Source organism: Dipodomys merriami, unplaced genomic scaffold, assembly GCF_024711535.1.
Source record: "Dipodomys merriami isolate MVZ:Mamm:240054 unplaced genomic scaffold, mDipMer1.0.p SCAF_37, whole genome shotgun sequence".
NCBI lineage: Eukaryota > Metazoa > Chordata > Mammalia > Rodentia > Heteromyidae > Dipodomys > Dipodomys merriami.
The window spans coordinates 3680170-3968527 of record NW_027205270.1 but is presented as its reverse complement, the minus strand read 5'-3'; the positions used below and the strand labels follow the sequence as shown (position 1 = coordinate 3968527).

The 288358-nt window shown below is 42.2% G+C and overlaps 2 protein-coding genes and 1 pseudogene across 3 annotated transcripts; all 3 read right to left on the bottom strand.

The window, feature by feature from the left end:
* Positions 1-30468: 30468 nt before the first annotated feature.
* Positions 30469-30850, bottom strand: LOC138804569 (thymosin beta-15A pseudogene; annotated as a pseudogene).
* Positions 30851-37928: 7078 nt separating this feature from the next.
* Pole4 (DNA polymerase epsilon 4, accessory subunit) lies at positions 37929-43674 on the bottom strand. The gene is made up of 4 exons (XM_069988894.1): positions 43391-43674; positions 42861-42945; positions 42085-42126; positions 37929-38246 (listed from the first exon to the last, which is right to left on the bottom strand). The coding sequence occupies exons 1-4, from the start codon at positions 43610-43612 to the stop codon at positions 38233-38235; spliced, it is 363 nt and encodes a 120-aa protein (XP_069844995.1). The 5' UTR covers positions 43613-43674; the 3' UTR covers positions 37929-38232.
* Positions 43675-81064: 37390 nt separating this feature from the next.
* On the bottom strand, positions 81065-279645 carry Hk2 (hexokinase 2). 2 transcript variants are annotated; one of them, XM_069989070.1, is made up of 19 exons: positions 279575-279645; positions 180103-180196; positions 124789-124951; positions 108608-108756; positions 103682-103801; positions 103046-103141; positions 102238-102337; positions 101899-102082; positions 97992-98147; positions 96635-96868; positions 94896-95200; positions 93371-93519; positions 93045-93164; positions 89955-90050; positions 89368-89467; positions 89089-89272; positions 87445-87600; positions 85487-85720; positions 81065-83580 (listed from the first exon to the last, which is right to left on the bottom strand). In XM_069989070.1, the coding sequence occupies exons 3-19, from the start codon at positions 124928-124930 to the stop codon at positions 83436-83438; spliced, it is 2670 nt and encodes an 889-aa protein (XP_069845171.1). In that variant the 5' UTR covers positions 124931-124951; positions 180103-180196; positions 279575-279645; the 3' UTR covers positions 81065-83435. The 2 variants fall into 2 exon arrangements, with proteins under 2 accessions (XP_069845171.1, XP_069845170.1); XM_069989069.1 differs by lacking the exons at positions 180103-180196; positions 279575-279645 and adding an exon at positions 144903-145425.
* Between the last annotated feature and the right edge of the window lie 8713 nt (positions 279646-288358).

The window sequence follows — 288358 nt, the reverse complement described above, 5'->3', positions numbered from 1 at the left end:
AAAATGAAAAGACAAATGAAAGGCATGTTTGATAACATACATAAAATAATATCTAGCCCAGCCCTTCAATAAATGCTAGTTCTTGCCCATGGTTTTTAGCCATCTTAGACTATTTGATTTTTATGTATTTATTTTATAGGTTATAAAGACTGTCTAATAACATTACATTGGGTAGATATAAGAAAATCACCAATAATTCTGCCACTTTAACATTTTATGTGTTCCTTTACATCCTTTGGTTGTAAGCATATATATTTTAGGGCATTGCAATCAAGATGATGTATAAAATTTTACATCATTATGTTCCTATGTTTCTATCTTCTTCATAATTAAATTTTTCATGGCTGCATAATATTTCATCAAGGCAATGCAGTAGGAGTTAATTAATTATCCTCTTATCGCCAAATATTCAATTTGGCTCCAATGTTTCTCTATTATAGAATGGTATCGCAATAAGCCTTCTTGTGTTCATTACATTTTTCTTATTTCCTTCTGATTTATTCCCAGATGTGGTATCTCAATGTCAAAAATGTAAGTAGTTTTAGAGTTTACTGATGCATTCTGCCAATATGTTTCCCAAAGCATTTCCAGAAGTCTCTGCTCCCATCCCAGTCATCAGTGCCTGGGTAGAAAAGTGGCGTTTTGTGAAAAATACTTGTTCTTCTCCCATTCTAAATGCTTAGTTATCTAAAGCATCTGGATCACAAGCGGCCAGCTCCCTCAGGGTACTTGAGTGGAAGGGAAAGCTCTCCTTTCAGGTGGTATTGCCTCTAAAACCCTTATTCTTCAGAGACACACTGGCTACTTGCCTCTATTGCTAGAGGCTTCTTTTCCTTGCTAAGCATAAATTCTCACCACATCTGGGCACAGGCTCTATTGTTAATCAACTAAACATGATAGCTTCAGTTTTATGGATGCTCTGGTTCCTCATAATTCAGGATCATTTTGGCCGAGCTAAATTCCAGGGGAAGAAAGACATCAGAAAAACAGGTAGCAAGGCCTCATCACTGCATAGCACCTTGGTGGAGGTCTTCAGAAGCCAGGAACAGGTTCTTTTTATATATTTTTTAATTGTGAAGATACTGTACAGAGGGGGTTACAGTTACATGAATAGGGTAATGAGTACATTTCCTTTGGTTTTCCCCCACCGTCACTTCCCTCCCCATGTTCCCAACTCCTTCCCCCCCACCAACATTGTAAAGTTCATTTTCAACAGTGTCTTATACATCTTGTTGTTGTTGCAATGGGTCAACCTGCATCCCCATTTAAGCATTCTGCTATACCCCTTCCCCTCCCCAAATTACAAAAATGTATATACAAAATGCAGAACACCAGAATCAAATCAGTGAAAATAGGGGTTATACCGTGGGGGAAGAACTTACAAAAGAAACAAAAGAATCACATAGTGCATTATAAGTACATTAAAAACAGTAGCAAGAAAAAAAAACCCTTGTGTCCCTGTCTGGGAGTACATTTCAGTTAACATCATCTCATACGGTCGTATGTACATAGCCTTTGACTTTCTCTGCTTGTCAAAGACATATACTAATTGCAAATAAGGGAAACCATGGGACCTATGTTCTTTGAGCCTGGCTTACTTCACTTAATATAATTTTTTCCAAGTCTTTCCATTCAGGAACAGGTTCTTATTTTCAGGTCCCCTATGTCCATTTTGACTGATTTCCTGCCTTGGTGGGGAGGCACATGAAAAACTAGATTTGCCTAAATTAAATCTAAATAACATGGTGACTTTTCTTCTAATGATTAGAACATGAGCATAATATACAAATCTGAGAAATCATGTCCCAAAGACATCTCTGCAGGGCAGAACAGTCATTAATCTGAAGAAATGGAGAGAAAGTAGAAGTTAGAGCTAATGATGAGGAGTAAAGATCTGAGTAGGTGGTGAGGGAAGGATAATCAAGGGGAGTTTTCTCGGTGGGTGAGAGCGTGCTGTGTGGTGCTGACTGATGCTGAGGGATGTGGTAGAGTGGAGATGTCACTACAAAAAAGAAAAAAGACATTCAGACAAGTCACATGGGGTGCTTGTAATAGCAGTGGCCTCATGCTAGTGTCTGACAGTATGCTAAGTAACTAAAAAGCTTCTGCTGTGGCTGGTATGGTGTAGGGCAAATGTAGTACGTCAGATTTTTCTCACATTAGCTTCTGGAGGGCTTTGGGCCTGTACTTCCCAAGGCCTGGGCTTGCATGTGCTACCTTAAATAACCCTGAGACTTGCAGTGGTTGTGGCGTGTGTGTGTGTGTCTGTGTATATGTGTCGGTGTGTGTGCATGTGCGTAGCCAGCCTTGGTCAATTGTCCCTTGTCTAGAGAGGTTACAGGCACCGCAGAAGGACAGGAAAAAAATCAATGGAGTTACACCAATGTTGTACAGTGAGCTACCACTAGAGAAGAGGACACAAGGGGATGCTGCTGCAGCTGGCAAACAGAATACAGAGGTTATAATAATGGACAGAATGTGAATCTAGGGTCCTAATGAAGGTGCTATTGCTGGGCAGAGCCTCCAAGTCTCTGCCGGATGGGCCAAGGGACAGTGTGCTGTTCTGCTATAGGCTCCTCTTTCTGTTCCTGGCATCTTTCTGTAGATCAAAGGAGAACCTGAGAGGAACCTATGCAACATATGGATGGGTAGGGTGGGTTAAGAATTGGCTCAGTGGTAGAGTTCTTGCCTTGTATGCATGAGGCCCTAGGTTCGATTCCTCAGCACCACATAAGCAGAAAAAGCCAGAAGTGGCGCTGTGGCTCAAGTGGTAGAGCACTAGCCTTGAGCTGAAGAGTTGAGGGACAGCGCCCAGGCCCTGAGTTCAGGCCCCACAACCGACCAAAGGAAAAAAAAAAAGAATGTGAAACCTCTTCCAGAGCCATCACCCGAACAAGGTCTATACTCCTGTGTGAAGAAAAAGAAGACAATCATGTTTTGATAAGCTGTCATTCCATGGAGTTCTAGAACATTCATGAATTCAATCCTCACCTAAATTTGGGAGCAGAGGTCAAAGAAGGTAATGTTCTAAGGGTGTCAAGGGACAGGCTCACACTCAGTGGCCTGAGGAACCTCATGTTTGTTGTGATCTAGGTAAGGCCTATAGCACATGGAGCTATACCATCCCTGCTTCCTAAGAGTCCTAGACCTCCCTGGTGACTCCTGTGATGCTTAACTGCCCCACAATGTCATCAATTCTACAGTTGTAGAGATTGAGGGTTGAGAAATTTCCCAGAGTCAAGTTGTCCCACAGTATCTTTTTGAAGCAAAACCATCTGCCTATTGGTTCAGCAGATGAAACTCAGCCAATGGTACCCAGTGTCTAGCTAGCGAGCACTCCAATGGGAATTGGGAAGAGAAAGCTAATCAATTTGGAAAAAGTAATGAATGAATGTTTCAATAGCACTCACCCATAATGTAACCATCCCCTCCTTTTGGTGAAAGTCAGAAGAGAGACTTTTCCCCTTCCCAGTGATCAAGTGCATCTCTTTGGAATTCAGAGGCTCAAAACAGCTAATCTTTTTATTGGTGGTACTAGGGTTTTAACTCAGGGCCTTGCACATGTCAGGTTGATGCCTTACTGCTGATCCCTACCTCTAGCCCTGGTTTCCTTCCAGGAAGAAGGGAGAAGAAAGATGTGGTAAACACAAATGGACCTCCATCTGTATCATGGAAGCAAAACTTCCTTGTGTTATATGACCACTGCATGCAAGAAAAATTGTTTGCTGAGCATATTGGCCAAAGAAACAGAGACTGGAAATTGGCAGTGCAAGCCCACAGAATGTGTGCATGGGGGTATTCATGAGCTATGATGGATTAACAAGGCACCATGACAATAATGTCTATGTTAAAGGTACATTCAAAGAAATCTTGTAAAGCTTGTTAATGCCCTGTTGACCAATTGTAACAATGAGACATACAAGACACTATGTTGAAAATGAACTTTACAACTTACAGGGAGGTAGGGAAGGAGTTGGGGAGGTAGGTAAGGAAGGGATAGTAGGGAAAAAACAAAGGAGGGGTAACAATGCTCGATAGAAAATGGACTCATTACTTTTACTCATGTAACTCTAACCCCTCTGTACAGTATCATTACAATAAAAAATATTTTAAAATAAAGATTAAATACAGGAAAAAACTTTCTCAAGTGATTCTCCTCTCAAATTCTTGAAACTAGACTTTACCCTCCCACAGATTGGACATTTCAGAGTTGGGAACCTAAAATGTCTGTTTGTTGTGTGCAGCTGTGTGTAATTGGTGCAGAGCAGACTGTCAGCAGACATGGTTTTAAAGACTCCACAAGATCTTCTAATGCACAGCCAGGGTTCATTCCTAAATGCACTACTACTCTTATGTGTGAGAACACATTCTAAGAAATGAATCATTAGCTAATTTCATCATTGGGTGAACATTCTAGAATGCTCATAGAATGTTCATAGAATGAAGCATGGATGGTATAGCCACTCTACATCCAGGCTGTATGGCATATACTGTCATGGTTATAGTCCAACTCAACCACAAATTTTTTCGTGCCAGGAGAGGGGTTTGAACTCAGGGCCTAGGTGCTGTCCCTTAGCTTTTCCACTGAAGGTTGGTGCTCTACTATTTAAATCACAGCTCTAGTTTCCAGCTTCTTTGAGATAAGAGTTTCAGACTTTCCTGCCCAGGCTGACTTTGAAATGAGCTACTAGCACCTGACACAAGCACAATTTTTAATATATATTTTTATTGTAAAGATACTGTGCAGAGGGGTTGCAGTTACATGAGCAAGATAATGAGTCCATTTCCTGTGGAGCATTGTTACCTCCTCCTTTGTTTTTCCCCTACCATCCCTTTCCTCCCCACCTCCCCAACTGCTCCCTCCTCCACCCCAAAGTTGTAAAGTTCATTTTCAACATAGTGTCTTGTACATCTCATTGTTACAGTGGATCATCCTTATTTCAGCATTTTGTTATTTCCCTTCCCCTCCCAAAATTAGAAAAATGTATATACAAGATGTAGGACACTGGAATCAAATACAGTGACAACAGGGGTTATACTATGGGGGAAGAACACACAAAGAAACAAAAAAAAACCCCACATAGTACATTAAAAAGAATAGCAAGAAAGATAAAAATCTCTTGTGTCCCTATATTGAGGTTCATTTTGACAAGCACAATTTTTAAAACAGTAGAATGAAACACAAAAATCACTCAGTAGTTTAACTACTTTTGAAGTAAAGAATAGAGGATAAAAGAAGAGTCTAGATAGCTTTCCTTGTTTAAACCCTGAAGCCACCAAGATGTAAAAGCTGCTGTGGTTGTTTTTTTTTTCCCACTCAAAGGAGATGGTTTATGTGTACAAAACAGGGCTGCCAAGTAGAACAGAGTGAGTAGTGGAGCTTTAAATGCTACAGTTCACCCAGAGTCAGTCAAGGAGAGATCTCTCCCTGAGGAAGAAGGTTTGGAGCAATGCAGCGAAGGATGAAGAACTACACAAGGGAATAGGTATACCTTCTAGGTCGGAGAAGCGCATGAATAGATGCTCATCAGTCATAGTCACAGTGCATGCATTTAATTTAATAGCTTATTATTTTAAAATCAGACACTCTGGCAGAACTGTAAGGGAAGAAAAGAATATTTATTTCTATCCAGTCCTCAGTCCTCAACAACCCTGTTTCTCTCATCTAAAGTCAGGATGCCAAGCTTTTGTCTGTACCACCATATCATCATCCAGCCAAGGCCTCTCCAGGTTGTCATGGTAACAGAATACCCTCATCCCTCTTGTTTTTGCTCACAGACTATCCAAAAGAATGAAATGCCATGACTCTAGGATCTATCCCATTTTTCAACTAAATTTCTTTAAAAGCTGCATGTCCTTACGAGCAGACTGGATGTCCTTAGAGCTTGAACCCACTTTGGTGGATAACCATTGGCAGAAAGCCATCCCTTTGTGTTCTGAAGCAATGTTTGGCTTTTTTTAAATTTCAGCTCTAAGAGAATCTTCTATACCTGGGGTCCTCTGTTTTCTGTAACTTTTGGATGTGTCTGTTTCTTCAATGAGAAAAAAGTCTGTGTCATGCTCATACCAAATTTATTGCAGTCCTGTCATAAAAATCTTCAGACAAGAAAAAGGCACACTTTTACCATCTATACAGATTATGTAAGGATTAGATTTTTTATAATTAATTATCATGCTTTCTACATCATTAAGAAAATCCTTATAGGTGGGATGCGAGGGGAAATTGAATGGAATGACATTGTCTAAAATAAAGGTACTCTTTACCTCACTTATGTAACTGTAATCCCTCTGTATATCACCTTTATAATAACAATAAAAATAATTTTTAATCCTCATTTAGGATTTAAATTAGTAACCTAAATGACATTTAGGTTGCTCATGTAAGTGGTTCTCTCACTTGATCCTGCTCCAGAAACCTTGGAGTGCTTGTTAAACAGAGGATGGAGTCCTTCCTCCAGCATTTCTGGAAAGGGGCCAGTGAGTGTGTGTGTGTGTATGTGTGTGTGTGTGTGTGTGTGTGTGTGTGTGTGTGTGTGTGTGTGGTATGTGTGTGCGTGTGCATGCTTGCAGTGCTGGAAATCAAACACCATCTTGTATGTATGGTAAGCATCCCACCATTGAACTATACTAACAGTCATTTTAGTGTGTGGGTTTACTTGTTTGTGTGCACAGCATGCACTAGGACCTAAACTCAGAACCTTGTGATCTTACGGCTTTCTTGATCACAGCTTGCAGTCTACCTCCTTGAGTCACAGATCCAGATGGAGTCTCATAGACTTGTCTGCCAGAGATGCCTTCAAATCAAGATCTTCCAGGTCTCAGCCTCCTAAACAGCTTGTGTCACCAGCACCTCCTCAGTCCTTGATTTTATGAGATAAGGTACTAATATATAGCTTGGATTGGCCTTTAAATCATTTTACAGCCTGTTGAAACTGTAGATACTCAGGTCTAAGCCTCCATGGGATTGCAAGTGTATACTACCATGCCCAATTCAAATTTCTAACAAGATACCACCATGATGTTGATGCTGCTGGACTGGGGAACCTCACTCTGAGAACCACCGATGATCACTGAGGCTTATATGCAAATTCCTAAAATGCTCTTCTAGTTAGCTTGTTTAAAACCAGGGTTCTCAGGCACAGTGGCTCAGGCCTGTAATCCTAACTTCTTGAGAGGTGAAGATCAGAGAATCACAGTATGAGGCCAGCCTGGGTATAAAAGTTTATGAAATGCTATAACATACAATGGTTAGCATAGTAGCACACACCTGCTATCCCAGCTATAAGGAAAGCACAATGGCTAGATACAATGCATATCCCCAGACACATTGGGAAGCATAAGTAGGAAGATCACAACCTAGGCTGGCCCAGGCATAAATTGAGACTTTACCTGGAAAATAACCAAGCAAAGGGGAGCTGGAGACATGGTTCAAGTGGTAGAGTACCTACCTTGCAAGTACAAAGTCTTGAGTTCAATGCCATGTACAGTCAAAAACAAAATAATTAGGGCTGGAAAGGGTCCCTCACAGGATCTGGAAATAGAAGATACTGGTTCCATACCTACACACACCACTGTACCTACTACATCTACATCCTGCCCCCTTTCCTCCACCATCCTAGTAACAGAGTCACCTTAGACAAGCCATCTAAATTCTCTAAACTAGGGGATGAGGGGGTAACAAGAGTAATTGAGAGGCAAATATAATCAAAGTACATTGTATGCATGTGTGGGAATATTACAATAAACCCTTTACATAATTAATACATATTCATCAAAAGGTACTTGATATTTCTCTCAATTTTAAGATATCTTTTTCTGTGAAGTATGATGCTGCCTGTTAGTTGGAGGTGGTCTTTCATGTTAATGTATTCTTTTGCTTTTAGTTTTTAATAATAATAAATCAGGGATTATTGCTTAATATTTCCAAATGCTTTCTTGACATCAACAATACTGAGACAATGCTTGATTTTTGACCTGTTGACCAGCTGATAATAATGCATGCCAATTTATATCTCTAAAGGCTGTCAAAAAATAATAGAACACTATCTTTGAGCAAAAAAGCCCAGGGACAGTGCCCAGGCCCTCAGTTCAAGCCCTATGACTGTCAAAAAATTCTAGAATTAGTGGATCAAATAAGCATTTACTGTTGGTCTACTCAGGAAAAAAACAGGGACTTGAAAGCTGTAGTATTTTACATCACATTTTTAACACTTCAAAGTAACTTTACATAGACCATCTCTATTTTTCAAGCAGGCATGGTTTTTTTCCATTCATAGTATTCACATTTATATATATATATATATATATATATATATATATATATATATATATATATATATATATATATATAAACATTTTCCCCTAAGTAGTATGTTTATCTGGAATTCTTGGCATGGAAAGGGTCAATTATGATAGGAAATTTAGGCAGTACTGGCTAGAGAAATTTGACATAGATGAAATAGAAGAGGCAGATCCTTTGGTAGGCTCAGACAAAACTATGGATGGACCATAGGTAGAGGGCAAACAAAGGACCACACAATATGGAAGAGACTGCACCCATTGCATCCTTGTCACCACCCTATATAGCAGCCATCCTCCAGGTCTCCCTTCTTGCAGGGCTATCCAATATCTATTTGTGTAAGTCTCTTGTAAGTTTGGCTTTTATGATACCATCTCTGAATTTCTAGTACACAAAACAAAATCTAATCTGTGAGCATGATGTGCTAGAAAGTACCATAACCTAAGCACCCAAATTCTTTCTTCCTTCTGACCCCACTTCTCTTCAGTTCTGTGTTAGTCAGCTTTCCATTGCTATAACAAATTGCTGAGGTAATCAGCTTTAAAAGAAAAAAGGTTTACTTTGGTTCATAGTTTTGTAGGTCTTGGTCCACAGTTGCTTGGTCTTGGTCCACAGTTGCTTGGTCCTGCTGCTTTTGAGCCTATAGCAAGATGGTATTTCACAGTGGGGCAAGCTGTTCACCTCATGATGGCTGAGAAGCAAAGAGGAAGAAGAGGGTCCAGGGTTCCAATATCTCCTTTAAGGACACACCCCCAATGACCAGAAGACTTCCCGCTTAAAGTTTCTACCATTTCCCAATGTCACCAAGCTAGGGACTAAGCCTTTAACACAGAGGTCTTTGGAAGGACACTGAAGATCCAAAATATGAAAAATAACAACATAGAAAATAAATAAATAAACGTATTTTCAAAATGAGTTTGCATTTTCTTATTATTTTAAGCCATCGAGATCTTATCATCTGAAGCTTCATGTCAATTTATTATTCCTGTATAAACATTTCCAGAAATATACCTCTGAGTTTAAAATACCGTAGGGAATAAAATGGCTAGGAGAGCTTTCATTTGTAACTGTCATCCTACCCTTCTAAGTCCACCAAGATGAATGAGTTAAGGAAAATTATCTTTGCTTATGCACTATACCTTCAAGATCTACTCATCTACCTCTTGCTTTGTGATATATAACAAAAAACTTTCTGGTTATCTCTTAAAGGGCATGTCTGATGATATTCAGACATGATATTTTCCTGTAAGATTTTTCCTCCCAAAATCTTTTGACTGGAGCCTTAAGTGATAGCTAAAATCACCCTTATATACCATAGGTCCTTTATCAGTTTGATAGATAAATTTACTGAAACTATTCTTGCCATCAAATCCATAACTCTCCCTCCGTGGTCACTTAAGAAAATAGCCAACAGGATGCAATAAGCTTTGTGAGTTTTCATAGTCTTGATTTTTTTTTCTTATTTTACCAGGTTATTTTAAGGTGGTTGCTACAAAACAGCTAGAAAGACAACTGTTTTGGTTTGGTTTGGTTTGGTTTTTTGTTTGTTTGTTTGTTTGTTTTGTTGGTCATGGGTCTTGACTTCTGGGCATGGGTGCTGTCCCTCAGCGCTTCAGCTTGAGGTGAGAGCTCTACCACTTAAGCCACAGCACCACTTTCAGTTTTTTTTCTGGTGGTTTATTGGAGATAAGAGTCTCACGAAGTTTCCTGCCCCAACTGGCTTTGAACTGCAGTCCTCAGATCTCAGCCTCCTGAGTAGGTAGGATCACAGGCATGAGCCACCAGTGCCAGGCTGACAACTGTTTCTTAATGACTCAGACAAAAGAACTCAGAGAAGCGTTCAATACAAGCATTTTTTCATCAGCTACATTTTACTTGGCCCAGAAGAAAAAATAAGGAGAAAGTAAAAGCAAAAAAGAATTGATAGAAAGAATTAACATTGACTGTTAATCTTCCCAGGAGAAAAGCCAAGATTTGATAGCTTTGAAATTTTGCATAGTGCTTGTAACTTTTCAAGGTTATTTTTCATATATTGTCTCTTTGTATTTTGCTAGCAGGAGTACTTGTTTCTATTCATATTATTGTCATTATCCCAACTAATATTTCTGCTTTATGAAATGCCAAGGTCAAGGCCAGGAAAGCCTGGGCAATCACAGGTATACTTCAGGGCAAGTAACTTTGTCTTGAGACACTCTTCTGTTTGGCGTTTTTATTTTACATGTTGTATTTGTCCAATAATCAAATACCTGAGACTTGCAATGAATAAAGAAAAGAGGTGTGTTTAGCCTACAGTTGTGGAAGTTCAAGGTTACAGAGTCATATCTCTTTGGCTCTGGAGAAGGCCTTATGGAAGATGGCAACACAATGGTGGAGCGCATGCAAGATCAACTGTAAGAAGGTCAACTGTATGGTGAGACAGAAAGTCAGAAAGAAGGAAGAGACAAGTCTTGTCCTTTTCATTACAACTCACACTCATGAAAATTGAGATCCTATTAAACCTACTTAACTCCTAAGCTGGACACTAGTGACTCATACCTGAAATCCTAGCTACTCAGGAAGCTAAAATCTAAGGACTGTAGTTCAAAGCCAGCTTGGGCAGGAAAGTCCATGAGACTCATTTCCAGTTAATTCCCAAAAAGCCAGAAGTGGAGCTGTGGCTAGTAGTATGCTAGCCTTGAGCAAAAAGAACACCTAGGCTCTATTTTCAAGCCCCAGGACCAACACACACACACGCGCACACACACACACACACACACACACACACACACACACACACACACACACACACACACACACACACACACACACACACACACACACACCCTACTTAGTTCCTCCAAAGGCAGTGCCCTTAATGACCCACCACTACATTTCTCCTCTTGAAAGTTCCCACCACTTTAACACCACACTGAGGGATGAATCCAACACATATGCCCTTAGGGAAATCAAATCCAACCCATAGCATTCATTATAAAGCCCAATCTTAGGAACTGTGGAACGTCAGAGCCCTCACTACTGTCACTCCTGAGATTCCACACTGAGTGCAAGTAAGGATCACAATGGCAGCACTGGCTGCCATTGGCTCCAGCAGGCCCAAGGCCACCCCTGCTGGCCTAGAGCTCCTCCTACACAGTCCTCTGCTCTGTGAGTTACCACAGCACACCCAGGTGTTCTTACCATTAGTGTTCCTGACTGGGGGGAGGGAGGAGGCACCGACAGCTCCTGCACCACTTTATGTCACCTCTTTTGGCCTACATCGTAGGGCTGTAGCACCAGTTATAGGTGCCTTGTAGGTCACTGTTGTTCCTAAGAAGACCTATGGGCTAGGCACAAAACACATTAGTCAAGATGCCAAAATACCAAACTGAGATGCACACACAACTTGGGAGAATTTAAGGGCAGTTTATTTTAAAAGCTACTGACAAGTGTGAACAAGGAACAGTGCAGCATCCCAGTCAGAAATGGTCTCCTTATCCCCTTAGGCAAGAAAGACTGAAGGAGTGTATAGTGAAAAGGACCCAAAGAAGGGAAAGCTAAATTCAAGATGGGTCTCCCATGAGCCAAGATTTTAAGACAAAAGGCAGAACAGCCTATAGCTATCCCGCTTCCTCAGGGAGAAAACACTGGCTTCACTCCTTCTGTCCCTCCCATCTCCTGGGGGAGGAGGGATGTCTCCAGTGGCTTCACCCAGGCAGCATCTGGAGCAGACCCTGATTTAAGGCACAGAAGGCAGATTTTCAGGCACAGAACACAGGGAAGGGGTGGAATGTGAGCAATAATCACATGGTGCCATTCCCAGCCCCATCCAGCTGAGGATCATTTACCCACTTGGTACTGGCCAAGATTTGTCACCGTGTTGGTCATACACCCTGTCTAGAGGAGCAGAGAAACCCAAAGTAATGTGTGTCTTGCAGAGTTTCAGATCCAAACATCATGACACAAATCCCAAGAAAGAAAGGAAGGGAAGCAGATTAAAAATAGAGCAAAGAAGATTTCCTGGTCATAGTCTCATACCCCAGAACTGAGTAAGGCTCCTTTCTCTCTCTCCTGCTTTATAGGTTAACGGACTGACTCCCTACTCAAAACAAAATAAAACAAAATGAGCTTACTAAACAATACATAAAGGCATAAAAGGAATTTAATAATTAAAAAAGAAATGAAAATGACTTTAAAACCTATGAAAAAAATGTTGTCTCATTTGCCAAGGTATTCTTCTTTTTAACTTTCCATACTGATAAAAGTTAAAACATTTGACAAGCTGGGTACTAGAGGCTCATGCCTCTAATCCTAGATAATCAGGAAGCTGAGATCCAGATGCTTGTAGCTCAAAGTCAGCCTGGGCAGAAAAGTCAGTGAGAGTACATCTCCAAAATAACCAGTAAAAAGCAAAGCTGGAGACATGGCTCAAGTGGTAGAGTCCCAGCTCAGCAAGCAAGCTAAGCAAGCCCAAACCCTGAGTTTAAACCCTTTAAACTTTGACAATATATAGGGTTTGCATGGTTGTGGAGAAAATGTTGGAGTGATTTCTTTAGCGGCTGAGCTAATTTATAAACTTAAATTTTTACACATTTGATAATTTAGCAATCTTGCCTCCAGACATTCATTTCATTTGTTGTGTTTCTGGGTCTTTCTTAAGAAATTTTCGGCCTGTGCCAAAGAGCCCTAGAGTTTCTCCTATTCTTTTCTACAGTGTTTTCAGGGTATCTGCTTTTACTTCGAGGTCTTTGATCCATTTGGAGTTGATTCTGGTGCAGGGTGATATATAAGGATCTAACTTTAGTTTTCTATAGGTGGTTAGCCAATTTTGCCAGCACCATTTACTGAAGAGGCTGTCTTTCTTCCATCCTATTTTTTGGCTTCCTTATTGAAGATTAGGTGGCCATAGTCCTGTGGGTTCATTTCTAGGTCTCCAGTTCTATTTGTTTATGGGGTTCTTTAAATACAAGATCACTTCATCTGTAAAGAGGCAGAATTTTATTTCATCTTTTCCTATTTGGACCCCTTTATGTTTGCATCTTGCCTTACTGCTCTAGGTAGGTATTCTAATACTGTATTGAAAAGGAATGGAAAGAGTAGACATCCTTGTCTTGTTTTTGAATTTAGAGAAAAATGGCTTTAGCTTTTCACCTTAAATGTAATGCTAGCTGTAGGCCTGTCATACACAGCCTTTATTATATTGGGAATGTTCCATGGATTCTTAGTTTCTCCAGAGCTTTCATCATAAAGAGGTGTTATATCTTGTCAAATGCTTTTTCCTACGTTATTGAGATGATCATGTGGTTCTTATCCTTGCTTCTGTTGATGTGATGAATTATATTAATTTACTTGCATATATTGAACCAGCTTTGCATCCCCGGAATGAAACCTGTTTGATCATAGTGATTTTTTTTGATCAATTGTTGAAGTCAATTGGCCAGAATTTTGTTGGGAAGTTTTGCAATGATGTTCATCAAAGAAATAAATCTAGAGTTCCTGATGAGGGTCATGCTTGTTTCATAGAAAGAGTTTGGTAGTGAGCTTTCACTTTCAATTTCATTGAAGAGTTTGAGGAGTATTGATGTGAGATTTGCTTGCCCTTGTAGAATTCAGCGGTGAATCCATCAGGTCCTGGGCTTTTCTTGAATGGGAGGTCTCTTATTGCTGTTTCTATTTCAATGCTCGATATGTGTCTATTTAGTTGGTTTAAGTCTTCTTGGTTTAGTTTGGGCATATCAATATTTGCTAGAAATTCTTCCAGTTCTTCCAGATTCTCAAATTTGTTAGCATAAAGGTTTGAGAAGTATTCCTTTATAATGTTCTGAATCTTGGTTGTTTCTGTGGTGATGTTTCTATTCTCATCTTTGATTTCGTTTGTTTGGGTGTGTTCTCTTTTTGGTAAGATTTGCTAAAGGGCTGTCAATTTTGTTAATTTTTTTGAAGAACCAATTCTTTGTTTTATTGATTCTTTCAATGGTTTTTTACTCTAATTCATTTAACTCTGATTTGAATTTAATTATTTGTTTCCATCTATTGGATTGGAATTTGGCTTATTGCTCAAGGAACTTCAAGTGTATCATTAAATAGTTGGTTTGGAATCTCTCCAATTTGTTGAAAATTTATTTTTCATCACACAACTTCTAAAATTATTTCTATGTCATGTCTAAATGAAACTTTAGCTCTTTTCTAGCTCACTCTTTCCCAGCTCTTTTCTAGCTCTCTCTCTTTCCCAGCTCTCTCTTTCCCAGCTCTCTCTTTCCAAGCTCTTTCCCAGGTCTTTCCCAGGCCTTTCCCAACCACGTGGAGGGCCAAGATAGCCTGGTGCCAGCTAGAACAATGAATAAACCTACCCCTTACCTGAATACCACATGCATGGTGCTGTTCTTACTTGGCTACCTCTTTTTTAAAAACCTAACATAAATGGTGCCATGACTCAGATAAAGGGCTTAAAGTCAGGATAAGTAGGATTCCTCTCCAGTTTTTTTTTCTCTTTTTTCTTTTTTTGTTTGTTTTTCCCTTTTTGCTCTTAGGAATACACACAGTTCTGACGGCCTTTTGCAAACCCATCTGTCTACTGCAGACACAACGCATCGATACCATTGCTGGCCTTCACATCCACGTCCACACCACTTCTCTACTCTGGTGAGTGAAACTACTCTCTACGGTTCTCTATTGCTCAGTCTCTGTCCAGACTTGGCACCACGCCAGAGAGTTCCTACGGCCTTTAGCTGAAAGGCCGGTCACCTCTGAAGCCGAGGACACTTGGCTTTGGGGGCTTGGCCATTTCTCTCTAGAGGGCTCTGGGGGAAGTCGGGACGCCACTTCTGCCTGGTCAGCTCTCCTTCACTCACCAGACTGACTCTCCTACTCATTTAATGGGGTGCTGCGAATCACGGCTGATCTGTGAAACCCCTTTGAGATGCCTCCTGCACTTCCTGGAAAGCCAGAGTGCCTCATTTTTATGCCATTCTCAGATGTAGACAGTTTTTGCCACTGCAATGGTAAATGGTCAGAAGTCTGTTTACTTTCAGGCTCTCTTTGCTCTCTCTCTCTCTGCCATTCATGTCCAACTTTCCCTATCTCTCCCTTTTTCTTTTCTACAACTTTTTGGCTTGTGCCCTGAAGAGTGTGACACAGGCTGGGTCCTGGGGACCCCCCTCTAGGTTTCCTCTCAAAGGCTAGCCAATGTAGGCTTGATCTATTTGTTCAGGGTTTCTTTGCATTTTTTTTTTCAGAAATTTGCCATCTCGAGTTCGCCATCTTGGCCACATGGTGGGTTAAGGGTTTGGCCCCATCTGACCCTTAACCTTCCACCAAGCTTACCACTCCATCCATCTATTCTAAGGTGCCTTGCTTACAAGTTGCTCTTTTCACAGGCCCTGGTAAGTGAGGCCCAACCATCTGATGTGCTTTGTTAGCAAAGATGTCTACACATTGTTGTCAAAAATTTTAGGTTTTGAGTTTTGCCTTTTTTGTTTTGTGTTGTGTATTCTACTACTGATTACATGACTCTAAAATACTGGACCTATCTGTGCTAAAATTCTTATCACACCTAACAAGTTTTGTCATTGCAGAATATTTGTTAGTCAATTCTTGAAAAGGAGCAGGTAAGCTCTACTTATTCTACTTGATCTCCTTGTTGCTTTAATTGGAAATAATAAAGGGTTTTTTGTGGCAAAGATTGCCCGGGCTGAAAAATCCCTAAGACTCCATCCCCCAACTAACCTGCAAAGAATCAGGCTGGAAGCATGGCTCAAGACTCTTATCTCAAACCAGCAAATACTGCAAGTGGTACTATAACTCAAAGTGGTTCAGTGCTGGCCTTGAGCAGAAGTGCTCAGGGACAGTGCCCAGGTCTTGAATTCAAACTTCTTGAATATCAACTGGGACAAGCCATCCCAGCAACGAGCACCTAGACTCAGTGAGTCTGGGGAACAAGGGAACATGGAGAGGAGTAAGAGGAGATGATGTCACATCAGCTACTTTGTCCCTGCCCTTTCAAAATTAACCAGAGCCGGGAGATCAGGAGAAGTAAGAAGCCTGTCCATCCAATGTCTATACCTGTCTACCTATTAACTGAACAGGAATTTATATTCTTGCCTTTGTCACCTCTACCTAGTCACCAAATATCAGAAGTAGCTAGGGACATGTCTACCAACATTTTTCAGCCCTAAGTCCTTCCTATTGCCATTTATTTGCTCTCTAGTATTTTTTTTCCAGCTCCTCAATGCCTCATGAGACTTCTCCAGACTTCATCTAAGGACTCACACCACCAAGGGACAGCTGCTGCTCACTGCCTTCACTGGGAGGGGACCAAATTCCAGCCTTTTACCCCTAATGTCAACACCCCTTGTCAGCAGGAAGTAGCCAGAGAATCTGCACCCTATTTCATGATTATTAAAAGGCTGGAATGTAAGGTCCGCTCCTGGATGGCCAGCAGATTCCACCCTCCACGCAGCAAAGTCTCCACCCAGTACCTACGTTACCTAGGCAACTGGCACACCTGGAAGAGGTCATATCTGCATCTGCTGAGGTCACATCTGAATTTGATGTGGCCACACCTTTCTCCACCCATACCCTAGATAAGGCCTAGCCCAGGCCCAGATGCCCTCTTTTCTAGCTCTCTTTCCCAGCTCTCTCTTTCCCAGCTCTCTTCCAACTCTTGCTCTTTCCCAGCTCTCTCTTTCCCACCTCTCTTTCCCAGCTCTTTCCCGGGCCTTTCCCAACCACATGGAGGGCCAAGATAGCCTGGTGCCAGCCAGGATGATGAATAAACCTACCCCTTACCTGAAAAAAATAAAAAATAAAAAAAAAATGAAACTTCAGTTAAAACATTTTAAGATCTGAGATGGATTTGTAAACATAAAGATTAAAAGACTTCAGGAATACAATGGTAAGTGAAATGCCAAAAAGTTACAAGGTATATTAGAAAAAATAATCTTATTTCCAGTAACAGCCAAAGTAAAACCAAGACATGGGCAAAATCTACAAGATGTAAACTTTAAAATTCTACTGAGGAACATAAAAGAATATTTGAATCAATGAAAAAGCATATCTTGTTCTTGAAAGACCTGATAACTTAAGTTGTCACTTCTCCCCATATTAAACTATAAATTTAATATGATCACAGTAATAATGCCAACAGATAGGAGGTTAGGTAAGGTGATTATAATAAATTCCATGTGAAAAACTAAAAATGAAACGTGGAAAACTCTTTTAGTTCCACCACAGAGCAGAATATTTCATAGTGTACTGATAATTAAAATACTTCTGCTGGAACAATGTAAAGTAGTAAAAGTATAAACCAAGCTTGGTGCCAAGGGCTCACACTTATCATTCTAGCTACTCAGGAGGCTGAGATATAAGGATCACAGTTTGAAGCCAGCCCTTGGCAGGAATGTCTTACCTCCAATTTACTACAAAATGTTGGAAATGGATCTATGGCTCAAGTAGAGAGTGCCAAGTTTGTACTAAAATGCTCAGAGACAGTGCCCAGGCTCTGAGTTCAAGCTCCAGTACCAGCACCAAGGGAAAAAAAAAATAAACCAAAATTCCAAATAGAAGGAATAGAAGAAGCATAAACACATACCTCAGGAAGTAGAAGTGGCTTTGTGTAGTGGTGAGGAGTGATTTTTGTCATAGACCCAGAGAAACCTCTAGATACAGAGAAACAATCTGGGGAAGGTAGATTTTCCTACACATCCAACTAGCATGATCATCACAAGAAGTCTAAGCATCTACATGTCCTCTAGTAAGTCAGATTTTAAAGAGATTTGTAAACACATAAAAACTGTGTTTTCCACAAAAGATGTTGCTTAGGTTAATATTTGATAATATTTATTGTTGTAATTTTGAAGTGAATCAATTAATATGGATAGATGTAATGATATCAATAAAAGTTCTGTGGAATCCTCAGTAATTTATAAGGGTATCATTATCCTGACACAATGTATTTGAGAACCACTATAGAAGATGCTCCAGTAAGACATTAAAGGGTCTAGAAAACAGGGACTCCAACATATAACGGAGAATGAAACCTGTAACCACAGCAATGCTAGCTTTCTCTTGAGGCAATGGATTGCCAGAAATGTAATGACTTAAAACAACTGAAGTTTGTCAGCCCAGATACTTCAGGTCTCAAGTAGAGCCATTACCTGCCTGGTCCTGCTTAGAATCATACAAGGATAAATAGAGATATTGGCTATATGCTTCTTTTCTGGATGCTGTGGAGATGATCTGCTTCCAAAGCTCATTCAGGTTATTGGCAAAATTCATTAATGTGCCTGGCAGTACTTGAATTCTTCTAGCAGTAAAGCAAGAGAAATAAATAAAAGGATAAAAGGAAGAAATAAAGCCAAACCATCCCTATTTGCAGATGAAATGATCTTATATTTAAATAATCCCAAATACTCCACCAAAAAAACTCCTAGATCTGAGAAACGCATTAGGCATAGGCCCACGCATAGTCCAATTTCTGAACAGGACTGCAACTGCTCAGGAAATAAGAACATAATTGACAAGTGTGATTGTATCAAATTTAAAAGGTTCTACATGAAACATTTCCTATAATAGTCAATCTATAAGGATATCTTTGTCAGCTATTCATGAAACAAGAGGCTAACTCCCAGAATAAGCAAATGGATCAAGATTTGAACAATTAACAGGTGAATGAGTTGAAGTTATCAAAATGAAAAGAATAAATGTCAAATAAATTTGTGAAGAAACATTCATCACCATTTGCTACAAAAGAAATACAAATCAAAATTATCTCATTCTGGTCAGAATGGTTATCATCAAGAAAACAAGAAATGCTGATAAGGATGTGTAGGAAACAGGAACTCATTCACTATTAGTAGGTATGCAAACTGGTTCAGCCACGGCGGAAATCAATATGGAGAGTCCTACCATATGACTGTACTATACCACTTTTAGGCATACACATATCTTAAGAAGTCTAAGTCATCCTAGCATCTATGTGTATATATATATGTACACATATATAAACATGTATATGCATATATATACATATGTATGTATACATATATACCCATGTTTATTAAGCTACTAATCACAAGAGCCAAACTACAGAATCACCCTAAGTATCCATCAATCAATGAACTGATAAAGAAAATATGGCATATATACACAATGGAGTTTTACTCAGCCATAAAGAATTAAATTATGATGTTTATAGCAGGAACAGTAGATCATCATAGTAAGTAATAAGCCAGCAATAAATAAGAAAAAGTAATAAGTAAGAAATAAGCCAGACTATAAAAGACAAACATCACATCATCACATGTTCTCTGTTCATATATGGAATGTAGACCTTAAAAACAAATGACATCAGTGTAAAAGAGGGAATGTTTGTGCGGGGGGGGGGGGAGGAAGTGGGGGGAAGAATCAACAGAAGGTGGGAAGAAAGGGTTATTGTTGCCTGAATATAATTGTAGTACTTTATATGAATGTATGAAAGAAATAGAAGTTCATGTAAAAATATTAAAGGGTTGAGGAGGGATAAGAAAATAAAGAGGGGGTAAGTTTAATCAAAGTACATTATATACCTGTGTGGAAATACCCCCAAGGAAACCTCTTTGTACAACTAATATATGCTAAAAAAAGATATATTGAGTCTTTTGAGAATTCACTGTTTTTACTTTATTTAAATTAAATAAGTAACTTAATTAAAAGCTTGTAGATTTAATTAAGCTGAATGTTCATCTCTGCTTCATGTTACTTGGATGTGACATCCCAGAGATGAGGACAACTGTGGCTGCGCTTCAGCTTCCTCTTCAGTCTCTATTTATCTACCCTAACAAGGTAGAGATGTGTTCATTATCAGCTCGTCTGGAAAACAGCATGAGCCAACCAGCATAGATGTCTTTGTAAAAGCATGCCGCTCTTTATTAGTGATATTGGACTCTATTAGGAAATGGGGAGCACATGGGACATGATTTCTGTCTTTGGTAAAGACCTCTCCAGCTGTTTCCAAAGCTCTTCATGGTAGCCTGAATAATCTTAGCAAATACGTTTCAGGCTAAGAAACCTGGAATTGTTAGCATAACAAAATGAACCTTTTTCTCAGAAACTAATGCTCATTAGCCAAGCTCAATGTCTGATGTGCAGACATATTTTCACTTAAAGTATTCCCTTATGGGTGTTTGAAATAGCCTTCATTTTCTTATTTGCAGTTTTTAATACCATAAATGATCCACATTCAGAACAAGAATCCGTAGTGCTCAGTAAGCATTGTTGAAGGCCACAGAAGAGAAAAGAAAAAGAAAAAGAGAGCTGGGAATGTGGCTTAGTGGTAGAGTGCTTGCCTAGCATGCATGAAGCCCTGGGTTCAATTCCTTAGTACCACATAAACAGAAAAAGCCAGAAGTGGTACTGTGGCTCAAGTGGTAGAGTGCTAGCCTTGAGCAAAGAGAGGCTAAAGGACAGTTCCCAGTCCCTGAATTCAAGCCCCAGGACTGGCAAAAAAAGAAGAGAGGAAGGGAGGGAGGGAGGGAGGGAGGGAGGGAGGGAGGGAGGGAGAGAAAAGGAAAGGAAGGAAGGAAGGAAGGAAGGAAGGAAGGAAAGAAATAGTAACCGTGTGATTAACTTTCTGTTACTATAACAAATATTTGAGCAGCCACTTTCAATTGTTCTGCTATTCCTTATTCACCACTTCATGAAGTTGATGACATTACAATCTGCCCTATTACTTATTTCATTACTGAAGTAATATACTTTGCTAATTGACATAACTTAGTAGGAAGGAACTGGTCATATTTTAAGTCAGGCATTAGAGAGAAGAGACTCTTATTAAAAGTCCTTCTGAACGGGCTGGGAAGGTGGCTCAGTGGTAGAGCACATGCCTTGCATGCCAGAGGCCCTGGGTTCGATTCCCCAGCACCACATAAGCAAAAAGAAAAAGCCGGAAGTGGCGCTGTGGCTCAAGTGGTAGAGCGCTAGCCTTGAGCTGAAGAGCTGAGGGACAGCGCCCAGGCCCAGAGTTCAGGCCCCATGACCAGACCCAAAAAATAAAAAAAAAAAAAAGTCCTTCTGAACAATAGTATGCATTCTCACTGTCTACCAGGCATTGAGTTTTGTTTTGTTCTCTTTGATTAGCATATATTAGTTATATAAGGGACTTCATTATGGTATTTCCATATGTGCATAAAATGTATCCTGTTCAACTTCACCACCTTTACCACTCTCCCTTATCTCTACTTCTCCCCTCTTTATAACAATTTCAACAGGTCTCACTGGTCTCTGTTCATATATGTATATAAAGTACTTCAATCATAGTCAGCTCCTTCACCCTCTCCTCTTGTCCATCACCAAAGAAAACCTGTAATACATTTCTGTCATTCATTTTTTTAGTCTGTTAGTTGTGTGAAGGGGTTTCACTATGGATATATATATATATACACACACACACACACACACACACACACACACACACACACACACACACACACACACACACACACTATACATACTGTACTCTATTGCACTTTTCTCCAATCCTCCCCTTCCAGCTATTATTCAGAAGTTTCAGACCTGGAGGCAGGTCAGCTGTCTAGGAATGGCTGACCACAAAGGAAATCCTGCTTTTCCACAGACTTAAAAGGAAATGTAAAAAAGTAAGGAATCCTCTGGAAGTTCCCTCATTTGAGTCAGCCCACTAACAGAGCTAAATGCAGCTAAAAATTATTCCCAGGATTTAAATGTGTGTGTGTGTGTGTGTGTGTGTGTGTGTGTTGTAGGACTAGAAGAAAGTATATGCATAGAATCCTGGTAATCACACCAAGATACCATTAGCCATACACTGGCTCATTTGTTTAATTTTCAAAGTTAATACTAAGTGCTGATAAAGAAGAAATAACTGGCATTCTCAAATAGTGAAATATAGTACTGCTATTTTGAAAAACAATAGGGTGAGTTCCGGGAAGATGGCGGAGGAGAAGCTGGAATCTGAACAAGCTCTCGCATAGAAAGCAGCTTTAGAGTTCCAGTGAACAGTCCTAAGCCAGAGAATCACACCAAGTGTGCCATCACAGGACAGAGAGTTAGACAAGAGAGGGGAAGCCAAGGCAAAAAGAAGCACCCGAGTGGTCGCCAGCAGCCGCCACGGCGGCGGCGGCAGCGGCAGGGTCGCAAGCGGCAGAGTCCACAGCCGGGGGCCATACCTGAGCGCTCACACAGAGAGTCCGGGACGAAGGAGCCAGACGCAGCGGGCGAGCGGATTCTACTCAACACCAGCAAGAACCAACAAAGAGCGGACATCTTCACCCTGCAGCTTGCAGACCAGAGACGACCCAGGATCCAAGACTCGGCACCAGAGACGACCCAGGATCCAAGACTCGGCGTGAGTACAAGCCCGACATCCTCACTCCTCAGGGAGCAGAGGAAGGAAGGCCACCCCTCGCCCCCCAGCACCGGTGATCTCCATCTTGGATACCGACAAAGCTCGGAGTTGCTGCTAGCTCCAGCTCAGGCCTTGGAATAAAATGAGTCATTTAGCAGGTCACAAGAACTTAACGCCGAAGTGACCTGCCAGACTCAGCTCCATCCAGGGAAAAGTCACTCAGCTCAGGCGCCAGCCTAGCCTCACTGGGTAACCAGAGCCAGAGGCTGCCCCTCCCTCTAGCAGCCACCACAATCAATTGAAAAACAGAAACCCTGAGAATGGCTCCAGGCTGGGCGCTGTGAGCTTTATCACAAAATAGCCCCAGGGAAAAGCTACTGTTTGTTGAAAGGCCTCAACTCTACTCAGAACCTAGCCTCATCACCACATCCCCCTCTTTTGTGACTCTCAAAGCAGACCACCCTCCCAGAAAACTAACCTGGGAGGGGGATCTCAAAATCTTGGGTAAAGCAGAGCATTTTTCTGCCTCTTCCAACCAACCGACTTAAGAAACCAATCAAGCCACAGGACCTCAAGCTGACCAGAGACTCCAACAAGAGACTGGTTGCAGACAAAAGGGAGATACAGGATTCTTCCCACTCCTCCCCCCCCCAAAAAAAAAAAAATCAAAAGACTTTTTTTTTTTTTTCTTCTTCTTCTTCTTTTCTTTTTTTTTGCTTGTTTTTTGTTTTTTGTTACCTTATATATATATATATATATATATATATATGTATATAAATTTTTTTCCCTTCTAAAACTTTTATTAATCTTTAATTTTTGCCTCTTCTGAAAAAATAATTGTTTTCCAGTAACTTTTTTTTTCTCATCTTATAATTTTTATTTCAGAATTACGTGAATGAGTTTTCCTTTCTTTTCTTGTCTTCTTTCTCTTTTTCTTTCTTTCTTAATTATCTTTTAGTTTTTTATCTAGCTCTACTGAACTTCTGATCTTTTCTTCTCCCTTAAAGCTTTTCACATCTCCTCTATGTCCCTCCCCTTCTCTGAACATATTCACATTCCTCTCTAAATAGACGGTCTTTTAACCTCTATAATAACATTAATTTTTACGTTTCTATTCTTTTTCTGGTCTCTCTTTATTCCCCTTTCCGTCTCTTCTTTTTCTCTCTCTCTCTACTTGCATCCTACCCAACCCATTTCCTGCACTGTGATTAGGACATAGTTAACTCTCCCTGTGCCTCCCCACACCAATCTATTCCTATTTTTTACCTACATCTCTCACTAATCCTAATAATTTCTGGTTTTCCAAATTCTTTTCTGCGGTTCGAAGTCCTTTAACATATAGTCGTTTGATGTTGAATAGATGTATCTGTTGAACTAGATTGTATCTGTAGACTATTGACTGTACAAATGCAAACTTTGGTTGATGGTTGCCTTAAGACAGTGTTCTAGCACAAAACTGGTGCAATCTGTATCTCAAATGGGCCGAGTAAGCCGGAAAAACACAAGAAAAATGGCAAATTCGGGTATCTCAATTCCCAACCTTGATAATCAGGGATTAGAACAGATAAAGAATAATCCAGAGGAGAGTTCCCAAATAGCTCTACAAACACTAATAGCAAACATGATAAATGAGAAGTTTGACAATGTACAAAGGACTCTGTATGAGCGTGATAGGGAGAGAGAGGAGGCATCCCAGAAGTTTATACAGGAATATCATAAGCGTGAGGAAGCTTCTCAAAAACTGATACAGGATTCGCGTGAACAACTTGAGAATACTCAAAGAGAAAGGGAGGAATGGCGTGAGCAGGCAGAGAACACTCAAAGAGAACTGCAGGAATCCCACAGAAGGGAGGAAACTAATCAAAGAGTAATTCACGAATTAAGAGACCAGGTAGAGAATACACAAAGATCACTAAAGGCATTCATGGAATCCATTAACAAAGAGCTGAAGGAAGTCAGGGAGACCACAAAGGGAATGCTGAATGGAACCCAACAGAAGGAATGGGAGTCCAAAGAAACCATAACCAATCAACTAAGTGATTTGAGAACAAACACTGAACACCAAATTAAGGAAGTAAAGAAATTCATACAAGACCTAAAACAGAGCTTCAACAAAGAACTTGAAGCCATCAAAGCTGACCAATTAGAAGGAAAAGAGATAAAAAACAAAGTAGAGAGTCTTGACAGCAGGTTAGACCATGCAGAAGATCGAATCTCAGGGATTGAAGACAGCCTAGATATTATAGAGAAAGAACATACAACCATCCAAGACAAGTCCAAGAAATATGATAGGTCTATCCAACACCTGGAGGACACCATCAGAAGGCCCAATCTAAGGATAATGGGTGTAGAGGAGCACCTAGAAACAGAAGTTAATGGTCTAGGAAATTTGTTTAACAGGATCCTAGCAGAGAACTTCCCAAACATACAAAAAGATAGGCCTATTCAGATACAAGAAGCTTTTAGAACCCCAAATAGACCAGACCAGAATAGGACATCCCACCGTCACATTATAATCCACACAGGATCAACCCAGACCAAGGAAAAGATCCTTAAAGCTGTCAAGGAGAAAAGGTTAATCACCTATAAAGGGAAACCAATTAGAATTACCTCAGATTTCTCAGCAGAGACAATCAAAGCAAGAAGAGCCTGGAATGACGTATGCCATGCCCTAAAAACAAACAACTATCAACCAAGAATACTGTACCCAGCTAAACTCTCCTTCATAACTGAAGGCCAAATAAAAACCTTCCATAGCAAAGAAAAATTGAAACAATACATCTCCACCAAACCAGCCCTGCAAAAGATTCTTAAAGATGTCCTACACATAGAAAACCAACAAGAACGCAACAAAGGCCAAGAAACTGCACACAAACTGAGAATCCAAGAACCTTAGGAAGAACCCAGTTTTCACAGCCCCCAAGAAGGTGGATAACATGGCAGGAACTCCCAAATACCTCTCAGTCCTATCTCTTAACGTTAACGGACTGAACTCTCCAATTAAGCGACATAGACTGTCTAGTTGGATTAAAAAACAAGACCCTTCTATCTGCTGCCTGCAGGAGTCACATCTTGCCCGTAAAAACAAACATATTTTCAAGGTTAAAGGCTGGAACAAAATCTACCAAGCAAACGGCCCTCATAGACAGGCGGGAGTTGCAATCCTAATATCAGATAAAATAGACTTCAAATTAAAATTCGTGAGAAGAGATAAAGAAGGTCGCTACATATTAATTAAAGGATCTCTCCTCCAGGAGGATATTACAATTCTAAATATCTATTCGCCAAACAATGGAGCACCCAAATTTATCAAAGAAACACTACTTTCCCTCAAATCCCAGATAGATCCAAAGACATTAATCGTTGGGGATTTTAACACACCACTCTCCCCACTAGATAGATCAACTCGGCAAAAACTCAACAGAGAAACCGCAGATCTAAACAGCTGCATAGATCAACTAGACTTAACAGACATTTACCGAACATTTCACCCAGCAGCATCAGAATACACGTTCTTCTCAGCAGCACATGGAACGTTTTCTAAAATAGACCACATTTTAGGCCACAAAGCAAACTTGTCTAAATTCAGAAACATTGAAGTTATACCTTGCATTCTCTCTGACCACAAGGGAATAAAATTAGAACTCAACACCAAAAGCCACCAAAGAAAGTCCGGTATCACATGGAGGCTGAACAACACACTGCTGAATCATGAGTGGGTCATGGAAGAGATTAGAAAGGAAATTCAAATGTTCATGCTATTCAACAAAAATGAACACACAAATTACCAGCTCCTCTGGGACACAGCAAAGGCAGTACTCAGAGGCAAGTTTATAGCTCTGAGCTCCTACATCAACAAATTGGAGAGATCGGAAACTAACAATTTAATGACACATCTAAACCTCCTTGAAAAAGAGCAGCAAGATAAACCCCAATCCAGTAGACGGAAAGAAATAATCAAAATTAAATCAGAATTAAATGAATTAGAATCCAAAAAAACTATAGAAAGAATCAACAAAACAAAGAGTTGGTTCTTCGAAAAACTTAACAAAATTGACAGACCCTTAGCAAACCTTATCAGAAAAAGGAGAGAGCACACCCAAATTAATAAACTCAGAGATGAGAATGGAAACATCACCACGGAAACAACCAAGATTCAGAACATTATAAGGGAATACTTCTCAAAACTTTATGCTAATAAGTTTGAGAACTTGACAGAAATGGACCTTTTCCTAGCAAATATTGACATGCCAAAACTAAACCAAGATGAGTTAAACCAGCTTAACAGGCCCATATCAACCATTGAAATAGAAACAGCAATAAGAGACCTCCCAGCTAAGAAAAGTCCAGGACCAGATGGTTTTACAGCGGAATTTTACAAGGCCTTCAAAGCAGAGCTCACACCAATACTCCTCCAACTCTTCAATGAAATTGAAAGAGAAAGCTCACTACCGAACACATTCTATGAAGCCATCATAACCCTCATCCCAAAACCAGGCAGGGACTCATCGAAGAAAGAAAACTATAGACCCATTTCTTTGATGAACATTGATGCAAAACTTCTCAACAAAATTTTGGCCAATCGACTTCAACAATTCATCCAAAAAATCATACACCATGATCAAACAGGACTCATTTCAGGGATGCAAAGCTGGTTCAATATACGTAAATCAATTAATATTATTCATCACATCAACAGGAGCAAGAATAAGAACCACATGGTTATCTCAATAGATGCAGAAAAAGCATTTGACAAGATCCAACACCCCTTTATGATGAAGGTTCTGGAAAAATTAGGAATCCATGGAACATTCCTCAATACAATAAAGGCTGTATATGACAAACCTACAGCCAGCATTATACTCAATGGTGAAAAACTAAAGCCATTTCCTCTTAACTCAGGAACAAGACAAGGATGCCCACTCTCTCCACTTCTCTTCAATCTAGTATTAGAATGCCTAGCTACAGCAATAAGGCAAGATGCAGACATAAAGGGGATCCAAATAGGGAAAGAAGAAATAAAACTTTCCCTCTTTGCAGATGACATGATCTTGTATTTAAAGAATCCCATAGACTCCACTCCCAAATTACTCAAGCTGATTCAAAACTTTGGCAAAGTAGCAGGATATAAAATTAACCCCCAAAAATCAATGGCTTTTCTATATGCCAACAATGAGAAAAGTGTGGCTGAAATTAGGAAAGCAACTCCATTTGTAATAGCCCCACAAAAAATAAAATACCTAGGAATTAACTTAACCAAAGAAGTGAAGGACCTCTATGATGAAAACTTTAAAATCTTGAAAAAGGAAATCAACACAGAACTTAAAAAATGGCAAAACCTCCCATGCTCCTGGATTGGCAAGATTAACATCGTGAAAATGGCAATACTTCCCAAGGCTATCTACAAATTCAACGCGATACCTATCAAAATTCCACCCTCATTCTTCAAGGAAATAGAGGAGGCAATCCAAAAATTCATATGGAACAATAAAAGACCCCGAATAGCAAAAACGCTCCTCAACGGAAAGAACACTGCTGGAGGAATATCAATACCAAATTTCAAACTCTACTATAAAGCCATAGTAATCAAAACAGCTTGGTATTGGCATAAGAACAGACCTCAGGACCAATGGAATAGAATTGAAAACCCAGAAATGAACCTACAGACCTATAGCCATCTAATCTTCGATAAGGAAGCTAAAACAATAGAATGGAAGAAAGACAGCCTCTTCAGTAAATGGTGCTGGCAAAATTGGTTAACTACATGTAGAAAACTAAAGCTAGATCCTTATATATCACCCTGCACCAGAATCAACTCCAAATGGATCAAAGACCTTGAACTCAAAGCAGACACTCTGAAAACATTACAGGATGGAATAGGAGAAACCCTAGGTCTCCTTGGCTCAGGTCGAAATTTTCTGAATAGAGACCCGGAAGCACAACAAATCAAAGAAAGGTTGGACAAATGGGATTGCATAAGATTGCAGAGCTTCTGCAGGGCAAATGACATAGCTGGCAAGATCAATAGAAAGCCCACCGATTGGGAGAAGATCTTTACTAGCCATACAACGGACAAGGGTCTCATATCTAAAATATACTTGGAACTCAAAAAATTAAACCACCCAACAACAAATCCTCAAAGAAACAACTGCCCAATAAATAAGTGGGCAAAAGACTTAAAGAGAAGCTTCTCTGAAGAAGAAAGAAGGATGGCCAATAGACACATGAAGAAATGTTCAACATCCCTAGCCATAAAAGAAATGCAAATCAAAACAACATTGAGATATCACCTCACTCCAGTTAGAACAGCAAAAATCAAGAACTCTAATAACAACAGATGCTGGAGGGGATGTGGACAGAAAGGAACCTTACTTCATTGTTGGTGGGAATGTAAACTTGTTCAACCACTTTGGAAAGCAGTATGGAGGTTCCTCAAAAGACTTCACATAGATCTCCCCTATGATCCAGCAATCCCACTTTTGGGCATTTACCCAAATGTTTACAAACAAGACCACACTAAAGCTACCAGCACAACTATGTTTATTGCAGCACTATTTACCATAGCTAAGATATGGAACCAACCCAGATGCCCCTCAGTAGATGAATGGATCAAGAAAATGTGGTATATATACACAATGGAATTCTATGCCTCCATCAGAAAGAATGACATTTCCCCATTTGTTAGGAAATGGAAAGGTTTGGAAAAAATTATATTAAGTGAAGTAAGCCAGGCCCAAAGAAGCATAGGTCCCATGGTTTCCCTTATTTGCAATATCTAGTATAGGTATGAGTCAAGCGGAAAAGGCCAGATAATGTGATGTTAGGAAAATGAACCCTTAAATATGTATTTTAATGTTTTTGTTTCTTTCATGCATGTGTTTCTAATGCATTTATAAGATTATTTCTTTGTTGCTTTGTATGTCCCTCCCCCACAGTGTAACCCCCGCTTTCACTATATTTGATGTCAGTATAACACGTGGAGGAGATGGGGACAAACAAGTCGTTTAAGGATTCAGGGGGACCTGTTGCAACAATGAGAAGTACAAAATGTCATGTCAAAACCAGCTTTACAATTTCGGTGTGGGGGGGGAGGGGGGTATAATTGGGTGGGGGGAGGGGGGTAAAATTGGGTGGGGGGAGGGGGGAGGCGGGGAAGGGAAGTGAAGGGTAAACAAAGGAGGAGGCTGCAATGCTTGGTAAGAAATGTATGCATTATCCTGCCCATGTAATTGTAGCCCCTCTGTACAGTATGTTCTCAAATAAAATAAAATACAATTAAAAAAAAAAAAAAAAACAATAGGGTACGTCCTTTATAAATTACGTATATATATTATATATATATATATATGTGTGTGTGTGTATATATATGTGTGTGTGTGTGTGTATATATATATATATTATATTATATTATATAGATATATATATAGATATATAGATATATTTAACTTTTTTTGTCAGTCGTGGGGCCTGAACTCTGGGTCTGGGCACTGTCCCTCAGCTCTTCAGCTCAAGGCTAGTACTCTACCACTTGAGCCACAGCAACACTTCTGGCTTTTTCTGCTTATGTGGTGCTGAGGAATTGAACCCAGGGCCTCATGCGTGCAAGGCAAGCACTCTACCACTGAGCCACCTTACCAGCCTTAAGTATATTTTTAACAGTAAGATTCAACTAACACCTATGTTTACCTAAGAGAAACAATGTTCACACCAAAATTGTAATGTTTTTATTTATAGATTTTTATATGTATTATTTTAATGTTATAATTGAAATGAAAATCAAGAAGCTGCAAAAGCATTCAACTTTTTAATGAGTATGAAGCAATGAAGGCATCTACTAGATTAAAGCTGTCTTGCTCTGTTACACACAAGGGTCATCAATGGTGAGATTACTGTGATGTGTATCTGCTGTCTGGAATTTTTTCAGTTTAAAAACAAATTTAAGGGAACTTGGCTATTGCTGACTCTTAGTCAGGAAACAGTGGGGGAACCATCTGCAGGTGCCTTAAATCGCTACCCACAGGTTTATAGAAACAAGCCTCCCAGGTGGTGTTGCCGCTTGCTCTTGTGAGGACATCCCCATTTTAGGGTGTTTGGATACACTCCTTCTCTTGCTGGATAGTGTCCTTTGAGGGAAGGGTGTTTTTTTCCTCAGTATTAGTTTTCTTCAATTTTGATCAGTCAAACTTCTCCACTTCAGACATGTCTAGTTTATCACTCATCTTGAGTAGGAGGCTGGAGGCCTTGGTGGCTCCTGCGAGGACGCTGGCAGGGGTATAACGCTGGCTGGCTCGGAGCCAGTTGGGTCAAATTTTTATATATTTTATATATTCATATATATATAGTTAACATTTATAGTCACCAAAATCCAGAAATAAATATCCATTGATTAGGGAATGGATGGATTATTGTACATACATCCCATATAATAAAATAATGAAATTCAAATGTATTATTCTAAATTAAAGAAGTCACATTCAAAATTTTACATGACATACTGGAAGAAAGTACAGGGACAAATAGATGAGTGGTTTCTGGGCTAGGGCTGTGGCAAGGGTTGACTACAAAAACATGCATAAGGGAATTTTTGTAGCTATCAATGATTGCAAAGATGATTACATGCATTTAATAAAACTCAGAGCTAGCCAAATGCTGGTGACTCATACCTGTAATACTAGCTATTCGGGAGGCTGAGATCTGAGATAGTGATTCAAAGCTACTCCAGGCAGGAAAACCCATGAAAACCAATTAATCTTCAATTAACCACCAAAAAGCTACAAGCAGAGCTGTGGATCAAATGGTTGAGTACTAGCCTAGCACAAAAGCTCAGGGTTAGTGCCCAAACTCTGAGTTCAAGCCCCAGGACCAGCACAAAAACAAAGCCTCAAGAGCTACACACTGAAAGGAGTGAATTTTCCAGAAAAAAAAATCTCATTGAAAGAAAATGCTATATGGAAGAAACTTTAACTCACTCAACTCTAAAAGAAAGCTTAGGACAAATGATGCATGTGTCCTCAGAGGTAATTGGAGTAACAGGATAAGAGTTGATGCCTCCTCACCCCTATCTAGGATTTTACAATGTTTTTTTTTCCCTTAACACTCAGTAAAAAATATACCATCTAAGTTTTCTATTGTGGCCATATTAAATTACTACAACATTTGCATTTGAACATTCGTTTACTGTCTCACAGTTCTGTGAATCAAAAGATTTTTCTCTTTAGAGACACATGAGACCAAAGTGAAGAGATTAGCTGACCTGGGCTCTTTCTCATCTGAAAGCTCTACAGGAAAATCATTTCCAAGACCAACTGACTAGCAGACTCAAGTTTGGGGCAATTGTGAGGCTAAGGATATTTCTTTTCTTTTCTTTTTTTGTCAGTTGTGGGGCCTGAACTCTGGGCCTGGGCACTGTCCCTCAGCTCTTCAGCTCAAGGCTAACACTCTACCACTTGAGCCACAGCACCATTTCCAGCTTTTTCTGCTTATGTGGTGCTGAGTAATCAAACCCAGGGCCTCATGCATGCAAGGCAAGCACTCTACCACTGAGCCACCTTCCCAGCCCGAGGCTAAGGAAATTTCTAAAGTGGCTTCTAAAGTCTGTTTTTAGTTCCTGGCCTCCTACATCATCAAAGCCAGTAACAGAAAAAAAAATACTTTTTTTGTTGTTGTTGGTTATGGGGCTTGAACTCTGGACTTGGGTACTGTTCCTGAGCTCTTCAGCTCAAGGCTAGCACTCTACCACTTGAACCACAACACCACTTCCAGTTTTCTGGTGGTTTACTGGAGATAAGAGTCTCACAGACATTCCTGCTTGGGCTGGCTTCAAACCACAGTCCTGAGATCTCAGCCTCCTGAGTAGGATTACAGGCATGAGCGATGGGCGTCGGGCTACAAAATACTTTTTATATCCAGAAATGAATTTTAAAAATCTGACCAAGTAGGCTTCATCCCACAGATGCAAGGTTGGTTTAACATACACAAATCAATAAATGTAATTCACCACCTCAACTGAGCCAAAGACAAAGAACCATGATCATCTCAACAGATGCAGAAAAGCCTTCAACAAAATACAACATCCATTCATGTTAAAAGCTTTGGAGAGGCTAAGAATAGAAGGAACATTACTTAAAATAATAAAGGTTATATATGACAGACTAACAACCAATATCATACTGAAGGGAAAAACAAATCATTTTAAAATCAGGAGCAAGGATGCCCACTTTCTCTACTCCTCTTCAATATAGTTCTGGAATTCCTAGCTAGAGCAATCAGGTAAAAATAGGACATAAAAGGGATTAACATAGAAAAAGAAGAAATCAAACTATCCCTATTTACAGAGGACATGATCTTAAACCTAAAGACCCAAAAGACTCCATCCCCAAATCCTAGAGGTGATCAATTGCTTTGACAAAGTAGCAGAACATAAAATTAACCCACAAAAAAGATTAGCCTTTCTGAATGTCAACAATGTACAAGCAGAAAGGGAAATCAGGAAAACAACTCTATTTGCAGGAGCTTCAAAAAAAAAAAAAAAGAATAAAATACTATGAATAAACCTAACCAAATATGTAAAAGATCTTTATAGTGAAAACTATAAAATCTAAAGAAATCAAAGAGGCCAGATAATGGGAAGACCTTCTATGTTCATGGGTAGGTGGAATCAATATTATAAAAATGGGGCTGGGAAGGTGGCTCAAGTGGTAGAGCACTAGCCTTGAGCTGAAGAGCTGAGGGACAGCGCCTAGGCCCAGAGTTCAGGTCCCACGACCGGACCCAAAAAAATAATAATAATAAATAAATAAATAAAATAAAAATAGCTATACTGCCAAAACTAATATGCAAATTCATTGCAATCCGCATCAAAATCTCAATAATTTTTACCGAGATAAAGCAATCCAAAATTTCATATGGAACAACAAAAGAAATAGAATAGCCAAAGCAATTCTAGGCAAAAAAAAGTAATGTGAGTTGTATCACACTACCAAACCTCCAGCTCTACTACAGAGCTATAATAACAAAAACATCTTTGTATTGGCACAAAAAATGGACCCAAAGCTCAATAGAATAGATTAGAAGACCCAGTTATCTAATATTTGTAAGGGAGCCAAAGACATACAGTGGGGGGAGGAGGAGAAATCGTCTCTTCAATAATTGGTGTTGGGAAAACTAGGCATCCAAATGCAGAGAAAGTGAATCTGTTTATCACCATGCACTAATATCACTTCAAAGTGGATCAAAGACCCAAAACTTTGAAACTACTGCAAGAAAGAGGGGGAGAAACATTAGAACTTACAGATATAGGTAGAAACCTCTTGAAAAAAGTCCCAGGGGCACAACAGATAGGAGAGAGACTTGACAAGTGGGACTACCTCAAAATAAAAAATTTCTGCACAGCTAAGGACATAGTTACTAAACTAGAAAGACAGACAATAAAGTAGGAAAAGATCTTTACCAGAAGTATATCAGACAAAGGCCTAATATCCAATATTTACAAGGAGCTCAAGAAACTAACCCCTTCCAACCCTAATAAACCAATCACTAAATGGGCAAAGGAGCTAAGGAGAGACTTCTCAGAAAAGATAAGAATGGCAAAGAAACACATGAGGAAATGCTCATCATCCCTGGCCAGAAAGGAAATGCAAATCAAAACAACTGAGATTCCATCTCACCCTTGTTAGATTGGTCAACATTGTAAATTAGAACAACAAATGTTAGTGGAGGTGTGGGAAAAAGGAACCCTATTGCACTGTTGGTAGAAACATAAACTAGTACAATTATGGACAGCAGTCATTAGGTGCCTCAAAAAACTAAATATAGATCTTCCCTATAATTCAGCCATACCACTCCTGGGCAAGCATCATGAGCCCAGATATAATAAACACATCCCCACATCCATGTACATTGCCACACTAGTCACAATAGCCAAGAAATGGAAACAGCCCAGATGCCCCACAATAGATGAATCCAAAAAAGGTGGTATCTATACACAATGGAATTTTACACAGCCATTAGAAAGAATAAAATAATGTCATTTTAGGGAAAATGGATAGAACTGGAATAAATCCTGTTAAGTGAGGTAAGCCAAATTAAGAGAGACAAATTGCTCATGTTTTCTCTGATACGCAGAAAGGAAATCTAAAATATACTGCTATGATAAATTATACAGGATTCTAGATACACACAGTGAGTCCAAGAGGATACTCTTAGGAAAGAAATACAAAAGTGCAATGCCTCATTGTATTTACCTAAAATCATATATACTGAAACAAACTCCAAGATATGAAAACAAGGTATCTTTTAGTTTTTAATTTTTTTAGTTTTTGATAGTTCTGCTTTTTCTTTATGTATGGTGTATTCAAGTACGTATCTTCAGGAGGGCAAAGGGGAAGGTACAGAATCTGAAGGAAAAAGGCTGAAGTGCAGCAGTGGAGCTCACAGGGCACTGATAAAAGTGAGTTATGCAGCTTGTGGGTGGAGACAGGACCGGGAGTGAGGGAACAGAAGACACTGTACAAAAGGAAATGTACTCATTACCTGACTCATGTAACTGAAATCCCTCTGTATATGACTTTCTTTTTTTGGCCACTTCCAGCTTTTTTCTTTTTGCTTATGTGGTGCTGAGGAATCGAACCCAGGGCCTCAGGCATGCAAGGCAAGCGCTCTACCACTGAGCCAGCTTCCCAGCCCTGTATATGACTTTTATAACAATAAACTTTAAAAAAAAATAAAACTCTTTCTGTGCTCACATTCTCTTCAGCCTCCAGCTAGGAGAAACTTCCTGTTTAGGGGACCATATCATTACTTGGAGACTGCCTAGCTATTCTAGGATAATTCTGTGTGTGTTTGTGTGTGCTGGTAAGGGGTCTTGAACTCAGGACCTCGGTGCTGCCCTTGAACTCTTTGCTCAAGGCTAGCACTCTACCACTTGAGCCACAGTTCCACTTCTGACATTTTGTGGCTAATTGGAGATAAAGAGTCTCACAGGGAGATAAAGAGTCTCACAGAGTTTTCCTGCCCAGGCTGGCTTTGAACCATAATCCTCAGGTCTCAGTCTCCTCAGTAGCTATTTAAAGTCAACTGATTAGAAACCTTAATTATACTGGCAACACCTTTTTTTGCCCTAGGAATGACATCAGGTAAGAGGCACATTAGACAGACTTAGCACACATACAAATGAAACAAAATCAAAATTTAAAATAACGTTACTGGAAGTGTGTGTGTGTGTGTGTGTGTGTGTGTGTGTGTGTGTGTGTGTGTGTGTGTGTGTGTGTGTGTGTGTGTGTGTGTGTGTGTGTGTGTGTGTGTGTGTGTGTGTGTGTGTGTGTGTGTGTGTGTGTTTCAAGAGCATCTAACATCCTACATTTCATGAATACAACAGACAATAGTCTGTTGGTTATTAACAATAGTCACTTGGTTATCTTTTTAAATGCTAATGGAAACACACTACATCAATTTATGTCCCACTATTGGTCTGCAATCTATAATTTCAGTTTATCTCAAAAAAGGCCAGCCTGCCCTTTCAAATCTCCATTTTCAGTAATGTGAAAGAGTTCTAGGAAAGAATTCTCAGGGTCTGTGTAACACTTATTATATGAAAAGTTAAGGAACTAACTAATCACAAGAAAAACAGACAAACCAGTCTACAGAATAGGTGGCCAGTATTAGTCAAGGCTATCAAGATAATAAATCAAAGAAAAGAAACTGTCAAAATCCAGAAACTGGGGAAACATGAAAAGTAAATGCAGTTAATAATCTTGGACTGGATGTTGGCACATAAAAATTAACAATGGGAAAATCAGTAAAATCAAAGGAAGCTAGAGCTGTTAATAGTAACCTATAAAGGTCAGTTTCTAAGTCTTGACAAATGTACCTGGGAATGTTAAGATGTCAGCAATGTTGCTACTTAAGGAGTATACAGAAGACCTGAGGGCCACGTGTATGACATACATCTATAATCCCAGCTAGACTAGAAGCAGAGGTAGAAATTGAGGTCTGAGGTTAACCCAGACAAAAGCACGAGACCCCATCCAAAAAATAAACTACAAGGCAAAAGAAAATGGAATATGGCTCAAGTGGTAGAGTACTCGCCTACTAGTGTACTGTCCTCAGTTCAAACCCTATTACAGCAAAGAAAACAAAAAGACCTCTTTATAAATTTCCATTAATATGGTACTACACTGAAATGTTACAAGACACAGTATCACTGCATTATTCTAGACAGTAGATCCTGTGGAGTCTCAACAGTGATTCACAATCCAAAAATAATGAAGAACTACTCTCTAAGGCTTCCTGCTGCAAAACTTCCCAGTGCTTCCTTAACCATCACTTCCTGTTATCCACACTTCCAGATAAACAAAAAAAAATAGACTAGACTAGGAGGAAGAGAAATTACTGTTTAGGGTATATCAAACTCCAGTATGAGAAGGTTAAAAACATTCTGGAGTCAGATCGTATTCTTGTAAATATACTTACTGCCAGTTATACACTCAAAATTAGCTAAAATAGTGGGAGATAACCCATTTAGAAAGCACAAAGCCCTGAGTTTAAACCTTAGTGCTGAAGAAGTTAAAACAGAAAATTTTATATTTATGCATTTAAATGAAAATTTTAATTTAAAAAGTTAAATTGTAAAAAGGGTACTGGTATATGCTATAGAATGGATAAACAAAGGTTATTAAAAGCCAGACACAAAAGGCAGCATATTATATATGTCATTCTTATTCCATTGTAAAATGTTATTCATTATGACAATAGTTATACCTGTGATACACACAACACACATATACACAAACTAAATTGCACACTTCATTTGTTCTGACTTTTGTTTCCAAGATAGGATTACACTAGGTAGCCTAGCCTAATCTAGAACTTCGTATGCAGCCAAAGCTGGACTTAAACTTACTATCCTCCTGCCTCGGCTACCTGAGTGGTAAGATTACAGGCTTGCACCACCATGCAAACTGTACACCTGAAATTAGTGGGTTATGTGACTTTTGAGTTATACCTCAATAAAACTGCTAGAATAAAATTGTAACTGGTTTTCAACCTAAAAGTACAATTATTTGAATTCCTAAGAATAATAACCCATAAATTGTAGAGCACATTCTAGTGACATGCTAGAAAAGAGAACAAAATTAATGTAATAACTGATAAGAATGGCTGACAAGCCTGGTCTAGAGGCATGGCTCAAGTAACAGAGTAATCACTGAATTTACCATAATTAGTAAAAGTCTATGCCTGGGAATAATGGCTCTCTGATCACAGTGCAAGAACAAAAGCAAAATATCAAACACAGCAGAATGAATTTGATCAAAGACCTTTATTCTGGTCTTCATCATTCATTAGGACACTTAATAAAACAGTTTCTTCATCTCTACCCCATGCAGCAGAAGCTGCATCCAGGCCTGAAGTGGAAGACAGACACAAGTACTGGAAGACCTTGTGGAGAAAGCTATCCGCTGAGATCTCTGCTTATCCCAGATTAGATAAACATAGAACAGAACACTGTATAGCTATGCAGACTCTGTTCTTCAGAGCTGAGGCCTGCAGAAAGGGATGAGCTGAAGAATGAAGTGAAGGCTCAAAAAACTGCCCAGCTCAGCAATCAATCCAAAGTACCTACAAATACAAAGTGCAATGTGTAAATCAGGTGCTCTGAGAGCTACATTACTGTAACAAACTGGGCAAAGTTAACAAAGCAGAAGTGTTGGTACTGGCAGCACTTTAGTCTTGAGAATATCTATCCAAAAGATCCCAGAGAAAAACATGTTATTACAAAAAATGGGGTAAAATTAGGTAAAACAACCAAGGGTATAAGAATCAGAGGCAGGAGAGAAGTAAGTTGTTAACTAATTAACATTCATGGTGAACAAACAAGAGTTGAGTGAAACAAAATAAATAAGAAATGTGCTCAAAGAAAAGGGCTTTTAATCAATCTTTTTAGCAAGTCCCAGTTTAAGATGGGACTGAGCACAGAAATTTGCATGTCCTCAAACTCAAGATTTCAATCCTCATTGTTCAAGAAGCTGAGACCTGGAATATCAAGCTTTGAAGCCAACCAGAGCAGAAGAGTCCATGAGATTCTACCTCGAAAATAATTGGCAAAAAGCTAGACTGGTGGCATAACTCAAGCTGTAGAGCACCAACCAAGCAAGCAAGGCAAGCAAATGTAAGGTTCTGAGTTCAAACCCTGGTACTGACAAGAAAGAAAGGTGGGTATGGTCATACATGCCAGAAATTCCAGCTATCCAAGGTCAACTGGGCAAAATTTTGACCCTCTGTATTTTTTTCAATTGAAGCAAAAAAAGCTAGGGGCATAGTTCAAATGGTAGAGAATTTGCCAAGCAAGCATATAGCTGACTTCCTAACCCAGCACTGCCAAAAGAATCAAATAAAATTCACAGTTCATAGAATTTCACTGGAAAATATTAAAACTAAAAATTAACAAAAAAGGTGTAAAGAAATTAAAGAAATTGGGGCTGGGAATATGATTTAATGCTAGAGTGCTTGCCGAGCATGCATGAAGCCCTGGGTTCAATTCCTCAGTACCACATAAATACAAAAAGCTGGGAGTGGCACTATGGCTCAAGTGGTAGAGTGCTAGCCTTGAGCAAAAAGAAGGTAAGGGACAGCCCAAGCCCTGAATTCAAGCACCAGGACAAGAAAGAAAGAAAGAAAGAAAGAAAGAAAGAAAGAAAGAAAGAAAGAAAGAAAGAAAGAAAGAAAGAAAGAAAGAAAGAAAGAAAGAAAGAAAGAAAGAAAGAAAGAAAGAAAGAAAGAAAGAAAGAAAGAAAGAAGGAAGGAAGGAAGGAAGGGAAAGAAAGGAAGGAAGGAAGGGAAAGAAAGGAAGAAAGAAATGGAGAATAAACTGAGGTCAGAAAAAATTATATAGACTATATCATAGAGAGGCAAAATTAAGGTTGACATTTTAGATACTTCAACAGGAGAGAAAGGAGAACAAAATACAGCAATATCTGAATATATCTTCAGATATTCTGATGAAGCTCAAGTGCTGACTACATAAAAAGAAATCCACACTTTTATATATTAGAATGAGACCTATAGAAAATTGAACACAAAGAGAAAAAAACTGGTTTTGAGGGAGAGGGGTGCAGTTTTTTTGGATTCTGTTTGTTTTTGGTAAGAGTTTTACTATGTAATCCAACTGGATTTAAACTCAACCCAGGCTGACCTCATACTTTGGGTCTTCTGCTTCAGCCTCTATTTACACTATAGGTATGTACCATTTAGCTAAAGACAAAATCTTAAAAGGGAACAAATAAGGTTCAAAATACAGAAAAAAGTTCTATCATTAAGCTTTGATAAATTACAGTAGCATGTAATAACCAATAGGTTAGCCACTAAAGGGACAGAAATAGAATATAACTAGTAGAAGGGGGTAAAGGAATGTTAATTCAAAAGAAGGCAGAAAGTAAGATGAAAAAAAATCACAGGTAGAATGATTAGCAAGGATAAAATAAGGAGGGTGATGCAAACGCATAGATGCCCCAAAGACATTTAACATTAATAAATTAAATGCTCCAGTTAAAAGCAATGAGTATCTGAATTGAAAAAAAGTTATATTCCATTTAAAAAAGATATGAAAACATAAAAACAAAACAATGAAAACAGGTACCACAAAAACACTAAAGTTAGAAAAACAAAGGAGGGGGTAACAATGCTTGACAAGAAATGTACTCAAGACCTTATTCATGTAACTGTAACCCCTCTGTACAGCATCTTTACAATAAAATGAAGTTTAAAAAAAAAGAAATACTAAAGCTGATAAACTCTGGCAACATTAGAGAAAATAAACGTTAAGGCATTTTGCCTTGGAGACACTTAACACTACTTGAAATAGTTAACTTATAAATATAGAGACTGAATCACAAACAATACATAAGAGTATCAAATTTATATATACCTAATCACCTGGTCTTACAATATATAATGAAAAAAATGACCTAAAATTATAAGTAAAATAATTTTCAGTTATAGTAGGAGACAAATCCTACTAACTGATAGACAAAAGAATTTCATAAAATCTGAACTATGCAATAACAAAACTTGATACTGTATCTAGCAACTACAAGATAGCCTTTGTCTTAAAGTATACACAAAACACTGCTAAGACTTATACTGGACTAATAAAACCAAGTAGACAATTAACTCAGATTATGAATAGGTGTAAAGAGAAGCTAAACACATAGCTAAAAATTGAAAGAATACTCAATAATCTGAGTTTGAAAACCATGGGAATGCATCTTCAAAGACGTTTAAAAAGGGCTGGGAAGTGGCTCAGTGGTAGAGTGCTTGCCTCACATGCATGAGGCCCTTGGTTCGATTCCTCAGCACCACAAAAACAGAAAAAGCCAGAAGTGGCGCTGTGGCGCAAGTGGTAGAGCACTAGCCGAACTGAAGAGCTGAGAGACAGCACCCAGAGTTCAAGCCCCACAACCAAAAACAACAAAAAAAATACGTGGGCTGGGAAGGTGGCTCAGTGGTAGAGTGCTTGCCTTGCATGCTTGAGGCCCAGGGTTCGATTCCTCAGCACCACATAAGCAAAAAGAAAAAAGCCAGAAGTGGCGCTGTGGCTCAAGTGGTAGAGCGCTAGCCTTGAGCTGAAGAGCTGAGGGACAGCACCCAGGCCCAGAGTTCAGGCCCCACGACCAGACCCAAAAAAAAAAAGACATTTAAAAACTACAAGTACCACAGGTCTAGGCGGATTTGAAGATGCAGAACAGAGGAATGTATGAATGAAATAAATCAAGAAAGGATTTTGAAAGGCAATGAAACTTAGAGGGGTAATGAGAAATCCTGTAGGTGGAAAAGTGAGAATGAATTGAAGACACATGATTTTCAGAACACATGTCTTCAACAGGAAGATTCAGGAATTAAGCAGCAGAAATTGTTTTGAGAGAAGGTAGTTAAAATGTGGCATTTCAAATATTTGCTATTTATTTCTATGACAAGATTTAGTTAGTGATCAAGTTAATTCAAACTTCTGAAGAACCAACACTTGTTAGTACAGAATTTTCCTGCAGCATAATAATCACTTTACATACACTACTGAAGGAAAAAAAAAAGAGAAAACCTTTAAAGGTTTTTAATTGTTTCTGATTTCTAACATTGTATTAGGGGAGGGAGGAGTTTTTATATTTAGAGATATCAACCAACACAGGTGTAAGTTGAATCTCTGTAACTCCACTAATGTTTTTCATATCCTCTCTCTCCTCTTGATGGTTACCAACTTTCCCGTAGAAGTTCTAATTCTCCAGGTGTGAAAAATGAATTACACTAGATTTAGTAATAAGGTTTTTCTCCTCTCCTAATAGGAAGAAGAGAGAAGGAATTATTCCTCTACAAAGGGAAACAGGCATCTATTTCAAAAAGACAACTCCTTTCCTTAGCATCAAAAAGACAGGTGTAAATGATTATCCACTAATAGAAAACTCACCTTCCAAAAAGGCAAATTCATCCACAGCTTCTATAGCATTATCTGAAACATACAACAAAGGGGCATTTGAACCAGGCTGGTCATTTGCTCTTCAGCCTCTCCACACCCAAAAACACAATCCAGGTAAGAGCTGAGGATTTATGCAAATTAGGTCATTTCTGAAAAGATGTCTCCTTCATATCCACTTTTTATTCCACGACTAACTTACATATGAGCTAGCTACCTCTACAAAAGAAAAGCCCAAATAACTGTTCAATGGGGAGTAGAGGAGTGGGGAAGAGGAAGCCCTCCTACAATCCAGTTTTACACTTAAATTCATTTATTCTCTTCGCTCTGACAGATATCAGAAAAGTTTGGCAACAAAAAGGGAATGTGAACCAGGAACGGGTGGCTCACTCCTGTAATCCTAGCTACTCAGGAGGCTGAGATCTGAGGATCGCGGTTCAAAGCAAGCCAGGGCAAGAAAAGTCCCGGAGACTCTGTCTCCAAGTAATCACCAGAAAACTGGAAGTGGAGCTGTGGCTCAAAGCGTTAAGAGTTCTGCCCTTGAGCAACAGTTCAAGCCACCACTAACAAAATAAAAAGGCGGGAGGTGGGGGGGGGGGGGAAGGAGTGGGGAGAGTGAGATACACAGTATGTAGGCTTACACATGTACAAGGGGTTACCGGTCACCCAAAAGTCAGACATCAAATCCTCAGTGATGCATTCTCAAAGAACAAATGCAGAACCCTTGGTGTCCCTTTTGTCTATTCCCAGTTGCCATAATGCCACTCTACCCAAATCTCTCCTCTGGAGGGTTTTCCTCTTTCCCTGTTGAGCACAGCAATAGGCATCTTTCGCGATGGTCTCCACAAACAGCTCCTGTGAAGCAAACAAGCAGGGGAAAGATCAAGGTGGAGTTCCCGCTCACTGAGTTGGGGTATGATCCCCTCCGAGGGGTGGGGTGGTGAAGGTCGAAGGGAGTCGGGCACAGAGAGAGGTTTTGAAAGCTAAGGTTGCTCAGGATTTCCTGAAGGTCCTCCAGCTGTCCCTTCCCCGGAGGTCAGATCTGACACATCCCTCCCCAATTAGTTGCAAATCACTTATTCACTAGATCCCCAAGTCCTGATCCTCCCAAGATCTTGATCGCTCAAGATCTAGACTTCCCAGGCCATCCGAAATCCTTCTTCCCGCCTTTCCCTCCTGGCCCCGCCCCCTGACGCTCCGGGTCCCGCCCCTGCGCACGCCCCGCCCCCTGCGCACGCCCCGCTCTCCTCCCGCCCCTCCCACCCGCGCGACCCCGTGTGCCCTCGCGTTCCCGCCGCACCGCAGCTCGCGCCAGAATGAAGATGGCTTCCTGGCCCGCTAGCGTCACGTCGGGGTCCGCCTTCACCAAGGCCTTCACTCGCGCCAGGGGCAGCCTGGAAAGACGAGCCCCGGGCGCATTTGCTGGGGGTTGGGGCTGCGAGGCCGCTGACTCCCCTCCGGACCCCTCCTCCTCCCGGGGCGTCCCGCTCCCAGCTGCCGCCGCCGCCGCCGCCGCCGCCATGCCGCCCGGAGCGGACTGTGTGCACACGCCTCCCAACTGAGCTCGCGCAGGCGTCGCCGGCCCCTTTCCCGCGCGGAATGGAAGCCACGCCCTCTTTGCGCGCATGCTCCGCCCTCGCGCGGCAGGGCGTGCCGGAAGTCGGGCGGGGCGCTGGGCCCCTCCCCCTGGCTCAGGTCGTGGTCTCCGGTGACCTTTCCCTTCCGGTCGCGCGTGGCCCATCGGGTGGCCGCCTCTAAAGCAAAACCTGCCCGGGTTGTTCCGGGCTGGTGGTGCTGGCTCCGCCCGGGGCCTCGCCGCGTCGCTGTGGGGAGGAGAGGGAGCACCTGGGGCAGGCAGAAATGGAAGACGCATGGTCCCGGCTGGGGACACGAACAAGACGAGGCTGGACACCGTGCAGTGTGGGGACCACGAGGCCCCGGTGCGCGGCAGATCAGTGGGTCTCTTACACGCCCAAACACCCTGGAGACAGGAGATCTGTTGTTTCCACGGCCTAGAGCAATCTTGTATTGGAACTAAACTCTGAACTCGTAGGTTACACACCAGTGTACATATTTTTTTGGAAAGTCACTTTTTTTTTTTAACGTTGATCACAGGGCTTGGACTCCGTCCCTGAGCTTTTGTGCTCAACGCTAGTGCTCTACCACCTGAGCCACACCTCCACTTCTGGCTTTGTGCCGGTTAATTGGATATAAGACTTTCTGGGATTTACCTGGCTGGGCTGGCTTTGAACCGCAATCCTTAAACCTCAGTTTCCTGAGTAGGATTATAGGAATGAACCACAGGCTCCCTGCCTGAAAAAATTAAAAAAAAAAAAAAAAAAAAGAGAGAGCAATGCAGTTCTTGCTTTTTTCTGCTATTGAACATGAGTTTAAATTAGTGCCTTTCCCAAAAATTCTGCTCTCAGACACAGTATGCCCCCCTGTGACAGACAATCATTTGAATTGAAGATACTTGTGGTACCTTTGAAACTTAACCAATGTCTTCATCATCTTTCTCTGCTCAAGCTTACTGTAAAATCTATTCCCACAGCATGCATGCCATAACATTATTTGTTCTTTAATTGGCACCAGATGTCTTTTAGCCCTGAGGTAGAACATTTCGATTTTATTTCTTTAAAATTATCTTGAAAACTAAAAGACAAAACTTGAAGATTCTCATGGAACACTCATTCCCCAAGAACATATCTACAGACATACTTAGAAACACAGCTTCAATAGCACAACTAAATCACAACCAATGCATTTAAGTGGTATGTTACTTTACTAAGGTCTTGGGAGAACTACAGGGAAACAACAACCAAAACTGTCAGCAACCTGGTTAATCTGGCTTACAGAAGTCCTGTTCATCCATCTTCAGCTTCAATCAACTTCTAGGCTGTTTTACAGCTTCTCTTCACATCAAACCTCACAAGCATGTGCAGACCCAGCAACAAAAAATTTCCTCTGGCCAGCACCAGTGGCTCACGCCTGTAATCCTAACTACTCAGGATGCTGAGAACTGAGGGTCCCAGTTCAAAGTCAGCGTGGGCAGGACAGTCCTTGAGACTCTTATCTCCAATTAACCACTAGAAAACCAGAAGTGGCATTGTGGCACAAGTAGTAGAGCACTCACCTTGAGCTGAAGAGCTCAGGGACAACGCCCAGGCCCAAAGTTCAAGCCCCTCAACGACCAACAACCAAAACAAACAAACAAAAACTTCCTCTGCTGGCAGTGGACCATTTCCTATCCCTTTATCCACAAGAGGGAACCTGATTTCCACTCAAGTGCCTGGGCACGTCAAAGGACTATGTTGCCCAGGATACAGATAACCAGGATTACCCAAAGGCCCCACCTAGATGGTCTTGATAATTCCACATATAGTGGTGCAGGACTCTTTTTTTTTTTTTTTGGTTCCGGTCATGGGGCCTGAACTCTGGGCCTGGGCGCTGTCCCTCAGCTCTTCAGCTCAAGGCTAGCGCTCTACCACTTGAGCCACAGCGCCACTTCCGGCTTTTTTTTCTTATGTGGTGCTAGGGAATCGAACCCAGGGCCTCATGCATGCAAGGCAAGCGCTCTACCACTGAGCCACCTTCCCAGCCCCTGGTGCAGGACTCTTACTCCATACAATCTCTTATGGTGGCTGACCCCTTTGTTTTTCATTGTTTGATTAAGAATTCTCTTGCCAGTCTTAATGATAAATACATAGCTTTGCTTGTACATCCACTAAATGCCGGATGTGACTGTAGGAGTCCCCCAAACTGGCCTCCCAAAGCCCTGTGAATTCCTTTCTCAGCCTCCTCCCCATTACTTCCCACCACACCCCTCAGCCAGCAGACAAGATGCTGCAGAAAGTTCTAGTAGTTCAGATATGTCATTGGTCATTATAGATGTTATTTTCCTAGGTTCTACTTATTAGCAAAGGTTTCAGTGAAAGGAAATCCAGCTTTGAACAAGTGAATCATTTAGGTTAATTAAAATGCCCTTTCAAGGAAAATATTATCTTTCTGTAGTTGGCCAAAGGCCTAATCACAATCCTCCAATTTGTGGTACCACTGACTCCTAATATCACCATGATCAAAGCCAGATGAAGTATTATGTAGAAATAAAGTTAGCCAAGGGAGCAAACCAAAAACACAAGTACACTATTGTGAAGGTAGTAGGATAAAATAGAATAAATACTAAGAATAAATCATATAAAGTATGAAAGACTAAATCCCATAAGTTTAAAAGACAAAACAAGAAAATACTAACTAGATAAATACACTAGAAAGAATAAAAGGTCCATGTACTTAAAGAATGAAAAGTTAAATGTAGTCAAAAATAGAGTGCAAATTCTAACATCCTCTATTAGGTAAACTGGGACAAAAGGTGGAGCTTCAGGGTCCTTTGGCCTATGTATCCTGTAGCTTTTCCCACTACCGTTGAGAACCACCAGAAGCATTCTGTTCTCTGAGGAGTTCTCCCCAAGTCAGCAAAATGCACAACAAAGGGCATCAGGCAACAAGGATCTCTCTATGCAGCTCCAGCTGCAAGGCATTTTTATGTCACTGTTAGTCCATAATTAAGACACTTAGCCCCTAGACACTAAAGTGCTTTAGTTGGCTTTCCAACCAATGGGTATGCAAAGCCAAAACCAAATTAGTCACTTTCCCCTAAGCAGAGAGCATACCTGCCAGTGCCTGTCTACCGTGTATTTTAGCCTGGAGGCCACCCTCAGGGATTTTCTCATGATCCTTACTTATTGCTTCTACCTCTCACAGGGCACTGGGCTGATTCAGGTTGGACTGGCACTGCTCAGCTAATTCAACATAGCAATTTCCAGGCCTCTGGTCACAAATACAAGTTCTTAATATTTTCCTATGTCTCTAACAATAGAATGGGTAGTTTTGTTTAGCGCTTAAGTGCTAATTCCTGGTGAGTTGGTATTGCCTGCCAGCCCAAGTCTAGTGAGAACCTCTGGGACTGAGGCCTCAGGAAGCAGCCTTCCTCGCTCTATTTTTGTATCTTTAAAGTAATATGCTCTCAGGACTGGAGAAGCTCAGAAAAAAAACATCAATGCAAGAGCTTGAAATCCCTGGAAGCAGGAAAAAAGTAACAGGGTTTGCTTATCATACTCTCACCCTAATAATGAAGAGTCACTCCATCCTGGCAGTCAATTCTGACTCCTAGAACTGTGTGTGTGTGTGTGTGTGTGTGTGTGTGTGAAGAGACAGAGACAGAGACAGAGAGATGGTAAAAAGAAAGATGTACAAAGTTACTAAGTTATTCATGAAGTTTTAACACTTGCTACAATATCAGAGATGGAGAGAGAAGGGTGGAGGTGATAGGAATTATTAAACTTTCCTGTGGAGATCTTAGCAATTGTATCTCTGATTATAATATATGTATATGTATATATTTTTGTAAATTAAAAATTATCATAAAATTAAATTGAAAAAAGAATACACTAGACCTGCAGAGAAAGAAGAAATAGTTCATAAAAAGTGACTGGAATCAAATTCCAGGAAATGGATTATTTATGGTGGTGGTAGTGGTGTATGCTTTTTTTTCTTTTCTGCCTTTTTTGGGTGGAGAGGAATGGTGAACAAGTGACAATCATGGTATTCAATATACACTCTATGGAAAATGAACTATGCAACTTGTGGGTAAGGATGGGAGGAGGGACAGGAGAAAAACCAAGGAAGGGGTAATATTGTCCAAAAGAGAAATGTACACCTTGCCTGAACTATAAAATGGTAACCCCTCTGTACAACATAATGATAACAATAAAATTGTATGTTTTTTTAAAAACTGACTGGTAGCATGAATTTGCATTTACATGTGAGAAGCCATTCCCAGTGAGAAAGTATGCCAGCATAGATCAAAACCATGGAGATACAAATCTCCTTCCCTCCCAGACCAGCCCAGGTCCTACAGGATATTGACACTTCAAATCATCACTCTACAGGTGAACAAAGCCCATCTTTGACAGGCATGAATGAGGAGATAATTACCTTTGCAGGCAGGAGTCTGTGCAAACTCATTTTAACTGGGGACCCTGAGAAAATAATATCTTGGGAAACAAAAATCCTCTACTACTCTTGAAGATGCTACCTTGTACTTCTCTACTAAAGGAAAAGCCCACACTGAATGGATTAGTCACCATGAATGTCTCTGCAGGTAGGTGGAGAGAGCAGAAGACAGAGAGAGAGGAACATATATATATATATGTATAGTAAAAGTATTGTGATGAGCATTAATCATACTCTAAGTACCTTCTTAGGGTATCTTACGAAGATATCTCATAACTCTTAAGAAGATCATAGTTGCCTTTTAGATATCCCTTTAAAGATCTAAACATATATGAAAGACTATATAGGACCATATTCAGATATACACAAATAAATTTACCAACATATGGTATACACAGGGGAGGAATCCTGGTATATACAGGGTAAGAGTCCAATTACATTAACTCCTATGAACAATGAACTTGCAGTTTAACTAAAAGAATACCTGTTAAAAGAATACATGTTATTGATGGGAGAGGACTAGGGCAGGAAGGGTGGGTAAAACCATCATCTTCAATGTACCTATATGTACATGTGTAAAAATGAACTAGGCAACTTGAAGGGGATGAGTGAAGTCAGGGACTATGAAGGAGAATGATGGAATAGATGACACTTGTTAAGATACATTGTACTTCTAAACTGACCTATTCCAGTGAAACCCCTTTGTACAACTACTTAAGGATAATAATAAAGATGTCCCCACAGAAGTGACTTTTATGCCCTATGACTTATTCATGATGAATCAATTTGAATAAAAATTGGCCCCAGTTTTCTTGCATCATAACTACTACTTTTATCAAAATCATCTGCCAACAATGTCGAAGTCCATTCCACAGACCTAGTCCCAAACCCAGTCTTCTGAGAGTGGGTGATTTTCTAAAAATTTTTATTGGAAAGATACTGTGCAGAGAGGTTACAGTTACATGAGTAAGGTAATGAATACATTTCCTCTTGAGCATGTTTGGTGGAGATTTTGAAGGTCCTGGTATATGAGGCAGAAAATGAAGCTGCTGAGCTGTGAATGTCAGAATGTGAATGTCTAACTCTATACATTGTGTAGAGTTAGAGAGATGAGGACCATTCCTGACCAGACTGGATTTTGCCTAAAAGGCCTTGTCATTTAACAGGAAAGATTCCATTTTAGGAACACCTGGCTTTCCTAGGATTTACCCTTGGTGCTTAGTTCAATGTTGGTCTTCAGTGGACCTCGCCAGCTAAATCTCCCTACTATCTTGACCCTGCTATAGCTCCTTATTACACCATCTTAACTACAGCTAACCGTTCAGCCATAGCTCCAGCCTGGCCATCCCGCTGCTCCTGATCTTCTCCTGTGGCACCTGTTCAACCTCTAGTTCTGCTGACTTCTTTCCTAACTTTCATCCTCTACTTTTATACTCTACCTGTCTCACTGTCCTGCTTTTTCAGGATATCTAGGCTTTGAGAAAGGAAGCCAAACAAATACAATTTAAACATATTAGGCCTAAATCAAATACAGGCAGACAAGAATAAATTGTTCTTTGTTCTTCATACCAGCTTCCCACAGTTTCCTCCTAGCTAAGTGATTTTTAATTTTTTTCCTATTTTCAGTAAACCCTAGCAGACTACAGTGTCCTAGACTGGGCCTTGGTTGCTTTAGTATTTCCTCCTGGGTCTTCCTCAAAACATGAAGCCCCTTGAGGCAGGGATGACATTCTACTTTTTTTATTGCACCTAACAGATGATGTCAACATAGATGCTTAATAAGTATTTATTCGTTGGTCAGTTGCTTGATTAACTTACAGTTTAATTATATTTAAGTCATTATGCATGCCCATGAAAGACTTAAGTGCAGTATTTAAATATAAATGAGAAGTTATATAGAAAAAAAGCAGAGTATTAATAGATCATTTACCAAGTTGATGGGGATTTTTTTTGGGGGGGGTCCAGTCGTGGGGCCTGAACTCTGGGCCTGGGCGCTGTCCCTCAGCTCTTCAGCTCAAGGCTAGCGTTCTACCACTAGAGCCACAGCGCCACTTCCGGCTTTTTTCTTTTTGCTTATGTGGTGCTGAGGAATCAAACCCAGGGCCTCAGGCATGCAAAGCAAGCACTCTACCACTGAGCCACCTTCCCAGCCCTGATGGAGATTTTTGTCATCACTGGATTATTTTGTAGAATGACTTACATTTAGGTCATATTATAAATTTTTTAATTGCATTGGGACCTACTACACATAATTTCATGCTTGTACAAAATACGGTTCACAACTACTCTTCTTCTTTGAAAGGTGTAAGATATACATTAAGCAAAGTACATAAATCATACATATGTGTGCTTATTGAATATCAATATGTAATTACAAATCAGCACACCCATGGAATCAACACCCTCTGCTCAGAAGTTTCAAGAACCCCCTGCTTCTTTCACAGAACTTCCATATAGCATAAAAAGAACACATGCAAAAGAGGGGTGTTCACCCCACAATAGCTGACAGGCACAATGAGAGGGGAAGGGAGAGGGAGAGGGAGAGGATATTTTGCTAAGATCTGGTTCACAATCTCTAATTAAAGGAAGCTATATACAAGGAAGCAAAACTTGGGATACAGGTGGCAGGTTATCCTAGGTGTACACATATGATGTAGGAGCTGGAGGGAGGCTTTTATTTATTATTTTTAATTTCTAATTTTTAAATTTAAGATAGGAACTCTAAAACTTCCCCCAGACTGACCTGGAACTTTAATTCCCATTCCACTATGGTGAAAATAGAAGCACTGAAAAGAGAGCTTCTGATATGATGGCTGAAATAGGGTGTCAAAGAAATGTACAGGATGGAGGACCAGACCACAGACAATGGCTTTGATTGGGCTAGGAAAGTGTCCAGAGATTGAGAGGATAATCAACTGGGGAAAGGGCCTTTTCAAACCACCAAGCAACACGCTAACCTTTCATTGATGAAAAACAGCCAAATGATCAGGTGGGACAGGTCTGTGTAGCTCTCTATAAACTAACAGTGGCTTTGTCAGAATTCACCACTGTGCAAAAACAAAACACTGTACTCATGAGCGTCTTTGTTGCCATTTGCATTAGCCTCATGGAATCATGTGCATCTGGGCAAATCGATCAATGAGACAATTAAAAACTCAATAAGCAGTTGTTGAGTTGGAAATTATCTTCAAACAGATAAGGTAAGTTAGTTGGGCATAGTGCAATGATGGAATATAGGATCTTTGGTGTCCTCAAGTGTGAATTTTGTGTGAATTTTTTATTGTTATTACAAAGGTGATGTACAAAGTTATGTAACATGTATAGTTACATAAGTCAGATAAAGAATACATTTCTTTTTGGAAAATCTCATCCCTTTCCTTGTTCTCTTCCCAGTTTTTCCTTCCCGTCCCCACCTATAAATTGTGTAGTTCATTTTCAACATAGTGTCTAGTGAGTACCACTGTTGCATCTGTTCATTTTTTGCCCCTCTATTTCTGTGCCTCCCCTTACCCTCCTTAAGAAAGATAAACAAACAAGACAAAAAGAAAACACCAAAGGAAAAAAACCTCTTGTTTCAATTTCCTCTTAAATGTCTCATTTAAATAAAGATGAGGACTACAAGAAAGAATCATCTACCTATTGGGCAGAATTTAGTGAGTATGAATGAATTTAAACAGATAAGACTATCCTCCAAGAATTAAGTTCAACAACTACACAAAACAGATCAGAGAAGAAATACAGTTGTCATACAGGCTTACATAATTGCTAGTGCTGGTGGCTCACTCCTATAATTCTAGCTATTCAGGAGGCTGCGATCTGAGGATTGTGGTCCAAAGCCAGCCTGGGCAGAAAAGTCCCCAAGAAACTCTTATCTCCAATTAACCACTCAAAAACTGGAAGTGTAACTATAGTTCAAAGTGGTAGAGTGCTAGCCTTGAGCAAAACAGCTCAGGGACAGTGGCCAGGCCCTGAGTTCAAGCCCATGACAAAAAAAAAAAAAAAAAAAGACTTACATTCTTTAGAACATCTTCCTATCCAAATACACAAATATATTTTAACCACACATGCTTTTCCATCTTCTGTCTCATTTATTTGCTCTAATATATTCTTCAGAATGTAAGTCTGGCAGCCTAGCAAGAAAAAATAATAATAATTAAAAGAATGGTCCAGATCCTTATATATCACCCTGCACCAGTATCAACTCCAAATGGATCAAAGACCTCAGAGTCAAAGCAGACACTCTGAAAACATTACAGGATGGAATAGGAGAAAACCTAGGTTTCCTTGGCACAGGCTGAAATTTTCTTAATAGAAACCCAGAAACACAACAAATCAAAGAAAGGTTGGACAAATGAGATTGCATGAAATTGCAGAGCTTCTGCATGGCAAAGGACATAGCTAGCAAGATCAATAGAAAGCCCATAGATTGGGAGAAGAGCTTCACTAGCCATACAACGGACAAGGGTCTCATATCTAAAATATACTTGGAGCTCAAAAAATTAAATCCTCCCAAAACAAATCTTCAAAGAAACAACTGCCCAATAAACAGTGGGCTAAAGACTTAAAGAGAAACTTCTCTGAAGAGGAAAGAAGGATGGCCAATAGACACATAAAGAAATGCTTAACCTCTCTAGCCATAAAAGAAATGCAAATCAAAACAACATGGAGATACCACCTCACCCCAGTTAGAATGGCTATAATCAAGAACTCTAATAACAACAGATGCTGGAGGGTATGTGGACCGAAGGGAACCCTACTACATTGTTGGTGGGAGTGTAAACTGTTCAACCACTTTGGAAAGTAGTATGAAGTTTCCTCAAAAGACTCCACATAGAGCTCCCCTATGACCCAGCAATCCCACTTTTGGGCATTTACCCAAATGATCACCAACAAGCCATACTAAAGCTACCAGCACAACTATGTTTATTGCAGCATTATTTACCATAGTTAAGATATGGAACTAACCCAGATGCCCCTCAGTAGATGAATGGATCAAGAAAATGTGGTATATATACACAATGGAATTCTATACCTCCATCAGAAAGAATGACATTGCCCCATTTGTTAGGAAATGGAAAAACTTGGAAAAAATTTTATTAAGTGAAGTAAGCCAGGCCCAAAGAAACATAGGTCCCATGGTTTCCCTTATTTGCAATATCTAGTATATGTCTGAGTCAAGCGGAAAAGGTCAGATAAGTTGATGTTAGGGGAATGAACCCCAAGATACGTATTCAAATGTTTTTTTTCTTTCATGCAATTGTTTCTAACATATTTATATTTATAAGATGATTTCTATGTTGCTTTGTATGTCCCTCCCCCCCCCATGGTATAACCCCTGCTTTCACTGTATTTGATGTTGGTATAATTTGTGGAGGGGAAGGGCAAAAACCAATCATTTAACTAGGGATACAGGTAGACCCATTGCAACAATGAGATGTACAAGTCATTATGTCGAAAAATGAACTTTACAACTTTGGTGGTGGGGGGGATTGCATGGGGGAAGTGTGGGGAGTATGGGAAGGGATGGGAAGGGGAAACAAAGAGGAGGTAACAATGCTTGATAAGAAATGGACTCGTTATGTTGCCCATGTAATTGTAACTCCTCTGTACAGTATTCTCACAATAAAAATAAATAAATAAATAAATAAGAATGGTCAAAGCAGGATTCGTCAGAATGAGAGAACAGGGAAAGGAAAACGGTGGCAGGAACATAAGTGCAGCGCTTATGGAGATGGTGCTTTCACTAATGGCTGCAGGGAATACTCTCATGACATTTAAAAAGACTGTTCTTACAGTAAGAATGCCAATATCAGGGTCTCCCAGTTCAATACCATTAAACATTTAAATAATCTAATGCCCTTCATTTGGCTCCATGCTCACTAAGCAACTTTCTGCTATTTGCCTTCTTTGGAGTGAAAGAATGTGTAAGCAGAGACAAGTATTCCAGTTACAGAAGCCGTTCCAGACCCCTTGTGAATCAATAAATTGACAGTGTGGTTTCATGTATCCACTTTCTGAGAGATTTCCTTAATTAATTAGGGTTAAAGCTGAGAGATGGAGCTGCGTCCCATGTGCTGACAGAACCAGTTTCTAAATCTTCAGGGCAGAGAACAGACCCAAGGCCGAGGATCCTCCCCGGGTGAGGCCTCTCAAAGCCATCCAAATGCTCAGTCTCTGATCCCTCCCATTGCCTATGGCATTGAAATTCTTCAAAGCTCTGTCTCCTGACTCTGAGTGTATTGAATTACAAGGAAAGGAAATCAGACATTGGTAGATAACAGAAAGAAGACACTAGTTTCAAGACTCAAGCCCTGCTGGAGAGGACATCGATGTGAAGTTCCTGAGGTGCCTGCTGGCAGGACTTAAGGTGCATGGGGAAGACATACTGCTGGTTGCTATGCATTACAAAATCCTGCCTAGCAAAAGAAAAATCACATAGAACTAGGAAATTCTTCTCCCTCCAGTGTCCTTCTAACAAGGTCTAACATGCCAGCTAACCAAAAAGAAATGTTCCATTGTCACAAGCAAAAAAAATGAGGTAGGCTTGAAACTAAGAGGTAATATATTGATAACCAACTTATCCACCCTGGTTAAACTGAATTCTGTCATTAGAGATGCTGCATTTGAGGAGGAAAAAAAATGACACCAACATCAACAACAACAACAACAAAAACTGGCTTGTCTGACTGGTCTTGGCATTCTTCTTAACTGGGCATTAGGATGGTCAGCAAGCCTACCACATCCTGTGGTCTTCTCACTCACCTTCTTGCTATGATGACTATTTAACACCTTCCTTTCATTCATCAATCATAGAACAGCATCTCCCCACTCCATTTGCTATTTCTGCTGATGACTTGAATTCCCATTCTACCATGGAAAAAATAGAAGCATCAAAAGGAAAGCTCCTGTAAACTCTGACCATCACACCTACACCCCTACCAGCTGCAGCATCCACATACTCTCCTTCTCTTTCCTCTACAGCATCAGTTTCTCTGACCTCCCTGATGGACCATTCCTATCAGAACACACAAATACATATTAACCACACATACTTCCTCAACTTCTGTCTCATTTCTGTGCTGTAATATAGAAAAACTCACCTGCATTTGTAATTTCTCATTTCTCTCTCCTTACACCTTTTGCTGCTTCTCCAATGAGGTGTTGATGCCACCTGACCCACTGAGATAGTATTTCAAGACTACCAATGGCCAAGACCACCCTGCTGTTATAAGGCACTGAAAAAAGTATTTTTGCGAGAACCTTGTCTATATACACAATTGAATAGTTCAAAATGCAAGGGCCCATACAATGTATTGACAATCAAGAAAAAAAGTGGCACTTACATATCTCTGTATTATTCTATCACAGCATGCCAGATTCTTTGTAAAGTCCAGATGTCAACTCTCTGTGCAATGCAGAAACATCTGCTCATGCTATTGTAGCTGAAATTTTCTCTGTCACCCCAGGAAGAGGATGGCAGTAATCACCTTTCACAATGTCATAGTTCCTTGGAAATTGTTTGTGTTAAACTGATGTCGTTTGAGGTTTGGTCTTGGTCTTGGATTTTTGCTTCTGCCATTCTCTAGTGTCATTCATTTAATGGTACTTGCATTCTCCACCATGGTACATGTGAATATTAGCTTCCAATCATTTCTCACAGATGGTTTCTAAGCTTCACTGACCACAACCAAAAATTTTATAAAGACCCCCCCCAAGAAATGCACTAATTCCACTTGGAATTAGTGTTAATAAAGAGCAACAAATCTTTCAACTTTGCTTGCTCTTACATCCCTGCATTCCTCGAATACAATCTCTTTTAATATGCTTCCTCACATCGCCCCTACCAAGGGAAAAAGGCAAAGAGATGTGGGCTTGGTAAGATGAAATAGTCCCATTCACACAATGTACATTGAGCATGGCATATTAGAAAAGGACCTTGGTTAGGAGAGAGCATGGCATTATAATAATGGAATGGAATGTTGATGATAATGTAACACCGGGGTCTCCTCTAACCAGTGCCCTCAGGGGAGATAGGTACAGCCCTCCATGGACTACTCGTTGATATGTGCTGCATAGACTGAGGAATAGATGGGTGATAACTCTAAGAACCAGTGACACGGAGACAAATCAGCCAGGAGGTTAGATCTGAGGGTCACAATTTAAAAACAGCCCAGGACATCCGAGAGGATGGTGCTGGTGGCGTGGGTGCGCAGACAGGGCTTAGGTCCCGCTTAGTCGTGAGCACCCACGTGGTGGAGACCCGCAGACGGGCACTCCCTTTGCTCAAGGGGCTGTGGCCTAGGGACGCCTTGGGGACGCGGAGTCGGGGAGGGGTATGGAATGTGAGGTTGGAGCCTTTGCTGGTAGAGGGGAAACAGACGATCGCGGTGCTTGACACCCCTTCCACCTTCCCAGCACCCAGACCCCCTCTTCGAGCTCCTCTCTCGCTGGGCAAGAAGGGCTTCTGGAAATCCTCACTGTATTTTAGACTCCGGAACACAGAATCCAGCAGCCTCCGATCGAATCCTAGCTGCAGAGTGGGACTTTGGGAGATGTATCTACCTTCTCCAACTCTGGTTTTTGGAGAATGGAGGGGATAAGACCGATAGACCTTTTTGTATATGGGACAGGTTCCTCATCAACTCGAAGCCTGACCCCAGAAAGACCTCTTACTCTTCAGACAGTTCAGATAGAGAGAAGCCCACGATGAGACCGAGCACAGACCTGTCGCCCACCGATGACCCAGGCAAGTGAAAAGTTACAGAAGGAAATGGCATCTGCTTCACCTGGCCGACTCTACACTGAAAATATTGATGGGACTCTTGTTACACGAATGGATGTGGCCTCGTTTGAGATCAACCAATCCAAATCAAAAGAAGAGAGTTCTCAGGACACTTGTAAGAACAGTTCTGAGTCCAAGGACGAAGATAGCAGTGGCCCCTCTGAAGTCACCACAGATACCATAAAGCTTCCGAATTCAGGAGATGGAAAGGCAAGGTTGACATTTTGGACAGTCTGGTAAGAGAAGAAAAGGAATTATGTGGAAATCAGGCCCTACCTTCCCGTTTGTTCCATGAAAAAGGCAGTGCTTCGCTGGCAATTTTGCATTTTATGCCCTTGTGGGCTTCTGTGTTCAAGAAGCTTTAGACAAATTGAGTTTAACAGAGTCTATCTGAGCAAAAATACTCATGGATCTAGCAAGGCCCTTGCTTTATTTGGACATACTTGATCAGTTGTAGTCAGTTTCTGCTGTAGTTCAGCACTTTGTGTTGGGTTGAAACACAGCTATTTGTTACAAAACCCAGGTATTTGTTTTATATGTGTGTGTATACACACTCTTAGGTTTCAAGTTTGTCTATGTACTGAGGTAGGTTGAAGGGTTTATTACATAGGAACCAAAAGTACTGGAGACAACTTCAGAATAATAGCCTTTTGCTAATTTAACTTAACATGTAAGACTGGATATGTTTTATTTCTCAGAATACCAAAGGTAGTGTGGTATGGGCTTCCCTTCCCCTCCTCTTTCCTTCCCTTTTCTCGTATCCCTCTCTCTCTCTCTCCTTCCTCTCTTCTTTTTTTTCTTTCTTTTTATTTTGTTTTGTTTTGTTGGTGTGAGACAGTTTCACTATATGGCCCAGGCTGGCCTTGAACACATGATCCTCCTGCCCCGGCCTCCACTGTACTAGGATTATAGGAATGTACTATCATGCTCAAACTTTTTAAAAGAAAAATACTTTCTGTAAAGAACAGTTGATCAGGCTTTGCAGACACCGCTGTCGCTTGTGGTTACCAGCTGTGTTCTTGGACATTGCCACGGACCGCAAGCCCTTGGGCTGCATCTGCTTTGAGCTATTTGCAAAGTTCCAAAGGCATCAGAAAACTTTCATGCTCTGAGCACGGGAGAAAAAGGATCTGGTTATAAGGGATCCTGCTCTCACAGGATCATCCCAGGCTTCATGTGCCAGGGTGGTGACTTCACATGCCCTAAGAGCACTGGTGGCAAGTTCATCTATGGAGAGAAATTTGAGGATGAGAATGTCATCCTGAAGCATACAGGTCCTGGCATCTTGTCCATGGCAAATGCTGCACCAAACACAAATGGTTGCCTGTTTTTCATCTGCACTGTCAAGCTTGATTGGTTGGAGGGCAAGCATGTGGTCTTTGGGAAGGTGAAAGAGGGCGTGGAAGTGGTAGAAGCCATGCAGGGCTTTGGGTCTGGGAATGGCAAGACCATTACCAACTGCAGACAACTCTAATACGTTTGACTTGGTTTACTATAACCACCAGACCATTTCTTCTGTAGCTCAGGAGAGCACCCTTCCACCCCATCTGCTTGCAATAGCCTGTCATCTTTGTGTTCTCACTGCAGTTCTTTGGGTTCCATGTTTTCCTAATCTCCCCTCCAAATCTAGCTGGATTGCAGCGTTAAGTTTATGATTATGAATAAAAACTAAACAACAGGGGCTGGGAAGGTGGCTCAGTGGTAGAGCGCTTGCCTTGCATGCATGAGGCCCTGGGTTCGATTCCTCAACACCACATAAGCAAAAAAAAAAAAAAGAAAGAAAAAAGCCGGAAGTGGCGCTGTGGCTCAAGTGGTAGAGCGCTAGCCTTGAGCTGAAGAGCTGAGGGACAGCGCCCAGGCCCAGAGTTCAGGCCCCATGACTGGACCTCCCACCCACCCCCCCAAAAAAACCAAAAACTAAACAACAAAAACAGGAGAGTTGATCACTAGACACTATGTTGGAAATGAACTTTACAACGTAGGAAGGAGGGGAGTGAGGAGGGGGGGGGAAGTGGAAGAAAATGAGGGAGAGGTAACACTGTTCCAAAAGAAATCTACTCATTACCTGACTTATGAAACTGTCATCCCTCTGTATATCACCTTTAAAGTACAATTCAAATTAAAAAATAAAGAGTTGATTACTATATATTATATGCATTATATAAATCATATCATATGTTATACATATACCTTTGTCGTTTGAGCTGAAAAAATGATGCTCTGTGGTGAATTCACTTTGCCATTGGCAGCAGCTATATAACGCATGAGCATGGGCTGGATAGAAAAATGAGTTTTTCCTTATTTACTTTTGGAGGTACTGGAGAGTGAACTCAGAGCCTCACTCACATTCTAAGCAAGTACCCTACCATTTGCTTTTAGATTGCTTTTAAAATTAGGTCTCAAATACTTGCCCAGGCTGGCCTCAAACAGATCCTTCTCTCTGTGCTTTTACCTGCGTTTCACCTCCTTCCCACTCAAGTTCAAACCTTTTTGACTCTGTTACTACTTTTTGACTCAAGTTGCCTACTATATAAATGAAGCCTATCAAATGTTGAAAATAGGACTATTGTTAATAACTGAGTCCATTAGACTGATCTTCCTGATTCAGACTCTTAAATGCTGGGATTATAAGTTTGTATCACCATTCCCAGAATACATTTTACAAAATTATTGTGACATTTAGAATAGCAAACAATGTCCAACAATAGAAAAGAAGTTGAATTGAAGTCATGGAAATATGCAAAGATGTGTTTATTGACAAAGATGCTCATGATATAATGTTATCTTAAAAGGCATATAATAAGCTGAGCCCTGGTGGCTCATGCCTGTAATCCTAGCTACTCAAGAGTCTAAGATATCAGGATCTCAATTTGAAGTCAGCCCAGGCAGAAAAGGCAGACTCTTATCTATAGTTAACATCAGAAAATTAAAAGTAGATCTGTGGCTCAAAGTGGCAAATCACCAGCCTTCAGGGGGAAAAAACCCTCAGGGATATCTCCCAGTCCCTAAATTCAATCCCCAAGGGGACACTCAGGAGGACCAAAGGCGGGAGGCACAGGAATAGAGAGAGGAAGGGTAAGTGAATGCAGCCATTGTATTCAGTGTACATTATGTAAAAACTGAACTACATAACTTGAGGATGAGAATGGGAGGGGGAAAATAGGGAAGAATTATGGAAGAGTGACATTGATCAAGATGCACTTACCAATAACTTGATTTATGGAATTGTAACCCCTTTGTACAGCTATTTAATAATAAAAAATGAGAAAAAATAATGAAACTAGTCCCGGTGACAAAGTAAAGAGACTTTTATCTCCAATCAACCAGCATAAAATGGGAAGTGGAAATATGGCTCAAGTAGTAGAATGCCAACCCTGAGCAAAAAAGCTAACAGACAGTGCCCTGGTCCTGTGTTCAAGCCCAGTACCAGAAAAAAGAAAGAAAAAAAAGCAGAGTCAAAAGGGTATACAGAATAAAGGAAGCCTACCACTATTCTACACTTCCAAGTGCTGTCAATCAGAGATAGCACCATAGTAGAACAAGAGCATCTGAGAGCTTAGGCATGGTCCATAGATTCAGCTGTGGGCAATGGACTGTAGCTACCATATGGCTCCATTGGTTATAATCTTCTAGTTTCTCAGAGCACTAGGTCAAATTCACACAAGCAGTGGAGTTTTTGAGAGTGCCTTAAACTACATCCTGTGTCTGATGTAGGAGTCACCCCCAAATCTGTGTCTCAGCACAATTCAAATCACCGATTCCCAAATTTTCCCACACCAGCCATCAGAAACAACCCCTGACCTTGCTGTGCCCTCCTGTACCAGCGCCCAGCCATATCATCAAGAGATAATCCCATTGGTTCAAATCTTAGAATTCCTTAAAAAAAAAAAAAAAAAAAAGAAGCCAATTCCACACACGGAGTAGAGGTTCTGAGCATGCCTTCTAGGAATGATGAGGCTCTTAGTTCACAGTACTGCCAATAAATAAAATAAATGAATGAATGAATAACCTGAGTGCTCCTCTAGGCTCTCAATCAACAGAAATGGCTTTGCTTCCTACACAAATGCACCTTCCCAAAGCCTGAGAATCGTCATTATCTCCTTTCTTTCCTTCATTGTTACATCCAATCTGTCAGCAAATTCTTTCAGCTACTACTGTTGCTTTCCAAGTCCCCCTACTTCTCTTCACCGTTAGTGCCAATATTCACCTTCAGTACCCGACCCATCGTGATCTTTCCTCTGAGCCACAACGATAGTGTGGTTTATTCTCCTCTCACCCCAGTCCACTCACTCTATGCACCGCAACAGGAGAGATCCTTTCACTCAATCCTTCTTAGGTAACTACGTATCTTCAAAATAAAATAAAAGCCAAACTTCTGTCATTTACTTGGTATGGTTTCTATCTACCTTTAAGCTCATCTCAGACATTCCTCCATTGTCTTCAGTGGTCTAACCTCCTTGGCATACTTGTTTCCAGTGAACAAAAATGTTACAAAGGTGATTCTGCAATTTCTAAGATACAACAGTGTCTTCCTGGTTCTCTCTAGCGCTCCTGGGAGTCTCCCCTTTAGAACCCAGCTGTGACAAAGCCAAAGCCCCATTACAGGTGTGTCAGTCACCAACCCCAGCTAAGGTCTTGACCACCATCCACCATCAGCCACCAGACATGTGAGGAAGCTCTCACAGGGTTCCCATACGAGGTAGAGCAGACACACTGCCCCTGCCCAGACCTACTGAAATTATAGCTGTGTGAACAATGTAATCACTGGCATTTGTTAAGCCACTAGCAAAACTGTTATATGCCAATACAAAACACAACTGAAGCCAGGTGCTGTGGCTCACACCTGTAATCCTAGCTACTCAGGAGGCTGAGATCTAAGGATTGCCATTCAAAGCCTATACAGGAAAGTTTGTGAGATTTTTATCTCTACTAAACTACAAAAGCAAACAAACCAGAAGAAGAGATGTGGCTCAAATGGTTCAAAGAAGTTCAGTGATAGATCAACCCCAGGACTGGCACCAAAAAAAAAAAAAAAAAAAAAAGCAGAACCAAACAACAAACAAAACAAACCCACAGCTGACGTCTCCCCACTCCTGGCCCACCCTAGAACCCATTGGTTCTACCCACTACCAGTGAATTTCTTTATTATTACTGTTGTTGTTGTTGTTATCTTCAGTCTCAGTCTAGTGCCTAGTATGCAAGACATATTCAATACATACTTGTGGGATTTTCTAATACCACATTTTATTATCTTTAATTAATTGTACAGAGAAGTTTCAATTCAACAAATTGGTTTATATGTACATCTTGACCAATGTCACCCCAAATGGAATATTTTAATAAATAGTTGGTGGAGTTGTAATAGGATTGGGGGTTTGAGTAAACATTTGCATGGTGAATACATTACACATCAATTCAGAGCGCAGGAAGGGCCTTATGGAGAATGCTTGCTGGCATTGCTAAACAGATAGGGCAGACAGATGAAATGACTATGGGCCAGAGGCCTAGATGACCAGAAGACATTGAGACCTGCAAAGAGATGGAAGTGCCCCCAGTGGAGTGGGCAGCTTGCTTTATTTGTTGCTAAGTAAACAAGTTCCTCCTCTCATTGTGTGCCATGCCTGCCAGCACATGTCTTTCTTTGAGGTAGGAATATTCTCAACTTGGGAAACAGAAGACAGCCAGGGGTTGGGGCAGGAGACTTTTCAGAGAATTGTTGTAGCCACACTTTCGCAGAGCTGATAATGACAAACACGTCAGGCATCTGAATTCCAGGTTGATTCCTTGGGGCGCTGTTCACTGATGTGTGTGTGGTTTCCTTGGTGACAGGATGGCTACTAGGCAGGCAGCATCTTTGGGGACATTTGACTGGCTCTGATGCTAAGTGGCTCTGACAACTTTGATTGGGATAAAAAGATTTAGGGTCTCTATTGGCTTTCTCAAATTAAACCCTCTCTCTGTGCTTATAAACTTTACTTAGATTTGGGGGAGGAAAGGGCTCTTCCTCTGATAAGTGAGTTTCCTTGCCATAGAGGTTGACTTGAGGCTTCTGGCGGAAACTGAGCACCTAAAATAATCCCACCCAGGTGAAGCTGCAACTTGATATGCTTCTCAGCCTCGTCTCCAAGGGGCATGGGTCAGTTATGCTCAGCTAGGAAAGCAGAAGCCACACCGGTTATTTTAATTAAGAGAATTTAATCTAGGCAGTTTAATCTAGACAGATACTGGAGACAGAAAAGCAAAAGGAGAATATCAAAATAAACAAAGTAACAGTGAAAAGCAGCCACATCTCTAGGGCTAGAGAACAAAGGTTTTTCAATCTGTGAAGAGGGGCCCTTCAGAGCTGGGGCCTAAGCCTCCAAGGGGGTGAGTGCAGAGTAGTTCTGAGACTAAAGCTGAGCAGAAAAAAACAAAAACAAAAAACAAATAAAAAACTGGAAACTGGCCCCGACTGTTGGTGGACTAAACTGCAGGGGAAAGGTACAGAGCTATTATCTAAAGCAGAAGTGTGATACTATTTTATCTTCTTGCATTTACCAGTTATGTGCTTCCTCCGAGCTCTATTCAACCCACCCTGCTCTCTCATACATAGAACTCTTGAGTTTACTGTCCTTTATTTTAGTATCTATTTTATTTGCTTACTATGAAGAAATTCAGGTAAATTCAAAGTAGGTAGACTATTATACTGAGCTCACAAAGACCTATCCTCAGGGCTCAAGCAATCACCAACTCACAAGCAATCTTATTTTGTCAAAACTCCCACCTTTTCCTCAGGACCACATAAGCAAAAAGAAAAAAGCCAGAAGTGGCACTGTGGCTCAAGTGGTAGAGCGCTAGCCTTGAGCTGAAGAACTCAGGGACAGAGCCCAGGCCCAGAGTTCAGGCCCCACGACCGGACCCCCCCCCCAAAAAAAAAACTCCTGCCTTTTTCTCCCCTCTCATTTTATTTGGAGATGAGTCCTAAATATTGCTTAGTATTTCATAGCATAATTCTAAAACAAAAATAAATGTTTTCAGGCATAGTGACTCACTTCTAAAACAAAAATAAATGTTTTCAGACTTAGTCACTCACGTCTATAATCCCACTTAAGAGGTAGAGATTGGGAGGACCATAGTTCAAGGCCATCCCAGGCAAAAACTAATGAGATTCTCCAACTCAATCATGAAATGTGGTGTGGTTTACTTGTCTGTGATCTCATCCAGGTGAAAGGCCATAGGTAGAAAGACCATAGTTCAGATTGGCCTGGGTAAAAATGTGACACCTGAAAAAAATAACTAAAGCAAAACAAAAAACAACAACAACAAAAAGCCCACCAGATTGTACTTAGGCTCAAATGGTAGAATGCTTGCCTAGCAAGCTCACAACCCTGATTTCAAACCCCAGTATCATCAAAAGAAAAAATTGCTTTAAAAATGTGTGACCTTAAAAAAAAATGTGTGACCTTAGTAATGGATTATAGGCATGGCGGTGCATATCTAATAATTTCATCATTCAGAAAGCTTATACTAGAGAATCCAGAGTTCAAGACCAGCCTGGGCTACATATGAAGATGCTGTCTAAAAGACTAAGTATGTATGTGAGCATATGTATACATATATGTATGCATGTGCAGAGATAGCCCTATCTTCTCAATACCTTTACCACACCTAGGTAAAAGTTCCTTAATATCCCTATTGATGTCATCATCTCCAAATGTCTTTCCTAAATAGCACCCTCATCAGTGTTGGGAGGGGCCCTGGGGAAAAGCACAAACCCCATGGGTTAAAAATGAGACTGGACACTGGAGGAGCCCCACAGTAGCTAGGACCCAGGGGGTTCCTGAAAGCATACAGGACACAGGCAAGTGCAAAGCAAAAGGATGAGTCCCTCCCTCTTCTGCCCACAGAGTTGGAAAGGTGCGGTTAGAGTAAGAAGGGACTGTCAGACAACAGCCAAGTGATACTTTTGCTTCTTGAAAAACCAAGTCGTCGAAGGGGCTGGGAAGGTGGCTCAGTGGTAGAGCGCTTGCCTTGCATGCCTGAGGCCCTGGGTTTCGATTCCTCAGCACCACATAAGCAAAAAGATAAAAGCCAAAAGTGGTGCTGTTGCTCAAGTGGTAGAGCGCTAAGCCTTGAGCTGAAGAGCTGAGGGACAGCGCCCAGGCCCAGAGTTCAGGCCCCAGGACCGGACCCCCCCCCAAAAAAAAAAGAAAGAAAAGAAAGGAAAAACCAGGTCATTTCTAGTCATCAGCAAACAGGAGTGTCAACTTGGCAGGTTCTTAGAATGGGATTCAATTTTCTCAGGAGGTAATCAATGTCATTTGGCAGGCCAAGAGGAAGAGAGAAAGGATTGGAATTAGCTAGTCAGACCTATTAGACTGTCAAATCTAGCTGTGCTTCTTTGGCAAAGAAAACAACAAAACGATGAATATCATCCTCACACCATCCAGCTTTAAACTTGCTGCCACAAGTACCAGCTATGTGACCAGCTATGTTCTTGAACACACAGCTTAAAGTCCCTCAGTCCTTCCTTCTTCCCTAATATTATAAAATGATAAGAAAAGTCTCCCAAATATTAGATCCAAGAACACATGTGCTATGCCACCCAAAATTTACATATTGAAACTTAATCACCAATGTGAGAATATTGAAATGAGACCTTTGGGAGGTGATTCAACATGGAGACAGGCAGTCACCAGTGGCTCACGCCCATAATCCTAGCTACTCGGGAGGCTGAGATCTGAGGATCACAATTTGAAGCCAGCCCAGAAGTAAAACCCATGAGGCATTTATCTCCAATTAAATATTTTTTAAAAAACAAAAGTGGGACTGAGGCTCAAGTGGTAGAGTACTAGCTTGAGCAGCAGAAGCTCAGAGACAGTGTGCAAGCCCTGAGTTCAATCCCCAGGACCAACACACACACACACACACACACACACACACACACACACACATACACACACACACACACACACCATGGAGGCAATGCTATCATGAATGAAATTAATTTCTGAGGGCCATTCATCAGTTTTGCCTATTTACTCCTTCTGCCATTGAGGTACAGGATGAGGCGTCATCTTGGAAGCAGAAAGCAGTCTTCACCAGGCACCAAATCTTGGATTTTAACCTTGGACTTGCCAGCCTCCAGAACTGTGTGAAACTAAATTTCTGATCTTTGTAAAGTAGCATATCTCAGGTAGTTGTTATAGCATCAGGAACAGACTGAAACAGCATGCAACATGACTAAGCAGTCAGAACCAGAAAGGAGTCTTCTGGTTCCTTCCTCACCCATTGACATTCAGATTTAGTACCAAGTACAGATGAGGACACCTGACTCACAGAGGCAGAGTCTTATCTTTTCCTGTCATACCATCTACTCTAGATAGCTTCCACAGGGTAGGAACTCTGATCTTTCTCTTCCACTTGAGAAAAGCCCATGAAACTGTAAGAGAGGTTGGAGGGAGTGACAAGGGATGTCTGTGAACATCTGTAGTACGCAGCTATGGCTCAAGTGATAAAGCACTACTAGCCTTAAGGGGGGAGGGGGAGGAAACACCTCAGGAGCAACACTCCGGCCCTGAGTTCAAGCCCCAGGACTGGCAGGCATCAAAATGAAAAGACATTTTCCATGTGCACATGCTGTGGCTGTGGCAGCCACCAACAAAGAGATGACTCCTTCACCAACTAGCACTAGAGGTTTAGGTTTATACATGACGTAGGAAGAATGACAGCTCCCCCCCCCCACCCCCCTTGCTCACCTCAGAGAACACTCAAAGCACAGCACGGAGTCTCAAATACACCAATAGGAAATGTATTCATGGTACAGACTGTGCTTTGGAGAGACAATGCATCTGTCCAACGGGTCCCACTACTTCTTTCTGGGGATCCATCCCCTGGCCAGGGACAGGTGCAGCCAAACGAGCCTCCAGACTCACGGAAGCTGAGTTCGCCTTCCAGCGCCACCTGGGGGCTACCTTGAGATCTGCAGGGATACCAAGTGCACATAGCAAGGTGGAGGAGTCAAGTTGTTTGTTAGGTCCTGGTGAGGTGGGGAGAAATGAAAACAAAATCTAGTCTCCCACAGCATTGTGGTGTGATAGCGAAGGTAGATCATCAACAGAAAAATGCAATGCTAAGGGCAAGGAAAGAGTTGGATACCAAGGAGACACAATGAATGAAGCCATTCATCCAGGCGTCTGTTTGTTGGGGTCTCATGTTATTCCAAACATCAAAAATAAAGACATGAAGTAAACAGAGACTCTGAGCCCAAAGACTTTACAGTGCAAGGGCAGACTGGCAAACTTGACAGTAAGGGGCTCCTTCGAGTCAATCAGGCTGCCAATGAGGGGCTAATAGTTCGCACCTATATTCTTAGCTACTCAAAAGGCTGAGATATGAGGATCAAGATTTAAAGCCAAACTTGCAGAGATGATCATCTCCAATTAACCACAAAAGCCAGAAGTAGAGCTGTGGCTCAAGGAATAGAACACTAGTCTTGAGTGAAAAAGCTAAGGGACAATGCCCTGAGTTTAAACCTCAGTACCTACACAAATAAAATAATATAAAACAGAATAAAATAACATATAAGCCTCTGGGTGCTTGTGGCTCACGCCTGTAATCCTAGCTACTCAGGAGGCTGAGACCTGAGGATCGTGGTTTAAAGCCAGCCCAGGCAAAAAAGTGTCCATGAGACTCTTATCTCCAATTAACCACTCAAAAAACAGAGTGGCTCAAGTTGGTAGAGTGCTAGCCTTGAGCACAAAAAGGCTCAGGGACAGTGCCCAGTCCCTGAGTTCAAGCGAACACTGTTCAATGAACGGTGCATGTTTCTCCCATATGCAGCAGCTAGATCTAAATTACATGGACATGATAAATTATACAGGACTGTAGGCATTCACACACAGTGAGGCCAAAGGAGGATAGTCTTTGGGGAACACAGAGGTGTAATGCCTATATGCCTCTGATCATATAAAATTATATCCAGTGACATGAACTCCAGAAAATGCAAACATGTAGGGTTTTTTTTTTCTTTATCCTTGTTGTTGCTTCTTTTCTTTTTGTCTTGTTTGTTCATTTATTTGGCTTTGGGAGGTAAAGGGGGCACAGAACTGGAGGGACAAAGGGTGAACAAATGCATCAATGGCACTCACTAGACATAATGTTGAAAATGAACTATACAACTCGTAGGTAGGGATGGGAGGGGAAAACTGGGAGAGAGAGAGAGGGATGGGGTGACATTGTCCATAAAGAAATGCATTCTGACTTATGTAACTCTAACCACTTTGTATATCACCTTTATAATAACAATCAAAAATTAAACTTAAAGTAACCTCAATACCAGACACTGGTGCCTCATGTCTGAAATTCGATCTACCCAGGAAACAGAGAGCTGAGGATCATGGTTTGAAATCAGTCCCTGGACAAAAACTCCATGAGACTTCTTATCTCGTTAACCTGCAAAATGCCAGCAGTAGAGGTATGACTTAAGTAGTAGAGTGTCATCCTTAAATAGAAAATGCTAAGCAAGAGTGCCAGGCCCTGAGTTCATGCCACAGTAACTTCATTAGTTATTAGCTTCATACCCCCACTCAGGGGTTTATGTCATTTCTGCTCTTCCTTTTTTTTCTTTTTTCTTTCTTTTTTTTTTTTTTTTTTTTTTTTGGTCTTTCATGGGGCTTGAACTCAAGGCCTGGGCCCTGTCCCTGAGCTCTTCAGCTCAAAGCTAGCGCTCTGCCCTCTTGAGCCACAGCCACTTTCGGATTTCTGATGGTTTACTGGAGATAAGAGTCTCACAGAGTTTCCTGCCCAAGCTGGCTTTGAACCACGATCCTCAGATCTGAGCCTCCTGAGATTACAGGCGTGAGCCACCGCCACCCATCCCATTTCTGCTCTTTTTTACAAAACTTCCTTAACATCTCAATTGTGCCCCAAATCCACGCTACTTGGGCTCCTCCTTTCTACTTCAAACTCTTCTGGTCCAAGACACCAGTGACCTCCACTCTGCCTCTGACAGCCCTCAGCTGTCCATGCCCCATCCCACAAACCTACTGTTCCTCTCAAATCCCAGAATGCCCTCTTCCCTTCTCTCTCTTCCTGGCTATGTTGACACAGTTCTTCCTGCCTTCTCTTTCCATCCTTCCTGCCTTCCTCTTTCCATCCTCTCAATCTTGGGGATCTGTGATGTCTGTTTGATTTACACTGGTTTTATTTGGCGGAGAGGTTGAAGTGCTGAGGATTGAACAGGGGGCCTTGTATGTGCTAGGCAAATGCTCTACCACTTTTCTTTTGCCAGTCCTGGGGCTTGAACTCAGGGCTTGGGAACTGTCCTTGAATCTCTCTGTGCTCAAGGCTAGTGCTCTACCACTTGAGCCACAGGGATACTTTCAGCTTTTTTTTTTTCTGTGTATGTGGTACTGAGGAATCGAACCCAGGGCTTCATGCATGCTAGGCAAGCACTCTACAAACTAAGCCACATTTCCAGCCCTCCAGCACTTTTATACTTGTTTTTTAAGGTAGTTTCATCCAGTCTCAGGATGGTAATGCAGTTGTACATTTGTAATGCCTTAGTTTTTGTTTCTAGCCTTAACATCTTCAGTCTCACAGACCCAACTACTTCTGCACCACTGCTGTCTGAGCAGCTCAAGCTTTTTTCCTTTCTCCCTTCCTTCCTTTCCTTCTCTCTTTCCTTATTTATTCCCTTTATTTCTTTTTCCTTTTTATGTCTCCTTGTTTTTCTTTTTCTTTTACTTGTTTGTTTGTTTTCAGTCCTTGGGCTTGAACTCAGGGCCCGGGCACTGTCCCTGAGCTTCTTTTTTGCTCAAGGCTAGTACTCTACCACTTGAGCCATGGTACCACTTCTGGATTTTTCCATATATATAGTACTGAGGAATTGAACCCAGGGCTTCATGCATGCTTAGGTAAGCACTCTACCACTAAGCCACCTTCCCAGCCCTGTTTTACTTGTTATAAGAAGGACTTTTAAACACTCACAAAAGTAAATGAGCTGGCCAGGTGCTGGTGACTCCCACCTGCAGTCCTAGTTGCCCAGGAGGCTAAGATCTCAGGATCATGGTTAGAAGCCACCTTAGACAGGAAAGTCCATGAGACTCTTATCCTCAATTAAAAATGCCAAAAAGCCACAAATGGAGACGTGGCTTAAGTGATAGAGCACTAGACTGAGCACAAAATCTCAGGGACAGTGCCCAGGCCCTGACTGCAAGTCTCAGGACTTGACATACACACACAAAAGTAGAGGGACTGATTCACTGCCTTCTCACACATCATCATGCAGACTCAATGATTACTAGGCTGGCCTCAAACTTAGGATCCTCCTGCATCAGCCTCCTAAGTGCTGAGTTTATCCATGTGTACCACTACTGTCTGATTTAGGCTCAATTATTACTAACGAAAGGCCAGTCTCATTTCTATTTTGCCCTTGCCTTTGGATCCAAGCCCTAATACCCATATTGGGTCATTCTAGCTATATGGGTATCAATTTGCATCTCTAAAAGAAAACTGCTCTGTTTTAAAATATCATCATGCCTTCATTGTACTCATGAAAAATAGCAACTATTTCCCATTATCTAACAGCCCATCAATGTTCAGATTTCCAGTTGCCTCATAATATTTGTTGACTTTAAGTGAAATTCCAATAAGGTCCACATAGAGTGATAGACCTTTTCATCTACACCTTTGCCTTCCTTTTCTCTTTTCTATTTATTTGTTGAAATAATAAGTTTCCCTTGCTTTGAATTTTTCCAGATATACTCCCATGGTATCTATAGCATGTCCTGCCCTCCTCTAAATTATCTGCAAATTAGTATTTGGATGCTAAAGGTGGGGGTGGAGCCTGCCATCAGAGGGCAAATAATGACTGTTTGTCTCTGTTATAGTCCTAACAGTTTATACATGTTGCCTGGGATCATTATATCAGTAAAATTACCAAATGGTAGTGATAGTCATATTCTATCATCCTTCTTTATTCATTAGCCCAAACACTGCTATAAAAAGAAATGCACCCTGGTCTACTATTTGATTACCCTTACGGATAGTTTGCATGGGAAACACAGAGTGAATGTTTGTTATTTCCCTCTGTTATTAACCAATTTTCTGAATAATGCATTGGCTCTCTATCATTTTCCAACAGAGGCCAATTAAGAGATCAAGTTTAGTATCATCATAAATGCATGGGTTTAAACACAGTTGATGATGTTGCAGTTTATCCTTATATGTGCTCGCATTACCCCATCTTCAGCAAGAGGGGACCCATTCAAGTGGGCTGGCAAGCCTGGAGAGGCTGCCGATCCTCTTTGCTAATACCCTTGCCAGCTGGTATTTCAAGATGCTCCTAGGTGTTCATCCAGTTCATCTCTTGCCCCAGGTCTCAGGCCAGAAAATTTGAATGTGTTGGTCAGTGTTTCACCACTTTGACAAAATACCTGGGGAAAAAAAAAGCAACTTAGAAGAGAGAAAATTAATTCTGGGGCGCCTTCAGGAGGGAGGGAAGAAGGGAGGAAGGGAGGGAGGAAAGAAGGGAGGAAGGAAGGAAGTGGGGAAGAAAGGAAGGGGGAGGGAAGGAGGAAAGGGGGGAAGAAAAGAGGGAAGGAGGAAGGAAGGGAGGAAGGAAGGAAGAGGGAGGGAGGGAGAATGAGAGAGGAATGAGAAAGAGATATTCTTTAAAGGTACATCTTAATAAATTGCTTTTTCCAACTAGCCCCACTCCCTAATAGCCCATTCAGCTGTGAACTCATTAGTGGATCCATTGGTGAGGTTAGCACCCTAATGATCCAATCACCAATCAATAGCACTACCAACAATTGGGTGCCAAATCTCCAACACATAGCCTCTGGGGCTATTATATCCGAACTTTAGTGCCTGGAAGCTTCCAGGCCACACCTTAGTACTGGGAGGACTAGAGCTCCTGCATTGGTTGAAAACCATATCTTTTGTGGGGGGGGGGGGGGTCATGGGGTTTGAACTCTGGGCCTGGGTGCTGTCCCTCAGCTCTTCAGCTCAAGGCAAGCACTCTACCACTTGAGCCACAGAGCCATCTCCAGTTTTCTATTGGAGATAAGAGTCTCATGGACTTTCCTGCCCCGACTGGCTTTGAACCATGATCCTCAGATCTCAGAATCCTGAGTAGCTAGGATTATAGGCGTGAACCACTGGCACCCAGCTTCCAATATCTTTTTTTAAAATGCCATTATAAAGGCAGTGTACAGAGAGATAATGGTCACATAAGTCAGGTGTAAAGAGTACATTTCCTTTTGGACAATGTCACCCCTTCCCTCGCTCTCTCCCAGTTTTTCCCTCCCATCCCTACCTACAAGTTGTATAGTTCATTATAGTGTCTAGTGAGTACCACTGTTACATTTGTTTATTCTTTCTTTGGCCCTCCATTATTGGGCCTCCCCTTATGCTCCCAAAGACAGATAAATGAACAAACAGGACAAAAGTAAAAGAAAGCAAAAAAGAGAAACTCTCCTCTTTCTATTTCCTGGAGATCATTTCAAAAACTATTATTTTGTATGATCAGATGCACATAGGCATTGCGCCTTTGTGTTCCTCCCCTAAGAATATCCTCCTTTGGTCTCACTGTGTGTGAATGCCTGGAGACCTACATACTTTATCATGTTCTTGTGTATTTTAGATCCAGGTGCCCTCACATGAGAGAAACATGTGCCAGAAAACCATTTCTTGGTCTGTCCTGACAACTGGCTCCTCCCTCAGTTTCCCACATGTCCATGGGGGACAGCGCTCTTCTTCTAGATACTCAGGCCAAACACCTGGGAGTCCGCTTTCGTCTCTGTTTTGCTCACTTCCACATCTGTACCATCAGAATCCACTGCCACGATCTTCAGTACATACCAGGCCACGGGGCAAGCATCTCTCTGGACTATCACTACTCACCTGGTTCAGCACAGAAGCCTCATGACATGGTGTTCTCTGTCTGTATTTGCTGCATTTCCATGAATATTCCCTTTGCTAGACCTCCCTCTGAACATGGCCCTCCTTTGTTCAAACTTTCTTGATTGGAGAGGAATCCAAATACTTTCCAACGGTGTGCATTGCCTGGCACAATCTGGCTTCTGACGCTTTCCTGTCCATGATCCTCCAGGCCCCCTCTGCTCACTCCCTCCAGCCACACCAATCCTTGGAACCATCCTAGTAGGAAGTGGGGCTGTCCAGATGCAAACTTCAGTACTGGAGATTGGATTCCAGACCTGGTGTTTGCCAGAGGTGTGGCTACTACTTGAGCCACAGCTCAGTCTTTTCACTTTTAGTTTGTTTTTGAACAATTGTGCCTCATACCCTGAGCCTCCTATGTCTGCCTTCAGAATGACTGGAATTATAGGTATGCCCTACTCCACCTGGTTAATGTGCATGTCTTCACAGACAGCCTAATCACTGCTTCACCACGGTGTCCAAGCAGGGATTTTAAGTGACTAGCTTACAATAAATCTCAACAAGTGTGTCTTTCCCATTAACTGACTGTTGCCAGGGGGAAAGTCTGGCCATCTCTTTAAAACAACCAGCTCTCTCTGGTAGTAGACTGGAGTTTTTGAGGTTAATCTGTATAAGATCAGGATGCTAAGGTCCTGGAAGTGTCAGAGGTGTGATGGACATGTGGACAAGTGTTCTGGACACACCTGCCTGTTTTCCCTGCCTCTCACCTCCTCACCCTGTCTCCCCTTTGCCTTCCTCTGGAGAAGACAGCCTTCTTAACTCATCCCTCCTTCTCCTTTTCCTCTTCTGCTTCTAATCTTTTCAATACCCACCACCCCTTTTTCCTACTCCCTTGAAATCTTGTTTGTATTTTAGGAAACAAAGTAAGCACTTATGGCTTTAAACTAATATGCTTATTTTGGGAAATCTAAATTAAAAAAAAAAATCCCCTGACTTCAGGTCACTCAGATGCCAGATTGGAATTGAAGGCCTAGGACAGATAAAGCAGAGGAAGCATTTCCCATAAGTAGCCATGAGAGGGCGCATCTGACACAGAGCTACTGATGATCAATAGGGATGGGTAATTGCCACATGCAGTTCCCAGTGCCACCTCAAGGGGTGCCATCTCTCCATATCGCTAAACTAGCTTAGGCTGCAGATCAGGGTAGGCTGGGCTGATTCTAGGGGGCTCTCCCATAAATTCTACAAGTAGTGGGACCACAATGGGCTGGAGGCCAGAAGCTCTTTCTCAGGTGTCTGTTGCTTGTGTTGTCACTCAGCAACTTCCCCTCCATGCTGGGGAATACATGTTATTGGGTGTCTCTCACCCCTGATGAGGCAGGGCTCCAAATGAGAGTTAATTTGATTTCTTCACTATGACATCTCCTATATCCAAGTGTTTGTGCAGCAAATTTATACTCACTTCTTACATAATGTGTATAATATACTGACGGATACAAATGTACAGACACCATTTTCCCAGTATTTCCATTACACAGGGCCTAAGGAAATGGCCTTAGGGAAACATCTAGGGAAGCGATGAGCTGATTTGGTCTTACCAGAAATAGGAAACTGCATGGATGAGGACAGGCCTGGCCTCCAGGGGCCATTCTGGGGACCCCAAGGTAGGACATTCCAGATCTATGCAGCAGCTCAGTGCTGCCAGCTCCCTGTCCCAGGATCCACAGACTGCTGCAGATGGCCCTGGCACTTCTTACTGCTTATTAAGATGAAAACATTTAATAAAACAGACCACATGTTTGTCCCTCAGAGGGCCTGAGGTCCAAGAGCTGCCAAGGATACTAATTTCTGTTTATTTCAATGCTCCGGTGGGCGTGTTTCTTGTCTGCTTTCCCTGGAAATGGGCTTGCAGCCTGGAAAGCAGAGAGCAATGATGTGAGACAGAGCTGTGTTTATTGCTAAATGAAAAGCAGGAAGAAGGTCACTTCATCTCTTGATAATGCAGTGAGAAGGGCTGCTCCCCCACCCACTCATGCTGAGTAGGATCACGCATGTCCTCCAGTTTAGATTTCCTGCCTGCCGGCCCCTGATATCTTGGACCACATTTCAGGACCCCACGATCTAGAGCCCACCACACTAGCACCAGATGGAGTTTATAAATAATGGAACATAAACGTTTAAGCTGGGTGAGAGCTTAGACCTCCCCCCTTCCCCCATTTTATAGAGCACTATGGCAGGCCCAGAGCATTCATGCTATGAATTGAATACAATTCTCTCAGCCCAAACGTTCAGGTGCTAGAAGCTTGTCCCCAGTGTAAGAGCATTAAGAGATGGTAGGTCTGTTGGAGGTGTGGTGGAAAGTCATTAGGGCATTGGGGAAGCCACTGTCACAAAGGACTATTGTCCTCTGAAGGGAATGGAATAGTACTTGTGAGAATGTATTGTTGCATCCCCTTCCCTGCTCCATTTGCTTCGTCTTTCTCCATCTCTTGCACATACTGGCCTCTAGGCTGTGATACGTAAGAGGTTCTCACAGAATGTGGTCCCTCAGCCAAGCCTCTGGAACTGTGAGCCAAATAAAACCCTTTTCTTGATCAAGTATCCAGCATCAGGTGTTTTGTTACAGCCATACAAAATGAGAGTGAGTTGCCCAAATGATCTGCAATGGCAAATGTTATTCCTTGTCCAGCCCATTGCTCTCTCCTACCTCGCGAAGCTGGGGGCACGTGAAGCCTCTGAAGTTGGTTACAAGAAACAGATTGAAGACTACTGCTACATAGAAGGAAAATAAAGAAACCCAGAGACCACTTCCATTAGTCCACTTCACCTCTGTGCTGCCTCTTGCCCTGTTTCTTAACTCTAACCCCACACAGAGCAGTTTTCAAGCACACAGAGGATTTAAATGGTCCATACAGCTCACCACAAAAAGACTACTTGGTAAATTCCAGAGAATCAGTATCACACAGATCATTTCTCAGAACATAATGCCAAAACTTCAGAAATGCATAATGAAGCCAGGGGGGTAGCCCATGCCACTGTATGGAGTCCTTCACTGGGAGGGGCAGGGGCAGGAGGACAAAGGGCTCGAAGTCAGACTGAACATACCTAAAGGACAAAATGAAATCTAAAGAGCTATAGGCATATCTCAAGTGTGAGGCCCAGTTTTCAATTCCCAGTATTTTCAAACACACACACACACACACACACACACACACACACACACACACACACACACACACACACACACACACACACACACACACACACACACACACACACACACACACACGGAACTACAAGTCAGGAGGGAAAACTGAAAAGACCCTGGATGAAAAGTCAGCAATAAAAATTCAATCAGCTGTAAGGTCCCGCTTTACCTCTGACAGATTGGGATCAAGGTGAGAGTCAGCTGTCAAGAGGGTACTTTATCAGAACAGGGGTTAAGTGCAGCAAATACACAACCTGTCATCCCACTATCCTTGTCCTGGGTGAATTATCACAGAGATGACTCAGGGAACACGTGGGAAGATGCAGTTACCAGTGTTGCCATGATGTTTGCGTAGCCAGGGTTGAGTCAGTACACGTGTTTACCCTTAAGAAAAATGGACGGTAGCACATAGTGCATACACTCAGTGAGGTCTTTGTAGCAACAGGAAGTAATGAATTTGGTGTAAATATACATCATGTGTGGGCTTTTGTTTGTGCCTGTAAGGGAGCGTGGACTCGGGACCTGGCTGCTGTCCCTGTTTTGTTTGTTTGTTGTTGTTGTTGTTGTTGTGCTCAAGGTCTATACTTCTTGAACCATAGCTCCACTTCTGGCTTTGTGCTGCTTAGCTGGAGATAAGACTTTTCTGTCTGGGTCTGCAGGCTTTTAAAAAACACAGACCTAACTGCTGCCAGTGGCTCCTACTTCTAATCCTAGCTTCTCAGAAGGCTGAGATCCAGAGAATCATCACTCAAAAGCCAGCCCAGGCAGAAAAGCCCATAAGTTCCCATCTCCAAAAATAATCAGTAGCCACGTGCTGGTGGCTCATGCCTGTAATCCTAGCTACTCAAGAGTTTGAGATCTGAAAATCATGGTTCAAAGCCAGTCTGGGCAAGAAAGTGTTTGTGACTCATCTCCAATTAAGCAACCAAAACCTAGAAGTGGCGCGGTGGCTCAAGTAGTAGAGTACTAGCCTTGAGCACAAAAGCTCAGGCCCTGAGTTCAAGCCTGGCCCCAGGAGCCACATAAAAACAAACAAAAATAACCAGCAAAATACTAGGCAGGAGTTGACAGAGCATCACCCAAGCTGAAAAATTGAGGCCCTGAAGAAAACAAAAAACAAAAAACAAACTTTTAATCAATAGTATTTGATAATTGTTTGTAACTGCATATAGGGCTAGGAATGTAGCCCAGTGGCAAAGAACTTCCCTAGCATGTGTAAAGCCCTCAGTTCTGCTTTCAGTACTGAAAAAGGAAAAGGAAAAAAAAACTCACAAATAGTGTGTGCTTCATCAAGACACACCGAAAAATAATATGGACATCAAGCACAATGCCATGGTTGTCAAGTAGGAGTAGAGAACAAGAAAGGAGAATGACAATAAAAGGGAATCACAGAAAAAAAAAGAGGAAAGTTTGCTAGAAAATGCCTTGAATGAAAGACTATGAGTAATTTAGCCTTCTGCACCTGGGGCCCAAACTAAAGGAAAAAACAAGGCAATGAAGGCAAAGGTGGATGGGCTTGTCGGAAGCTGGAAAAATGACTTCCAAGCTGTGAACAGCTTGAGTGCAGAGCATCACCCCCCTTGAAGGCACATTTTCTTCCCCATGGAGAGGGATGCAGCATGGAGTTGGCAAGGAGAGGAGTAACTGCTAGCACCCAGGGCCCGGGGCTTTGAGGGTCTGGCTGTAGCAATCCACCTTAGATTACACAGAGATTCTCAGCAGAGCACTATCAGGCTCTGCAGGGAATTAAGCTCCTATGTTCATCCCTGGGCCCCCACTGGGAAATGACAGAGCAGCTCTTCCCTAAGGCTGCAAGAGGTCTGAAGTGGCCCAGGACAGGTGGTACCAACATAAGACCAAGCACATAAGACCAAACCAGCCAGGGTGCCAGGACTCCTAGCATAGTGGGTGATCTCAGGGAAGCTGCTGGGAACAGAAATGGTAGCCCCTACTACCATTTGAAGCCAACACAGGGTCATTATATAGTCAGCCCTAGGTGTGTGTAGAAGATGGCTTTCCAGACTCCAAGAGAATGTTCAAGTACCTTGGGGGGGGGGGCGGGGGGGAAGCACCATATTTGCATATAACCTACACGCAAATACACCCTGAACATTTTAAACTGACTCTCCATTAGTTCTAATATCTCACACAAAGTATAAATAGTGGCTATCCTGCATTGTTTAGGGAATAATGCTAAGAAACAAAATATGTATCCAATTCATAGGCCTCAGCACATTCTCAATTCTTGACTGGTTGAATTCAAGGATGTGATCCCCCAGAGGCCGACTGGCAGCACATTATCCACACCTTCTATGTTGTTGTTGTTGTTATTATTAGCCTGTCTTGGGGCTTGACCTCAAGGCCTGAATACTGACCCGGAGCCACTCTGTGCTCAAGGCTAGCACTCTAACACTTGAGCCACAGCACCACTTCTGGCTTTTTCTGTGTATGTGGTACTGAGCAATCAAGTCTAGGGTTTCATGCATGCTAAGCAAGCACTCTACCACTAAGCCACATTCCCCGCCCCACCTTCTATATTATTAAACATTCTCCTCTAACACTGTACAGTGGTCTAATAGGCCACATGCCAGTTGCTTTTCTGACTGCTCAGATCCATGCCATCTCTACCCTGTATCACATTCTCCAACTTGCTTCTTGCTGTGTTCAGCCAGTAAGAAACAAAAGTAAGAGGAAGATGGTACACATCAGCACCCACCACACAGCTCTGTGGTTCCTACCTCCACCCCCAGCTCTCACACACTGATCTAACACAGCGGAATAGAAAACGCAGCAAGCAGCTAGTGTGTGTGTGTGTGTGTGTGTGTGTGTATAGAAAACGCAGCAAGCAGCTAGTGTGTGTGTGTGTGTGTGTGTATAGAAAACGCAGCAAGCAGCTAGTGTGTGTGTGTGTGTGTGTGTGTGTGTGTGTGTGTGTGTGTGTGTGTGTGTGTGTGTGTGTGTGTGTGTGTGTGTGTGTGTGTGTGTGTGTGTGTGTGTGTGTGTGTGTGTGTGTGTGTGTGTGTGTGTGTGTGTGTGTGGTGTCCTGGGCACTGTCCCTGAGCTAGCACTTTACCCCCTGAACCATAGTTCCACTTCCAGCTTTTCTGATTAGTTGAAGGTAAGAGTCACAGACTCTCCCAAACAGGCTGCCTTTGAAGCACAGTGCTCAGATCTCAGCTTCCCCAGTAGCTAGGGTCATAGGCATGAACCAGTGGCGTCCAGCAGGGCAGCAGTTGTTCTTGATTATGTAGTTTGGGTCTGCTCATCTGGCCTGTTTCCTTTCTTCAGTTCTCCCATCACCTATATAATCAACTCACTGTAATTGAATGTTTGTAGTAACTAGAGGTAATTATTTTCCTAGCTGGAACCTGAAATAAGATGGATAGACCCATTATATGGGCAGTTTCTCTTTCTAGTTCTCATAAGCTCTATCATAGTAGATATCCTTAGAGCTAAATATAGTTCCTCACCACAAATTTCTACAGTATTTCCCCTTGTAAATGTGCTATACTGGTTGGGATTTCTACTAATGAGAATGCTCCCATTATCTCACCAATTTATCATAAATACAAGACCTAATTTTCATTTATCTCCCATCACTGCTAATCCCCCCCCTCTTTTGGCCAGTCCTGGGGCTTGAACTCAGGGTCTGTGCAATGTCCCTGAGCCTCTCTGTGCTCAAGACTAGCACTCTACCACTGGAGCCTCGGTGCCACTTCCAGCTTTTTCTGTGTATATGGTACTAAGGAAAACCCAGGGCTTCAGGCATGCTAGGCAAGTACTCTACCACTAAGCCACATACCCAGCCCCACTGTTAATTTCTTTTTTTTGGGAAGGGGTCCGGTCATGGGGCCTGAACTCTGGGCCTGGGCACTGTCCCTCAGCTCTTCAGCTCAAGGCTAGAGCTCTACCACTTGAGCCACAGCACCACTTCCGGCTTTTCTCTCTTTGCTTATGTGGTGCTGAGGAATCGAACCCAGGGCCTCGAGCATGCAAGGCAAGCGCTCTACCACTGAGCCACCTTCCCAGCCCTCCCCCCCAACTGTTAATTTCTTAACCTTGCCTGTCTAACTCAGTTATCATCAAGCAACATTGTCAATGTCAATGGGAATCACTAAGGTCCTCTGGGAAATTCACTTCCCGGTTGTACATTTTATTGAGGAGGGAAAAAGGCTGGTGGGGAGAGAACAGAGGAAGGTGCTTTATGGATGGTCACAGGAGGGCTATGTGTCCTGAAACTGAGACCAGCTGGAGGCCCTGGAGGAGGCTAAACTCAAGTCCTGCTACTTGAGCAGGAGATGCTGGCTAGCCATGGTTTCTAGTAGTGACAATCTAGGGCTTGGGATAGCCCAGGAAGTCACCATCCAGTTCCATTTGGACTGGGTTTCTGAGAAGGGAAATATATGGGATCAAACCACGTTTTATCCACAAGACTGTAAAACACATGCAGGTTGGCCTTCATTAACACAGGGTCCATATTCACAGATTCAATCAATCAACTTCAGAAGTATTTGGGAAAATCTACTGCATCTGAGAGAGGGAAGAGACCACAGTCAAGAATCCAAAGTGTATCCTACAAAATTAAGATGAGTGAGGGGTAGGTAGTGAAAGGAATGGGTAATATTGAAAGGGGTGACATTGATCGAGATATATGCTATTCATCAACTGTTTTAATGGCAACTCCTTTGTACAACTACTTAAATAAAAAAAAATACTTAAACATGGAAAACTGCTCCAAGATATCGCATCTGTATTAAACACACACAGATGGTATTCTTGTTCTTATACCCTAAATTATATAGAATAACTACATTGTTTTAGGCATTATAAGTCATTCCAAACAATTTAAATACTGGAGTTATGTTCATAGGCTGTATTTTATGTAAGGGGCTTAAACATTCATGGATATTGGTTCAGGCGGATCCTACAAGCAATTCTACTTGCATCGCATGATGCATCTAATCAGCATCTAATCAGCATCAGGGCACCCCTGATTCATTCATTCATCAGACTAGCCAAGGAAGGCACCCACACTTCATTCTATACTCTTAAATGCACACGTTTTGTTCAGATCACACACTGAAGACTTCGGAAAATGTTAAAATTTATTAATCATAGGTAACACCACATAGTTAATTCAACTAGTTCTCTATTGTACACAGTGACATCATCTTCACAAGACTGAAAGCTCAAGGATTTGAGATGCAGTGTCCGGCACATCCCGGTCAGACTGAGATCCACTGGATGTAGCATCAGCTAGGGGCTATCCGCGTAGTGCTAGGAACACAGTCAACATGCGTGGTCCGGATTGGACCTGATTGGAAGCCAACAGCACAATACGTCTTTGACAGCCACCCACCCAACATCTCTACTTCTCAAAATAAGTGTAATACTTATAGATGGTACCTAATTTTAAAAAAGTAAAATTTATTTAAAAACTTAAGAATAAATTAAGTTAAAATCTATCTGTATTTCATGTGTATCCTTTAGGGAGCCATAAATGTGCACATGACTTGTGGCCTTCATTGTAGCTGGAGGCACCAATGTTTTAGGTCAATAATTACAGATGAGGGCAAAGGAACTACATCAGACAAGCAAAGCAAGCCTGGAATAAAGGAGGATGTGTTAGTTCTCTTTCCTCTATGCTTCCCAGAACTCGAGTAACTTTCACCTTGTTCAAAAACCAGCCAGTAACATTATTTCAACTTAGCCAAAAGTTAAAATACTGTGCAAAAACATCGGTGCAAATTAAGTGAGTTTCTATCTTCTTTCCTTTTTGATCCTTGTATCCTATTTCATAGTGTTACAAGGTTATTACTTCTCAATCAGGCTGCATCCAGGCTTCATGTCTGTGGATAGCTGAGGGCAGATGTGGGTAAATGAAGTCAGAATTAACTGTGCTCTTGGAAAGTAGAGTATGGGCGCTTTTATGCCACTCCCATCTCTGCCAACAGTGTGAAATAAATAACGTGTATAAAAAAAAATAAAAACAGGTCAGCAGATCGATACCAGCGCAGTCCAGGGAAGCAGAGACACAACAGTTGTTGTACAACACTTACAAAACAAACCCTAGGTGGACTTTGCTAGGAGGACACAAATACCTCCCCCCAAAATGTCATCCCTGAGGTTTCATTTGGTTTGGCTGTTTAATTGCTCCATTTTGGTTTGTCGGTGATGAACACATACATTTTTAATATAAATTTTTGGTGGGCTTTTCTTTATCTCATCAGCTTTAAAAATACTACTTACTGATTGCCCTAAGAATAAAGAATAAAAGCTGCTAAGCATTGAGTATTTTTGAAATGATTCCTTTGGTTTCCTTTGGGTAACACGTGACACGTAACATACCCAGGAAAAGCTCTTGACAGAGCAGCCAGTTTGCTGTGGTTTCTCCAATCCATTGCCAGCCTCTGTCTCCATCCCGACCTCCCATGCATTCCCTACACTGTCAAGGAAGGAGCAACCAGAAAGCTGACCTTTGCTAGTCACTCACCCGGAAGAAGTTTCTTTCTCTTCCTGTGGGCAAATGAGGTATTTCTAGTCAGTACCTTTGCCTCACCTCTTTAACTACACTGATCTACTAACGAGGCCAAGGGTGAGGAGATCATGCTTACCTATATACACAACAAATGAACATATAAATACAATACATATGAATTAACCATTACACGACAAAGGAGTACGCCTACTTCATGAGCTAAATAAATTTCAAACATAAATTAAAATGAAAATACAGTATTTCTCCACTTTTGTAGGGGGGAAAAAATTAAACAAACAAAACTCAAAAGCTCCCCCTCTCCCAAGGGTCCAAGGCTCACGGGTAATACAGGAGGTCACGATGTGGTATGACGAAAAACTCTCTTGTGGGATGTGGCAACTCTTGGCTTTGGTTTCACTATCCAGCTGTGGGGTGGCCGATTCCAGAAGCACAATCTGGAACCCGCCGAGCAGTACTTTTACAGGCAAGTTGTGAAGAGCTGAAGCCACTCATCCATGGCTCCCCCTCCCTCCCCCCCATCCCTCCCCACATCTGCCTGCAGAAGATCAGGCTCGAGTCATTAGTGGAGATCTCCCAAATCTCTGATGAGACTAGCAGCATCAGAGCTTTCCACCTAGAAATGTCCCCTTCAGCTCCAAGGTAGAGCAGCCAGGATCTTCCCCAGTCTCCACTCTGTAGGAATTCTGCCAGGGGGAATGGCTAAAACCTTTCCAACCACTTTGAAGGTTTAAGAGAACCAATGGGAATGGTTGTGACCAGTGTGAACAAATCCTTTCTTCCATGTCTCAGGAAGGCCCAAGGTGTGGGTACCGAACTACGGTGAGAATACAGAGACAAAACCCAGTGCAGTGGAGTCCTGTCTGCCAAGGAAAAGCTGGGGGACTGTCTCTGACACAAGAGGATGACACCTTTTAATTTAAAACAGGGAAGAGGGGAAGGAGAGAAGTCCCTTCCGGTGTCTATCGCTGTCCGGCCTCCCGGATGCGGCAGGCCACAGCAGTGATGAGAGCCGCTCCCTTTCCGCTGCCATCCTCAGACTCCAAGAAAGACACGTCACACTTGGGAGCCAGGTCCTTGACTGTCTCGTGCATGACTTTGGCAAAGCTGGAAAAAGGGGAAGACACACACAAGAGAAAGAAAAATGTACCTTAGTCGTGACTGGGTTGTGTCCTCAGAGGTGAGACCCTCAGAAACAGATGCTGGAAAGTCAGGGATAAGTCAGATGATAAGCAAGTCAAATGCTACAATGTAGCAAATCTTCAAAGGTATTGTGTGTCAGGACACTGAGGCTTAGAATAATACCCCCAAGTTCTAACAAGACAGTGAGCAATCCTGGAGAGCTGTACGTTTAAAGGAAATCAGTGAAAGATAGATTCAACCAAGGGTGGCGAGACACGCCTATCAGCCCAGCATTAGGAAGTGGAGGCAGGAGAATCATAAACTCAGCGCTACCCTGCAGTACATAGTAAGGCCCTGTCACAAGGAAAAAAAGGGGGGGAGGTGGAAGATGAGAGAAGCAAAACAGTAATAAGGGGAAAAAGAAAGATGGAGAGAATGTACTCATCTTACTGTATCCCCCTCTGTATCTTCGCAATAAAAAAATATTAAAAAACAAAGAAAAAAAGATGGAGAAAAGACATTTGGGTACTTCTACACTGAGGAGGTGGGCCAGCGTTGCGGGCCAGGGGCTCTGTCATGACCATGCTTCTGTAGAAGCATGAGCACAATCTCTGACAATATATAAACATGTGGAATGGTGGCAGTCCAACGAAACTTTACTTACAAAAGCAGTCAGTATTTGCCCCAAACTCTGCCCCAAACTACAAAAAATAAAATAAAAAATAATAATCCTGCTTGAGTTCAAGCATATATTCTAAAATATGTTTACCACACCACTCACAGCAGTATTGTTTCTAATAGTCAAAATATAAAATGAGCTGGGTGCCAGTGGCTCAGGCCTGTAATCCCAGAAACTCAGGAGATCTGAGGATCACTATTCAAAGCGAGCCAGGCCAGAAAAGTCTCCATGAGACTCTTATCTCCAATTAACCAATCCAAAACCAGAAGTGGAGCTGTAGCTCAAAGTGATAGAATGCGAACCCTGAGCAAAAACAGCTCAAGGACAGAGCCCAGGCTCTGAGTTCCAAACCCCACACAACCAACAATAACAACAAATCTTACAATGAAGGAAGCATCACATGAACAGTAAAAGCAATGGTAATTCACTTATTTGAAAGTCTGAGATTCAGTCACCCAACCACATACTTCAGTGAGTGTGTCTCAAAAACAGTGAATTAGTAAACACCTACATGAGATGCTGAGGCAGGATGCAATGCTTGAGTTCTGGGAGTTTAAAACCAGCCTGAGGAACATAGTGAGATCTTGTCTCAAGATAAACAAAAGTAAAACTAAATAAGCTGGTGCCCGTGGCTCATGCTTGTAATTCCTAGCTACTCAGGAGGCTGAAGATCACAGTTTGAAGCTAGCCTCGGCAGGAAATTCCATGAGACTCTTCCAAAAAGCCAGAAGTACAGCTGTGACTCAAGTGGCAGCGTGTCTGCCTTGAGCAAAAAGGCTCAGGGACAGCACCCAGTCCTTGAGTTCAAGCCTCAAGACTGGCCAAAAATACATAAATAAAATTAATTAATAACAAACACTGTGTGAGAAAAGCCAACCACAGAAGAGATGTCACGTAATTCCATCATGACAAGTTCCACAATAAATAAGCAAAACTATAACAATATAGATGTATACATAGGTACATGGGAAAAACAGATACACCCAACACAGCACTTCTTACTGGAAGTGCAGAGTGAGGGTGCAGCTGGGCGGGGTCAGAAGAAGCTCCAAATGCCCGTGAAACACGGGCCTGCTTCTGATTGATTCGTCTTCAGACTGTAAACATGAAAAGAACCGCAGTAGCTTGTGATCTGCTATGGAGAGAGAAGGGAAAGAACGGAGCTGCAGAATACAAGACAGATGAGACAGGGTGGCCAGGTCCGGTACTCACTGAGGATGGAGCTTGTAGAGGGTCCCGTCCACACCCACTGTGACTTTGAGGGTGTCCAGCCCCCGGTTTTCTCGTATCTTATCCACCACGGCAGCCATGCCTGCACCACAGAGCTGGGCCGCCCGCCGAGCCACCACGGTGCACACCTCCTTGACAATGATGCTGTCATCGCAAGTGCTCTCGAGGCCCAAGTGGCGGAGGATGGCGCGCACCTGCAGCAGGGCCAGGCAGTCGCTGAGGTGGGAGAGAATGTAGGTCAGTCATGCAGATAAGACTCTGTGGCCTCCCTGTCCAGAGTCTACCCAGAGTTCTGGAAAGCTGAGCCCCAATGGCTCACACTTGTAATTCTAGCTCCTCAGGAGGCTGGGATCTGAGGATTGTGGTGCAAAGGCCAGTCCAGGCAGGTGCCTGGGATCAAGTGGTAGAGTATCAAGCCTGAACAAAAAAGGTAAGGAGACAGCAGCCAGGCCCTGCATTACAGCCCAGGACCAGCACCAAAAACAAACAAATGAATAATTGGTGGGAGAGAGCTGGTCCTGAACACAGCAGTGTTCATCCCACTGAAGCACATCGACTCTTCCTCAGGGTAACAGGTGAGTGAAGGGATGGCTCCTCATTCTACTTTACCTACCCAGGGAGAGCACTGCTACTACAAAACGGATTACTGAAAGCAGAAAGCAATTCACTGCGGATTCAACTCATTTAGAAATATCAAAGACAGTGGCAATGGCAGCAAGTGGCCATTTTCTAGTTGCGAAGCTGTTTTCACATCCTTTCTCTTGTTGTTGCTGTCAGTGGGTCCACAGGACAGGCATTAATTAACCAGCGTTGGACTCCTGCTTACTGTCTGCATCTGTTTGGGCATTACTTATGAAACAGATGTAAATAAACATCACAGGAAGAAAATAAAAGCTCTGACATAAAAGGAACTGCTTTAGAAAACTGGAATCACATTCTCGATTATCCACAGACAGGCAAGCTAGAACATTTTCTCTCTAGTCACTGGTGCAGACACCCTAGAGGTGCATTTGTGTCAGCACTCTGTTTCCTGGTATATGGCCTGAGAGTAATGACAGCATTAATCTTTAAAGGGCTCTGAAATGCACATTCTAATTTGGAGCAGAATTTTCTGCCTTGGACTGGGGGGGGGGGGGGCGGGAAGGGGGTTGCTCTAATGAGCTGCCTCACTACACGCTTCTGCATTGTCTGACAATCCCATCTGGACTTGATCCTTATCACCCAATTACTGGAAGCCAGCAGGTAGGAAAGCCCTCCAAGCTGAATACAGATGCTTTACTTGATACCATCCTCTGTGCTTTCTTTTCCAGTTACATCCTAGGAGCAAGTATCTCTCTAGCTTTTATACATGATGGAAACACAACAACAGTTTTCATGACCTCACATCATGTTCAGTCTTTTGTACAAATGTCATGTGAAAATGGGGGAGCCATCTGTGCTTTAGCTGAGTGTAGTGGCTCACGCCTGTAATCCTTACTACTTGGTAGACTGAGAGAGCGGGTTGTGGTCTGAGGCCAACGCAGGCAAATTTGTAAGACTCCATATCTCAATCAATTGTTGGGTGTGGTAATGAACACCTGTTATCCCAACTACTGGGGAAACACAATGGCTGGGTGTAGTGACACACTCCTGTCATCCCCAGCAACATAGGAAAGCACAAATATGAGGATCACAGCCCAGGACAGCCCAGCTTAAAATGCAAGACCCTACCTTGAAAATAACCAATGCACGAAGGAGCTAGAGGCATGTCTCAAGTGATAGAGGCCCTGAGTTCAATTCTCAATACCACCACTACCACTACCAACAACAACAACAAAAGTGAGCTTTGTTTGTGAAAGCCACTTGGGTCTTGAGCTGTGGAAATCCTTTATCTTTTCTCTCTGTGAGGAAAAAAAGGAGGATATACATGGTCCTACCTTACCCAGTCCTTGCATTCTCACCTTTCAATCTGAGACAGGAACTTGGTTTCAAAGATTCCCCGAGTCTTGAGCCGCTCTGAGATGCGGCCACGGAAGAGCAGCCCACGCTTAGTAAAGTCGATGAGGATGTTACGGACAATCTCACCCAAGTACATGCCGCTGATCATTTTCTCAAACCTGCCAGGGGGACAATGTTCAAGCAGTTTAGCAGGGAAGGTGCTGGATGTGCTGAGAAAGAACAGAAAAAGAGGACAGAAGATGCCCCTTGATGGAAAGGAATTGGTTCCCTTGGGCAAAATTCTCAAGAGTCCTCTCATGCTGACCCACCACTTTCAGCAAAATAGATCACAGGGTGTCTGAGGTCCACAGGGCTTCCTGAGATTGGGCCCCACCTGGGCTCATTTCCTTTGCAAGGATTATTCCCTTGAGAAGAAAACAAACCCCACCATGCTTCCAGGAACAGCAGGGGGCAGGGATGGAGCAGGAGAAGTTTGTCCTTGATCTCACTAGGAAGTTAGCATGCTTTCTCCTAGACCTAGTCGTTTTTAAGCAACTACTGTCAACAGCAGCCCACTGCCCTGATCCCTAGAAGTGAGCATGGACATGCTTGAACATCTTTGAACCCTGCATAGTATCTCTTCAAAAAAAAAAAAAAACAACACAAGGGCTGGAAAGGTGGCTCAGTGGTAGAGTACCTGCCTTGAATGCATGAGGCCCTGGGTTCGATTCCTTATCACCACATAAGCAGAAAACTCCAGAAGTGACACTGTGGCTCAAGTGGTAGAGTGCTAGCCTTGAGCTGAAGAGCTGAGGAACAGCACCTGGGCCCAGAGTTCAGGCCCCACAACCAACCCCCCCCCCAAAAAAAAACCCAAGGCTACCAGTTTCAAATACACCCCACCACAACTGATTATTTATTTATTTTATTTATTGATGGTCCTGGGGCTTTACCTTGGGGCTTGGGTTCTGTCCCTGAGCCTCTTTGTGCTCAAGGCTTACGCTCTACTACTTGACCTACAGCACCACTTCTGGCTTTTTCCGAGTAGTTTGTTTGGGATCAAAGTCTCATGGCCTTTACTGATTGAACTGGCTTCAAACCACAGTCCTTAGATCTCAAACCTCCTAAGTAGCTAGGATTATAGGCATGAGCATGGTCCTGGATAAAGCAGTTATGACACTATAGATAATATTCTAATGGGAAATGAGTTCGATCTAGGCCTGCCTCTTAGTTCAGAGCCTCCACTACCTCCTCTGGGCTTGGTGATGCTGGAGGCCACTTTTCCCATTCTACCAGTAGAGGGTACTGTATGCAGAATGGAGACACAGGAGAAAAAGAAAGGCTTGACTCTTCCTGGTGCCTCCCAGCACTACTTATTTATCCTTAATCCAGGGTTAAGCAGATGGTTCTACCATTATCTGTTTCCTTGTAGTTCAGACTTAAGGCTCTTAACACTCCCCCGCCTGTTCTCCCAGGCCTCTGGATAAGAACTGCTTACATTTATTCACTCAAACTTTCCACATGAATTTGACAAGAAAACTTTTCAAAGAAGTCCTTAGCACCTAAAGAGAACAAGCATCCTGGGAAATGCTGCAGTGGCAACTCAGATCACCAGCTGGGGTCCACCTCTGGGATGCCAGGCCCACCACACACAGTTGGGTGCCTACCTCTGTTTGCCTGCGTTGAGAGAGAGCTCATCCACAGCCACATCAAACTCCGTGCGGAAGTCATCCAGGCATCCATTGTCCCCAAAAGCCCCCCATTCCATGTTGACGCACATCCGTCCCTCCTCTCCATCCACCAGCTCCACGTTGCGCATCTCCTCCATGTAGCAGGCATTGCTGCCTGTGCCTGCCAATCACAGAGCACCGGGCTTCAATCAGCATCACCCTCCCATCCACCTAAGGATGTTCATCCCCACATGGGAAGGCCAGGAGTGTCCTTACCAACGATAAGACCAACTTCACAGTGAGGGTCCTCATAGCCACAGGTCATCATAGTTCCGACTGTATCATTCACCACAGCAACCACATCTAAGTCAAACTCCTGAGGTGGAAACAGACACTTAATCCACAAGGGAGCCACAGCATTCTCCTTTCAGACATGTCTAACCAAGATTTCTATGTATGTAAAGCCTATTTCATATGGCATGGCTTATTCTCTCAATTCACTCAGGCATCTGCTCAAATGTGCCCACTTTAGAGACACCTCCCTGGATAGTAGCCTTCAGGTGCATCTGCTCTCTGCTTTCCTCATCCAACTTTACTTTTCTTTATAGCCCCTAACAGCAACCCCACCACCACTACCACATCCTGGGCACAGAATAAAACTTCCTTGGAGTCCTTCCTGACTCTTTATGTCCAGAGCAGGGCTTGACGGACAGCAAATACTTAACTATTTATGAGTGATAAGTTAATGTTCCCCCAACCAAAGCAACCACACTCAAATGTTGCCCCCAACCTCTGAACACGTGGATCATTTCAGATATCAGGGAATGGATGCACAGGGCCTTACCATACCACGGCTCTCTCACCTCTCGCCGGTGAATTGCTTCCTTCAGCAAGGTGACCACATCCTCGCCCTCACAGCCAGACGCCTTGAAACCCTTTGTCCACTTGAGCAGAATGCTCTAAAATTCACACATGCACATGGAGGAGACATCAGAAATGGACACCCAACCATTCCTGAAGCACATTCTCCTCCCAGCTCAGACAGATTCCCGGGAATAGCCAGTCATCTCATCCACAAATAACCCTAAACTTGCTTCTAAGTTACTGACGACTTAGATTTACTGACTACTGCCTGGACTACTGACTATGCTGTGCACCTAGGCTAAGCACATCACCTGTGTTACATCATTTAATCCTCGCAGCCACCCTGTGGAACATTGACCAGGATCACACCCACCATACAGGTAACTAAACCACTGGGATACCTCATCCAAGACCTACAGTTTGAAGAGAGGAACAGGGCTCTCACCAAGGCCTGCTGGGTCCATCTGCACTATGCAGAAGCCCCTATACACTTGTTTTCTTGCTACACTAACTAGTGTACCCTGCTCTCATCCTGTATTCACATCACAAAGGCCAATTGTGGGTCTCTGAATTTCTAGACTGCAGTATGAAACAAACCAATGCCTTGTCCATGGCTAGCAGGAAGCACATCCTACCCCCATCCCCTCCATCTGTCAGTCAGGAGTCCCTCCAGGCTCCTCAGAATCCATTAAAGATGCAGGCTCATCTTTAATGCGCCTTTTGCGGTGTCACAGGGTCATCACACAGGTCATCTGCCCATCAGCTCTGCACATGGAACAGGTGTTTATTCCCCAGAGCCCTCTGTACTGTGCAGCCATCAGCAACGAGCACATCAAGATCCCTTTCTCAAATGTCTAGGACAGTGGGTGGTGTGCCCAGAGTGGGCTCATACCACCAACTTGCATGGTTGTCTCAGGTTTGTTCATGGTTCATGCCCTGCTGCCTGAGCATTTCTTTCATCAGCCTGGATGTGTCACACTGTGGCTAGATCCCAAGAGATCCAGAAGAACAAAGCGTATTCCTGTGGAACCCTGTCTTACACACCCACATCCACACAAGAGTGTGCTTGTCTTTGCCCTTCTTGTATGCAAATCAGTCCTATCTCTGGCAAAAGTTTGCATTTGGCACTTTAAAGTTTATAGAATATCCAAATAACACCAACATCATTAAAAGTGATCCTTATAATAAGACAACACCAGGCTCCAAACAGCTGTGAGGCTTGCCCAAGGTGAGTGATGAGTAAATACAGCCAAAGGGCCCCCAGGTTGGTTTGTGTGCCTCCATCAGCAAGATGAGCTCACTAGAGCCAACAAGAGCCTTCTGCTTTGTTGGCTCTTAACTTTTATAGCTCTGCACTTAACATCTGCTCCTTATAGGAACTCAGAACATATAGCACAGTGATCTTAAATCTTAACAATTCAGACAGTAACCGTTAACGTAACCTCCAGCTTGCCTGATGCGTTGGATAGCATCTGCTTAAAATTTTTAGGGCAAGGTACCAGTGGCTCACATCTATAATCCTAGCCATTTGGGGCACTGAGATCAGGAGGATTGTAGTTCAAGGCCAGCACAGGCAACAAATTCATGAGAACCCCCTTCAACCAATAGCTGGACTTAGCTGTGTGTACCTATTATCCTGTCTACATTGGGAAGCATAAAACAGGCAGATCACTGTCCAGGTGTGGGCGTAGGTGAAAAAGCAAGATCCTACCTCCAAATAACAGGCATAAAAAATAGGGCTGGATGATGGAATGTGGCTTAGTGGTAGAGTGCTTAAATAGCATGCATAAAGCCCTGGGTTCAATTCCTCAGTAGCACATAAACAGAAAAAGCCAGAAGTGGTGCTGTGGCTCAAGTGGTGGTGCACTAACCATGAGCACAGAGAGGCTCAGGGACAGAGCCCAGGCCAGGAGTTCAAGTACAAGGACAGGCAGGAAAAAAATAGGGCTGGAGGCATGGTAGTACAGCATCTCCCTGGCAAGCTCCAAGACCTATGTTTAAAACCAATCACACTCTCACCCCTACACACATAGGAAAAAGCCTGGAAGGATATATGCTGGCAAGTTTCAACCTGCAGCTTGCATATATGCTGGCTGTGACATGAAAGGATCAACTACTCTTGACAATGAAGTCATCAGCTCAGATCCAAGCACTGCCTGTTCAGTTCTCTTCCACTTTTCAACTAACTCATGTCCTGAACATCTAGAGCACCAGACTTTCACCCACCTGTTCATCCATCCAAGGCAAATCAAAGGGAATGAAACCACAGAATAACCAGTGCATCGATACAATAAAAAGATAATAAACCAGTGCATCGATACAATAAACAGATGCACAGAATAAACAGTGCATCGAGATAGAAGGAAAACCTCCTGGGCCCCTATCAAGGGCCTACAGAGTAGGAGGGCAGAATCTGAGCACTGGAGTTTAGATGTGAAGAAACTAGAATTCAAATCATGGCTTGGCCATTGCTAGACTAGGTGGAGCAAACCACTCAGCAACACTGCAAATCATCTTCCTCTCTGTCGAATGGATATACAAATACCTATTATATAGTCACTGTGTGGATTAAATGAGATAATGCACAGAGGAAGACCAGCGTAGTATGTGCCACAGAGTACTCTAAACATGTGGCTTAATATTTTGATGAACCAGTCCCAAAGACTGGTGAATCCAAGCTAACCTACTTAATGAGCCGTGACTAAGGTAGGGGCTCCCTTCCTACCTTCCAATGGCTATTCATGACCTTGTTTCCTTCCTCTCAGTTCATCTTTGTGTGTGCTGATACTGGGGCTTGAACTCAGGGTCAGGGCCTGAACCCTGTCCCTGAGCTTCTTTAGGACACCTAAGCTAGCGTCCTACCACTTGAGCCACAGCTCCACTTGTTAGTTAATTGGAGATAAGAGTCTTCATGGACTTTCTTGACTTCAAACTGTGATCCTCAGATCTCAGCCTCCTTGAGTAGCTAGAATTACAGAGGGAGAGCCACTGGCACCTGGCTTCAGCTCAACTTTTGCTCCTGCTCCAAACTCGGGCTAGCTGATGGTCAGTAAAGCCCCCAAAAGAGTCCTCTAGGAAGGAACTGTTACCTCATCCAGGCTGTTCTGCTGGCAGGGGAAGGAGAAGGTGAAACCCAGAGGCAGGGACACACCCTTCATGCCCATGTACTCCAGGAAGTCGGCGATGCATTGGACGATGTGGTCAAAGAGCTGCAGAGAGAAGATGGGACGGCTGAGGAAGGGGCTGCGGCCAGGGAAGGCTGCCTCCAGCAGCAGGGCCCTTCCACCCAGAAGGAAGACAGGCTATCATGAGCCTGAGACGACACTGGCTCTCCAGGGCCCCGGGTGAGCAGAGAAGGTGCTATCTTTGAGGACAGGGAGGACTCTCAGGCTTTCCCAGGAGCCCCGGGCCTCACCTCCTCCCCTGTGCCGTGCATGACCTCCTGCGGAATGGCGTAGATCTTGTTGTGCATCTCCACTCCTCTCCGCTTCCCGTTCCGCACACGAACCAGAAGGACCCGGAAATTGGTTCCTCCGAGGTCCAAAGCCAAGAAATCCCCTTTCTCTGAAGAGAAGAAAAAAGATGCTGGTTTATGCACCTTCCTGATAGCTGTTCATCCACAGAGGCCCACACTTCAGAAGGTGACGGAGTGGACAGAGCTCCAGCTAACAGCAAAGAAAGTCCTTCTGGCTCCTTGGTGGTTTTCAATGAGTTCCTATATTGGGCCTGAACTGTCAGAATGCACACAGGAAATGGGGATATAGCTTCAAACTAAATGCGCCATTTGTGCCAAATCAAATGTCACCCCGGGTTAGATTCTAGAATAAAACAGAAAAGTGCAATTCTTTAAGGGAACTTGAAAGGAAATTTTAAAAAATGAACAACAGTCTTTTGCTGGGCAATTCCAATGAGCTATAAGCTTCACACTTAGTCTTCCTCCCACCCTTAGGTAACCTCTTATGGAAAGGTAAGCACAGACCGAACTCCAGTTCTACCTGTAGAGCCTATACCATCCATGCTACACTGATCTCACAGATCATTTTCTCTGATCTGGAGAAAAACTGTTAGTAAGTTCTTAAGACTTTCACCAGAGGCAGAAGGAACTGTTCTTCTGTGGGCCATAGAGTCTGGAGCAACCACTCCATTTTGCCAGGGAAGAGGAAAGCCATCATAAACAATTTGTATTATAGATGAATGGGGATAGCTGCATGCTGATAAACTATTTACAAAAGTAAATCTAGGCCAAGTGCCAGTGCCTCACACCTGTAATCCTAGCGAGGTAGGAGGCTGAGATCCGAGGATCACAGTTCAAAGTCAGCCAGGTAAAATACTAGAGACACTTACCTCCCATTAGCCAGCACTAAATGGATGTTGAGCTGTGGCTCAAGTGGTAGAGTATTATAGCCTTGAACAAAGAAAGCTAAGGAAGAGTACCCTGAGTTCAAGCCCCTCACTAAATAAATAAATAAGCAAGCAAGCGAACCAGGGCCAAATCTAAATCATGGAATACAGTTTATGGCCTGACACAGAATAATGTGGTAATCATGAGAGCTTATTCTGGGACCTGAACTGATGAATGTGAATTTCAGCTCTGACACTGTCTAGTTATAAAAAAACTTAGGAGTGTTTCATAACTTCTCTATGACTCTGTTTTCTACCATATACACCAATTTGTTAATAAAACTAACTGCTAATCTTTAATAGTTAACAAATAATAAATGGATTAACAAAAGTGGGAGAGAGAGTAGGTTAAGATTATTACTATTTGCCTTTTTCAGAGGAAGCCCTTGTTGACTTTATGGACCACCAGAATTCTCTTAGAATAATGCAGCTGCAGAGACATGTCCTGATTTAAACAGCTAAGACTAATACTAAGGAAGCCCTCCCTGAACATCAACACCACAGTAAAAAGCCTTCCTGGTGGCATCCCTGGTTTGTACCTGAGCCATCAGGGGTGGCACAAACATAGGTGGGCAGCATCTTCACAGGGGCAATGGCGTGAGTCTCCTTGCTCAGACCTCGCTCCATTTCCACCTTCATCCTCCTCTTCACCTCCAGAAGCTGCTCACGGCTCAGCTTCAGAGGTTCCAGGGTTTTCTGGCGGGCTCGGTGTTGGTCAGCCAGCCGGTAGGCCACCGCTGTCACCATAGCTGCTCCTTTGCCACTGCCGTCCTCAGAGCGGAGGAAGCGAACATCACAGTCAGGCACCAGCCGCCGCACAGTCTTATGAAGACGCTTGGCAAAACTACAGCCACCCAAGTGGGTAAGAGACAGGCATCCACAGTTAAAGTCAGTGGTATAACATGATGGCACTGAAGCCCACTGCCTCCCCCTAGCTGCTCTGAATTTCCTCTCTCCACTCTTTCCCACCTCGTAGGCCACTATCTGATAACTCAAGCTAGTCAACTATGACCACCCTGGCTGGGTTTATCCTCCACTGAAAGCAAAGAGTCCTTCTAACAAGTCACTGTCTCATACATGCAGTCACATGAAGCCACATGGTCCTCACTGATAGGGCCAGTAGGCCAGGCCACAGCTTGTGCACCCAATCAGGTGCAGCAAGCCACCACTAGGGAGCCTGATGACAGAATCTGATGGTGGCTATCCACCTGCTTTTCACATTCTATCCCCTACTGTACTTGATGCTGCCCTGGAAAGATCCCAGGAGAAAAGTTTGAAATGCCTTTTGTCTGATGTTTTGGCCTCTTTTCTCAGTTCCTGCCATGGATCCCAAAAATGTCTGAATAGAGCTGAAGACAATAGATTTGTTCATCAAGAAACTCTCAGGATGGTAGCAGCTTTGAGCCAGGAGCTTGCCACTACTCCATGTATGATCTACAGGGCAGCAACTTCATTGGCCATTGTTCAAGATATGTTATCTCAGCTTAACATCAGTGGTGGTTCATGCCTGTAATCTTTACTCAGGAGGCTGAGATCTGAGGATCCAGGTTTGAATCACCCAGGAAGGAAAGTCTATTAGGTCTGAGCTCCAAGTAACCAGCAAAAAGTTAGAATTAGGACTGTAGCTCAAGTAGCCTTGAGTGTGAAAGTTGAGGGACAGTGCCCTAGGCCCTGAATTCAAGCCCTACTACTGGCGCGTGCGCGCGTGCGCGTGAGCACACACACACACACACACACACACACACACACACACACACACACACACACACACACACACACACACACACACACACACACACACACACAAGTGGGATCTCAGGGCCATCCTCATCCCTTCAGGTTCAGAATCTGCCTGTAGACAAGGTCTCTAGGTGCTCTGCCTGCACATTAAAGATTTAGAAGCACTGGGCTGAACAGCTAAGGAATCTCAGGTCCTAAGACTTCTGCCGTAACCAGTTCAGTTCATGAAGGCACATTGACCTGGGCCTCATTAGGAGAAAAATGATGAGAAATAAGTGAGCACAGAGAAAGACCACTAAAGCCCAATGGGTATATGAATATTTGGGTAGATATGAACCAAAGGATCAAATCATGGACAGGATAGGATTCATTAAATACCACAGTCAGACAGAAAAACTAGAAATGCCTTTCATCTGACTTTTCTTTTGCAAAGGCCTTCCATTCTAAGGAATATGAAATGCAGCTGATTCATGGAGTCAACCAGGTCCCAAGTGCTCTGGAGGCTCCATGACTCTGGGCACTAGGACACTTGACTCACTGGGGGTGTTTCTTGTAGACGGAGCCATCCACGCCAATGGTGGAGCGCAGGCGTTCCTCCCCCTTGTTCTCCTTGATGCGCCACAGCACAGCAGCCAGAGTAGCCGCACAGAGGCTGGCTGAGCGCGTGGACACGATCTGGCAGATCCGGTGAGTAGCCACGCAGTCCTCCTGCAGTGGATCTATGCCCAGACGCACCAGGACCTGGTAGGCCTTCTGGAGACCATCTTTTTCCCTGCAAAATGAAAAGATTACGTGTGCATGTCTGTTTTGCTGTAGCCAGTGAAAGGAGCTGTGGGCTGGCAAGGAAGCCCCCCAGCTATAGAAAATTCCTGCCAGGGCTGGGGTGGGATGTGGGGAGAGGGCAAAAAGGAAGAGTATAAACCAGTCCTCTCCTGGAACATCATACAGACACAAACGTACATCAAGTGCTATTCTGCACTGTCCTTCTAGGTGTCCTTTTCTTCCCGCAAGAGGATAACCAGAAATTCTTTTATGCAAACTATAGGAGGAGAAGCTCTGTTCACGGTGCTTCACACACTGAGTATGAACTTGTGCTATTCACTTGGCTTAGATAGAAGGGAGTCTCAGCCATCAGTGGCTTCTGAACATGAGTCTGGCTGTAGGAGCCACTCCTACCCTCTGTCTATCTGTGCCTGAAGATGGTGGGAAAGGCCCCAAACTGTGACCTAAGTGCCCTTCTGGGGAAATAAAAGCACTCTGTAAGAGTACTCATGTCCCTTCTGGGCTGAGCAAATAGTAGGTACAGTTCTTCTAAGGGGTTTTCACATCTTTCTTTGACATTGAAGTTCCTCTTCATATCTGGATCCTTAAACCACAGGACCTCCTCATTGTCCAAATGGAAATCTCAAAAACAGAACTCTGGGCTCAATTCTTAGGATATTGTTTGTTGAAAAATATCCCAACCATCTTTACTGAGCTGTGGGAATAAGTGCCTGCATCTTTGAGCATCCCAGAGCCTAATTCTTGGTTATGAAACAGGGATCAGAGTAATTTTTTTTTCTTTTTGGAGAAACTGCCAATGTGGAATGGAATGTCAGAGGTTCAGGAGAAGGACAAGGAAACAGATGAACATGAGTTATTAAGTGTTTTAATGCCTCCTGCTCTAAGCCCAAGGAAATGGACAAGTCTCAGTACATGGAAGCCACTTACTGAAATGGACAAGAGTAGAGATGAGTAAGTGAAATCACAGACCTAGCACTGGACACCTGAGACCCTCTTGTGGCCCTTCTTAACAGGTAGGAAATAAAAACAAAAAATAAAATACCCCTTACTTGTTTTCCAACTGCCTGCCCCAATTTTAGAGACTCAGTGAATTGGTGGGACCAGAAACTTACTCTTCAATATCTGAAACATCTTTGGTCTCAAAGGAGCCTGTGGTGAGGAGTTCTGGGCTGAGCTTCCCCTGAAAGAGTAGCTCTTCCTTGGCCATCTTCACCAGGATGAGCCTCACCAGCTCCCCCATGTACATCCCACTGATCATCTTCTCAAATCTGCGGGGAGAAGTAAACCAGAACAATGATGTCCCCACCATTAATGGACATGCAACTTTCATAGGAAGGTGAGACATCCATACACTTTAGAAGTCAGGGTATGTACAATTAAGAATTAACGTAGGTGTCACTACCCAGGGATCAGATGTCCAGAGCTGTGACAGCTCGGGTGGTTGTGAGGACTGTGCTGGGACAGTCCTGCAGGCTAGCTGACCTTAGACTATATAGAAAAGGACAGATAGGCCAAACTTGAGATAAAGTATGCTTCATATGTAGGGGAATTCTGATTAAACAAGGAGGACGGATATAGCCACTCTTCCACTCACAATGCCCTGCCCTTGTGGCCCATTGTTCATTCCTGAGAAAATGGACTAAAAAAAAACCTGGGACAGACAGGAAAACAACCTGGGACAGACACGGAGTAACAGAGCAAGGGTAGAAGGAAGAAAGCCCAGGACAGATCTTGAGAATCTGGGGATGAAGACAACAAAAGCTGGGAAGGTAGGTAAAGGTAAGAGGTATATTTCAGAAAGATGGCCTTCAAACTACAAAACCAGTTGGCTAATTTAATTTCTCAACACTAGGTGACACTGTTTGCTTTAGAATTTTAGTCTTTCTAGCCAGGACCATGGGAAACCAAGCCCTGGCAATTTTCTTTTTTAAGACCACTTGGTGTCTCAGAAAAAAATGTGGATCTGGGGAACAGGAGGCAACAGAAACTATGGTACTAACTAGAATAAGCTACAGAGACAAGGAGGCAGCAGAGCAGAAAGATGACAGGGGCTTAGAATTGCCTTCCAGAGAGAAAACCCAGGCCCTTAGGAGGTAACTTGCCCCAAACCCAAGGTCAGCCAGGTACTAGCGACTCACACTTGGAATCCTAGCTATTTGGGAGGCTGAGACAGGGAGAGTCTTAGTTTGAGGCCTGCCTGAGCACACACCATAGACTCCTTTCTCAATTGGTGGCTGGGCACAATTATAGATGTCTGTCATCTGTGCTACATAGGGGGCTGAGACTGGGAGGATCACTGTTCCAGGACAGCTTAGGCAGAAAAGTTGAAAGAGGGGCTGGGAATGTGGTTTCATGGTTGAGTGCTTGCCTAAGATGCATAAAGACCTGGGTTGGATTCCCCAGTACCACATAAACAGAAAAAGCCAGAAGTGGCATTGTGGCTCAAGTGGTAGAGCGCTAGCCTTGAGCAAAAGAAGCTCAAGGACAGTGTCCAGCCCTGAGTTCAAGCTCCAAGACTAGACAAAACAAAAACAAAAACAAAAACCCACACACAAGAAAAGTTAGAGATCTCAGCATGCACATGTCATCCCAACTATAATAGAAAGCATTCACTAACTAGGCAATCTCATTCCAGGTGTGTGCCCATGCAGGGAGACCATATCTCAAAATAATAATAACAATAATAATAATAGCATAATAAAAGGCTGGAGGCATGGTACAGCAGTAGAGAGCCTGCCTAACAATCCATGGCCCTGAGTTCAAACCCTAGAACTGCCAAAACCAAAAAACAAACAAACAAAAAACAATGCCAGATAAGGTAGGGAAGGATGAGGGCAAAGGGAGAGCCGGAAGCATTGCTCTAAGCATAAGATGCTTTGAAATTACTGAAGCAAAGCCAGGTATGGTGATAAGCACATGTAACCCCTGCACTTGGGAGGTTGAGGCAGGAGGATGGTGAGCTTCAGGCTAACCTGGGCTATACAGTAAGCCCTTGTCTTAAAAAAAAGAGGAGGGGGGTGGGCTGGGAAGGTGGCTCAGTGGTAGAGCACTTGCCTTGCATGCATGAGGCCCTGGGTTCGATTCCTCAACACCACATAAGCAAAAAGAAAAAAGCTGGAAGTGGCGCTGTGGCTCAAGTGGTAGAGTGCTAGCCTTGAGCTGAAGAGCTGAGGGACAGTGCCCAGGCCCCACGACCGGACCCCCCCCCCAAAAAAAAGGGGGTGGGGAAGGCACCAATATAGGTCTCCACCTCAGTGGTAGCCTGGCTTTAACAGTAGGGAATTCAGCTGGGTGCTGGTGGCTCACCCCTATAATCCTAGCTAATCAGGAAGCTGCAATCTGAAGACTGGGCAGTTTGAAGCCAGCCCAAGCAGAAATGTCTGAGACTCTTATCTCTAATTAACCAGCAACGAGAGAAGAAAAAAAAAAGAAAAGAAAGAAAAAAGAAGATGGATGTATGGCTTGAGAGGTCAAATACCAGCCCAAGAGAGATTATAAAACCCTGAGTTCAAGCCTCCCTACAAATACCAAAAAACAAATAACAGTAAGGAATGTACATGTCTGCTGTGTCACATTTTCTCCCACAAAGCTGGCTCTACTGGAGCACAGGCGAGGAGGAGGAGAGAGCATTTCCTGATAGGCAGTAACACTGTCTATCATGACTTCAGGACAACCACACAATTTGCAAGACGTCTTCCCCTCTCCGGTCTTGTCTGAGAATAAGCAGGGGTGTGTTGCCAAGGCCTGGCTGGTCATTTTGTCTTTGGACACGTCAGAGGGCACACAGCTCCTCAGAAATGACATGGGTGTGTGCCTCATTAATGGGGTCAGACATTGAGAGGCGACTTCTCAGCTCATAAACTCTCTCATCACCCAAGGCAGACACAAGTAGTTATGTTCCGAAAAAAGTTCAAGTACATGGGCTCACATTTCAACATGGGAGAGAAGCTTGTGACTTAAAGAAAGTAGGCTTGGGGGTGGGAGGGGAGCAGAAACTCTCTGATAAAGAAAAAGGCTATCCACCACTGTCGCAGTTCACAGAACTGGTTTGTTTCTCCCTAGAGATCGGAGTGGAAAGGTTTCCTAAAACAGTTACAGTGCCAAGGAGACCACAGAGGTGCTGCATTGCTCAAAATTGTTTTTGCAACTGTCGTCAGTGCTTGCAACAATCCTGTCTCAAGATCTTCAACAGAGGCATTGGGTAAATGGGAAATGGAAATAATGTTTTGTAAGAGTCAAAAGTAACAAGAAATCAAGTCTGGCCATGGTAAAGTACATAGCATTCAGGGTTCAAAAAATGCTAGGTTCCTTCCTCCAATCCACCCTAGAACGTGACAAGGCCAAAAATGCTCTTAAACCCAATTTTCCTCCAGCTCTGTCTGCCTGCAGCAGGACAGGATACCCCAAGATTGTGTGGGCGAGCAATGAGAAACCACTCATAGCTTCAAAACCTGGGCAATGATGGCGTGAGACAGACCAAAGGGGCTTTCTGAGACCCTCATTTTGATCAGACAGTGTGGCTTTTTTTTTAATGTGACTCACACTTCTATGGAAAATTTCCATAGAAGATGGAAAGAGAAGCCTGGTGCTGGGGGCTCACACCTGTACTCCTAGCTACTCAGGAGAATGAGATCTGAGGAGCATGGTTCAAAGTCAGCCCAGGCAAGAAAGTCCATGAGACTCATTTCTAACCACCAGGAAACTGGAAATGGAGCTGCGGCCCAAAGTGGTAGAGTGCTAGCCTTGAGTGAAAAGGCTCAGGGATAGTGCCCAGGCCCTGAGTTTAAAAATTAAAATAAGGTAGAAAGAAAGGGAAGAGCTAATATACTTAGAATAAGACTTTCCAAAGTGACTGCTAATTCTGTCAGGCCCTCTCACATTCTCCTCATCAGTGTGTGTCTTGGCAACCTTTCAGGAATGATGGAAGAATGTTTAAACAAAGAAGATGAAAGCAACCCCAGCAGCCCAACCTCAGCCCCCCTGTTCCACCCCATCCACCCACAGAAAAGACCCACTTACAGTTGCTTCCCAGGGTTCAGCGAGCCCATGTCGATCTCCCGGTCAAACTCAGTGCGGATGTCATTGAGTGTGCCATCATCCCCAAAGGCCCCCCACTCCATGTTGATGCACATCCGCCCCTCATCGCCCTCCACCATGTCAATATGGCGCATCTCTTCCATGTAGCAGGCGTTGCTGCCAGTGCCTAGACAAAGCAAGGGACCACTCAGCACCCACCTGTGCTGATGGATGCCCCACCCATCTCTAGCCTGGGCAGAGACAGATCCTTCTTCCCTCACTAGCCCACATTCCTGTGCTGCATGGGACAGCACCCAGCGCTCGCAGCAGGTGTTCACTCACCCACAATGAGACCAATCTCACAGTTCTGGTCATCATAACCACAGGTCATCATGGTCCCAACTGTGTCATTCACCACAGCCACAATGTCAATATCAAAGTCCTGTGGAGATCAAAGAAGGGCTCTGACCTTCACCATCACAGAAGGGAAACAAGTGTGAAGATAGAGGAAGGGTGCCAAGAAGCCGAGCTCAAGTGCAACTCAAGGCTGCCTGCCCCCTTATAAACCCAACTCAACACCCAAGGTTAGAGCTAGAAATCTAGGTCCAGACCCAGCCAAACAGCACCTCACTTTTACCCTGATCCCCCATATCATGGAGGACCATTTTCCTGATGCCACCCTGTGGTCTGGTTTATAGACAGAGCTGCACTAAGAACAGCCTATCTTGTCTTTTCCAGCTTTACCTCTCCTCTTCTTCCTCCTCCTTCTCTTCATCCTCTTCCATCTCCTCACCTTCTTTCTTTCCATCTCACCCTCCTCAAATCTCCTTAGCTTCTCTTCTGCTAGCCCTAACTTTTCCTCTCTCTGACCCATTCCATCTTCTTATCCAAGTCACATAGACTTTCTTACTTGACAGTGATATTCAAGTCTTCAGGAGTTTTCCTGTATCATATTAACTTCAAAACCCCAAAGGCATCTGATCATACACAAAATTATGGGGTAAATATACAGCAGGAAAGAAAAAGGCAAATCTTTCCTTAAGTTCTATAGAAAGTTCTCGTGCTGAGTTGGAGGACAGGGATAGATTTCAGAGTGGACACAAAACAGCCTATAAACTCCAAGTTCTTGCTTACCCCCACTAACACTCACCCCTCTCCGCTGGATAGCCTTTCGGATCAGAGCCACCACATCTCTTCCTTCCACTCCACTGGACTTGAACCCCTTGGTCCATGAGACAAGGAAACTCTAGAAAAGGATCAAAGAATAAACATTGACTTCTCACAAGTAAAATGCAAACCACATTCCTCCAACAGTCATCATCAGCACAGTCATGACTGAATTTGTCGATTATTTCCTGTCTGGCCAGGAAAGAAGAAACTTGGGCCACCAGAAACCAGGAAAGCAGATTAAATGAATGATTCCTTCAGGATTTGTTGCTCCTAGAAAAGGCAGGACATAGAACTATCAAAATAAGACATATGTCCCTAGAAATCACTCATTCTTTCAAGAGTCTCACTCATAATACTTCAAATCAAATGATTTCCTGATGTTACATTCTGTTATCTTCAGTGAAATAGAAACACTGTGGAATGTCCAGGGAGAGAGGTGACAGAGCATGTCCCCCTGGTACTTCTTCACCTTGCTCTCACAACTACACACAGTCACCCAGGACTCTCAACTGAAACTTCATCTGCATCACAGGTCAAGGCCACCACCCACCCAAAGGTAGCAGGTGGCCTGGGAGTTGTTCCTAGTCCTTCCAACCCCAAGGGTGAAGCATCTTACCTCATCTAGTTTAGTCTGGTGGCAGGGGAATGAGAAGGTAAAGCCCAGTGGGAGCTTCTTGTCTTTGATTTGTAGCTTATCCATGAAGTTGGCCAGGCATTCAGCAATATGGTCAAACAACTAAGGACAGATGACACAGGAAAAGATAATCAAGGAGGTAGAAAGCATAGAGAGAAGAACCTGGGCTATTGGCCTAGAAAAAAAAACTAAAGCTCGGCACCAGTGGCTCACACCTGTAATCCTAGCTACTCAGGAGGTTGAGATCCAAGATCGTGGTTCAAAGCCAGCCAGAGCAAGAAAGTCCGTGAGACTCTTATCTCCAATGAACCACCAAAAAAATAGAAGTGGTACTGTGGCTCAAGTGGTAGAGTGCTCGCCTTGAGCAGAAGAGCTCAGGGACAGCACCCAGGCCCAGGGTTCAAGCCCCATGGCTGACAAAAAAAAAAAAAAAAAAAAGCTAGTTAAAGTTATGCCAGATCCTTACAACTCTGAAGTCTTCATTTGCTCATCTATACACATAGACTTCTCCTCAGAGTTACCAATGCATGTAAGGGCTTTGCTCTAGGGCTAATTATATAATATCTTCCATTTAAACTTGTGTGTCAAAATAATTGTACAGAGGGAGAAATTATGGCCAACATTATCAGAAATTTAACGCATGCCCAAAGAACAGAACATACTTTGGTGGCCCCATCCAAGATACCCAACTGATTACCTTACCAGAAAGGAAAAGCTCAAGTCACTGCCAAGAAGTATTTTTAGCATCCCTGTTTCTTGTGACTGGGGGAAGGGTAGGCCACTGGCAATCTATGAATCCACTCAACAAAATAAGCAACTTTTATATTTTCTGTCCATTCTAAAAAAACTAATCCCCTGGAGGCAATTTGAAGAGGTTATCTTTGTGTTCTAATTTCAAAACAGAAGATTCAGTGCTCCATGAAGAGCACTGAAGAATAAAAAGGGTTTTGTGGAAGAAGAACCTAATAACTGTGACCATGCTGAGCAGGACCCATAGCTCCTAAGCCTTAGAGAAAGCTGTATTCACAAAAGCGGGGCTTTTTAATCAGCCCCAGAGCCCATAACTTTATGGCTCCCTTCTTGCTACTAGCATCCTCAAAGTTGACCCTCCAGATGCTGAGAGGCTGTGACCAGACACACAAGAGGCCAGCAAGGCTGAGCAGATTCCAAAGACCAGGTTAACCAAGAGGCAAAATCTAAAGACCAAGGCAGGGACAGAGAAGAGAGACAGAGAGACAGAGAAAGAGAGAGAGAGAGAGAGAGAGAGAGAGAGTGGGGGGGGTGAACGCCCATCATTCCCTTTCCAGATAGAAGCCAAGATGAAGATTTCACAGAAGATTGTCAAACGGTTGTCTTAGACAAGTAGCACTACCATCCTCACCTGGAAACATGTTAAAAATGCCAATTTTAGGCCAATAATGGTACCTCACACCTATAATCTTAGCTATTCAGGAGGCTGAGATCTGAAGGTCATAGATCAAAGGCAGCCCAGGCAGGAAAGTCCATGAAATGCATCTCCAATGAACCATTAAAAAGCTGGAAATGGAGCTACCATTCAGTGATAGAACACTGGCCTTGAGCATAAAAGCTAAGGAAAACTGGAAGATAGCAAAGGAGGGGGTGACATTGTCCAAAAAGAAATGTATTCATTACCTGACTTAAGAGACAGTACCCACTCTATACATCACCTTTTATAATAACAATTTTTAAAGTGAAAAAAAAAGCTAAGGTACAGTGTCCAGGTCCTGAATTCAAGCCCCAGCACAAAGAAAAGAGAAGAATGTGGCTTAGTGGTAGAGTGCTTGCCAACATGCATGAACTCTGGGTTTAGTTCCTCAGTACCATATAAACAAAAAAAGCCAGAAGTGGTGCTGTGGCTCAAGTGGTAGAGTGCTAGCCTTGAAAACAGTGCCCAGGTCTAGGAAGGAAGGAAGGAAGGAAGGAAGGGGGGAGGGGAGGGAGGGAAGGGGGAAGGGAAGGGAGGAGAGAGAGAAATTTTAGCATTCTCTCATCATCTTACAAATACTGTAGCAGAAAGTCTGAGGGCAACACCAGCAACTATTTACAAGCCTTGGAGGTGATCTTCATGTAGTGCAGTTTAAAGGACAGAGAAAGTGTTATTTGCATATACAAAAGGTCTGAGAGATAGAGGGGAGGGAGGCTGACAAGCCTATAGGTTTCTGTAAAACCTGGGGAAGGTCAACAGGAGAAACCTAGAAAGATAAGGCCAGTCTAGTCTGGGAGACAACCAGCTCTAAGGGAACGCCCCATGTAGATTCTGTCCCTATACCTTGATCCCAGGAAAGTTAACCCACCTGATGCTGGGCCTTCAACTTCCAAACCAAAACATTCTCAAAGACAGGCAAGTGCAGAGCCAGGACCAAAGGAATCAGTAGCAGACCTAACTCACTTGAACAGATGCCAAATATATTATTATGTAAGGGTTTCCAGATAGATTTTTTTTAGAAGGTTCTGGTCTGTTCAGAGATTATATAGGTTATATTACATATATTCCCAGTGCCACCTTCTTGATGGGCTAGTCAAAATGATCTCTAGTTCACTAGGCACTGGTGGCTCATGCCTGTAATCCTAGCTACTCAGGAGGTTGGGATCTGAGCATCTCGGTTCAAAGCCAACCTAGGCAGGAAAGTTTGTGAGACCCTTATCTCCAATAAACTACTCAGAAAAAGCTGGAATTTGAGCATTGGTTCAAGTAAGAGTGCATTAGTCTTGAACACAAAAAGGCTCAGGGATAGTACCCAGGACCTGAGTTCAAGCCCCAGGAATGGGAAAAAAAAAAAAAAAAAAAAAAGACCTCTAGTACAAGTAACTGTATCCAAAGAAAGGAAGCTGTGCAAAGAGATAAAGCAATCATCAGAGATGCCAAGGATCGCACCTAGACCTAACCACTGTTCCCTTTCCAACAGCCCTCCCAATGAAAGGCAGAGAAAACAAGCAGCAAAGAGGCTTTAAATACTGCCCTCATCCAGACAGTAGCCACAAGCTATCTCTGGTCATTTCCATTAATTAGAATTTAGGCAGGCACCAGCGGCTCACGCTTGTAATCCTAACTGTTCAGGAGGTAGAGATCTGAAGATCTCAGTTCAAAAAGTAGCCTGGACAGTCAAACCGGAGACTCTTATCTCCAATTAACTGGAAGTGGAAATATGAGAGCACAAGCCTTGAGTGAAAAAGCATGAAGCCCTGAGCTCATGCTCCAGTACTGGCACTATAGGTATGCATGTATACACATATATACATATACAATTAAAATTACACATTTTAGGTGCTCAGTGCCCCAAGTGACTGGTAGTCTTACACAGGACAAAAAAGTTATTTGGGCTAGTTTTGGGCTCAAAAATCTTATACCTTTTTAAAGGGAAAAAGAGAAGGACCATCTGCTTCCTGGTCTGTTAGTTGAGGATTTAAGGATAAGATGCTAGGGGAAAGCACTAACACCGCCCTGCCATAAAAAGGCTCAAAGGGCATCATTCTATGAAGTTTCCTGTTTTGTTTTGTGTTTTTTTTTCCTTATTGGTTGGAGGCTCTGTTCCTTCTTCTGCCTATAAGATATACTTTTAAAAAACCTTAGCAGGGCATTCCTGCAATCCTAGCACACAGGATGCTAAGACAGAAGGATTGAGTTAGGGGTCTACACAAATACCTTGCCTCAAAAAAAAAAGTGTAACATTAGAGTCATGAGTGAATCTAAGGTAATTAGCCCAATGAGATATTGTACTTCATTTGAACAAGTGATCTTTGTTACAACAAAAGATGGCCATGAAAATGGCCATACTAAAGGAAGAACCATTTGCTGATATAATTTCAGATAGAGTCCAGTGTTACAAGGCCTGGAGTCAGGAAGGAGATATTTCCTGAGCCGCCGAGAATGTTGCATTAAGAGACCACTGTTGGAAATGATATACATGTTGCAAAAACTGATTATTTGTACGGTACCTGGGCCCTACCTATTGTAGGAGCTGAGACTCCACCTAACACATTATCATGACATTGCCAGTCTTCTTCACAATACTAGATTAACTTTAGGTGTTCTTTTGGGGTTGTGTCTTGTTTATCAGGTTTCAAATATATGTAATTTGGAGTGGGGAATTCAGGATAAGAGACAGGCAACAGAAGAAGAAAAGGTGGCCACATGACCATATCTCCCATGAAGGGGAACAATGCAATTGCTGACTACAGAGACTGAGAGCACAGTAGGAGAACAGCTAGATGAACATGCAAAACCTCCCATGGAAAGACAGTAGGCATTGTCTCGAAGCTACCCCACAATCTATAGGTCCTATCATCTCTCTCTACAGATAAATTAAGTGGAGGCTCTGCCAGGTGGCATTGCTAACCCAGAATCAGCTAGATTGCTCAAATATAGGTCTCAACCTTTCAGTATTCCAGTATGATGCATGCATGGGAAAGCAGTGGAAGAAGCCTTTCCCTTCTGTGGTTCTTTCCCAACACTGTATTGGAGATAGGTGGGTGATACCCCTACATAATTCCTTCTCTAACCTCAGCCTTTAAACAAGGCAAACAACTTTACCCTTTGAGCCACCACCAAAGACAGATAAAGGACCTAAAAATATCTCACTCACTCGGCTCATAATCAGTAATTCTTTTCCTAGCAGGGGCCTGCTTAGGGGAAGGAACAGGAACTAAAGGAGACCTCAGACTCCGCCCTTTCCAAGATGTGTCATTGCCATCCTACATAGTTATCCCTCATTCATTCCTTTTACTACTGACTACCCTCTGGGCATAAAACGTGGCAGGAATAGCCAGATCTCCTGCTGTGGGGAAACAGTACTGCTGTGCCAGTGTCCAAGGGTATCTTGATTGTCTCTCTGTGGCAAGGGAAGATGAAGAAAGACCATCCCAAGGGAGGTGTTTGTAGAGCCACACCTGTGTGCCAGAGCCTCGCATGATGTCCTCAGGGATAGCATAGATCTGGTTCTCCATCTCCACCTTCTGGAGTCCATTGTCTGTCACTCTTACCCGGAGCACGCGGAAGTTTGTCCCTCCAAGGTCCAGAGCCAAAAACTCACCGTGTTCTATAAACAAAGGTAGAGCCACAGTTAGTTTAGAAAAAGGATCCAACTGCCTGACAGAGATCAACTATAACTTAAAGTCCTAGCCAATGCTCGTGTCTCAAGCCTGTAATCCTAGCTACCCAGGAGGCTAAGATCTGAGGAACTCAGTTCAAAACCAGACTAAGCAGACCAATCTGAGAAACACTTATCTATCTACAATTAATCATGAAAAAGCTAAGGTATATGGCTCAGGCACTGATACCAGCAAGCCCTAATACCAGCACAAAATAAACAACCAAACAAAAACTTTTTTAAATACTGAAAACTCTGAGTCCCTCAGTGAACACTGCTTGTCTATGAGTGATATAATGACCGATGGATCTTACACTTCTTAATTTAAATTTTATTGTAAAGGTGATGTACAGAGGAGTTGTAGTTAATAAGTCAGGTAATGAATACATTTCCTTTTTAACAGTGCCACTCCCTCATTTTCTCCCAATTTTTCCCCTTCTGACCCCACTCCCCCAGGTTGTAAAGTTCATTTTCAACATAGTATCTAGTGATTCTCATTACTGAGTTGGTTCACATTTCTGTGATTCCCTTTCCCCTCCCCAAATCAGATAAACTTATATACAAGACAAAGGGTACAGAAATAAAAAAGTGACAAAGGGTAAAAAAAAAAAACAAAGGGAAAGAAAGAAGGAAAAAAGAACTGGAAACAGTATAATTAAAAAAAAAATCTCGTTTCCATTTCATTTCCATTTCATTTCCATAAGCCCCATTCATAAGAACATGGAAAGACTTAGAAACAATTATATCAAGTGAAATAAGCCAGACCCAAAGAAACCTAGGCTGCATGGCTTCCCTCATTTGTAAAACTAGAATGTCTATAAATCTACAAGTTAATCTGATGGATAGTAAAAGACAAATAATTACATTTGAGCATGATTAATTAAACAGCACTCTAAGCATTCACACAGTGAGAACAAAAGAGGAAGTTCTTAGGAGAGGATCACAATGGATCTTACTACTTAATGCTTAGCACTTTTATAATTCATATCAACAATGTGACAGTTTCACATCCAACAGTGGGGCCCTCACCCTCTCACAAGATTGACTGTTCACTACATGTTTAGCAAGTCCCTATGGAGCTCTAGGGCCCCACAAGGCCTGTGCCAGAATTCTATGTTTTAATTCTATTCTTCATATCCAAAACTTGACCTTTAATATTTATACTGCAATGCCAATGTCCTACACAGGATAAGGCCACATTGTTATAAACTCAATGGCTTAGTAAGTTGCTAAGCAGGTGCCCCTGAAGAAACTCAGGCTTAGTAGAATTTGAGAGGATGCTAAGTCTCAGAGTATGTAAGGCAAGAGTTGGTCCACTTAGCTGGGCGTAGTGGCTCACACTTGTAATCCTAGCTACTCAGTAAACTAAGATCTGAGGATCACAGTTCAAAGCCAGCCCAGGCACACAAATCTGAAAGACTCCAATTAACCACAAAAAAGCTGGGAGTAGAGCTATGACTCAAGTGATAGAGCACCAGCCTTGATCTAAGGAACCACCAGTATCCAGGCTGTGAATTCAAATCCCAGTACCAAGTAACAATAACAACAACAAAATTGTTCCACTCAGCTCCTCCACTCAAGCCATGGGTTTTGAAGGAATAACAAAGAGGATAGAAGGAATCTGGGAAAGTTTGGGGTCAAATCTTCCTGTGTCACCAGAAAGATGGAGTTCCTTCCCACCAGAAAATAAGCAGTGCAGACAGGAAACATCTAGATTCTGGACAATAATACAGCTAACTACAGGGACGTGGTGCTCCATTGTAGATCACAGAATGAAAATGCTGAAGAGGCACCGCTGAGCCCATAGCAGGGCTGGGTGGCTAGTAGGCAAGGGCCAGCGGGGAGGGGAGGCGGCTCACCCACACTGCACTGCGTCCTCCTGATGAGCAAAGGCTTCACAAGTCTCCCACTGCCCCACCCCACATCTTCTCAAAGAGCACAGTAGCTTCCTAAGAAACACACTTATTGGCTTCTTCCTCAATACGGAGTCCCTCTCCTAACGGAAACTGAAGTACAACAGAATGGACAGTAGGTCAGACTAAATGAAACAACAGGTTTATTCCATCCATCCCCAACAAAGGTGTTAAGATCCATCCCCTCAACACCTTTAAGACTTACGCTGGTTCACTGATAGCACCACCACAGCCCCTAGAGTACAAAGGGGAAACAGAATAGGCATATCCCATGGACTTTCCCCAGGACTCTGAATGCACAGCACTAGGTGGTATTAGAGTGAATCCACTGGGCTTCATTCATTCCATTTCTAAAATGGAAATATCATCCAGGCATCAGTGTTTCATGCCTATAATCCTAACTACTAAAGAGGCTGTGATCTAAAGATAAAGGTTCAAAGACAGCCCTTGAGACTCTTATCTCCAAAGAACCAAAAAAAAAACAAAAACAAAAACAAAAAACAAGTGTAGCTGTGGTTCAAGTGGTAGAAAACTAGCCTTGAGTAACAAAAGCTAAGGGACAGTTTCCCAGGCCCGAAGTTCAATTCCCACGATGGGCACAGAAAATTTATAAGTAAATCAATCAATCAAAACAAAATATAATAGGAACAGCATATTTAATAAGACGGTTGTGAGGAGGAAATATGCTTCAAGCACCTAATAACTGTGCCAAGAACGTAAGACACACTCTGTAAGTGCTAAGTACTTTCTTCACGGGCTCTCGGCAAACAGTACCCCACACCTTCCCTGAGAGTCTCCCTGGCCAGAGCCAGTAGGGGACACTATAACAACCTGTCTAAGAAAAGCCACTGGAATCTGTACTAATGTTCCATCTTAGGTCCTGGAGGCAGCCTCATGATTCATGACAGTTGTTGGTTCACTAAAGCAATGCCAACCTTGTCTGGGAGAATTCTGTCTGCTTCATGGTCATGAGCAACTTTTCCAGACATTGATTCTGAGCCTTCCCTGGTCGTGGGATCTCAGCCAGATTATAGGAAATGCAATGTAGTAGTTGTCATGAGGGATGAAAAGGAACATCAAGAATGAACTGCCTTATCAGCACTCTGAGATCCAGGACGCACGCGATCCGCTGAATCAGTTACCATGGGGGACGGAGGTGACCAGGGCTGCCCTAGTTGGTGATCACCCAAGGCCTGCCCTGCTGGATTCAGCCCAGCCCAGCTCCATCAGGAATGTGGCTTTGCTCTATTTTCTGGTGAACTGGAGGGAAACTACAAATAAGAAAGTAATTGCTGAAAATTCTGTTCCCAGGAAGGCATGTCCCCTGTTTTCTTTAGATTCTTCAGGACCAGCTATTCAAGTCCAGAATCTGAGGCAGATCTGGCCTTGAGATTCTAGAAATCCTAAGATGACTCCTTCAGAGCACTGGATACTCTAGTGCCCATACTCACAGCATGCCTGACAGTCCCCACATAGAGCTGTGGTTCAGGGCTGTAGATTAGAGATAGATGGGTAGGCCTCAGGAATCCCAAGTAACTATAGTTGATATTTGAGTCCACTTATTAAGGAACTATCTCACCCTAAATTTTCTTGTCGATGGCTCATTTACTAAATGAGAGATTTAGTAGATAGGTAGCCCACCATGTCGATGTCTTTAACAGAAGACAATCTTGATTTGTTAAGCAACGAGCATTCATTTACTTATAAATGTTAACTTACTGATACTCAGCTCAGATAAACATTATAATTCAAATTCATAAATGAGAAAATTCAAGGCTCAGATCAAGCAATGCCAACCAGGATGCAGATCCAGGCTGGTTCTCTGGCAACCCTGCTCCACCTCACAAGGAGACTACTCACAGGAAAGTTGTAAACTTTCAAATGATCTCTTGTCTGACAATGTCAAGAGCACTGGACCTTGAGATCACGGAGGCCCCTAGATTGGCCTGGGTAATGGAGGAAGTGATGCTGTGTCTCAAAAGTTGAGTCACTTGGTTAAGGTCATGCAGGGGCAAATGACAGCCAGTGTTAGAAGCCAAATCCATCTGACTCCAAAGCCTGTCCCTGGCCGGCAGTGCCACGCCCTCAGCTTTCCCAGCTCTGGTTCGTGGAAGCTATAAAGTAGTGAAAAAGGAATCAAAGATACCTTTCACCTTTATCAGTTTGCCCAATAAGCCCCTTATGGCCTTATTAGATGACTAAATCCTCTCAGATTTAACCTTTCACATTGAGTGGAGGGATGAGTGAGGTGACAGCTACACAGTCACTGACAAAGGTGACATGCTCTAGAGTACAACCTGGGACCTCATAAAGCTGGCTGACGCAGGATCCTCTCCCCCTCCAACCAGAGAAGGGGCGTCATCTGCCTACTAAGACAAGGGAAGAAAAAGAAGGAAAGAAAAAAGCCTTAAATAAATGATACCGGTCCCTGCGGAGAGGAAATGGCAATGGGAGGACCAAGTGCCACCCTGACACATGCCCAACAGTGAAGACCCAAGTAGCTTCCACTGGCCGCTGACTCATTTCCCAACCTAGACTACCAGCCAACCTACTTTCACTTCCGCTCTTATCAGACACCTAAAGTCAGTAAGATAAAGGAGTTGCAAGTTCTCCTGGGAACTCACCTGTCACCAGCAAAGACCAAGAACCAAAATGGCATCTGACTAACCACCTGTACATGAAAGTCGATGTAACCTTAGTTGATATGACTTCAGTCATTTATTTGGATAAGTCTTCACTCCAACACTGTTGAAGCTGAGACATGTGCTGGGGGGAAGAGGGGTGCAATAATGGAAGGGTACAGGAAAGGAGGGAAGAAGGATGAGCAGATACAGTCATTATATTCAATGTACACTATGTAAAACATAAATTTCGTGACTTGAGGGTAGGAATGAGATGGGGAAAGATGGAGGAGATAGATGAAAAATATGATGATCAAGATGCACTGTACTCATAACCTGACTTCTGGAATTGAAACCCCTTAGTGCATATATTAGTAAGTGGGCCTGATACCTTCCTGATGCCAGTGTTTTTCTGAAGGATAAGGGACAGGGGACAGTGAATTTTCAACCAAGTTTATTTCTAATAGACAGATAGATACTTGTCACTAATTAAAATAGATCACCACCTGTTCCCCTCATCAGGCACTCGGGGCAGTGTGCCAGCCAGTGTCTAAGAATGATTTGCAAACACTTTTGGTTTAGTTTTATACTTTCAAGCAGTAGTGCTGCTTCATGCAAAATCAACTGTGAGCTGAACCAGGAACCCAGCCTCAGACTCCAGAAGTCCCCTTTGCACAAGTGGTTTGTATAATGTTCCTAGAATGTGGGTCATCCATGAAGCTGGCAAGGTATGTCCACAGCAAGGGGAAGGCACGGGGGTTCAGTTCAGCTCACCTCTTGTACCCTCACATCCAGTTTTATTTATTTGTCTCTACTTTTGTCTTTTATGAGGTTCTACATCAGAATTTCACAGGGTTAAATTTGGAACTGAAGTCCACTCCCTCCAAAAAAAATGGAAAAAGTCATTCCAAGAAATGCTTGAAAAATGCTATTTTGCAAGTCAAAAACTGAACCCATTCAAAGACTTCCTAACACAATACTTCACATCTGTCACTAGTTGTTTTAACATTGAGTGTGGATGAGTAACCAAAACCTTCTTAGCTACCTGATGCTGCACAGTCACTGACTTGGCAGGAAGAGATTGGAATTAGAAAGAACAATTAGAATAGATTAGAAAGGTTGTTCAGGGAGGCAACATGAGACAATCGGACTGAGGAGTTGTCAAAGAAAAGGGAAGATATGGAGGAAGAGGACATATGTGGACATAGTTGGTATCCAGTAAGAGAGAGGTTTGTTTTAATTATATGGGATGGTACCAGTTGGTAACTGTCAAAAATAAAAATGACATCCACAAACTATAACACCAGGCTTACATGACATGGCTACAGCACATGTCCAAAGACTATGGTTTCTCAAGCAGGACAGATGCATTCTAAAAAAGACTCTAGTAGCACTCTGGGGGATATGTTAGTGCCAGGGAGGCTGGTTGCTGTGACAGTCCAGCAGAGCAGCAATGAACGCCAAAGATCCAGGATCAACCATCTTGGTTTGCCCAGAATGGAGGGATTTCCAGTGACATAGGACATTCAGTAGTGAAAGTATCTTTGACAAAATGGTATTTGGTCACACCTTAGAGCTTGAAGCCCTTCTTGCTCACCCAATGCATGAGGGCATGCAGCTGACAAGGTTTTCTTAGTCATTTTCATTTCAAAGGTGCTTCAATTCAACAAATATCAATCTATGTGTACGTAAATGTATCTGTTATTCCTCTCCCCAGCCATCTATCCCAACCTCATCTGTCTTTTGAGTTAGGGCAAAGGCACACATCGAGAACACAGGGACACACACACACACACACACACACACACACACACACACACACACACACACACACACACACACACACACACACACACACACACACACACACACACACACACACACACACACACACACACACACACACCTCACACCTAGAAGCACAGTTTGTCAAAATTGAATATAACAGCAGAGGGGACATGGCTCTAGTGACAAAATGTCTGCTCAATAAATGTGAGACCCAGAGATCAAATCCCAGTACTTGGGGACAAGGGGACTTTTTTTTTTTTTTTAATATTTTTGTCAGTAATGGGGCTTGGGCACTGTCCCTCAGCTCTTCAGCTCAAGGCAAGCGCTCTACCACAGCACCACTTCTGGTTTTCTGGTGGTTAATTGGAGATAAAGAGTCTCACAGACTTTCCTGTGCAGGCTGGCTTTGAACTGCAATCCTCAGATCTCAGCCTCCTGAGTGGTTAGGATTACAGGCGTAAGCCACCGGCACCCGACTGGGGAATGATTTTTTTAATACATTGAAAGGCAAGGTGATTGGCACAATGCCTATCATATAAAAAAGCCATCTACCATATGCAACCTATTAGTACAATCATCATTTGTATTTCTGGCACCACACAAATACACTTAACTATTTGCTTTGTCTCTATTGCCAGGCTGTTGATACAATACACAGCAACCAAGATAAGGGCTTCGCTCAGGGTTTCACTAGCTCCTATAAAACCTATCACTAGCCCAGTCTCCCCTTATCATATCATATGCTTGAATTATATGGCCGAATATTGCTCTCTAATTGTCTATATAAGCTTTATCTCTCAGAGGACCAATTTTCAGTATTCAAAGGCAGGGCACAGGTAGCTTGGCACACCATGGCCTTATAGAGGAAACGAACCTCAGATAGGACTTTGTTATCAAACTCAACAGCTAGCCTGGAGTTCCCAAAAAAAGAACTGGTGAATTGTGTTGCTCAGGTGGGAGGCTCATAAGCATAAACGTGGCACAACTTTCTTATTTCCATGTTTTATTTTAATAACATCAATCTTAGTTGAAAAACAAGTTTTCATACAGTACATTAAAAACAACAATGGAAAAAACACCTCTTTTAATGTACTGTGTGAGTTATTTCTTTTTCTCTCAGATTTTTCCCCCTTTGCTTTATCACCCGTCATGACTGTTCTTGATTCTGGTACGCAGTGTCTTGTATATACCTTTATCTTATTTGAGGTAAGGGAAGGCAGAATAACAAAATGGTGAAACAAAGAACAAAGGGTGAACCAATCCAAGAGTGATTCTCACAAGACACTATGTTGAAAATGAACTTTACAACTTGGGGCAGGGGGATGAAGAGAATCAGAGGGAGGGAAAGTGGGAGAAAAATGAGAAAGGGAGAACAATGCTCGATAATAAATGTACCCAAACTTATTTATGTACAACTGATGTTCATAAGGGCCCAGGGTTGGTCTGCAGCTGGTTAAGTTGAAATCTCAACGCTGCCACCTATTTGCTGTGACTTGGGCAAGTTGCTTGCTCTCTCTAAATCAGGTTTCTTTTCCTATAAAATTAGGTTACAAGTACCTACCACTGGATCAGTAAGAACTGTTGAGGCCTTAACATAGTACCAGGCATTTACTAAGTCACCACCACCACCAGCACCATGATCACCAGCACCAGTACGCTTCCCTGCAATCTAGGGAGTGAAATCTGTCTCAAGGATGAAGATAGATTCACCTGTGAAAGCAATTCACGATATAGAGTAGTGGACACATGTCAAACAATTAAGGTGACACTACTTTCCCCTCATTCTGCAGCTAAGGAGTTAATTAGCATATCAGAAAAATACTCACTTCTGAATTGCATGCCCCTGGAACACTTGTATATTTTCCCTCAGGTTGTATCTAAACTTTCTGTTTTAATGAAACAGAGCCAACTCATATTTATGATTCATTTGAATGGATCATCTGATTTGCTCTAGAAACCTTAGTTCAGTCACATGAGACAATATTAAGTGTAAATCTTCTAGCCATTGAGCCAGGGCTAACCATACAAAATCCCCACTTTGCTACCAACTGGCTGCGGGTAACCTTGGCAATCATCAATCCTCTCAGCCTCAGTTGCATAATTTTGCGTAATTTTTAAAGTGAGAATATCTTACAAAGTTTCTGTAGAAATAACTATAGGTATATATAAACAGCAGAGTATGTGCATGCATTAAATGGTATCAATTATTTCTACATGTCCTTTTAAGATGGAACTTTCTCTAAAAGCCAGACCCTTATGTCATGAGAATAAGTGGCAGACCCCCTGACGGTACTGTGTCATGGCCATGACATTGATTAGGGCTGCCTACAGAGTCAAGAATGTGTAATAGTTGCCAGTGCCTCATATCTGTAATCCTAGTTACTCAGGAGGCTGAAGTCTAAGGCCAGCCCAGGCAGAAAAATCCATGAGACTCTATTTCCAAAAACATAACAACAAAAAGCTAAGCTGGAGGTGTGGCTCAAGTGATACAGCATCAGTCATGCAAGCAAGCCAAAAAGCATGAGGCTCTGAGTTCAGACAGTATTGACAAAATTAAAGAGTGTCTTGCTTGGCAGATAGAACATATAACTGCTTCCTTTCTCCAATTCTTGCAAAAGCCAAGAGGGTACATACAATAAATATTGGTGGGAATAGAAGAATATGCAGAAACTTCATACATTGTTGGTGACCATATAAAATGGTTTGACAATTTTAGGGTAAGGTCTGGCAGTTTTTCTTTATCTAAGCATGTACCAAACTATGGCCCAGTAATACCATTCACAGATGTTTACCCAAGAAACTGAAAATGCATATTCACAAAAAGGCTTAAGTAAGAATGTTCACAGCAACTTCACCCCTGATAGCCAAAAACTGGAGACTGTTCAGTATCAGTCAATTTCATGGCATGTGATTTCAATCAGATCTTAGAATCAATAATCAAAGGCAACAAACTATTGATAAACCCAAGATAGATAAATCCCATTGAGGATGAGTAAAACACTTGCATTGAAAACAACTACTGAGCAGGGTACCAGTGGCTTATACCTGTAATCCTAGCTACTCAGGAGGCTGAGATCTGAGGATTGCAGTTCAATGCCAGCCCCGGCAGGAAAGTCCCTGAGACTCTTATATGCAATTAACCACCAGAAAGCTGAAAGTGGAATTGTGGCTCAAGTAGTCAGAATGCTAGCCTTAAAACAAAAAAGCTCAGCAACAGTGCCCAATTCCTGAGTTCAAGCCCCAGGATTAACACAAAACAAAACAAAACAAAAAAAACACTACTGAGCTGGGAAGCCAGTGTTTCCTGCTTTTAAGCCTGGCTATCCAGGGAGCTGAGATCTGAAGACCAAAATTCAAAGCCATCCCAGACAGAAAAGTCTGCAAGACTCCATATCCAATTAACCAGCAAAATGCTGGGTTTGAAGGTGGAGTTCAAGAAGTAGAGCCAAGCACCAGTGGCAAATGCCTGTAATCCTAGCTACTCAGGAGGCTAAGATGTAAAGATAGCAGTTCAAAGCCTGCTCAGGCAGAAACATCCATGAGACTCTTACCTCCAATAAACCACCAGAAAACCGGAAGTGGTGCTGTGGCCTCTTGAGCTGAAGAGTGCAGGGACAGTGTCCAGGCCCAGAGTTCAAGACCCACAAGAAGAAGAAAGAAGAAAGAAGAGGGAGAAGAAGAGAAGAGGAGGAAGAGGAGGAGGAGGAAGAAGAACAAGAACAAGAAAAAGAACAGGAACAAGAAGAACCAGAAGAACAAAAAGAACAAGAAGGAGGAGGAGGAGGAGGGCCACAATAAGCAAGCAAGCTGAGCAAGTGCAAGGTACACTTAGTTCAAGCCCCAGCACTGTCACGAAATGCTGCAACTACTGTGTGAAACTATTTTATGTACAGTGCTAGAAGAGATAAAACTACTACTAGAGCATGATATCCAGGGGGTCCACTGACTGGGAAAGACAGAGAGAATTTTCATGGGATATGCTAATGAGAATCATATAAAAAGATGTATATATTTTTGTCAGCTTATCAAATAATGGGCTTAAGGTTTATCATTTCATTATATGTACATTTTATATCAAGAGAAGAATCCTAACATTTAACTCTAGGTAGTAATATACATGCTCAAGCTGCAGGGCTGAAATGAACAAATTTTTGTGATTTATTTCACAATGTATCAAATAATAGGATGAACTGATGTTTGGAAGGATGGAAGGGGTATGATATGGTAAGTCTAGTTAAAAAAATACATGTTCACTCTGGAACATTTAACCTTTTTTAAAGTGAGGGAAAAGTAAAATAAAAAACAGAGAACATCTTTTGACTATTTTAATTGTACAAATTTATCGTGTATCATGCTATAATTCAGCATATATATATATATATATATATATATACTGTGCAATAATCAAATTGTGGTGGGGGGTTGGGGAGGAGATGGGAAGGGATGGGAAGGGGGAAAAAGGAGGAGGCAACAATGCTTGATAAAAAAAATGCACTCATTACCTTGCTCATGTAATTGTAACCCCTCTGTACCATATTTTCACAATAAAAAAAAGAAAAGAAAGTAGAAGCAAAATAATAATAATAATCAAATCGTGGTAGTTAATTAACATTTTCATCCCCTTAAAAACAATTAATGTTTAATTAACACAGTAATTGCACACACCCTGGCAGACAGTTCAGTCATCTGAGAAAAGTATTTCTTGACGATCCTCTGCAGTTCCTGGGACATGAACTTAGGGCCTGGGCACCATCCCTGAGTTTTCATGCTCAAGACTAGTGCTCAACCTCTCGAGCCTCAGCTCCATTTCTGATTTTTTGGTGGTTAATTAGAAATAAGAGCCTCACAAGACTTTCCTGCCCAGGATCAACTTTGAACCACAATCCTTAGATCTCAGCCTCCTGAGCAGCTTGGAATACAGGCATGAAAGTGATCAGCATTATAGGTTATTGTCCTGATGCATGCTCTCATGACTCACAAATGGTCTCACAGATAGGCCTTTCCTATCTGGTCTTCAAATGTCCCAGCTGTTATTGAGCAAAGTCTACCCGAGCATACGTTTTGCAGTGGTGGGTCATAGCTCCATAGGTATATTCCTATCACAGGAAAAGTCCCTAGCTGTTCTCCCCTAACAACTTAAGAATTTTACATCTCATCTTTTCTCAAAAGAGAAAACAGAGGATCACACTGTCAATGAACAGCTTGAATTCAAACCCATTTAAAGCTAGAATTTGAATCTTCATTTCGCCCCACACTGACCTGAAACCACACACTGTATGTGTAACAAGAAGTGGCTAATTATGCAATGCCAGTTTAGAATAAAAACTGGTCTGAAGACCATTTATGGCTTTCACACTGTGAACTGAAAAACACTTAGCTGGGCACTGGTAGTGTACCTGCAATCCTAGCTACTCGGGAAGCTGAGATCTGAGAATCAAGGTTCAAAACCAGCTCACATAGAAAAGTTAGACTCCAAGTACCCAGCAAAAAAGCTGGAAATGGAGAGATGGCTCAAGTGTAGAACACTAACCTTAAGCAAGAGAGAGCTCCCTGCATGAGTTCAAACCCCAGTATACACACACACACACACACACACACACACACACACACAATTACTCCTGAATTGTATGTCACATTTTATATGAGAATGTGTATATGTAAATATTTAAGTGTAGGAATATATCCTTTTGTTGTGAGGGTATACTCCAGAAAAGTTAGAAAGCTACTGATCTGAGGATTAGGTCCTTCCTGGTCAGAGGTATGAATCTGAAGTTTAATTCCTCAGATTTGAAAAGCAATGCTGGAAATGAACAGGCTGATCTGACTTTGATCAAATCCAAGTTGAACAGGCATCACTGGAGCAAAGGTCTGGAGACTTCTGAGGGTGAGAGGTCATCTCCAGCAGCATGAACAGAAGCCCAGACCCCCCCCCCCGTGGCCTTGATGAGGAAACAGGTGCATCAGCAAGGTCCATGGAGGTATGTGACCACATCTAGGGTCTGTCTGTGTGCCTACAGCTGCATTCCCAGTCCGTCCCCTTCAGCGCTTCATAGGAGAGCCAACACTGAAAAAGAATCTTCCTTCCTGGTAGTCTTTGGGAGTCCCCAACCCTTGTTGCCACGTGCCATAACTCATACCTCCCTCCAAGTAACAACATAAACTTGAAAACCCTGATGTCAACCATGTTAATTACATATCCTCCAGCTCTTTTCCTCAGTTGCAGCTCCAGAAATGTTGCTATCAGTTATCTACTGTGCATGTCCCAATTTTTAACATATATAGCTGCTGAGGGATTTTTAACTTTTTAAATTTCACATTCAATGACTAAATTTCACATTCAATTCATGTCCTTCTCCAGTTTACACATGTATTTTTCAGGAGAGGGGCAGTGCTGAGGATAAAACTCAGGACATTATTCTTGCTAGGCAAGTGGTCTACAATGTAAGCCATAACGCCTGCCCCAGTCCTTTTTTGGTTTCTGTACTTGTACTCTTGTACTCGTATTCTTCTACCTTTACCTGAGTAGCTGGAGTGTGCCACCATGCCCAGCCTTCAACTTGTTGTCTTTTGGGATGCATCTATATTTACACATGCTCCTTTATGTGCTATATATTTCAGTATTCCATCATATGACTATACCACAGTGTCCAACATGCAGTCACTGCAAGTAGTTCTGCTAGGAACATTACTGGACCTGACTCCATTAATTCATATGGCAGTTGTTCAAGGCATATACAGTTAGAAATGGAATTGTGGAATAGTGGTCATACATACCATTTGTCCCATAATTTTTCCTTCCCAACATTTTTATTAAGTAAATCCAACCTTACTTTGAAAACTGCTAGTCATAGCATTTACTGTGTGCACCAGTGCTGTGTTTTATAGGTCCACACATGTGCACAGCCTTGTACATGTACATACTCAAGTGGGGTCTTTTTTTGTGTGTGAACATACTGTACAGAGGGGTTACAATTGCATGGGCAAGATAATGCGTACATTTCTTACCAAGCATTGCAGCCTCCTCCTTTGTTTACCCTTCACATCACTTCCCAGCCTCCCCCCTCCCCCCCCCACCAAGTGGGGTCTTGATGCCTTTGGCTTTGGTATCTATAAGTGACTCCTGGCTCATCCCAAGATCATCAGCTGTATGATCTCAGGAAAATTATTTGGCGATCCAAGCTTCCAATTTCTCATCTTTAAAAAAAAAAAAAAAGTAGCCAGGTGCCAGTGGCCTATGCCTGTAATCCTAGCTACTAAGGAGGCTGAGATCTGAGGATCATAGTTCAAAGCCAGTCCAAGCAGGAAAATCCATGAGATTCTCAACTCCAAGAAACCACCAGAAAACCGGAAGTGGTGCTGTGGCTCAAATGGTAGAGTGCTCACCTTGAGCTAAAGAGCTGAGGGTCAGTGCCCAGGCCCAGAGTTCAAGCCCCATGACCAACAACGACAGCAACAAAAAAAAGTGAAGTAGTGCTGTGGCTCAAGTGGTAGAGAGCTCACCTTGAGCTGAAGAGCTGAAGGACCGTGCCCAGGCCCAGAGTTCAAGCCCCACAACCAACAACAACAAAAAAGCTCACACCTATAATCCTAGCTACTCAGGGGGCCAAGATCTGAGGATCAAGATTCAAAACCACCCCTGAAAGGAAGGTCCATAAGACTCCAAGGAACCAGCAAAGTCAGAAGTAGAGCTGATGGAGCCATGGCTCAAGTGATAGAACATCAGCCTTGAGCGGAAAAAAAAAGCTCTTGGACAGCACCCTGACCCTGAGTTCAAGCCCCATGACCTGCACAAACACAAATAAAATACAAAGGATTAAAATACATACCAACTTTATAACATTTTATGAAAAGTAAACGAATGAATACATGTAGGTGCTTAGAATACTTCTTTCACTAGAATGCCTATTTCGACAATGATTAAACTTCGAGAGCTAATGAATTTATCTGAATATCAAAGAAAACATAGAAATCGATATGGTTTCAAATCAGGGAAAGGTAGGTACAGTAAATGTGCCAATCTAGAGGTCATAGGAGGGAGAATTTCCAGAGCCCCCGCCCTCCCCCTACATACCTCAAGAGGCTTTTTATATGGCTGAGGCACACAAGAGAATGATCTTGAATAAGGTCAATCTCAGTGATGGAACCAGGCTGTTCTCCAAGACCTCAGCAAACATGCTTATTTTAGGAACTCTATAAAGTCTTGTTAGACAAACCAGGTTCTTAGAGACTCCAGTGAGCCTCAATAACACAAGTGTGATAGAAATAGGCACAAGTTATATTAAAAGCCCTAACTTCCTTTCTGCAGCCCCAATTCCCAGTTCCTCTGCAGACATTTCACCAACTAAGGCTAGCTTCTTTGAGTCCACTCCTTACTCAGCTTCTTGGACTCTGCGCCTCCTTGTTCTTCCCTTGCCCTGGCAGCTGCTCTGGGGCTCCTTCTCCTGTCCTGTAGATGTAGGAGCTGCCTAATGTCAACCACCCCTCATGGGCCTCCCACGTGCTTTTCCACATGATAACTCTGCACAGTTCAGTTTCATCCCCTTCCCCAGGGATGCTGCCATCCAAGCTTGCAGTGCTCAACCTCCTGGCATCCCTTCAAATCTCCTCACTTCTCTATCCATCACAAGGCACAGGAGCCATGGCTGTCATCTCCCAACCCACAGATACACCCGCTTCCAGTCCATAGTTACAACTGCTCACACCTGTCAGAAACTTCCACTACCCTTCCACCCCCCAATGCCTAATGAAGGAAAATGGCCCAAATGCCAGCCCTTCTAGGATCCAACCTTTCTTTGTCCAGCTTTCCAACACCAATTTTTATCCATAAGATAAAATCACTCCCTGAGTGACACAGCATGAAACAGAGGTTCTGTATCCAAACAGGATTAAACAAACCAGTTGTTACTGCAAGACTTCAGAGCCTTCAATACCTAAGTGTACACTGTGGCTCTTCACATGTTCTCCATATTACATTTATTTTTATTTGATGTCTTTTTTTTTTTAATCTTACTAGGTAGCTCAGTCTGACCTCAAACTCACCATACTCTCGCCTCACTCTTCAAGTGCTAAGATTATGGTCAAGGCCATGCATCTGGCTCTTCTGTATGTTTTTTTAGACTTCTAGGCCTTTCTCAAGGAGGAACAATCAAGGACAATCTGAACTACCCTGTTTTTCCAGCATGTCTACAGAATATATCCCTGAAGATACTGAGGTATGGGTAGACCAGAGAGTGACCACCCTTGTGTGAGCATCAAAGCCTGTTTTGTTGGTCTGTCACCACCACTGTAGTCAATTTCTGTGGAATTACAAAATTTCAAACTGAGCCAAGAAGCTTTTGTCAACACAGGGGTAGAAAGCAAGTTGCTGTTAGCAGTATCCTGGGAGGGCTGACAAAGAGGAGCTTTGACCTTGAGTACTAAGGCTGTCTCTTGGTGTTGACTGCCAAGGATGCCAGCTTTCCTTATCTTTCAAATCACCCAAAATCCCCAGCCTTCAATTCCCTGTGTGGCCTAAATCAGCCTGTGTTGGCTTCCATAGCTTGATGCCAAGGAAATTTTCACTGATATATAGCTCCTTGGGTCGCTGAACAACCAATCGAGTGCCCATCATAGGGCCCTCAGAGCCCTTCCACAATCCCCCCCCTTCCCAAATACAGTACCTGTGCCATCTGGAGTAGACCTCACAAAGGTGGGCAGCATTTTCACAGAAGCAGTAGGGTGGGTGGTGGCTCCAAGCCCTTTCTCCATCTCCTTGCGGAACCGCTTAGAAATCTCCAGAAGAGTCTCGTCAGATAGGCGCATGTGATAGAGATACTGATCAACCTGAAAGAGCAAGAAAACAAGAATAGGCCTATGAGTTAATAAATTAGAATACAGTCTATGACATGAAAATGTCATCTAGCCCTTCAAAAGAATAAAATCTGTCAAGGACAGTGGTAATTATCAGGGCTGATAATTCTGTAGAATGGTGAACCAGGAGAAAGGGCAGTTGGGAAGAGAAGTGTTCTCAGACAGGTTGAGGCATGAAGGATTGGCAGTGAGGCCCATAGGCAGGCCTGGCAGGGCAGATGTCTCTGGACATCACCTTACATACAGGCCTAGATTCTCACTGATGCCCCTACATGCTTCTCCATAGATATTCTTTGTGTATCTGCAATGGCGATGGGCAAATTCATGGATGGAAGAGCAGTCTGTTCTGCCTTGTTAAGCCATCTTATTGCCACTTCCTAAAGGGCAAATTCTAAAGCAGTCATTGTTCATATATCCCTGATGCTTAAACTGCTACAAAGCTTACTGGAAACTGAGTCCAATAGGTCTCATTTTCAGCTCCGAAGAATCAAATTAAAGTGTCACCCTTTACTCAAGTCATGCTGACTTTTACCCAATAGATTATAATCATCTTTCAAGTGTTCAATGATATATGAAAACAATAATATGACAATTATGACTGGTAATGGTAGGTAAACAAGCTTTCCTGTGTGGGTACTGGATAGAGTTTTGGGGGATTTTTGTTTGTTTGTTTTTTTACAATACTGGGTTTTTTGTACTTACTTCCAAGTATTCACTAAGCAAGCACTCTCAGGCCTTTACCCCAGGACTCTTGCTCTTTCTACCTCCACCTCCTACCTAGCTGGCATTACAGGTGTGCATTACCATGCTCAGCTTGTTTTGGAGACAGTATCTCCCAAACTTTTGCCCAGGCTGGCCTTGAACTATGATCCTCTCATCTCCTATCAAACATTTCTTATTTGCTAAGTGCCAGTCTAAGACTCTGATTTGATTTCTACTGTCTTTTTTTCTTATTTTCTGCAGGGCTTGGGGGGGGGGTGGCGCGGCGGGGTGGCGGTCCTAAGGCTTCAACTCAGAGCATAGCTGCTATCCCTGAGCTTTTTTGCTCTATCACTTGAGCCACAGTGCTACTTCCGGCTTACTGGTGGTTAATGGGAGATGAGTTTCTTAGATTTTCCTGCCCAGGCTGGCTTAAAATTGCTATCCACAAATCTCAGTCTCCTGAGTAGCTAGGATTACCAGTGCCTGTTTTTATTATCTTTTTTTTTTTTTTTTTTTGTAGAATGTCTGCATTCTTGTTTTACAGATCCCTTGGGTGATGAAATTCAGAGGTCTATGTGGCCCACAGGATCACTATCCTTGTGGGCCTCTGGGCCTTCGCCACTCCCTATCTGTCCTATGATTTCTGGATGATACCAGCATTTGGGTTTCTCTGAATCATACAAAAAGAAAGACCAAGAGGAAGCATGTGGACAGATGTAAAAAATACAGGTCCCAGCATCTTGAACCAAACCACTCCTTCACCTGGAAGCCCTTTGAATTCTCAAACTCAGGAGTAGCTGGAATCTGGGAAGGAAGATATTATCTACCAGTTTATTAAGGTCACCTAATGCCACAGCCTACTAAACATCCTACTGTAGGCCAAACAGCCTTGGCAGTCACTGAATGAACAGTGACAAAGAGAATTGGAAGTCGGGGACAAAATGCAACTTCATGGGAAGAAAGTTTTCCTGAATCAGGAGGGAATGAAGGAAGTTTCCAGAATCTCACCAACTTCCACCAAAATACAGGCTCAAATAAATGGGAGGAAGTCACAGAGGAGGTGCCACATGTGCACAAAGCAGTAGGATCACAGCCAAAACTCCTGGTAAGGGAAGGCCTGCAAGAAAACCAGTTCACAATCCAGTGAGGATAGCAGCTGAGTCTCATTCACCCCTCAAAGAGTCATCTGGCTTAGGTTTGAATGCTTCCAAGCATGAGACGTTTCCCTACTTCTCTAAGTTCCATTGTGGATCAAAGTTACAAAGCTGTTTCTCAATCAGTGATAAACCTGTTTTCTGATCACTTCTGCCAGATCTCCATTCTGACACCTGTGTTGTAGTTCCCAGACTTGGCAGAACATCAGAATTACATGAGGAATAAAATACATACATACATAAACAAAAGCAGGCGAGGTGTGCATACCTGTAACCAGGCTGAGACAGGATGATGATCGTGAGTTAGAAGGCCAGCCTGAGCTACATACCTGGGTCTGTTTCAAAACAAAAGTGAAAGAAAAATGGCCAAGTGAAGTGACACATACTTGCATTCCCAGCTATATGGGAAGCAGATACAATTACAGTCCAAGGTGAAATCATTTGAGCCCCTATCAGAAAAACGAAAGCAAAAAGGACTGGGAGCTTGGCTTGAGGGATAGAGTATCTGCCTAGCAAACTTGAGACCCTGAATTTAAACTCCAATAACTTCGTCCCCCATGGGCTGGGAAGGTGGCTCAGTGGTAGAGCACTTGCCTTGCATACATGAGGCCCTGGGTTCGATTCCTCAGAACCACATAAGCAAAAAGAAAAAAGCCAGAACTGGTACTGTGGCTCAAGTGGTAGAGCGCTAGCCTTGAGCTGAAGAGCTGAGGGACAGCGCCAGGCCCAGAATTCAGGCCCCACGACCAGACCAAAAAAAAACACCTTCTTCCCCCACCTAAAAAAAGAAAAAAGAAAACATTAAGACCATCCAAAGGGAAGGGATAGTAAAGGGAAAAACAAAGGAGGAGGTAACAATGCTCGATAGGAAATGGACTCAGTACCTTACTCGTGTAACTGTAATCCCTCTGTACAGTATCTCTACAATAAAAAGAAAGAACAAAGAAAGAAAGACACAAAGAAAGAATGAAAGAAACAAAGAAAGAAAAGAAAAGAAAGGAAGGAAGGAAGAAAGAAACAAAGAAAGAAAATCCAACTGAGCACTGATGTTTCATGGCTGTAATGCCAGTTACTCTGGAGGCTGGTATCTGAGGATCATGGTTTGAAGCGGACCTGGGTAGAAAAGTCCATGAGACTTCAAGTTCCTGCCTCAAGTGAAAAAGGAAAAAGCCAAGCAAGTGTGGAATGCCCTGAGTTCAAGATCTAGTACCAGCAAAAGAAAGAAAAAAGAAAAGAAAAAAGAATTTCAAACATCTGTTCCAGACTGATGAAATAGACACCTGTAACAGCTCAAACATCCTTGGATGTTTACATCCTTCCTGGTTCTGGGCAGATTTGACCTCTGTCAATATGATTGTGAGTGGCATGTTCTAGTCAACACTACTTAAGGTCATTTCTACCACTTTTCTATTTGGGGTCTCTGAAAGTCAGTAGTTATGACTTAAGCCAAGAATGTCTCTGTAAAATAATCCTGTGTTGATCCAGGGTCCTGTCAGTTGGAAGGTCAAACCATCAAAGTAGAACAACCATTCAGGCAAGCCTCACTTTGTAGCTGGTAGTAGTGATCTAAGTAGTGATCTTTGGCACTAGAAAAACCAGTGTGCATATCCTAGCTGAGAGGTACTTGAGCAGGTGTGCAACATTGAAAAGTCAGTTTTTCTGAGCCCAGCTTTCTTACTATAAAATAGAGGAAAAGCCAGACATCATGGCTTGCACAGTCCTAGCTACTCAGAAGGCTGAGATCTGAGGGAGGGGCTCAAAGCCAGCCTTGGGAAACAATTCTGAAAGACTCTTATCTTCAATTAACTACAAAAAAGCTGGAAGTGGAGGTATGGCTCACATGGTAGAATGCCAGCCTTGAGTGGACAAAGCTTAGGGATATGAAGAGTTCAAACCCCAATACCAAAGTGTGCATGCACGTATGTGCACACGAGCATGTGTGCACGCACACACACACACACACACACACACACACACACACACACACACAAGGTAGTAAGCAAAATACTCTATACCACCTCCTTCCTCTCCACCCTTTCTCATCTTCCAGACTTCTCTCTGCCAAACCAAGGATATTTTCTCAACTCTACTTGATCACACCCAGGATTAACAAGGCCTCTTCTCTTTCAGTGGTATGTGGCCTATCCCCAGGACTGCTTCACTCTAAGTCCCTGTTTGGACAAGAGGTGGAAAGAAGAGGGGCTTCCTGACCAGGGAGCCACAGGCAAGCCAGAGCAAAGCCTGGCTGGGCCTTTCCCAGACAAAGGTGTGTATTACAAAGGAGGAGATAGCAGATTCTATAGGTAACTACTCAGCAATGCTAAGATTAGAATGTCCTCATTAGGCAATCACTTTCATTTTTACCATAATACCATCTGTTTTCCTCTTCAGAATTTGGGGGTAGGAAGTGTCAGAGAAATGAACCCTATACTGTTTATGAAATAAGATAATGCCCTAAACAAGACCTACATCAGTTCCTTTAAATGCCTAAATTTCTCTCCAGACCAAACCCTAAAGTGTATTTTAGAAATAACGTTGAAGAGTGGAGAAGACATTCTCTTTCTCTTGAGAGGCCCCACATCAGAATATGAAGTGCACAGGCTCAAGTCAGGGCCCTGCCATTGCCAGATGTGGAGACCCAAAAAGGAAGAGCCTAGAAAGGGATTAAAGCCAGAAAGGGATTCTCAAAGAAACTTAGTCATATCAGGTAGCAGCCTTGGGGACGGGTGGGGGAGTACAGACAACTGGTACTAAAATCTGGATCACCCAGACCATCAACAACCCTGCTGGCCCATGGGAGATTCCAACTAAATAGTTGATGGCAATGCCTGGATCCTGAAGCTATTCTACTGGTCTCAGTAAGAATTTGGCCCCAACACAATTGTGTATTGCTAGAAAAGCACCTTAATTCCAACTTCAACAACAAAGACTGGCCTAAATACCATAAGAAATATAAAAACAGAGAAAGAAACCTTAAATTCCCAAATCTGTAAGAGTCATTACCATTCAATCCCTGAATCCCTGACATGGCTACATCTACAGTGTCTCCCCAGTTTATAGAATTTATCAAATACCAATTACATACAAACACACTTACAGTGGCCAGAAATACATTGTTAAAGGAACTCTTTTTCTGGAGATGGGTAGCTATAGTGGTTAGCAACAATATATGTGTACCTACTACTTTCAGTGAATTGTATACTTAAAATGGTAAAAATGGGGTGAAGGCATGGTTCAGTTGGTAGAGCACCAGTCAATGAGGGAAAGCATCAGGTATCCATCTCAAGCCAAAAATAATAATAATAATAATAAACAAACAAAAGGTAAAAGCATTTTATGTTGTACAATAAGATTTTTCTTAAAAAAAAAAAACTCTTCTGTCCAAGGTTTACAAGATAACAAAGAACCTTAACCAAATTATAAACCATAAGCAAATGCTTCTGGGATTCATAGAGGTCTGAGCCTTGGCAGATTGGCTTAAAAAGGCAGGTGCAATGCAAGGTCATACGAGATAGCTTCCAAAATAAGCCATATCAGTGGATGAATTTAACCTGGAGGTCACAGAATGAAAAGGCTCAGAAGGCCTGGGCAAGCCCAAGATCCTAAGATTATGAATTCCAGTGCCAGAAAAGTTATTCAAATCACTACATTACCCAAGCTCCCTACTGAAATTGTACTCCACTTTATTTATTTATTTTTATTTTTTATTTTTTGGTCTGTCGTGGGGCCTGAACTCTGGGCCTGGGCACTGTCCCTCAGCTCTTCAGTTCATGTACTCCACTTTAGTATGATTGAATTCTATCATTTTTGTTGCTCTTTGAAGTCTCCATCAGAAATTTTGAATTAAGCCATACCAGATGGGAAAAAAAAGAAAAAAATGCTAAACTGTTTAGATGCTTTTAGCATGAACTTAACTGTACAGATTTTTCCATCTACGAAGAAACTGTTGAGCCACACTAGCTGGCCACGTGTGATTCTAACCTTTTTAACCAAGGAATCACTGTGCCAGGTAGAGTAGTACACATTTATAATCTCAGCACTCAAGAAGAATCATGTAAGTTAGGCTGACCTGAACACCACCCTCAAAATTTAAAAAAAAAAAAAAAGGACTTGTGGGAAACAAAGACCCTTAAGACCCAACCATGCTAGTTGCTGTGTAGTTCATGAACCCTTCCTTGGCCAGTCAATTCTCTGTCGGGGTTAGCGTCAAGAGCTTGATGGCCCAGATACACTGTACCGCACTACAGGTCAATTAAACTGCTGATATTCAAAGGCTTGTCCTTTTCATTTTATTAGGAAACTCAGAACTCTGTCCTCACCTCCAACCAGCAAGCTAGTCTAAGGTTTTTAATAACTATCCCTGCCCATTTGATGACTCTAGAAATCCTCTTACCGAAAGCTGACCCAAATGGCCAAATCCTCTCAGTAAGCAGGCAGAAAATAAATAATACATGCATGCGCAAATGCTCACCAGTCATCTCTACAGGTCACACCTGTCTGAGAGAAGGGTAAACTCCAGTGATCGAATAAGATAAGAAAATGACAACAAGTTTAGAAGCATCAGAGCAAAGGATGCAGTGATATGGATGTCTAGGTGACTTCCTTTCCCCATTCCCTGGATATTTGTTATATCTAAAACCTATCCAGGTGAACTGAACTGAAGGAGGCACTAGTCAATCCTACATTTTATTTTCTAGACTCCAAGCAGACCAACTAACTGAATGTCAGTTTTTATACCACTCAGGTTTTGTCCTGAAAAAAAATCAATCAAGTCATACATATAGATATATATCTATAGATACATAGATATCTGTGTCTATGTGTATCTGTATATATATAAATCTATAAATATATGTATATGTATATATATATAGAGAGAGAGAGAATCATCATCATCTCAATCAATGCTCCAACTTGGCTTCCTCCAAAGAAATTAAGCAAGAGCTGTGTCCTAGGGAAATGGAGGGCCTTATTCTGCTTTCAGTCAAGCACCAAAGCAAAATAAAGCAGCATGAGAACATACCACCTACCACCACCTTCAAAGACATAGATGAGTCTCATGATATGGTGCTGGGTACAAGAACCAAACTAACACAGCATGGGTCTGTCCATAACAACAAAGACACATCTATGGGCTGGGAATGTAGCTTAGTGGTAGAGTGCTCACCTAGCACTCACAAAACCCTGGGTTTGATTCCTCAGTACCCTATAAACAGAAAAAGCTGGAAGTGGCACTATGGCTCAAGCGGTAGAGTGCTAGGCTTGAGCAAAAAGAAGCTCAGGGACAGTCCCCAGGCCCTGAGTTCGAGCCCCAGGACTGGAGGGGAAAAAAATCTATGCTGTCAATGCCACTGATGGATGACACTTAATGGTGAGGAGAGTGGGGTGTTAAGAACCAGTAGATCTGGTCTGAGTGGTAGTTACTCCATATGCATATTATAGTTAAATATATATAAGTATATATATTTATTTATATTTCATGTATGTATATTATATATATTATATATTGTATATTATATATATATATATATATATATATATATTTGAACCACAGTGCCACTTCTGGGTTTGTTGAGCGGTTAATTGGAGATAAGAGTCTCTTTGGGACTTTTCTGCCCAGTCTGGCTTCGAACTGCGATCCTCAGATCTCAGCCTCCTGAGTAGCTAGGATTACAGATGTGAGCCACTGGCACCCAGCTTATATTTCAATTTTTAAAACATAGAAGACTGGGTTTGATGGAGTATGCCTATAATCCCAGCACTTCTGAAGCAAAATTGAGTTCAAGACTAGCTTGGGCTATATAGTGAGATAGAGTCTCAGGCAATCCAGCCAGGAGCTCTATTTAAATACAGCCACAAAGAGCCTTCCAGTAACTACACGCTGACACATCCTTGCAACTTAGGTCTCAAAAGAATTTTTTTCCCATTATTCCTTTGTCAGTATTTTGACACAAATGTTTAACCAACCAACTGAGGTCTGGAGGAGCATCCCCAAACCACAAGCCTCTGTCACTAGCAGCACCTATAACATCTGGTAGCCAGCCCCAAGCAATCCAACTTTAGCACAGGTGTGCCCATCCCAGGAATGCCAGGCCACTGCTATCAATGACCTCATTAGTAATAATGCCCTCGCAGACTCTTCCCAGGAGGGCCAAGACTGTGCAAAGAGCAGCAAGTTTAGCCTGTCAAGTTGCCAAGTCAAAGCCAGATGTTTCTGACACACAGATAGTAGGAAGGAAGACACATGGCAGCAGAATATGAGAACTGAGAACCACCACCCGGCCCCTGGAACCCAGTTGACCAAGAGTATCAGATCTGCTTCTAGCTTTTCTTCAGATGGAAAAGGCCTCTGCCCAGGCCACCTTGGAGAGAATCCAGGTGGCACAGGGCACACTCAGAGCCTCCGGTGGCGGTGGAGGTGAGAGCAGAGCTTACCAGAGAGCCCATGGGCCACTCCTCCAGGATCCTGTTGCACCATCGTGAGTCACAGGGTTTCCTGTTCTGCCAGTTCTCACTCTCAATTGCATCAAATTACAGCCAGCTAGACAGAGCCCCCAGCAGCACCAGTCAGGGGTCTAGAATATGGGCGTTTGGGACACAGGTCCCTCCTGTCTTCAGACATTCTGTCCTGCCTGAAGGGTTGCAGGACAAAGGAATAATATGTCCCAGATGGACATGAACATGGCCCATTCACCCACAGAAATCATGTGTACCAGGGCTGGGCATTGAGGATACCAGGGTTAAAGGAGACACAGCCTCTTTACAGCAAGTCCATGCCAAGAGGCAAATATGCCAACAAGTAGTTACAAACTGAAGGGAAGGCAGACAGCAGGTGGTTTCTTTCACTGTAATAAAATATGGACTTAAGAGCACTTAAAACACATGTGAGTATAGTTCAGAATGTCTGTCTTGAAAGGTTAGGAATATGTGCATGTCTTAATTTGCATGCCTAAAATGTACTCCCCTCTGACCTGACAAACTTCCACTTGCCCTTCACCACAAATGGTCTTAGCTGACGTGCCAACACACAACCTTTAACACCTTACTTCTCTTACTCTCACTGGTCCCAAGGGACTAAAAGTACCAACTAAATCTACTTCTAAATCTTTGTAATGCCAACAGCTCTCTCAAGTCTTTGTTGACAGGCACCAGTGGCTCATGACTGTTAATTCCAGCTACTCAGGAGGCTGAGATATGAGGATTGTGGTTTGAAGCCAGCCCAGGCAGAAAAGTCTCTGTGAAGCTCTTATTTCCAATTAACCACTCAAAAACTGCAAATGACACTGCAGGTCATGTAGCAATGCTAGCTTTAAGCACAAAGAGGCTCAGGGACAGCACCCAGACCCCCCAAGTTCAAGCCCCATGACTGACAAAAAAAAATCCTTGTTGCCCGGCACCAATGGCTCATACCTGTAATCCTAGCTACTCAGGAAGCTGACATGCCTGCCAGCCTGGACAGGAAAGTTCTTGAGACTCCTATCTCCAGTTAACCACCAAAAAGCCAGAAGTGGAACAGTGATAGAATGCCAGCCTTGAGCCAAACAGCTAAAGGACAGTGTCCAAGCCCTGAACTCAACAGCACCTTCACATTCACATACACACACACACACACACACACGTTTTGTTGTAGATACCTACAAAGGGGTATGGGAATGCCTCAGAGAAGAGATGGAAGAGGAACTTGGTAAAGGAGAAAAGCTGGCTACTCTGGACTTACAGGTGCTCTCCTCCTGACTCTGCTCTTCAGGCCTGATCCCTCACTGTGTGAGACAAGGACACAATTTTCTCCCCATCCATCTGCCTGTCCTTCTAGATGCTCTAGAAATCATATTCCACCTACCCCCGGATGGCCCTATGCTAGAGACCAGAGTCTGCCTCTAAGCCTCTTGCCCCAAAATGACAACTTCTCTTTGCATTTGGGCTGTCTACATACTGGACCAAATCCCTCTGGATCTCTCTCTCTGATCCATGTCATCTGTCACACTGACCCCATGATCACACCTGTCATAGGCGAATGTGCCACATCCCTTTCCCAAGACTGTCTCAGGGAAGCAGAGGGGTGGCTCAACTGGTAGAACTCCAACCTTGAAAGAAAAAGCCAAACAAAGTGTGAAGCCCTGAGTTCAAGACCCAGTACTGCCACACACACAAAAAAAAAGCCTGTCTCAGTTTGCTTCTATGGTACTGGAGTGGCCATAAATAGTACCTCTTTTTACTCAAAAAAATGGCTGTTTGCCAAGCACAGGTGGCTCACACCTGTAATCCTAGCTATTCAGGAGGCTGAGATCTGAGGATTGTGATTTAAAGCCAGCCTGAGCAGGAAAGATTCTTATCTTCCATTCACTTCCAAAAATGAGGAAAGTAGAGCTGTGGCTCAAGTGGTAGAGCACCAACCTTGAGCGAAAAAAGCCAAGGGGGAGAGCAAGCAGTCTTGAGAGTTCAAGCCCCAGTACCAACCTATAAAAGCGCGCGCGCGCACACACGCGCGCGCACACACACACACACACACACACACACACGCACACACACAGGCCCGTGCTATGAAAGCCTGGGCTAGTCACTTAGTACCCATCAGCTGGCATGGTTTGCAACAAAGATCCCAAAGATCCTTTGCAACTGACACTTAACTCTTAAGCCCATGAAACTGAAACAGCTGTCCATATCTAGTAGCCCTAAGTTGCTGTGCTGGGGTTAAGTGTATGGATTCTGAAGTCAGACCCCCGGGGTTTGAATTGTGCCTTATGCACAGCCAAAGTACCCTCCTTTTCTGTGCCTACTGTCTTCATCTGCATGATAGGTAGAGTATCCCGGTGGACCGCTTGCGGGTGGCTTAGGTTTCTGTAAGAGTTAGCTCTTGGGCAAAGCTCTTACATCTGTAAGGGATGGAACGGATGGGACTTGGCTGGAAGGCTTTGTGGAGGGTACAGACAAAGGAACATCTGGGAGGAAGCAGGAAGTTTCAACTGGGAAAATGGCAGCTTCAAATGTCCTCCCTTAACCCTAATTAAAGCTGTCAGGTGTTTTGCCTGGCTTCATTCCTTCTTATCAGATGATATACATGCCAAAAGGAAGAGGTTGGGAATAAGGCCTTTTAAGACTACAGACCATCTCCAGAGAAATGGATGCTGAACATCTAAGGCAAGGATGGTGAGGGAGGGTGGGAAGGCTGGATGGGGAGGGAGGCAGGCAGGCAGTGAAGCAGGGACACAAGCATGCTGGGAGGCAGGGAAACTGGGAGACTGAGTGAGTCCCCACAGCCCCACTCAGCTTGACTCTGCTCCCCTCCCTAGTCCCTCAGAACTGAGAGATAAGATTAGACATCAAATCCCCCCAAGAAAGGAATGTCAAGGAAAGCTTGGAGATTCCCAAACCAAAGCACTAAAACAGCCGATGGCCACCTGGTAAAAGGTGGAGAATGAGATTCTTGGTTCACAGGGCCAGAATTCCAGACAGGGGTAAGACAAAAACTATTCAAAGTCTCCAAGGACAAGAGTATAGATTCAACATACTAAATCCCTTAGACCTTGTTAAGAACCTAGGGTTACCCGCCCCCCCGCCCCGCCCCAGTGTGGGTTAAGCAGGAACACACAGCTCAGGGTCTGAACATGAGGGACCAAAAGAATGTGGGAATGGCTGTGCCCTCCAGGCCCCAGTTCCCTTGGGAATCTCCTGGAGGTTCAAGGGTGGCCAAGCCTTCCTTGGCCTGGTCTCAGGGACTCAAGTACTGATACCTTAACCAGTTTCCCCAGTGGACATGAGAGCTGGAAGCAAATATGAACAGGGAGAAGGTATCTGATTGGCAAACAGGGCAGCAGAAAACCTTCCAGGTGAGTAGCCTCGGCAACTGCCCCATCCCCACCCCCACCCAGAGCCTCAGTCCTGTGCTCTCTAGCAAAGTTACTGGAGGATTCTCCAGGGGAAACATATTGGAAATAACATGATTATTCCATGCAGTTGTGTCTCTCTTGGCATCACAAGGATGGTGCATCACCTCTGGAGTGTACCAATAGGCATGAACCCCCAGACATACCCACCGGAATGGGGGTACCACCTCCCCAAAGAACCAGAAGGAAAGCAAGTTAAGAGGAAGAGGGTAGGTGGCCTATGCCCAGGAAAGGGAAGGCTTTAAAAGTTGAAAATCCAAGCTGGGCACTGGTGGCTCACACCTGTAATCCTAGCTACTCACAAGGCTGAGATCTGAGGATTGCAGTTCAAAGCTACTCAGGAGGCTGAGATCTGAGACCATGGTTCAAAGCCAGCCCAGGAAAGTCTGTGAGACTCTCCAATTAACCAATTAACCACCAGGAAAGGGGAAATGGCCCTGTTGGTCAAGCAATAGAGTGCTAGCCTTGAGCTGAAGAGCTCAGGGACAGTGGCCCAGGCCCAGAGTTCAAGCCCCACAACTGACAAAAAAAAAAAAATTGAAAATCCAATGAAGATGTTTCTCCTTCTCCAGCCTCAGAAAGTTTCCATTCTCTGTTCTCTGTTTTAATTTAACATTGGACAGAGCACAACAGAGCCTGAACCTACATTGTCTAAAAGAAGCCCTTGGGATTATCTAGGTAGCAGCAGGGCATCTTCATTTACCAGTCCATATGGCCAGTATAGCAGGTTATCAGAGTGGTTTCTTTTTCCTCCATATTTAATACATAAAGCATTTGACAACAGGTGAAATACAGTTCTAAGAGTTTGAAATATTATATTCACTCTCTTCTTTTTATGTTAGTAATGTGGCTGCACTCGGCCTAGGCACTATCTCTTAGTTTATTTGCTCAAGACTGGCACTCTGCCACTTGAGCCACAGCTCCATGTACAGCTTAGTGGTGGTTAATTGGAGAGAAGAGTTTCATGGAACTTCAAAATGTAATCCTTAGATCTCAACCTACTGAGTACCTAGCATTTCAGGCATAAGCCCCAGTGCCAGGCAATTCTTGCTCTTTACTCCTTACAACTTTTCCATTAAGGTATTATTCAATAATTTCCCCATCTTATGACAGGCTCCTCACACTGCTCATACTGCTTGTCCTGTGGCAAACCAAGATTCAGCACAAGGGACCTAGCTCTAATTTGCCTACTGTCTTTCCCCAAACTGCTGGACAGCCCTGTCCCTTGGTGAGTGTCACCAATCCTCTCCCTCTGCTCCCCAGATGTGGCAGCTCCTGAGCTCACAACCTGCCAGCTCACAACTCCTACCGTGGTTGGAAGCCTGACAGATGCCCAGCATCCAAGGAAAACTCCAACATAGCTGGGGTAGATTCTCCTAAAGGACAAGAGGAGACTTCTTTCCTACTGGTTTTCTGAAGCACTCACTGGTACTGCTCAGCTTCCTAGTTGACAAACAGCAACTGACTCCTGCCAGGATGCCCACCCTTCAGTAAGGAATCATGGGCATCTGCTGACTGCTGGGAACTGGAGACCTCACTTAAAATTCATCTCTTATGGAAGCCTGTTTTTCTTGTCATGACTATCTCATGACGTGAGAACACTGTCAAAAGCCGAGAACTCCAGCCACAGCTGGGCCTACCAACCAGCTATATATGACCACTAAGTGATGCACTTGAAAACCGAAGGGGTTGGGAGGTTAGTCCTTCTAAAGCAGTTTCCCAACCTCCTGTAGCTATTACAGCAGTTAATTCTAGAGGGCAGGAGGTTCCCTATGTACCACAGGATATTTATCATCCATGCTTGGCCCCTACTTATAAGATACCAGTAAAACTTATCTTGTTTTGGCTACTTGTTGCAACCAAAAATGTCTCCAGACATTGCAAAAGTCCACTGAGGGGCAAAAAAAAAAAAAAAAAAAGGCTTTCCTAAGTGAAAATTAGGGGACTAAAGGAAATAAGAAGATACAGCCTTGTCTCCTATAAATTTGGATATAGTGCAAACTTGCATTTCATGCTAGGATGAAATAGCCCCTAACAAACAACATATTTGAGCCCCAAATGTCAATCACACCAAGGCTGAGAAAATGATTATAGAAAGCAGCAGCAAGAGTCCCTCCCTCCCATGCAAGGCAGAGTGCAGTACAGAGGCAACCAATGAACTCTGGGGATTTGATTTGGTGTACCCTACCCCTACTGCTTTGAAATGACAAAGACTGCCAACACGCCGGGTTAGCAAACAAATCGAATTTGCTGACCTCCAAACTCCACAAGGGATAATGAGAAACTTCCTATCAAGAATAAGTCTTTTAAGTAGGGAATATCTGAATAAAGGATGCTGGGGAGGTTTTTGTTGTTGTTGTTGCTGTTGTTGTTGGGGATGGGGAATGTTACATCAAATTTGACTCCAGGGGCCACATTTTAACGTTGCTTTGTCTTTCTCCATTTCGCCACTAGACAACAGTCCCTCACTATACCCTCCCACCACATACACACACGCCAAGGTGCTAGAAAAGTTCAACTTTGTAAAGCTAATGTCAGGGGAAAAAAAAAGTTGACTTTGGCTGAGCAGCCTCAAGAGGGAAGTTTAATTCAAGAGTAAAGAAAAAAGTACCTCTCGGCTTTACTCTAGGATTTTGACAATATAAAACAAATAGATGGTGGGGAGGGAAGGGATGGTAGGGAAAAAACAAAAGAGGAGGTAACAATGCCCGATAGGAAATGTACTCATGTAACTGTAACCCCTCTATACACTATTTTTACAATAAAAAAGTATTAAAAATAGATAGATAGATAGATAATCCATAGCAATAGGGGAATACTACAAAGTATTCCCCTATTGCTATGGATTATCTATCTTCTGAGTAGAGGAAGGGGTAGTATTGGGACATTAACATGTTACCATTTGAAAAATGACATTCTGTCACTGCCAATGATTATTAATCCATCTAAAATTCAATCTGGTCAAAAATAATCTTTTTTTCCTGCTGGTCCTGGAGCTGGAGCTCAGGACCTTAGCACTGTCCTTGAGCCCTCTCTGTGTTCAAGGCTAGCGCTCTACTACTTGAGCCACAGCACCCACTTCCAGCTTTTTCTGTTTATGTGGTACTGAGGAATCCAACCCAGGGCTTCACGCATACTAGGCACTCCACCACTAAGCCACATTCCAAGTCCCAAAATATCTTAAACCAAGTGCAGGTGGCTCATGCCTATAATCCTAGCTACCTTGAAGGCTGAGATCTAAAGATCTCAGGTTCAAAGCCAGCCAGGGCAGAAAATCTGAGACTTTTATCTCCAATTAACCAGAAAAAGCCAGAAGTAGAAGTATGGGTCACGTGGCAGCACACCAGTCTTGATCACAAAAGCCAAGTTCAAACTCTAGTACCCTAAGTTCAAACTCTAGTACCAGCACCAAAAAATAATAAACAAATAAATCTTAAGGTTTTAATTCCTTTTATTGAGATTAATGGTACAGCAAGTATTCAAAATGTATCAAAGGTGACATCTCTACCAAACCACAGGGACTCAGTATCGTTACCTTGGCAGCCATAAATTCTCTTCTCCTGAAGCCTTTATGTCTCCTTACACAACAGAATGTATCTTCCTTTTTGTTTCTCACTTGGCACACAGAGAAATGAAAATATTCTTGTCTACTTTGTAGAATGTAAGCATTCTTGTCTATTTTGACTCTTGGAGGCCCTTTCTGCCAAGAGAGTCCCTGCAGTTCAGGGCTGAAGGTTACCACTTGTTCATACAGTGAGTGCGTGAACATGTGAGCTCTTATATGACAGGACTGAAGGTAATGTCACCAGTCTATGTGTATTACAAAAATTTGGTTAATGGCTAAAAGGGTAGGGTATATACCTCATTTCATTTCAAGAGTTAATTCTGATCTGAATCTGATCCCTTACAGGCAAAACTATTTTATCTTGCATATTAATTCACATCAATAGAATGAATCCTCTTAGACTTAGGAGCAAGTTTTAATACTCAAGCACCTCTTCATATGTATATAAAATAAGATACATACTGAAACGAAGTCCAAAAATATGGAAACAAAGGACCTTTTTCTTAATGTTTATTCATTTTCTGAAGAGTGTATTCATTTTCTGATGACTGCACATCTCAGGGAAGGTGGGGGGAGGGTACAGAATCAGTAGAACACAGGTGAAAAAGTGCAGCAGCAGAGCTCACTGGACATTGATGAAAAGTGAACCTTCCAACTTGTGGATGGAGATGGGAGGGAGGGAATGGGAGAGAATAAGGAAACAAATGATACTATGCAAAAGGAAGGAAGTGTACTTATTATCTGATGTATGTAAAGGTAACCAACCGAGCTGTATATATCACCTCTAAAACAACAATAAAGTAATAAAATAAAAATAAAATGAATCCTCTATCTCTCCACAGACAGGACAGGAAACTCCCCCCCCCCCTCCTTCGGTCAGTGAAGGAACAGCCCTTCCTTCTAAAGGTCATCTATCTTCCCATTTCTCCCTCAGCTTCTTTCTCCACAGTGGCCCTTCTTTACTTTGCATTCACTGAGCATCTCAACAGTGGCCAAAACACATAGTGACAAAACAGAACAGCTAGAATTCTCCCTGCCCTGAGGTAGGACTTCAACTGAAAACCCCCAAACTCTAATGTGTAGTGGAATAAAACAAATGCTGTGGAAGGATCAAGTGCAACAACATAGGCACTGGTCACCAATTGAAATCAGAAGGTGGAAGGCAGAAAGCAGAGTGAAAGTGCAAGCAGCAATTGGGCTGGACAGGGTTAAGAGGAGAAAGCCAGATTGTGTGTTCAGGCCCAGATAAAATGAGCAAGAGCAGAAGGACCCAGTGGGATCAGGCAAGTGACTGAGGACTGCAGGTGACTCAAGTCTTTGAGCAATGAAAAGATGGAGAGGTGGATGAAGCTAAGATGAAGGCTAAGGGGCATGTAGCTTCCAATACAGAGTTGTAGAAGGCTTCTGAAACAATCTATCCTAGCTCCAGAGACTAAAAGGGGCTGGGAAAGTGGCTCAGTGGTAGAGTGCTAGCCTTGCATCTATGAGGCCCTGGGTTCAAGTCCTCAGCACCACATAAGCAGAAAAAGTTGGAAGTGGTGCTGTGGCTCAAGTGGTAGAGCACTAGCCTTGAGCTGAAGAGCTGAGGGACAGTACCCAGGCCCAGAGTTCAGGCCCCATGACCAGAAAAAAAAAAAAATCGAGACTAAAAAAGGCCTAAAGCAATCCAATATTCAGATGGTCAAGGGGAAATGTAGATAAAAATAAATCAAGAACCCTGGGAAGTAAAGGCCATTGGCTACTGGTACCATTGATCAATCCAAAATGGGGTTTCATTGTATTTCTACAAATCTAGGGTAGCAGTGCTGCCAGCATCAATGAGTAGACACAGCACAGGTCAGGAGCTCACATATCCCAGAATCAGGTGAGTATGTGGTCAAGAACATATTCTTTAAATTAAAAATAAATAAGATCACGGTGCTGTTATACAAAAAAAAAAAAAGCTAGTGACTTTAGGCAAGTGGGGTTGCTCACAAAAGTCATGCCTAAATTGTACTTATGAAATTGTTTAAATGATAAGGAGCTAACTTGCTGCTGGAGTTCCAAAGTTTCAATTAGCAAAAGTGAACAAATAACCACTGCTCTTATCCTAATGCCATAAAACACTAGGCTTATCAGGAGACAAGTATTCCTTCTGAGGCTAGTTCTGGACAGATGACTCTACACCCTTCATATTCTCAGACTAGCTATGAATCTGATGTTATCACAAGGGTATTCAAGGAGAGTCCAAATCGAGGGCTTTCCAAAAGACCAAAATTAAATTCAAGTTTCATCCTTCTCCTCTTAATTGTTCTTGTCAGCAGCAGCTCATAAAGATGCTCCTAAGGTATTCTGTCTGATCCTCTTCTTCCTTTCTAATTGTAGCTACAATGAAGCAGCTTTGCTCACCAAAGCCAGATTTGCTCACCTCAACTGGGAGGCTAAATCCTAGTTCTGACACCTGTTGAGTTAAAGGCCTGATTCAATTCTGCCCCCATTGGTAACCTGGAGGAAATACATCCATCCAAGTGTTCTCAGGGACACTTCTCAGCTGCAAATGTAGAGAAACCTAAAGGATGGACATTTTCACACTGTTGTGGATAATCATCACAACTCTGAAAGAGAGCAAAGCTGCTATCATCTGCTTCTGTAAGAAGGCAAGGTTGCTTTCATCTGCTTTTTAAAGAAAGAAACAGGCCAGGCTCTGATGGCTCACACCTGTAATTCTAGCTACTGATGATGCTGAGATCTGAAAATCAAGAGTCAAAGCCAGCCCAGGCAGGGAAGTCCATGAGGCTCTCATCTCCAATTAACCACCAAAAAGCTAAAGTCAGCACCCAGGCTCTGAGTTCAAGCCCCAGTACTGGCACAGAGAGAAAAAAAAAGTGGATCATACAAAGAGTCCAAGACCCTTATGACTCAAACTATAAGATAAAGATTATGACTCCCATTCCAGGCTCTAAGACTCAATTCTATAGCTTCAATCCTGGCCATTTTCTCTCCACTAGGAAGAGTAAGCTTGCAAAGGAATTTAGATGTCCTGGGGCCATACTCTCCCAACTGAGACCTCCCTGGAATTAATGAGCCTCTACTTTGTGTTTTAGGACTTGCCAAGAAATGAGTCTTCCCCCAAGAGTTAACTCACATCTTGGGCAGATAAGCCTAGGGAAATTGCCAAGATGCCTTTTTAAATGAACAATGAGAAGGAAGGGCCAAATCCAAGGAGTTAGACAGGAATAGCCCTTTACAGAGCAAAACTAAATCAGGCGCCTCTGGCTCCCTCCTACAGTGGTAACCTGTCATTCTTTTCTTGGCGTCAGAACCGCCAGATAGGAAATACAAGCAGGTAGCCCCCACGGAACAACATCATGACACTTAAAAAAATTAAATTTAAAAAAAAAAATCTCCCGACCCTGACATTGTAATTGAGCAATGCTCACTCGTAGCTTCACGGCTCTAAAACAACCCTCCTATTACAACCCCAAACCATCCCCTCCCTCAAATCCAAGCCACTGTCCAAGACCAGGAGCCAAGCCCATAATCCCAAACATTTAGGCAACTCAATTCCCCCCTCTGGAAGGCCCTCAGCGCTCCGCCCCATCCGTCCCGACCTCCAAACCCGGAGAGAGTGAGGCTCCCAGCGGGGCCGAGGCTCTTTCTTATGTAAATAGTTGGATTTGCATCCCCCACCCCCACCCCACATCACCCTTTTAAAAGACAGCGGGTTTGCTAGGATGCCCCCAGCTAGGTGGGCACAGACAGGTCTGGGCCCGGGACAGTAAAAAAGCTCGCTTTCAGAAGGACCACAAAGCAAAAATAAATAAATCTCAGAGAGTGTCTGGGAGGAGGGTTGGGGAATCGGTCCTTATCTGACTTTTAGGGGCACAGCAGAAAGTAACACCCAAAGTCCGCCCCCTACTCGGAGGCGGGCCCCGTGGACGCGAGGCGGGGCCGATCGCGTGCAGGGGGCGGGGGTGGGGGGAGCGCCCCTAGCCGAGCTTCAGTTCCGGGCACCTCAGTTCCGGGGAGGGGGCGCAGCGAACCAGTTCTGTGCCCGGTCCCAGCAACTTTACGGGTCGGCTTGCCCTCCAAGACCTCCTCCCCGGGGGCGGTGAGGAGACGGAGGGGAGTCGCACGCCTACCAAAATCAGTTCTGCAGCGCGCGAGGCCCCCCGGAGCCCCACGCGGCCAAAGGAGCCTCCTCCCCGAGACACGATCTGTCCCCACGTGCTCTCGCCGGAACTCCGGCTGCCCAAGAGGGGCTCCTCCCACGTGGCCACACAGCAGTCCTGGAGTACGTGCCGCGCGACCTGCCCCTCCAGAAACAAGAGAAAGAAAACGAATAAAAGGTGGCAGGAGAAGTTCGGGGCGACCGCGACCACGCGCAGGAACGCGGGGAGGGAGCGAGTGCGGGAGCGCGCGAGTCCCCGCGCCGCGCAGGAGCCCACACGTCCGCCGGAGCCCTAGCGGACGTGGCTTCTCCAGCCCAAGGAATTTCCCAACTACCCCAGACTTTTTCCGCGTCCCAAGCCCCAACGGAGAGGAAGCGGGTTTCCCCACACACACACACACAGCCTCAGGATCCGGAGATTCCCGGAGACCACGCAGCTAGCCAATCTCCCCCGCCGGCGCCGCCTTACCTTCTGCACTTGGTTACGGTTGAGTTCCGTGAACAAGCAGGCGATCATGTGCGAGGCAATCATCTTGCCGCGACTTACACCTGGCCAAGTAGGGGGGAAACTGAGGCGCGAGCGCTGGTGGAGAAAATAGGTTGGCGTGGTACAACCGCTTTGTACCGGGGCTCCGCTGCCTGGCAGGGAGCGAAGAGTCCAGAAGCCACACAAAAGAAAGCTAACGGCAATAGCTCGCCCACTGGGGTTCTTCGGGTCTCCAGAAGGAGATTTGTGGAGCCACCACAGCTAAAAGGCGCTCAAATATCACTCCGGGCGACGTGTCCGGCTTCCTCAGCGTCAGGGCGCTAACTTCAGCCACAGGGTCACTGCGGCTCAACTTAACAAGAATCGCAGCCCAGCTCCACTGGGACGATCGGACTTCTCAGGGTCGTTCGAACGATGCTCCAGCCGGTTTCTCTTCGCTAGGTAACGCGGGGCTGCTAGCGGTGGCCTAGAACTCCAGCGCCGGAGTTTGGCGCAACAATGTGGCTTATTGAGGGGCTGCCGGCTCGAGGGCCGCCCGGTCAGTGACGCGCGCGCGCCCATTGGCTGCGCAGAGAGGGTGTGTGTGCCGACGGACCGCCCGCTGGAGCGGCACAGCCAATCAGCGCGCACGGCCCGCGGGCGCGGCCGCTTCGACACTGGAGCCAGACTTCGGAGAGGCAAGCCCGGGGCCGGGGGTGGGGCCGGGAGCCTGGGATGGGACGTGTGTTCCGTGGCAAAAGCTTCGGACTCAAAGGCGCATGAGCCACCGCTGCGTCAGAATCTGGATGGGTGGGGGGCGCGTGATCGGCGACCCAGGAGATGTGGAGCGACTGGAAAGACAAGTGACTCGACCGCCCTACGCCCTTGTGCGGAGAAAGACACGGTCTGGTGTGTGGGGATCTCGTGAAGGGGTTCCACTACGTGGGCACACTTCTAAAGCATCCGGGTTTGCACCTATTGTGACTTAACGCGTCAGTGCACTTACAAAAGCTAGCCCAACGAACCACAGGGTGGGTTGTGTGTGTTACTAACCCCGTTGCACAGATGAAGAAACTGAGACGCAGTACTGATAAGAGATTTGCAGATGAGGAAAGGATCACTTGTCTTACATTAAGACCCTATTCTCTTCCTCCTACTCTGCCTCTCCGTGAAAGTAAAAGGCAGTAAAGGGGCTTCACCTGTAGCTGTAGGAGGGATAGTAAAAGTCGTTAAACGGATGGGCTGGCTCTTGAATTCGGAAAAGGAGGAGATCCCTAGGTTAATGCCTGGCACCAGCCTTCAAATAAACATAAAAAGAGCTGGCCAAAACTCATCTTAGCAGACATGAGATTGGTGCTGGTCAAGTTGAAGAGATCACAGTGGAGGGAAAATATGCTCTGCTGCATGGTATCTGAAATGTGTATGGAGGATATTCTTGTAGAAATACTTAACACTTGGAAAATAACACAGGTGACTATGAAAACAATTTTTTTAAAAAATCCATGATCCAACCTCTCAGCATACTTGAAAAGCTCTGAACCCTTGCCAAATTACAAGTCCTCACCCCTCCTTTCCTGCATCCACTTAGGATTGGATCCAAACTACTTTAGTCCTAGTCACCATCTGACCTACATGTTGCATATCTCTCTGCCCTCATCTTACTCCACCCCTCAGGGATGCTGGGGACAGTTGGTCATATCCTCTGGACACGCCTTCCTTGCCCAGTCTGCTCCAGTTGCTTCACTCGGTCGGTTTCCTACTAACTTTGCTTCCTGGAGCCCATTTTCTCTACTGAAAAGTACTAGAGTAGTCCAGACCTGCCTTCTACCCTCTTCTCTGATCTGGTTACATCTTCTCCCGGAGATCCCTCCCAGCCTCATGACTGTTATATCATGTGCACGCAGGTGACTCACAAAAGTACACCTACAAGAAAGGACCTCTCCCAGCACTCCAGACTTGCTCCTGACTGTCATATGTCACCTCCACATATGCAACAATGAACTCAACCTTTCTTTTCAAATCTTTTCCTTTCCCAATCATCTCAGCAGCTTTCATCACCAGGCACCTTAAGTCATCCATGCTTCCTTCCTGCCACTCACATTCACATTCAGTCAATCCATACACAAAGCAGTCAATGTAATCTATCACACTCTGACCCTCTCCATGTCCCTAGACACTTCCTATCCAAGCCACCAGAGCCAATGCCATATTATCTTGCTTCCATTCTTGCCTACTTCCCCTTTCAACCTTCACAATGTCTTCACTTGGAAGCTAAGATGACTTGTTTAAATGATCAACCAAACACAGCCAGGCACAGTGGCTCATGCCTATAATCCCAACTGCACAGCAGGCAGACATCCAGAGGATTGTGGTTCTAGGCTAACATGCACAAAACGTTAGGTAAACCCTATCTTAAGCTGTGGTGGTATGTGTTTATAATTTATTCCAAATAAGGTCCTGAGTTGAAACTCTAGTACCACCAAAATAAATAAAATATAAAACAAATTGTGTATCCTTGGCTCAAAACTAATGTTTTTTTTTTAAGTCAGGGCCTTGAACTAGCTGAGTAGAAGGCACTCTACCACCTAAGCCAACCCCAAGCTTCGTTTTCTTTTTAGATTATTTTTTAGACAGAGCCTTGCAGTTTGGAGTTTGTTTGGAGTTTTATTATTGTAATCATCATTGTCATCAGTAGTAGTAGTAGTAGTAGTAGTAGTAGTATTGCTGACAGAGCTGGCCTAGATCTCCATCATCTGCAGCTTTCTGCATAGCTAGGTTCATAGGTACATACCACCACTTCCCATCTGTTGGTTGAAATGGCGCATAAGCTTTTCCCTAGGCTGGCCTCCAACCACTTTCTTCCTAATCTCCACGTCACTTAAAGCTGGGATTACATACCTGGTGGTTTTTAATCTTAAAATTCAAATATCTGATAACTACTACTAAAGCTTTGAGGTCTCTGCCTTCCTCTACTCCAGCTCATAAAGTTGATACTTTGAAGCCATATGCCAGTGGCTTATGCTTAGAACCCTAACTACTCAGAAGGCTGCAATCTGGAGACCATGGTTCAAAGCCAACCTGGGCAAGAAAGTTTGTGAGATGCTTATCTCTTTTTTGTTCAGTTGTGGGGCTTGAACTCTGGGCCTGGGTGCTGTTCCTGAGCTCTGCAGCTCAAGGAGAGCACTCTACCACTTGAGCCACAGCCCCACTTCCAGTTTTCTGATGGTTAATTGGAGATTAGAGTCTCTTGGGCTTTCCTGCTCCAGCTGGCTTTGAACTGCAATCCTCAGATCTCGGCCCCCTGAGTAGCTAGGATTACAGGCATGAGCCACCAGCACCCTACTCTTGTCTCTAATTCATTACCAAAAAGCTGAGAGTGGAGTTATAGCTCAAATGGTATAGAGCTCCAGCCTTGAGCAAAAAAAGCTTAGGGACAGCACCCAGGCTCCAAGTTCAAGCCTCAGTACACACACACACACACACACACACACACACACACACACACACACACACACACACACACACACACACACACACAACAATCCTCATACTTCAAGTTTATTATTTACCGATTCTCAGCTCTCCCTCCTTTTCCCTCTTCCTTCTCTTCCCTAGTATACATTCATAAGCACAGATGTTGAAGTGTGACCAGACAACCACACAATTTTCACTCCACCACCCAAGAGAGAAATCAATCAACAAATAATTATTAAACCTTTACAATGTTCAGAACAGTCCTTTGGTGCTGTGAGAAACACAGAAAGAAGCATATGGTTTTTGCCCCCTAAATGATTAACTGCTTAGTCAAAGATAAAACTCTAACATGTAAAATAAATATTAAGAAAGGTCTACCCTTACAAAGCCAGCATCTGTGTCTTTATTTATGGTAGAGTTTTGGAGAAGGAAGAGCGAGAGCCACAGGCCAGTGGCCATCCACGGTGTTTGGACTGATGGGATTGCCAGCTTTCCTATCTGACAATAGCTGGTACATACTAGCCAATACTCTGATCTAAATCCTGGCCTCTGGCTTCAGGAAACTGTCTTGAGAAAGCAATACTTTGCACAAAGACCTCTATTAGGATTTTTAGAAGTTAAGATTCAATATATTATAAATAGGTTATGTAGAGAATTTTAAGATTGAGGTTGGGCTGGAAAGAGTGGCCCTCACCTTTAATACTAGCTACAAAAAGTAATTCTAGAGGCATGGCTTGAGTGTTAGAGCATTAGCCTAGCAAGCATGAGGCCCTGATTCAAACCCCACTACCACCAAAGTGGGGTGGGGCGGGGGCAGGGAAAGACTCAGGTTGGACCTGGCCTGGATATACATACTCATAACTCCTTGCATCCTTGTTCTCTTTAATATTGTGCCCTAATGATCTAGTGTTTATAGTCCAATTATTTATATATTTGAGGAATTGGGACAGAATGCCTTTTAAAGCAGTTTAAAAAACATAACTAGAAACCATTACACACACACACACACACACACACATACACAAATTCTGTCAAGTGCAAACAACATTTTCAAGCTAGTTCAAGCAGAAAAGGAATTTATCAAAAACAAATTAAGTCCAGGTGACATTGTCCAATAAACAAAATGTATTCATTACCTGACTTGAAATGGGAATCCTTCTGTACAATATCTTAAGAATAAAACTAAAATTATATTTTTAAAAATATTAAAGCCCAGGCTGGGAATGTGAATTAGTGGTAGAGCGCTTGACTAGCATGCATGAAGCCCTGAGTTTGGTTCCTCGGTACTACATAAACAGAAAAAGACAGGAAGTGGTGCTGTGGCTCAAATGGTAGAGTGGTAGCCTTGAGCACAGACAGGCTCAAAAACAGTGCCAAGGCCTGAGTTCAAGCTCCAGGACTGACAAAAAAATAAATAAATAAAGCCCAGTGACACCGGCTCATACCTGTAATCCTAGCTACTCAGGAGGCTGAGTTCTGAGGATCATGGTTTGAAACCAGCCAGGGCTGGCTTCTTGGGAGACTCATCTTCAATTCACCACCAGAAAACCAGAAGTAGAGCTGTAGTTCAAAGTGGTAGAGCTCTAACCTTAAGCAAAAACACTCACAGATAACACTCAGGCCCAGAGTTCAAACCGCATAGCCAACAATAACAACAACAAAAAAATTAGAGTCCCTTACTAGATCTTCAAGAGGGTCAGAGAAGCAGGCTTAGAACCAGCCAAGAGAGATGCCAGAGTTATACCATCCAACTCTCCCAGTGAAGAGGCTATTTCTATGACCCTTGGCCTAGCATCTCTGCCACATTCCTGATGCTAAACATAGGACAGAGCCACCCTTGGGAGCTGAATGTCTGTCTCTTATTTTTCTTCTTCTTCTTCTTTTTTATTTTGCCAGTTCAGAGACTTGAACTTGGGGCCTGGACACTGTCACTGAGCTTCTTTTGCTCAAGGCTAGCACTCTACCACTTAAGCCACAGAGCCACTTCTGGTTTTTTCTGTTTATGTGGTACTGATTTGAACTCAAGGCTTCATGCATGCTAAGCAAACACTCTATCACTAAGCCAGATTTTTAGCCCTTCATAGCATTCATGATAGAAGGAATTCTGTATAGCTCCTCCTCCTTTTTGGTACTTACTTCTAAACTGACATTTTGAGGCTGGTTAGTAGTGCTTGAATTACATGACCATTCCCTAGATGCATGGGAAGCTGGAAAAATGGGCCAGGGATTCAGGAGTCATAATGAAGTGTAGTTTTTTTGGTTTTGATTTTGGTTTGGTTTGGTTTTTGTCAGTCATAGGGCTTGAACTCTGGGCCTGAGCGCTATCCCTCAGTTCTTCAGCTCAAGACTAGTGCTCTACCACTTGAGCCACAGCACCACTTCTGTTTTTCTGGTGGTTTATTGGAGATAAGGGTTTCACAGCCTTTCCTGCCCTGGCCATCTTTGAACTGTGATCCTCAGATCCCAGCCTCCTGAGTAGCTAGGATTACAGGCTTTAAGTCTCCAGGGCCTGGCTGAAGTCAAGTTCTAAAATATAAGAAAGATGTTCAAAGGGACTAGGAACACTGAAAGCTTGACAAATAGACACACATACCCCCCACAGTCACTGAATATGCTACTATTGCAAAGTTTAAAATGACTTTTGTCCAATTGGCTTTCCGAAATACAAAACACATCAAAAGGATTGGGAAATAGTTATCTGTGCTCAATGATAGTTAAATTAGGAGGAAAAAGTCAGTGGACAAATTGACCTTAGAGAAACTATAAATTAGTTGACATGGAGCTGGGTAGTTTGTGCTCTCCATATATAAGCTGTAACCCAGCACTGTCCATAGATGCATGCCATTGTGAAATAATGCCAGAGAGCCCTCTCCAAGGTCATCCCACGTTTGAGGACTACTTGTCTGACCCTCTCATTCTGATGGGCAGAGGGCTATTAAGAAAAGCTTGGCGGAAAAAAAAAAAAAAAAGGAAGTGGCGCTGTAGCTCAAGTGGTAGAGCGCTCGCCTTGAGCTGAAGAGCTGAGGGACAAGTGCCCAGGCCCAGAGTTCAAGCCCCACAACCGCCAAAAAAATAAATAAAAAGAAAAGTTTGGCGGCACAAGAGGTTAACATAGGAACCTAAGTGATCTGGGACTTTTCTAGGCCCCAATTTCCTCATCTGCAAAATGGAGATCATAAGATGGAATGCACAAAGCCTTTAGGTGTTACATACCAGAGTCTGAATATCAGTTCCCTAGATGCCTGATTCATAAGAATTCAGAGACTGGAAAAGAAAAAAAGAAGTCCAGATACAAAGACTAATAAATGTAAGGGCTCAGGGATGTGGAAAAGACAGAGTTGTCCCAAATGGAAGGACAATGATCTTAAAGGGGAATGGCAGGCTGAGCAGGAGGAAGAAGGGTGGGCTATTAGAAGTACTCAACTGCAAGAGAGACAACAGAATCCCATCAGTCACTACAGACAGAACAGCTGAGCCAAAAGCAGTATGGACCACAGACTGGTAAGGGAATGGGACAAGATTTCTGAGAAAAGATGCCAAAGGCTCCTATCAGAGTCATGGCAGAAGGACAGGCAGGCACTGAAAGAAGTGAGACAAATAGAAGCGATGGCCTAACTAGGATTTAATAAGTGGGTGATCGTGAAGGGAAAGGAGAGACAGAACTCTCCAGACAGTGATTCTCAGCCTCAACTGCGCTGTGGGACAGGGTGCACCAAGAAGTAGAAGCCGTTGGCACAGGGAATGGTGATGAGAATTTATAAGCAACAATAAAACTTTAGTCTTTTTTTAATTGTAAAGATGCTGTACAAAGGGGTTACAGTTACATGAGTAAGGTAATGGGTACAATTCTTGTTGAACATTGTTACCCACTCCTTTGTTTTTCTGCCACTATCCCTTCCCACCCCCACCCCACCCCTATCTTTAGTCTTTTTTGTTATTATTATTACTGTTGCTGGACAAGTCTTAACAATATCAATGACATCATACTCCTTTTCATTTACGCCAACAGTTCCCAGGGTTCCTCTCCCTTCCTGTCTATAGACATCCATTATGCTAAGATCATTTGGAAAGCTAATGCCAAATTAACAACACACTCTAGTAGCTGCTTTTCTTCCATTCGAGTAATGAACAAAAAGACAGAATTCCTGGGAACTTGAACTATTCAAGGAAACCAGAAAAGTAGAGTAAGTAGGAAGGTCTCACAGTATTTTATGAGTTTTTACTTCCTCTTAGTTTAATCTGTAAAATTTAAATGCAAAATACCTAAAAGCAATGGACTTTTTAAGAATAAGCAGGTTCCAAAGAAACATAGGTCCCATGGTTTCCCTTATTTACAATAACTAGTATATGTCTGAGACAAGCAGAAAAGGTCAGATAAGTTGATGTTAAGGAAATGAACCCTAAGATATGTATTCAAATGTTTTTTTTCTTTCATGTGATTGTTTCTAACACATTTATAAGATTATTTTTTGTTGTTGCTTTGTATGTTCCTCCCCCATGGTATAACCCCTGCTATCACTGTATTTGATGTCGGTACAATTTGTGGAGGGGAGGGAAAAAACAAATCGTTTAAATAGGGATACAGGTGGACCCATTGCAACAATGAGATGTACAAGTCGTTATGTTGAAAATGAACTTTAAAACTTTGGTGGGGGGGAGGAGGTTTGGGGGGCGGGGGAAGAATGGGAAGGGATGAGAAGGGATGGGAAGGGGAAACAAAGGAGGAGGCTACAATGCTTGATAAGAAATGTACTCATTATCTTGCCCATGTAATTGTAACCCCTCTGTACAGTATTTTCACAATAAAAAAAAAGAAAAAAAAGAATAAGCAGGTTAATTGTAATATTCATGCGGAAAGAGAAAAAGACTACTGAAAACTTTTCTACAGACCATGGAGGAAGCTTGTTCAATTGCTTTTTTATGTGAACAGAGGTGAAGGCATTTCTGAGCAAAACTGAAAATCTGAATGTCATAAAAGATTCATAGAAAGCCCCTCTTATGCAAAATTGAAAGACAACCTAGACAAAAACATGCCAGATACAAAACTAATTCTCCTCCTTTATAAAGAGCTTCTTTAAATGACTAAGAAAAAACATATCCAAACCTTGGGAAGGACACAGAGAATATAGAGGAAATAAACAAATAGCTAGTTGATGTATGAGATGATGATTAACATCACCTACAACAGTGACAATCTTTTTTTGAGACAGGTTATGGATATTAGGTGAGGTTGGTGTTGAACTCTGCAATCCTCCTGCCTCAGCCTCTGGAGTGTTAAGATTACAAATGTGTGCCACAATATACTTTAAAAATGCAAATTTAAACCATACTGACACACAATGAAGATTTTTGCCCATCACTTTGGCAAAAACCAAATACTGTTAATACAGTTCACCATGCCAAGAGGCACAATCCAGAGTGATCAGAGTACCCCACGAGAAAATGAAAATCCTGAACACTTTTTTTTTTTTGTCAGTCGTAGGGCTTGAACTTTGGGTCTGGGAGCTGTCCCTCAGTTCTGCAGCTCAAGGCTAGCACTCTACCACTTGAGCCACAACACCACTTCTGGTTTTCTGGTGGTTAATTGTAGATGCAAGTCTCACAGACTTCCCTATCTGGGCTGGCTTTGAACCACGATCCTCAGATCTCAGCCTCCTGAGTAGCTAGGATTACAGGTATTAGCCACTGGCACCAGGCTCCTGAAACACTTTTAATACTCTCTTCTTATTCTGGTCTCCTGAGTTTCGTGCACAGGTAATGTCCCTAGGCATTTTGTTGTTGTTGTTCACTATTGTTATCACTGTTGGTTGGAGAACAGTTTCCTGAGATCAATTGAAAACTCTCCAGCAATGTATATATACTGCCTATATAAATATGTATATCTATGTATATATAGATATACATATGTATATATGTATACATATACATATATACATATGTATATATGTATACATATACATATATGTATATATGTATATCTATGTATATCTATATACATAGATATACATATATATATATATATATATATATATATATATATGTCTTACAGCTACAATACTCATACTGTATAAGGACCTTTACTGAAGGGTCATTTGCCATAGAACAATTGGAACCAACTAAAATTCTATCATGGGGAAACTGGCTCAATAGATGGGGACATTTCTCCACAATGAAATTACTAAGAAGCTCTTACTTAGAGTAAGATCATGAATGATCTTCATGATGCAGTTTGTGAAAGAAGCAGATATAGAACAGTAGAATGGAAAGCCATTGTTGATAAATAAAAATGAATTGAAGACAAAATTAATATAACTGTGTCTATTCATACACTGTGGTCTAGGTAGAGGAATTAGGTGCCTGGGAGACAGGTGTCTGATGCAGTCATGCAGTCTTCACCAGATGCAAGTATATCTATTCACCCCAAACTGGAATTCAACTGAGAAAAGAAGCTACTGGTATAAAGGAAGAACAATAGACATGGAATTAGGATTAAAGACACTGAATCCACCAAAAAATTGAATTTGAAAATTTTAAAAACCAATGCCTAGATAGCACCCCAGTCCAATTATATCAGGCTATTTGGAACTGGGGCCTCTGGCGGGACCAGTGTGCTGTCAAGGTGAAAAACAGAGACCTAGCATGTTTCTGGGTGTTTGGGCTTCAGCTCAGTGGAATCTGTGTCAGTTCTAGCACCTAACTTGTCTCCTTCAGCTCCTCAGCATCAGTTTGCCCTGTTTGTCTGTCTCTGATTCTTGTATCTCTGGTCCAGAAGCACCTGGTTCTTATCTCTGAAGTTGCCTCATCCCTATCCTCTGGCTAGCAAGAGCTTAGTTTTCCTTTTGTAAACTTTCTAAAAACCCAAGTAAACTTCCTAACCTCCTGTCACTTCAATGATGGGAAATGTGTTGCTTCTAATTAATAAAGCACTGTTCCAGCAGGCATGAGCCAGGCAGCTCAGGCAGACTGACAGAGCCTCTCTGTGTGCTATGCTCTCTTGATGACTTCAGTTAGGATGGTTTCAGATGCAAGTAACAGAATACCATGCTTCCAACAATAAGGATATTTGTTGTTTTAAATAAAAAGCTGCCCAGCAGTGGGCCAGGTGCCACTCTGGTGCGTCAGGACTCTGGCCCTACTTCTCTCTGAGAATCTCTTGGCTCTACCTCACTCCCTGAGATGCCTTTATCTTCAAACTGGTGGCAAGTGTCTGCAGAGCATCTACATTTCATCCACAAACAATGAGATCCAGAGAAAAAGAAAGGAAATATCTCATCCTGGATGTTTTGTTTAGGAGTGGGGAGATATTTCCTGAAGCCTCTCAGCAGCTCTCTTTCATCTTATTAGTCAAATCATCATTTACCATATTTAAATCGGTTACCTAGAAAGATTATATCTCTCCTTCCAAAGAGGAAAAATAAAAATGAATTTAACTAACCAGGCATGGGTGACTCACAACTGTAATTTAAGCTACTGAGGAAGCTGAGATCTGAGATCATGGTTCAAAGCTAACCTGGGCAGACAAATCCAAAAGATGCTTACCTCCAAGTAAGCAGCAAAAAGGAGTAGCTGGGTGCTGGTGGCTAGCTACTAATAATAATACTAGCTACTCAGGAAGCTGAGATTTGAGGATAGCAGTTTGAAGCCAGCCCAGGCAGGAAAGTCCATGAGACTCTTAGCTCTAATTAACCCCCAGAAAACCAGAAGTAGTGCTATGGCTCAAAGTGGTAGAGCACTAATCTTGAGTGATAAAGCTCAGGGACAGCACCCAGGCCCTGAGTTCAAGCCCACAACCAACAAAAGAAAAGCCAGGAGTGGAGGTATGGCTCAAGTGGTAGAGAACCAACCTTTGGCAAAAAAAAGCCAAGAGAGAGCACAAGGTCCTGAGTTCAAGATCCAGTACACACACACACACACACACACACACACACACACACACACACACACACACACACACACACACACACATACACACACAATTAGCTTATACCAAGGAGTCTCAATTAGATGATAGTTTTCCTTGCCAGGAAAAATAGGATAATATCTAGAAATATTTTTGTTTGTTATCATTGGAGTGGAAGATGCTATTGGTAGAGAAGCTGCTAAATATTCTAAAATATAAACAAAAAACTCTACAAGGAATTACCCAGCTCAGAAACTCAGTCATGTGAAAGCTAGAACTGAGGACAAGTTCATCATCCCTTTAGTCAGTGGACAGAGCACAAACAAGATCAGGTTTTCAGGAAGAAGTAATGTGGTAGGGAGCCAACAATGCCTACTGTATGACTGCTGCGGGGGAACGCAGGAAGATAATTTAGAAACGGGTGATCTTGTGATAATAGATTATAGGCAAAGTGCCCTGGAACCTAGTGAGGGTACCATTCTCAATTTAATATGTATATTTCTGTAGAAAGAAAAGACTGGCACTCAAAATGACCGTGGAACACTTACGCATTGGTAAATCTGAGAATCTTATAAAATTGACTTTCTGAATATTGCCGGAGAGGATAGTGTGGCCCCACTACTGGTTGGGTTTGGGCCATCAGGGAAAATATGGGGTTGACTGCTTCCATTGGCAACAGTGACATCTCAAAGAGACATGGAGTTCAGGGAGTGAAGATTAAAGTATCCGCTAAAACATCCAGAACAATACATCTTGTTCTTTTTTTTTCTCCCTTGAGATAACTATTTATCCAGTATCTATTCAGTCTAAAAAAATTAATTACAAGAGGCAGATTTCTAGGGCAAAGACAGAGTATATAGCTGTGTTTATTTCTGACTGCACAGCTTTGAGGAAAGTCTTGGGAATACCCTCGTGTCTACTACATCAGTAGTCCACACTACTGATGTCATCAGGATGCAGCCACCCCTTCCCCCAGTGAACACTGGCTTATGTACGAGTTAATATGACCATACCAAAGTTAGGTTATAAAACTTGAAAGTTGGGCTGGGAATGTGGCCTAATGGTAGAGTGCTTGCCTAGCATGCATGAAGCCCTGGGTTCGATTCCTCAGTACTGCATAAACAGAAAAAGCCAGAAGTGATGCTGTGGCTGAAGTGGTCGAGTGCTAGCCTTGAGCAAATGAATCTCAGGGAAAGTGCCCAGAACTGACCAAAAAAAAAGGGGGGGGGGACTTGAAAGTTGGTTTAATTTCCCCTGGCACTGGTGGCTTAAACTACTACTCAGTAAGTTAAGATCTGAATATCACAGTTTAAAACCAGCTCAGGCAGGAAAACCCATAAAAACACTCTAGTAGTGGTTCAAGTGGTAGAGCACTAGCTTTGAGCAAAAATGTTCAAGGACAGTACTCAGGACCTGAGTTCAAGCCCAGGCCCAGCACACACACAAAAATATTGGTTTAATTCATTCTGAGGCCTACATCCCTATAAGCTATAGTCATTACCTATGGTAATCATTATTGGATTCATCAAATATTTCTACCTCTCCCTCTAAATTCATGGTATGATTGTGTAATTGTGTCCCATTAAAGTTAGATATATACTATGACTTACTTGGTCAATCAAAAATTCAGCAAGTGCACACAAAATAATGAGTTTAAACTTGAGCTAGGCACAAGTGGCTCATGCTTATAAAGTTAACTACTCAGGAGCTGAGAATCAAAGGATCCTAGTTGGAACCCAACCCTAACAGGAAATACTATGAGACTCTTATCTCCAATTACCACCAGAAATGCAGAAGTGGAGGCGTGGCTCAAGTGCTAGAGCACCAGCCTTGAGTGAAAAAAAAAAAGAACAGCAGCCAGGTCTTGAGTTCAAGCCCCAATAGTGAGAAGAGGAAGAGAAGGAGAAGGAAGGAGAAGAAGGGGGGAGGAAGAAGAGGAGGAGGAGGAGGAAGAGGAGGAGGGGGAGGAGAAGGAGAAGGAGGTGGTAGTGGTGGAGAAGAACTTCGACTATTATAGAGGCACAAAGACAGAGCCTCTGTCAGTCTGAATTTATGACAATTTGGAGCAGAGTGTTCAACAACCTGTAAGGGACACAGTACAAATAAGACATCATCTTTTTGTTTTAATACACTGAACTGGGGATCATCTGTTATCACAGCAAAATCTATTTAATCCTGACTGAGACAATATTGGAATACTAAAAACGATGTTTTCCTCTAGTCATCTGTCTTCTCCCACATCTCTTCCCTCTATTGTCTTAGGCTTGCTCTCTCTCATAACTTCCCATTTCTCATTTCACATACAACATTTACTGTCTTACTTTTTGACTTAATTTTTAAAACAGCATTGATATAAGTCACACAATACTTTCTCATCAGTCAACAGAAGACCCTTCTATTTGAACAATTATTCCTTTTTCGTTTTTTCCTATAACATTTTTGGTCCTGATACCTGTACCTGTTTTCCTTCCCAGTACTGTCATAGACCAGCATCTGAATACATCTGATATAGGCCTTATATATATATGAATTCATGATTGTAAAATGAGTTTTGTATACTTGCGTTTTTAAATTACACAAATGATGTGCAATCAAAAGAAAAAGAGAGTAAGAGATCTTCCTGTGAGGTCTTGTTATATAGCTTCTTGTGGTGAAATTGTTGAGATTCTTATCTTCATATATAAAATACAAACAATACCCCTTATTATTTGAACCAGCTTCAGTGATTTACCCAGAGAACACTAAGTCTTACTGAATGTGAGACTTAACTGAATGCAGGATATGGTTTCTAGACACCTCCAGCCCAGTGTTCCTTAAAAGTATCACAACCTGTTTGGAGTAGTTGACACTGGGAAAAATAAAGAATTATTTAGGGCACAGTTAAAGATTCAGTCTTCATATAGTCTTGGTACCTACCTAACACTAGCCTAAGAAATTGTTGTGACCCCTTTTGAAATAATAATAATAATTATTATTATATAGTATATAATTTAAAGCATTTCAAACATGAAGCCAGAGCAGTAGATAGAGTAAAAAAAAAATCAGAAACAGACTCAGAGATAGATATATAGGGGCTGGGCATTTGATGAAGTTTTGTTTATTCAAATTAGAAGAAATAAGATGAATTAATCAATATATAGTTTGGGGACAGCAAAATGATCATTCTGGGAGGGGAACCCTTACTTTTTCTTACCCCATTGCTTATAACAAAATAAATCACAAATGGAATAAAGATGTATGTTAAAAAATTAAATTAGAAAAAGAGCATAAGCAAACTATTGTAATATCCCCCAATTAAAGCTTTCCCAATAATGCCTTAACAAGAAAGGTGAACTTAGCTAAATTAAAATGTTTTTTAATTCCACAAGACAAATTTTCTATAAACAAACTTTCTTAAAATAAAAAACTGTCATACATCACTAAGGAAAGATGATAAAGCATGATGATACAAAACAATAAAAAAGGAAGGAAGGAAGGGAGGGAGGAAGGGAAAAAAAGAAAGAAGGGAAGGGAAATGAGCAAAAGCAAGAAATGTTTATAAAAAGAAACAAATTTGGGGCTTGGAAGGTGGCTCAGTGGTAGAGTGCTCGCCTTGCATGCATGAGGCCCTGGGTTCAATTCCTCAGCACCACATAAGCAAAAAGAAAAAAGCCGGAAGTGGTGCTGTGGCTCAAGTGGTAGAGCGCTAGCCTTGAGCTGAAGAGCTGAGGGACAGCACCCAGGCCCAGAGTTCAGGCCCCACGACTGGACCTAAAAAAAAAAAAAAAAAGAAACAAATTCTTTAAGCAAACAAATATGATATGCTTGAGATCAAATAAAATGCAAACTAAAAATAAAATGACAATGTTTTTCAGTTTATAGACAGACAAAAATCATAAGTTATGTTGATAGAGTATATTATAAGAAAGGACAAGGTGAGAATCTCCATCAACTTTAAAGTAAACATATTCTTTTGCTTCTAAGAAATCATTCACAAATATATGTGAATATGTAAGAGATGACAAATTCCATTTTTCAATGTAAATTACCACTCATCCAAATAATAGAATATTAGATGGCTAATAAAATTTAGGCATGTTTTGAGTTAATGATATAGTACACTTTTTAGAGAAGAGAGCAATATGCAAAACAATGTGAAAGTTGGCGGAGGGGAAGAAGCACTAAGTTCTTCATGTTTATACACTCGAAGATGGTCAAAGACTGCAAAAAACCCACAGAGGGAAGTGTGAGTCTATGAGGAAGACTTGCCAGTTTGTTTTTACTTTTCATACCCATTGAGGTCTATAATATGTGTTTTGTAATAAGTTTTTAAATAATAATTAATGCATATATATATGATATGTTACCAGTAGATTTTCCAAATAAGTCCAAGTGTCCATTGAGTTATGGTTTGGGTTTCTGATGATTACTTATGCAAACCTAAAGAAAAAAGGAAGTTTATAAAGGAAGTAGAAAGAGACTACACAGAAAGAAGGTTGTTGTTATTCTGGAGAAAGTTTTTCTAAGCATTTTGTGATGAAGTAATGCCTGTCTCTTAAAACCACAGAGGCTTAAGAAGTAGTTCCTGCTTGCTCTTGAGAGAGAGAGCTGACGTGGCTCACTGAGTGGGCCTCTGGTCACAAAGGTGCCATGCTGATCAGTGGGAGCCCGTGCCACGCAGCAGATCAGGCAGCCAGTGGGGGCCTTCCAGCTCCTCATCAAAAAGACTTAAGCACAGGGACTAGATGTGCAAGCCGTTGTGTCCTAAGTCAAGGATCAAAATGCCTGAGACCCCCATGGAACACAGAGGCCACAAAAGGGAGGGAGGGGTCAGCCTTCTGCATATGGAAATGGAAGAAGCCAAATCAGGAAACCATTGTGAAGATGGAACACAGAAGCTCAAAGGACAAAGATCACCAGTAGGAGAGGACTTGGAAGGAGAAAGGAAAGAATACCTGTCTCTCCTAGGTCTGGTGATCTTCTTAACAGATAAGCCATCCATCTACTACTTCTCTAATAGAGTCCACATCCAGGGCAGTTGTGGTGTGTTAATGTTTATCCCACTTAAAGAACCATCTGATTGGGCTTAATGACTGTTCTAAGGGCTTTAACAGATGGGACTCTCAGAAAAATGCCAGTGTAGCCAATCCTCTCTTGAGTGCTCTCAGCATTGGTGTCAGGCCACCGCTTAATTCCTCCCTGGTAAAACCCAATTCCCCTTGTCATGTTGAGTACCTATTATGCCAAGCTCTGCATCCAGCTCACAGATGCAGAAAGTAACAAGTCACTATGATCCTTACCTTCATGGTGCTTATAGTCGATGAAGGAGACAGAGTCATGTAAAAACTCAAATAACTAAATACTACAAGTTATGACACATGCACTAAGGGGGATGTGGTGCTCTGAGTATGGAAGGCTGGGAGCATATCTGAGATCATATGATTAGGAAAGAAGGCTGCTTCAAAACCTCAAAAGGACATTGCTTATGGAAACCTCCCTAGATGCCAGCCAGGCAGAGTAAGGAACAAAAAAAAAAAGCCTTCTAGAAGAGGGAACAGGATACTCAAAGACACCAGAGCAGGAAACATCTTGAGGAGGACAAAACACTGCAAGAAGTATGGAATGGGGGCAGCAAAGAGTAAGGGCATGAGATGAGGCTCAGATTCATGGAGAATGAGGAACACACCAAAGGGAAGGAGAAACTTGTATTCTAAGTTCAATATGAAGACTTCAGAGATTCTAAGCAGATGAATTTCCTGGTTTCTGTGTGTGTGTGTGTGTGTGTGTGTGTGTGTGTGTGTGTGTGTGTGTGTGTGTGTGTGTGTGTGTAACAATGTTCTAATCGTGTGTGTGTGTGTGTGTGTGTGTGTGTGTGTGTGTGTAACAATGTTCTAATCATTGGTGGCCATCTGGAACATAAGAGTTTAAGAGAAGGGTAAATAGCTAACCAGTTAGGAGGTCATTAAGCCCAATCAGAAAAAAGATGACAGAGAGTTAGCAAAAATGAAAGAGAGAGAGAAAGAGAGCGAGATTGAGTCAAGAAATGTTTTAAAGATAGAACTGACATCTTCAGGTAGCAGATTAGAGGGGGAAAGTGATGGATGACTTCAGAAACTCTGGTTTAAGCAGATTGAGACAGGGAAATAGGGAGAGACAGGGAAATAGGGGGAAGAATGGATCTAGTGCCTAGGTTCAGAATTGTATTTTGAAGTACCTAAATTGAAATGCCTGTGATAATCTGAGTATAGATGACAAGTAGATAATAAGTTACATGAGTTTGTTCTAATATCTGAAATCTGAATGGAGATAAAATTTGAGAGTTTTCAGTCTAAGATCATGTTTAGAGACCAAAAAAATGAAAGGGCAAATGATGAACTCCCCTATTGAAAGAGCCTGAACAAAAGAGCTATTGTTTATAACAGGTTTGAATGTTTTCAGTCTTTCATACACTGTGACCACAGGCATACTGCTACTTTGCAACAGCTGGGAGCAAGTCTTCACCTCAGTCTGTGTTAGTACACACAGTAAAGCTCTCATCTCTCCTCACCAGCAGATGTTTGACCAACGGGTTATTTGTGGAGTCCTGGGTTACAGCATAATGCCTGTTCTCAGCTCTTCTGCAAAGGAATCTCTCTCTCTCTCTCTCTCTCTCTCTCTCTCTCTCTCTCTCTCTCTCTCTCTCTCTCTCTCTCTCTCTCTCTCTCTCTCTTCCCCTTTCCCTCCCTCTCTCTCTCTCTCTTTACCTCTAATTCTAGGTCTATTTACACATTAATTAAATGGCTTCTTTAGATGGACAGCTGTGGTTCACACCTACAATCCTAGATATCATGTTTCCAAGCCAATGCACAGGAAATCCATAAGATTCTGTCTCAAGAGAAGATGGATATGGTAGCACAGGCCTACCATTCCAGCTACAGTGGGAAGTGAAAAATAGGAGGATCATGGGTCCAGGGCCTGGATAAGAAGAGAAAGCCTATCTAAAAAATAATCAATGCAAGAACAAAAAGGGCTGGAAGCATGTCTTAGAGATACAAAGTACTGAGTTCAAACCCCCAGTACCACAAAAAAGCCTTCATTTTAGTGTGGCATATATACACAATGGAATTCCATGCCTCCATCAGAAAGAATGACATTGCCCCATTTGTTAGGAAATGGAAAGAAATTATATTAAGTGAAGTAAGCCAGCCCAAAGAAACATAGGTCCCATGGTTTCCCTTATTTGCAATTACTAGTATATGTCTAAGACAAACATAAACTGTCAGATAAGTTGATGTTAGGTGAAATGAACCCCAAGATAAGGATTCAATTTTTTTTTCTTTCTTGCGATTGTTTCTAACCATTTATAAGATTATTTCTTTGTTGCTTTGTATGTCCCTCCCCCACAGTATAACCCCTGCTTTCACTGTATTTGATGTTGGTATAATTTGTGGAGGGGAAGGGAAAAAACAAATGTTTAAATAGGGTTACAGGTGGACCCATTACAACAATGAGATGTACAAATCATTATGTCGAAAAACGAAGTTTACAACTTTGGTGGGGTGGGGGGAGGTGGTGGTAAGGGGGTGTGGGGGTGGGGTGGAGAGGGGAAGGGAAGGTATGGGGAAACAAAGGAGGATGCAACAATGCTTGATAAGAAATGTACTCACTATCTTGCCCATGTAATTGTAACCCCTCTGTATGGTATTTTCAAAATAAAAAAAAAGCCTTCATTCTAGTACATAATAATGAATAATATGCTGGACAACTTCCAGGATAGATTAGAAGCCAGGATTAGGAGAACACACAGGATCTGTTTGTTCTTCTTAACTCTTCATTTTCTCTGAGTCCCAGTTGTCCTAGACTTGGAAGACAAGCCAGACTCAAGGTAAACTGAGATGCCAAGAGTTTTGTTTCCTTCCAGATTCTGGTGGCTCACACCTGTAATCCCAGCTACTCAGGAGGTTGAGACTACAGATCATGGTTTGAAGCCATCCCAGGCAAACAAACCTCATAGATTCTTATCTCCAATTAACCACCAAAAAGCTGGAAGTGTAGCTGTAGCTTATCTGGTAGAGCAATAGCTTTATCCACAAAAGCTCAGAGATAGCACCCGGACCCTGAGTTCGAGCCTTGGGACTGACACCAAAAAAAACAAAAAACAAAAAACAAACCCAAGTTTTGTTTCCTAAGGGATGATACCATCTCTCCATGGTGCTGACATTTACCTTCCTTGAAGATTTGATTGTGCTTGTCTATTTCAGACAATGTACACTAAATTAGGTTTTCCTCCATCACCTCAAAATGGAGTGAGCTTCATGATAAGCAATCTATACCCACTTGCCTTTGGTGTGGGCAATGATCCTTGGCTTTAACCAGTCACTGTAAAGGAAATAAAGTTGTTTTCACTCAGCACAACATGAATAAGGGTTCACTGAACCTCTAACTTTGGAAGAGGCCCAGGGTACATCCTTTAGAATTTGGGTTTGAAGGAACTACAGTTCTAGATCCTATCTGTAGTGCTTGTGTGACAACTCCTAAACATCTGAAGATGTTAGAGTATGAATCTTCCATGAAGTGCTATTATGAAGTAACAAGACTTGTCTCCTAGAAAGAGCCCTTAAGATGTAACTTACTGCAGAAATTTACTGTCTTCACCTAGCTCAGAAAATCCTTCATGGAGATGGACTGGGTCTTCGATTTTACAACTTGTTTCTACAGAGTTCGAAATGAATTTTTATTTCTCTCAAGCTTGAGACAATCTTCATTATAGTTTCTGAACATTCCTCAGACATCTCTTAAAACATCCTATGAGTTCAGCATTTAGATCCAAGTACATAGAAATTGCTCTAGTTTTACAAGCTATCTACTAAGGAATCTAATAGGTTTGAAGACCTGGTGAGTGAAGGGTTGTTGAACTAGATGTGTACAGATAAGTAGAACTTTCTTTTAGGATAGAACTTCAGATTCAAAGAGCCAGGTCTTTAGATGTTTCCGAGAATGCCAGAGTAGTAGACAATTTTACCCTTTGGAAAACAACTGGAAAAGTCATCTATTTGTGTCCCACAGAGGAACAGCTATCCTTTCAAGTCATTATCAAAGCCTTGTCAATGTTGGGAGACAATTCTCTACTGGACTCTTGCACTGGTGTGTATCTTGGAGTCAGAACACTCTTTTCAAGGATATCAATATAGCAGACAGCTTTGGGAGATAAAGATGGTGTTCTCACCAGGCGCCAGTGTCTCACACCTGTAATCCTAGTTATTCAGGAGGCTGAGATCTGAAGATTGCAGTTCAAAGCCAGTCCAGGCAGGAAAATCCATAAGACTCTTATCTCCAATTAACCACCAGAAAACTAGAAGTGGCACTGTGGCTCAAGTGGTAGAGTACCCGCTTTGAGCTGAAGAGCATAGGAACAGTGCCCAGGCCCAGATTTCAAGCCCCACAACTGACAACAAAAAAGGGGGTGCTCTCAAGAACAGAAGTAAATTTGTTTATAAATCTGGTATGACAGATAATAGCTAGTATCAGGGCAATTGTTTAATCAGGCTTATTATCCATTATAAAAGTTTTGGAGCTAGACGTGGTAGCCCCCATGCCTGTAATCTGGGCTACTCAGGAAGCCAAGACAGGAGGATTAAATCAAGTTGAATCAAGACTAGGAGGCCAATTGGGACAAAGTTAGTGAGACTTCATCTTAAAAACAAAACAAAGGAGCTGGCAGGTAACTTAAGTGTTACAACAAATATAAAGCTTTATGTTCAGTCCCTAGCATCATAAAAAGAAAAAAAACAATCCATTTCAAGTTTCCTAAACTTGAGGTTTCTCTCTTATAATGTAACCCATTACTCAGGCAAACATTACTCAACTCTTCCATGTCACTGTGGACACTTGATTTGAAGAACCAATTCAAAAGTATTGATGTTCTGGTTACTACGATTACTGTGAGTGATAAACCATCCTCTGTCAACATCCATGCAGAAACCTTGTGAGCTTGTAAGTGGGGTAAAATCTTCAATCCTTTGCAATCCTTGACAGTTGTAATAGCCATGTTAGCAACATCAAGAACAATGTTAGAACTTTCAGACAAAACTTTCCTGGCAGCTCAGATGAAGACTGCTTTTACCTCTTCAGATCATCGGACTACATTGCTCATGCAACTCTCAAATCAAACCTTCTTCCACAAGTTCTTTTGAAAAGAACACTAAAGGGGCTGGGAAGGTGGCTCAGTGGTAGGGCGCTTGCCTTGCATGCCTGAGGCCCTGGGTTCGATTCCTCAGCACCACATAAAGAAAAAAGTGGCACTGTGTGGAAGAGCGTTAGCCTTGAGCTGAAGAGCTGAGGGACAGCGCCCAGGCCCAGAGTTCAAGCCCCATGACCGGACCCCCCCCCAAAAAAAAAGAAACAAAGACCTCATCACAGACTGAACACCTTAACTGTACATTTCTTTCCTTGATTGACTACCTGCTTCCAGTGCCTATTACATGTGCACAGGCCAAGAAAAAAAAATGTACTGCATGTATTCCTACTTTCCATCAAATATTTCTCCTGGTGCTTAAAAAAAAAAAAAAGAAAAGAACACTAAACAAAATTTGGAGATTGTCAGTCACAACCATTTTTGACAGTGGACACACATAACTGGGCCAGATGCTGATGACAGCCACAAACTCACACCCAACTACTACCAATTTCTCTCCTTCTCTCCTGCCTGGGTTTGGGTTCTCAGCTTTCCCTCCCTGCTACTTCTTCCTAAATCCCTATAGTCTATTGTGCTCTGCTCATCTCCATCCACACCTTCATCATCCATCAGATCAAAAGTGGCCATCAATGTTCACAACTTCCTTGAGTCCCCATTACCTTCATCAAAGGCTTTTAAACCCACAACCCTGGTGACTCTTGGACTTCTGCTAAGGTTATTTTGATAAACAAAGAGTACAGGTGCTTCTTTAAAACACTTTTGAAAGCTGAACACCAGTGGCTCACATCTGTAGTCCTAGCTACTCAGGAGGCTGAAATCTGAGGGTCTTGGCTCAAAGTTAGCCCAGACAGATAAATCTGAGACTTTCACCTCCAACTACCCAGCAAAAAGCCAGAAGGGGTAGTGTGGATCAAGTAGTAAAATGCCAGCCTCAATCAAATAAGCTAAATAAGAGCCCAAAGCCCTGAGTTCAAGCTCTAGTTTTTAAAAACATAAATCTGAAAGATAAATTTCATGTCCTTTAAGTTTACTATTTAAAGCCCTTTATAGCCTTTATACTGGTAGCTCATGCCTGTAATAATAGCTACTCAGGAGGCTGAGATCTAAGGATCTGAGATCTGAGGAAGCCTAAGTAAAGAAGTCCATGAGACTCTATTTTCAAGTTAAGCACCAAAAAAGCCAGAAGCAAAACTGTGGCTCAAGTGATAGAGCCCTAGCCTTGAGCACAAAAGCTCAGGGACAGCACCCAGGCCCTGAGTTTGGGCTCTCCGCTTTCCCTCCATGCTACTTCTTCCTAAATCCCAGGACCTGCACACACACAACAGAAGCCTTTTATAATATGGTTCCACCATGGATCTTCCCGTGTCTCCTGCCTCCAATTCTCTGGAGCCCCTCAGGCACTGTTCCTACATTCATATCAGCATTCTACATGCCTAAATTTTTATCACATTCCTGCTTTGATCAAGCATCACTGCCCACAGGATCAAGTCCCAGCTGCTTAAGTTGGAACTTAGCAATCTCCCTGTTCCAGCTTGTCCTAGACTCCTTTCCAACACAAATTCTCCCATCCTACACTTTTCCATGTATAGTGGAAACTAGATTTCTATAAGCCTCCTTTGAACCTTTGTTTACATAGAGCTGTGCCCTTTCTCTGTTGTCCAGCCCTCTACCTACATTTTACCCCCAACATAAACCACGTAAAACAATGGGCAAGCCAAATCACATATGCTGTGTGTGTGTGTGTGTGTGTGTGTGTCCCAATCTACTGACTTTATAAAGGCAGAAACACTGCACTTCATTCATAGGTATCCTCTCACACTTATATATGCTGAGCACCTGGCCAAAGCAGATTCCTGCTAAATACAGGTACCTTCATGTATCTCAAGACTTTTTCTTTCTAATTTCTCTTCCTTTCCACTTGAGAAAAACAAATTCCTGATATACCATACTTTCTCGGATTCTTTTCTCATGCTCTCTATTGTCCCCTCACCCACTCTTCAAATTGCAATGCGTTATTCTCTTTTCCCTTCATTGCCCATCCAATTCCAGTTTACTCAAGATACAATTCAGTTGTTAATTTTTCACCTATCGCATGTTCTATTCCAGTTTGAACAATGAGGTTGATTTAGTTTATGTTTTAGAGTTGGAAGAGAAGCTTCTGGACTGTGATTGAGGCAGAGCCAGGAGGTAATTTGAAGGTCCCAGTACAAAATGAAAGTGTATGTGTTTTTGTTCAGAGTGTCTTTCAAGTTAATACATAAAATTTTTTTCTCTCATTTCCTTTGTCTTGACTTATGGTATTACTCATTTGCTATTTGGTGTCTCCCTAAGTACAGAACAGTTAAATTTTTAAATTATTATTTTAAATGATAATGTTCATCTTTATGTTACACAATATCCATCTTAAGCAAACAAAAATGTATTTAACTGAATTTTGGAATTATCAAAATTACAATTTATAAATCCTCGTTCATACATACTTGTATATTCCATTCATACCAGACCAGTAGAAATGCTTCCTAAAACAAACTCAAGCACTGGTGGCTCATTCCTATAATCCTAGCTACTCCAGAGGCTGAGATCTAAGATTTATAGTTTGAAACCAGCCCAGGCAGAAAGTCCCTGAGACTAACCACCAAAAATCTTGAAGTAAAAAGTGTGGCTTACATGGTAAAAGACCAGCCTTGAAGGACAGCACAGGCCTTGAGTTATAGCCCTAGGAACTGGCACATGTACACATGTGTGTGTACACACATACACACACACACACAGACCCTAGTCTGGGTCTGGTACATGAGTTGGGTGGGCAAGAGCCCCTGTGCAGGAGAAGCTGGCAGTCAAAACTACCCAGAGCCACAATGATGGTATGTTTGACTCAGTTGAGGCCTTTCACCCAGTCCAAATTCCAAGCAAATCCCTACACAGACATGGAAAAAAATGTTGGAGGTTGCCTGCCAGACACAGGGGAGGAATGAATATGTTTAAAGGGGATATTGATTTCCCAGAATCCCTTACCTCTGGCCACTTGTTTTCTCTACACCAAGACCCACAAATTAGGAAGCCATGCCTAATATTTTCTCTCCCTAGGAAGCCTTTCCTTTCTTTCCCCCTGTAACAATAGTTACAATGACTATAATTTACTGGGCTCTTGGCTATATGGTACATATTTCAGACTATAAGAAAGTTAAGATAGCTAATGCCTGTAGTCCTAGCTACTCAGGAAGCTGAGATCTGAGGTTTGCAGTTCAAAGTCAGCCCAGTTAGAAAACTCTGTGAGACTCTTATCTCCAATGAACCACCAAAAAACCAGAAGTGAGCTTTGGCTGAAGTGGTAGAGTACCAGCCCTGATCGAAAAAGCTAAGGGATAATGTCCCAGCTGCATTCAAACCCCAGCACCAACATAAAATAAAATGTACAGGTCTGGCTGTAATTCGAAACTTTAGGTGAAGCAAAGAAGGCATCGAAGTGAGAGATCTGAAAGTCAAAGGGGGGAAGGGGTGCTGTGGCACCCAGGCTTTAATGGGTTTACAGCCACTCAGTGTACCCAAGGTTTCTTTGTTCTTTCTGTGGGAGAGGCTGATGGGCGGCTCTGTCCTTGAATAATGGGAACACTCAGGGAAGATCAGCAGAGCTTGGAGAAACAGTAGCGAACACACTGTAACACCCCTGCACTAGACCAGAGCCTCTGGAACACATGTTTGGGGCTAATTCCAGATCTTTTTAACCCTAAGAGAGAAGCAACTGGATCTGGGTAAATGCTACGAAGCCTGTTCCTCCCTGAGAGTCTTTGTCAGTAAATAATTACCTTACAAAGGCAAGTCCTCACCTGACTGCTATTGTACCTGAGAAAAGGATTTGTCTAGGTATCTGAGAGCCAACCCAGAGAATCCCACACAAGAGGATGGGCTACAAGATGATTGAAGTGGCTAATGCACTGAGCAAAGGGGACATTGTTCCCCAGGGATGAGCTGGGATTGCAAGTGTGAACCACCACACCCAGCCTTGGGGAATACTTTAAGCTAGTGGTGCTCTGTCTTCAGCAGGCAGCAGAATCACTCAGTGGGCTTATTAAAACATAGAGTTGGGTCCTATCTTGAGTTGTGATGTACAATATCTGAGGTGGAACCTAGTAGTTGCATTTGTAGCAAATCCCCAAGCAAACCAATGCTATCTTAAATTCATGTTTGGGGCATGGATCAACTCTCAAAGCAGTAGCTGGAAGGACTTTTCCCTAAGAAGACCTCAGACACCATCTCCTTCAGGAGGATCACCCAATTCTTGCTCCATTTCATACCACTTCCCCACATACCCCATGTTCTAGTCACATGTTCCCTTTCCATGGCTTTGTATACATTTATACACAATGTAAGGTCTGCACAGGGACTCCTCCCTACTTCTTGGCTAAGTTTCTGCCCAGTATCTGTTTTCTAGGTAACTGGCAGACCTGGAAGCAATCATCTTCCCCTTCTGCTAGGTCACATCCTGCCACCTCTGACCTCAGGAGGGTGCCAGACTCTGAGGTCACATCCAGATTCAGTGTGGCCACACCTTTCCCCCACCTGGCCACACCTCTTCCTATCCCTGGCCTAGATAAGTCCTGGCCCAGGGATGGGCTGTCCCCTTCCTTTTCAGCCATGCCTCTCCACCATGCAAGGCGGGTACAGCAGTTCAGTAAATAAACTTCTTTTCCTGACTGAATAGCACATGGTGTTCTCTTCATCGGCTACCTAATGAAACCTACCTATTTAATATACAATACACACACATAGAACCAAGGCTTGGAATATGGCTTCATGTTAAGTTACTTGCCTAACATGGGTGAGGCCTTTGGTCAGCACTACTGCATATAAATAAATACAAATAAAATACAGAATCATGTAAAATGAAAATAAGAATCAGCTTAAACAGGTGCTGATGGCTCACATCTACAATTCTACCTACTCAGGAAGCTGAGGTCTGAGAATTGTGATTTGAAGCCAGCTCAGGTAGAAAAGTCTAAGAGACTCTCACTTATTTCCTATTAGCCAGTAAAAGGCCAGAAGTGGATGTATGGTTCAAATGGTAGAGCATCAGCCTTGAGTGAAAAAGCTAAGCAAGAGTTCAAGCCTCAGTGCCAGCACCAAAAAATAAAATAAAATAAAATTCAATTGTAATCCCACTACCCAGCCATGCACCACTGGACTTCAAGAGTATCTATTAAGTAGGAACTGAGTGAAAGAAGTTACCTGACAAACTGCCAACAAATCACTTTGAAGCAAAGCTTGCAAACAAATCTTAGTACCTCCTCTTAAATGCTTAAGAAGAGCCATGCCTGGGAAAGGCTGTACGAGACATTCTCTCCCCTCTTAATGAAGATTGCAAAAATACCTTGTACTTGAGAGCATTTTATAAGACCCTTTTGTATATGTTGTCTTATCCAAGGTAATGTTTGCTGAGAGAGGGTTCTGACTTACTCAAACACTAATAACCCAGAATCAGGATTGAACTCAGGACTTTTTGCTTCCTGCGGTGCTTGTCCCAAGTGGCAAGATTTCCCACCAAGCGCTCACAGCTTGGGACCACATTGATGAGGCCTCTTGACCATGGTCTCTTGATAATAGCATTCTTGCTATTTAACACTTCTGGTAACTCTTTGTCCTGTAGAGATGCACTTGTTTCTGCTCTGTCCCCACTATCCTCTGCCAAATACTCTGGGGACAGAAACAAGGTGTACAAAGTCCTGACCTCAAAGCCATTCTCCTGAGTACTTATGTGCCCCACCACAATTTTAATATTCACTCTGAGAGGTAGATCACAAAGGAAATATTCAGAAGTTAGATTAGTGGTGGTGAGGGATGGTAGAAAATTACAGAGGCTCTCAAGCCAGGGGCTTCTAACCCAGAGGCCTGGGAGCCTTTGAATGTGCCAATCCTAAGACCACAGGTTAAGTAGCAAGTATCCAGGTATAGAAGCTAGACGATCGGAACTGCAGGGTCCTAAATCCCACTGTGTGGAAACTTTTGTTCACATCATTTCCATGCCTCACTGCAGCATCCATTACCCCCGCCCTGCCTTAGACACCCTGCCCTGCCTTAGACTGACTTGAAGGGTCTTTTGTTTGTTTGGGGGTTTTGTTGTATTGTTGTTGTATTAAGTTGGAAGGAAACATGACTAGCAAAGGGAGATGTTGAAGCTGGGTCCTGGATTCAAAGATGGTTCATTGCTGATTCTTGTTACTATTTGAGTATGATCATAGGCATGAGCTAAATCGTATGGAGACGAGGTCGTGTTAAAGAGCCTAGATTACATTTTGTTCTAATTTCCTCTCTAATAAGTAAAAGGCAAGAAATAGCAGCTTCATAGCTTTAGGCAGCTACTTTATTTCCCATCATTATAATAACGGTGATAAGAGTGACAATGGTAAAGATAATTGTGATGGTTCATTTTTGGTGTCAACTTAACTGAACATAGGGATACTAAGAAAGCGGATAAATCATTTTTCTGGGTATTCTAGTATTTGTAGATGCTGTTCACACACTTGGATTGGGGGGGGGTTGTTTTTTGTTTTTCGTTTTTGTCGGTTGTGGGCGCTGTCCTTCAGCTCTTCAGCTCAAGGCGAGCACTCTACCATTTAAGCCACAACACCACTGCTGGTTTTCTGGTGGTTTATTGGAGGTAAGAGTCTTGCGGACTTTCCTGCCCAGGTTGGTTTTGAAGTTTTGAACTGTGATCCTCAGATCTCAGCCTCCTAAGTAGCTAGGATTACAGGCATGAGCCACTAGTGCCTGGCTGTTCACACATTTGAACCAGTGGTCTGAGTAAGGAAGATATACTCCTGCCCAAGGTAGATAGGCCTATCTTGGCTCAGATTCTTCTGGTACTGGGATATCTAGAGTTCTCCTGTCTTTGGACATCAGTACTCTAGGTTCTCTGACTTTTAGACTCTGACAAAAATGCCCTCTCCTCCTCCTTCACCAAGTTCTTAGACATTCAGCATTAAACTGGGGAATTAAAGCATTATCCTTTCTGGTTCTATGGCCGTTAGACTTGAACCAAGTCATGTTACCAGCTTCTCTGAGTCTCTACTTAGCTGCAGATCTATCATGGGACCTCAGCTTTCATAACTGCATGAGCCAAGTCTCTTAATACTGTTTATATATATATATATATATATATATATATATATATATATATATATATACATAAATACTGTTTATATAAATATATATAAAATACTGCATATATATGTATATATATATATATATATATATATATATATATATATATATATATATATATATATCTCAATCCATCTGTCTATCCTACTAGTTCTGTCTCACCGGAGAATCTTAATACATTAACAAACATATATTGCCTATCAGCCAAATGCATTGGCTATCCTATCACATCAGGGAGCAAGTGCTCAGGAATGAATCTGGTCTCCAGCTTTTAAGGATCATATGTTGGTTTTTTAAGGATGAAGGCAGAAAACAGTAATAGTCAAGGGTTCTGAGAAGTATTCATGTGACTAGAACCTGTAAGCCAGACCTCCCTCCAAGGTCAAGGTTGGTAGGAACAACTGATAGATCAGAGAATAGTTTCAGGCAAGTTAATTATGTATATTTTACCCATCATTTTCTTTAAGCTGATTGGGAAAAAATCTACTCCAAAGTTGAATACTCATAGTTGAATGCCTTCTTTCTATTGAAGCCTCAAAGAAACTTACTATAGGCAGATAATTTAATACGTATTCATTTCTTTCTCCCGGAGAGAGACCAGCTCAATTCCTAATTCTTAGAAAGGATGGCCTAACACAAACCACTCTAGACCATCATCTTTTATATCTTTGGTTTTGCAACATTTAGTTGGTGCATACTCAACAATTTTATTCAATAACTTCTAGCATTCAGCTACTCATTAGTTCTCAATCTGGAGCAATTTTGTACTCCAAAGAGCATTTGGAAAAACTTGGAGTTATTTTTTAATTGTCACAAATAGAGATGCCACTGGCATGTTTGTTGAAGCTAGGGACAGAACTAACATCCTAAAAGGTACCAGACAGACCCCTGAAAATACAGAATTATCCAGCTCAAACTGTAAATAGTGCCAAGTCTGAGAATCTCTGAGTTGCCTGGAAATATATTTCAAGATGACTGTACCTTGGAAGGTTCAACAGGAGGTCATTGCTTTGTATTAAAAGATCTCTAGTTCTTTGTCAATGTCTATTCATAGCCATATTAAGCAACTGGCCATAACTCTTGAAAGCCCTTCCAGATGAAAATAAGTTACAGTCATGCTTTTGAATATTGAAGCTTTTAGCACTAAACGGTTGGAGCTTATTTGAGGGCACATTCAACGTAAGAGGGATAATCAGAGGGTAATTTTCACCCCCCAAATGTCTTAGTAGTTTCAATTTTCAGAGAGAAATTGTGTTCCCACAGTTGACCTTAGTTTACAGAACTATCTTTTTTCCCCAATCTATCTTAAAAAGTATATTTTTTACAGAATTACCCTCAATGAACATCATTATCTACACTCAGGTTCTCTCCTAAAAAAAAAAAAATCACCAGGACAGGAACAGCTAACAACCCAACAGTTTCAAACTCCCTTCTACAAGTGACTGACCAACTCTGACCTCATAAAGGATTTTAATGACCCTATAAAAGAGATCCAAGGGTGAAGCATTGTGGTACATTTCTGTGATCCTGGCACTTAAGAGGCTGAGACAAGAAGGTCTTAAGTTCAAGGCCAGCCTTTTCTACATTAACTTCAAGGCCCACATGGACTATAGAGTAAGACCAAGTCTCCAGGGGGATGGGGCAGAAGGGGGGAGGCCTAGGGGAGCGAGCCTATTTGCCCTTTTTACCATATGAAGATATAGCAAGACAACAATATGTATGAACAGAGAACAAGCCTCACCAGATATCAAATATATCTTGATTTTTTTTCCTTTTTTTCCTTTTCTTTTTTCTTTGACCAGTCCTGGGGCTTGAACTCAAGGTCTGGGCACTGTCCCTGAGCTTCTTTTGCTCAAAGCTAGCACTCTTCCACTAGAGCCACAGTGCCACTTCTACTTTTTCTGTTTATGTGGTACTGAGGAATTGAACCCAGGGCTTTATGCATGCTAGCCAAGCACTCTACCACTAAGCCACTTAAACTGCCTAGCCTACAGAGGTATGGGCAATATGTTTCTATTATTATTAGGTATCCAGTTCATGTCTTTTGTTATAGTAACCCAGTAGACAAAGACACCCTCACCTCATGCTTGCTTAGTTATAAAGGAGAATCACTTTGACTCAGGAGTCAGCAAACAATGGCACAGGGACCATGCCATCCTGTTCTTTTGGTACAGCTTATCATCCATAGCTAAAATGGCTTTTAAACAATTAAATAGAAAAAAATGGACATTGTGATTTTTTTCTTTTCTTTTCTTTTTTTTGTCAGTCATGGAGCTTGAACTCTGGGCCTGAGCACTGTCCCTCAACTATTCAGCTCAAGGCGAGTACTCTACCGCTTAAGCCACAGCACCACTTCCAGTTTTCTAGTGGTTTATTGGAGATAAGAGTCTCACAGACTTTTCTGCCTGGGCTAGCTTTGAACCATGATCCTCAGACCTCAGCCTCCTGAGTAGCTAGGATTACAGGCGTGAGCTACCAGTGCCCGGCAAAAATTTTAAATATTAATTTATCTTAATAAAGTTTTATTGCAACCCAGATATATTTGCTGGTTTATGGATTCTCAATGTCTGCTTTTATACCACAACAATGCTGAAGAGCTATACCAGAGACTTAATGACCCACAAACTCTAAGCAAAATAGTATATTGCCCTTAAAAGGAAAAGTTTGTCAAACTCTAGCTTGGAGGCTCTGCAGATCATCTATTCCTACAGAGATAACATTTGGAAATCATCTCCTATCCTCAGGCAAAGCATGTCTGGAACACAGGCCAGACCTTTTTCATTTAACCCCTCAATGCGTGGGTTTCATTGAATGGCTCCCAGGTACGTTATCAAAGGATCAAAGGATTGTTCTTGAGAACCACCAAGACATATTTCACTTAGGTTTTAGGATTAGAAACAAAATCTATGCCACTCTCTTTATGACAATACTTGTCACAATATTTGCTTTAGATCTGAGTCAAATCTGTAACTTCAGGAGGAATGGAACAGGCTCTTAAATGAATTTCTTGAATATGAATTCTCCTTTGGAATTACTTCATTGCCTTAGACACACTATTTCCTTGTATTAGTTCCTTTTAAAATTCCACCCAAGCCAAAAATGGTGGCACATGCCTGTCACCCCAAGTACTTAGGAATACTTAGGAAGTTGAAGTGAGAGGGTTGCTTGTGCCCACAAGTTCAGATTAGCCTGGGAACTATTAAGATAACCTCATTTCAAACAAATAATGTAAAATAAAATTCTACTCATTGTTGCTATAGTTTGGATCTTAAATGTTCCCCAAAGACCAATATGTTAAAGGAACAGTCCCCAGAATGGTGATATATGGGGGTGTCGCAGGGGAGCAATTTTTAGGAGATAAAGCTTAGAGAGAGGTTTTAATCTTTGGAGATACTGTATGCCCTAAAAGGGGATTATAGAACCTGTGTGTGTGTGTGTGTGTGTGTGTGTGTGTGTGTGTGTGTGTGTGTGTGTGTGTGTGTGTGTGTGTGTGTGTGTGTGTGTGTGTGTGTGTGTGGCCTACCACTAGGCCACATTCCCACTAGGCCACATTCCCACATTCCCGGCCCCTAGAACTTTCTTTTTCTGTCTTCCTGGACTTGAAATGAGCAGTTTTACTCCATCATATTCTCTCACCATGATATACAGCTTCACCACAGACCTAATAGCAACAGGACCAACCAATCAGGGACTGGAACTTTTATACCTGAACCAAATGTTTACTCTCAATAACATTTGGATTTTGATCAGAAACGTAAGCCTTGGAATTGACTAGCAGGGAGATATTAGGAAGGCTACTTAGCCCCACTGTTCCCTCAGTTTCAACACCTTGAAAAGAGAGGGAGATGATGATAGGGAAAATATAACTCTCTCAAAGGACTGTGGTGAGGCTTAGATGAGTTAACACCTGAGATGGGCCTAGAACAGGCCCTGGCTCACATTTAGGTCAATATAGTGGTTTGCTGAGATTACCATCTCTTTGAGGTTCATTTGCGTTTAGAAAAAAAAAACTCTAAGGGCTGGGAAGGTGGCTCAGGGGTAGAGCGCTTGCCTTGCATGCCTGAGGCCCTGGGTTCGATCCCTCAGCACCACATAAGCAAAAAGAAAAAGTTGGAAGTGGCGCTGTGGCTCAAGTGGTAGAGCACTAGCCTTGAGCTGAAGAGCTGAGGGACAGTGCCCAAGCCCAGAGTTCAGGCCCCACGACCGGACCCCCCACACACACACACAAAAAAAAACAAAACTCTAAATGAGGGCTGACAACGTGGCCTAGTGGTAGAGTGCTTGTTTAGCATGCATGAAGCCCTGGGTTCCATTCCTCAGTACTACTTAAACAGAAAAAGCTGGAAGTGGCACTGTGGTTCAAGTGGTAGAGTGCTAGCCTTGAGCAAAAAAAAGCTCAGGGACAGTGCCCAGGCCCTGAGTTCAAGCCCCAGGACTGCCCCCCCCAAAAAAAGTTACAAAAAAGGCAATGTCAACTCAAATCTTAGCTCACTAAGATTTCGAGAAATTGGATTAGCAAGGTGGTGTTTGGCCACAAGTAGCTGTCAAAATTCCTGACTTCTATTTCTTAGAGAGTTCTGAGAAGCTGGAGAATGACCACACCAAGCATTCTATGCAGTGGTGGAGAGGCAGGAGCTCAAAGTGACCACAATCTACCTGCTTCTAACATAGCCTGTATCTTCCTGTTGACCCAAGACTTGAGATGTTTTACAGCATTGAAATTTTGCATAATTAGAAATCCTGCCAGGTGCTGGTCGCTCACATCTGCAATCCTACTCAGTATACTGAGATCTGAGGATTGCAAGTTCAAATTTAGCCTGGGTAGTAAAGTCCATGAGACTCTTGTCTCCAATTAACCACCAAAAAACTGGAAGTGGAGCTGTGGCTCAATGGTAGAGTACCAGCTTTGAATGAAAATGTGAAAAAGTTAAGAAACAGTGCTCAGGTCCTGAGTTCAAGCCCCAATACCAGTACAAAAATAGAGAGAGAAAAGGAAAGAGAAAGAGAAAGAAGGGAGGAAGGAAGGGAGGAAGGGAGGGAGGGAGGGAGGGAGGAAGGAAGGAAGGAAGGAAGGAGGAAGGTTGAAGTCTAGAAATAAGGACATTGTCATTAGTAAGAGGATCAGATGTGGCCAATAACAAACCTAAGGTCTTAGGATAGAAAAATACCATTAATCTTGTTTATAATAAAACGTTATATTATGTTGATCAGTCTGGGTTCAGACAGTGAATCTGAGCCCCTATGAGGATTGGGGAATCAGGATTTGGAGAGGAATTAAGACCTTATGCAATTGTGGAAGAGCCTGGAAGAACACAGAGGGAAGCTGAAGGATTAGAGAGGAATCACTGACTGGCCTTTGGGCTGCAAATGAGATGGAACTTACAGGGAAATCTGAAAGCCAGGCACATCCTACAGCTGGAATTACCCAGCAAAGGGGGCTGATGTCTGCTTGTAGGATTTGAGCTCACTATTGGTCTGGCAATTGGGAAAGAAGTGAGAAGAGGGTTACTCACAGAACAAAGACCAGCCTGTACTATACCTCTACAGTGCCTCACTTTACTGCATGAGGACTTTTACAGCTTGATGTCTACCTCCACACCTGCCCTCCATTTCACTTAACATCACCTGTGTGGTCCAGACTCAGGACCATGCAGACAAGGGGATTGTATAAGTCAGACATTCCAACAGAGCCAAGTTCGATCAGAGCACATTATTAAAATGGAATAATATAAGTGATGACTACTTGGGTTGATTGATTTGTTTATATGACAAAATGACAGCTAGAACATTTCATCTCACACAAAATAAAATCCAAACTTATTTCCCCCAAATGAGACATTAAGAAACAATTTGAAGTTACTATTACTATATACAAACTTACAGCCACAAATAAATAACATTTTAGAATTCTTGTTGTCTTAAGCAAGACCTTAGACTCAAGGAATTTCATTCTGAACACTCCTAAATTTACGTAAGAGATAGAAATTCTTCATTGTTCTTGAAATAGCTGAAAAAACTTGAGGCTGTTAATATCTGAAAACATGTCAAGAGGCAGATGTTTCTAGTGAGCTTATTGAAGGGTCAGCACCCACTTGTCATTTAGAAACCAGAAGAAATTACTGAACTCCTGGAATTAGGAAGATATTTCTCTCCCAATTCTTTGTTTACATATTTATTGATTTGACTTTTTTTATGCCAGTACTGGTGGCTTGAACTCAGGGCCCATTCTCTCATCTGGCCTTTTCTGCTAAAGGCTGGCATTCTATCACTTGAGCCACATCTCCACTTCCAGCTTTTTTGCTGGTTAATTGGAGATGAGTCGCTCAAACTTTTCTGCCTGGACTGGCTATGAACCTTAATCCTCAGATCTCAGCTTCTTGAATAGCTAGGATTACAGGCATGAGCCATTAGTACCCAGCTTAACCCATATTTTGCCCTATATGAAAAAGAATATCTTAAGTGGCGTGGAGAAACATTTGCAATTGTATTCTTCAGTTTCTCGTTACTATAATATATACCTGAATTGATTAGCAACTTGTGATTCCTGACTCCTTCCTCTCCAAGTCATTTGCTCAGGAAGTCTTCCCACCTCTCAGACTGTCAGCTGACCATCTGAAAATGAGAAGAGCACAGTGAACACTGTGAACATTGTGATGAAATAAAAGGCTTCCCATCCCCTGCCTGAATACTATGCAGTCGACCGTCTGTATCCACAGGTTCCACATCTGCAAATTCAACATGTATTGTGGCGCATAATGGTTATTTCTGTATTGAACACATGCAGACTTTTTCTTTTGTTATTATTCCCTAAATAATATAGTATAGGCTAGGAATGTGGCTTAATGGTATAGTGTTTGCCTAGCATGCATGAAGCCCTGGTTTTGATTCCTCAGGACCACATAAACAGAAAAAGCTGGAAGTGACAGTGGCTCAAGTGGTAGAGCACTAGCCTTGAGCACAGAGAGGCTCAGGGACAGTGCCCAGGCCCTGAGTTCAAGCCCAGGACTTACAAAATAATAATAATAATTTTAAAAAATAAAGTATAATAACTATGTGCATAACATTTCCATCATAATAGGTATCATAAATAATCTAGGGATGACTTATAGTCTCTGGAAGGATGTATGCAGATTACAGGCAAGTTCTATGTCATTTTATATGAGGAATTTGTGCATCTGTAGATTTGAGGGCCCACAGAATTCCTGGAACAATCTCCCATGGATGCTCAGTAAATTGTTTACAAAGTATTATTCTCTTTCCTTGGCTCTCAAGGAGGGCACCATTTTTTCTAAAGCTCTCAAGTTTGACTGAATGTTATCATAGCATCCCATTCCTTCTCACTTCATCCCCTTATGAGGAAGACCACTTTAAAACACCTCTGTAGAAGCATAGGTGCTGGCAGAGGAACTTGACAATGACTAATCCCTTTAATTTCCAAATAAATAACACAAAATGCCAATGACAAGCCATTTGCCTGGATTTATGCTGTAGTTTAAGTGGAGCTGGAATTAGACACCCTACCCTCACCCCAGATGCCCACTCAGCTGGGGCCTTTTTACAATTCTCAAAATTTTGCTTGGCATGATTCTCATCTGCCTACCTGGTTTAAGAAAGCATTCTTTATCCATGGGTAGGATTTGGGGAAGGATTGGAGCAATTCTACAGCATCCAGATATGTGATGCCCTGTGGCCATGCTTAGTTTTCCTCACTGTCTTCTTCACAGCTTCAGCTTCAGGAGCTCCCTGACTCCTGGACAGCGCCTGGAGGCCTCACAGGCCTCCAACCAAACAGTTCAGTACATATGTCAAGATCTCCCTCCCCAAACTCCTATATGTCCCATCCTGTCTATGTGTGTAGTGACCTGTGCATTCGTCAGACTGGACCCTTGGAAGCATCTTCATATCTTCTGCATTCTCTTGCCCACAATCAGCTAATCCATGTCTTAGCCTATCAGTTTGGGAGGGGCACTCTAATTAAGTACCCATAGCTTTCCATGTCCAGCTCTAGGTTAACCCTATATAAGACCAGCTGATGGTGACATTGTGTGAGGGGAAAAATGATGCTTGAGGAACAAAGTCTTCCTTCTGTCTACAGCCACTCTGGATCTTGGGAGAAGATTTTGTACTATTAGGTGCTGTTCATTGTCATAGCTAAATATTTGGAAAGCAGGAAAGTTTGGGAAGCTCAAATTAAAACTTAGCAGTGTAGCCAGATGCTGGTGCCTCAGGCCTATAATCCTAGCTACACAGGAGGCTGAGATCTGGGGATCACAGTTCAAAGTAGACTGGGCAGGAAAGTCCATTTGACTCTTATCTCCAATTAACCACCCAAAAGTGTGTGACTCAAGAGGTAGAGTGCCAGCTTGCGCTAAAAAGCTAAGGGACAGCACCCAGGCTCTGAATTCAAGCCTTAACACTGGCACAAAAATAATAATAATAATAATTACTACTACTACTACTATTATTATTATTATTATTATTCAGCAGTGGTAAACACTTACCTTCCAAACAAGGGAAGCTGGTTTGCTTACCTGGTAGGTTCATCTTCTGGGTAGCTCTATCTCCAAAGAGCTAAAATTGCCCCATTAAGGCTACTTAGCAACAACGGCAACTGCCAATCTTTAGGCCTACTAAGAACCAGGACAGAGATTGGCAAAAGTTGGAATCTGAAGACTAGAATTGCACGGTGAGGAGGGATGCTCTAGGAGACTTTTATCTCTAATTAATCACTCAAAATGGCTCAGCAAAAATGCTCAGGGACAGTGCCCAGGTCCTGAGTTCAAATCTGAGGACTAGCACACACACAAAAAACAGCTATTGCTAATTCTCCACAGAAAGGAAGCCTAGTGGTTCCACTTGAATGGCAGGCCTTATATAATAACCTCTTCTCTAGATGCCTGACATTCTGCTTCCTGTGCTCTTGGAATAGTTTCCACTTATCTATCTAATTCTTACTTATCTTTCAGGTTTCAGCTCAAACAATGCCTAACAAATACCCCTCTAACTATCAACTTTCCCCATGGTGACCCATGGCTGTATCCATGTCTAGAGGCCCTTGTCCAGTTTCTTTGGATAAGGCACCAAGTGCCTTCTGTCTCAGGCCCCTCTGAACCTGTAGAACCACTGATGGATTATTCAAAGAATACCTACTGCCATGGTTTAGATGTATGGTTTGGGTGTATCCTCCAAAGGCTCACATGTTTCCATTTAATCTTCCACGTGAGGGTGGAAACAATCCAATTATGTAGTTAGAAGAAGAGAATTTAGGTGATTAGGATTAGATAAAGCCATTGGGGTAGGGGTTGGGGGAAGGAAGCTCCCGTGATTGAACACTTGTGACTATAAAAGAGAGATCAAAGGATATAGGGATATAGACTCTCTCTCTCTCTCTCTCTCTCTCTCTCTCTCTCTCTCTCTCTCTCTCTCTCTCTCTCTCTCTCTCTCTCTCTCTCTCTCTCTCTCTCTCTCTCTCTCTCTCTCTCTCTCTCTCTCTCTCTCTCTCTCTCTCTCTCTCTCTCTCTCTCTCTCTCTCTCTCATGTGACACTTCATTTGTACACACTGGAACTCTGCCAATGAGAAGACGGACATCATTGGATAAAACCTATAGCCTTGGACCTCCAGAACTATGAGCTAAAATAAACCTCTTTTCTCCATAGTTACCCAGCCCCTGATATTTCCTTATAGTAATGTTAAACTGACTAATACACCTATCTAGTTTTCACTTGCCTACCAAGACCTTCATGATGCTCCATTCATCTCCAGTCTGAATCTCTCATCCCACCAACTATGGGATTCTCCCTGCCAAGGCCACTTTTAATCTAGCCAGTCTGCTCATTATGACTATCTTTGTTCTGCTTCATTAAGTTACCAGCGAATGCCATTTTATACCTGCACAAAAATGAATTTGGGGGGAATGCTCAGACTAAACAGCAGAAAAATGGCAAGCAGATATTCAAGGCCAGTCTAAGTTAATGATCCCTCTAATGACTCCTTCCCAAGTACTTCCATAACATACCTGCATAGAGCAGAGGGCATCATATTCTAAGCGGCTATGAACTGTTCCCCATTGTGTCCCCAATGGATATGTGTGTGTGTGTGTGCGTATGAGAGAGTGTGTATATATACACATACATAACATATATGTGCTTGTATGTATGTGTATATGCATAAACAAATGTGTATATGTGTTTGTATACGTATACATATGCATCTTATACATTGAATCAACATTTTGAATAAACAAAGGAAAACTAAAGGTCAGGAAAAGCCCAGAGGGAATGGATTTACTAAAGTTTCAAGGAAAACTTAGGTGTCTGTTTCTAGTCCTGCCTCTTATAGCACTGGTACAGCCCTTGGTAGGTGACAGTCTTTGGGAGAGACTGAAGGAGTAGCCTTAGCATTAAAAGACACTTTAAAGTCATGCCTGCCTAAGGTCTCAATAATGGTCTTTTTTTTTTTTAAGCGATAAAAGACTCTACCTATGAGATAAGTGGCTACTCTGTTGGAAAGGCCAGAGTGATCAGATAACACAATCTTAGTAGATTCTGTTTGATTATCAGCGTGTACTTGACATTTATCTCTAATTCAGTGATTCTAGTAAGTCTGCCATCCAGGTATTTTAATTATCTCAAGTATGTCAGCAGGTTCTCAAAAGGAGATGAATTTACTTAATACAGATTCCTAGGGCCTATAGGGGCATAATCAGTAGAAATTCCTATACTGTATCAAGTAATATGATCCTCATGCAACACTTGGGAATCATTGTTCTTTTATTCCATCCCTCTCACTTCCTACATGAGCCATCTGAAACAGTAGTGTGGAAATAACATTTTTTTTTTTTTTGCAGTCCTGGGACTTGAACTCAGGGCCTAGGCACTGTCCCTCAGCTTCTTTTGCTCAAGGCCAGCACTCTACCACTTGAGCCGGCTTTTTCTGTTTATGTGGTACTAAGGAATTGAACCCAGGGCTTCATGCATGCTAGGCAAACAGTCTACTTGTAAGGTATATTAAATTGGTAGCTGATAAAGAGAACACCACGTAGTATGCAGGCAAAGAAGTTTACTTAGCGAACTGCTGCCTCACCAAGAACCGCCAAAAAAGGGGAGACCCACCCCTGGCCAGGACTTATCTGGGCCAGAGACAGGAAGAGGTGTGGCCAGGTGGGGGAAAGGTGTGACCACACTAGATCCAGATGTGACCTCAGGGCCTGGGACCCTACTACACTCAGATGGGAGGCATGATTAGGGGTGGCCCAGGATGTGACCTAGCAGGAAGGGGAGGTGACTGCTTCCAGGTGTGCCAGTTACCTAGGTAACACAGAAATTGGGCGGAAACTTAGTCCGGAGGTAGGGATGTAGTTCCAAGTGGCCTGTATGGCCTGGGGCAGACCTTATGTAGGAATGAGAAAAGGAGATGCAGCTATGCCTGTGTCTCCTTTCGGAAGCAGATGGTACAAAGAATCCTAGAGGATGTGAGTGGCAAGGCTGCCTGGCTAGTTTCCATGGCAACACCTCCATCCCTGCCCTGATAGCTACGTGCTGCCTGACATGTGCACTCTTCCAGGTCCCTGGAGGGCACTGCTCTCTCTGGCTTGCTCAGGGTTCAGGAGTAAGAAGTTAATCCTAGGATTCAGCCAATAATATGCAAAGGCAGTCATGAGATCTTGAACCAGCTGGGGTTGGAGGCCCCCAGGGAGGGGCCCTGCATTCCTCCCTCACCTCTGGCAAGGTCTAGGTCTCAGTGAGGGCTCCAATACTGACACTGTGTTGCCAGAATGGCTGGATGAATGAGGTTCCTGTAAGCTCTTCTGATGTGAGAAAAAGTGGGGTCCGGAGGGGAGGAAAGGCAAACCACCCCAGTTACAAAGCAAACACACTGATCTTCAGCGAGCTTCTGACAATCCCCCCCTCTTCATTCCTCTCAAACCTACTAGCCGCTGAGCCACAAGCCCTATGTGCTAAGGTATCACCAACAGAGTGTTATATCTCCGGTCCTTCACTATCCCCCTCTGAGCCCTCTTGCATACCCTCCCTCCTCCTCTCTCTGACAGAGGCACCTGCTGGGCATTGGACCACTAAGAATGGAATTTCAAGCAGCCTTGCAGAAAGTGATCTAAAAAGGAAAGAGCCTAGTAGAATCCTGTAAACTACTATAGTCATCCTACCCCGTGGCCAACTTAGAAACTTAGATCCTCAGTACATTTTTCTTTGAGGGCAGTTCTAGATATGGAAAGGGCAAATAAGGCCTGATAATGAGTAGGTAAATAAGCCAAATCATGCCTTCCAGGGGCAGGTGACAGCCTGCCTAAATAAAAAGGTTAAGGCTGGAGGTCTTGTTTGTTTTGGGTTTCATTTGTTTAGTGTTACAGTCAATTGAGTCACATAGTCATTTGAGAACTATTTCTTTGAGTGTTTCCTGTCATCACCCCCTCCCCATCCCACACACACACCCCTGTTACTGGGGATCCTGAGAAGTAGGCCCCAGCCTGGGACTTTTGCCTGGGGAGACAAACTGGTAGCTAGACATAATCGCTTACCCTCCCCCAGAAAGCTGGAGAGCTTGTCCATCTTCTGACACCAGTCTTTTCCCTGGGTCACTTTCTTCCCTTCCAATTGTTGAAAACTGGCTTCTGGAGATAACTCTGTCAAGCAGACCGCCCCAGCTGCAGGCTGGAGGACTAATGCTGCTTTTACTTTCTTACTCTGGGTGGGAGGCTTGAACTCTGGGCCAGGGCACTCTCCTTACCTTTCCTCACTCAAGGCTGTCACTCTACTACTTGAGCCACACCTCCTCTTCCAGCTTTTTGGTGGTTAATTGGAGATAAGAGTCTCTTCAATATGTTTGTCCAGGCTGGCTTCGAACTGAGATCCTTAGCTTTCAGCCACTTGACTAGCTAGGATTATACACTTGAGCCACTGGTGCCCAGCTTAGTTGTTGTTTTTTTTTCTTATTTTCTGAGCTTTTTTGATGCTCACTGGCTTTCAATGCTTTACATCATAGCCACTGTCTTCCTGCCCCTGAGCCACCTCCTCTTCCCTCACTAACTGTGGATAATTTATATAATCTTTTCCAGAGTGTATCCAAAAGATACATACAATGGACATAACAAAAGTTGACAAGTCTGTCAGGCATGGTGACTCACACCTGTAATCCTAGCTACTCAGGAGGCTGAGATCTGAAGATTTAAGTTCAAAGACAGCTTGAGAGACTCTTTGCTCCAATTAACCAGCAAAATGCTAAAACTGGAATTATGGCTCAAGTGGTAGAACACGAGTTTTGAAAAAGCTAAGGGAAAGCATCCTGGCCCTCACTTCAAGCCCCAGTACTGACACAAAAGTAAAAATAAAAATGTATATATGTATACATATATATTATATATGTACATAAGTATATCTGTGTATAAGTATATGCATACATATACATTTATATATACATGTATGTGTATATTTATACATATCTATACATAATGTTTAAATTGTATATGCACATATATGTGTGTACATATATATAGTGCCTACTCCAGGAATTCTGACTCCAAGAGTCTGGAAACAGAAAAAGCCAAACATTGCTAATCTTCGGAATAAATTTCTCAGGTGATTCTAGGACTTAGCCATCATTGAGAGACACTAGTTTTATATATTCTTCATATTTGGGACTGGGGAGTATAACTCAATGGTAGAAGACTTAGCTAGTATGTGAATAACTCCTCAGTACCACAAAAAGAAAAGGAAAAAAAACTTTTATATTTAAGTCTCTAATTTATTTGGTACTTATAGTAGTATACAGTATGACATAAAAATCAAACCTATTTTTTCTAAACAGCTTTTCAATTATTATAGTTTCATCCCTACTTGCAAAGAGAATATCAGAAAAGAAAAGAAATTTCTCGATGATTTGGGGCAAGTTATTTAAACGCTCTCTATTCAGTGTCCAAATAGATAAGAAGAAATAATATCTCATGGGGTTGCTGTGAGAATTATGAAAGCTAATACATTTCCAGTACTTAAGACAGTATCTGGATCTTATTAAATTCCTTATTAATATTTGCTGATATTATTTGCATCATGTTCACTACAAGCAAACGTGTGCAAGCCAGCACAAACACAGCAATTATATAATCAACAGCAATTATGCTTTTAAAGAATATTAACTAATAAGTGAAAAAAGAATGTGAAATTAACTCATCTAGCTAAATATATGTGCATTAAACCAAGACTATAAAGTAGTACACTAAAATGTTAGCAATGGTAACAGTGACATTCAGATGATGAGAAATCATGATCTTTCTCTTTTAAATCTTTTCTTGTATTTATCAAATGCCTACCATGAACATGTATTGCTTATGATAAGGATGAAAAGAGGTGCTTTAAAAAATGCTAAGTAGGGCACATTGATATGGATTCCATCCTTTGGCATGTGTGTTGCCCTGCCTGCACCATTCCATGCGCAGTTGAAGAGCCTCTTCTCAATATTGCATCAAAGTCGTGGAAAGCTTCCGGGGCAGATAGTCCAGCCTTGGGATTCTGCCTCCCAGTCAGGGTCAGTGGCATTATCTGGGCATTTCTAACCCAGCTATTGTCTTCGCATCAGCCTACAATCCTGCTCTGCTTTATCAACCAGGTTATGAAAGTTCTTGTCAAAAGCTTCACAAAAGCATCCATTCCGTCAGTCAACAAGTCCTGATTGAGTCTCTACCATGCTTCAGCCCTGTACCTTATTTCTCAACAGATGAATTTTGGAGCAGTGTCAAGGACAAAAAGAAAATTGTCAAGCCAATATGCTTTGTTTTTAAATTTTCAAGCTGAATGCCAGGAATCGCTGCTCTTCTAAAAGTCTCCCAAATTTTTATCATTATTATTTAAAAAAATAATCTATACTAGAATCTGGTCTGGGACAGAAGGCAAACTCTGTCAGTGGTATTTTTTATCAATTTGTGTTCTTTCCCTTCAGGCATTCAGATGACTTTCATATCCTTCCCTTCTTCCAGGACTCCTGTGTTGATTTATAATTTCCTAAAGAAGACCATGGGTCATTCTTCTCTATCACAAACATTTCAATAACTGTGAATAAATACTTTTTATCCTGAGGCTAGAATTCAATGGAGAGCAGCCAAATCCTGCACACTCCTTTCTATATATCCTGGCATGCATGTAAAAGGTCAAGGGGACTCCAGACACTTAGAAAGTTCAAGAGAAATTCTTTTCTATTCAATTTTTGTTTTAAGTATAAACTTTTGAGTACCATTGAAAACATTTATTTTTAAAATAAAATCTGAAAATAAGGACAAATCAGCTCTTTTCTAATTGTTAGAATTGCTAGATAATAAATACTTGGAAAAATTGGATGGCGAATATTTGAATGAGCAATTGGAGGAGTGAGTGAGTACTCTGTAATTTGGCAGAGCAGGTCTGTTCCATAGGAACTGTTCCAAGGGTGAGAAATTGCCATTTTAGAATTTAGAAGGGAATTAGATGATCCAAAGTTCTAAAGTGGCATACAGAGAAATTTAAAATAATGTCTTTAATGTGATAACCCAGTACAGTGAACACAAAGATATTCCAGGATTTGCTCTTTCTGGGGGCAGCATCTGTTTCATTGCTAACAGTGATGCTCAACACTGAGTGAATCACTCCCCCCCCCTAGCCTTCCCCCCTTCCCTCAGCCTGAATAAAATGAAAATTGTTGGGTTCTTCCCTAGACTTCCCGAGTCCATGGATCTGGGATACCACCAGTGAATCTGAACTTCTATCAAGTTCCCAAGTGGAGGTGCTGGTCCAGAGACCACAGTTTCAGAGTCAATGCACCGTAACAGTAAACCACAATGAAACTCTGATAGGCACAAACAAGTTCCTAAACACAGGCTTTTTTCATTGGTTCCAACTAATGGGTGGTTGTCAGCTTTGTACCTCTTAACAAACACCTGAGATAATCTAGTTAAAAATAAGAAAGGTTTATTTTGGCTCATACTTTGATGTTTTAGTCACAGATGGTTGGCTTGCTGCTTTTGAGCCGGTGGCAAGGCAGTGCTTCCTAATAGGGAGCAAATGGCAGAGGAAGCTACTTGTGCCATGGCATCTGGAAAGCAGAGGGGGGGGAAGGGAGGGAGGGAGAGAGAGAGAGAGAGAGAGAGAGAGAGAGAGAGAGAGAGAGAGAGAGAGAGAGAGAGAGAGAGAGAGGAGAGAGAGAGGAAGAGAGAGAGGGAGGGAGAGAGAGGGAGAGAGAGAGAGGGAGGGAGAGAGAGAGGGAGAAAGAGAGAGGGAGAGAGAGAGAGGGAGAGGGGAAGAGGGGAAGAGGAAGAGAGGAAGAGGGGGAAAGAGAGAATAAAGAGGGGGAGTACCAAGGTACTCCCATTATCCCCTTTGAGGGAACAGTCTCAATGACCAACTTCTTCCCACTAAGCTCCACCTCTTAAACATTTTACTATCTCCCAACAATAGGTTGTGGACAAAGGATAAAAATACATGGGCTTTTGGGAGACAGTCTAGATCCATGATTCAACGTGATTGCTGCACATTTTAGATTTTAGTAGATTGTCCTTTCTTACATAATATACCAAATAACTACATTCTGGAAATAAATACATCAAAATGGTCACCATATCTCTGGTGGTAGCATTGCCTTCATTTTCATTGTATTCTTTTTTTTTTCTTTCTACATTTTATAGACTGTTTATATTGAGCATGTTTATGCTTTAAAATCAGAAAAAAAATAAAGAAGACAAAGGAAGGAAGGAGGGAAGGAAAGAAGGAAGGAAGGAAGGAAGGAAGGAAGGAAGGAAGGAAGGAAGGAAGGAAGGAAGGAAGGAAGGAAGGGCAGGAAGGAAGGACAGGAAGGGAGGGAGGGGTAGAGGGAGGGAGGGAGGAAAGAAGAAAGGGAGGGAGGGAGGGAGGGAAAGAGAAAGGCTTGATCACCAGCTCCAGGGAGAGTAAAGGACAAAGTCTGGTGATGCCAGCTGCTATCTGCTGTGAGCTGTTGCAGCAAGCTCTCTTCTCATATGCATGCATCCATTCATTTCAACTTCCACCAACCTCCACTCCCTGTTGCTTCCTCACCAGGATAACCAGAAGTCTCTTGGAAGAAGGCAAAAAGCCAGACTGCCTAAAGCCCAAGAACTTGTCCCAGGTAAGGAGAGAGTGTGGCAGCCCAGGAAAACTTAGGGGAAAGGAGTAAGTTTAAGCTTCAGACACGTGGGAGAGAGAAGGAGGCAAAATGAAAGTCAAAAAATAAAATAAAATAAAAAGCCTTCATTCTCTTAATGGTCTCAAGGCAGGCCAGTTAATTGTATTGCCTCCGGAGACTCATTAGGAGGGATAGAAAGTTTCTTTCACAGATGTGACTGAAATTCCCCAGGCATGTTAGGATCTGGGCTGAGGTGTGTGAACCATTCCAGTGCTGGCAGACACTAGGTCCTCACCAAACAGGTAGCTAGGTTGTTTTCCAAGCTGGTAGTTACGTTATTTTTAATAAGTTTTCTTTCTTTTCTTCCTCCCTCCCTCCCTTCCTCTCTCCTTCCTTCCCTTCCTTCTTTCCTTCCTTCCTTCCTTCCTTCCTTTCTTCCTTCCTTCCCTCCTTCTTTCCTTCCTTCCTTCCCTTCTTCCTTTCTTACTTCCCTCCCTCCTTCCCTCCCTCCTTCCTTCCTAACTTCCACCTATTTGATTTTGTTCCTGGGCCTAAAAATAGGCCAATGGGGGTGAAGAGGGGAAGAATCATCTAGACTTAAAATGTGTGGGGTGTAAGCAAAGCTCACTTTTTTAATATTCTTTTTTGCCAGGCCTAGGGCTTGAACTCAGGGCCTACACACTGTTCCTGAGCCTCCTTATGCTCAAGGCTAGTACTCTACCATTTGAGCCACAGCACCACTTCCAGATTTTTTATGAGTACTTCATTGGAGATAAGAGTCTCATGGACTTTCCTGCCTGGGCTGGTTTCAAACCATGATCCTCAGATATCAGCCTCATGAGTAGCTAGCATTACAAGCTTGAGCCACGGGCACACAACTCAAAGCTCACTTTTTGGTGAAATCTAAGTAAAGGAAATAATGTGAGGCTTTTTTCATTTATTTTGTAACACTTTTTTTTTTTTTTTGCCAGTGCTGGGGCTTGAACTCAGGGCCTTAGCACTGTCCCTGAGGTTCTTTTGCTCAAGGCCAACACTCTACCACTTGAGCCACAGCACCACTTCCCTCTCTTTCTGTTTATGTGGTACTAAGGTATCGAACCCCGGGCTTCATGAATGGTAGGCAAGCACTCTACCACTAAGCCACATTCCCTGCCCCCCCCTCTTTTTTTTTAAGCACTCTATAGACTAAGTTTGAAGAACACTGCCACTAATATGAAAGTATTATAAAAATCTGCTGTATCATTTTTGTACATTACTCACTTGAGCAGAAAATAGTATTTTGTTAAGTGTATGTTAATAGTATTTTGTTTTGTTAAGTCGTCCATTGGAGGTCTCTATGTGGTGCCCTCCAACAGAGTACTTTTTAATCTAAGTAACAACTTTACGGGTCCCAACACATTTATCTTTCCCTGTATCTTCTAAGCTTAGCAACTAATCTAACATTAACCTCAGGCCATTTCAAAGCTGACTGTCCAAATTTGGTTTCTTGTAGATTTTCAAAGGTTTTGCTTTGCTCTTTGTGGATAAATGAAGGCTACTAAGAATTGTTCTTCAGCAGTCTGGAAGCACCTTAATAAAACTAAACATGAATCTTCCCTAGGCACCAGCCATATCGCTCCTTGGCATCCACCCAGAATATTACAAGCAAAGATACTATAAAGACACTTGCACCTCCATGTTCATTACTGCACTATTCATAATAGCCAAGTTATGGGTTTCCATAACTTGTACTACAATAGATGAGTAGAATAAAAAAATGTGGTGCCTATACACAGTGGAATTTTACACAGCCATTACAAAGAATAATATTATGTTATCTGTAGGAAAATGGATGGACAAATCCTATTAAGTGAGGTAAGGCAAGCTCAGAGAGATAAGAATATATGTCTTCTCTCACATGTGGAAGCTAGATCTAAAATACATGATAAATTATACAGGACTCTCGGCATTCACACAAAGTGAGGCCAGAAGAGGACAGACTTAGGGGAGGAATACGAAGGTGCAATGCCTCTGTGTCTCTGATCACATAAAATAATATTTGTCAAAATAAACTCCAGGAAATGGAAATGAGGGTTTTTTTGTCTTGTTAGTTGTTTTTCTGTCTTTGGGTGGGTAATGGGGGGACTAAAATGGAAAAACATAGAGCGAACAAATGCAACAGTGGTACTTGGTAGAAACTATGTTGAAAATGACTGTACTACTTGAGAGTGGGGATGGGAGTGGAAAACTGGGAGAGAGAGGAAAGGAAGGGGTGATATTTTCCAAAAAGAAATGTACTCATTACCTGACTTATGAAACAGTAACCCCCTCTGTGTATCACCCTTATAATAACAATTAAACATGTTTTTTAAAGTAGAGTAACTGGGGGGGGAGGGGGGTATAATTGGGTGGGGGGAGGGGGAGGCGGGGAAGGGAAGTGAAGGGTAAACAAAGGAGGAGGCTGCAATGCTTGGTAAGAAATGTATGCATTATACTGCCCATGTAATTGTAGCCCCCCTGTACAGTATGTTCTCAAATAAAATAAAATACAATTAAAAAAAATAAAATAAAGTAGAGTAACTTACCATATAAGTCATAGATATAAAACAGTAAGGCTGAAATTTGCACACAAGATAATAATTAACATGTTTAGCATTATATACATTCTTTCATTTCATTTTCCCAGATGGTCTTTTACCATAGTCAGAAGTTATTACCCTAGACCAGGAGGCTAGCAGGTGTTGGGACCTAGGTTCAAAGCCAGGTGTTAGGATTGTTCAGTTGCTAAGACAGCCAAGGTGAAGCATATGTTGACAACCAGGTCAGGCCTGGCTGGTAGAATCAAATGTGGATTACATAATTTCCCAGGTTATGCAGGATCCCACAGAGCTGAGGCACTACTTTTCTTCTTAAAGAAAGGAAGAACACAGATGAAATGTTATTAATGAAGCATATATAATGTGGTAAATATTAGATGCATATGCAACATCTTAGGAGTGCTGCTAGAAATCTTATGTTCTCTGCTACTTATTTCGTATGTTTTCTAATTGGTGGAACAGAACTTCCTAACTGACATAGCTGAAAAATATTACTTTTCTCCCTCAAAATGCCTACATAACAGCTAGGTGCTAGTGGCTCATACCTATAATCCTAGCTACTCCCTAGGCTGACATCTGAGGATCAGAGTTGAAGCCAGTCTGGGTGGGAAAGTCTGTGACACTCTTATCTCCAATTAATCACCAAAAGCTTGAAAGTGGAGCTATGGCTCCAATGGTAGAGCACTAACCTTGAGCAAAAAAGTGCAAGGACAATGCCCTAGACCTGAGTTCAAGTCGTAATGCTGGCATGAGCACATACACACACACACACACACACACACACACACACACACACATACACAATATCCTACATAACAATTGAAGTTGCCATGTTCTTCTTAGTGCATTGTAGTTTGGCAACCATTTCAATTTTGGATAAAAATTATGTATTTGAATAGTAAGAAATGGCCTTTTTAGAACTATGAGTTCAAATTTTTTATCTTTTGCTGATTGTTGAAATCTCAAAATAACAGTATTTCTTGTTTTAAAAGTCTTGAGGTTTGTAGTAAATTTGTCTTGCTAGGTGAATGAAAGTTTTAAATACAAAAATAATGCTGGTTTTAAAGGTGGGGATAGTAGGAAAATGGCTATCTATTATAGATAAATGGAAACACTGAAGAGTTCATACACAAAAAGAGGAAGTCCTTTAAAGCACCTATGCTGGACATCAGAAATTTTCCATGCTTTTCTCTCACTACCCTCCACCTGTCAGCTCTGTGATGGCATGGTATAAAGATAATCTCTTCCTACCCAACCACACTGAACTTGGCCTCAATATGGTGGGAATTTACTTTTTATTACACATTTGCACCTCTGCACTTCACAATCCTTCCTACAAAACAATTACTATGGAGGGAAATAGAGACACTATGATTCTTTTCCATTTTCTAAACCACTATTTCATCAAGCTCAGAAATGGACCATCTATCCTGAGTTTTCAGCTAACCCGTTTGCAAGAACAGTCCATTCTTGGAATATTTTTGTGTAACATTGGCCTCAAATCACCTAGACTTTATCCTTCTCAGCTAACATCCTACCTATAGCTAGTCTATTCTACCATGCCATCCTTCCACGCCACCTCCTGCAGATTCTGCATGAGAGATTGCTCCAGACAAAGCATAAGCTTCAAGGAAGCATGCCTGCAGGAAGGGTTGTTGGTTCAAGGCTTCCATACACTTGTCTGCACCTTTATAGCCTCTACCTTTATTCTTACTATATTCTTCGTGGCTGTACATTCATTGCCTTTATTCTCGTTTTGGCTATTTTTCTATTGATCTGCAAACAGAGCATGTTGTTTCTTTCCAGTCCAATAGAGACGGCTTCTCTGAATAATAAAGACTAGAACCAAAGATTAAATGTGGGCAATGCCCCAATCAATCTATCATCTGATGTGACGCTGCCTCAGAAACTCCTACAACTTCACAAGCAGTTTTGCAGCTCACTCATAGTAAATATAGAAATTTAAATTTTCCAGATATGTTACAGCAGGCAGAATTAATGAATTAAACTAAGCTAGAAGGAGTTATCCCAGAAGCTCAGAGAGTTCTATAAAAAGGGACCCCTGATAATAAAAGGAAAAGAAAGATTCCCCCAACAGTTATGACTAAGTTTAGTCCAGCTTATATTATAGGGAATAGATGGTGTTTTTCCACAAAATATAAAGTTAGTGACATCACATTTCTGAGCCGACGGATGAACCATTGCCTTATACAAGAGTTTATAAAGATGAAAATAGATGGATTTTATGCAAAGATTAGGTAGAATTAGACCATTATGGTATTTATTATCAAAACAACAAGATAGTTTAAAATAATAATTAGAAATTTTTGTGAACAAATATTGGGGTTAAAATTATAGAAAATGGAGTATGCCTGACTCAACCTGGAAGTGGTTTTTAGGATGGTTTCAAAGGGACTTGAAAATATATGGAAAAATAAAAAGAGTACAATATAAGTACAGCCCTGTCTTAGGTTTGTTAATTATTAAACATAAAAAGGCTGAATAGATGACGCATTGTATTAAACAATATGCTAGACTTGTTTTGCTCCACTTAGCTTAAACAGTTGGTGGGATAGTCATCAATTTTCATGTAATCTATCAATGCTTTGCTTTTCTTAAAAATTGATTATGTACTTAAATAAACAAAGAATCTATGTCACAATCACACACTGTATAAAAATGTTAATTCTCCTCAATACAGACACACTCAGATGCAACTCTTTTGAGTCTGTGTCTGTCACTTCGCAGACTCCTTGCCCACCTATCCCCAGATCCCTGTCCCGTCGGTCTCAGTGCTCCGGCCGAGCTGGTCCGTTGCACCATCCTACTAGTAGCTTCTAGTTTTTCTGCTATTCCCTTCTAGTGTAATTAACAAAACCTCTTCCTTGCTTGTTTCAGGGTGTTTAAGACTGGTTAGGTGGACAAAAATACAGAGTGAAAGGCATGGCATCTTGAACCAAAGTGCAGGTTCCACTCCAGTTGGCCAGTAAGGTCCCCAGTAGTATCCTCCACAACAATAGACATATCTAGCTATGGTTAGCAGTGACGATTGTTGTTGATAGATATCATGACCTCCATGCCCATGGAGGCATGCTTGTTCAGAAGAGAAGCCAGAGGCTCAGTCATTTAATGTGTACCTTAATGGGGTCATTTGAGGGAGCCCTCAGAATCTGCTCTTTCCTAAGGGTGAGAGTTGTAGTTAGAGGAGGACCCATTGGGGTGAGAGGATTACTTGAATTCTAATTCAATTCAAGGCATCAGCTCCTGAGACTGAGACCCTAATCTAGAGTTGGTCCAGGCCTTGGAGCCAGGAATGGTCTTTTTAGAAAATCCTCTATCGCTGGGTGTCAGTGGCTCATGCCTGCAATCCTAGCCACTCAGGATGACAGTTCAAAGCCATCCCAGGCAAGAAGATCCATGCGACTCTTATCTCCAATTAACCACCAGAAAACTGGAAGTGGCGCTTTGGCTCAAGGAGTAGAGTGCTAGCCTTGAGCTGAAGAGCTCAGGGACAACACTCCAGCCAGAGTTCAAGCCCTACAACCAACAAAAGAAAAGAAAATCCTCTGTCTGTAATTTACAGGAACCAGGGCCACTCATCTAGAAAGCTTTAGGGTAGGGGTGTGGGACTACAGTCCACTGTTCCTTCTGATAGGAAGCTAAAATGACCCTGACTCAGGTCAAGGAGTCTGGGGTATGGAGTCCAACCTTGTTCCACAGCTCAAATAGGATTTGATATCTTTCCCGGTTGGATTGAGTTTACATGGTCCTCAGGTTGGTGAGGATGAGCTGGAAACTGAAGAAGACCTGGTTTGAGCCAAAAGGCTTCACAACATGAGAGAAAGCAAAGTAGAGAAGAAACATAGCATATAGTCCTTCAGGCAACGTTCCAGAACTCAACTCCTTGTGGACAGTATCTTTCCCTTTGCTAGTGAGGACTATCTTGTTAACAGTTGGCACTTTTGCACTAAACAATTACCTAGTAGTCAGTCTGACTGATGTGTATTCTCCCAGCTCAGAGAAATTTAAATGGCAGCTGTTATCTGCTGCCATTTTGAGTCTTTAGCTCCAGTTTCCTGCATAGGGAACAGGAAATGTTTCCCTTTCTTCATCCTTTAACCTGTTTTGCTAAAATAAATCCTTGCTAAAACTTTCAACTTGTGAAATTCTTGTTTTTCTGAGACACTGTGAAATTCTTTTTAAGTGTAGATCTCAAGGATCTATGATTTTGTATGGAAACTGGGAAGCTAAGGGAAACCCTCATCCATTCTCTGCTGACAGAAATGGGCAAACCAATGACTCTGGGGACCCTATATGGCCCACAGGGTAGATATTCCTTCACCCCTGGTTCAGGTTGGTGTTGGAGCTCTGTTCCACACACATTAGACCTAGCCACAAGTGGCACATCAGGGCTGGAGCTTAATGTACAGGTAGAGCACACTGAAAAAGACAAGTCTAGAGCAGTAGGTCAAGGTCTCTCAGACTAGAGTTTGCTAATTTTCCTACAGGTGTCTCTACTCCTTCAAGGACACATTGGGAGAGTTTCAGGTGACTTCCATAATTAAGTAGACTCTACAGCAGAGACTGGAAACTGGTGGTCTATAGTAGGAGAAACCCTTTAGAATATTCTTTAGGCTGAGAAATTTCACACACACACACACACACACACACACACACACACACACACACACACACAATATTTCTGGCTTCTCTTTATTAAATAATAGTTTGCAGGTAGCACTTGGGTTTGAACTGTGCACCTATACTAGGTCCAAGAGACCAAACGAATACTGAGTTTCATTACAGTAGCTGAACTTGGCTTGGCTCCAGAAGGCCCTGTAGTCAATTAACTAATTAAGCTGTAACCCATTTACCAGTCAGTCTGTATGTAAGCTACTGGCTGCTTGGTTGACTGGGTTGTAGTCAATTATTTTCTATTTCTCACCTCTGTCTTTCTGTAAATGCTATTTGATTACATTGTTGACTCTCAGAATGAGCTCTTGTTTTCTTTCCTTCTATGCACATACAAAGTCTACACGATATAATTGGCTCAAGGAATTTTCTTTTTAGCCATTTGAGCATAACCAGCATGATCTGTAGCAGAGCTCCAGAAATTTACCCCAGGGGCACTAGGTAAGTAGGTATGGACACTCACTGGACCATCCCACTGAGTTCTTGTTGCATCTGGGATTATAAATAAGGTCTCTCAACTTCTAGGCCACACATAAAGTACTTCTTATTTGGTCTAAGCAAACTTTTGGTCTTGAAAAGCTGTGACTGAAACAAAATTGGGTCCTGCAGGGGAAGTTTCTGATTGGGTCAAACAGAAAGTGAACTGGCCACAATGAGGGAGTTTTTATTTGGATAAATTTATTTATTTGTAGGACACATTAGACAAAGAAGTATAAAACTTCTAGAAGAAGTAGAGTTGTGGCTCAAGTAGTAAAGCTCTAGCCTGGAAACAATGTGATTTTTGCTTTTACTTGAACACTTAAAAAGCATTTTTAAAAACTGGGCACCAGTGAGTCACACCTGTAATCCTAGCTAACTCAAGAGGCTCAGATCTGAGGGTTATGGTTCAAAGCCAGCACAGGAAGGAAAGTCCATGAGATTCTTTTTTTTTTTTTAGGTCCGGTTGTGGGGCCTGAACTCTGGGCCTGGGCGCTGTCCCTCAGCTCTTCAGCTCAAGGCTAGCTCTCTACCACTTGAGCCACAGCGCCACTTCTGGCTTTTTTCTTTTTGCTTATGTGGTGCTGAGGAATCGAACCCAGGGCCTCAGGCTTGCAAGGCAAGCGCTCTACCACTGAGCCACCTTTCCAGCCCCTCCATGAGATTCTCATCTCCAATTAACACAAAAAGCTGAAAGTGGATCTGTGGTTCAAGTGGTAGAGTACTGGCCTTGAACCAAAAAGCTTAGGAACACCACCCAGGCCCTGAGTTTTGTACCCAGGACAGGTACAAAAAAAAAATTATCAGATATGTTGAAGACTTAAAATGTGGAAGGGGAAACAAAGAAGAAGGCTACAATGCTTGATAAGAAATGTACTCATTATCTTGCCCATGTAATTGTAACCCCTCTGTACAGTATTTTCACAATAAAACAAGATAATAAACATGTAATTAAAACTAAAAAAAAGACTTAAAATGTGGAAAGATTTCAAAGTTTTAATATGCTAATATTACCTTTAACATTCTCAATATATATAATAAATATTATAAATTATAGATACAACTAATTATATATGTACAATAATTAGCACACAGCAGATTCTTCTAAAGGCCTAAAGGAGAGGAAATGTGTTATTTATAAAAGTTAAGCCCTTGGATCCGTAGAGTCCATTTCTTTAAGCATTTGCATGCCTTAAGCTCAGAAAACAATGTGAGTTATCTTAATACACCTTGGAAGATGCCATCTGTTAGCAACTCAGTAACTTAACCCATGCTGTAACTGGAAGCTACCTATGTTTTCTTTGAGACCTATCTTTAATGAAGGAAAGGTTACTGAACAAACTTTAGCAGAAATAACTTGGAATTACAAGTCGCTCAGTAGAGGAAATCTTTCTTTATAAGAGTGGCTTCAAGCAGGCTTGAGGCATTGGTGGCTCACATCTGTAATTCTAGCTACTCAGGAGACTGAGATCTGAGGATCTCCATTGCAAGCCAGCCTGGGCAGGAAAGTCTGTGAGACTTAATCTCCAACTAACACACACACACACACACACACACACACACACACACACACACACACACACACACACACACACACACAAAGTCAGCAGTGGAGGTGTGGCTCAAGTGGTAGTACGCTAGCCTAGAACAAAAAGAAACTCAGGGACAGCACTTTTGCCCTGCGTTCAAGCCCCAGTACTAGCACACACACACACACACACACACACACACACAAAGTATAAAAGAGTGTAAGAGTGGCTTCTTTACAGCTAGAAGACAGGGAAGATTAAATCCTGGAAGCTCTTACAATAAAGAAGGCCAAGACCTTAGTCTTTAATTAGTCTCACCTTTGGCCATGTTGTGGCTTCCTCCCTATACTTTTCTTCCTCTTAGCAAATCAGGGTATTTCGACATAAAATCTGATTGCAGTGAAGAACAGGTAACTAAAAAACCAGGGAAATATATACATTTTGAGAAAAGTGGACACACTCTTGGGAAAGTGGAAGATTGTTAAACATGAGATGTGCCCTGTGTGGAAACCACTCCAGTGATCAATTGTTAAGCTCCAGTGGGTTGTTAACAGACTAAGTCCCTTCGGAGAATGTCATTAGGTAAGTGGAACTCAGAAAGCCTTGCTAGCTTTTTATTGTTTTTTCCCCCCTGGTATTATGCCTTGAACTCAGGCTTAAACTCCGGTGCTGGGCATTGTCCCTGAGCTTTTTGTGTTCAAGGCTAGTATTCTACCGCTTCAGGCATAGTTCCACTTCCAGTTTTTTGTGGTTAACTGGAGATCAGAATCTCATGGACTTTCCTGCCCAGGCGGTTTTGAACCATGATCCTCAAATCTTATCCTCCTTAGTAGCTAGGATTACAGACGTGAGCTACCAGCACCTGGTTAAGATTTTGTTTTTTGGCTCTACCACTTGAGCCACAGTACCACTTCCAGTTTTTGAATGGTTGATTGGAGATAAGAGTCTCACAGGAACTTTCCTGACTGGGCTGGCTTTGAACTGCAATTCTCAGATCTCAGCATACTGAGGAGCTTGAATTACAGCCATGAGCCATTGGCACTGGGCCTGTGTTATGTTTAATCTCTGAAATCTTATCACTGGACTAGAAATGAAATGCTAATTCATTAGAAATGCTAATTCATTACTTGTTAGAGCAGGAACTGATAGACTATCAGTGAAGTAAGTGCCTTGTGAAATTTTCATGTTAGATCATCAGTGCAGAGACTGAGATTTCAAGTCAGAATGATTCTTCAAGGTAGATTCAAATCAAATACGTATGAGAAGCATTCTGCATCTGAGTGAGAAACAAAGCTGCGGTTTGAAATGCAGTGTTAAACTTGGACCCATGGTGGGTCTAGATGGTCACATGCTCTTCCCTAAGTTTTAAAAGCTTGTATTGTTGAAAGTACTATACTCCACATTGGTCATGGAATAGACAAAAGGATGTAAATTAAGTAAAAACACTAGTGTTGTGATCATTCTAAAGTTGCTAAAATGGTATATGGACGGTGTTTACTCATCAATTCCATGATCCTGCAAAGACAAAACTTTACAGATACATTTCTGGTACCTGATAGACTATTTGAATTTAGCATTTAACTTGAAAGACTATTGGCACTTTTTTTTTTCTGTGTTTTGCTTTGTGTTTGAGTCAGAGTCTCCTTAAATAGCCCAGGCCAGTTTCAAACTTGCAATTCTCTTCTGACTTCTGAGTGCTGAGATTACAGGTACATTGTACCTGGCTAATGAGCCATTGACATTTACAAAGGGGTCTCATTCAATTGCAGCCTTCAATGGGATAGGAATACATTCTTAAAATGGTCTCTGTTCTTCAGTATATAGAAACTGTTTTTGAAAGATTGATGTCACAACAGTAGGTAAATGGTTACAGAAAAATGTATTTTCTGGGGCTGGGAAAGTGGCTCAGTGGTAGAGCACTTGCCTTGCATGCGTGAGGCCCTGGATTTGATTCCTCAGCACCACATAAGCAAAAAAGAAAAAAGCCAGAAGTGGTGCTGTGGTATAACATTAGCTTTGAGCTGAAGAGCTGAGGGACAGCGCCCAGGCCCAGAGTTCAGGACCCATGACTGGACTTCCCCCCCCAAAAAAATGTATTTTCCTTATAGAGAGATCACAACAGATGATCTCATTTTATTGGGAAATTTGTAAAACAGTTAAACCAGATGTTACAAATACAATGGCATTGTTATTGCCTCTATTATCCTCAGCCTTCTGGAGGACTTAAAAAGATAGCATATTGAAATTAAAACTGGCAAGGTCAGTTGGATGGCATTAGCCAAAAGTACTAGCCTTAGTTTAATGAATGGAAAGTTACTAGAAGGTCTATGTCTTTAGTGATAAAACATATATAACTTCTGTTCTGAGTTCTGGTGGGATGAAATACTATAAGGCTTTAATGCAGTATCCCAAGGGACATTTTGAACATAAATGATTTTGTGACCCACAACCAAATATTTCATGATCTAGAATCTGAGGGCCGAATCTAGGGAAAATGAACGCCCCTGAATGACATTGAAAGTGACTATACCAACTTATTGTTATCATCTACATTGCAGCAAATCTTGAGGCCTCAAAACTTGATTCTGAGCCAGGTACCAGTGGCTCACACCTGTAATCCTAGGTATTCAGGAGGCTGAAATCTGAGGATCATGGTCCAAATCCAGCCTTTGCAGGAAAGTCCAGAGTCTCTTTTGTCCAATTAACCACCAAAAGCTGGAAGTGTAGCTGTGACTCAAACTTTAGAGCATTAGCTTTGAGTAAAAAAAACAAAAAACAAAAAACCTACGGGATAGAACCCAAGCCTTAGTTCAAACCCCAGTACACTCTGTCTGTCTCTGTCTCTCTTTCTCTCTCTGTCTCTCTGTCTCTCTCTCACACACACACATACACACACACACACACACACACACACACACACACACACACACACACACACACACACACAAGTTGGTTCTGCACCTTAGAATTTAAGCGGGGCCCTACAAATTTCTAGAGCTACAGAGAATAGAGCTTTCCCAAATATCAGAACAAGACTCCTCATCATAATCTTTTTTTTTGTGCTTGACCATGCTGTAACCAGGAATTTAGACCCATCCAAACACTTCTCACTCTGTTTTAATTTATTCTGGTTATGGGATGCTAGAAAACAAGCTAAATAAGGAATCATTTCTGTAGTTGCTAATGTGTTTTTTAACCTGTTGATAAAAAATGCATTGAATATGATAAAGTCAGTCAAAAGAAAATTATGACAGGCTATTAGTTAAAATAACTAATTTCTCAATACCCAGTACCAAAAAAGAAAATAAAAAGAAAGTAATGTCATCATTTAGCACCTTTTTTTACAAAACACCAGTACTGAAGCTTGAACTTAGAGGCAGGGTGCTGTTCTTTGGCTTTTTCGCTCAAGGCTGGCGCTCTACAATTTGAGCCACAGCTCCACTTTTGTCTATTTGGTGGTTAGTTGGAAATAGCTTTGACCTGCAATCCTTAGACCTCAGCCTCTGAGTGTCTAGGATTAGTCATGAGCCACTGGTGCTCATTTGGCTTATTTAAACATTCAATTTTTGTTGTTCTGATGGTTGGTATTATCTATTGTATATCATGGAAGTAACCCAATGAGCTATATTCTTGCAAAGTCTTAAATCTCCCACAACCATCTACTAATTGCTGAACAGCCTCTCCTCAGCTAAACTGACATTAACTCAAATGCATGTTCATGAGAACTCTATAGCCTGTGAATGATGAATCAAGAAACCCAGGATGAAAGTGGCTTAGAATATCACTGATGCACAGGTTTTAGTCAAACTCACTCAATGAAAACATGACCAAAGACAGAACTAAGTAACATTTTGTAGGAGGCCATGCATTTAAACCAGCACCTTCAACCAACAGTTGAGTCACAGCAACTGGGCTTTGATGGGTTACAAACAAGTTGTAAACAATTAACTAAACCACAACCAAGTTACTAGTTAAGCTGTAACAAAGTGATTGGTTGATTAGACTGTAGTCCATTGTTTTCTATTTCTCACCTCCATTTTCCAATGAGTGATGCCTGGTCATGACCTTGGTTGGATTTCTTAGACTCTATCCAATTTACAAATCATGCTTTACTTTGATTTTGCTTTTTGCTCAAATTCTTCTTGATATAAGAAATTTTCCCTCTTAACATTCTAAAAACTAGAAAATCTGTCAGAGTGGACTCTCATAAGAAAATTGTGAGAGGTTATTTATTAAAATAAGTAGTTTCTTCATTTGGATTTGGGACGGGAGAGGGAGCCTTGAAGTCAGGGCCTGAGCACTCTCTTTTAGCTTTTTCTCTCAGGACTGGCACTCTACCCATTGAGCCACAGCACCACTTCCGCCTTTTTGCTGATTAGTTGAAGAGTTTCATGACTTTCCTGCCCAGCTGGCTTTGAACCATGATCCTTAGATCTCAGCCTTCTGAGTAGCTAGGATTATAGACATGAGTCACCAATGCCTGGTTCCATTTGTCATTCTTGTATGAATGCAAAGCAGGCTGGAGAAGAGCATCTACCCTCTTTAAATGGAGCATGTACTCCACTTAGTCATTGTCTCCTCACTTTCTGTGGCATCAGCAACCATTGTCATGTTTCATTATTATGGTTTCCTAATAATCACTTGAGTTTGTGGCTCTTGATCTTAGGCTTCCCATGGACAAGAGCTTTGCTGGACTCAGACTATTAAACCTTCTTCTCATTTAACATTTGGTCACAGAAGTCTACTTACACTCACACATTCCCTCTTCAAAGCATGTTTGGCTTCAACTTTGTAAATATCAAATGCATATGTTTTCAAATCCTTTCAAAAGAACCTTGTGCTTGGGATCATTTCACTTGCTAAATTGGATTTGGTCCATTTGTTTAAAACAAGTGGAAACAATTATGTACCCTGTAAAATCTAAATTTAGTACCAAGTGACTTCTCTGCAGAATATAACCTTAACTGCCCTAAGGAGCCAGCATCTTGGCCTGAAGGTTGAGCCAGTTAATCCACAGTGACTTCAGAAATGCTTTGTCCTGGGATAGATCGTTGAGTGAGGTGTAATCTTATCTCACAGGAAGTGGCCTGCCATAGTCCTCTTTCATCTTACAGATTCTACCCTTTCTTCAGAGCCTCAGCCCAGTTCCAGACTTCTTAGGCCATACTTGTTGTGTAGACAAGATTTATTACCTTGGACAGCCTCTGGATGGCTTTGATCCTGGCCTTCCAAGTCCCTTAATCACAGCTTCTTTCTCACTGTGTTTAATTTCCAATATCACTCCTTTTGACCTACAGCGTGCCTGGCCTTTGCTGAATTATGGCTGAAGACTTAGTTTCCCTGTAGCCTCTCAAGCTGGATCAGCTCCTCATAGGGTAACTCTGGGACTTGACCTATTCCTCCCCATATAGTTTTTGTTGTTGTTGTTATTTCCAATTCTGGAGCTTGAACTCAGAGCCTTGGTGCTATCTCTGAGCTTTGAGGCTAGCACTCTACTATTTGGGCCACAGTTTCACTTCTGGCTTTTTTGGGGGGTCAGTTGGAGATAAGAGTCTCACAGACTTTCCTACCCCAGTATGATGCTCAGATCTCAGCCTCCTGAGTATTGAGGATTTCAGGCATGAGCCATTGGTGCCAGGCCCCATATCTTTTATAAATGGCCTATTTCCAAGTCTATCAGACACCAAAAACAGCAGGTGAATACATACATACATACATACATACATACATACATACATACACATACATAGCATTAAAAGAATGGGTTCTTGGAACATATGCAGAAATTATCATAGAAACTCCAGCTAGAGTTCATTGTTCAGAACTAAAAATGAGCTACTGGAGATATGTGAACATATGAATGGCCACCAGAAATCCAGACTCATATTTTCTGTTCAAAGTGTGTCTTTAGATTAAAAAAAAAACTTTCTTGAAGGAAGTAGCCAACATAAGTAGGGACACCATCTGAGGAAGCAAGTAGGAAGGTGCCATCATTAAAATGAGAAGAACAAGGAGGATAAAGAGCAGCTGAGACTGTCCAGGTAAGGATCATCAAAAACAATATAGCCAGCAATCCTAGATACTCAGAAAGCTGACATCTGAGGATCACAGTTCAAAGCTAACCGAGGCAGGAAAGTTGGTGAGACTCTTTTTTTTTTTAATTTAATTTAATTTTATTTGTGAACATACTGTACAGAGGAGTTACAATTACGTGGGCAGGATAATGCGTACATTTCTTACCAAGCATTGCAGCCTCCTCCTTTGTTTACCCTTCACATCCCTTCCCAGCCTCCCCCCTCCCCCCCAATCCCAATCCTTCTCCTTCCCCCCCTTCCCCCCCCCCCCACCGACGTTGTAAAGCTAGTTTTGGACATGACAACTTGTACTTCTCATTGTTGCAACAGGTCCACCTGTATCCTTAAACAACTGGTTTTTCCCCATCTCCTCCACAAGTTATACTGACATCAAATATAGTGAAAGCAGGGGTTATACTGTGGGGGAGGGATATACAAAGCAACAAAGAGATAATCTTATAAATGTGTTAGAAACACATGCATGAAAGAAAAAAACATTAAAATACACATCTAAGGGTTCATTTTCCTGACATCACATTATCTGACCTTCTCTGCTTGACTCATACATATACTAGATATTACAAATAAGGGAAACCATGGGACCTATGTTTCTTTGGGCCTGGCTTACTTCACTTAATATAATTTTTTCCAAGTTTTTCCATTTCCTAACAAATGGGGCAATATCATTCTTTCTGATGGAGGCATAGAATTCCATTGTGTATATATACCACATTTTCTTGATCCATTCATCTACTGAGGGGCATCTGGGTTGGTTCCAGATCTTAGCTATGGTAAATAATGCTGCAATAAACATAATTGTGCTGGTAGGTTTAGTGTGGTCTTGTTTGTAAACATTTGGGTAAATGCCCAAAAGTGGGATTGCTGGGTCATAGGGGAGTTCTATGTGAAGTCTTTTGAGGAACCTCCATACTGCTTTCCAAAGTGGTTGAACAAGTTTACATTCCCAGTTGGTGAGACTCTTATCTCCAGTTAACCACCAAAAGAATAGGGATGTAGTTCAAGTGATGTAGAATGGTAGCCTTGAGTGAAAAAGCTAAGGGACAGTGCTCAGTCCCTGAGCACAAATTCTAGTCCAAAAATCAAAAACAAAAGCAAGACAGAATGAGAAGGAGGATGGTTTCTGTTCATTGCTACCTGTTGAGAAGCAATATTATACAATGTGCCCTCGCCTATCATGGAATGCAAACATTTAAAAATAAAATGCTATTGTAATTTAAGACGTACAGATGGGCCTGACTATGTCAGGCTTGGATTAAAATAGTCTGACTTAATTGCTATAAGAAATGATTAAAGTTTGATTTATGTTATCTGCAGTATAATGAAGACCATCACAATGTTGTGATTGGAGATAATGTAGATGAGACATCTACTGAAGTCAAACTATATAACATCCCCCCTGCTGATGAAATGCTGCCCACCTGTCAATCATCTCATATGTACTTCTTGCTATCTATGAGCCAGATTCTAGGGCTGCAGTGATGATGAAGAAAGACATAGCCCCTGACTTTCTGGTAATTATAATCTAGGGTTCATTATTTTCAACTGGAAATAATAACATCCATATCCTCAGGGGACATTACATGACACACGCCCTTAATTGAACAGTGGATGAGGACCACACTGTCATTCAGCTAGCCAGAAACCAGGGATGCTGTACTTTGTAGTGGACAGACTCTGACTAAAAGACCAAAATATTAGTAGTGCAAGGTATGACATGCCATTTTTAGAGTTATCATAACAAGACTGAATCCATAATGTTTTTCTGAAGTACAAAATTTTCAAGTTCTCTTATGATGTTCTTATTTAAATATAATGGAATTCTTCTAAGGGATACACTTTGAAGGAGGAAAACCCTCCACTAGATAGAAGGGCAGACACCATTAGGTTTGAATCTCAATTCTATTACTTAAAGTTTTTGGCCTTCAATGCAGAAAACTAAAAGTTGGACCCCAACCTATCACCATGCACCAACATCAACTCAAAATGGATTAAAGACCTTAACATCAAACCTGGATCTCTGAAACTACTGCAGGACAGAGTAGGAGAGACACTTGAACTGATAGGCACAGGAAGGAACTTCCTGAACAGAGTCCCAGGGTCACACCAAATTGGAGAGAGACTCGAGAAATGGGACTACCTTAAAATAAAAAGTTTCTGCACAGACAAAGAAATAGCAACCAAACTAGAAAGATAGCCAAATAATTGGGGAAAATATTTACCAGCAAAATATCAGACAAAGGTCTAATATCCATTATTTACAGGGAACTCAAGAAACTAACCCCTCACAAATCTAACAAACCAATCATGAAATGGGCAAGGGAACTAAAGAGAGATTTCTCAGAACTAAAGAGAGATAAAAATGGCAAAGAAACACATGAGGAAATGTTCACCATCCCTGGTTGGGAAGGAAATGCAAATAAAGACAACCCTGAGATACTACCTTACCCCAGTCAAAATGGCCCACATCCTCAAGTCAGCCAACAATAAATGCTGGAGGGGTGCAGAGAAAGAGAAACTCTATTACACTGCTGGTGGGAATGTAAACTTACACAACCACTATGAAAAGTGATCTGGAGGGTCCTCAGAAAGCCCCCTATGACCCAGCCATACCACTTCTAGGCATCTATCCTGAACAACAGGAACCAATATACAAGGAAACATGCACCTCCATGTTTATTGCAGCACTGTTCACAATAGCCAGGATATGGAAACAACCCAGATGTCCTGCCACAGATGAATGGATCCAAAAATTGTGGTATATATACACAATGGAATATTATGCAGCCATTAGAAAGGACAAAATAATGGCATTTGCAGGGAAATGGATGGAACTAGAAGAAATCATATTGAGTGAGGTAAGCCAAGAGCAAAGAGACAAAGGGCACATGGTCTCCCTGATAAGTGGATGTTAAGTCCAAAACGTAAGGCGATATGACAAAGTTAACAAGACTTAAGAAACAAAGGACTTCCACTCATCTGGTCAAATCACTACTAAATAACTCCATGCTGCTGATCACATATTTGGTATATATGTGCACACAGAAGGAGAACCCAGAACTAAATGGAATCAGGTAAAAACATACAACAGGGGGACCTATCAGCTGCACTGGACATTGATCAAAACAAACTAAGCAACTCAATGGCAGCAATGGGAAGGAGGAAACAAGTGGGAAAGAGGAAACAGCTGATGCTAAGCAAAACAAAAGAAATGTACATATCACCCGATGTGGAAGAAATAACTGTATTGTCAAAGCTCATAGAACTCATAAACATTATAGACCACGATAGACAATTTGCCCCATGAAAGTTAGAATGTGTTTGTGACTTTAACTAAGCATCACTATCCCACAATACTGTGAAATTTGGGAAATTATGTAATCACTTAATCACAATAAAGAATTTGAAAAAGAAAAGTTTCTGGCCTTGAGATGAACAATTTGAGCTACCTATCAGGAGGCAAATAAGACCCCACTGAGATACTGTTTATATTGTTTGGGGGAGTTACAGGCAGGCATGTTTTTAAACTGTTTTGTCCAAAAAGTCCAAAGTAGAGATGTGACTGGAGTGGTAGAGTATCATCCTTCAGTGACAAAGTTAAGGGACAGCACCCAGGGCCCTTAGCTTCAAGCACCCAATACAAGCACCCATTCCTTCTGCCCTCAAACCTTCCACAACCAATTAAAAATTGTTTTATACAATATCCAGAAATTTGGATTTTAAGAAAAGATGGCCATCCTAGACAAGCAATTCAGGTATGGAAAAAGTTGATGTGGTGGGATAAAGAGGGAAATAGAGAGAGGGGATAACTTCTTAAGAATAAGGATACCTGAGGGCAGAGCAAGGAGAAGGTGAAGAAAATGAGGGAAAGGATCTAAGATGACCCACCATAAAGTGTTATTCCTAATCTGTTGCAATCTGAGGAATGCTTCATTTCCTACACAGATTCCCATATGCAACCTCGCATCTCGTGTTTCACCCTGCTGTAGTCTCCATCCTTATTGTAAATCCAGTGCTGCTTCCAGACGAGGCAAACAAACCCATTCTCTTGGTTTATGCTTTCCTACCTCAGAAAATGATCTGTCTCATTCTCTGCGGGGCAGTGACTAACCAAGAGCTAACCACAACCGCAAACCTTTCACTAGCCTCTCATGTCAGGTCATCTCAGAATTCCATCACTGTTGAAAGTCAGGACCAAGGACAAGAATAGGGAGTCTAAGCATGTTTAGAGTTTGCTCCTAACTCTCTATGGTGGTGTTGTTTGAGTAGTTGATGGTGTTAGCCATCTTGACAAAAGTTACACAGTTACTTCAGGTCATTTGTGTTAGGCAGAAATCTCCTTGGGCTAGAGGTCCCTCTGTTAGCCATTTGCAAAGCTCCCTAGCTCTTAGAAGCCATTTTTTTTTGTGCCAGTTGCATAATACAGAGCAGTGTTTTGGTTGTGTGATCAGAAAGGAGACAGAACCATGGGAAGGACTTTGTGGTATTTTCTCCCATGTGAGCTTGTGAGCTCTCGTGAGCCTTGAAAATACTCATTCTATCTCCTGGCTTGTTGATTTTGTGCGAGTTTTGGAAGTCCTAGCTTTACAAGTCAAACATTGGTATCATCCACCCATTAATGAAAGACAATGACTGTTATTCCCCATCTTTTTTTTCTCCTTCCCTATATAAAAACATTTTTGTCACCCTGTGCTTTTCTTGCCTTCTCGGTGTCCTATGCAGATACTTCCCTTGGCCCAGCAGCTGTCTGAGAAGATTGCTTATAGCTTCTAGCCATTGCTAGTAGGTCACACCTCTGTTCTGTACTTTTTTTAATTGTTACCGAAAAAGTTCTCTTGGCTAGGTTTTGGTATCTCCTTTGCTACATGCTAAGATCTCCAGTTGGTCTCTTTAATCAGTATAGTCTGGACAATTAAACTAGTGTCATTTGGTTTGTTTAAAAAAGAAGAAACTGGTCTAGGAAGGTGGCTCAGTGGTGGAGCGCTTGCCTTGCATGCATGAGGCCCTGGGTTTGATTCCTCAGCACCTAAGCAAAAAGAAAAAGAAAAGCCAGAAGTGGCGCTGTAGCTCATGTGGTAGTGCGCTAGCCTTGAGCTGAAGAGCTGAGGGACAGCGCCCAGGCCCAGAGTTCAGGCCCCATGACGGGTCCCCCTTCCCAAAAAAAAAGAAAAAAGAAAAAACTAAAACCATGTCAATTATTCCTCATCTTTGATATCCACACTCTAAAGTTGTTTGTCAAGCAACATAGTTCCACAGTTATATGGTCCTTCAAACCTATCTTTCCATGAAAAATCTTATATTTGTACTTGTTATATGGATTCAATCATCAAGGAGGCACAAACTTTTTTCTCTTCAGGAAAAGGTCTGATAGATTAATAATGTCTGTCTTGAAAGTAAATGGAAAAGTGGCCACATGTAGGCCATATGCTTTTCATCTCTAACATATAACAGACTATATTATGGAACTGTTTGTCCTGTTGTTCCTAGGATCAGAGTTTAGCCCCTTGCTTGTATTGGGTACCTATAATTACAATTAAAAGAGGCCTATTTTTTCCTTGGTAATCATATTCCATATTTTTATTCCATTCAACTACTTGCAATCAATTTACTGAACCAAGCTGTGTGCCAAATATTATTCTAGAACAAAATGGCAGCAAAGAAGAAAGGCAAGATTCTGCTCTCATGGTTCACTTTTCTAAGTTGAAAGGCAAATAATGGACAAATACATGTATAAGAGCATCTCAGGAAGGAAGTGTTTTGAAGATACAGAACATGTTGTCAGTCATCTTTCCATCACTGTGACAAAATACAGGAGATAATCAGCTTAGAAGTAAAGATTTATTTTGGCTCACAGTGTCACAGGTTTCAATCTATGGACAGGTGTCTCCATTGCTTTTGATCAATGGAAGAACATCATGGAAGAAAGCATATGAAGGAATAAAGCTGCTTACCTTATGGCAGCTGGGAGACAGAAAAAAGGCACAGGAAGGTTCTGGGGTCCCAATATCCCCTTCAATGACCTAACTTACTTCACCTATGTTCTATATTCTAAATGTTCTACCAACTCCCAGAAACATCATGGATTGACCAAGCCTTCAACAGTCAAGATACAAATGGACCTTTCTGGGGCAGTCAAGATCCAAACTACAGCATCTACAATGGGATAAAAGAGTGGCTTAAAAGAATACTGTTTTTGTTTTTGAGATAAGAGATGCACTATGGCATTTTAATAAAATGTAATTCCTATATAGAAAGAAAAACAGTAGTTCAATAAAAAGAAGGGTAATTAGAGAAACAACTTGGGCTCTTCTTTCTCTTCTACATATTCTGTCATTGCCAGAGTAGATCTGTATTTCTCTCACTGATAGCTTTGAAGTCTGTTGCCATGAACTCTGTGCCTTCTTTTATTGTCAAGGTAATCTACAGAGGGGTTACAGTTACATAAGTGAGGTAATGAGTGGATTTCTTGTCTAAATTGTTACCCCTTCCCTCATTTTTCTCCATCTTTGCCTCCCCTCCAGTCTCCCCCCCACTCCACCCTGCAAGTTGTACAGATAATTTCCAACATATTGTCTTGTTAGTACCACTGTTGCATTGGTTCCCCCTTTGTCCCTTGTCTCACCATTCTGCTGTTCCCTTTCCCTTCCCTAATTCAAATAAACATATATATAATACCAGGGTACCAAAATCAAATACAGTAACAACAGAGATATACCATAGTGGGAAGAACATACAAAACAAACAAAAAAAATCACATAGTACATTAAAAACACAACAACAAAGAAAAACCTCTTGTGTCCATGTCTTGGAGTTAATTTCACTTAGCATCATCTTATAAGATCATATGTACATAGTTATTGAGCTATTCTGCTCATCTGCTAAGATTATCCTAGATGTATACGAATTATTAGAAATAAGGGAAATCATGGAACCTGTGTTTCTTCGGGTCTGGCTTACTTAATATGATTAATATGTATATATATGTATGTATGTGTGTGTGTATATATATACACACACAGTAGAATTCTATGCTTCCATCAGAAAGAATGATACCAGCCCATTTATAAGGAAATGAAAGCACTTGGAAAAAATATATTAATTTTATATAACATATAATATAAATTATATTATATATACATATAATTCTTGATCCATTCATCTACTGAGGGGCATCTGGTTGGTTCCATATCTTAGCTATGGTAAAGAATGTTGTGATAAACATAGTTGTGCTGGAAGCTTTAGTGTGGCCTTGTTTGTGGTCATTTGGGTAAATGCCCAGAAGTGGGATTGCTGGGTTATAGCAGGATTGCTTTTTGTTGTATAAACTGAGAAAAGTCACTGAGGAGAGCATGAACTCTCTTCCTATCAGGACCTTCATATAGATATAGGGTTTTTTATTTGTTTGTTTACTATCAACACATTTTCTTTTTTTGTCCCTGATGTTGATGGTTTGAGACAAGATTTTGCTTTGTGGCCAGGCTGTCTTCAAAGTCATAATTCTTCTGTGTCCATGTCCTGAATGCTAGGATGATAGGTATAGAATATATGCCTAGATTTTGTGGTGGGGGGGGTGTACTTGAACTCAGGGTAAGGGTGCTGTCCCTCAGCTTTTTTTGCCCAGAATTGGCATTCTCAGGGACTTTCCTGTACAGCAACCTGAGTAGCTAGGTCTAGAAGCATGAGCCACCAGGACCCAATTTCAGAAACTGAATCATTAAAGCTGAGTTGCAATCCGTCCAAAGGCTTCTTTATTTATGACTCAACCTCAGATGAAAGCATCTCTTTGAGCTCTCAGTCTAAAGGGAAGTTCATCAGGCTTTACTCTTGGTGGGCCTTGGGCTACAGGTTCTATACCCCACTGCTATGGCCTATCAAAGGTGTCATCCAGCTCCTCGGTCAAAGGTTGACAAGCAACTCACTAAATCATTGCTAGGAAAAAGAAAATTGTCACTCTAGTGTATTAGTTTAAACTGGCCATGCTATTGAACTTGTGCAGTCTGCTTATTTTATCCTGCTGTTTGTTCTGGATTTTCTAGGTAGGCAACATTATCGGCAAATAATTGTGCTATTTGCCTCTCCTTAGCATTTGAAATTGTACAGCTGGATACAATCTGACTCTGTTTAAGTTGTCTTCTCAACCTGGATGCTAACCGGTACCTAAAAGTTTCTTTTCATTGATTCAGAATGGAAGGAGTAGGCCATTTTTAGTCAACATATCAAACTATTTGTAGTCTGAAAGTGTGTGTGTGTGTGTGTGTGTGTGTGTGTGTGTGTGTGTGTGTGTGTGTGTGTGTGTGTGTGTGTGTGCGCCCATCCTAGAGCTTCAACTCAGGGGCTGGGTGCTGTTCTAAGCTTTTTTGCACAAGACTAGTGCTCTGCCACTTGAACCACAGCTCCATTACAGCTTCTTAGTGCTTAAGTGGAGATAAGAGCCTCACAGACTTTTTTGCCCAGGCTGGTTTTTTGTTTTGTTTTTGTTTTTGTTTTTGTTTTGTCAGTCATGGGGCTTAACCTCGGGGCCTGTGCACTGTCCCTGAGCTCTTCAGCTTAAGGCAAGCGGCTCTACCACTTGAGCCACCCACCCCTTCCTGTATTCTGGTGATTAATTGGAGATAAGAGTCTCACAGACATTCCTGCCGGGCTGGCTTTGAACTGTGATCCTCAGATCTCAGCCTCCTGAGTAGCTAGGATGATAGGCAAGAGCCACCAGCACCCAGCCCCAGGCTGGCTTTGAATCATGATTCTCAGAGCTCAACCTCCAGAGTAGTTAGGATTATAGGCCATTGTTTGCAGGATTACAACCCCTGGTACTGAAATATTTTTTTTAATTTTTTAAAATTTTTATTGTAAAGATACTGTACAGAGGGGTTACAGTTACATGAGTAAGGTAATGAGTACATTTCCTATCGAGCACTGTCACCCCCTATTTTGTTTTTCCCCTACTATCTCTTTCCTCCCTACCTCCCCAACTCCTCTTTTCCTTCCCCCCTAAGTTGTAAAGTTCATTTTCAACATAGAGTCTTGTACATCTCATTGTTACAATGTGTCAACCTGTATCCTTATTTCAGCATTTTGTTCTTACCCTTCCCCTTTCCAAATTAGAAAAATGTATATACAAGGTGCAGGGCACCAGAATCAAATACAGTGACAATAGGGGTTATACCATGGGGGAAGAACATACAAAGGAAACAAAATCAAATATTACATTAAAAACACAAAGAAAAAACCTCTTGTGTCCATATCTTGGAGATTATGCTAAGCAAAACTGTTTAATAATTTTTTAATACTCAAATTGTCCTGGAATTGAATAATGGTGAAACCTGTCACTGCTATCTTGTTCTTATTGTACTTGGAACATTTCCTTACATTTTTGAACTAATGAGATTTAATATTCTCAGACAATCAAAAACAAGTGATGATGGAAAATGTCAATATCATGTCTGAAGACTACTTCATCCTGCTGGGTTTATCTAGGTGGTATATTTTTATCCTATAATTGTGTATTACTTCTTTTCCATTCTTTTCTGTTCTCATCTTCAAATATTAGAATTATTTACAAGTCACATCTCAATTTTCTGTTTTCTGTATCTATAGTCTCAGATATAATCTTTCTCTTTTCCCTCTGTATTTTGAGTAAGAAGCATGCCCTTCACCTATTCCTGCATTCACCCTCTTCAGTATTAGTTATCTTCCTTTTTAATATTTTTAAATTTTGCTATCTCATTCTTGTATTCTCTGTTGGCTTAAAGACCACATCTTCAGCCCAGTACCCATAGCTCATGTCTGTAACTCTAACTTCTAAGGAGGCTAAAATCTGAAGATTGCAGTTTAAGGCCAGCCTAGGCAGGAAAGTCCATGAGACTCTTATCTTTGATTAATAAGGAGCAAAAAGCCAGAAGTTTGGCACAAGTGAAAGAGCACCAGCCCTGAGCAAAAAAATCTAAGACAGTATTTAGGCCCTTAGTTCAAGTCCCAGTACTAGCACCAAAAACTAATAAATAAACAAACAAACAAACAAACAAACAAACCAGCTATATCTTCTTTTATTTTACAGGAACATCAAACAGCTTCTTGATTTTTTTTTTTAGATTGGTTACTATATAGCTCAGACTGGCCTTGCACTTACCCAATCCTCTTGCCTCTACCTCCCAAACTCTGAGATTATAGTTATGTGCCACCATGAGCAACTAAAATTTTCTTTTGGGGCTTGTTTTTTTTTTTTTTTGCTGGTCCTGGGACTTGAACTCAGGGCCTGACCTCTGTCCCTGAGTTTCTTTTGCTTAAGGCTAGCACTCTACCACTTGAGCCACAGCTCCACTTCTGGCTTTTTCTGAGTAGTTTATTAGAGATAATAGTCTTAGAGACATTCCTGCCCTGGCTGGCTTTGAACCATGATTCTCAGGCCTCAGCCTCTTGAGTAGCTAGGATTGCAGGCATGAGATACCACTACCAGTTCCCAGTGTGTGTGTGTGTGTGTGTGTGTGTGTGTGTGTGTGTGTGTGTGTGTGTGTGTGTGTGTGAATCTTTAGTCTATTGAATCTTTAGTCTATTTCCTTGAATCTTTAGTCTATTTCCTTTCCCTTGTCTCTGTAATTTATTTGTAGTTTCCTTGTTAAACTGCTTTTCTCTTTCATCGTAATCTTCACAATGCTAATATAGCTGACATTTATTGAGTGCTTACTATGTACTGTCCCAAGCATTTCTCATGTGTTGACTCAGGTAATCCTCACAACTCCATGCAATTACAAGCATCATTAACTTCATTTTACAAGTGTGAATGCTGAGACATCGAAGTTAGGTGTCTTGCCCCAGATCATAGAGCTATAAGTGGTAGAGTCAGGATTTGAACATAGACATTCCGGCTCCAGAATTCTAAGAATGCAGTATCTCTTACTCATATCTAAGTCAGTTTCTCAAAGCAAATGCTGGCTCACTCAATATTTGACAACAAATAATGTGTATGAACTTCACCTGGCTTTTATTTACATTTGAAGAAGGGGTTGAAGGGCTAGAAATGTGGCTTAGTGGAAGTGGTGCTGTGGCTCAAGCTGTAGAGCGCTCGCCTTGAGCTGAAGAGCACAAGGACAGCGCCCAGGCCCAGAGTTCAAGCCCCACAACCGACAAAAAAAAAATGTGTCTTAGTGGTAGAGTGCTTGCCTATCATGCATGCATGAAGCCCTTGGTTCGACTCCTCAGTACCATATAAACAGAAAAAGCTGGAAGTCCTGTGGCTCAAGTGGTAGAGTGCTAGCCTTGAGCAAAAGAAGCTCAGGGACAGTGCCCAGGCCCTGAGTTCAAGCCCCAGGATTGCCAAAAAAAAACAAAACAAAATAGGTTGGAATATGTAATATCCAGCCACATACCAACTTCTGCCCAGTGCCCATCCAGGTAGAGTTTGTACCTGCTACTTAGAGCCAGTGTGATTCTTGAAAAGTTACTATCCTGAGTGGTTCTGAGTGGGTCCAACAAAGTTCTTTTGTTGTTGTTGTTGTTGGTCATAGGCCTTGAACTCTGGGCCTGAGCACTGCCCCTCAGCTCTTCAGCTCAAGGCTAGTGCTCTACCACTTGAGCCACAGCACCACTTCCAGTTTTCTGGTGGTTTATTGGAGATAAGAGTCTCACGGACTTTCCTGTCCAGGCTGGCTTTGAACTGCGATCCTCAGATCTCAGCCTCCTGAGTAGCTAGGATTACAGGCATGAGCCACCGGCACCCAGCTTCCAACAGAGTTCTTTCTCACAATACCCACCCAGTAGATCTTTTCTTATAAGGATTCTATGACAGCACAATACTAGTCCTTCACTCTGGCATCTCAAAACACACACACACACACACACACACACACACACACACACACACATACACACACACACACACACACACACACACCTCACCACCACCACCACACCGACAACACTACCCCACTAATTTCTGCTTGGTTAACTTCCAGTAAAATGCTGTCATCTTCACAGAAATGCAGGAAATGACCAAGAAGGAAGAGGTGACTCCATCCCCATGAACTCACAAGATACCACAGCTTGGTCTTTGAACCAAATGGCATATAATGGGAGGTCTGAAAATCCTGTGTTTCTCAGCAATGTTCTGTTTTATGAGACAAATGAATTTTGTCCTTTGTGTATGTGGTGACAGGGGATGGAAGGATGTTAGAACTGGGCCTTGAACTTAGGGTCTTGTTCTCTTTTGTAGCTTTTTTTGCTAAAGGTGAGAGTTCTACCACCACTTATACCGCACTTTCACTTCCAGCTTTTAGCTAGTTAATTGGAGATAAGAGTTTCTTGATTTGTTTGCCCAGATTGGCTTCAAACCATGATTCTCAGATCTCAGCCTCCTGAGTAGCTAGGATTATAGGCATGAGCCACCAGTGCCTGGATAAGGTTTGTCTTAACCTTTATTTGTCTTTTAAAGATGCCTCTGGAAGTGTGGCTTTATACTCTACATTGAATTTAGTATTCATGATGGTTCCCCTACCACTCCCTTGCATGGCTTGCTAGTCTCTTTATCGAAAAGTTGAGGATGCTGTGTTACAGGCTGTTGGTCAGATATGTTTGAAACCAGATGTCCCCTTAGCCATTGTTTTTAAAAGTTTACCAAACATATTAGAACAAATGAGCATTGTGGCTGGATGTTCAGCAGCTGTCTTAAACCATGTGCAAGTAGAATGGAAGCCATGCTCTACATCTCTTGCAACTTCCTGGGTTCTAGGAACATCTTTTGTTGTTTGTTGGTTGGTTTTGTTTGTTTGTTTCATTTGTTTTGCATACAGTCTCACTCTCTAGCCTAGGCTAGCCTCAAACTTGCAGTCCGTCTGCCTGAGCCTCCAGAGTACTGGCATTAGAAGCATGCATCACCATACCCAGCTAGATAAACTACATTGGATTGGTATTCTAAAGTAGAAGGCAGTCTTATAGGACTGAGGCCTCCACCTATGGAGTCTGCATTAATTCCAGGTACTGTCTGATATGAGTCAATTCCATTAGTATCTAGGAGAGTTAGAAAATTGATTTGTTTAGGGAAAACATACAGGCTCTATTATGAGCCAAGTACTGAGAATATACACAGGAAAAAGAAAATGCCTTTTCTATACAGCCACAATGCTAACTGCCTCTAACATCTTTTGTGGTATTCCATGACATTTTGAGCATCACATCACAAATGTTGACAAAAACCCAAACTGACAGTCAGTTGCACAGACTGGGCTGGAATCCTGGCAGGAATTCAAGGGCACCATTGCATGCAGGTGCTGGGCCTCATCCTGCCTTCGGGCATTGCAGCTGTACTCCTACATTTATGGCACATTCAGGAATCTCACAGTTTAAGTCATCCTTTGGCAAACCTCAGTCCCTCATCCAATAACACAGGAGCACAACAGTTGTAAAAATTACTTGTTTTGTAAGCTTTTAGCTCTCTTGTGGCAACGTGGTTGGGTACATGTGTTCAGATCATTAGCATGTCTCCACCAGTCAAGAGAAGCCTTCCAAGGTTTTTGTGTTGGTTTTATCTATTTTTTTAATCTGTAGCTATGTTGCATTTACAGCGCACTTCAGAGTAACCAAATGCACCTCCAAGAATTTATCTAGCTAGGCACCAGTGGCTCACACTTGTAATCCCAGCTACGCAAAAGGCTAAAATCTGAGGATTACAGATGAAAGGGAGGTCTTGCAGGAAAGTTGGTGAGATTCTTATCTCATAAGCTACCAAAAAGCCAGAAGTGGAGCTGTGGCTCAAGTAATAGAGTGCCATTATTTAGCAAAAGAAAGCTAAGAGATGGTGCCCAGAACCTGACTTTAAGACCCAATACATTGCCCCCATGCACACAAACACACAAAGAATTTATCCAGATTCCTTGGCCTATTTATATATGACTTCCTAAACCATCTGTACTAGCCTCTCATTACTCAATTTCAACTTACAACATTATCTTTATGTTTTGCCTTCCTCCTATTCTCTCACCTATAATGTGTTTTAAATTTCATATGGAGGGCTGGGAAGGTGGCTCAGTGGTAGAGCACTTGTCTTGCATGCCTGAGGCCCTGGGTTTGATTTCTCAGCACCACATAAGCAAAAAGAAAAAAGCCGGAAGTGGTGCTGTGGCTCAAGTGATAGAGTGCTAGCCTTGAGCTGAAGAGCTGAGGGACAGTGCCCAGGCCCAGAGTTCAGGCCCCACGACCAGACCCCCCCCCCAATATTTTTTCATATGTAGAAGCCAGGTACTAGAGGCTCATGTCTATAATCCTAGCTACTCAGGAGACTGAGATCTGAGGATCCAGGTTCAAAGCCAGTCCTAGCCAAAGAAAAGTCAGAGAGACTCTTATCTCCAAGTAGCCAGCAAAAAAAAAAATGCCAGAAGTAAAGGTGTGGAGCTAGTAACCGGATACTAGCCTTAAGCATAAAAACCAAGTGAGGCCAAAGTATGAGGCCCTGAGTTCAAGCTCCATTACCCATACAAAAAAAGCAAAAAAAAAAAAAAAATCATAAAATCATGGAAAATATCTGAGTGAAAAGACAGATTTCAGTAAAAAGAGATGCACTGAAAACTTTGTCAGACCCTGAACACATTAGCCAGTGCTGCCCAAGGACCCCATTTTAAAACATGCATTGCCAAAAGTCAGGTTTTTAGAAATTTGGGAAGATGAGGACCAAGCAAATAGCCCTACTCAGACAATCTGGTTAATTCCCCTCCTACAAAGCACAGTTTGATAATGAATAGGAAGAGTCCCATTTCTCCCATTGACCTAGTCAGCTAATATCTGAAATCCGACCACTGTGGGCCCTTATCATGCTTCCTATGGTCAGGGGACAGTCAGGAGACGTACCTGCTACTGGGACAGAGAGCAACAGACAACAATGATTTTGTTCTTCATAGAGAGTTGACCTAATTTCTCCGTACCTTTCCAATCAACAGCTACCTGAGAGGAGTCACCCAGGACTCCAAAAAATGGTATGTGTGAGGTATGATGGGGGAGGAGGCACAAAGCAGAAGTGGAGGAGAGGTGAAGCTTGCAGAAAGTCGGATTCCTAGAGAGAGAGGGGAGCAGTAGCAGATCCCTTGGGAGAAAGTGGGGATGTGCAAAGGAATCGGGACTAGTGCAGGAGGTAGCTAAGAAGAGGGGAATTAGAGGGATGGCCTTCAACATAAACTTTGCCACTGTGGGTAGATCTGAGTACTGGAGAATGGAGACAGTAGTATCTGAGATTCAGGTTCTGGAGGTTAGGAGAGTCAAGTAGGAGACAGAGGAGAAAGAGAGCAAGTCTCTCCCACTCCACACGGGCACTGCCTCTCTAAGGCCAACGTGAACGCTGTGGATGCTGTTTCCAGTGAGATTTGAGCCCGGCCTTCCAGCTCCCCTTCCCAAGGCTAATCTCCCAAAGTTGGTTGCCCAATGCGTGCAAATGAGTCAGGGCTGCACCAGCCTGGATGGGGCGTGGGTGTGGGTGGGAGCCCCGGAGACTTGCACAAGCCTGGACCGCTGAGATCATCAGAGGGAACACAGCTCCCTGAGAAGCCCCAGCATGGCTCCTGCAAAGACTTGGAGAGTCTGAAGGATTTCTGGTTCTCCTCTGGGTTGACCCTCTTAGAACCCCTGTCACTCTTTGGAGCAGTGCCATTAACAGGAAGAGTTAGTTATATTCTTGTCTGCTCTGCTGGGGGAGACTGAGAAGGTCCTAGAGCATCTCCTGGAGGCATCCTGAGCCTCTATCAAGGAGGAAATGGGGTCCCTCTAGAGTATCACTGGCTTTGGGCTCACCATCCAGCCTGGGTCTGAGAAGAGAAGAATAGGGATTCTCCAACCCAGCTCAATTTGGGGATGGGGACCTGAGAACCAACCCAAGTATTGAGAAGTTTGGGGTGTAACTATTTCCATCCTCCCAAACCAGCTGACAAGTAAAGACCAGGAACCAAGCTGACCAGAATAAAGGCACAGTCCTGGAAATGGTACAAAAACCAGACAATTAGACACAGGGGAGTCTATTTCTGCTCATATCTAGAGCTTGTCACATCTGAGCTGAAGTCAACAAGGAACACGGGCTGTGATTCCATGAGTATATGCATCAGGAGAAGGAAGACAACATTTGGAACTCCCCCCCCCCCCCCGATCAATCCCACCCTCTCTACAGAAACTCAAAATCATCTTTGAGATTAACATTGGCTGCAATGCAGCTGGCCTAACTGTGTAGTAATTTTTCTGGAGCACTTCCTGTGTCCTGGAACCCCATTGTGTATTTTACTGGGGCAGCACATGTAGAGAACCATGCTTCATTGCTTTCATCACTTTGGCTTTGTCTAAGCATGACAGTTGTTTACTCATAAGTCAGTCCAGTCACAACACAGGAGGGTCAGAAACAATCCAGCTTCACACTCAGAATGGGAGAGGAACTAAGGGAAGTGACCCACTGGCCCAACCTGTTTCCAGACACTCAAACAGGCAGTAGGCCTGGGTGTCGGTCACGGGCAATCTGTAGTTCTGGTGGGAGTATATAGTGGGGACAAAGCCAAGGCCAGGCCCATGGTGGGGGGTGGGGGGCGGGGAGGAGGGTGGAGGCAGTAGAGTACCTTCAACAGAATGGTACCTGGATGTCTGACCAGGTACCTTGCACACCACAAGCATCTGCAACTTTTGATTTAGGATTTAGGAGAATTCTCAGATCTGAGACAGGGGCCGTTGTAAAAGAACCTGGGAACAGAGACCAAAGGGAAACAATTGAGGTTCAGGGTTTGGATTTTAGGCAGTGGCCTCTTACTTTGTTGGATGAGTTAAGAGGAATGAAGAGCTGAGTGAAGGGGTTGAATTTTAGGGCAGCAGGGTGTCTGTTGCTAGCCTCTTTAGGATGCACAACAAGGCCTCACCTAGGCCACATAAAAACTTTACATGAACTAAAAATGGTATACCACTGAGCAGAGCATACAGTAGATAACAGGAGCACATCAATGGCACTTTCATAGGATTTTAAAAAACAGACCCACTCTTTCCTGCAACCAACCCATACTATGGCATACAACTCGCAAACAAAACATGCACTGGATTTCAGCATTCATTAGCTCAGCATGTGTCCACATTACACCCCTGTGAATGGATGCCCTAAGAACAAATCAGAAAGCCAGTATATGAATCCACCTGTTCTCTCTGGCAGGGGGAAACCCCAGACCTCCCAATAAGGAGCAGTGTGATGTGGGTGGTTAATGCCTGCAGAGGAAATGGCATTGAGAGAAACTAGTATTTGTGTGGTGAAAAGCCAGCCCCAACTCCTCAGCTGCCAGCTCTCAGCTTGTTCACACCATGCTGGAATTTCAAGAATCTGTGTTAATAATACCCCCATCTCTCCCCCTCCTTACAGCCCCAGAGCCACAGCTGGAGAGAAGCTGATAATCTGGGATAGCTCATCCACAGTCTTCAGCTAGAATCTCAACCTGCAGGCTATAGTAATTACCAGTAACAACTAACATTTATAGAACACCTTGCAGTTTACCATGTACTTTCACATGTATCCTCTCACTTGTTCCCTGTGAGGATAGTGTGACACCCATACCTTCCCACATGGCCTCCCTCTCTAAGTGTATCTGGTCTTCATGCCTCCTCCATGCATACACTTTTTGGAGTCTCCATTGACTTCCTCTCAGGCAGGACCATCACAAATGAGAAGACATGTACCCAGAAGTCCTGTGCAGCCAGGTGGTAGAACAGTGTTCTGGGAGTGGAGAGCCTGACTTCCAGGATTTCCATCCCAGTCCTACTATTTCCTGATTGTGTGCCCCAAAGCAAGTTGGCTCACTTTTCTGGGCCTCAGCATCTCCATGCCTGAAATGTGGATATTAGTAGTAACCACTACAGATAGGAGATGGCTGTGACCATTCAGATACCTAGGACAATGTTCAACATGGGCAAGAATGCCCAGCATATAAGATCTTTTTCTGTAGCTTCATCTTGAATCAATGTGCATAAAATCTCCAGTTTGAGGGCTGGGAAGGTGGCTCAGTAGTAGAGTGCTTGCTTTGAATGCATGAGGCCCTGGATTCAATTCCTCAGCACCACATAAGCAGAAAAAGCTGGAAGTGGCACTGTGGCTCAAGTGGTAGAGCGCTAGCCTTGAGCTGAAAAGCTGAGGGACAGCACCCAGGCCCAGAGTTCAGGCCCCACAACCTGACCCAAAAAAAAAAATCTCCAATTTGTGGCAGTTCTATTGTAGCACATAAACAACAGATCAGTTGGTAGCATCTCATTTGGGAAATCCAATGCCTTTATTGAGGGTGACTTAGCCCAGAGAAGGTGCCCAAACATGCAGCCCCATCTTTTTAGTGTGTTTGTGTGTGTGTGTGTGTGATATATGCTGGCACTTGAACTTACAGCCTAGGCTCTGTCCCTTAGCTTTTTCTCTCAATGCATGTCACTCTACCATTTGAGCCACAGCTCTACTTCTGGCTTTTCTGGTACTTAATTGAAGATAAGAGTCTCACCTGCCCATGCGGTCTTTGAACTGTGATCCTCAGATCTCAGCTTCCTAAATAAACTAGGATTATAGGCAAGAGCTACCAGCACCCAGTCCTAAGCATTTTTTTTTTTTGGCCAGTCATGGGACTTCAACTCTGGGCCTGGGTACTGTCCCTCAGCTCTTCAGCTCAAGGCTAATGCTCTACCACTTGAGCAACAATGCCATTTCCAGTTCTCTGGTGGTTTATTGGAGATAAAGAGTCTCATGGACTTTCCTGCCCAGGGTGGCTTTGAACTATGATTCTCAGATCTCAGCCTCCTTAGTAGCTACGATTACAGATGTGAGCCACTCATGCCTGGTTTCTAAGCATATTCTTTATTTTTTTTTTTTTGGTCGGTTGTGGGGCTTGAACTCTGGGCCTGGGCGCTGTTCCCCAGCTCTTCAGCTGTAGACCAGCACTCTACCACTTGATCCTCAGCCCCACTTCTATCTTTTTTCTGCTTATGTGGTACTGAGGACTCGACCGAGGGCCTCATGAATGCAAGGCAAGCACTCTACCACTGAGCCACCTTCCCAGCACCATTCTAAGCATTTTCTTAAGGAATGCTTCTGTGTGTGTAGGATGGCACCAGAGCCTTGGTGACTTGCATTTGTTAAGATTCTTATATGGTTATCCAAGGACCATAATGTATTTCTCTACTTTTCTAAAAGGAGCACAAAGGATGGAAGAAAGATCTGGGCCATTGGATAAACATCACGGGCAGCTGGGCATAGTAGTGCAAATCTGTAACTGGAGCACATGGGAGGCTGAGATAGGAGGATCAAAAGTTTGAGACCAGCCTAGGCTACATAGGAAGAACTTGCCTCAAAAAAAGTATTAAAGCTGGGTGCTGGTGGCTCACACCTGTAATCCTAGCTACTCAGGAGGCTGAGATCTAAGAATCATGGTTCAAAGCCAGACTGGGTAAGAAAAGTCCATGAGACTGTTATCTCCAATAAACCACCAGAAAACTAGAAGTAAAGCAGTAGCTCAAGTGGTAGAGTACTAGCCTTGAGCTGAAGAGCTGAGGGACCATGCCCAAGCCCAGAGTTCTAGCCCCATGACCAACAACAACAACAAAAAAAAGTATTAAAAACTAAACAAATACCACCTGATATGTTGTCAGAGAGATATCCATGATTCTTAAGCCTTCTTTCTTGCTCCATGTAATACTACTTGTGCCTTAGTATATATTATCATAACATTTCCCACATCCCCATAAAGATATGTTGCTGAATGACTATGGCATCGAGCCTCGGAGTATGGTCCAAGGACACTGGACAGATGACATCTGAAAATTATACGAGGTCCCTTGAAAGCCAAAGGGGAGCAATTCATGCACAGAAACATGCATAGACACATAGATATGTCTGCCGAGCACTGCTTAGCACTGCCTAGCTCTTATACTGGCAAGAGAAGGAGGGCCCCACACCTGTCAGCTGCCACAGATCATCACCCCTGCAAGGCTTTCTGGAATCAAAGGCCAACAAGTGCCTTAGCTATACCTGGTTGGCTCCTGTACTCGACTGGTTAATGACACTAGGGTATCTTTTCTCTGACTTCTGAATCCACTTGGCAATCCTGGCACACACTGAGGCCAGACTATTGTAATAGTGAATTAGACAATGACCTCAGCAAGACTGAAGTAACATGATTATAGCTGAGGACAGACAAAACTCACACCTGCACTCCTATGAGCTTTGAGAAAGTTACACAAGCTGGTGGTGCCAACGCTTAAGGAGATCAGCATTCTGGGGGGGGGGGGAGATTTTCTGGAGAAGAACTGATAAAGAGCAGCTATGTGGACAGGAACAGAATAGTCTATGGTTTCAGCCAGAGAGATCAGGGGCTCATTCTAAACTTTATCATTGGAATCCTAATTAACTTTAAAAAATAGTGGCTAATATTCTCTCAAATCATTAGATTGTGAAACAAAAGTCCATATGTAATAAGTGCTTATAATCTGACAGACACTGTGTAAAGTACTTTACATAAAAATCTTGTGTATGTGCGCGCATGATCCCACGCTGCTACTAGGGTTTGAACTCTGGGCCTGAGCTCTTCAGCTCAAGACAAGCACTCTACCACTTGAATCACAGCATCACTTATGTTTTTTTTGGTGGTTTATTAGAGATAAGAGTCTCACGGACTTTCCTGTCTCGGCTGGCTTTGAACTGTGATCCTCAGATCTCAGCCTCCTGAGTAGCTAGGATTACAGGCATGAGCCACTGACACCTGGCCCTACTATTTAAGCTACACCTCCACTTCCAGCTTTTTTGCTGGTTAATTGGACATACGAGTCTCACAGACTTTTGTGCCTATGCTGGCTTCAAACTATGATTGTCAGATCTCAGCCTCCAGAGAAGCTAAGATTAGGCTGGAAATGTAGCCTCGTAGCAGAGCGCTTGCCTAGCGTGCATGAAGCCTGGGATTGGATTCCACAGTACCACACCAACAGAAAAAGCTAGAAGGGGTACTAAAGTGATAGAGTTCTAGCTTTGAGCAAAAGCTCAAGGACAATGCCCAGGCCCTGAGTTCAAGCTCTAGGACTGGCAACAAACAAACAGAGTAGCTAGGATTACAGGTTTGAATTGGCTCTGAATTTGCATCTTAATCTTTGCAGTATGGTAGGCTTCGTTATTACTACTATTATCCACATTCAGAAAACTGGCTTGTAGAAGTTGAATTATATGCAGTTAAATAAAGAGTGATAAGTTATCAAAGGAAGAGCTGGGTTAGTAGGCTTCATAGAAGAGATGTTAGAAATTAGTTTTCAAAGTGAGCGCTCTTGAGTGCACAACAAAAGGAACAAGAGAGAAGACAAGAGTGGATTCTGAGCAGAGAGACCAACTTATCCCAAAGCCCTGAAACAGGAAATGAGCTGGCAACCCAAAACGGGAGTACCTTGTGAGAGTCCAAGGAGTTGGGTAGTGATATATCCTCGAAGACTCTTGAGGAGAGTCACATGGCTGGATTTGATAGGTGGACTAATGATACTCTAGTGCCTTTGCATTACTCATATATTATGGCTATTGTTTACTCTTAAAAACTGGGCACACTAGTTGCTCGCGCCTATAATCCTAGCTATTCAGGAAGCTGCAATCTGAGGATTGAGGTTCGAAGCCAGGCCAGTCAGAAAGTTTGTGAAACTCTTTATCTCTAATTAACCAGCAGAAAAAAAAAATGGAGTTGTGTCTCAAGTAGTGGTGTGCCAGCTTCGAGTGAAAAAGTTAAGGAAGATTGCGTAGGCCCTGAGTTCAAGCCTCAGTATACACACACACACACACACACACACACACACACACACACACACACACGTACCAAAATTTACTCTTAATTCTCCACTACTTGCATCCCAGCCACTATTTCATCATACTAATAGAGTGTGTATTTCTATCAATGTTTAAATCCTTCTTAGAAAGAAACACAGACTTCCTACCTCCACATACAGGCGTATGTACACAAACAGGGAGAAGGAGAGATGGAGAAGTAGACAGAGTAAACAGATGGCTCATAGCCACCAAGAGGAGTTAGAAGAGGGAGCAGCTGGTTGGCAAGTCACATGTTACCAAGAGGTTAAATTGGATGAGGACTAAATAAAGGCTCTGGTAACGTGTGCAAAGAAGGTTACCAGAGACCATGAGGACAGCCCTGTGCCCTACTGGGTTAGACACACATGGGAAACAAAGATGAGCAGGCAGCTCATACATTTGCTGAGGGTAAGATATTTGGGTTGTAGAGTTTAGGGAAAGGGCATGAACACAGATGGGAAGATCAGCTTCTGAGGGAGTGAAGGGCCACAGAGAACGCATGCAGGGGCTGATAGACCTGGAGGTAAGTAAGACTTTAGCCTTGAACATGGGGAGAAAACTAAAAACCTAAGTTTAGGGGTTCCCTTGGAATGAAAGCTGAGGGACAAAGCTGTGTAATCTGATCAGAGAACCTGAGAAACAGGCTTCTTTCCTTCACAGAAATCTCAATATGAAGGTCACTCCCCCCCCCAGCTTCAGAATGTAGTACCTTTGCTTCCCACTGCACACACCCCCAGATACTTTAAAACTGCATGTCCTTGGGGACAGCCCCATCCCAAGGGCCTCACTTATCCTGCCCTGTGGGGGGGGGGGGGAATCCTGGTGAGTTTGGGGAATGGAAAGGGGTAGAAGGGTACTTAGATGAGAGGAAGGGAGCCAGGCAGGTCGGGACAGTGGCAAGCCAGGACTTGGTGATTCAGGCTCAAAGCCCAGTACTTCTAATTCTAGCTTCTCTTAAAGGGCTGGGTACTTGCTAATTGATGAATAATTCCTGTTCCTCCTGTTCTCCAATAAGGCTTCCATTCCCATTCCAAAGATGAACTCAAAGAAGCGTGTATCTAAAAGAAGGATTTGTTGTTTAAAAAAAAAAAAGTGTATAGGATAGGAGAGGTCTACTGCTGCCAGCACGTATGTCATGTTGCCTGTCCCTGCTTACATAACCACGGTGCAGCAGTGAGTCACTGAAGCCAGCAGAGCTGAAACGTGATTCAGCCCATATAACCTCTTCACTAGGAAGCAAGCTGTGCGGCATGCTGCTTAACCCCTATGTTGCCACAGCCTAGCACAAAAGGGACCCTAGCACTCAAGAGGGTGAGCTCAAAGTATTGGAAGAAGAACCCCCAGCCTACAAAAACAGACTACAGCAGAAGGCTGTATTGCACAGATGAAAATCCCCCCGGAGCACACAGGGCATCCCAGCATTTCAAGTCCAAGAGGAACTTATGAATTATCAGGTTGAGCCAGGTGTCAGTGACTCACACCTGGAATCCTAGCTACTCTGGAGGCTGAGATCTGAGGATCACAGTTCAATCCAACCTGGGCAAGAAAGTCCATGAGACTCTTATCTTCAATTAACCACCAAAAAGCAGTAAGTAGAGCTGTGGCTCAAGTGGTAGAGTGCCAGCCTTGAGGAGAGAAAGCTAAGGGACAATGCCCTGGCCCAGAGTTCAAGTCTGGCACTGGCACCAAAAAGAATTGCCAGGTTGAATCTTCTACTGTCATAGATGGAGACACTGAGGCCCAGTATTAAGCCAAGAGCACAGAATGAGATAGTAGCAGAGTGGGACCTGAACCTGAGTCACCTGACAGCAAGCATGACATAATAGGGGATGATCTGCGAAGAATATCACCCACTATATTCAGGCAAGAAGCCAGGTGGTTCCTTACTTTACTGTAACCCCACACAGCCTTATCAAGAATAACTCCTGATACCTGGTACTGGTGGCTCATGCCTATAATCCTAGCTACTCAGAAGACTGAGATCTCAGGATTGCGGTTCAAAGCTGACCCAGGCAGGAAAATTCATGAGATTCTTCTCTCCAATTAACCACCAGAAAACTGGAAGTGGTGCTGTGGCTCAAAGTGGTAGAGCACTCACCTTGAACAAAAGAACTCAAGGAACAGGCTCTGAGTTCAAGCTCTGTAACTGACCAAAAAAAAAAAAAAAAGCCGCTGTCCATGGCACACACCTGTAATCCTACCTACTCAGGAGGATGAGATCTGAGGATCATGGTTCAAAGTGGTGCTGTGGCTTACCTGGCGGAGTGCTAGCCTTGAGCTGAATTGCTCAGGGACAGTGACCAGGCCCAGAGTTCAGGCCCCATGACCAACAACAACAAAAAAAAGAACTCCTGAAAGGTTTCCCCTAAGTCTCCTAAGTCCTACTGAAAAATTTCATAGATGGGGTTCTTAAAAGAATCATATTCAGATTTAGATTTTAAAAATCTCTGAAGTCTGTTTGCATGGATATCATTCTGTTTCAGACACATGAATCCTAGTTTAGTGACTTTGGCCATGTGATCTAAGTTATCTGAGTCTCAGTTGCCTCATTTGTAAAAGTGAGCTAAAAACAATACCTCAGTATGGTTGTACACACCTGTAATTCCAGACCTCAGGAGGCTAAAAGTAGGAAGAGTTCAAGAGTTCAAGATACGACATAAGACTGTCTATAAAAGTATTTATGGAATCGCTGAAATAATTTATGAAAAGTGTTTTGCAAATACCTGGCACAGAGTATGTGCTCAGAAAACAAACGTATTGTTTCCAGGACCAGAGTACTGCTGCCTTCATAAAGGATAAGGAGTGTCCACCAACATCCTAGGAGTGCTGCCTTCAGATTGTCCCCTAGACATCTTCCAGAGGAAGACAGACTGTTTTATTGACATCCTCCACCAAAGATGAAAACGCCTTCCCCCTGCCCCAACTGGCTGCCCTGGTTTTACTTAATAATCAACTGATTATGTCATCCAAGACTTTAAACAAACGATTATAAGAAAAATGTTTTATTTTTTATAATTGTCTTATTTGACCATGTTTAAAGCCTACATTCCTGAGAAAAGGCCCTGTAAATATTACCAGTGGTGAGACAGGCACTAGTCTGAAGGCAGCAAACAGAGAGAAAGATGGGTTCAGAAGATGGCTTGAAAATAGGGAATTGAATAAAGTCTGCAACGTGACTAGGGATAGATTCCTTCACCCTTCCCTGCTTAGTTTCAAAAATACTGACAACTAGGTTCCTGTCTCCCAAGAAAGAAATGGAAGGATCTTGGTCTGGGGAATTGAATCATTTCAAGAGACAGATCTACAGATCCTACAGATACTGACCTTTGGAACCTCTGTGCAAAAGTCTCATCATTGTCAATTGCCCTAGAGCAGCTGGGCTCAACTCTATTAGTCCTGGAAACTTCCCTCTTCCTCACTTCCTCTCTGCCCTGTCATTTTGTAACAGTTTTATTGGAGGACATTTTTTCATTGTCCAGAGAAATCAAACCTACTTAGGTAAAACCTTATATATTCAATATAGTGTGTTATCCCTGTACAAGTGAGGAAAAAATTAAGATTAATATTTCTAGACAATGACAGCTATTCATTTCTGTATGATGTCAATAAAACCATGCAAACTGGGAAACGTTTTTCCAAATTTGGTGGCACAGTCATGTTTCCAAAAGTTCATATTGCCAAAATTTACAATAGCAATATATTACATACATCAATAGCAACAATAGCTTTTCCAGGCTCTGCAGTTATTTGACCTAAATTCTACAGATATCCATCACACTCTATAACAAAAAATAAAAATATAATAAAAAACCAAAAACCCAGAGATCACAAAGTTCTATCATTGTTGTTGTATCTGACACCATTATTTTTAGTATGTAGTAGTTATATAAGGGGGGGGAGTGTCATTGTGACATTTCCACACATGTATGTAATGGGTTTTTTTGTTGTTTGTGTGTTTGTTTGTTTGTTTGTTTTTTGGGTCCGGTCATGGGGCCTAAACTCTGGGCCTGGGTGCTGTCCCTCAGCTCTTCAGCTCAAGGCTAGCACTCTACCACTTGAGCCACAGAGCCACTTCCGGCTTTTTTCTTTTTGCTTATGTGGTGCTGAGGAATCGAACCCAGGGCCTCAGGCATGCAAGGCAAGCACTCTACCACTGAGCCACCTTCCCAGCCCTGTAATGTTTTTTGATCAACCTCATCCCCTCGTCCCCTCCATCACTCTCCACCATCCCACTCCCCCTTCTTTTTTTTTTTTTTTTTTTTTTGTCATTGTGGGGCTTGAACTCTGGGCCTGGGCACTATCCCTGCCCTCTTCAGCTCAAGGCGAACACTCTACCTCTTGAGCCACAGCGCCACTTCCGGTTTTCTAGTGGTTTATTGGAGATCAGAGTCTCACGGACTTTTCTGCCTGGGCTGGCTTTGAACCATGATCCTCAGATCTCAGCCCCCTGAATAGCTAGGATTACAGGCGTGAGCCACTGGCACCCAGCTCATTCCCCCTTCTTAAAATGATTTCAGCAGGTTCCATTATTCTATTTTCATAAATGTACCACTATTTATTCTCCTTGCTAGCTCTCCCAAATCCCACTGGAACCACTTTCCCATTGAGCCTGTGTTACTTTCCTGTCATTTTTTTTTGTGGGGGGGAGGGGTCGGTCGTGGGGCTTGAATCCAGGGTCTGGGTGCTGTCTCTGAGCCTCTTTGTGCTCAGGGCTAGGAATCTTCCACTTAAGCTACAGCACCACTTCCACTTTTTGAGTGGTTAATTGTAGATAAGAGTCTCACAGGTATTTTTCTGCCTGGACCTGCTTCAAACCACGATCCTCAGATCTCAGCCTCCTGAGTAGAAAGGATTACAGGCATGAACCACAGCGCCCAGTTCCTGTCATTGTGTGTGTGTGTGTGTGTGTGTGTGTGTGTGTGTGTGTGTGTGTGTGAATTGCACCATGAGGTTTCACTATGGCATTTAAGACACACATATATTATGCTTCTGACACAATCATCATCTCAGAAGAAAATGTTCTAAAATAACATTAACATTAAAAACAACTCTGGAATGTATAGTCACTACTGCATTTAGGTAAAAGGAGACTGTTTGGGGGATCAGTAGGAATGGGAGGGCAAAGGGAGCAGATGATGGAGGAATGAATATGACGCAAATGCATAAAAGCATCTATGAAACTAGAATAATGAAATCAATTAAATTGTTTTTAAAAAAAAGTAATGGAATAAGAAAGAGTAATTGAGGAGGTGAGTATACCAAAACACCTCAGGTGCATGTATAGACTTGTTACAATGAAACCACTTTATATTATTAATATATGCATGTATATATGATTAATATATATTACATTGTTTAAAATGGATAAATGACAGTAATTATTGGAGCAGGGATAGGAGTGGGCCATTTTCCTAAGAGCATTCTCGTATTATTTCATTTTTAGAGCTAAGTGTGTCCTCCTTGGATAAAAGTGAAAATTAATTTCAAGAAATTAATGATTGGGATAGAAGTGGTCTGGGAACTTCTGAAAGCAGGAAGATATACTGTATTTTGTTACTGAATTTATTCATTAAATTACTTTCTTTTTTTTTTCTTTGCCAGTGCTGGGGCTTGAACTCAGGGCCTGGGCACTGTCCCTGAGCTTCTTTTGCTCAAGGTTAGCACTCTACCACTAGAGCCACAACTCCACTTCCAGCTTTTTCTGCTTATGTGGTACTGAGGAATTGAACCCAGGGCTTCATGCATGCTAGGGAAAACACTCTACCACTAAGCCATATTCCCAGCCCCACTACTTTTTAAAAAATTATTAGTATTATTATTATTTTGTCAGTCATGAGGCCTGAACTCTGGGTCTGGGCGCTGTCCCTCAACTCTTCAGTTCAAGGCTAGCGCTCTACCACTTGAGCCATAGTGCCACTTCTGGTTTTTTCTGCTTATGTGGTACTGAGGAATTGAACCCAGGGCCTCATGCATGCAAGGCAAGCACTCTACCACTGAGCCAACTTCCCAGCCCCTTAAAAATTATTTTATGAAGGGAGGGAGGGAGGGGATGGTAGGGGGAAAACAATGGAGGGGGTAACAATGTTCAAGAGGAAGTGTACTCATTACCCCACTCATGTAACTGTAACCCTCTGTATAGTATCTTTACAATAAAAAAATTTAAAAAAATTATTTTATGAAAGGGTTTCACTGCGGTTATTCCATACATATATACAGTATATTTTAAACCTGTCCATCCTCCCAAATTGTATCCCCATTCCTTTTCTCCTTCCTCCCCCTTTTTCATTGTTTGGAGAGTTTCATTATACTGTCTTCATACCTAAATATGTAATGTACTTCTATCCTCTTCACCCCTCAGAATCTTCTTTCTACCCAGTGATAAAGAAAACCAAGGACTCCAGATCAAAGAGGACCACGGAAAAGAGTTGGGAAAGGAAATAGCTATGTACATCTGCTATGGCCATTTCCCCTCTCCCTCTCCCTTACCCTCTCCTTCATCTTCTCTTTCTCTCTTTTTTTGTGCTGGTCTTGGGGTTTCAACTCAGGACCTGGGTACTGCCCCTGAGCTATTTTGCTCAAGGCTAGTGTTCTATTACTTGAGCCACAGCTATTACTTGCTGCTTTTTGGTGGTTAATTGGAAAGAAGAATCTCACAGACTTTCCTTCCCAGTCTGGCCTCAAACCACAATCCTCAGATCTCAGCCTCCTGAGTAGCTAAGATTACAGGCATGAGTCACCAGCTCACTTTCTCTGTTCCTCTTTTTCTATTCCTCCCCACCCCCACCTCCCCTCATCTTTCATGTCTTGCCTGTCACCAGGAGCAGGAAACTGCCTTCTGGATTATACAGAGCAACAAAGAGATGAATGGTTTTGATAATGAGGACTGATAACTGTCTAACACTGAGAAGATTTGGGCCTCCAAAAAGCTTTAAATTACAACCTTGATAGCACTGATCAGAGTTCCTAAAGTTGCAACTGGGACAGAGAAGCCACAGAAGATGTAGACAGAGTGGTTTTCTCCAACACAAAAGACCTGGAGTCAGATTAAACAAAGGTTCCCAGCTATTGAAATAAGAGGGGGGGGGGAATTGTTCTGGTAGGGGGGAACTAAAATGTGTCTATCTATTTAAAAATCTTCCTTTAACTTGCAGACTGCCTTGTATATAGGGAAGATCAGAAATTATTTAATTGTTGCTCAGTTCTAATGAACAGTTTATTCTGGTAGGAAAAAAACACATGTAAGGTGTGAGAATATATGATTGACTCAGTTAACCATACTTGGGAAAACCTGTCTGTTTAGGTCACAAGCCCAGAGCCCTGCCTACATCATTCACGTGGTGGCAGCTTTGCCTGTTCTGCAAACCTGATGCCTAGGAAGGGCAATTGCCTTATGCTGACATCATCTGAACCCAGGACCTCATGAGAAACAGCATGTTCCTATTGACCCTGTGTGTATTTTCAACTTGGAACATTTCAAGCGCAAACATGTCAGCTCATCACAAATTCTGATTAAGGGTATATTGCTTTCACTCTTCAGACCAAAATATCCGGTAGCCCAGATGTGTTTCAACAACTGTTTCATGAAGAACCTTTGAAAACCTCTGTGTCTACTCACTTGGGCAAAGGGAGGGGAATTTCAGGCCAGTCCCTCTGATATCGTTTGCTTATAAAGTTTCTCTCCAAATGACTTACATGTTGGGAACTCAGTCCCCAGCTGGTGACCCTATTTGGGGAGGTTCTGGGGATTTTAGGAGGTGAGTTCTAGCTAGAGTAGGTAGATCATTGGGGCTGTGCCATAGGGTTTATCTTGTTCTTGACTCTTTTCCCTTCCTCCCTATCTCCTTATCTGCAATGAAGTGAACAACACCTCTGTCATACACTCCAGCCATGAGTTTCTGCCTAAGTGCATAGGACCAATCAACCATGGACTCTGCACTCAGAAACCATGAGCCAAAAATAAATCCTTCCTCCTTTAAATGCCTTTCTGTCAGGTATATGGTCACCGAAACAAGAAATGCTAGTTCTAATTCATATATTCTCTGACTTCAACTCTGGACAACTCTGAAAGTCAAACCAGGCTGATTGCTCTCTATGGGGCCAAATGAGAAGATGGAAAGGACATCACAGTTCCTTCTGTTCCATCCTCTTTCCTTCTCATCCTCCCCCAAGCAGGCACTGGCCTCAAGAATTCCCCCAATAGCTGGGTGGTGCCGGTAGCTCATGCCTATAATCCTAGCTCTAAGGAGGCTGAGATCTGCCAGCCCAGGCAGGAAAGTCGTGATACTCTTATCTCTAATAAAGCACCAGAAAACCAGAAATGTCACTATGGCTCAAGTGGTAGAGAATTCGCCTGGAGCTGAAGAGCTGAGGGACAGTGCCCAGGCCCAGAGTTCAAGTCCCATGACCAACAACAACAAAAATTCCTTCAATAAATATCTTAGCACTAATCAAAAGGAAGGGAGGCAGAGGGAGGAAAGGAAGGAGGCAGGAACTTTTGAATGTTCTGCAACAGTAGCCAAAGACCTATAAACCAGAGAGGGAGGTTATTATTGCTGAAGAGATCTGTTTTTTTTTCTTTATATATTTTAAACTAGATGCTGAAATGAATTTTGTTGGACCAAGATCTTTTTAAAAGATGGACAAAAGACATGAAGCACTATGCAAGCATACCTTTAGCAGAGCCAACAGCCGTAAACTTGTCTTGTATGACTTTCTATGTCCCAGCAGGCCTGAAGGCACCATGCCAAACTGCAAAGCTCTAGGCTCCCCCAATAATTTGTGGCCATTTTTTCTTCATTGCTGATAAATGTAGAATTGTCCTGAATCTGGCCGCAGGAGCCTCTCACTAGTCAAAACAACAGTCAGTCTGTCTTCCTATGTGCTCCCTGTATGGAGGGGTTCATGGTGGAGAAGGTATTAGTGCAGAGCCATCCCTATCAGCAATTCTTACAGCAACTCATGAGAGACTCATGGGAGTGTGTAGATATGGGAAAGAAAGGTCCTGCCTCACTGCCCACATTCCCTACAATCCATCTTCCTCCACTAATAGCATGTTAATAATACAGCTCTCCTCAGTAGATCTGCTACCTCTCAATTGCTGCTGATTCAAGCACCATTTGTAGAATAGCCACCATGTGGTAGACACATGCCTAATTTCCTTCCATCCCTGTGACAACCTCATAAGACGATGAGTACCATTTTCCAGAAAAGAAAATAGAGTTTTCTAGAGATTATGTAACATGCCAAAGCTCATGAGGAGCTGATACACAAACTTACACGACCTAAGGAGATAATATCCTGTTTCTATTTTTGCGTAAACAAACCTGTCTTAGGTTTCTGACTCTTAACCATAATAGAACACAGAAATTTAATCTGATAAGCAAACTATGAGACCACCAAGGGGCAAGAAGAGCAGGTAACAGGCTCTTAGCAACTTCTGAAGTCATGTGACTACCAACTCAAAGACTTGCTCCCATTTTTCTGTTTCTCTACACATGTTAGTTTCTCAGGAGGCTGAGATCTGAAGATCCTGGTTCAAAGCCAGCCCCGACAGGAAGTCCATGAGCCTATTATCTACAATTGATCACCAGAAAACCAGAAGTGGCATTGTGGCTCAAGTGGTAGAGCACTCACCTTGAGCTGAGGGACAGCGCCCAGACCCATACTTCAAGTTCAAGGACCGACACACACACACACACACACACACAAAAAATCTTTTCAGCTTTTTGGCAATAGATACATATCTTCTAATTCTTTAAAAGGTCTGAGGAAAACAAAGTAACTCCAGAGGGATGATTGTCTATTTGTACTTCCTTACTAACAACCCCAGAAAATGCCAAGCAGACCCCTGAAGGATGGACAAATGTGCCTGGTTAACATGTAGACATGTCATCTTTTCTCTCATCTTCTCTTCCCCTTTTCTTTCTACCCAAACTTAAAGAGGAGACTGTTTTCTCTCAGAAGAGGTATGTTACAAGGATAGAAAACAAAAGGAGCAATGCAGACTATTTTCTTTTCTTGATGTATTTGTTTTTAAGAGCTTACGCACTAGAGGAGAGGAATTAGCAGTGGAGATAATATATATGGAAGAGAGAATGAATAAAGAATTTCCTCATAGTTAAAAAACACCTGCCAAAGAGAAAGATAGAAGGCACTGACACCAATGATGAACCTTTTATGTGTTTATTCATTTATTTATTTATTAAGTGCTGGAGATCAAACTTGGCCTTGTACATGCTAGGCAAGTGTTCTAATTCTCACATACTCTCCACTTAACCTCTTCTTTTTCTTTTTCTTCCTTGATAGCCATAAACTAAATAACTATGTAAACAAATTTTAAATAATTTTCTCAGAATTTATATATTAAAGACTGTGAAAGTATACCTGAAATGCATTAATAGAAGGAAATATTTTAACATAACAATAGAAGTCCCTCCCAACAGAAACCCCTATCAAAAAGTTTTGAGGAAGTTCTAAAGATAGAGAGGGAAAGCCACTTAGTCAAGGATCTTGAATTATTTCTATCTTAACGCTGTTCTTTTAACTTTACAGCTCACTAGAGACAGAGATTAAGCAAGAATTGAAGTCCTGTGACAGTATTTTTTGGTTCTCTGCTTTTTGAAAAATTTAAGGGCATTGCACATTCATGTTTTTTCTGCATAAATGCCTCTGCCCTGATTTCTGCTTCTTTGCTTCTAGATGTCATTCACTGAGAATTCATTAGCTCAATGCACCAAAATGTATTCCACAGAGCCTTTCTGCTGTCCTGCTCCTTACCTCGACCCCTGCCCGAGGATCAGCTAAGAGTCACTGATAAATTACATCCTCATACTTAGTAATAACCAACTGTTTAAACCCAAGAAAGAATACAGAGCTGGAAGTTGGGAGAAGAGAAGGGGCAGCATCTTATAACAAAGTTAAAATAACTTTGTTTACTATAAAGAATTGTTACAATAAACTTCATTTTACAATCATTTTAGACTTGGAGAAAAGTTGTAATGATAATACATAGAATTGCTGTATACCTCTTGCCCAGTTTCCTCTGTTAATGATACTTTAAAAAGTAATATCAAGGGCTGGGAAGGTGGCTCAGTGGTAGAGTGCTTGCCTTGCATGTCTGAGGCCCTGGGTTCGATTCCTCAGCACCACATAAGCAGAAAAAAAAAGCTGGAAGTGTGCTGTGGCTCAAGTGGTAGAGTGCTAGCCTTGAGCTGAAGAGCTGAGGGACAGCGCCCAGGCCCAGAGTTCAGGCCCCACAACCGGACCCCCCAAAAAAATAATATCAAGCCAGGTGTGGTGGCGCATGCCTGTAATCCTAGCTAACTCAGGATTGAGATTTGAGGATCATGATTCAAAGTCAGCCCAGGCAAAAAGTCCCCAGGAGACTCATCTCCAATTAACTGCTCAAAAACCAGAAGTGGCACTGTGGCTCAAGTGGTAGAATGCTAGCCTTGAGTACAAAAAGGCTCAGGGACAGTGCCCAGGCCCTGAGTTCAAACCACACAACTGACCAAAAAAAAAAAAAAAAAAAAGTAATATCAAGATCATATGTTTAACTAGATTTGATTCTGATTTCCCAATTTATCCAGTTATGTCATTTTTTGTCCCAAGGTCCAATCTAGAAGATCAAACTCAATTTTGTTCAAGTAAGGAAATTTAAGTTAAAAACTATTTCACACTATGTTGAAAGAGTTGTTCTATTGCCTTCTAACTTCCCTCGCTTCTATTGGGAAATCCTATGTTGTGCTCACTTAGACATTACATAGACTAAACTTGGCATGCCACAGAGAAGTCCTTTGGTATTCTCCCTTTCAGATATATTGTCTTTTTCTCTAGGAACTTTGGGTCTTTACTTTTTTCTGTGTTCATTTGTTTGTTTGTCTTTATATGTTTGTTTGTTTAGGTCTCTGGCAATTGATCTGTGACTGCTCATCTTTATTGCTTGGTAGGCCTTACCTTACCTTCCTTTAGGTTGATTAGGCAGCAACTCCACCAGTTTGGTGTCAATGTTTAATTTGTTTCTCATTTCTCTAGAGAAGTGATTTGAGTTCTTGTTCTAGGTATTTCTATGAACTGAACACATGGGCAGGGGGTCTGCTTGACATATGGACTTTCACTTAATCCCATTTTCAATATGATGCTTTACCCTGCCTTCCTCTTGCCCCAAGTCCCCAGTTCCAATGCCTCTTTGATTCAGCCTTTGTAGAAATTACATTTGCTCCTGTCCTGTTCCAACATGGATAGTTACCTGGCAATGTAGGATAGGAAAGGATATAATGGAAGTATCAAGGTCTTATTCAGTTACCTGGCTTGAAGTCACACCCTGACATTTCCTCACTCTAGCCCTGTATCATCCTGAGTACATCATAGCTTTTTTTTTTCTCTGAACTCTTAGGGTTTTAGAGACACACAGGGTCATTAGGCCCCTCTCAGCCCTGGTCTTCTGGGATCCATGAACCTTCAGAAGTTGAGAGTTCTCTGCCTAGTAAGTATAAGATGGGAAATACGAGTTGAAGGGATGCAGGGCACAGTGAAATGGAATGGGAAGGAGACTTCAAAGAAAAGATGGGACTCAAGAAGGGATGAGAGCAGGTTGGAGAAGTAGAGGACAAAAATTTTCCTTCAGATGTCACAACATGAAGATTATATTAAGGCAGGATCATTACCACACATTCAGAGCCCAGTAAGTAAGCAGAAGAGTCTAAAGGATGATGAACTGGGAGGAGGGGAATAATCTGAGGCCAGATTGTGGAGAGTTTGAGTCTCTTACTAAATCGGAGGATTTAGTGATTAAAATCATCTGAGAGCTTTAAAAAAAAATGTCATGGACTCCATCTAGACTCTAAAAATAAAAGAAGCACAGAAATCTACATGTCTTTAAACTTCCCACATGATTTAGATGACTTGGCATGCTATATAACATGTTTTGAGTAGAAAATAATGAATGGCTTGTAACCAATAGCCATGAGAAAAGTAAATGATCTATCTATTTATTTATTTATTTACTTTGGTTCTAGTTCAGGCCCTAAGTACTGTCTACTAGTTTTGCGTGGGTTTTTGTTTTTTAGGTCTGGAGCATGAACTCAGGCCTGGGCACTGACTCTAAGCTTTTCTTCTCAAGGCTAACATTCTACCACCTCAGCCACAGCTCTACTGCCAGATTTTTTTGGTGGTTAACTGAAGATAAGAGTCTCACTGTCCAGGGCTGGCTTTGAACCATAATCCTCAGAGCTCTGCCTCCTGAGCACAGGAGTGAGCCGCTGGTGCCTGGCAAAAGTAGACGTTATAGAGAGCAAAATCTGACAGGAAGTTGTAAGATGGACTGGCAGTTAAAGGACAGGAGACAGAGACTCAAAGGAGGTGATTTCCATACCTCACACTGAGGATCATAAAGCTCTATGGGAAGAAAGTAGCCAGAGGAAAAAGAGACTGTGCCAGTCTATTTGTTATACCTCAAATGTGCCTCACTCAAAATTCATACATTGAAATCTTAAACCCCACTACCTCAAAATGTGACTTCATTTAAAAATAAAGAAATTATATATGTCATAATGAAGCCCATTATTTTGTAAAATTAATATACACTAATTTTAAAAAGTAAAATAAAAATAGAGTAATTGCAGATATAATTCTTTAAATTAGGATGAGGACATTCGTGTAAACCATAATCTGAATAGTGTCCTTATAATAGGGGGAACTTGGGCACCAGAACAGACATGCATTTAGAGATGATATGAAGTAAGGAGAAGACAGTGATATACAAGCTTTTCTTTTCTTTTTCTTCTTTTCCTTTCTTTTTTTTCTTGCTGGTCCTGGGTCTTGAACTATGGGCCTAGGTCCTGTCCCTGAGCTTCTTTTTGCTCTAAGTTAGAGAACTACCACTTGAGCCACAGCTCCATTTCCAGCTTTTTTGAATAGTTTATTGAAGATAAGAGTCCCATGGACAAAAAAAAAAAAAAAAGAGTCCCATGGACTTTCTTGCCTGGGCTGACTTCAGACTGGCTTCAATCCTCAGATCTCAACCTCCTGAGTCGCTAGGATTACAGGCATGAGCCACCAGTGTCTGGTTAAATACAAACTTTTCTAGTGAGAAAAGCCTACAGCAGATCCTCCTATCCAAGCCAGCAGAAAGAACCAGCCCAGCTGACACTTAACCTCCAAAACTTTGAGACAATAAACTTCTGTCATTTAAGTCAGGGAGCTTGTGGCATTTCATATGGCAGCCATAGAAAATGAATATTCTGTCTTTTTTGTAAACACCTTCCTGGATTAACTTCAGGTGAAGTTACCTCTTCGATTCCTCACAAGCAGTGGTTCCTCCAAGCTAGCTACTCCCCTAAGAGGGCTTGGGAGCGCTGGCTGCAGAGTGAGGCATGTGTTTCCACCTAAGGAATCAAGTCATCAGCTAGTTTGCTCCCAGAAGCCACCTGCAAAATTAAAGAGCCAATTGAATATTGCTGAACAGAAGAGATGTTTCTATGTGACAAACCATGCCCATTCTCCCCACCTGAAGAAATCTCAGACGGTGAATAAAGCCCCAGAGGAGAAGGGAAACTCATTCTCAGGAGCTCTTAGTAGCTCACCCAGGGAGGGTGGGGCTGCAAAAGATGGAATAACCCTGAAAAACATGGTAAACTCTGACTCTGTCATTTAATAGCTTGGCCTGTGCTAAAATAGCTATCATCCTTGGCCAACTAAGGAATTTCCAAGAACTCAATATATCAAAGTCAGTGTCATGATGGCTGATGTAACTCATGGGGCCAGGCATAGGGCATCTGCCCCAGTGCTCATTCTTGACATCCTGCACTTGGACCCACAGCCAGCTACTCGGTGCTGTCCCTGCAAACTATATATTCTTGGCCTCCTTTACCCTTTCCCCTGCCAATGTTCCCCAAGGCCAACCCTTACCTTAGATCATTCACAATCTGCTCATTCCAGGGTTATTAAAGTTTGCTAGAAAAAGTATTACAACAGTGATACTACTGTAGGTATTTCTAGATCTCAGGCTCCTTCTCCATCTCTGTGTCTTTCATCAAGGATGTCATTGCATTTTGCCTGAGAGTTGACTCGCTCTCTGTCTGCAGTAATCCTGTCCTGGCTCCCTTCGACTTCAGAGGAAGATGTGACATTTTCATTTCCTTGTCCAGGCAGGCCTATCTCTGCTAGATCCCATTCCTCATTACAACAGTAACAATGTTAGTGATTTAAACCAACAACTGAACCCTTTTATTATAGACCATTTAAAACATGTGAAAACAACTTCCATTTACTTTACTTTGCATTACTTCAAACTTCTCTGTCATTTTGCATGCAAGCTTAGGTCTCCCCAGCTTTAAAAACAAAAACTTTACAGCTGGGAAGGGGGATTCACAATGATAAACTCAGCACTGGAACAACTGCAGCAAGAAGATGGCCAGGTCAAGGCCAGCCTGTGCTGCAAAAGAAGAGCCAGTCACAAAAACAGCTGCCATGCTGCTTCTTAATTAGTAGAAAAGTCTAGTTTCAATTCCCTACCACTCTACTGGAAATCTTTATTTTCCTTTGTTATTTAGAAATAAATTCAGCTTTTTTGCAAATTGAAAAAAAATGAAAAGAATTCCCATTCTTATGTAACCAGAGTACATTTATCAAAACCAGGAAATGAACATTAATATAATACTATTAACTACACTTGAGATAGCTAAACTTCAGATGCTAGAATACTACCAATTGTCCTTTCATTCATTAATTTCTAATGCTACTCTGTGGGGTGTGTGTGTGTGTGTGTGTGTGTGTGTGTGTGTGTGTGTGTGTGTGTGTGTGTGTGTGTGTGTGCCTGCCACTCTGGGACTTTAACTCAGGTACTGGGCTATCCATGAACTTTAACACTATATCTATCTATCTATCATTCTATCATCTATTAATCATCTATCTGTTTCATAAGTCAGTAATGAGTACATAAGTACATTTCACTTTGGATGATGCCAGCCCTTCCTTAGCTTTTCCTGAGCTTTAAAAAATAATCTGAGCTTTTTTTCCCCCTCAAGGCTAGTACTCTATTACTTGAGCCACAGCTCAACTTTTAGCTTTTTGGTGGTCAATTTGAGGTAAGAGTCTTATGGGCTTTCCTGCCTTGGCTGGATTTAAACTGTGATCTTCAGATCTTAGTCTCCTGAGTAGCTTGGGTTACAGGTGTGACCCAGTGGTGTCTGGCTCATGTGTGTTAGTATTTTACTTTTTTGTTTGTTTGTTTGTTTGTCACAGGGCTTGAACTCAGGGCCTGGGAGCTGTCCCTGAGGTCTTTTGCTACAGGCTAGCACTCTATCACTTTGAGCCACAGTGCTACTTCCAGATTTTTCTGAGTAGTATATTGGAGATAAGAGTCTCACAGACTTTTCCTCCCTGAGCTGGCTTTGAACTGTGATCCTCAGATCTCAGCCTCCTGAGTAGCTAGGATTATAGGCATGAGTCACCAACGCCCAATATTTTACATCTTTAAAAACTTTCTTTTTTACTAAAGTTCATCTTAAAGAACTTTATAGAAATTCCTTAGGTTTCTGAATATAAAATTATAAAAGAAGCCGGGCGCAGGTGGCTCATGCCTGTAATCCTAGCTACTCAGGAGTCTGAGATCTGAGGATCACGGTTCAAAGCCAGCCCAGGGAGGAAAAGTCTGTGAGACTCTTATCTCCAATAAACCACTAGAAAACCAGAAGTGGCACTGTGGCTCAAGTGGTAGAGCGCTCGCCTTGAGCTGAAAAGCGCAGGGACAGCGCCCAAGCCCAGAGTTCAAGCCCCACGACGGACCAAAAATTAATAATAATAAATTTTTAAAGTTATAAGAGGAATTACAAGTCGAAAATTTAGAAACCATAGGTTATTTTTAAAATAAGAAAGCCTGCCATCTAACCAGACAACACTAATTCATTGGACATACAAGAGACAGAAGAACATGTTAGATAACACCATCATGAGATATCACCCAGACTATGGATTTCTTCAAGGAAAGGAAAAGAAAGGAAGAAAGAAGGAAGGAAGGAAGGAAGGAAGGAAGGAAGCCAGGTAACAATAAAAGAGATGAGAGAGGAACCTGTATTTGAAGGGATCCACCCATGAAATAAATTAAAGCCATTGCAATCTATAAACTTTACTTGAGCCTCGAGTTAACTACAGTGTAAAAACAAAAGCTAAGGCAACCTGTAATCTGTGAACTATAAATTTTTATCTAATAATACTAAACAATTCTCGATTTTTAATGAGATATGGTACCATGTTTATGTACAGAACATTGATTTTAGAGATACAATGGACATATTTAAAAATGCAAAGCCTGCTTCAAAGTAATGGGCAAAGGAGCAGGTGCGGATGTAGGGGAGACAGACTGGACATGTGCTAATAATTGGGGAAGCTGAGTGATGGATGAATCAAGTTCATTAAACTATTTTCTCTATGTTGTGTGTGTTTTAAATTTTTCCACCATGAAATGCTTACTCTAAAAAAAAGAAAGAAAAGAATCACATCCTGTCTTTCATCAATAAAATTTCACCTTGATAATCATCTATTAACAATATTTTTAAGCTTATTATTATTGCATCTTATTAAGCCAGGGATTAGTAACTATGGGCCTGGCCCTCTCAAAGCTTTCAGCCTAGTTCAGAAGATTATTCTTTCAGAAAGAAAACTGAGAACAAGTCAGGGCGATATGTAACAATGTATTTAATCAACTGTAATCAAATTCCATAATGTGTAATCTAGCCAGTTTCCTGGGTGGTCAGGCAGAGGAGGAGTCAAAAAGGTGAGTGGGGAGGGACAAAGGCAGAAATTAACACATGATGTTGATCTGGCTGAATGACAGTCAAATGTAGGTAAGGAAAGTAGAGGGTAGAATAATTTCACAGAGGATAATTATGTCTGCTTTCGTGGAGAGCAGGGGGGAGAAGAGGATAAACTAAGAGGAGTCTGCCATCTATCTACTTAATGATTCTTTGTGTCTGAGTAGCAGTAGGTGACAATGGTTGCCAGCTACATTGTTCAAATGTGGTAATTATCACAATTATAAACACCAGGGAGTAATATTTGCCTGTCAGACGACTGAATGAGTAATAGGTGTCTCCTAAACCCGTAACTGAATAAAAGCAACTGCAATTCCTGGAGAATCATCTTTGATTACTAAACTTGTGAGCTTCATTATTTACTTCGAGTCTCCAAGTTGTGGTTTAAAATAATAAGATAATATCTTCATGATTCACCTGAGAGAAGATTCATCTAGAAGTCCAATTTTCCTCTGAGCCTCAATGGTCTTCAGTAAGGAGGAAGGAGATTGTGAGTTATGAAATCCAATTTAACGAATCCTTTTTTGTGTGTGCCAGTACCGGGGCAGTGAACTCAGGGACTCATGCTCTTTATTGGCTTTTTTTTTCCTTAAAGCTGGTGTTTAACCACTTGAGCCGCCTTTAGGTGGTTAATTGGAGATAAGAGTTCCTGGGATATATATATGCCCAGAGCTGGCTTCAAACCAGGATCCTCAAATCTCAGCCTCCTGAGTAGCTAGGATTACAGGCTTGAGCCACCAGCACCCAGCAATTTAAGGAATCTTTGAAAGAAACCTATCCAAAAAAGACCTCCCCCAAACCTGGCCCATGATCTGAAATTACATCATTATAGATCCTACAGCTGTATCCCATTCCCTATTGAGAAATGCATGAGACACATGAAAATCTGGAAGCTTTGGGTTGAATGTGATTTGCCTGTCTTTAAGTGGAGGACAGGTCCTGACACAGGCAAGGTGGGAGACAAAATACCCAACACCCTGCCTGGTCTAAAGAGAAATCCTCTTGTCTCAAGACTGGTTCCTCTGCTCCTTGCAGGGGCCTGCAGTCTGTGGCAAGCCAGCCCGGGGAGCCAGCAGGCAGCCCACCCTGGGACGTGCAGAGCAGCAGGCCTGACCGTCCCCTGGAGGGGTGGCACATGGGCAGGCAGCTGACCATGCTCAGATCTCAGTGGCAGCGGATGCAGTTATGTAAGATCTTACAAAACGGGCAGGATGGGCCCTGGAGCTGTGAAGGGACTCATACCCGTGTAGGATATGGCTAAGACCATGCTCACAAGGGCTCTGGCATAGGTTGGCACAGACTGGGTGAGGGATGCTGTGCTAGCCCTGCCCTAGGGTTTGCCTTATGCTGCAGGTCTCCAGTGTCCATGGGGCCTGCTCTGGCAGAATTTCCGGCTGAGCTTGAATGGAGGGGGTTAAATAAATGAGTGCTTCCATGTGAAATAAAGGTCACATAAGTCTTATTTTAGTATCTTACAAGTCCTCATCCTCAATGCCTGAGTTCCTCCATTCTCTCAAAGCTCTAAGCTCTGATGGGAGATTTCATGAGGACAAGGCACTTAAGTCACAAGACCATCACTTGGACACAATGCTTTGTGTCCATGTGACACATGTCTTTTGGTCATCAACACATAGACATGGCACTTTGGTCATGACTGCCATGAAGACACAACATTTTGGTCATATGACCATCATGTGGACACAGTGCTTTTATAACATGATTATCCCCTGGATATGGCACTTTTGTCACATTTTTAGCACATGATCACCACCTATATATGGCACTTTGGCCATGTAATGTAGACACAGCATTTTGTCATGTGATGATCACATGGACATAGCATTTCAGTCACATAGCCATGTAGTGTGGGCTTGACATTTGGTCATGGGACAGTCATGTGGACATGGCATTTCATCATGTGACCATCATGGGAGTGGCTTTTTGGTCACATGATCACCACATGGACATAGTACTTTTGTCACAAAGCTACCATGTAGACATGGCATGTTTGTCATGTGCTCGCTGCATAGACATGGTAGTTTGATCATGTGATCATCACAAAGACATGGTACTTTTGTCATGTAGCCATCATGTAGACATAGAACTTTTGTCATATGACCATCACATGGACATAGCATTTTGCTCACGTGATTACCACGTGGACATGGTATTTTGGTCATGTGCTCAACATGTGCACACAACAGCTTGGCTATATGATGTAGACATAGCAAATGGTCACATGACATCCCTGTAGACACAGCAAATTGGGCATGTAATCATCACTTGAATGTGGTGTTTGGTTAGGATATGGACATGATATTTTGGTAATATGACCATCGTGTGGACATGTCTTTTTGTCACATGATCTTAACATGGATATTGTATTTTTGTCACATTATCACTATGTGGACACAGTACTTTGCTAATGTGACATGAGTTTGCTCATGGGCTGGGAAGGTGGCTCAGTGGTAGAGTGCTTGCCTTGCATGCCTGAGGCCCTGGGTTTGATTCCTCAGCACCACATAAGCAAAAAGAAAAACCCGGAAGTGGTGCTGTGGCTCAAGTGGTAGAGCGCTAGCCTTGAGCTGAAGAGCTGAGGAACAGCGCCCAGGCCCTGAGTTCAGGCCCTACGATTGGACCCAGAAAAAAAAAAAAAAGAGTTTGCTCATGTAATCATTACATGGATAGGAAACAGCACTTTAGTCACATGGTCACCAAATAGGCACAACACTTTGGTCATATGTTCTGAGCAAGGGATTTTAGTCACGTGATCACTAAGTGTGTTTAGCATTTTGTCGCATGACCACCATGTAGGTACAGCATTTTAGTCACATGATCACCACATGGGCATGGTACTTTGGTCATACAATTACCACATGGACACAACACTTTGGTCATGTGATGTGGACATGGCACCTGGTCATGTGATAGTCATGTGGACACAACATTTTGGTCACATGACCATCACATGAACATGGTACTTCAGTCCCATGAATGCCACATGGATATCATGTTTCATCATGGGACCATCACTTGGAGACAACTGTTTGGTCATGAGACCATCACATAGACACACTTTGGTCACATGATCACCATGTGGACACAACACTTTGCTAATATGACCATTGTTAGTGAGCTATTGCCACTCCTACAAGACTCCCCTGGGTAGGGCACTATTTGTTAGGCTGCACCCATGAACTTTGGCCCATCACTCAGACAGCTCTGGAAACTCTGGTTTCCAGAATGGAAACCATGTGACAATGCAAAAAGAAAAATGTCGTGGTAAACATCTATATTTTCTGAGACTGGCTAGAAAACTTGGCCCTAGAGATAAACTTTTTTATAATTTATTCATGAGAAAATAGCACCCATTTTACAAACTATATTTATATTGTAGACTTGATTAAAGAGGAGCTTGTGTAAGTCAACATGAAAGACTGAGTATGTGTTTATTGTTTCCCGTCCAGATCCCACTGTAATAACAGTAAAGAAATAAAAAGACCACAATAAACTCATAAGGTCAAACAGAATGGAGAAATAAACACGAGTAAAGAGTTCAATACGGTTTATGAGGAGTGAGTGATGAGCCCTTTAAGAGAGGCTCAACCCTCAGGGAGTTATAGGGAAGGTGCTGCAGGTACAAGGGGTACATCTGCCCAAGCTGACCACAGGAAAGGATCAGGATCAGAAGGCACTATATTTCTGATAGTACTGGTGCATTCTTTGTTCCTCAGTGTGTATGTGTCTGTGTGTCTGTGTATCTGTCTGTCCATCGGTCTGTCTTTCCTGGGGCTTAGACTCAGGACCTAGGTGGTATCTCTGAGCTTCTTTTGCTCCAGGCTAGCATTTTACTATGAGAACACAGCTCTACCTCTGACTTTGTTTTTGTTTTTGCAGTTTTTTGGAGATAAGAGTCTCATAGAGTTACCTGTCTAGGCTAGTTCTGAACTGCGAACTTCAGAGCTTAGCCCTCTGAGTTAGGATTACCAGGCATGAGCCACCAGTGCCTGACTCTGTTTCTTTCTTTTTCTCTTTTCCAGAACAAGTTTGAAGACTACAGTCTAAGTGTTCACATAGAGCAATGCATTTGAGAGTTAATTCTGTGTTGCAATGGCAGCCATTTTTCCTTTTAATTGCTGGCTAGTGTTCCGATGTTCAGTCAATGTATTGGACTGTTTCCAAGTTTTAGCTATTACAAAGATACATAATAAAAAATTGTGTACTAGTTTTTCTATAAATATATTTATTTATTATTTGCACTTGATTTTGAACTTATTAGGCAAGAGCTTTACCACTGGAGTGACTTGGGGGGGGGGGCGGTCATGGACTTGAACTCAGGACCTGGGCACTGTCCCTGAGCTCTTTCACTCAAGGCTAGTGCTCTACTACTTTGAGCCACTTCTGGCTTTTTCTCTTTCTGTGGTACTGAGGAACTGAACCCAGGGCTTTGTGCATGCTAGGCAGGCATTCTACCACTAAGCCACATTCCCAGCCCGGCTAATCCTTTTGCTTTAGTTATTTTTCGGGTAGTCTTATATTTTCACTTGGGCAGGCCAGGACTGCAGTCCTGTTTGTCCTCCTCCACAGCTGGGATGACAGGTATGCAACACTAGGCCCAGGGTATTTGTTGAGATGGGGAAATCTCACTCATTAACCTTATGCCCAGGATGAGTAGAGTGCTAGCCTTGAGCAGAAAGAGGCTCAGGGACAACACCCAGGCCCTGAGTTCAAGCCCCAGGACCAGCAAAAATAAATAAATAGCTTTATGCCCAGGATGGTCTTAAACTATGATCTTCTAGATCTCCAAATGCCAAGTACCTGGGAATATAGACATGAGCCACTGTGCTGAGCTAACCATAGATTTTTATTTCACTTAAGTATTTGGACTGGTATTCCTGGGTCATGTGACAAGTATGTTTTCTATAGCCATAGAAAACTTCCAAACTGATTTTCTGAGTGATTGTACAATCTTGCACAAGGCCTCTTGTTCTTGCTTGGCATTTTTGCTCAAGGCTAATGTTCTACCACTTAAACCATACCTCCACTTCCAGCTTTTTGCTGATTAATTGGAGATAAGAGTTCCTGGGATATATATGCCCAGAGCTGGCTTCAAACCAGGATCCTAGCCAGGTACCAGTGGCTCATGCCTGTAATCCTAACTACTCAGGAGGCTGAGACCTGAGGATCACAGTTCAAAGAGTCCATGAGACTCTTATCTCCAATAAACCACTCAAAAACCTGAAGTGGCGCTGTGGCTCAAGCGGTAGAGCGCTTGCCTTGAGCTGAAAAGCGCAGGGACAGGGCCCAAGCCCAGAGTTCAAGCCCCATGACTGACAAAGAAAAAAGAAAAAGAAAACAGGATTCTCAGATCTCAGCCTCCTGAGTAGCTAGAATTACACATGTGAGCCACCAGCACCCAGCAATTTAAGGAATATTTGAAAGAAACCTATCCAAAAAAGACCTCCCCAACCTGGCCCATGATCTGAAATTACATCATTATAGATCCTACAGCTGTATCCCATTCCCTATTGAGAAATGCATGAGACACATGAAAATCTGGAAGCTTTGGGTTGAATGTGATTTGCCTGTCTTTAAGTGGAGGACAGGTCCTGACACAGGCAAGGTGGGAGACAAAATACCCAACACCCTGCCTGGTCTAAAGAGAAATCCTCTTGTCTCAAGACTGGTTCCTCTGCTCCTTGCAGGGGCCTGCAGTCTGTGGCAAGCCAGCCCGGGGAGCCAGCAGGCAGCCCACCCTGGGACGTGCAGAGCAGCAGGCCTGACCGTCCCCTGGAGGGGTGCACATGGGCAGGCAGCTGACCATGCTCAGATCTCAGTGGCAGCGGATGCAGTTATGTAAGATCTTACAAAACGGGCAGGATGGGCCCTGGAGCTGTGAAGGGACTCATACTCATGTGGGATATGGTTAAGACCATGCTCACAAGGGCTCTGGCATAGGTTGGCACAGACTGGGTGAGGATGCTGTGCTAGCCCTGCCCTAGCGTTTGCCTTGTGCTGCAGGTCTCCAGTGTCCATGGGGTCTGCTCTGGTAAGGTTTCCAACTGTGTTAGACTGGAAGGGGTTAAATGAATGGCATGTTCTATGCAAAGTAGAAGGTCACACGATCATATTTCTAGTATCTAATCAGGTCCTTATCATCAATGCTTAAATTCCTCCCTTTCCCTCACAGTGCTGGGTGCCCTCAAGCAGCAGCAATGGACACTGGCTCTGCCCCCTGCAGGTAAGAGGAGAAACTGAGACCCGTACTTGCTAGACCATGACTGAAGGAGGACTTCAGGATTTCAAGGCAGCAAATATTCCTTGTGACCTGAGCTACTGGGATTACTGATGTTTAGATATATTGATTTCAAAGAGCATAATCGTTGACAAAAGACTTGATCTAGCCTCCACATCCTCTGCTGGGTTCCTTGGGTTTACTTTTTTATTACTGACGATAAATATTTGCACAAATGCAATTCAATGTTGTAAAACAGATGTTCACAGGCCAAGCATGTAATTGATGGATATCAGTCAGGGGTGATTGGTGCCAGTGCCATCACCATGAAGTCACTGGGATTTACATCATTCTGCCCTGCCTGTGTTGCTCAGTGACCCATGAGACATCACCAGGGGTCATTCATTATCTGGGTCATTCCCACCACCCTTCCTGTGCCCCAAGGCAGATCTCTTTGAGAATTCCAATGTGATGATTTCGAAAATGAATGAATCTTGCAGAAACAACTTTAGAACAATTCCACTAGCATAATGGTTAAGAGCATGGCCCTGAGTTAGACTCCTTACCACAATCTATTAACTTATAGTCAGATTATTTACTCCCTCTATGCCTCAGTTTCTTCATCTGCAGCATGATGATGATAATATGCAGAATAATGATTGTAGAGTCTCTATATGATTTTTGTTGTTTTAAATTACATAGTATAAGCACGCAGTACCTATTTGCTCTAAACTCAAGACATCTGGGTGTGTGTTCAGGCTTTCACCTTGGTGGCTTGGAGGTTCAGGATGAATTGTTTCCCTATGCCTAATGTTTCTCACTTATAAAAGTATCCCTCCCAGGGTAGGCATAGTGGCTTACATCTGTAATCATAACCATTCTGAGATGAAGAACAGGAGGATCAATGTTTAAGACTGGCCTAAGCAAAAAGTTAGTGGAACCCCATCTCAACCAATAGCTGAGTTTGGTGGTATGTGCCTGTCATCCCAGACATATAAGAGGCATAAATAAGAAGATTGGGGTCCATGTTTGGTTTAGGTAATAATGTGAGGCTCTATCAAAAAAAAAGAAAGGAAAGAAAGAAAGAAAGAGAGAAAGAGAGAAAGAAAGAAAGAAAGAAAGAAAGAAAGAAAGAAAGAAAGAAAGAAAGAAAGAAAGAAAGAAAGAAAGAAGAAAAAAGAGGGAGAGGGGGAGGGAGGGAGAGATGGAGGAAGAGAGAGAAGGAAGGAAGGAAGGAAGGAAGGAAGGAAGGAAGGAAGGAAGGAAGGAAGGAAGGAAAAAAGGAAAAAGGAAGAAAGAAAAGAAATACAGAAAGCTACAGCAAAAAGGGCTGAGAAATGGTTCAAGTGGTAGAGGATGATCCCAGCAAATGTGAGGCTCTGAGTTCAAATTTCAGCATCACTGAAAATGAAGGAAAAATACGTGCGCACACACACACACACACACACACACACACACACACACACACACACACACACATTTTTAGACATAGTCTTTTAAACTTTAGTCCTTACTACTTTTTTTTTTTTTACCATTTTGTTTTGTTTTATTTTTTTTTCTTTTTTTTTGGGGGGGGGTCCAGTCGTGGGCCTGAACTCTGGGTCTGGGCGCTGTCCCTAGCTCTTCAGCTCAAGGCTAGCACTCTACCACTTGAGCCACAGTGCCACTTCCGGCTTTTTTCTTTTTGCTTATGTGGTGCTGAGGAATCGAACCCAGGGCCTCATGCATGCAAGGCAAGTGCTCTACCACTGAGCCACTTTTTTTTATTGTGAACATACTGTACAGAGGGGTTACAATTACATGGGCAAGATAATGAGTACATTTCCTATCAAGCATTGTAGCCTCCTCCTTTGTTTACCCTTCACATCCCTTCCCAGCCTCCCTCCACCCCCCACCCAATCCTCCCCCCCCCCCAGTCCTTACTACTTTAACCATCCTGTTCTGAGTTTCAGACTTGAAGATGATTGTTCTTCATTGTTTTGTTTATTTAACATTCATCTCTAGTACAATCTTATGTAATCCTGCCACTGCCTTGGAAGATAGGTATTCTTATTCCCAGTTTATAGGTGAAGAAAACAAAGCTGAGTGGTTTAATAACCTTCCAAATGTCAGCAGCAAGGAAATCACACACATACACACACACACACACACACACACACACACACACACACACACACACACACAGCTCCTCTCTCCAGGAAGCCAGCATCTAAGGTGCCACAGGTATATTGAGCCTCATTCCTTTCCCCACCACCACCACAGACCCACTTCCCCTTTCAAAATGCTCCTTCACTGTAGTGAAATCATTGACTTTCATTCACTTCTTCCTGACTGGACACACTGCAAGCTCTTTGAAGCTCAAGGCCGTGTGCAACTTATCTTCTCTAGTTCTACCACTTTTCTTTCTTTAAAGAGAGAAAAAGAGAGAGCTGGTTGCCAGTGGCTCATCTCCTAAAATCCTAGCTACTCAGGAGACTGAGAGCTGAGGATTGCACTTTGAAGCCAGCAGGAAAGCCCATGAGATTCTTATCTCCAATTAACTACCAAAAAAAAGCCAGAAGTGAGACTGTGATTCAACGGGTAGAGCACCAACCTTGAGAGGAAAAAAAAAAGCTGAAGGACAATACTTGGGCCTTGAATTCAAACCCCAGGACCAACACAAATAAATAAATAAAAGAATGCAAATAAATAAATAAAAGCTGTGGTTGTGGCTCAGATGGTAGTGCATCTGCCTAGCAAGCTAGAAGCCCTTAGTGTAACCCAAGTACCACCATAAATAATGAGTAAATAATGCATGATTCTATTTTGAATAATTCTATTAATAGAAAATGTCTAAAATCAATAAACCCATCTTATCACATCAAAAGTACATTGGAGCTGGGAGCAGGTGACTCACACCTATAATACTAGTTACTCAGGAGGCTGAGGACTGATGATCATGGTTCAAAGCCAGCCCAGACTGGTAAGTCTGTGAGATTTTTATTTCCAATTAACCACCAGAAAACTAGAAGTAGAGCTATGGCTCAAAGTGGTAGAGTACTATCCTTGAGCAAAAAAGAGCCCAGGGACAGAGCCCAGGCTCTGAGTTCAAGCCCCATGAGTGACAAAAACAACAACAAAGATGCTTTGGTTTACCAGCATCACCCAGCAAATAAGGAAAGGAGCAGGACTGAGACTTGAACCTAGGTTTGCCTAACACTGAGAGAAAAGATGTTCATCTCTGTCCTATTCTGCCTTTCAAGAGGGCCAGAACCACTGAAAAAGTGGCAGCCAGCTCAGGGGAGGTCCCTGATGTGGAGAAATGGATGGGCTAAATGTGTGCATGCTTCCAACATGAACCATTTCATTCTTTCTTTTTATCCTCCACCCCAGTGGCTGGGATTTGTATCAGAGTCATCTTTGGCTCATGCCTCAGTAGTGCCTGGCATTCCTGGCACTGACTCAAGCCCCAAGTGTTCTCTGCCCTAATCGCTGGCACCAAAAGAAGGAGGAATATCCAGTGTCAGCGAAGCCTCTCATGAGACCACCCGACCGTCTGGCCCTTGGCTTCCCAGAAAGCTGTACCCACGCCTCCAGTGAGTGGTTTGGATAGTGGTCAGCCAGGCCACATCATCACCTCACAAATGCTCCAGTCACAAGGAGCAGCTGCTCTCTGCATGCTTCTGCCCCCAAAGGACAAATGTTTCCACTTGGTTCACGTGGTCCTAATGTCCCCATTCCTTTACCCATGTCCCAGTTTGTCCCTTCTCCTACAGCCTTCGGGAGCCCATCCTCTTATCACTGGTTGACACCGCCAATTTGCTTCTGGAGTGGGATCTCCAAATATTCCACAGCCTCAGTAATTTCAGCAGTAACTGTTCGGGTTGTTCTGGACCATTCAATTTGTTTGTTTGTTTGCTTGGCTGTTTGTTTCTTAGCTGTTTAGAATCCCAGACTCATTTTTTTTCTATTAAAATTGGTTCTAAATAATCATCAGGCCTCATAGCAGATCCTAAAAACCACTAGTCATGCACTGGACAGTTGCAGAAGACAGTGAAGCACCAAGGCTCAATGCCAAAGCAGTGCTTGAGAACAACCATCATAACTGACAAAGGCCAAGGAAAGAGGGACTCAGAAGTATTATGATTTTCTTTGGAAGTATTATGATTTGGACTGAGGGCCTCATGCTTGCTAGGCAGATACTCTGCTACTTGAGCCATATCCCCAGTCCCCTTTGTGCTTGTTATTTTGGGAACAGGGTCTTACGTTCTCACCAAGCCAGCCTGGACTACCACCTTCCTATTTGTGCTTTCTGCATAGCTGGGATAACCACACTCAGCTATTGCTTGAAATGGGATCTTTGTGCTAAGCTGGCCTCCAAACACAACACCCCCAATCTCTTCCCCTTAAGTAGGTAGGATTATAAGCATGAGTCATGGTGCCTGGCACAGGACAACTTCTGAGGCCAAAGAACATGATGCTTATCAACTATCAGTTGCAGAGAAACCATAGGGAATTTTCATTAACATGTGGTTTCTAAGCCAAGCACTAGAAGCTCATGCCTGTAATACTAGCCTCTTGGGAGATTGAGAATAAGAGAATCATAGTTGAAGGACAGCCTGAGCAGAAAGGTGAGTGAGACCCCTTATCAACCTATAGCTGTGTTCAGTGGTGTGTGCCTGTTATCCCAAACTACAATCTCGAATAGATTGTGAGGACTGTAGTACCAGATCAGCCTAGGCAGAAAAGTCGACAAGATTCTGCATCCACAGAAGGGAAGCTGTACACATATCACACTCCTGTAACCCTAGAGATATATGGTAGGTGAATGGCAGCTCAGACACCAGCCAGGGAACAAGGGGGGAGTCCCATTACATCAGCAAAGCAAGGCCAAGGTGGAGTTCATACTCCTAGTACTGCCAAAACATGCATTCAAGGACTCTCCCAGAGGGATTCTGATTCCTTGGGTCTGAGGTTGACTCAAAACCTATGAGAAGAAATGAATCCCTTCCAAAGCAAGAGATTCACAGATAATACTCAGAGAAAGGTCGTTCAAAAAGTCCAGATGAGAGACCCAGAGAATGAGAATGAGGAGGGGAAAAGTAAGAAGGAGAAAAGGCATATAGGAGGGAAGGCAAGAAAGAGGAAAGGAAAACTCCTACAAAATGAGCAAAAGATCCCCAAAACTTCCTGCCTAGAATCCTACCTCCAGAACACATTAATAAGTTAAGCTTTATAAACTACACATAAACCTCACTTCCTAACGAGCAGTTAAGAGCCTCTCTTATAGTTTATAGGGTGGGCAATACAACCGTAGGTCATCCTACTTTTCATTCTCTTCATTAGAATTATATTTATTGACTGAATTATATTTCAGTCAATTATATTAATTCACCGAAAACAAAACTCTCATTATTTTTATCTGATCCCTGCAGAATAAACAAGTTTTGAAAACTAATAAATGCTCATTAATGTGTAGCCTATAATCTTCCTGGAGATAACATGTCTTAAACGACTTTATAGAGGTATATTGATATAATAAAATTCCCACATTTGAAGTGTACAATTTGGTAAGTTTTTATATATAGATGTGAAAACATGTTTCTTATACCCAAGAGTTTTCTTTTTTTTTTTTTTTTTGGTTCTGTGGTACTGGGGAATCGAACCCAGGGCCTCAGGCATGCAAGGCAAGCACTCTACCACTGAGCCACCTCCTCAGCCCCATACCCAAGAGTTTTCTCCTGCCCTTTTATAACCCCTCCCTTTTTTATCCTGCTGGCCACCGGTGATCCCGTTAGAATAGATTACTTTGCATTTTGTAAAGTTTTATATAAACAAGAACTTAGAACACGTACTCTTTTTTGGTCTGGCTTTTCCCACTCTGCAGTGCTGTGAATCAAACCCACGGCCTTGTACATACTAGGCAAGCAGCTAGCTCCTTAGTCTCTCCTCCCTGGTTAGACAAGGCCTCACTATGTAACTAGGCTGGCCTCAAACTTGGCAATCCCTCCAAAGTACTGGGATTACAGGTGTGTGTACCACCACACCTGGCAATGTGTTTATCCATTCACCTGTTGACATATTTGCATGTTTTCAGGTTTTGTGGCGCTTTTTTGTTTGGTTGTTTGTTTGGGTTTGGTTTTGTGATGATCAATAAAGTTTATATCAGAATTCATCTGAATTATTCATATGGATAAATGTTAGAAGTAAAATGACATTACATTTAGTATATGTTTAAGTTTTTAGAAAATTGCCCAGTAGTTTTGTTTTGGGTTTTTTTTTTTTTGGGGGGGGGGGGTCCAGTCCTGGGGCCTGAACTCTGGGCCTGGGTGCTATCCCTCAGCTCTTCAGCTCAAGGCTACCACTTGAGCCACAGCGCCACTTCCGGCTTTTTCTTTTTGCTTATGTGGTGCTGAGGAATCAAACCCAGGGCCTCATACATGCAAGGCAAGCGTTCTACCACTGAGCCACCTTCCCAGCCCCTTATCCAGTAGTTTTTTAAAGTGACCATACCATTTTACTCCAAATGATGTGTGAAAATTCTAGTTGTTCTAGACTTGCTAGCACTTGCTGTGGTTGGAATTCTTAATTTTAGTAATTCTCATGGGTAACAAGCAACGTGTCCTTAAAATTTTTGTTTGTTTATTAGCTTTGTTTTGTTTTGTGCAGGCCTGGGATTTGAACTCAGGGCCTGAGTGCTACTCATGAGCTTTGTTACTCAAGGCTAACACTCTACCACTTGAGCCACTCAAGGCGAGCACTGTACCACTTGGTGGTTAATTAGAGATAGAAGTCTCAAGGGCTTTCCTGCCCAGACTGGCTTCAAACCTTGATCCTCAGATCTCATCTTCCTAAGTAGCTAAGATGACAGGCACAAGCCTGGGCACACCACCTTATAGTTTTAATTTGTATTCCCTTACAGTGAGTGATGTTGAGCTTCTTTTCATGTACTTATTTTCCATCCATAGCATATCTTTGATGAAGTGTTTCCTCACATCTTTGGCCTATTTGGGGGAGGCAATAGTTGTCTTATCAAAATTGACTTTTCCCACTTTTAAATCAAGAGCAGTGATGTCCTTAACCCCACTGATAAAGAAAATACACATAAATAAAACTCAAAAGTTTCCATGAAGTAGCATTACATGTGTGTAAAGTGATAAAACAGCGCAATGTGGTCTAAAATTACAAATGTTTGGACTTAAAAGATTGCTGCTTATGGGCTGGGAAGGTGGCTCAGTGGTAGAGTGCTTGCCTTGCATGATTCCTCAGCACCACATAAGCAAAAAGAAAAATCCAGAAGTGGCGCTGTGGCTCAAGGGGTAGAGTGCTAGCCTTGAGCTGAAGAGCTGAGGGACAGCGCCCAGGCCTAGAGTTCAGGCCCCACGACCGGACCAAAAAAAAAAAAAAAGATTGCTGCTTTTCTCCTTCTGTCACATAGGACAGAAAATCCCAAATTCTGAAGCCCCTCCCCACATCAGGCCTCAACTGTGGCTACTCTGTGATTCCAACTGATGAAACTTTTTATTTCTAAAATAGAAAACAATCTTTCATAAAAGTCTCAAGAATAATACAGAGAACAAGAGTACAGTGAACACTTGGTATCCTTTACCAAAATTTATCAAATGTTAATACTTAGTCTTATTTGTTTAACACCTCTCTGGCTAGACAGTTAAATGTAGATGTGTACTTGCATTCACATTCTTGTTCTTGATAAACAATTTGACAAACAGGAGCCAACATAAAACCCCTAATAACCTTTACAAACTGCCTTGTACAAATACTGTCTAACATATTCAGAAAAGTTGAGCACTGAACACAAACCATATAATCTACACTGAAATTTTGACAAGGGAGTTTATAACAACTTGCTTTCAATCCATAATACAATCTAGAATGAAATGTGTTCATTTAAGATGGAAACTTAAAGCCAGGTGCCAGTGGCTCACACCTGTAATCCTAGCTACTCAGGAGGCTGAGATCTGAGGATCACGGTTCGCTTTGAGCTGAAGAGCGCAGGGACAGCGCCCAAGCCCAGAGTTCAAGCCCCACGACCGACAAAAAAAAAAAAAAAAAAAAAGATAGAAACTTAAGCATTTGAATCTTAAATGGCCAAATTCCAGGCAGTTTAATGAGATGTCAGTCTGCTGAGATTCTACCTCCAGTTTCTACTTGTGTCCTCTCTCTCTCTCCCTCCCCTCTCGCTCTCTTTCTCTCTCTCTCCATCTTCCTCTCCAATGTCCCTGGTATTCTGGAGGCTTCCATGTGGAAAGGAAGAACATCTGTGTGGTCACTACCCTTGGGACCCTCTTTGTGGTCACTGCAGACAGGGTGTTTCTCCTTTTCCTTTGGCTCTTTGATGAATGTGAAGTAGAAATGCTCTGAAGTATTTGGTGGAGCCCAAAGGCTAATAGAAATGAAAGGAGGAGATTTCAAACAAATAGACAAACTCAGAAGTGAAAAATCAATGAGACAAAGTTCTCTTGCTGGAAACCAAATGAGGTGTAAAGTGGTCAACCATGAAATAAAAAAGCAATAAACACCATTTAGGACTGCTATGCCAGAAACCTCCTCTCTACTCCAGACTTTCCCATCTGTTTGCACCCCTCCTCCCTGTCATTGCATGAGCATGTTTTGGTCTTCTCAAAAAAACCCAGTACCAACTGCTAATTCGTGAGATTGTGTGTATGTGTGTGTGTGTGTGCGCACACATGCCAGTCCTGGGTTTGAACTCAGAGCCTGGGTATGAACCCTGAGCTTTCTTCTCAAGAAGCCACAGCTCCACTTCTGGCTTTTTTGTTGTTGTTGTTTGTTTGTTTGTTTTTTTGTCGGTCGTGGGGCTTGAACTCTGGGCCTGGGCGCTGTCCCTCAGCTCTTCAGCTCAAGGCAAGCGCTCTACCACTTGAGCTACAGCGCCACTTCCGGTTTTCTGGTGGTTTATTGGAGATAGGAGTCTCACGGTCTCTCCTGCCCGGGCTGGCTTTGAACCGCGATCCTCAGATCTCAGCCTCCTGAGTAGCTAGGATTACAGGCGTGAGCCACCAGCGCCCGGCCTGGCTTTTTTTTTTAAGTTAATTGGAGATAAGAGTCTCACAGGCTTTCCTGCCCAGGCTGGCTTGGGACTACAATCCTCAGATCCCAACCTTCTAAGTAGTAGGATTAAGGGGTGAGCCAACAGCCCTGGCTGATTCCGGATATTTGGCATCGGTCTGTAGCAATTCTCCCTCTCTGATTACTTCAGCCAGAAGGGCTCCCTTTCTATGACTCCACAGCCTTCTGTTAGTGCCACTGACATGCCACTTACCTGGGCCTGCCTAGGCTTTGAAGTCTGTATCTGAACCTTCTGAGCCACTTCCAGACTGCTCCAGACTGCAAAACTTTTGGCTGTGCAATAAGTGCCTCAAATCAGATCTGGCTTCAAATCCCAACTAATATGTTGCCTTGGGCTAGTTCCTAAGCCTTCCTGGATCTCAGTTTCTGCATAAATTGGAAACATAATATCCCATGAATTTATGGTGAAAATGAAATAAAAAATATGCAAAAAAAACAGCCCTGTGATCCTCAGATCTCAGCTTCCTGAGTAGCTAGGATTACAGGCATGAGCCACTGGGGCCTAGCGCCCCAGAGGAATTTTTTTTAATAATAATTTTTTATTGTGAAAAAAAACATACAAAGGGGTTACAATTACATGAACAAGGTAATGAGCACATTTCTTATCAAGCATTGTTGCCTCCTCCTTTGTTTCCCCTTCCCATCCCTGCCCTCCCATCTCACCCCCCTTTTCCCCCCAGAGGAATTTTATGTAAATGTCTCACTCAGTTTGATTTTCTATTTGAACATTTAGATCATTTGCAACTTTTCTGCTGTTTGTAGGCAATGACTGTGATGAACAAGATTATAAATCTTCGTTCTCATTCTTAAATTCCTGGGAGTGGAATTAATTACTAAGATAGAGAATGTGAAAATGTTAACACTGATCATACACATTGCTGACTTGTTCTCCAGAAAGATAGTGTTATTTTATTTTCCTAGCCAGAGTATATAGTCATTGCTTTCTTGCCTCTGCCGTGGAAAACTATATTTGTTATTTTATCTTGTTTTATTTCATTTTTTGTTTCATTTACTTCATTTTGTTTTGTTTTGTTTTTGAGTCAGAGCCTTCACTGTGCAGCCCAGGCTGGCCTCGATTTTACAACCCTCCTGCCTCAGTATCCTGAGTGCTGGGAATTGCAGGTATGATCCATCATTTATGGCAATATTCGTTATCTTCATTTCCATTTTTTAAAATGTCACTTGCATACCCAACACCAAAAGCTGCCAGCAGTAATCATAGCTACTTAGGAGGCTGAGACCTGGAGGATCAAGTTTCAAAGCCAGCCTAGGAAGGAAAGCCTTTCAGACTCATCTCCAGTTCACCAGCAAATGCCAGACTGAAGGTGTGGCTCAAGTAGCTCAGACTCTGAGTAGAAAAAAGTGAAAGCAAAATAAAGAAAGAAAAAAAGAAAAGAAAAGAAAAAAGAAAAAGTAAGAGCAAAAGGTCCTGAGTTCAAGCTCCAGCATTGGTCCACCTACCCCCCAAAAATGTCACTTGCATTTAGTAAATGTCACGCTGTACAAAGGCACCGCTATGTCCATCTGGACCCTCTAAATTAATCCATGTACACAATTGCAAATTTGACCTGAGCATAGTTTGCTTGAAGCTGACTGACTCTTCCTGGCCATGGGAAAGAAGTGAATAGGGAACAAAGACATCTCCAGTGCTGAGAGGCAAACAAGAGGAGCTGCGGTATCCAGGAGTGGCAGGAATGGAAGTAAGTTTATAGGATCAGGTTTGGAACTGAGAGTGGCTAGGAAGAGATAAATTTAGTGACCATTCTGAAGGTATTCAGAGCTCTGCCAGGGAGAATATGTAATCATTCATCTTCATTTGCAATTGTCCAAATGAAAATAATAGTTAAAAAGGAGTATTTATTGAGCACTTTCCACATGCCAGGTGTTATACTCTATGTGCATTTCCCCCATCTTACAGGAAAGGTAACTGAGGCTCAAATATATGTAGCAGTCTGCTTAAGGCCAGGTAGAAATTGAGGAAGCAAAGATAATAGCTAAGATATGGAACCAACCCAGATGCCCCTCAGTAGATGAATGGATCAAGAAAATGTGGGGGGGGTGTACATATATATAATGGAATTCTATGCCTCCACCAGAAAGAATGACTCTGCCCCATTTGTTAGATAATAGAAAGAGTTGGAAAAAAATATACTAAGTGAAGTAAGGCATAGCCAAAGAAACATAGGTCCCATGGTTTCCCTTATTTGCAATAACTAGTATTAATCTAGGATAATCTTACCAGACAAGCAGAAAAGGTCAAATGTATAGTATCTTTTCAATAAAAAAATATATATTAAAAAAAAGCTAGGCTGGGAAGGTGGCTCAGTGGTAGAGTGCTTGCCTTGCACGCATGAGGCCTTGGGTTCTATTTCTTAGCACCACATAAACAGAAAAAGCCAGAAGATGCACTGTGGCTCAAGTGGTAAAGCACTAGCCTTAAGCTGAAGAGCTGAGGGACAGTGCCCAGGCCCAGAGTTCAGGCCCCACAACTGACCAAAAAAGAAAGAGAGAAAAAAAAGCTATGCACATATGACCATATAAGATGATGCTAATCGAAATGAACCCCAAGATACAAATACAAGAGGTTTTATTTTTGTCACTGTTGTTTTTAATGCACTATGTGATTTCTTGTTTCTTTTGCATGTTCTTCCCCCATGGTACAACCCCTGTTTTCACTGTATTTGATTCCAGTGCCCTGCATCTTGTTTATACATTTTTCTAATTTGGGGAGGGGGAGGGAAATAACAAAATGCTGACACAAGGATACAGGTTGACCCATTGTAACAATGAGATGTACAAGACACTATGGTGAAAAAGAACTTTACAATGTGGGGGGGAGGAGTGGGGAGGTGGGGAGGGAAGGGATGGTAGGAGAAAAACAAAGGAGGGGGTAACAAAGCTCGATAGGAAACATACTCATGTAACTGTAACCCCTCTGTACAGTACCTTTACAATAAAAAAAAATTTTTTTTGAGCCAAGAGCTGGTGGTTCATGCCCGTAATCCTAGCTACTCAGGAGGCTGAGACCCGAGGATCACGATTCAAAGCCAGCCAGGGCAAGAAAGTTTGTGAGACTCTGATCTCCAATCATGAGCCAGAAAAATGGAAGTGAGGCTGTGGCTCAATGTGGCAGAATGCTAGTCTTGAGCAAAAAAGCTCAGGGATAGCACCCATGCCCGGAGTTCAAACCCCATGACCAGCACACACACACACACACACACACACACACACACACACACACACACACACACACACACACACACACACACACACACACAATCTGTGGGGGAGAGGGGGTTTCTGATTCACACATCCTGGTTGCTTACCCTCGTATGGAGTCCAATCTAGAATGGATAGAGGTAGCAGGTGCTTGCCTAGCACAAGATCCTGGGTTCAATTCTCAGCATGAGAAAAAATTAAACTATCAAATAAATAAAATAGGAACCAGAAATGCACCCTGCTCTGGCCACACTTGCATGTGGCTCACATGTGTGTTTATGAGGGCTCCTCCAGCACAGACCACAGATGGTCCACATCTCTCAGAGAACTGGTACAAAATCTGGCCTTTAGGTAACTGCAGAAGATTATTCACGTGACAGCTCCTGGTGGTTAGCCCAAGTCAGTCCATGGCACACTCCATTCTCATGCTGTAACATTTGGAGGCAAAGGCTATTACTGAGTTTCCAGGGTTTGGGCTCATTTTTGCATTGTTGTTGTTTGTTTATTTGTTTTGGGGGGTATTGTTTTTGGGGGAGTTGCACTCATGTGCTCTGGTACTGAAGCTTAAACTCAGGGCCTGAGCCCTGTCCCTTAGCTTTTTCACTCAAGGCTGATGCTCTACCCTTTTCCGTTTTTACTGGTTAATTGGAGGTAAGAGTCTTGCCAACTTTTTTGCCTGGGCTGGCTTCAACTTCAATCTTCAGATCTCAGCCTCCTGAGTAGATAGGATTACAGGTGTGAGCTACTGCCCCTGTTAGGACTTTGGTTCCTATAAAGTTCAAAAGTTGGACTCAAACTGAAAGACTTGTATCCTCTCCAGCCAATTATAACCAGACCATGGACAGAACTATGGACAGTCTCTGTTCCTGCTACATACAGTATTTCCTCATGACACATCTTCCTGGAAAAGGCTAGCCTTTCATTCCGGCTCTTGCAACACAAACTGCTTCCAGGCAGCTGGTAGATAGGGAGGGGAAGTTGTTTTACTCTTTCCCGGCTGAGGTTCACTTCTTTCATGAGACTTTTCTTTCCAGACTACTTCTACCAACAAGTGCTTAACCTACATCCCTTCTGTATCCTGCAGCTTATCTGGCCTTCTAGAACGTTGCTCATCAAATTCATAATGCTTCATTCGTTCCATCAACAACTGCCATGAGAATTCTGCCTTGTTTCCTTAACCAAATTGGACATTTCTGGAGGGCTGAGATCTTTTTGTATTTTTCCTTTTCAGCACCTAGCTCTATTTGTCTTCCTTGATGAACATGGTGTTATATGCTTTCCTTGGTCACCATATTTAAAACTCAAACAAAGACAAGCACTTATGGCTCACTCCTGTAATTCTAGCTACTCAGGAGGCTGAAATCTGAGGCTTGTATTTCAAAGCCATCCCAGGCAGGAAAATCCATGAGACTCTTATCCCCAATTAACTACCAAAAAAAGCCAGAAGTAGAGCTATGGCTCAAGTGGTAAAATGCTAACCTCAAGCACAAAAGCTTCAAGGACAGTATCCAGGCTCTGAGGTCAAGCCCCAGTACTGGCACAAAAATAAATTAATAAAATTCATACAAATCATCTCCTTCTCTCTATCCTGAAGTATAATTTACTTTGTTTAATACATCACCCCCATTAAATTGGCTTCAGGACACAGATTTCTGTCTATTTTGTTCACACTGATTTTTTTTCCAATATTTAGAACAGTGCTGGACATACAGTGCTTGCTCATTTAGTACATGTTGAATTAATGGATGAATTAAATAAGAATTAGGAAGTGTAAACTGGAGACTGGTGGCTCATGCCTGTAATCCTAGCTATGTAAGAGGAGTTAAGATCAGAAGATCATGGTTCAAAACCAGCCTGGGCAGGAAAAGTCATGAGACTCATCTCTAATTAACCATCAGAAAACCAGAAGTGTTTTTGAGCTATGGCTCAAAATGATCAAGTACTAGCTATGAGCAAAAAAATCTCAGAGACAGCACCCATTCCTTGAGTTCAAACCCCATAATCAGAAAAAAAAATTAAAAGAATTAGGAAGTATAGCACCAATTTATGAGACTGACCATTTTCTATTTCATCTCGTCAATGTATATTTTATGTACTTCTCTTTGTGAATTTCAGAATTTATTTGGCCAAATAAATTTTATATTTTACTTCATCTATCTCTGTTTATTTGGCAATATTGGGGTTCAGCGCCTCAAACTCACTTAGCTTGCTTGCTTGCTTGGTGCTTTAGCACCAGCACTTGAGCCATGTTTCTGGTCCCTTTTTTTCATTTTTTTTGTGCTTTATTTCTAACTCAGAAAATGCAGAGATAAAGAGTAATGGTGAGGAATAATTAAATTATTACTCTATACCAATGACTACATCTATTATGATTTAATCAAATGTTCCTCTTCTTAGGTTGATATTATGAAAATCACTGTTGTTGTTGTTTTTTCTGATACAGACCTGAATCTTCTAGAAAGCAAATAACTGGCTTAGTCTCATAGCATGTGAGTGGTGGAACTGGAACTCAAACCCAGGCCATTTCAGTTTATCAACAATCTGTTTTGCTTTCCTGACCAAACAAAACCTAAGTTTCCAGTACCCCTCTTGAGCTTCCTTCCCCTGGGAGATAATCAGGAAAGGTTGCAAGTTGGCTATTTACAGATTACCTAACAGAGGGGACGCTAGTGGCAGAAAAAGAAACTTAAACAACAACTCCTAATCCAGGAAGTGTTTTCAATATGTACTGATGGGCAATTTTAGTTGCACCATAAACATGAACTGGATCGATGACTACAGAGAGAGTAGGTATAAGGGCAAAAATGGGACATACGTTTTGGTTATCTTGATTAGAGAGATTAATTCAGTTCCCAAAAGCAGACCTGGATACACAAGCCTGAAGTCCAAGCAAAAGGACAAGAGATCAATTTGGGAGTTGACATCATGACAGAACTTTGTCTACAGCAAATGCCTTGTGGCTGCCAAATTTTCTTTTTAGGTATCAGCACCTCAGTCCCAAAGACTATCGGATGTTCGAGGCTGATTAGTGAGGGCCATGGAAGTGTTTCAGAGTCCCCTGAATGTCTGCAGCTGCTGCAGAAGGAAGCTTGAGTTTCTCTTCTCACCTGAGTTATATTGGGAAATCATGAGTGAACGTCGTCTATTGCAATTGTTCGATGGTTGGCATGATTAACCCCAAAGATTGATTTTAAGCTTCCAGCCCACCTCTGACACTTCCCTACCGAGCTTACATGGCTGAATAAAGCATTTGTAAATGAATGTATGCTGTTTAGCTATGTTGAAACCACAGTTCAGGCCTGAGATCTAACTTGTTTCCTTCCAGTGGCTTCCTCTGATCTACCTTTGTGATAACATTCTTGGATCTGAATCAGGTGATGCTGATCTTCTTTCTTTTTCTATTCTGGGCCACACTACTCAGGCAATAGTCAGCTCCTCCTTTCCCCAAGCCATGGTGGAGATTTCAGAAAATGGGGGCCCTGAGGAGAGAGGTCCCAACAGTTGAGGGGGTGGTGGGGGTATCTGAAAATGACTGTCTGTGGGAGGAATGAAAAGATCTTTTAGCAGCATTGAGAATCCAGCTGAGGGCAGAAATCATACGTGTGTTCTAGAACCATCCAGCCTGGCTACAGAATTTTCTCCCTAAGACATTAAAAAATGGTAGGGAGGACATGATGTTAGGAAAAGGCCTGACATCAGTATATCAGGAGAGCAAGATACAAGTCACTGAGGACAATCTAAGGGAAACAACTGCCAACAGGTCCCAGGCTGGACAAAAAACGAAGGGAAAGCCAATAAACTACTCCACGGTGGCCCATCCCAGCTGAGCTGTGAGTGAACCAGCCAGGACCTTGAGAGCATGGGGGAAATCCCAGAAAGCCAAGACCAGGACAAAGGAGTTTAACACAGGTCATACCCCAAGGCCAGGTTGAGTTCAGTGCCCAAAACACCCCCATCTTCAACCACAAGCCAGGTAGCAAGAGACCTACACAATCTCCACTGACTATGTTAACAACCCCACTCACCAGATTCCCAGGAATCAGGATGTAATAAGGCCTGAATTTTCCAGGAATAATTCAGTGCCACTAGCTAAGTCTCTACAATTCCTTTCTTTCTTTCTCTCTTCCTTTTTGTGTCAATACTGGGGCTTGAACTCAGGGCCTTCTCCTCTCTAGAGCTCTGGCTGGCACTCTACCACTGGAGCCACATCCCCACATCCAAAGTTTTAGCTGATTAGCTGAAGACAGTGTTTTTTCTGTCCAGGCTGGCTTTGGGTCTTGATTCTCAGATCTCAACCTCCTTAGTAGCTAGGATTACAAGCTCTACTGCCAGGCTACAGTTCACATTTTCTTTTCTTTCTCTTCTTTTTCCTCTTCTTTCCTCTTTTTCCTCTTTCTCTTCATCCTTGGTGTCTTCTCATCTTCCTTCACCTCCTTAACCTCTTGCTCCTCCTTCTCTTCTTGCCCTTCCTTCCTCCTCCTCCTTTTTTTTATTTGAAATAAATACATCACATAGCTCAGGCTAACTTCCACCTCAGTTGCAAATAATGGTGAAGATAATAGTACCCTTTTCACGGGGTTATGTGAAAAATAAATGTTTTGTTTTGTTTTTTGCACTAGTCCTGGAGCTTAAATTCAGAACCTATGCACTGTCCCTGAGCTTTTGTGCTCAAGGGACAGCTCCATTTGTAGCTTTTTGTTTGTTAATTGGATCTAAGAGTCTCATGGACATTCCTGCCTGGGCTAGCTTGAACCAAGATCCTCAGATCTGAACCTCCTAAGTAGCTAAGAATATAGGCATTAGCCACCAGTGTCTGGCCAGATAAATAATTTAATACATGAAAAGCACTCTGAAGACTACTTTCCCTGCCCCTGAGTATGAAGAAAGAGCCTGGACATCACAACTGTTAAAAAGCTAGTTAACTACCAAGATTAAAGTAGTAAAGTAATAACCTCCTGAATAATGTCCCTTTCAAGGTATCAGACCCCATTTGAGTCCACTGATGTCCGAAGTAGAGGAAGAGCAGGGGCTGTGAAACTACTCAGGTAGATACATTGTTTTGTTAAGAGTGTAAGAATCTGTTCCAAAATGTGGGATTAACTGTCTGGTCCCTAGTCTACCATTGCTCCCCTTATTCTCAGCAGAACACATCTGTGCCCAGAGAAAGGCTAGTCTCCTTGCTCTCTTCCATATCCTCACATTCAGATCTGCCTGCTAAAAAACCCGGCTACATTGTCTTTTCTCCAGCTCAGTGAATGAGAGAAGTCCTTTCTTATTTAAGAATAAAGCAAGCTCGGGCACCAGTGGCTCACACCTGTAATCCTAGCTACTCAGGAGGCTGAGATCTGAGGATTGTGATTTGAAGCCAGCCTGGGCAGGAAAGTTCATGAGACTCTGAGCCCCAATTAACCACCACACCCAAAAAAGAGCTAGATTTGAAACTGTGTATCAAATGGTAAATAGCTAGCCTTGAGCACAAAAGCTCAGAGAAAGCTCCCAGACCCCGAGTTCAAATTCTAGGACTGGTACCAAAGAGAGAGAGAGAGAGAGAGAGAGAGAGAGAGAGAGAGAGAGAGAGAGAGAGAGAGAGAGAGAGAGAGAGAGAGAGAGAGAGAGAGAGAGAGAGAGAGAGAGAATGCAGACTGTTTCTTCAGCCTGAAACTTGGGACTAGCCTTCAATATATTATTACTCTCTGCTTCCTTTTACTAACCTACATTTTTGCAGCCAAAGCAACTCTGCACATCAATGTGTTCCCCTCTCAAAATGCTCTCCAACCCAATCTTACCCACCCCAAAGAGAGGGGACTGTAAGAGAGAACTGGCTCACCACTCTGTGCCTCTGTGCCTTCATCTGTCACATGGAAATAATATTCACAACCCACAGGATCACTTTGTGGATAAATTTAGAACTGGCCACCTGATTGCCCAACATCTAAGGCTATTTGAGGCAATGGCCTCTGGAAGACAGTTGCAAAGAAGAGCTAATTTGGGGTGAGAGACACTGATCCTCTGGCCTGTATTGTATCCTGGCTGTGCCAAGTTTTTAAGCCTGAGCTGGTTTCCTATGATACCTAGCTTACTTCTAGCTACCTAGCTACTGCCCTTAACTGATGCCGATTAGGATGGGCTCAAGAAATGAAACAAACTTAATGCTATTCCAAGCAGAATATAGCTTGAGAAGCTAAATCTCAAATGAGGACTAAACCTTGGCTGTGGAGAGATAGGTGTTTTCCCTGTTCTGCAAAGGAAAATGCAAAGTGGCATGTGAACAAATCTATTGAAATTACAAGGCAGTTATCTTTGGGTCTTGCAAATTTGCTTTTGAGAATTTGCCTCAGGGATATACCTTATCCCTAAAAGATGATGCCGTACAAATTAGTTTTAAATCAGCCCAGATTACAACAAGAAAAAATTAGAACTCCAGAATCCATTAAGGAGACTAGTTAAATATTGTATGATACTTCCTTACAACACCTTAAAACAGAACAAGGAAGTTTTCTATGTAGATAATATGGAAAGGTCTCCTTGATATAACACTTGAATAAGAAATACCCTAAACCAACACTGGTGGCTCCTGTCTATAATCCTATCTATTCAGGAAGCTGAGATCTGAGGATAGAGATTCGAAGTCAGCCTGAGCTGGCTGTGAGACTCTTATCTCCAATTAACCACCAAAAAAAAAAGAAGAAGAAGAAGAAGAAGTAGAGCTGTGGCCCAGGTTTACAGCGCTAACCTTAAGTAAAAAAAAAAAAAAAAAAAAATAGGGTCTCAGGTCCTGAATTCAAACCCCATGACAGACAACAACAATAACAAAAAACAAAAACAAAAGAAAAGCTGCAAGTGAGCTAGAGCCAGGCACTGGTAACTCACACTTACAATCCTAACTACTCAGGAGGCTGAGATCTAAGGATGGTTGTTTCCCAGACAGGAAAATCTGTGAGACTCTTTTCTCCCATTAACCACCAAGAAACTAAAATGGAGCTGTAACTCAAGTGGTAGAGCACTAGACTTGAGCAAAAGAGCTCAGGGACAGCACCCAGGTCCTAAATTCAAGCCCCATGACTGACAAAAAAAAAAGAAAAAACTGCAAGTGGAGCTCAAGTGGTAGAGCCCCAGCCTTGAGCAAAAAGAGCTAAGAGACAGTGCCCAGGCCATGAGTTCATGCCCCGTACCAACATACACACATATACATACACATGCGCACATCCATAAACATATACACACATATACATACACACAAAACTCTGAAATAGAAATGCATTTTAACTCTTGTTTTTTCAGCATATTTCTGTGTATATTATTTTTTATTTTTAAGTGATGTGAATATTTTAACTTTGTAAAAACTACATTGATTAGAAAGAAAATCTCCCCAGACTGCAGTTCAGAAAAGCTGGTTGACAAAGAATATATATGACTTGATGCTGACTGGGCTCCTAGATACCCTGTATTTCCTCAGCTGGAAGGTAGGAGAGTGCTCTGTCTACTTTCAGTTCCTTCCAACCCTCTATAAATAAGATTCTTTCCTGGATCATGCCCTGTTTTATATCATTGCTACCCTTTGTGACATTTCATCTGTGCAAGGGTAAACTGACTGAGCAAGTTTGGCACCAGTTTCCAGAGAATTCCCAGCATTTTACACTCCATATTTTGTTACTTCTTACTCTTAGATTATATTTGTCAATTGTCTGTGTTTGTGTGCTTTTCTTTTAGGCTTAATGTAGAAGCTTTTACTTTTGCACTTTAACTTGCATTAATCTTTTAGAATGCAATTTGATTATACAAAATGTGTTTTATAAGAATTTAGTAGAGCATCCTGTTTCTTGAGGCATTATCCACACATGGCATGTTCTCGTTCTATTTTGTTCATTCATTTGGGCTTCTTTCAGTTAGGGGTTGTGAGGATGAGGAGTGAGGGTAAAAGAAATTCATGGGTTTAAGATGGAAGTGAACCAGATTGCCCTATTACTTATTGGGGGAAGAAAGACAATGTTTGAAGCTGGTCACTGGTAACTCATGCCTGCAATCCTAGCTACTCAGGAGGCTAAGATCTGAGAATGAAAGTTCAAAGCCAGTACAGTCAGGAAAATCCATGAGACTTTCATCTCCAATTAACTAGCTAAAAGCTGAAAGTATAGCTGTGGCTCAAGTGGTAAAGTTGCCCTTGAGTTAAAAAAAAAAAAAAAGCCAAGCAAGATCACAAGGTTCTGACTTCAAACCCCAGTTTCTCTCTGTCTCTGTCCCTCTTATGTGAGCTCAGACATTTAAATTTTTTACTGAAAATTGTTCCTTAGTCTAACAATTGTACTCCTTGGTATTCACCCAAAGAATTGAAGATTTATGTCTTCACAAAGCCTTGCGTATAAATATGTATAAGATTATTTGTGATTACTAAAACTTAGATATTTACAAAAACCAAAAATATTTACCAAAACCAAGATATTTCAGGAGGTGAGTGGATATATAAAATGGCAAATCTAGGCAACAATATAAAAGAAACATAACAAAGCCACCAAAAGACATGGAGAAGGCACCAGCACATATTATTAAGTAATAGAAGCCAGTCTGAAAAGGCTACAGACTATTATAAATAGAAAGACAAAATATGGAGGAAATAAAAAGATCAGTGGTTGCCAGATCTAGTTTGGAAGGAGGGATAATGGGGAAAGCCCAGAAGACTTTTAATACTGTGAAACTGTTCTACAAAACTCTATACTGGTGGATATATTTTATTATATATTTATCCATACCCATACCATGGCCATCACCAAATGTGAACCTGACATAAACTAGATTTGGGGTGATGATGCTATAAGTCAGTGTATGTTTATCAACTGTCAATATCATAATGAATAATGGATGCTGGTGATAGCGGGAAGTAGGTATTGGGGAACGGAGGGTATAAGAGATTTCTCTCTTTCTTCTCAATTTTGCTGGAAACATGAAACTCATCTAAAAATAATCTTTTTTTAAAAGAAATTCATAATTACCCTTACTCAAACACAGCTTTTTTTCTTTTGTTCATATTTATGTCTGGGCTCTGATCATAAGAACTTGCTTTCTGAAAAACCAGAATCTCAATCATTGTGAAGGTTTATTTCCACTGTTTTTACCTAGAATTGCTTTATGTAAGCCAGTGAACTCAAAGTCTTTGTAATGATTATTTTACTGACTTAATGATATCTCATTGCATAGATACACTGCAATTTAGTTAGCTTTTTCCTGATATGCTGAAGTTCCTGTACATTTTTTTGAAATTTTTTTCTTTAAAATAAATGTTTAGGTAAAAGATATAAATATGTTAGATGTTCTTATCACCTTCTTACTTTTTTCCTTTCTCAACTTTATCCTATCTCCTTCTATGAAATTTATTAATAAAATTAGACAAATTATCTGTTGTGTTTATTGACCACTGAGGTCAAGATTTTACTCCCTAATATACTTGAATAAGCTTTTTGAAACCCGAATTTAAATTACTATAACTATTATTTTATTTTAAAAGTGATGCTATCACTCTGCTGCATATAATCTATTCTAAAATTCTTTTTTGAAATATGTTATTGTTATCTATCAATTCTTTTATCATTTTTCTGCATCCTCACTTCAAATAGAAATAATCTCAATCTTTGCTAAGTTTTCTATAACTTGATTTAAATAGTCATAAGTTTATAGACTTGGAGTATACTTTGGTGTGTGGAAGAAGTAGGAATCAGTCTTGATTGACTGTATTTTCTTCTGACATATACAATCCCTCTCCTAGGAAGTCAGTTGGGCAACATCAAGTATCCAGTAGAGTATTCAGCAATTAACCAGTGAAATTTCACATTGCTCTGTAAGATTTGGCTTCATTTTATCCAGCATGTGTCTTGAGTTTTTGTCAGGGAAAGAGAAATGCGGAAGGTAGTACCAGCTTGAACTCACGACTCTGACTCCCACTTGCTTTTCTTAGCATTTTGCTGGTTAACTGGAAATAAAGTCTCTCGGTCTTTTCTGCTTTCTAGAATGAGGCCTTCAGCAACCTGAACTCTGGATTCTTCATTTTTTAAGAAAGAACCTAAAACTAGTGCTTGCCATGGCAGAAACTCAGAGACCACAGCAGAGTCCTTGTCCCTGCAAATGTACTCATTGACAGTAATGATCATCACCTTCCTTGCTTCCATTGTCCTCTTAGAGTTTCTAAGATCTATGTGAGAGGATGGAAGATATTACAGCCAGGGGAAGGCATGGACATTAAGAAAGGACATGTAAAAGTTTTAGAAAAGCCATTTACACACATACATGCACACACATAAACCTACATAACAGTTCCAGGCTCTGCTATCTTTGATGAGGATTGTTATCACACATAGACATAGATCATGGCCAAATCAACTAAACTTTGTTAAGATGAGTCTATCAGAGTTTATCTCTTTACTTGTCAATATCTGACCATCTAAACTTCCCAAGTGAGCACTCATAGCCATCCCATTTCAAAGAATTTTTATGTGAAATAATGTATTTATGTCCTTGCTAGTGCGGCCAAAGCCTGGAAAGTCATTAGTTTTCTATCACTAGGGCACTGCTTAAATAAACTAGGACACAGCCACACAAAGGAACATTCTGTGGCTATAAAATAAGAATGAGGAACTATCCTGTGCACTGATAAGGGACAATTTCCTAGATTTATGAGTACGTAAAAGCAGGTGCAGCAGATTATAAAACATGCTGCCCTTTCTACAAGACCCACAAAAGTATCAACTCCCCACCCCCAAGCTAAAAAAAAATACTTAGATGGGGTTCATCCTAGGAAACAAGGCAGGTTCTGCATCAGTGTATAAACAGCTGAGGGTGAAAAGTGACACCATCATTTTAATAATTTAAATTCACTATCCCTCATGATTCTCTTAAAAGGAAAATATGAAACCTTGCTTTGTTAGAGAAAACACAAAGATATCCCTTTAATACTAGATACCTATAAGGAACCAAGAGAGAATATGAGAAACAACAGTGGACTACAAAGGCATTGCTATAAAATTAGAGAGAGTTTTATCTTTCTGGGACATTCTAGGTATCAGGTGAAAATAAGAAAAGGAGGAGTCATCTATCAGGCGCTGGTGGCTCATATCTGTAACCCCAACTACTTAGGAAGCTGAGATCTGAGGATCATGGTTTGAAGCCAGCCCAGGCAGGAAAGTCTGTGAGACTTGTATCGCCAATGAACTACTCAGAAAACGCTGTAAGTGGCACTGTGGCTCAAGTGGTAGAGCACTAGACTTGAGCAAAAAAAAGCTCAGGGACAGTGCCCAGACCCTGAATTCAAGCCCCAGGACTGATGAAAGAAAGAAAGAGAGAGAAAGGAAGGAAGGAAGGAAGGAAGGAAGGAAGGAAGGAAGGAAGGAAGGAAGGAAGTGATTATTATGTTCAAATGGTGAAATGTTAACCAATACAAGTCTAGCTAATATAACAAATATCAGGCAACAGAATCCTATGAAGCTATCAAACATGATGATGTAGAACTAAATTTATTTTCATAGAAAATTGCCTAAGAGACAGTAGCAACTGGAAGAAGCAGGTTACAAAATGGTTTCATAGTATGATTTAATTTAAAATATATGTTCATAAAGGACTGGACATGGTGGTAAAAAAAAAAAATCTGTAATCCCAGCAATGCAGGAGATACAGGCAAAGAATATCATGCTCTTAGACTGGCCCTGATCAAAGAGCATGAGACCCTATTGTTAAAATAACTAACACAAAAAAAGAAATAGGGATGTGGCTCAAGAGTTTGAGTGCCTGCCTGTCTAGCAAGCATGAAACACTGAGTTTAAACCCCAGTACCATAAATAAACAAATAATAAATGTCTATATTTTATGTTGACTATCTAACATAGAGAAAGACCTGAAAGGAAATTCACCAAAACATATTTAAAATTATATCTCTGAATTATGAGGTTATTCTCTATACCTTTTAGTATTTCCTGAGTGCTTTAATACAGCATATTTATCTAATAAATTATTTATAATAACATTAGTTGCACCCGGCACCAATGGCTCATGCCTGTAATCCTAGCTACTCAGGAGGCTGAGATCTGAGGACTGTGGTTCAAAGCCAGCCCTGGCAGGAAGGTCCGTGAAACTCTTATCTCCAATAAAACCAGAAGTGGTGCTGTGGCTCAAGTGGTAGAGCACTCTCCTTGAGCTGAAGAGCGCAGGGGCAGTGCCCAGGCCCAGAGTTCAAGGCCCACGACCGACCAAAAAACTTAAAAAAAAAAAAAGTAAATAAATAAGTAAATAACATTAGTTGTTCAAAAAGGATTTCATTGTGACATTTTCACACATGTATACAATGTATCCTGATCAACTTCACCCCCTCTATCACTCTCCTTTACTCTTTCTTCCTTCCTAAAACAGTTTCAGCAGGTATCACTGTTCTATTTTCACACATGCAAATAAACTATGTGGTTTATTAGCCCTCCTCCCTCTTGCCAGTACCTCCCCTTCTCCAACAGAACCCGTACTTCTTTCCTGTCATTCTTTTTTTAGTGTATATGTTAAGGCGTTCACTAGGGTGTTTCAGCTGTGCATAGATTAAGCATATTTATATAATAGTCTTAAACAATAAAATTCTTTTACATGCCTCTGAACCATTAGATTGATCTGATTTTCCTGGTCACTGTCCCTCAACCTCTTCAAAAGGAAACCACAGATCATTGGCTTCTGAATCAGCCTAGCCTAGGCTCAATGCCCCAGGCAACCCCAGGCCTGGTATTAGTGTGGACACAGAGGTCTAGCCTTCTCCTAGCCATTTGCATAAAACTCCCAGCCTTCTTGAGATTGTTCTGCATACCTTTCCCAAAGTAGATAGGCCCTGGCTTGTCTCTACCAAAAGCTTTTGACTCCCCCAGTGAGTACGTTTGGAAGTCACTTTGACAGTCACAAGCCTCAGAAGACCAGGCTTTTCAGTCCCATTCCTGAGCATACCAAGTCCAAGTACTTCTTCCCATGGTACTTTAAAACCTTAACTGTCTCTCATCTGTGCCTCTTCATTTGACCCCCAGCCTATAACCTCAGACATTGGTCCATTTTGCTACCTTATTCCTCTAGACCAGGTTTCATGAAATCTGGGACTTTGAAAAATATTAGCGTAGTCATTTCTTATCTAGAACAAGCTCATCAATCACCCCTTTCCATGATTTAGTTATGATCTAGGATGCAACATACCAGTACAAATGCCTTCAAATTAGAGTTGCTTCAAGCTTGGTACACTTTACACTCATTTCTATCTGCCCTGGTTATTCCATCTCTAATTCCAAAGCATTTGAGCAAACCAGAAAAAGGCAGCAGCTACAAGGCAGGCATCAAAAGTGACTGCCTGGCTTATACTTGTCATGCTAGCTACTCAGGAGGTTGAGATCTGAAGATCACAGTTCAAAGCCAGCCTGGGTACACTGTGAGACTCTGTAATTTACCTCCAAAAACTTGAAGTGGAGCTATGGCTCCAGTGGCAATGCACTAACCTTGAGCAAAAAAGCTAAGGGAGGGCTGGGAAGGTGGCTCAGTGGTAGAGCGCTTGCCTTGCATGCCTGAGGCCCTGGGTTCGATTCCTCAGCACCACATAAGCAAAAAAAAAAAAAAAAAAAAGCTAAGGGACAGCACCCAAGCCCTGAGTTCAAGCCCCAGTACTGGATCACACACACACACACACACACACACACACACACACACACACACACACACACACACACAAGCAATAGACTGCAATGATTGGGAAAATATAAACCTCTGAGAAAGGAATCAAATAGCCATATGCCTAGGATATCATCTCACAGTGTGGTAACTCATAATAGGGGCCGGAGTTCATACATGCACATGCATGGGTCACCTTCAGCATGCTTGCTGAGGACACCTGGATTTTTCCAAACAACTCCCAGAGCTCTCAGGACTGCCTACTATGCTCAAAGTTGACTGGGCTCTTCTTTGGAATGCCTCCCCCAGAAGATTTGCACAATCACCTCAACAGACAACAGGGCTCTGTAGGGCAGTGCTCAGTGAGCTGAATGTGTTTCTATTTGGGGCATATTTGTATATTGATATATTTAAAGCACATGTAGTGTTTGCTGCATAGGTACTTATTCCTAGACCTGGATAATGGAAAGGAAAGAAAAATGGACCAAGTAACTGTAATGGTCTAAGTTTTCTGATTAACATCACCTTCCTCTTCTGTAAAATAGTTCTAATAATACCTACATGAAGCAATAAAAAGATTGCTATAAAGATCTAGTGGGACAGTGAATGTAATACTTCTATAGCAGACATAAAGAATGTGTTTTACTATAGTAATTCCCTTTATCTAGATTAGATCATGGATTTAAAGTTATAGGAGGAAAGAAAACTACAAGTGTCTATGACTCAAATAGGAAGCAATTGTCAGCCAAGGCGCCAGTGGCTTATGACTATAATCCTAGCTATTCAGGAGGCTGAGATCTGAGGATCACAATCATCCTGGGCAAGAAAGTCTGTGAGAATCTTACCTCCAACAAACTACTCAGAAAAAGCCAGAAGTGGCTCAAGTAGTAGAGCATTATCCTTGAGCAAAACGAAGCTCAGGGATAGTGCCTAGGCCCTGAGTTCAAGTGGAAGGAAGGAAGGAAGGAAGGAAGGGAAAGGAGGGATGAAGGAAGGGAAATGAGGGAGGGAGGAAAAGAGGGAGAAAAGGAGGTAGGGAGGGAGTGAACAATTTGTCTTGCATTTCTCAGGGAAGACTTCCTACCAGCACTGCATTAGCAATAGGCCATTGTTGGATGAAATGCGACACCTACTGCATATAACTTGGAACTGCAGTTGGGACTGTCGTCCTGGAAGCCAGAAGCCTTCATACTTTGGCCATGATGGTTGTGCAAGTGTAGTCAGGCACAAAATCCTTACTTTACCACTGTTAACCTATTTTTTAAAATTTCCGATTAGTATCTTCTCTGGAAAAATCACAATATTCTTTTTTAAAAATAGCATTTTTCATATTCTAATGTAATTATATTATCAAACTTAAAGAAAAATTAAAGATCCTTCAATAGCACTACTATCTATTATAACTAAGTGTTCTTAGTTAAAAACTGCTACAACCACAATTAGCATCTTTTTCTTCATTCTTCCATCCCTTTCTCTCCTCCCCCTCCTTCTCTCTCTCTCTCCCTCCCTCCCTCCTTCTCTCTCTCTTTGCACATTTTAAAAAGGAAAAACTAACTCAGGAGTGAAATCCCTCACCTGGGTTAAGTACTTCTAACAGTTTTATTTGTGTTAACTCCCACTACTCTGTGATACCACAAACAATAAGGAAAGCAAATTTCTTGCCATAGTTTCTAGCTACAAAACACTAGGAACATACCTGTAGTCAAGCAAGCTGGGTTAATTACTCTGTGTTGAAGGAGAATGGAAGTCATAGGGAATCTTAGGCCATTTAAATAAGAGTATTAAGCTCAGAGAACTTGGGCTTGTGCTAGGCAGTTTGACAGGAAGGAGGGTTATTCTGTGGTTGGGTATATGAGAAGATCTCATTTAGAAGGAGGGAAGACTTGAGGGCAGAGAAAAGAAAATAAACTGTATTGTTCCTATCAGCCAGAAGACATGGATGAATGCTTGGTCGTTTTGTGGTTTCAACAATGTTCTTATTTGTACTGTGTCTGAATTCAGAAATAGTTGTGAAATGGTCTCATTTTCATCTTGATCTGTCATTGGCACTGAATGTCCTATCTGGTATTAATGTCCTGTAAAATTATTGAAGTCCAACAGAACACCCAGCCCTGGCTCTGAGACCAGGCCAGCTTCCAGCTCTCTGAATCTGCTTAACTCTTTCTTATTATTTTTTTCCTTTTACTCTTTTTTCATTTAATATTTTTCACTTACTATGTGAACATTTTCTTACCAATAGTGAGTTTAAGCCAAATTTCTCTTGATGAGTAATTGTATTTTTCTAGTGCATTTAGTTAATACTAAAATGAAAATCTTTAGAAATACATCTTAGCACAGATTTCATAATTTGAGAGATCTTGGATTTGGTCCTAACACAATTATGAACTAACTGTATGATCTTCAGCAAGTTACTTTACCTTGGAGTCTGTTTCCCTGACTGAAAATTCCAATGTGTCTGGGGTTGTTTGGTATATAAAACATTTAGCCCGGGCTGGGAAGGTGGCTCAGTGGTAGAGTGCTTGCCTTGCATGCATGAGGCCCTAGGTTCGATTCCTCAGCACCACATAAGCAAAAAGAAAAAAGCCAGAAGTGGCTCTGTGGCTCAAGTGGTAGAGGACTAGCCTTGAGCTGAAGAGCTGAGGGACAGCACCCAGGCCCAGAGTTCAGGCCCCAGGATCGGCCCCCGCCCCCCCCCCCCAAAAAAGAATTCCAGATCAACCTAGACCTCGAACACAGTGAGAGACAATCACAAATGAAAACATTTAGCCCATGCCCAAATCATATCTATTAAGTTACTATGTTTGGAGATGTTTATTAGTTGAGGTAACTATTACAATTTAGGTAAGAGTAATTTGGGAAGAGCTATTGCATCTCCCAGGGATGCTTGAATTCCTTTACTCCATAGGGAGGACCTGTCTATCAATAAGCAGACATAAATAAGAGGCCAAAGCAAACTAAGGTCAGATAGGAGTTCAGAACACAAGAGCTCAGCTGAGTTCTAAGCAGGGATGGGGAATTCCCAAATCCCCCTTGCAGAACACAAGCCTGAGAGATGCAGAATCCCAGAAGCTGCAAATAGGTATGACAGAACCAAAGGAAATAAGAGTTATGGGGGCAGCTGTAGAGTACCAATTAGCTGATGGTGTTGGCCTTTCAGCAGGGCCTTGCTATTACAGTGAAACAAATCAGCTATGGTCACGAACTGGTCCAGTCAGTAAACAACTAGTAAGCCCTTACTATATTAGGCACTATTCTAGATATGATTTGATATAGCACTAAACAAAACACCCACAGTCTTGGCTTTCAGTAAGAAAAAAAATAATTTAAGGAAAATAGAACAAGAAAATGCAAAGTAAGAAATGCTATGCTGAGAAAAGTTTAATCTGATAGGGAGTGGCTGGAAGCACTTTATACCTTGTCTAGTGTGGGCCAAACACGAATGGCCAGAAGGAGCCAGGCTTGAAAAGATCTGGGAGAACAATGAGTTTAATAGCCTTAAGTTAGGAGCGAATGCTTGGTTCAGCAGCACATATAGTTAAGGTAGGAACAAGCTTGGAATATCCAAAGCATTGAATGCTGGCTAGTGTGGCTATTGTTTTGATTAAGAAGGAAAATTTGCTTTGTTTTTCAATGCTCAATCTGAGAGAAAACAGAAAACGCATACAACAGTTTCAGGAGTAAAACATTTTCACAATCTCTAGAGTAAGCTACTAATGGGCTTTTCTGACAAAGCCTTCAAAACTTTGAGACGATAAAATGAAAGCATGTATCTCAATTAGACATTCAGTAAATATGCACAAAATTTAGCAACTAGTGAATATCTTTCATGTATACCTGACAAAAGCATCAAATATACTTGTGAGAGTAAGACACTTTGTTTTAGACATTTCAATGTAAAACATCTATACATACATAATTCTATCAGGGTCTCTCCATATGATTCACATTCTGGACTGTAACAAGATATCAACACTGGAAAAAGAGTACTAAGGAAAACAACAGAAGAAATCCTACATTTTTCTTTTACAGGCTAATGAAAACACAGCAGGTGTTTGTTTTCAAATAGTCCAAATAATGTTGTTCACTAGGGCTCTTCATAATTAAATTTAAAGAAAATTTTTTTTCTTTGAAGTATGTATGCATCAAAAGTGTATGTGGGATATCGGAGGTAGTTCATTGGTTCCCCTAGCAGAATTTCTTTTTTGTCCTACATAGCTTTCTCATGATATTTGTAAGTTTTTTGATACATAATAGTTATTTGGGGAAGTCTTCAGTGAATGAAAGGAGATCTGTATGATTATTGAGATGATTGCTATTCTTGGGGAACATTTTATTACAGTAATCCTGAAATAACTATTTTAACCACTTCAAAGTACACAGGATATCTATTTCTGAAATAATAAAGATGCCAGCTGGATGGTGAAAAAAAAAAGAAGAAGAAGGAAACTTTGTTTGGGGCAGGCAAAAAGGGTCCTAACAGATAAGACTCTATAAATTAGAAAGAAACCTTTGGATTTTATTCTGAGTGCCAGAGGAAACCATACGGAAAAAAAAAATCTGAAAGGAGCATGATCTGATTTCTATTTTTATTTCTATTTTATTTCATTTCTATTTCTCTATTATAGATCATTGTCTATATCTAAGATGACTTTAGCAAAGTGAAATATTTTTTATTTACCCAACCAATTGGATCATCCCCATTCTTCTGAGAATTGAATCTTGCCCTTTCTTGGCATGTATGTGATTCGGGCCTGATTTCTCATTTTGAAGGACATATATTTGATCCCACTTAGACAGTCAGAGGTAGAAAACAATTGGACAAAGGCCCACATGGCAAGAAACAAAGGATATAAACCACCTTTAAAACAAAGGATATAAACCACCTTTCCTGTTCCTGCCTAGGGCTGCAGGTTCCAAGTTAGCACATGTACTTAGACCAGACACAAAAGGAAAAACCAAATTCTCTTACTTTTGCCCAGAGTGGGAGGGGCCAACCAGACAAATTTACATCCAATTAGAAGGGCCTTCAGCAGTGAGCAACCGCTACTTCACGAATGAAACCAAAGATACAATGAGGGCGGGGACAAAGGACCAAATAAATAGCAGAAACAGGCGAAGAGACCTCAGATTCCCCACATGGGTGACAGGGAGATCCCCTCCCCATTTGGGGAGTCTACTAATTCTACTTTCTTTCATGGTGTTCCTTTCACCTTCAAATACCTGTAAATGTACAGTTTACCTTAAATGCTGTCTTATTTGTTTATTTATTTATTTTGTCGGTCGTGGGGGCTGAACTCTGGGCCTGGGCGCTGTCCCTCAGCTCTTCAGCTCAAGATTAGCTCCTTAACCACTTGAGCCACAGCACCACTTCCAGCTTTTTTCTGCTTATGTGGTGCTGAGGAATAGAACCCAGGGCCTCATGCATGTGAGGCAAGCACTCTACTACTGAGCCAATTTCCCAGCCCTTTTTATTCTTCAAAGGAGAAAAGGACCCATAAGACCCCTAAACCATATCAATTTCCTTGGACATAGTCATTGGTTCAATGTGGGCATGTGATCTGAGTGGGACCAATCGGAGTCCCTCCCTGAGGTTCTTGCTTTGGAACTAAAGAAGTAGCTTTGATTCTTGGATGTACAGCTGAAAGAAAATTAGAGCAGCTATCTTCCCTTGCAGCCTTGATTCCAGTGGTTTCTGAAGCCATTCCTGCAACCCTGAGCACTAACTGCTCCTTATCTTCTCTACTTAGTGATTCACTAATTCTACTTAGTGATGTCACATACCTGTTATCCAAGCACTCGGGAAGTTGAGGCAGGAAGAACACTAGTTAAAATTCAGCTGGGCTATGTAAGACCCCAATCTTAAAAAGAAAAAAAGAGGGGGTGCTTTCTAATTCAGCATCTTTTTTCTGTCGTGAGGCGGATGAGGAGGGTGCTGAGGTTTGAACTTCAGCAGCCTCAGTTTCTGGGTGACTACCCACAATATACGTATGACTAAAAATAAACATGTTGCCTTAATTTCTAGGACTTTGGGGTTGTTTCTACCACAACAAAAACCTGTTCTACCCAGAATAGAAACAAATACCCAGAGTAATGTTATTTAGCAAAGTTCTTACTGACAGCTTTATCATAAACCTTGTGGAGGCAGCTACGATGCCACCTTATTTGTACACTGAGTCTCTGTAAGTTCACATTGCCCTTTTTGATGAGGAAGTGTGACTAGGAATTACAAGACAATCACAATCTATAATGAGCTAAATGCTATGATGCAACCACAGGTATACTGCATAAATCCAATCAGTTTGAGAGGTAATGGGTTTTTTTTAGTCTGGCAAGACATTAATTTTGTGTACATGTATGGGGAAAAACTATTTTATGGGAGAATGGCTCCTGCAGAAATTGGAGGGAAGCGCTCTTCATTTTGGGTACCTAGTGTTCAATCAGCTTAGTTTTTCTTTTGTTATTATTTTGTTTGCTTATTTTGTTTTTGTAGAAGCAAAGTTGTTCCGTGCAGTCCAGGCTGGCCTGGAAATTGAGATGTTTATATCTGAGCTCTGAAGTACTGGGATTACAGGCATGCACCACCACATCTGGTTTATAGGCAGGTTCTCAATTTACATCCTCTTCTCAGATAATTTTAGAAAAACATTAGTATAATTGGCAGGACTTTTTTCCTCCCCACAAACTCATGGTTGCAGATAGATTTTATTTCTATCAATGAAATCAACCAGGTTCCCAAACTCCCATACACATAAGAAATAAGATATTTTATCTCAATCATCTTAGAGGTAGTCATCTCTCTACTTAGACTTGCACAGAGCCAGGCTTTTATTGCTTTGGAGCAGCTCATCATCCAAGCCCACAAAAAGAAAGGGTTTCTGTTCTTACAAGTGAGTTCCTTTATCCATACCAAAGCATGGGAACACCGCCCCCTGCCCCCCCCCCAACACTCCTGCAGGACGTAACTGTCTACAGCATGTACACATTCCCATTCCACCAGAAGTCTGTCACTACTGGAGAAGCTGCATGGAGTCCAGTCCACGTAGCTCAAAGAAAAAAGCATCCATCATCCCCTCTCAACATATATGTCTTGAGAAGGCCAAGAAAGAATGCCAAGTTTTCTGGAGCATGTAGAGGAGAGTTCAGATGGATCCATGTGAGATTATTCCAAGCCCATGCTCACAGACACATTTTCATTGTAAAATATCTCTGCCTCAGCATCCCTGGAACAGACTAGCTCACCAAGGCTCCTCAACCTCTGAACTTCAAGGCATCTCTGATAGTGTTAAATGTACAGAGAGAAATGGAAAAGTCTGTCATCAAGGAAGAAGTTTTATACTCACAGATCCCCCAGAACAGAAGGCATGGCGTGCCATGAAGTGAACCACATGAGGAAGCATCTGGGTTGATCAAGAGACCCAGGGAGATCAGAGAAATATCAGCTAAAGTCTTCATTGGGGTTTCGAAGGGAAGAACAGGTGAGGCACGGTAAGCAGACATAGGATTGGTTCATTTGAATAATTCCAGCAGGCTGTCTCTATTCACCAGTACCTGGCCTTGAAGTGATTAGAGCAAAGGAATGTTGTCCCAGAGGTAAGCATCAGGAGAGATCTCAAGGAAGGAGACATTGGTATAGCGTTGGATTAGCTGGGTTCATATCAAGGCTTACTCTCAGGTAAATTCTTTACTATCTCTGGGAATTGACTGCCTCTAAACTAGTCTTTTCAAAGTCAGCAAAGCTCCAGAGTAAAAGCATCAGAAGGGGCTGGGGAGGTGGCTCAGTGGTAGAGCACTTGCCTTGCATGCATGAGGCCCTGGGTTCGATTCCCCAGCACCACATAAGCAAAAAGAAAAAAGCTGGAAGTGGCGCTGTGGCTCAAGTGGTAGAGCGCTAGGCTTGAGCTAAAAGAGCTGAGGGACAGTGCCCAGGCCCAGAGTTCAGGCCCCACGACCGGACCCCCCAAAAAAAAAATGCTTAAAAAAAAAAAGCATCAGAAATACAAAAAATAAAGAGGGACAAGGAATACACCTGGGGTAGATCTAAAATCTGGAAGGAATTTTTTCCCCTAATCTGTTCAACTCAACAGACTTGCTGGAACCTGGAAGAGAAATGTGGGTCCTTTGATCCAGCATCAGTTGCCAACTCCTCCAGCCTTCAACATGCCTCCTCCAACTGCACATGGTGAAAGCCTTTAGCTTACAGTTCAGCATAGCCGTGTCTGGAGTTGCTGAGATTAGCGCCAGCTGGGACACAGATAAGACGTACCATACTTACCAGGGATGGGTCTATAATTCATCTACAGCCCTGGTGTACCTTGGGGAAATTCCAGTCCCATGAGTTGGCAGTCTTTGAAATCAAGAGTTTATGACTTACACTGATTTCTCCATAGAGCCTAGAGCAGCCCTAGGAGCTAGACCTCTTTATCTCTTCCAACTACTTTTGCCCCAAGCTAACATGCCAAAGGACTTAGATCATTCCCTCCACTGCTTTCCCTCTCCAATCACAATCAACACCTAGTAATTCACAACAATTCAGGTGGAGATTTCTGAACCACAGCTGACAGCTACTGTCCCTACACTTACCATGTCACAGAGACACAAGAACGGTTTCTCTTGATTATCAACTTAAATAGAAAGACATCTAGGAGATCAGTAAAACACACTCTGGGTCAGTCTGTGATAGTATTTCTAGGTCATGTGGACTTTGACTTAAATAGTTTAAGCCATTGATGGATTAAAATTGAACAGACTATTAGGCAGTGGTGGAGCTATGGAAGGGGTACTGAAGGAAGTGCTATAAGAGTGCCTTTGAAGGGTGTATCTTGGCTCCAGGCTCTTCCTGTAACTTTCTTGGTTTCCGTGAGATGAGCAGCTTTCCCTTCTTCGCCCTTCCTTTGTGATGTTTCTGCCTTGTCCCAGGCTTAAAAGCAATGGAGCCAGTCAACTGTGAACTGAAACCAGCCATGAGTTTAAAGACTCATGGTTTCTCCTTCACCTTGCTTCTCTCAGTATTTGGTAACAGAGATGAAAATATTAACACAGAAGTCTATACCTAGGAGACTCAGAATACTGCACAAAGATTTCTTTTTTGTTGCTTTTTGTAAGGTCTGCTCCTGGATGGCAAGCAGGCTCCACCCTCCTCACAGCAAAATCTCCACCCAGTACCTGCCTTACCTAGGCAACTGGCACACCTGGAAGAGGTCACATCTGCATCCACTGAGGTCACATCTGAATTTGATGTGGCCACACTTTTCTCCGCCCACACCCTAGATAAGGCCTAGCCCAGGCCCAGACGCTCTCTTTCCCAGCTCTCTCTCTTTCCCAGCTCTCCCAGCTCTCTTTCCCAAGCCTTTCCCCATTGCATGGCGGGCCAAGATGGCCTGGTGCCAGCCAGAACGATGAATAAACCTACCACTTACCTGAAAACCACGTGCTTGGTGCTGTTCTTACTCGGCTACCTGTTTTTAAAAACCTAACACTTTTATTGCTAGTTTTCCCTTCACTGGGGAAAAACGATCTTTAAAAATCATTTTAGGGGCTGGGACGGTGGCTCAGTGGTAGAGCGCTTACCTTGCATGCATGAGGCTCTGGGTTTGATTCCTCAGCACCACATAAGCAAAAAGAAAAAAAAGCCAAAAGTGGTGCTGTGGCTCAAGTGGTAGAGCGCTAGCCTTGAGCTTAAGAGCTGAGGGACAGTGCCCAAGCCCAGAGTTCATGCCTCACACTGGACCCCCCCCACCAAAAAATATAATATACATATAAAAATCATTTTAGGTGCAAGGCGCCAGTGGCTATAATCCTAGCTACTCAGGAGGCTAAGATCTGACGATCGCAGTTCAAAGCCAGCCCTGGCAGGAAAGTCTGCGAGACTCTTATCTCCAATAAACCACTAGAAAACTGGAAGTGGCACTGTGGCTCAAGCAATAGAGCATTCGCCTTGAGCTGAAGAGCACAGGGACAGCACCCAAGCCTAGAGTTCAAGTCCCATGACCGACAAAAAAAAATCATTTTAGGCCTGGGAAAGTGGCTCAGTGGTAGAGTGCTTGCCTCTCATGCATGAGGCCCTAGGTTAGATTCCTCAGCACCACTTAAACAGAAAAAGCCAGAAGTGGTACTGTGGCTCAGGTGGTAGAGCGCTAGCCTTGAGTGAAGAGCTGAGGGACATTACCCAGGCCCAGAGTTCAAGCCCCACAACTGACAAGAAAAAAAAAAATCATTTTAAAGACCAACTTTGCCTCTGTCACTATTTAAAAGGTCAGATTTTATCCACCATATGCATAAGAAAAGATTTATGCTTTACTAACCAAGAATCATGACTGATTCTGGCAGGACAGAAAACCTAGGTGGGTCCTGGTCCAGAAGGTATTGAAAGGTATTCTTTCCTTTCATCCCTGAAGCCACCAGTCAACTTGAAGGGCTTCTGGGGAAAGTGGGGAATGGGGGAGTTGGAGGCTCCTGAGGAGGGAAGTTGATCTAACTCCTG

Bases quoted from the DNA above. Each gene is read 5' to 3' on its own strand.
- Pole4 (XM_069988894.1), bottom strand. From the start codon at position 43,612: ATGGCGGCGGCGGCGGCGGCGGCGGCAGCTGGGAGCGGGACGCCCCGG. The intron at 42,946-43,390 runs GTGCGGCGGGAA...TTTGCTTCACAG, and splicing joins TCATTCTGGCGCGAGCTGCG to GAGCTGTTTGTGGAGACCAT. The intron at 42,127-42,860 runs GTAGAGTGGCAT...TGTATGTTTCAG, and splicing joins CCTCCAGAGGAGAGATTTGG to ATAATGCTATAGAAGCTGTG.
- Hk2 (XM_069989069.1), bottom strand. From the start codon at position 144,965: ATGATTGCCTCGCACATGATCGCCTGCTTGTTCACGGAACTCAACCGT. The intron at 103,802-108,607 runs GTGTGGCTCTAC...ATCTGTCCTTAG, and splicing joins TGCGAGGCTCTGGCACACAG to TTGTTTGACCATATTGCTGA. The intron at 85,721-87,444 runs GTGAGAATGCAA...CTCCCACCTCAG, and splicing joins TTCCTGTCTCAGATTGAAAG to CGACTGCCTGGCCCTGCTGC.